The sequence below is a fragment of the Caloenas nicobarica genome, chromosome 15 (genome assembly GCF_036013445.1).
Source record: "Caloenas nicobarica isolate bCalNic1 chromosome 15, bCalNic1.hap1, whole genome shotgun sequence".
In the NCBI taxonomy this organism is placed as follows: domain Eukaryota; kingdom Metazoa; phylum Chordata; class Aves; order Columbiformes; family Columbidae; genus Caloenas; species Caloenas nicobarica.
This window is the reverse complement of record NC_088259.1, coordinates 13,047,635-13,335,992: the sequence shown is the minus strand read 5'-3', so window position 1 is coordinate 13,335,992 and position 288,358 is coordinate 13,047,635. Positions and strand designations below refer to the sequence as shown.

Here is a 288,358-nt window from a genome sequence, read left to right as displayed (position 1 = left end):
CCATGGATGGACTCTCTGCCCACATGCACGGGAAGTTCATATCCAGAACATTCAGCCAGAGCTGGAGGTACTTGCATCATTTGTTATCTCTGGCTCGCTCAGTGTACGTTGAGCAGCTGGGTAAATCCACCAGCATGGAGACCTACAGGTGGTGCAGGCTTATGGTAACGCTAGGAAAAGCTTACTTACCCATTTTTGGAATCCAGAATCCATAAAGACTTAAAAGAAATGCTACTACAAATCAGTTCTGCTAAACCAGTACAAAGGGCTGTGAGACACCATTAAATCAATTTAAACTTAGATTATATCAATTTAATTCATTGGGAACAAATCGAAACCAGTCTAAAACAAGACTTTGTTAAACCACAGTAAGAGTGGCCTTTTCTAGGCTCATTTAATTAAATCTGGCTTCAAACTAATTTAAGGTATGATTCTGACACATATAGAAAAAAATCTGCTGTGAACATCACAAACAGCTAATGAGGGCTCACACCAGGACTCTAAAGACAGATACTTCTGAAAATTACATGTGTTCAGACAGGCTTCACATTCTGCATTTTGTTTTCAACCCAGATGCAAAAAGGACCACTTAAAAGATTTCCTAGACCAAATCCACCAGTTTCCCACTGTTTCTAAAAGGTTTCTGAAAACGTTGTTCAGTAATTCGTTCCAAGACTCCACAGGCATTTTGATTTAAAAAAAAAAAAAAAAAAAAAAAGACTTAAATAGTAAAGCAGCACTTTGCAGTTCAGGAGCAAAGCAAGGACCAGTAGGTCATGAAGAAATTAATCTCCAAAGCAGAGTGAGATACGTGTCACCAAGTTGCTATTTCAAAAGTGAGGGAACTGCCCCCACCTCTGTGCTCCCACCTGCCCTCGGGACACTCAGAGAAGAATACGGAGAACTAGGGCAAAACCATCAGAAAACAAATCATTTAGGCAGCAAAGTCTGAAACTGTAACGAACATAAATATTAACAGTTTCTTGAACATGAGGAGCTTTTTGTCTTGTTTGAGTCGGCTAAGCACCTAATGGTGTGTGCTAAAAGCAAAGTTAGGCAATTATTTTCCTCTGTTCTGCAATCTGTGCAAAAGCATGTGGGAAAACGTCATGTCTGGTTGCAAGTATCATGCTGTAAAGGTCTGGAAATCCACATTCTTAGGACGCAGACAGACATGAATTGACAAGCACTAGCCATTCCCAGAGCAAACATCAGATTGAGAGAGTCCTTCTCATCAGATAAGTGTCCCGGTTTTCCATGCACATGCATAAACCAGGTCTTAATCCTGAACAGGACAACAAGCGAGCACATACAGAATCTCAAAGGACTGATTTTTCCTCTTGTTGACTGCTAGACTAGAAGGCCAGTTAAGAAAACTCTTAAAACATTTCAGGAATTAGGTTCTTTGAATCGCATATGAGGATCTTAGGTTTCATGACAATTAAACAAAAAATCCCAGTCTATCATAAAATCAGCCTACAAAAATATTGCGAAGTCCCACAAGAACAACATACTAAGAGACAAGAGTGACTTATGCGAGAGTGCCAATAGCTGCTCTGGATAATGTTTACTTGTTGAATTTGGTTTTTAGTTTGAGCTAAATTGTCAGGTTTCATTTCTCATTAATCCAGAATTATGGTCCAGTCCGCTACGGCAGAAGACACAGCGACACAGGAAGAAAAAGGAATTCCCCTTTATACAGTCATGATTAGGAAAAAAAAAAATCCTTATTTCTGTAAAGTCCTTTAACCCATTCTGGTTAGAAAAAGAAATTTAAAATATTAATTATAATGAGTTATAATTCCAGTATTTTGAAGTGTTAATGAAGCTAAATTTAGATGCTAGGATTTTTGGCTAAGAAATCTCAAATTCGTTTAACTTTCTTATCTCCTCAGGATCTGTTTTCTTTGTACCCAGGACAACCTTATCTCTCTAACTATACTCAGTGTATGTTATTTTACACTTACCTCATACTAACCAGGTAATTATCTTACACGTTCTTGTTTCTGAGAAATAATAAAGTAAAAGGTTTGCTTCCTACTAACCCACCCACTCAGAAGCAGTGTCTTCTCATGTTTTGCTTGATAAAGCACATGTGATCCTTTCAAACAGTCTGATTTGACATCTCAAATAGATTAAAAGTCATATCAGAAAGCTATCTGTTGAGTGACAACATAAGTACTTATTTAATAAGTATATTAAATACACATGCATGGCTATATGCTGTACATGCAAGGTTTTAAATATATACCCTAGTTAACTGCCATATGGATATGTTGTTGTGGAAAAAAATATTTATAAAATGTTTTTTCCAAATGTTTAATCTACAGCAGATGCGCCTTGCATTCATCTGTTTGGCTTGGCATTCACTACAGGGAGATCTTATTAATCATACAGACCTCCTGTAGTAGAGGAAACAGAGGCTATTATAGGATTCATCTGTTTATGACTAAACAGAAAAAAAGGATCTTCATCAAATGAGAGATCTCTTTCTGAAAGCCCTGTGAAATGTAGAAGGTTGTGAGTAAGCCACATGCTGGTTTCCATCTCCCAGCATTGTTCTCTTACTCCTCCTCTTCATATTAAAATAACAAAGCAAGACAGGCTGTGTGTATCTGGGGAAGGAGAGGGGAACAGAGGAGCAGTAACTGTGGGGACGAACCTGGAGAAATCCAGATTTCATTTGCCCCCTTTCCATGCTAAGATTGTGGAAGTATTTTTCCCCTCACCCATTTGTTATTCCATTATGTTTTGAAAAATATATAGAAGGATTTATGGAAAGTGCTTCAAAGTCTGATTTTACTCTCAACATCTCCAGCATATATCCAAGTGCTGCTTCACGTGAAAAGTCAGTGCCAATGTTAACAACAAAACTCTTACGACCTTATTGCTTCCCATAATTTAATTACTCTTCAGTTTTGCTAGTTCTGTCCTGACAAAGGGAGTAGCTGTAGCTGACCTTTTGAACTGTGCAGGGAAGCATCAGAGAAAGCCAAGGATGAAAAAAGAAAATTAATTGGGTTCTACTGAGTAGAGAAGGTCAACTATGCTAAGGACATCAGCTGAATGGAAACCAAACCAGAGGCAGCAGAACCCAAGCATTCCAAAGCGTCTACTCGGAAACAAAGGAAAACTTCCTAAGCCCCTTTTCTATCTGCTGTACTTTCATAAGCAAATTGTGGGTCCTAGTGAAGAAGGACAAATTCACATTTCCTTTTCCTTTCTCTTTCTTTTAAACTTTACTGTTTTGCAGACATGTTATTAGAATTAAATATCTAATTTGTAACAAATCGTGTATCTGACAAATTGCCTTATTTTCAAAATGCACACTGACAGATCACCATTCCTGGCTGTCTGCTGGGCCATTTGAAGGCCAGCTCATCCAGGTTCACAAACATGTGTATATCTGGGATATTTTCATCACAAAGATGAAATTAAAATTTATTCAGATGAAAAACACTCAGATATTTGATATCCAACAATAGCCTCCAAGTCAGGCAGTAGATGAACTGTGGTAGTCTTTGTCTTTTCGAGTGTGACAAACATAATCCATTCTTAAACAAAATAACATGTTGGTTCAACATTCTTATTCCGCACAGGATTTGTAAGAATTTGACCGCAATAGAATTATTTTGAAAATTCTGTTTACTCCTTCATTTTTAGTGCAAGATTTCTTGTCCTGTTTTAACAATTCACCATGAAAGTCACATGTTATGAATTTTGTTTCCTGACTGGATAAAAATGTGGCAGATTGAGGATGACGTGCTCACATCAGTTCTTCAGAGTGAAAAAGGGATGGAGCTGCTTACGAGCTTTGCTGAAGAGGAAAAGGGTTGGGCTTTCAAAACTTAGCAAGACTTTATCTGTTCTGCTGATTTAGAAGTAAAGAGGTCAGGCTTGCAAGGTCTGGGGGAGATTTCTATGCTCCTAAAGGTCATTGTAGGTGAACTGCCTTATTTTTCTGCTTAAAAAAGAAAGGGTTGTGCATGTGACTGAAGTAAATGTACAATGTGACTTCTCCAGCTGTCCTTAACGTCTGCAGGTGGGTGTTTCTAGAAACTGTATTTAGGGTTATAGCCAAATTATTCTTCCCTGTTTTTCTCCCCTTGCATTACCAATCCAACAGAATTTTAGAAGTAGCTCCTCCAACACTCCATTCCTCATCTCTGACACATGCTGGTACATAGTAAAACAATTTCTTGCTCTGAAAAATATTTGCTATCTTTTAAATAGTATCAACATGTTCTTATCCAAAGCTGCCTTTCTTTTCATTATTTATAATTGCTTTCTTCATCAGCTGCTGACTCATCCCGTTCCCTGCTTCTTCTTCAGCTGTGGTTTTCTCAGCCGTCTATTGTGTTGATACCATCTCCATGACTTTCCATCACCAGAAGCAGTGCTGACTGAGGACTGTGCAGTGGCACATCCCCTCCACACCTTGGAGACTTGCAGTATTCATGATGGCTAGCAATGAGGAGGATACTCGTGAGGAGGAGCTAGTAATGATAGAGGTTTCTGAGGACAGACAAGGAATAATGAGCAGGATATAGCTGCTTTATTCACATGGCTAAAACTTTGCCTGAGGTCACAGATTGGCCTATGAACTTGAGGTAAATCTGTGCTTGAACTCATAAGGATGTTCAGTTTAGCATCTTCTCCACCTAACAAAGTTCCAGTCCTCACCGCACTTTTCCTGCACCCATCATATCATCGCCTTCTGTTGTGCCTGGTCCTTAGATTCACTCGAGGCAACTGCTGCAAAACACAGCATGTCCTAAAAAATCTCCCCAGCCTTTTTGCACAGATGACATAACAGCAAAGCTAAGTGCAGCTTTGGGTTGGTGGTGATATGCACGCTAATGCAAAAGCAACAGAATTCGAACCATTATAATTAGCATCACCTTCTTAGCCCTTTAAAGACCAGTATGTACTAATAAAATTACTATCTTCAGTGTTCAGCATCGCTATATATCCACCATCTGTTTTCTGACTTACAGTGCCCAACTTTTATTGCTGATTGGCTCTCATGTTTTGCCCCAGATGTTCGTACAGTCTGTGACTTCCACATGAACAAACGTTTCTGTCCTCAATGTGAAATTTGGTCTCAACTTTGGCAGTTTACAAGTATACACTACAGCGTGTCTCTAAAAAGGATAATCGGCAGCTGCAGCCAACCAGAATAGTCTGCATCAACATCCACTACTAAAACCCTTTCAATACAAATAGCAGAGAGTTTTTTAATAACAATCCTTGCAACAGTAAAGACGCATGTCAAGCAACATGCCAAGAGCAGGTAATTTGCCTTATACAGACAGCGACAGGTCAAAGTCAATTGTAGTATTTCAATGTACACATCACTCAGATTTATGTCAGAACAATTCTTTCCCAGAATCCTTTTGGACGTGAGTGAAAACTCTAATGAGGCTCTCGCAAGACGGACTCATCAACGGAAACTGTCATGACATGCCAGCTGTCATTCCTAAGATGCTCAACCTGTTGAAGATGGAAATTAGAGCTTCCATAGTAGCACTGGCTTTTCCAGATATTTACTCTTGGTTCAGTTTGGACTGAGGTTAGAATGTTTTGACAGAGAGCACAGGAAGAAAGAATCCCAGTAACTAAACACTGGGATACTCAGGCAGGTCAACCTCAAGCAATCCCCTCTCATTCTCAGACTCACACAACACCTACACGATAAGGCAGATAAGAAATGCTTGTACCTGTTTTATACAAAAGAATTTATACAGACAAGTTCTTTGAAATGCTGAAGGTTCCCACAAATTACACAATCAGAAAAAGGATTGAAACAAAGTTCCAATGTTACCTCTCACTGCCACACACACCTTTCTCGTGGATACATTTATTTTCTGTATACATCAAACACCATGAAGGCACAATAGGAAAGATTATAAGCCTTCACTCCTTCTGAAATTATTTTCTGGTTAATGCACTCTTGTCTAAATTCTACTTCTAGTTGCCACCTGAATCTCTGAATTATCACGGTTTGTTTTCAAACGTATCATATATGGGCCAGATACCCCATATTTGCAACTCAGTGCTTTAAACTGAGTTCAGTGAACTTCCACCAATTTATATTACCTGAGCATCTGTCCCAGTGAATCCAGATTTTCTTACTCAGTTTTCCTGCTTTAAACCCTAATCTGCCTCTCTCTAAACGTACATCTTATATATACAATATTAACTAGATCAAATCAGTTTAATTAGCTGGTTAATGTTAATTCAAGTTCAGGCAGCATCCTCTGTTTAAAGTGGGTATGGTATTTTACAGTATCTGAAAAATGGCTCAGCTTTACAAACTGCTTCGAGAAAAAATTAATCAAGGGACAACTCTCGAATCCGGATTGCAGCATTACCCAAAGAACATCTGCACACAAATCCTTCTTCTTCACCGACAAAAGAATTCCAGTAGCATTGGAAATCTTTTTCTGGCTTCTACAGGGTAAATCTGTGTTCTCATCTAGAAACAAGAGAGCTCAAAACCCACCTAGTCATGTTCCACTGTGCAAGCACCAATCCTGTGGCCATGCCAGTTCTGTACTGGAGATCTCGTCACCGTTCGGCACCTCTGTTTCTACCTGCAGCTCTTTTGCCGGGCTGGTACAGACAAATGCTGCTTCTGTGCGTGGCACTGCAGAATGAGCCTGGACACATTTGGAAGCATGGTATACTCCCAGGTTAATTTCCTGAAACATGTTAATTTCTTATAGTTAGTAGCTTTTTTAAACATCTGATATCCACATTTCACTAAAGAGGGTTAAACCCATATTTGGACCACTCGTGATTTATAATTATCCTTTTCTAATTTGTCCACACTTATGTATTGTAACCCTATATATCATACACAGCATTTAATGCCACGTTTTGAACTGTAGGAAGAAAATCAGCATGCTTCAGCTCTGTTTTTCATAGTTTAGACATGTCTGAAATATAATGAGAGCAGGGATTTGTCTGCCCTGATTTAATTACTACAATCCAGATAACTCTGTCAATCAATTTTTCTCCTTGTGACTCCTGGCAGGGTGAAAAATGCCTTCATTATGAGGACTGATCATTAGTGGATGTGAAGTTGAGAAGATGATGAAGATGAGTTGTTGGCTCTAGCAGAGAATTGACCCATCAGTGTCATTAAGTGAACTCCGGCAAGCCCAGCAGTTCCCGGGGGGCAAATCATTGAATTCCTCAGGAGCAAAGGTCTGTGTCTGTCTACACCAAAGCACTTTGAAAAGTACACACATGCAGTTTGCAGTAATCTGATGGATAACTAAACAATTACGCAGACAATAACTGATTCGTCCTTCCCTTTTCACAAAAGGAACAACTGTTAAGGCACCATATTTTAAATTCCTTTTTACGTAACAGTTTAAATAACACTTAGTAACATCCATTGCCCTTTCAACTCCATATTACAGAAGTTCAGCTCAGAGCTGCATCAACCTCCCAAAGCCCAAATGCTCTTTATTAACAATGTAAATTGCAAATCTGAGTCCTTTTCCTTCTAAATATTGAAGGACAAGACTGAGTCACTTCAAGTACTATGTTAGGGTGGGGGTTTTAATCAGTGTTGTTCACCCAGCAGTAAAAACAGAAACTAAAAACACCTTGCCATACAACAGCCTGAGTAACAGGCAATTTAATGACAAATGAGCATTATCTGCTCAGTGTTTTTTTCTAAATTATGCTTTAATTGCAAAAGTTAATTTCATATAATTGACTAATTAATCATAAAAATATAAAGAAAATAGATGCAATGATTACAATGCCGAAGATTTGGTAACAGAGCTATTCACACAGAGAAGATTGTGCTGGAATCAAAGACATATTCAAGAGACCTACAGACAATTTTGGTGATCAAACTAAGAGCCAGTGTGGGTGTTAAGGTTACAGGCACAATACCACTTTTGGAATAAGTTGTGAAGTGTATTCTCTGGGGATCCAGGGCTGAGTGTGTGTTACAGACCCCCGTGTACCTTCATCCAGCCTCTTCAGTTGCAGCCTCAAGATGTGGACTCGGGCAGCTCTTCCAGTCCCCAGTTCAGCTGCCCTGGTTGTGTTAAACAAACTGATTCCCTCCACAGCAGCATCTGTCTGGTCCTGAGAATTATCATTTCCAAACATCCCTGGACTACATTTTTTTTTTTTTCTGGAAGACTACAAATATTAAATGAGTTGGTTTGATTGTAAGGACTTTGAATTCTACCACAGGCTCCAAACTGTGGTTTGAAGGGAACTTCAGCATGCAAGTGTGCAAGTAGGGTGAGGTGAAACATGCAAGCAACGTTTGGCAGGAGTGGGTACAGAAGGGAATATCAGTTTATGTATTTGTGTTATTGAAGTTATTGAATCAGGTTTTAAAGCTGAGCATGAAGGGAAGGCGTTCCTTTGATGGGAAGGGTGCTGGCTGAGCTAATTGATTCAGCAGGGAGACTGTTTGGAGAAGCTTCTTAGTGCTATGAGTCAGAAGAGCTCAGCATTAACTTTGCTAAATAGTTGGAACTTTTCCTGCAGCTTACAAAAATCTCTGAAGTATTTTTCCATCTTGATGCCTCAGATGTGCTTAACCACTGAGAAGGCTCTGTCAGGCACGCTGTGACCCTGCCGTCCCTTCGGTTTTCTTTCTTCGCTAGCCCACAGCTCTTTTTGAGAACAGCCTGGGTACTCCCCTCAGCATCAGTTCCTGGATGGGCACTGCTGAGAAGAAATTATCTTTTCACTACAGTGGTTCACAGCCAGAATCACAGAGGCTGTCCATGGTCAAAACTTACACAAAATGGTATCCAGGATATGCTGGACAACCAAATTATTGTTAGCATTCACTGAAATAGCATTGAAGGAGGCCAGTTAGGCACCTAGGGCCTTAGTATCAAATCACTAATTAAGAAACAAGCCCTTTCCCAAATATTGTCAAAGCATAAGAAACATGGAGACAAAAAGCCGGGACATGGAAAAGTGATGGTTAAGTCTTCATTTTGTCATTTCACGTAAATCTTCACCATGACTGGAACTGGGCTTTCCATAGCAGCACTGAATAAAGTGTGTTCTGTAGGTTTGCTGTGGTAAACCTTCTAAAGGAGAATTCTCTTTTACTCCTGACCGCTCCTTCCATATAATAGGGCAGGGTGGAAAATTACTTCACAAAGTCAAATTTCGTTTTTCTTCCCTTCTCCCTTAACTAATGAGGGTTCTTAACCAATTTTCTTCAAACTTTCCAAAGCAAGTGACATTTTGGCTGAAAATAGGCATGAAAGGCTATGTTTTTTTCCAAAAAGCTAAAGAAGCGTGAAAATGTTCCTTCCCTAACTGAACCTGATGTTTGGCCTCCTTACCTATGTCACTTCCAGCTCTCTACTCTGCACCTTTCTGTAAAAAATATTAGAGAAAAAATAACCTGACGGTGAAATGAAAAACAGTCTTTCCTAGCGGAACTGATCGTGAAATCTGAACATGGAGTTGTGATATTTAGGCCTATGCTAAAACAGACCAGAGTCTGCCAGCTCTTGTCAATACCATGCTCCATAAGCAGTTCCAATGGAAATCCCTAGTGAGGTGAGGTGCTTCATGATTAAGGGGAGCGTATAGGACCAGGACTCCAAGGGACTTATGCAACACACAATCTGGGAGAACGTTGGGAAAATCATGAAAGGAGAAGTGGGGAGTAACAATATGGCAGAGGTGTTGTATTTTGTGGAATAAGTGAAAGAAAGCAAAACTGGCCAAACCGACTGCTCCTTTGAAGTCGAGACAGCAGGCGCCTTCCCAATTTCCGCCTGCTTAGATGGCTTGTATGCCCAAATCTGTGGCTGCAATTTGAGATGGCATGTTTGAGAGCTGTTCCCTAAATCACTCATGGACTGGAAAAATCAGAACCAAGATGTTCTTAAAGCAAACCAGTAATCTTCAGTAATCATGAAAACTACATATAATTCAACATATTTACATTAAAGGAGTCAACCAAGACACAGCCATTGCACCCAGAGTGCATGATGATACTTCAGGAAGCACTTGTGATGATGGGTCAGATTTACCCATGGTGACATTCCACCAATTTCAATGAAGTTCTAGTGGCGATGAACATGGCCCGTTTCCGAAGGCACAAAGCCAGTAAGTAGTCTGCAGTGGGATTCTGATAAATGCTGCCATCTGCAAAATGTTATATCCAACGTAGGGCAAAAACAGATGGAAAAGCTTTTCAATCCAGAGTACCAACTTAAAATAAACATCCTTAAATGTATCTGTTCCTTCAACGGGTATTGAAGAACAGGCAAAAATAAATGAATGAAATGAGGAAGGCTTATAAATTCTTTTTTTCAGTGACCAAAGTAAAACCTCTCGAGCTCACATAAATCTTCCTCATGCAGTGATCAAAAGCTGCTTGTTTTCAGGACAAAATGAGCATGTAAGAAAGAATATTCCCGAAGATAAAAAACATGTGTGCCCATTCTGTATTGTTCTGATGAGAACTCCCATTTCCCATCTACTTATCTTTGCCTCAGCTCCTTCCAAAGGCCCAAGTTGTTGCAAACCTCTTTATAGCAGCTGCAAAATTTCTCCCATGAGCCCGCCACTGAGACCTCGATAGATGGCCGAGGTTGACCATTAAGGGTTCATTCTTTCCACCAGGATGCCCTAAGTACGCTGCCTCTATAAACCAGGAGTCTAGATTCTAACAGAAGAGTTTCTATTGCTTTCTGCAGATATTAGCTCCTAAGCACAGGAAATAGCATAACACATAAGCCTCAGTCCAACATGGCCTTTGAACAAGAGTAGAAACGAAATATGCTGCCAAATGGGAAATTGTTCTGCTGTTGTCCTTTATGTCAAATACTAAGGGAAGACTTTGCGTGCTTGTATACATAGATGTGAGTTAGCTTTGGGCCCAGGAGAGCAAGCAAGCAAAGATAAAACTATCCCTGCTTCCCAAAACAAACTTTAAGTTTGGTTGCCCTTCATTACAAGACACTCTTTTGCCTATAAAGTCAGGATCATTTTGTTTAAGAGAGCTGCATGTCTCAGAATGCAAAATAAACTGCTAAGCACAATGCTGAAAGGATTGACTTTGAAAATGGCAAATTGAATGAGGAGAATTACTCTGGCTAGACACACACATCATTAAGAATTATTGGCACAGGGGTTTCAACAACAGTGGATGCCTGAATGAGAGAATTTCAGGCTTAGAGGAGACAGATTTAAAAGACTTTAAGATAAACTAAATAGGCTGCAGATTGCTTTATCTGGCAAATCAGTGTGCCATGGAAACATGCAGTAACACAATGGAACATATGTAACTAAAACCTAATTTTATGGAGGCATTTAGGTAGGTAGCTTGGACACGCTTTCAAAGAGGTGAAACTGAACTGAAGAACAGATGTGAGTTTTACCCAGCAAACTGTATCCCCAGGATTCAGGAGATAACAAACTCACGGCTGGCATTTGAGTCAGCAAGTCTTAAACTCTCCCAAAAGAAAATAGGATGTTTTTCTTCTCAGCCCTTTCCAATAACTTTCTCCCTGTGCCATTTGCAGAAAGAAAACTCAGGGACAAATCTTCAGCCAGTGAAAAACTGGTGTCTCTCCAGTGCAGTGAACTGATCTGCACTGATTTGAACCAGTTGGGGGTTTGGCTCCTGGATTTCTGAAATAACCTTGAGGCTTTTGTTATTACAGCTGTATTTTGTAGCTATCTTTGTGCTGGTTGCTGTGCAGGCAGGGCAGTGGGACAACACAGAGAACTCGGGGTGCAATGGAGCTGTACTGAGATAAACTGGAAGCTGCATTCAAATTACGACCCACAGGCATCCAGATGTGATCCCTGAGTCGATGGACTCACACTTGAGATGCAGGAAAGAATATCTCTAGAGGTCTATACTTTTACACTGTCCCTCCTTATGATCAGTGACTTTTCCTTTTCTGCAAATTGTCAGACCTGATTTCATTCTGGCATAAATAAGAGTGACTTCACAGAAACCAATGGCAACATCTGCAGTTACATCAAATGTGAATCCAAAAGGCCAGTCCAGAGCAGCAAACAGGAGCGTGAGCTCCAAGGGAACAGGCAGGTCTGGGTAAGCCGTGTTCTTGGAAGCTTCTCCTTCAGTTTCACTACCGACTCGCATCTCAACAAGCCCCTTGCTGCAGAACATCAGACTCCCTTTTCGAAGTCACGATGGCACCAATAACAGGCTGCAACTTTTTGAACTCTCTCAGCTCCTCTTCCTAAAATCCTCAAAGCCATCCTCTGTTTCCTGCTTTCCTCCCCAACATATACCTCACCATCCCTCTATGCCTTTCTCTGTAGGGCTAAATTTTTGATATACTGTCATATGTCAGAGATCCTCTCTCATGCTAGCAGTACTAATGGAAAAACAAGCCCTGTTGGAGGGGCCAAATTTTGCTTTCTATTACACCACCATTGCTCAACCTTTTCCATCCTGAAACTGTTCCCTTCATCTTGGTATTTAATACGCCTCTTCCTTTTAAAAAATGTTAGAGGAAGGTGAGAACGGCCCCTTGGACACGTGTTCACAAAAATCCATGGCAGCCAAGCATCTGCTCAGACCAAGAACTGTTGTGTATCTGCAATGCAAATGCAGAATATCACATTTATTCTGCTGTAACTAAAAACCGGAAGCTGGCTCTGCAGATTCCTCCCACTCCTCCTCATGCTTGTTTCCATCCATAACATTTTTTCCAGTAAGCACCTGCCTGACTCCTATTTAACACATCCACAGCTGCAGTTTCCATAGCTGCCTTTTGACAGCACAGTCCAAAATGAATCATTCTCTCTGTGAGGGAATTTCTCCAAAATGCTTTTTCTTTCTCATCTCTTCCTTAATCATCTCTGGATTCCCATTATTTCTAGAAGGCATATGATTAAATTCCCATTAGAAGATCACCTGTCCCCCGTCCCTTTCCAGCCACCCGCTCAGAGTCAAACAGGCTGCCACAGCACTAAGTTGTCTCGTCCTTTTTTTAATAGTCAGGCTCTTACAACTCTTCATATTGTCATCTATCATGAGACATCACTGACAATTCTGATAAAGCCCCTTTATGGATAAAATATATTCTGAAAAAAAATGCTTAGGACAAACTGTATTTTGCCAAGTACCTTCGTCTACTTAGTGTAGACTATTAATCCTGCCCAGTATCTTAAAACATTCTGCCAACAAACCTCCATCTTTTCAACATGGGAAAGCAGTGCACAGCAAAATTTCTTGTGTTGAAATTTATTTTGCTATGTCTAATCACCAGCTTATCCTCAGTGTTGGTTATCTCTTCCCCTGCCTGTGTTTTTGAGATACCCAATAATAAATATTGATCAGATACACAGGTGTAAGAATTCCTCCCTGTTCAATCTTGCATTACACTTTCCCATCCTTGGCTGCTCAAACTCTCATCTGCTCAGTCATGGTCTAGACCAGAAGTTGTCATGGATTCATAGGGGCCCAGAGAAAGAGGTCTATGAGAGAATTCAGAATTAATCCCATCCCTCTCTTTATCTCAAGACAAGAAATGCTGTCCATATGATCACTGGCAAGTATTCGCTAAACCTCTCCAACAAGTAGCTACCTGGTTTTGGTTTGCTAAGTGAGCAACCAGGCCAGAAGTGACCATCCAGACCTCCCCACACTGCAGGAATTCCCTGAATTAATGCCAGTTTCAACTACATCATCTCTCTCAAAAACACATCCTGTCCCCAAATTCACGTTTAGGTGACTGAGTATCCAAAGGCCAAGCACCCTCCAGGCTCAGTGTCCAGCTTCTCCTGAGGCCACACAGCATGGCCAGGCATTCACAACATCCCTGCAAGTTATTTTCTAGAGGCTAGTTCCACCCAAAACTCAATAACTTGTTTCAATTGCAGGTAACTGATTCATTTTATTTAACAGTAGCTACTGCCAAAGTTCTGCATAAACCAACACAAGCTCTCAGGTGCAAGCAGAAAAGCTCTCAGAACATGGTTTAACTCGGTCACTCTATGCAAGGGGCTGTGCGTGGCCTCAGAGGGACAGATTTGGAGAAGAAATGGGGCAAAAACCAAGCAGCTTCAAAGGAAGCGTTCAGCACAGAGCTTTCCCCCAATCCGCTGGACCCATTTCTCACACATGCCACACACTTCCTTAGGAACATCTGAAATTTCAGTGACATGAAGTGTTCACTAGAGAAACAGGTTTGATCAGGACTAAAATCAGTATCATATTAAGGACAACATCCTCTTTATATGAGTGGCAAGCCCTGGAAGTTAGGGGAAGGGAGGAGTATATACAAGCAAAGAATTTGTCCAGTAATTCACAATCCAGTCAGAAACTGCAGTAAACTTATCACCAATGACCTGCGTGCCAAAGATTTAATCTCTGTCTGCAGTGATGTAAGAACAGGACTGGGATAAATTTTGCTGTATCTACCACATGTTGTATCATTCACAGTAAGATATATAGAGGTAACAGAAATTAATTTTGGCAACAGTGTAGTAATTAAATTAAACAGAAAACATTTTCTATGTACTGGAGATGAAGTTGACAGGAAAGCATTCATACAATAAACTGAGGAGAAACATGGTATCCAAAGGTTAACCAAAGCTTGCGGCAAATAAAATGCGCCACTTTCTCTGCTCTTTATGCAAGCAATGCTTTTATAAAGACAATTAAATTTTTACCTCAAGGTAAAAATTTCGAATTTGATTCTAACAGTAATAAGTCATTCCTATACATTTATATAGAACCAGGTACCAATATGGGGTATTTTTTCCCAGCCTCAAAAAGCTCCCTAAGGACGTCTAAAAATGAGAGAGATTCCTCTTATGAAGTAGTTCTGAGTCCTGCATCCCATCTTGCAACCTTCTGGAAGCTGGTTGAACCAGAGGAGATCAACAGACAACCCCCTCTCAAAAGCATTTGCTCCTGGCTTCCCTCATTGAGGGCCTGATACCAATGGCAGTGACCGAAAGGTCATGGCTCCTCATAGATCTTCCAGTAACACCATTCTTCAGTGGGGAAAAAAGGCATTTTGAACCAAATTATACTTTCCTTAAAAAAAATCTGATTTCCTCCAAAACCAATAATACTTCATTAAAAGACATATAGCAGAAAATCACAAATGCTTCAGTTTCAGGGCTAAAAAATATCCATATAAGCTATGGAAAAGATGTTACAGTATTAATCTGACTTTCTAAGAGCTATGACAAGTACAAAGATGAAATATTGTACCTTCCAGCTACAGTGGGAGTGATCCTGAAATCCGGAAGTGAAAGGTCTCCAACCAGGGGATTAGATTTTTTTAAAATATTAGATCAAAAGTAAAAAATCAGAGATCCTGACACAACCATCTGGAACTGAAATCACATAAAAGCCAGAAAGAAGTGCCAGTAGCAAGAAATCAGGAAGGTGATACTTGAAATATCCGTCACAATTGATGTAGATTCAACACTGCTTTTCCATATTGAAACATCTGAAGCATGGAATACAATCAAAACCATTCTAGTAAAAAGATTTCACATACTTAAAATTATTACCATGTCAGTTTACACAAATTTACTCTCCAAATCATTTTATTAGGTATTTTCTTCCTCCAGCTGAAATAACAGCAATGAGCTCTTCTCACTACTCGTCTCCTGTAGTCTTCCCATAATCAAAGCAAATGAGCAGAAGAAACAACATGGAAAGGACAAGGCCACAGTCATCAAGATACTTTGAGTCTTCCCCTTGCTGAGATGAAGACCTCATCTTGTTGAGAAAAGTCATGGCCCAGCTGTACTCTGCCTCGACTTTCTACCATAGGAATAGCAAAAATGAGGAGGGAGGGGGCGGGGAAGCGAAGCGTAATATTTTGAACTTCTGTTAAATCGCGCAATCTGTTATCCTGCTCTCAGACAGTGTTCCAAGCCTCCCTTCTACCAGATCTTCAACACAACACAAGCCACCAGGATAGGCTGCCTCCCATTGTGCTCTGTCTTTTAAAAGCAAACATTGTTCATAACATGCATGTTTTAAACAGGGTGTGCTCTCTTCAGGGAACTGCTTTGGCACGTGGATTTGGGCCAGCATCAACAAAGCTGATTTTCCTATGAATCTTCTGCCTTGAGAATTGTCACATGCATGGCAAGTATTCTTGCCAATCTGCTTTTGTGAAGACCACCCCTCGCATTGCCCTGGAACCATGGGCTGCTCTTTAGTGCTGTGGTTAGCACTCCCAGAACATTGGATCTTTTGCAATGGCTACGGGGAGACTTCCCCACATCACACGTGGGCCCACATACATACAAACACACACACACACACACACACAGAAATACTACTGTAAAGGGCAAACCAGAAATGCAAAAATCAAATCAGGATAACAAAGAACATCTCAGAGCTTCTGGCCTCAAGTGCACATCTGCCTGCCAAAATATGAGCACTTGTCAACACCAACTCATTTTCCAGGTGGGACAGGTGAGGGTAAACTTGCTGACAACTTTGTTCCTTTTGGGAGCAAAAGGTGTCTTGCATCTTCACCAAAGGAAGGCAGTGGTTGCTGCAACCAACAAGCTCTACTGCAAATTGTAACCTGTTATATTTCTTCCTTCTGATCATGTCAGGTGCCAACACAGCTCCATAATAACAACTCTGGAGATAGCCAAGGCTTTTGCAGCCACGGTAAGTAAATGATGGCAGACCCGTAGCTTATGGTACTGATTTTTGTGATAAATCTGCCTTTGTGCTCTGTGCTTCAGCCTGACAAGGATGTGTGCAAGCTCTTGCCAGCTCCGGATACCTATTCTGGAAGCAGCCATCTCAGATGAACATTACTTTGCCAAACTACAATTGCCAGAGGCATTGTCAGAATCTTAGCTTTCTCTTAAAAGGGAGCATGTAAAACGGACATCGGCTAATGATCTAACCTCCAAAACCACAGAAAAAACTCTCCCAGGAAGAAAAGTTCCCTGGTCTCCACTACAAGTACATTGCTGAAATAAAATGGCTGAAGTACCACCACGCTCTGATCCCCATTCACAATATACCCTTGTAGACCATTCTCCCAGGAAAAGTAGTACCTTGTTCCGCTTTGCTTGCTGCCTTACTGATGGCTATCTTGCACAAAGAAACCAAAGTTTCCCATACCTGCAGTCTGTTCCCAGAACTTTGTCAGGGAACTCCTGGAATAAAATATCAGACCTTGTATTTGTACATAATCTCAGGGTCACGGTTTAACCCCAGCCAGCAACTGAGCACCACACAGCCGCTCACTCACTCCCTCACCCCCAGCGGGACGAGGGAGAGAATCAGCAGCGTAAAAGTGAGAAAAGTCAGGGGTCGAGGTAAAGACAGTTTAATAAGTAAAATGAAAGCCGCTTACGCAGACAAAGCAAAAGAGAGGAATTCATTAATTACTTCCCATGGACAGGCAGGTGTTCAGCCATCTCCAGGAAAACAGGGCTGCATCACACCTAACGGTTACTTGGGTAGACAAATGGCATCACTCCAAACATCCCTCCCTTACTTTTTCTTCCCCCAGTTTTGTATACTGAGCATGGCCATGTCTGGTATGCAATGTCCTTTTGGTCAGTCGGGGTCAGCTGTCCCAGCTGTGTCTGCTCCCAACTTGTTGTGCATCCCCAGCCTGCTCACTGGCGGGGGCTATGAGGAGCCGAAAATGCCTTGACTCTGTGTAAGCACTGCTCAGCAATAACTAAAACATCCCTGTATTACCAACACTGTTTCCAGCACAAATCCAAAACATAGTCCCATACTAGCTAAAATTAACTCTACTCCAGCCCAAACCAGCACGCTCACTGACTTGAAGCATTCCACACCTGCACAATGAAATGAATTTGCTTGTTATCTACTTCTATGGCCTTGTGGATTTTTATTCCCATTTCCTGTTCTTGGGTTCCACTGGTGAACATTAGGTGCTGTGGAGGGAAGAAGGAAAAGCAAATGCAAATAAAGGAAGAGCTTTGTATACATCCCCAAAAGAGCAGACAGAAAAGGTCAGATAAAACATATTAAAAACAAATAGCTGGAAAAATAAATAGGATGCCTTGAAAATGAACCAGATGAGTCAAAAGGGACAGAAGGAGTCTATTTAAAAAAAAAAAAATAAAATAAAAGCAAATGTAGGATAACACAGTTAAAGCAAGATAATTGTTACAGAAAACTTAGCTGCAGCAAATGCAGCAACAAGCCTCTACAGAGGAAAAAACACTTGCACAAAAATAACATAGCGAAAACAAGTATGGCCATAAAGTACTGCCATAAATTCAGCCAGAGGTTCCAGGCTCCCTCCGAGGAGAGGTGGAGAAACATTCTAAAAACCAAAGATGCTGTTTGAGTTTTGACAAATCCAGCTTTGGGTGAGTTGTGTTTCTCACCATTTATGTTAGTCTCCTACATGTCCCAAGCCATCTGCATTGCCATATTTGTTTGACAAGGTGCATCTACACAGCAACTTCTCTGGGTCACTGAACACAAGCGAGAGCTAGTTTCCCATGAAATCTTTAACAAAAACTAGAAGTTTTTGAAGAAATACGTCAGTTTGAACAAAAATGTTTTTTCACATAAGATATAGAGATAGCTGAAGAAGCTGCAATTCCAAAGCTAAAATAATACTACACAAGGGCTAAACCCCACATTGCCCTGTTCTTGGTAAAATACACAGACTGTTCTCTGCTCTGGGGTCTGTATCTATCTGCCTGTCTCTGAGAATTTTAAAAGGCCTTGCTGTCGTTTCCTATTGGAAAATAAATACACTTCAAAAACTCAAAATCTTGCTGAACAGAGTGGTTGTTTTCCTAGTCCAAGAGCAATAGTCTCCTCTCTGGTAAATTCTGTACTGCACTGGAACCCCACAGCTTGTTCTCTGAATGTTGATTTTAAACCAGCTTTCCTGGGCAGATGTGGTAAATAAAGCCCTCAGCTGGTTTTTTGTGCCACAGGGGGTGGGGAGGGACAGGGTCAGATCATGCACCGCAGTGATCCTGCTCCAGCAGGGTAAGACATTCAGAACCACGCAGGATCTCCTCAGATCTCAGTTTAACAGCATTTTACCAGATCAGGCCCTGAAAACTTTCTTATGACTGAACTGGATCATTTCCCAAAATTCATGATACATGCTGGCCAGGGCAGATGATGAGTGTGCAATGGGATAGAGAGGCAATGGGATGGGGCAAGGCAGCTGACACTCTACCATAAAGCCATACATAAGTGGTAGGTATTGTAGTAAAATCAAGGGAAGAGAAAGGAGTCTGCAGATCCCAGATTATTAACATAAAGCTAGAGTTTAATAATTTAAACCTGTCAGACCATAAGCATTATATGGCTATGCTGGCAATCATGCTGAGGTGTATTTTAACGTTAACATCTGTATCGTTTGCATATCTTTAACATAAAACTATAGTTCAGCTAGGGTTTTATGGCAAAAATGTTACTTCCTGATAGTTTTCTTTTGTTTCAGACTTTATTTGCAGGCTGCAAAACATAAAACATTTGAAGAAAAAAATATAGAGAGTAAATAAATAATGAGGTTTATGAGAAAACTCCATGCCTTTAAAAACACTTGTTTAAAGGAATTAAAAGGCAAAGAGCCAAAATGCAACATACTCCAGTAAAAATAGAAGGTTAATGCTAGATGAAAGGCAGTAATTTCACTCCATGTTGCACAGACTAACACAGAGCATGGAACATCCCCTGTATCCCAAACATGAAGCTGCTGAGATCATCCCAAAAACCAGATTCAACTTTATTGACAGCTCAGGCAGACAAAAAGATGCTTCATTTAGGGGCTAGTCCAGAGGCCTTCCACTCACACTCCTATTTTGCAGGATTAGGATCCTCTGAGACAATCGCTACTATTTTGTATTAACTGCTGCAGCCACTTGAGTCAGCCATTATTGGTTCAGAAGCCCAGGTCATCCTCAGATCACTTCTCAATCTGAAGTAACTGCATTTAAACCAGTGTAGTAGCTCCAGGTATTAACCGAAAGTTGAATCTGTCCCAGCATCTTGAGGTCCTTTCTGAGCTTCACAAACGGTGTTTTTGCTGCGCTGTTGTGCCCTCATCCATTCTTGACACCAGTACCCCACTACACCTTGCTTTACTTGATCTCTAAATAAATACATTACTGCTGTCTCTTTGGCTGTCTGGCACTTTCCATCAGCCCTGAAATGACATAAAAAGCTCAGCTATCGCTACAATAACGGGGAATGTTGAGAGTAGTCATGAGTAACCACGCATCCTTCCCAGCACCACACTCTTCAGTATGTTATATTCATTTACTGCTGCCTTTTGTTGTGAACACCTCTTTTGTGTGGTAGTATGTTAACACGAAATTCCAGTTGCGAGAAATCCTGATCTAAGTATCTCACACCAAGAGGCTGAGCTGGCGGATTTGAGCATTTAATAGGAAGAAACATATTTCATCAAGCTGAGGTAACAATTTTTAAGTGACCTAAAATATTGTCCATAACTGGTGCATGGTAGAGCAGTATACAACAGAAGGATAAACATATATTAAAGCTGAAAATCTAATCAAAAGCATATGTTGCTTTTGGTAGAGAAGTGGACTTAAGGGGACACAGAATGATTAGGAAAAAGGAATGATAGAAATACACAGTGTTTCTCCTTTCCTATAAACTTTCACTGAGCAAATTAAAAATACCCGTAGCATACAATGAATCAATGGTCTGAATCATGCTCCAAAATAATTCCTTAATGCACCCTAGCACAGAGCACTTAGCCTAAAAGGAGAAAAATCTCCAGTGACTTCAAATACATTCTCAAATAAGTTACTTGAATTATCTGAGATATCATTTATAAAGTGTCTATCCTTATGCTATACAAGCATCAGTATTTAAAAATTCAGATGAGAATCGGAGATGTGAGCTCCGCAATTTCCTTTCCAATCTGCTTTGCTTGTGGTCTTGGGGACTAACCCACATAAATATGAATATAATTAGATATTTAGAAATAGTAAAGAGAGTTCATTTGTTACAGAAATCTACAAAGAATAAGAAGGGGGTTTATAATCCAGTTTTGGATTTTAAATTGGATTCTTCATTGTCTGAAGTCTGTTAGTCATTATTCCCTGGGTGCAGTGCTTGAATTGACGTCTGCAAGAGTTTGTGTATGTATATGCCTTTAAGAAAACATTCTGAATAGTGAGATTCCCCAGGGGGTGCTGAGACAAATAATGGACACAACATACTTTATCTATTAAAAACACTTCAAGCTTTTAAGTAAAGCCAAAACCCACAATTAAATCAATATTAGACACATAGGAAGAGATGATTCAGAAAAAGTTATTCACAATAATGCACAGGTGGATATTTGCATTGTGGGAACAAGCCAAATTGAAATAATTTAACTCTGCACATGCAGAATGTTTCTTGGGAATGATGAGGATCCAGAACTATCTTATTCCAGAATTTGGAGCCCAATTCTAGAAATTCTCAGGTGACAGTAATTCTTTCCCAAATGAAAGTGTTTATAGTAGAGCCAAGCGTAGCAAAATCATGTTTTTGTTCTGATCACATATGTCCTAGTTATTATTCAGAAGACAGGCATACAAGCAGCTCAGCTCCTGAGAAATCATGAATCCAGCAAGAGTTTCTTGAAAAATCCTCCTTTATTAGCAGAAGAGGTTTCTTTCTCATCACCGTTTTCCCTTTTTTGTCTTACCTCCCCATTTCAGCTTTCCACTTTGACTTGCCTTCTGAAAGGTTTTGCAAACATTTTTCTTCTTCATTCTGGCCACAAGGGTGGCATAAGACCCTTAGTTATTTTTTAAGCTAACTGTATCCTGCCATGGTTAGTTCTTCTGCCAGGTTTGTGAGGTACAAATTGACACATACCCCTTCCCTTTTTACTTGGTTACTTTAACGCAAAAGTCAAACATGCTCAAATGTTTACACACTGGAAATACTGGTCACTTCTAAAGCATGTATCCCTTCCTAACCTGTCATTTTAGTCTCTGTTCCACACACATTTAGTAACATTTCCTCACTTTAATATATAATGGAAATAGAGATTCACAAGAGTCAGACTCTGGAAACAGTTATTTATACAAATAAATGACTCCTCCCCTGCTCCCAGCATTTTCATCCTCCACTTGCAATTTTTTCCCCTCTTTTTTTTTTTTCTTTTTCTTTTTTTTTTTTTTTGGGGGGGGGGGTGGCGGGGGGGGGAAGGCTTTGACGTACAGTATGCCCAAAAAGTAAGTTGAGACATGTCATGATTGAAACGCGTCTCACTGTTCCACATCATTATTCATTCTCAGTTTGAAAATTGCACTACAGGTTGCTCGTTTGTCTTGGGTTTATTTCTTGTTTAGCATCACAAGAGAACATCATAAGAAGACTGGACTTACAGTATTGTAGGAACAGCATCTGAGCACTCTCTGTTCCTGTGGTGTAAGACACCTTCATGACAGCATTTAGCATACTAGCAGAAAAATTACGGTGAATTTTATTTCGCTCTCTGCTTTGTTGCCACATCCATGCAGTCTCAGTGATTTCCAAGAAAGGGAAAATGAAGAAAGGACTTGGTCATCATTATTTGAAATACAGCATCTTTTACATTAGTCAATGCTGTCTCAACTACCCTTCCCAGCTTGTACGGTAGTAAATGTTGATCTTCAGATTTCTGCAGCCAGGCTTGTCAGAGCTAAAAGGCAATTGTGTTCATGCTTTTGTTGAAAGAACAAGAGATGTCACCGATAATCTTATATCTCTGCATCAGATTCAGAAAGCAGGTGGATTTATTTTTTCCTACACTTGAAATGATACATGGGAGCGTGCAGGGACTGGAAAAATATTTTGCACATTTTACCAATTAGACAAATCTTGATCCTTGCAAAAAAATGAAGGAAACAGCTTGTGCACAAAGGCATTATGGAAGGAGCTGCTGAACAAATTCCTGTAGACATGAACGCAAGTCTCAGTAAGGACCTTGATTCTTCACCTTCCATGAATCAGAAAAAGCATATGGAAATCAAACAAATCGTTTTGACCTCCACAATTGTATTTACTGTGCCCGTTCACTGAGACTGTTTGTGTTTATTCCTTAAACTGGTTTTAATCAATATTTAGTTTTGAAATGTTTGCACAGAAGACATCTGGAGGAAAGAGAAGGCCAAGTCCAGGGTACTGCAAATGTCACGACAGTTGTCTATGGATTGGTCTGTCATCTAAAGTTGTGAAATGGTAGTTTATGTTCCATTAAAAAGAGGTGGGGATAATTAAAAGCAAAGCAACAGAAGAACAAACAGTGGAGGCAGATGTTTCCCAGATTTGCTTGACAAACTAGTAAAATATCCAACCCCCCATATTCTCCTTTTCTCCACATCACTGGATATTTTTATCCCTTGGTTATATTGAAACAATGCAAATATTTCACAAAGGCCATGTTTCCCAGCATCTTGGGAAAACCAGGGTCTATAAATAGGAAAGTGCTGTTAGAGAAGGTGAAATAACTAGAGCTGACTCACGGGCAGCCCCAAGGAGACTCAGAGAAGGCAAAAACACCTACCCAATGCAAACAAAACCAACCAAACAAACCTCCACGTCCTTTACTACATTTACTTTTCATCATGTCCCAGCATTCCTTATGGACCAAACTCCAAAATTACATGGACATAATGGGCACACAAATATTTTACCAATTTAAAAATAAATTTGAAAGCAATCCTTTCATTTCTATACCCTTCAAATGCAAAACAGCTTCTTTTTTCTGTGCATCTGACATTTTCAACAAGATTAGGGGTTAGACTCCAAGGATTTCATTAATTAAGTCAACTTTAAATATACATATACAAATAATACTGTCCTTGTCATCAGTTTGGTATCCTCAAAGGAGAGACAGACAAGATTGCCTTGGAAAATTTAACTACTCCCTTGCTTTAATTTAAAGCATTCCCTTGTATGGCAAATCGAGAGGTCTAGAGGCTGCATGTATAAGACTAATGTGCCAGCTTTAGCTGGACAAATTTAGTGTAACATTCCTCTCCCTGTTCTGTATTTTGAGCTGGGTATGCTGTAAAATCTGGTGTTCAGATTCCACTTGCAGCCAGATCCCAGTTGGATTCAGTCAGGATCTTTACCATTCCCTCCTGTCCTGGTATATTTAAGGCAACTAAGTGTAGCGTATCTGCATGAAAGAGAAAAAAAGTGACCATCTACAAGTACTGAAAAGGGATTTAATTTACAGGACTGTCACTAAAGGCAAATTGGAGATTTTCCACAACCAGACCCATAAAACACGAAAATCAAAACACTGGGCAATACACCTCTGGGAAGAAGTACAAAGGACTAAACGGACTCATGATGGCAAGTTTTTTCTATGTTGGATATTAATATATATACCCATAGGACTGTGTGTAACAGCATTTTTAATTGTCACTTTTTTCAGGGACTTCCAGAAAAAAAGAAAGGAGGGTAAAGATAGACAGATTGAAGACATGGGAAGGATATATGCACAGAAGAGAGTGTAGAAGAAAGAGAAGTTCAGAATGAAAGAGATGTCACCATATTCTAAAATATCTCAGACAAAAATTCCTATTAAAAGGAATTCTGGCCCCAGTCTCTCTAGCGTGTTCCCATTGATTTTAATGGACATGGAAAAGTGTGCCATGAAAATACAGCTTTGGGAATCATTCCCAGTCTTGAAACACAATACACAGCACAAAGCATAGCAGTTTAAAATTAAGGCACCAAATTAGGAAAATGTTCTTAATAGAAAAGAGAGAAAGGGCAGTAAAATTCCCCAAGGGACAAGGCAGCATCACTGCACAGACCAGAGAAAGAACATAAACAGAAATGATGTCAATAATCCACAAATACAAGGTTTCAGATCAGTCTGTTGTAGCACAACCATCCACAACACTCTAGACCTACCAGCTGCCTTTTACTCTTTGATATTAAATTCTAATATATAGGTACATGCATATATGCCACAGCAAACAAACCATCCAAAATAGCTCTTGGTTTGTTGTGTTAAACAAAGTAGCAAAATGACAGAGAACTTTGAAAACCAAGTTGAACCATATGGATGTGTTAAGGCTAAGTAGTAAGTAGAGCAAGCTGGGTGCCTCAAAAGAGTCATAGTTAATCTTGGCCTGTGAAATATGATGAGATGAAAGGCAGGATGAACAATTAAGGCTGATACATAACATATGACAACCATAAATGGCTCTGCATTGTGCCTAATCTAAAGCAGCAATAAAAAGAGATGACAAAAGATAGACAGGAAACGTGAGCAATGCATGAAAACCCACGGAACCCAGCAGAGAAGCCTGTGCTGGGTCTAGTTCTCATTTCTTAAAAATGTACAAAGAAAGAATCAAGGAGAAAATATGATATATAAACTAGAAATATGGTTGTGTTTTGTTTGGGGGTCTTGTTTATTTGTTTTGCATTTGAGAACAAATCGGATTGCAAAGAAAGAGATGATGTGACTGCGGTTCGGACAGCTGTCCAAACATGAATTGGGCACAAAACGGGTGTAAACAAAACCTGCAAGTTCAGGAGGGTTATGTGAATCATTCTACAATGTTTCTTTGACAACATTAGGAAGAGCATGTATTTAACTGGCAGCCTCCTTCTCTTCCTCAGTATCTTGGAGTACCTTTTCTATTCAACACTGCCAAAAAATAAGGAATCCTATACCACTAGATGGGAATCCTAGAATCTCTATCGGGAATCTTGCAAGCTGTGTTCCATCTGAGATTTGTGGGGCTTGCTGCCTCACAGTCCTACAAGATTTGCCAGGTCAAGTTCACCCACCATTCTATCAAATGAAAACTCAAGCCATAGCATCAATATATCACACAGGTATTTTTTAGGAATGTGCTGCCACAAAGGGACTGAGTATCAAGTTATTGCATATATCATTTTCCATAACTACTAATTTTAGAGTGTGAAATGGCCTATATATACCTCTGTACGTGCGTGAGCATGTGTGCACATATGTGTAGATGAGTTTACTAGAAAGGAGATTTCTGTACAAGAGCAGGTCATTTTTCCTATATATCACCCACGCCTGGAACTGCCAGCAACGTCACTGGAAATTCTAGACAAAGCCCAGACTCTGGTGCCACCAATTAGAGGTACTAGAAAAGAAGAATTAATCCTTTGATTGTGAGTGGCAGAGAAATTTTGCTTCATTCTTTGTTAGACATTTTTTTCTCTTGGAAGTGATCTGGAAAAGTGCAGTGGATGTAGCCAAGGGAGTGCCTGTGTTTACATTTGTAGTTGTTCTTGGGCACATACAGCAATAAATTACTCTAATTTAAAGAAAGGCCTTCTGACAGCTTTAAAATTATGATTTAGCTGTACAAAGGAAACATATGAATGCATGCTTCCCATGTTAAATCAGCCAAAACTTCATCTCTTTCTGCATGAAGATCCTGCTTTACATAGCTATGCATAGATCCTTATATGGCTTCAGAATGAAGAGGAATTTCAGTCTCTATTTTTAGCTGCACCATAGTTCTACCTTTTTTTTTTTTTTTTTAATTTTACAGTCACATCACTAGAGCTCAGCTCCTTACAGTGACAATGTTTCCTCAAGGATCTCAAGCACTTCTCAAACATTATCTGACTAAACCTTTCAGGGAACTATTACTGCAGTAGAGAAGAGAAATATTAGACAAGGTCTATAGAAGAGTAAGGGAAGGACACAGAGATTTTAGCAGATGAAAAGAAGGTCACAGAGAATCAGCGCCCATGAACACAGCTAGCCCTCAGGTTTGGTGTTTGTCTGGAGCCAGGTTGCATTTGTTTTGAAACTCTACATTAGTAGAGATTGAAAGCCAGGATTTATATGTTCCCAGAAGACACACAGCTCATTGGCTAATTCAAATAATTTTGTAAGGCTTCCTCATATTATTATGAAGTACACACTAAATATACAGATTCAGACAAAATGCCCCAAGGAAAGGTGAAAAAGCAGCAGAATATGCAGAGGAAAGAGGTTGTTCCTTACTGTCTTATTCTCTTTTTTCAACTCCCTTTAGCAGTTTTAACAATAGCCCCAAACAGGCCACAAGCTATTGCAGCACGTTATTATATCACCTTAGAAACACATTTCCAGAACAAAATCTACATTGCAATTAATTTTGTGTTATGGCACCAAAAGAAGAAAAAAACTTGTTAGATATTAAACCTCCAGGCATTTAGTGACTGAAGAGGAAACATGCAGAGAACCCTGTATCACACCTCACTACAAATGCTTAATTCTTAATGGTGAATAGTCTCACTTGGATGCTTTCTCACAGCTTTTTCACTACGATGAAAAACAGACGCTCATTAATTTACAATGACACCCAAGATGTCTATACAACTCAGTGAGAAATACTTCCAAATACACATTTGGTATAAATTTAATAATACAAATATTGTTAGATTTTAAAAATTCTCCTATAGAAATACTGAACTAAAATTTTAAGTGACTCACAGCTTATTTGTAAGTATATAGTCTGGGGTGACTTGAGAGTCTCTTCTTTTCACAAAATGCCTAGCTTCTATTTTCTAAAAATCAGGCCTAGATACAGTGTGTAAAAATGAGCATTCATGAATGGAAGCATCCCAAACCAACAGTAAATTCTGAACATGTTGACTGCTGGGTAGTCAACACTGTAACAGACCCGATTAGACTGCTCACTGGAACACAGCTACCAAATGTAAAGGGAAGATCTAGTGCTGCTCACACACTATTCAGGTCAGGTTCTTCTGGACTGCACAGGGATGTGGGCAACACATATTTGCTTGCAAGCACTGAGAACGCACAACCAAAAGTCTTGGTGTCCAAATTAGTCACTGGGCAAGCCGTTTCGTTCCCTTTGTTTTCCCACACTCTTGGCTCATCAGTTCTCGTGAGTGCCTGCCAAGATCCACTGAGCATTCACTAGATACTTGCCCTAAACCGCCTTGAAAAATCTGAAGTAGCTCAATTAGTCTTTGGGGTCCTTAGCTTAATACAATATTGGTTATTTAGTATCCAGGTGATCAATATCCTCATGGCATAAAAGAGAATAATGTTAGTTTACTACTGATTGTATTATCCTCTTCGAGGGACACTTCTCACTCAAATATTCAGTTAAAAGTGTGTATTCCCATCCTGGTTTCCCTGACCTCTCTGCTGATTTATATTTGCTAGCTAAGGAAAGTATTAAAACAAGTACATCCATTCCATCAGTGCTGGGGACAAACATGGCTCATGATCAGACCTTGCGTTGGAAGCTCCAGCCGTCTCTACTGAGCAGTGTAAGAAAATGGAAACTATATACTTTTTTAATGGCAGTTTCCTCCAGCTTTTAGAGCATATTCAGCAGTCCCCTTCCTGACTTGTAACAGAGGAGTGTCTCAGTGGAAATAATGCAGAATCCCATCTGGGTGTCTCATTCTGACATGCAGAGATCTCTGACAGAAAACACTGCTTAAAAATCATTGTCTCCTAGGTCTTCTCTTGGATAACTTTGGGAGTGTCTGAGTGGTCGGGATACAAACAGGCCACCATCAACATCCTCTAAACAAGTGGCACATTAGTGTAGGATTCAGCCAGTGCTACTATGTTCTGCCCTGAGCTGACATATAATGTCCTGTCCCTAAATGTGTAAAGACAATCAGTTCTCAGATATTACCCAAAACATTCCATTGACCTTCCTCCTTCTGTTTCTCAGAATGACTGGGCAGTCTGTGTCTGGATCCAGGCCTTGGTAAGACACTTCCAATTCTGACCTCCATGTCCCAATCAACACCTTTCTATGCCCAGGTATTAGCCTTCCTTTCTTCATGTCTTGCCTGGACCCAATGTCATAGACCACCAATGAAACATACCCACTATTTGAAATCTGGTGTTCCATCAGACTGAATGGAAGTTATCCAGCAAATAACAGCAAGCGTCTGTCAACCACAGCACAAGTGTGACTTGCTGCACCATTCCTCCTTATTCCTATTCCTCCTCATGTAGGATTGGTGACTTATGGCTTCTTAAAACTTTGATGTAATAAAACATTCAGTTTCTCTATAGCCCTCAGTTTTGTCTGTATGCAGCACAGCTTGTTTTTCATAATTTTCCCACTGGAGATTAGGATGCTGAAGAATACACATCAATCAAATGACCTACATTTTTAAAGAAAGAAACTCCTAAGGGTGAAGTGCAAAGCTCTAGTTTAATTAGCAGACTTACATAGCTCTGTGATGAGGCTCCAAGGGGATGAGGGGAAAGGGAGCCCTTGTTTCTTGCCTCTGTCTAGACAGTGGCATTGAATCTTTTCCAAAAACCTGATCCATAGCAGTCTCTTCACCGACATTTAGTTGAACAAGCAATTTGCCATGGCCCTGTCAGCGTTTCCGCTGAGATACAAGAATTATAAAAAAAGGTGTTTGTTCAACATGCCACACAAGGCATATGTTGTAGATTTAACTGCATCTAAGCCAAACACAGAAAGTTGCTCCACAGATCAGAACTCCCCGTTTTACAGTTCTACCTGCACATTAACTGTCCCTAGACACACACATACAGCCCCCAAACATGTTACAAATCTTAAAGCTAAACACCAGTCTGCTACTCAAGGTAATGTTAGCAGTATGGTCTTCCACCTTTAAATATTCATAAGGCCCTTCAGAAATGTGAATTTTTTTCATATGCTTGTCCGAAAGACTCCAGCATCCACCAATGCCTGTATCTGAGCAATGCAGCCAGCCGTATGACACTCACACACATTACTAGCGTGGAGCTAAGCTGAAGAATGCACTGCTGTTCTCAGCTATAATTATTGCAGTTGCAGTTCTTGTTGTCACCCACATAGGTGTATTATCATCTAACATGAAGCTAAAAGAACTCTACTAAATAACAGGAGCAGCAGGGGATAGAAGACCCAAAGCTGTTATTTCTGACAGCAGAGAGTCTAGAATCCCAGATTTGAACCCTTCCTGGTAGCTGTGTTTCAAGTCTGTCTCAGGCTTTTATTTGCATAATACAATCTCTCTTTGCTTTGGTATTCCTCATCTTCAAAAGTCTTGATTCATACCACTCATGCAAGCAAAATACTTATCAATATTAGCTGAAGCTTCACTTGCACACAAAGAATAAGACTGAATTTGAAACATACGATGCCTCTAAGACCAGTGTCAGAGGATGGTTTAATTTAAGCCAATCACATAAATGTACATGCTTATTACTTACTGTTACCTCCTGGTTGTTGCTGGGTTTTGGATAGGAACAGAGATAACTGAGCTAGGATTTAAGTTTTCCTCATGTTGCATTCTTAGGTACTTTCCTCATGTTAGCTAAACTGAAGGTTTTAGCAAAGAGACTTCAGTGTCATACTTAAAATATGCATCAAAGACTATAAAGCAGGAAAAGAAATTCTGTATTATTATTGTTACCTTTGTTTTACATTGGTATCCAGGGATGTGGGCCTCACTTTAGGCACAAAGCCTGAAAACACTTGGGGAGATTTACTGCCTGAAAGATAATCAGGATTCTACATGAAAGAAAATTGACAGTGTTTTTCACAGATATAAGCATAAAACATTTAAATTGTGTAATTCAGTGATTATTGTGGTTCCCAGGGTGGGCATCAGGTCTGACATTCTAGTGACAAAATTAGTCTCTGTAAGTCCCTGTAGGCCTGACCTTTGAAAGAAAACATAAGCCAAATCGGTTATTGCAGTGGCATTAGAAAATAGTTTTCCATGTTACTAATTACAAAAAGTATTGTATCCATACCAGAGCAAACAAAAAACTCATCTGAACAGGCTGAGAATACTTACATGAGTGCCTGTTCAGTTCCAGTGCTCTGGAGCAGATGTAAAGCAGCTGTGCTGTTCTGCTTGTGTGCCAAGAACGTGACTAGAATGGTTTAACCAGAGAAACCCAGCTTCGCGCCTCTGTATTTTCTCTTCCTCTTGGCACTGCCTTTTCATTCTTCTGCTCAATTGTTCCTTTAATCCATGAAAGCAGTGCGGTGACAGAGCTCTTTCATGTAGATTTCATTCACATTGGCAATGCCCTTGATCTCTCCTACTCCCTTCCTGAGGCACATCATAGTTTATGGCTTTTGCTCTTTCTCTATTGATCTTAAGTGTGGTACAGGCTGTTGGGAAGTGTTTTGTGGCCTGTGGTGTGGTACATACAGAAAAGACAGTCTGAGGACTTTTCCAGGCTGCTTGAGACCGAGAGGACTAAAAGGGATGTATCCAGACAAATGCCTTTCTGTAACTATAGCTGTATTAAAATCTGCTTGGGGGGGATTTACTGAGTAGAGCCAGAAGTTGCTAAAAACACTTCAACATGAACATCGATCAGTTGGTGACTGTAGCCCCTTATCCCTCTGATCCATACCAGACCTGCTCCTTGCAGAATAATTCAAGCTAAAGCACCCAGAGACCATCTTACCCAAGATCTCTTTTGAGCCTGGTATTATGTTCTACATAAATTTCCCTTCAGAGTTCTCCTCTCTGTAACAAGCTTCATCTCAAGTCACCAGGACAGGGAAAGAAGGAAGCAAGGAGAGAAGTTTGTCCATACCCTCTATTATAAAAGGTAAAAGAAGACCATGAGCCACAATATTTCAATACATCTTAATGGAAAGATATGTGGAGTTCAGCTTGTGTCTTAGGCAGTCTTCTGACACATCTGTGTGCATCCTAGTTTTTCTGTTCTAAGAGTCCGTTTCCTAACTATCATCTCTCTGATGTCTGGTGTCTTGTGTTCCACTGCCTGCTTAAAACACAGCAAGCAGGTCAGCTTCATTCAATAGATCAAAGCCTCCTGTACAAAGGCATTCTATATACAATCCGTGTACACTTTTAAGAGAGCTTAGGGGAGCATTTCCTGTGGTGTGGGGTAACTAACATCAGTGCTGATGTCCACAGGTCCTACTATCCTCTGCCTTCCTCTTTTCCTCTTTCCCGTTCTCATTAATGCCATAATTTGCTTTGATTTTAACAAATGCAAAATAATCAATTCTTTGAATCAGCACATCAGCAGGGCTGTTGCTAAACACTGATACCCAGCCAAGCTGTCAATTCAGTGTCAGTTCTCTCTCCTTCCAGGTAAGGCTATGTGAAGGATGGACTGGGTTCAGTGCAAGAGCATATAAGGATTTTATGGCTGACCTCACTGACAACAGATATTTTAAATAATATCCTTGATTCCATCAGAGTACTTGCCATAATTACCCTGTCACTCTTATCTTTGCTAGCTACGAGTTTGATTCTGTTTCTTCTTTAGATTGCCGGGGGTATTTTACCTTGTGTATTTTTTTGAAAGCACAAGACACTCAAATGCACTCGTTCCATATGCAAATGTTATGTTTCCACGTGCAAATGACAACAAATCCAAGAACTATGAGTATAAATGACAGTGCAAGTCAAATGATTCTCCTGTTAATCAGAGGCTAGATTTGATTCTCCATTGAAAACAAAGCTCTGTGATGTTTGCCAGAAATTTGCCATTTAATCTCCAGCACCACAGTTGAAGACTTTTGGCAGCCTGAAGAAGGAGATAACATGAGAATCAGACACAAATATAAATACAATTAGAAATGGGAAGGGAAAAAAAAAGACTAAGAATAATCAGTTCTCTGTGTTTTGAAGTTTTCCCAGTGTTACGCTATACACAGCTGTAAAAATCCTACTATTCACTTTCTTATTGGTAGGGGCATTAGAAAAGGAACTATGTAGAATTTACATCTAAGAGTGTCAACTTTGAAAAATATAAAATATTTTGAAGAAAAAGTCTAGATCTCAACTTTAAATCCATGAGATCCTTTTGTGAAAGATTAAGTCAATCACGAAGGAGCTTAACAAGCTCTGAATTGCAGAATTGTTGAAATGAAACCCACATTGAGGAAACAATGGTGAATAGAGCTCAGGTATCTATAGTGAACTGAAACAAGTGTCAAGCCACTCTTACGGTAAATCTGAAATCAAAAGAGAAATCTTGGTTCTGTTAGAGTCAAATTCAGTTTTGTAACCGTTTCTCAATTATGTGTGAATCTGAATGGAAGAGGCCAAACCTTAAGTTTAAATTGACTCAGTTCCACTGTCTTTCAACAGAGGAACATCAGTCAAGAATCTTGTCCACTGTATCTAGACTAAAGCTCTCTGCAGAGAAACCTCCAAATTATTTATCCTTCGTAATTAAAATTCATACAATTTTAATAAATGCTCTAACTCATTGTTTTTCCTGCTTTAGGTACTTTTTGCCTCATATGCTTTTGCCCTATGGGGATTTTAAAATTATCTCAGCTCACATTTAAAAGCCAGATAAACTTCTCTGCCACCAGCCCTTGCAGTAGGTAACAGCTGTGGCTGCTTGGGTTGGGGTCTGAAGAAGACACACACTCGGCTGAAAATCTGACTTCAGATGTGGGGTTTTTTTCCAACTACTGTGAAAAGGGGAAAGAGAAACCCCAATTCAAGGCTGCAAGCAAGCCACCGAATAAATGGCTTTTGTTCTTTATGGCTTAGACACATTAAAAAAAACTAAACCAGTTCTTGCAATTTTGCCTCTCTTTGATAATGAATGGGTATTGCCATGTAAAAGGAAAGATACCAGAATGGATTTCAATAACGAAATTGCTAGGAGTTGGGAAGGGAATCACTGAACACGTTTTATCATTTTGATTATTTTTTAGAGAGACAGCACCACCTGTAAAATGGCAGTATAAATATATTTTTGTCAAGCTATCAAAGGAAAAAACTAACCATATTTGCAGAACATTCTCAGTTGCAAAATATATTTTACCATGTTCAGTTACACCTGACCTCACAAGGCAAAGGGACTTCAGAACTGAAAGTGCTCAAGTTGTCAAAGGTTCCAGGAACAAAAATTTAAAGACAACGATAGTTAAATATAAGTGTGTGTGACTATTTGCTTGTGTTCAGATTACAGAACTGACACAGATGCTCAAATTGCCTGCTGTACAACAGCAACTGATGGATCATGCACACAGGTCACTGCTGCATGTCGTGCTGGAGGCATTAGGAGATGGGTTTGCCTCTTTCTAAAGAACTAAGTATTAGCTGTCAGTATTGACTCCACATTAGCTGAACTAGTAGCTTAAGGCTGATTTTAAGCTGAAGTAATAGCTCAAATGCTATAAGGAATCAGAAGCTCCTTCTGGCTGTGCTAGAGATATCCCAAGATGACACTGTAGCAAACTCTAAACTCTGTGCCTCTGTTTGCTCCTCTGTTGCATTTGATCAAAAGTATTAGGCCCAGGAGAAGTGCTGTTTTGTTCTATTTCTAAAGCTTAGTTATTCTGTCACAAATAGTAGTAGATTTCACATTTCTCTATATCACAGGTTTGCTGTGAGGTTTAATTCACTGTTTTTTGCAAAGAATTCTCAGATTCTGGATAAAAGACATTACAGAAATGGAAAGCTTTAAAAGGGAGGAACACAGAAGATCTGTTTCTGAATGCAAACCCAAAGCTGTTCATGCTGCTGCCTTCTGAAAAGCTGAGCCAAAAGACAGCAAAAGACAGAACTCAGGTTCTTCTATCAGCCAAGTGTCCCGGCTCTGAAACACTACTTCCAAATCTTGTTTATGGTACCCAACTCGTTTAGACTATCACATTAGGAAAAATCATAGAACCACGAGGGACTTGATTAAAACTCACTACACCACGGCACCTTGGGAGTTATAAGGACAGGAATGAGAACACATATGCAGGATGTGCCACCTCCAAGTAACTGAGTCAGTGCAACACACAGATAAGCAGGGGAAACTCAGGAAGAAACAGAGCACTTCTGTAAATATTACAGCACTGCCTGGAAATACACTATCTAAACCAGTACTGGCACAAACCAGATGCAGGCTGGTCAGCTAGCTCAAACAAAAATTAGGCCTTTGTGGAATTTTGGTATTTCGTATGCTAGTTCTTCGTAGTTAGCCTTTTTTTAGTGCTGCTGTAATATAAGGGAGGTTTTTCTGGATCAGCCTCTATTTTTTAAATTTTTACTCGTTTAGATTTAAAGTACTTGAAAACATTTCTCTGAGGCCTCAGCTCCCATTCTTACCAGTATCTTTACATTCACATCTGCTCAGTGAATGCAACAGGCTGCTCAACAATTCCAAACCCTGAAGACTGTTAAGTTGCTTAAGCATGGACATAGAAACCTGTAGCCATAAACACTAATGTGTGCTTCGTTACTTAAATAATAATTCTGTTCTGTAGATGCTGTGGAATATCTTGTAAAAGAAGAGAGGTATTGAAACCAAATCTGTAGTAGACTATGAAGTCCTTTTCCCAGGATATTTAACCCAGATTATGGTGTATAACCACATAACATATCTGGAACAAAAATATGCACCAGGTGTTTTAAATATTGACAATTTTCATTTTAAACTTTGCAACTACAGAAGCCAAGTGTGATTAGGCTCTTTGTAGTGTGCAACAGCACTGGCTTTCCTTAAAAATGAAGTTCTGTGCTTGAGTTTGTTTCTATATGCTTAAAAAGTGGCTCCATGGAAACACACAGAACCCTCTAAGATAGCTTTAAAGGAATGTAGAGGGAGTTTAAAAAGAAAGCCGTTTGAGAGTATTGATTTTACAAGTAAGTACTGTGAAAAAGAAGGTGGAAAATGTACTGGGAAAAAATATGGAATTTAAATGAATCCTATAAATAATTTTTACAGCATACACATCTGTACAAAGGCAGAAGGAACAGGGAGGAACAGATCTTTCAAATTCACTCCAGTTATCACAGTGTTAGTAGATATAGTCATCATTCTATTGCAATGTATAGGCTTGGATTTCTCTATCATTATTTCTAAGGTATTATATAGTTTCTAGAACCTTACATGTTAGAGCTTCTTGAGGAACAGAAGCAAATTTAAAGATTCCTGCCTTCCCCTTTCCCACCTCTCAGTCTAATCCCTCAACCCTGGCCAAGCCTCTCACCAAAGCAGCAAGGTGAACTCATCTGGCAACATCCAGCAGCATCGTTTCTGGGAGGACTGGTTAGGAGCAGTGCTTGCTGGAATCACACTGGCTGTTATGTGTGTTTGCCCCTGGAGAAAACGCAAGAGGAAGCCATTCACTGAACAAGCACCGGTACCAGCACAATCATCTAACATCTAGAATTGCAAAACAGCTGTTACTGGAGAAGACAAGATGTGGGAATCTAAACAAAGCAAAAGGTGAAAACAGTCAAAGAAAGCAAAGAGGAGATACCAGTTTGGGATTGCTCTACTCCTTTTTATCACATTCACTGTAGTTTGTAGCTACAGGGCCATATGCAACCACAGTCTGTGCTGTGGTTTAATCTGACACCAAGTTTCTCTAAATGGAAGTTGTTGTAGAGAAGGAATATTCTGACTTTACACCAAAGCATTCATTTCTTTTTAAGTGGGAGACCACATCTGCAGTGTTTGGGGGCTCTTTGTGGGATATGTGCTCACCTTACAATGCAGAGCAGCTCAAGCATCCTCTGGATGTCATTTCCTAATTTATCGCTCTCCTTTGAATCAGATTCTTCCCTTTTATGCATATTCATTTTGTTTTCGTCACTTTTCGTCGTCTTACATCTTTCATTGTGACACAAATGCAGAACCCAACAACCACTGCACATAAACAGTGTCCGTCTGATGCAGCCACATGGGTGCTGCTGTTTACAAAATGCAATGGCAAGCTCCACACTTAGCAGTAGAATTTCCTATCAGCGGATCTGCCTCTTGCTAAGGGATTTTATTTTTCCACCCTAGTTTGTTGTTATGTTGATGACAACAGTTTCAGAAGTGCAGTATGTTTACCAGAAAGATGCATATTCAATTAATATTGCTTTAGGCAATTTTCACTAAAAATCAAGGCTTACAAATCTCTCCACAATTCACACAGATAATAAGCCCATTCAGAAAGATGTTTCAGCAGTATTTCTAAGATACTCCTACTCTACCCTGCAAGACCCTGCCTTGCTCATTTGGAACTTGACTAGAACTTTATTTACAGTCAGTCTAAGCTAGATACTTCAGGAATGGAAATGTAAAATGCTGATCCTTTGATCTGTCATCACAGTTTTGCAGACATTCATTATCAAGCCGTTTGATACCAATAACTGAGCCACCTTAAACTAGTCCATCACTGTAAAAGCAGATATATATTCATGACTGGTACATACATACAAGCGCACACACACAGAGCTCCTGCAACTGGAATACAAACCTCAACCATGTAAAAGTTCAGCCTCTCTCCATTAAGCTTTTCTACATTTTCAATTAGGAAGGGTTTTTTTCATTAAAATCTTCAATTTTTAATTTTAGTCCTAAAGAGCAACCTGATGGGTCATGCCAGGAGGGCAAATATAAGCAGATGTGTATTCATCTCTTCTTAGATCTTCATTAATATCTCATTTTTCTTGTCATTATGTAGCAGAACAGCTTTGCTGGAACCAGATGCCATTGGGTTAATTGACAGCATAAATGTCTTTTAAGTGGAGCCCTCTTCTTGAAGGCTTCCTATCTGTGGCTGACAATGTGTCCAACTCGCCACAATTCCCTTCAGAGGGGTGAAGATTTCCAAATATTTTTGTTGCAGTGCAGCAGACCTTAAATACGGCAAAACCATTTTCACATTTTCAAAAAAAGCGTGAATGTCTGCCTAAATAATTTGGCGAAAAAACCTCACCAGTGACTTATAGTCATCATGAAATACACTTTGTGGGAAATTAAATTTGGTTTCATGTTTTATGAGCTCCATTTCAAGGTATTAGACTGGAGTTCTGCCATTTGTTTAATTAAGAATTGATTAATCTTTCTTTTTTGCTTCTGATTTTAAGGGTGCCTATTCTCCAGCCTCAAATGTTCACAGCATCTGCAATCTTTTCTTTCTTTTCCATAGCCTTAGCAGCATTTCCTGTAACCAAAGGGAATAACACAGCGCAAATTATGTGATGACAAACTTGCATTTTCACTGCGTCATCAGTACTAGTTAATGCATAAAAAGAAACTTCTGTAACATTTGCAAAGCTTTCATTAGAATGTACTGATTTCCTAAGTGGGTCAAAGCTTAGAGCCTTTCACAATTGAAAAATATTTTAGGTAAGGCTTAACATAAAACTTCAACGAACAAAATCAGTCTTCTGTTTGGAAACCATAGGAAGAGGGACGAATGCTTCTCAATATAAATCATATTTTTCAAATGAGATTTAGTTTTATTTTGATATTGACAGCTGAAGACAAACATCTCTCTTTTATATAAATATGCTCACAGCCTAGATCTCCTATGTGAAAACGGTACCTGCTAATCAAGCTGTGTAACTGCCACACTGCAATCAACAGGGTAAAACTCAATTTAGCTAGATATTTAAGGTTATTCTTTGTCAGGTCTTAATGTTTAGAAGCACCATGTTGGCAGCAGAGAAACACATTAAGATCAGAGTATTCTAGGTGTACAACACCCATTGCTGCCACTGGAGACTACAGGCATTTTAGCCGCAGAAGCAGCATCGAGCATCCTGATGTATCCTGTAACTGCAGCAGAAAACTAAAATACCAGCTGTCTTGCCTGGGAGTCCCAGTTCTTTGCAGGTAAGCCCATTAATACCTAGAAACTGAAAATGGAATAACATAGCCTATGTGTTTACTAAGTGATTCATTGATTAATGCATAAGTAAAATCTTGTCTTTCTATAATCGGTTGGGAGTTTTACCACCGAATTCGAGGGAATGCAATTTTATTCACTGTGTCCCAATTCTCTGACTAGAAACAGAGTTGAATAAAATATTCAGATGCATTTGAATGATGAGCCTTTGCCCTGTCACAAATCAAGGGGTCTTTCTGAGTTAAGATAAACTTCCATGTGCTTTGTTTAAGAATGCTGGCCTTCCAGGATCCACTTGGGCCAGCAAGTGTCATTCTCTGGCAGTTAAAACTCACACTCCCTGGTGTATCCATGCATAACAGCTCTTATATTCACAAACTCCCATTTGAAAATGAGCAGGGACTTATGAGGCCTGGTCAGTACAGAGGGCAAGGCTTGTGGAACTTGCAGTCACTCTTAGCTCACACTGGATTGCACACCTGAGCCAAAATTACACCTGCCATTGCCACAAAGAAGTGTCTTAAAAATCAAAGCAGTGGGCTCAGACCCAGTGGACAGGGATGTATGTCAGTTTTCGAGCTCTGCCACAGGTTTCCTTTGACCTGTTTTAACTCATGCCTTGTTTTCTACCCCCATTTCTTAGCCTGTAAAACTGAGACTGTAAAATTACTATAGAGACTGTTCTTGTACAATAGGTTAAATGTCACGATTGAACTAATGATCTGCTGGGTTTGCCAAACACATGATTGGAGTCCAGGACCCCAAGGCGTCAGGTAGGCAACCAATCCTTCAGGCAAACTGTCTAGCGAGTTTCATCAGTGCAGGCATATCCTGATAAGGATTCTTAATTTAATGGAGTTCCGGCAAATAAACAAGCTTAATGAAGATTACTCGCTTCCTGGAATTCATTGTGCTGCTCCAATTTAATGCTATCACTTGCATAAGAGGCTGTAACAAAGTCTCTGGAAAAAAATAAAATATGCAAATTCAGACACTTCAAAGGCTTTTATTTTAATTGTGCCGAATGCAGAACAGAACAAGAGCAACTCCACTGAAAATGGAAAAAGCATAAGAGAGGAAACTGATACATTTCCATCATTTCCTTCAGGTCTTTAAGAATTACTCTCAAGCGCATGAGTTCTCTGAACTACCAGTTCCTCAGAATCAGCGCAGTTCTCGTGATGGGTCTGCAGAACTGCATGAAAAGTCCACAGAAAAAAATTAAGACCTCACAATACTCTCTCAATTTCAGTTTTAGTGCAAATGCTGAGTTCTGCATAGTTTTGCTGAAGTTTCTAAGTGTTATGATCCAACTTTGGATCATATTCAACAGAATGTGTGACCAGTTTTAAGCCATTTTCAAACAAACCTGCGCTGAACTGTGGCTTGGCACTCCAACAAGTCAAGCTTAGTGGTTTTGCTAGAATTTTGTCTAGAATTTGGAGGTTCTTTTGAATCAGAGATGAGCTCAAGATGAAAAATTCAGATCTGTGCCAACGGTTGTGGGTATTTGGATCCACAGTTGTGGTTCTGGCCCAGTTCTAAATGGAGACAAAACCACAACTCAAATCAAAACTAAAAAAAAAAAATAAGTACATATAAAGCCAGCCAACTACAACTCCCAAATTTTACACAGCTCCCTTAGTTTGACGGTTTTACTAATTACAGCGGATGTTTTAGGCCATTTTGCATGCACTAATTTCTCTGTTAGTCTTTCACAGGATCACAGCATTGAGCAGTGACTTCGTACCAGATGAACATTTCTTTAATAAGTGCAAAATAAATTTTTAGCACTTCATTTTTCTTTTACTACATCTAAATTGGGCATGGAATTTACTTTAGCAAGCCATTTTATCTCCACAAATAAGTTCAATTCCAGAAACAGGACTGAGAGTAAACTATTCAATAATGCTGGAACAGCTGGATGAAGAACTGTGATGTTAGAGACTTACAGGGTTTGATTAAAGCTACTACAAGTGCAATAAAGCCTTCAACTCAGTTAAAACTTGTAGAATCAACTTGTGGTCAAACTGCTCAAGTCCTTAAGTCACTGGTGTGAATTATTTTCTCAGTGCTCTCCTGGAACACAGTTATTGTTATGTGAAAGTATGAAAAACTACAGAGAACAGAAGAGAGTTCATCCAAAAAAACCAGCATAGGCCAGAACATATCCTCCAGCTTTCAAAAACTTTACCAAAGCCTGGCTTTTTGCCAATTAATAACAGAAAATTTAAAAATAAAGTTAGGCAAAAAAGACAGCAAGTGATTAATTAACATTACAGGTTACCCTAACATTCAAATTCTACTGCATAAGACATTTTCTCAACTAGCTACCAATGAACCACAGAGAGTTTACTGAAGTCTGACAAGCCCTCATGTTCTTTTATTCTACATTCCAGAGACATATTCTAATTTCAGGATAATTAATAGTTTTGTAATGTTGACAACATAATTCCCTCAAATAGCTAACAGCTACAGATATATTTTATAGACATGAGGTTATAAATGACACTTAATTGCTGTACAAAACTTAAAACTTACTAAAATGGGGACTCTATGCCTGAAGCAAAGGTAATATACAGCTCATAAGATTTTGCTGTAAAGCCAGCGCTATCTTAAGTACAGGCTCTGGGACCTTCTGTGTTTTCAAGTGAGGTATCCAACAGTCTATCCACAAAGATGACTATATCTATATGGTAAACCCTCTGATCATATGTGAACGTGGCTCACAAGACCACCCAGAATATAAGATAGCCTATTCTTAAACAATCTCTTCCTCAGCTGTGCTGCAGAAATGCTGGTTTTGTCTGTGGTGTCAAGCTAATCCATCTGAAATACCATACACTACAGGGCAACAGTCTTTTGATTAACGTCTAAATTTGAGCAGAATTTTGCTTTAGTTTCTAGCCTCAGTTTCCTGTATAGTTTTGGACAAGTTATCTAGGCAACTACTTTCCAGAGTCCCAGCTTTTACTCTATAAGTTCTAACATATTACACAAAAACAAGTATCAGTCCTCAAGAGGTAAGTTTCTAAATCACTTGAAGAAACCAAGCCATAATCTGTGTTCTGTTCCTTACTTTACACATGCAACTATTGTGGCCTTCTTCACCTTCTCCTGTTTATGAAATGGAATATACCTTTGTGTGCTTGATCTTTATAAAACTTAACACAACAGGATTTGATCTCAGGTCTCTGCTTCTAATGCTACTCTAAAACAAACCGATACATTTAATAATGAACTGTGAAGAGATTCAAACTAACAGCACGGTCTATTTTATTCGGAAAATATACAGATTAGCGTGCTACCTACCAGTGCTGTAACGAAGAGCTTCTAATGGCACAGAATATAGCAGTCTGGAAAAACATATATCATAGGAAGATTACAGGGAATGGGGGATTTAAGAAGGCATTTGTGTTCAAATGAAACAAGATATTCTTTCCAGCAGGGCTGCCAAAGATGATTTTGTCTTCAACCAGTGACGATCCCCAGCATTATAGAAGAGGTGTTACTTCTAGGAAAGATGAGACTACAAACTCTCTCAGGTATTTCCACAGTCCTCCACTCTCCTCTATGGTTCTCCTACCACCTGAAGTGGACAGCACTGCTACTCTCCCATTTTACAAAAAATGAAATTGAAATAGACTAAATGGGCACTCAGGAATTTTTTTTTTTTTTAACTGGGTGCTCAGGTGTAGCTTGCACAGAGTAAGGTCACATCTATAAAAAGGAAACTGATCTCCTTTCAGTAGTCAAAAATATTTTTTACATTCTTAACCACCTCAATGGTTAATATTTATAAAACACCTCAGAAAAAAATCATCATAGAAAATGAGACACACTTCCCTGAAGCACCTCAGACCCTAGGTTATCTTGTTTTACAGTGCATGCTTGTATAAATATTTATTTAAAAGAAATGAAGTGTGGCTATTATTGAATAATAATCCTGAAACCTTTCTTTCCTCAAACATTATTTTATAAGATAATGATACTGTTTTGTTTGGTATGTAAATTCAGCCGTTGGACCTGGGATGATGAAAAGCAGCTCAAACTCCTTTGCTTTTAATTTATAGATGCTTTCACAATGAAGAGGCCCCAGTCATCCAAGCTACCCTGCACAATTTGCCAGCTGAATTAGAAAGAAGATGAAAAGTAGTATCAGGATCCCTCAATTCTGTCCAGCTAGTTCCTACATAGTGTTTTAGTAACACATTTGAACAGAATCATTTCATTACAGAGTAGAAGAGATTTCAAGAAAAAAAAAAAAATGAGAGCAGGTATGAAAAGGATTCATGAGAATCTATAATTAAAGCCACATGCAGGAGAACTAGAGCACAGTGTTCTTGTGCTTCCTTTCAATAATACTTCATAACCCTAAGGATATTATCTCAGTCAGGGGTCTGTTGAGCAGCACAAAAGAATATCCATATCCCAAGTTTGTGTTTGGCAGGATAAGACAAGGGAACGATCTTCAACACTATTTCATGCTCAGGGTGTGGGCTTATAAAGATATATGAAACTAAGAGCCAGCCCTTGTGCTTTCATGAACGAAGGATTCAGATCTGCAAAGAAAGACTCTGGGGGAAAAAAAAAAAAAGTTAAAGAATAACCACCTACATCATAACATGAAGAATTCAGAGCTCTTTTTAACAAAGTTCTGGAAGGCTCTGCTGTATTCCTAGTTTCTGGTTTTGCCCGAGCAGTACACCTGCAAACCATGTAAGATCAAACTTATGCCTGTTAGCTTTCCCTGTCCTTTTTTTAAACTTTGTGTGAAACACTTTAAGAAACTGTGTGACACTACCTATAGTTCCAAGACATCTTTCAGTACAGGCACCCACGATAACAAAGCATCACTTTATATAGCCCCAGTCTATGAATACATTTGAGGAGAAGAACTTTTATGAGTTGAGGGTATTTCTTCTCAGGTGTTAATGTTTCATCTTTGAACTGTAACTAGGAAGCCTTCATCTTCCTAAAAACCATGGAGATTTGGACAGCAATTTCAGAAGGTGCTGAGCATGAACCTCTGAGAAACAAGTCTTCAATTTGGCATTTAATAATTGAAAACATGAAAAACTATTTACCTTTTTAAGGTCTTGACCAAAACAACAAAAATATCATTCATCATTACAGTCAACTTTCATGATGTCACAAGAGTTAAAGAAAGGATTATTCTGAACTTCTGGATCAAATGATATTTAGATGGGCCAGTTTTAGAATATTACTTGCCTTCTACAGTTTCTTGTTATTGTCCTTTCACTGCTACTGTTGCTTGAGAGAGCAGTTTTTTTCACCTCTAAGGGACTAGAAACACAGAAAACCAGACACTGATATCAGATAGACCACATTCTCTACTATAGCCAAATAACCCATAAATTAGTTGCTGAAATACATGAGTTCATTTCTCTACTCCGAACAAATTACATGTGTTCTGTGGCTCAGATTAAGATGGTGGTAGCGACACTGTCCTACTGCCTTCATACATGAGAACAAAAGGATTCTCCGATGCTATATTAAAACAAGTCATGTCAGTGCAAGAGAGATATGAAGATTCATTATACAAGAGAAAAGGTATGAATCAGAGAAAATAACATGCAATACAACTAATCAAGCACTAATCACTCAGCAATTTTTGCAAATGAATGATGCCCCATCTCTGGTAAGAGGAAGAAAGTTAAAAGAAAATGTAGAGAGGTGTTGGAAAACACTTCGCCTCAGAAAGAACCGAGCAATCTGAAACTCCTGGTTTGTGAGTGTAATGAAGGAAAACATACTAAATGACAAAGCAAGAATTTCTTAATCTACACTTCAGATTTGAGGACTGGATGTCATTTGCACAGTGGCCAGGAGGAGCTATGTATATACAGTCACTGCTATTTTTTCCACCAGTGCTTTGAAGGAGCTCACTCTTTCTGACATCTCTTCTGGAATAGAAAGTGGTGCAGAGAAAAGGGTCAAGGTCTTAACCCAGGGCAAACAGAAGTAGTGGAGCAAAATGCAGCAGCTACAAAACTTCTACAGGAAAATTGTATCCTATAGTTTGTAGTTGCCTTCCTGATACTTCAGAGTTTGAGGATTCTAAGTGCTAAGTATGGTCTTAAAGCAGCATAAAATAAATCCTGGTATTATCAGCCTGGAAAACATGTATCTGATCAGTCATGTATGATAAAGGCTTTTTACAATGACTGTTTATGTATAGGTCTCTTGAAAGAGCTCATCTCCCTTTCAAAAACCTACAGGACAGACAGGTTTCCAAAAATGCTTCATGCTATCTGATAAAGCCAGCATTTACTTACACATACTCATTTAAAAATCTGAACATTTATGTGGCTTCCTAAATGGAATACAAGTGCTTTATCTAAATTCTGGCCCTGGAAGTACCATATTTCTGTGGTTCAGATACAGTGGGAACAGCACAGCTTTCCATTACTTCTGCATTCCAATTCTTGCCTAAAAGCAGTGTACCCTTGATATTTTTGATCTGTGTTTAAATAGACCTAACACGCCTCTTTTGAATTTCATTTTGGAAGTGGATGAGGTCACCAAAAACTCCTAATATCATGTCTTAGTGTTAACCCAGCCCTTCTTCTGTTATCAATAGTGGGACATGGTGAATATTTAGCTGCAGTGTTTTCCCTTTCTGATCTTTCTACATATTATCTAGATATTTACTGGACAAGGACAAAGGATTCTTATTCACAAATCTGGCAAGCTCAAGAATGTGAACTACAAAGAGAAATATAGCTCTGTACATTAAAAAAAATGAACTGGAAAAATGCCCTGGCTTTCGTTCCATTTCTGTAACTCCCTTTGTTTCATTATCTCTGCACTTTTAGTGTCAGAAGTTTATGACCTATCAATCAATGAAGTATTAAGAGTAACTATTAAGGACATATTTATGTGAGAACTGTGTGTAGCTCTTGGCATCATGTATAGCCTTCGCCTCCCTTTGAGCCCACTCATTTCTCTCTGAGCATTTTTTTCTTGGAAGAATGGCCTACTGTCAAATAAGTCATTTAACCATTGACAGAATGCCTGCTTCTCCGATTTTAAATTTGTAATCCGTGTAGGAATAATTGTTTGATTCAGGCAGTTACGTGGGCAGACGGCTTTACCCAATGAATCGTTAATGGAGAGTGAATTTTAAGCACAAAAACCAGTGGAGACAGCCAGAGTTTGGTCTGGTATTTATTCCTAAAATGAGGGATAGACCCTATGGTTCTACATTTGGTCTTGCCCACCGGATGAGGGGCCCTTGCAGCTCACGGTTCAATTCAGCAACATTTTCCTTCCAACCGAATCCTGAGATTACTGCTCTTTTCATAAGAAATGTAGACTTAATTCCTGGACCTAAAGCAAGTTTGGCCATAAATTTCAAGAAGGGTACAATTCAAGATTGGCATAGGGTTACCTGATTCTTTAGCCCAGAAGACAGTGGAAGGAGGGAAGTTTGATACAAAAATCTCAGATCTGAATAGTAAAAAAAAAAAAAAGTGACTAATATACCAAAATGGGATTCAGGAAATTCGTTTCAGATTTCCTGCATGACCAAAAGAAGTAAGTTAATCATTTTTACCTTCATAATCCCTCAACTCCCCATTTTACTTTGTCTATTTATGAAGGTTAACTAAAAACACAAAGGCAAGAATTGTTTTTACTACACAGCAGCACAGCACACCCATAAGCATTCCTTGCCCTGATACTAAATATTAGTAACAGATCATAATAAAGATAGAAAATTAGATCCCTTTCTCCTCCCATGTTTGAATATTCTGAACTTTGGCAAGTTTTAAATTTGGATTTAGATTTTGCAATTCCAATCCAGATCTTAAACACTGAAAGTCTGGGGACAACTTCACGTTCAATGAGACAAGCAGACAAGAGAAATATAACAGTGACTGAAACAAATTATGCAAATCATAATGGAGAGACACAAGATGGGGAACAATGAAGAAAAATAAAAGCTCAAGGAAGTTGTAGAAGAAAAAAAAAGGCAATAGTTGAACACAAAAATAAGAATGGAAACAAACTTAACAAAAAAAATCCAGAAGTTGGAAAGAAGTTAGAGAATCAAAGGACGGATGTGGAAAAAAAAAGATAAATACAGGGTCATCAAGGAATCTTCACTTTTAATTTTGACTCTATTAAGGTGTCATGTGTGTTCGGTTTTCACAAGAAACAGTAATTTTTATTCATGGTAATCAAAACCCAAAGTGTAGAGGAGGACTTGCCAACACTTTCAGTATTTTGTTATTTTCCTCTACAAAGAAAAACACATAACCAGGCACAGCATTTAAACCTATTTTCTTGAGGGTAGCAGATAAAACATTTTTGCCTGTTTGATTCTTACTGTCTGGTTCCTTTCAGTTCAGAACCATCCTCTGCTCCCACTGAACCTAATTACAAAGCAATTTAGCACTCCTCAGGTAATTGTTGATAGCACAGCATCATGCAGAGAGTAGGTAAGAGCAGCACATCTAACTTGCAAAGTCAATGTCCTAGTAGACTTCATAGATTTTATACATTTTGTAAATCATATCTTTTCAAAAATATCAACACTTTTGTTCCATAAGTAGTGCATAAAGTAATATTTAGCTTTGCTTTCTTAGTTTTTTTCTCCCTCTGTTTTACCTCCATGACACAACCCCTCCTGCCTCGTACTCTGCAGCACTGCAATTCACACAGGCTGTAACAATCTGTTTGCAAGGCATTAGCAGAGAGAGAAGAGGAGGAAGCGGGGAAAACGAAAGCAGCAACGAAGCCATGTCACCTCCTGTGATTACAAGAGGCAGATGATCAAATATGAACTTCAATAGTAGCAAATTCAGGACTAGATGTAATAGTTGCAAATTGTGCCAAGTGCTCAGCACACTAATGTGCAGCAACACTCAGAAATTAATCTAAGCAAAAGCTGCTAAAGGTGTGGGGGGGAACCCACCAGAGTGATAATGCATCATGGAGAGCTGTCACAATAAATGAAAGTACTGGAGCAATTAGTAGACACGGTACTAAGCACCGTGCCACTTTCCCCATTTTAATTGTACTTCATCTTAGTCAGAAGCTAAACTCAAACTGAACTCTGTTGGATATGGCAGAATTGACTCATTTTGAAGAACACAATGGCCTAACAGTTAACTTCTACTTTTCTAACAAAACAAGGAGTAGGAGTTTGAGAAAAGAAATGTGGGGAGGAAGAACTAGGAGTAGTGATGGCTTGGAATAATTTGCTCAGAACAGTGTTCATTTTCTAAAGGAAATCCCTATAAAAATCTGCAAAATGCCTCACATTACTCCCTATTAAATGCTTTCTTTGCATTTACCCTCACCTAAGATAATGCTGAGAACTCAGTTGTCCCTATGGACTGCATACACGATCATCAGCACTTTTTAGTGTTCTCCTTCCCTTGTTGGCTGGGAAAGCCTGCACCCTTTTGTCGCTCTTGGAGAGTGAAGTCTTTGGACAGCCAGGCATGGACCCCCTGACACCACCACTGAGGCCAGACAGGAGTCTTTGGAAGGTCCACGAGCTGACAAGGGTGCCTTTCTGGTAGGAATGTGGCAGCACAAATAAATCCATTGGAGCTCAACAGGCAAGCAACTGAAGGCACCACCCTTGCACTATAGCAGATGGGTGCCTAAGCCCTCCCTTATTTCTGTCCTCATTATGTTTGGCTTGCTTTCATCAGTCAGATGAGGGCTGCTTTGGTGGTGAAACACACACTGGTGTCTTCTCAGTCCATTTTTCTCCTTAAAAGGAAGGGCCCAGGATGGGACCGCAGACTCAAAATGTTGTGAGACAGAACTGTTTACTTCATAGTACCTACCACTGGGTATCCCGGCATTTTGCTCTGCCTGTGGCTTTCTTCAGGTGAGTGGATGTGATGTGCAAACTAAGCTGGATTGTTCTGAGGAACAAGATTCAGTATCATATATTTAGAGGACTTCCTCCACAAAGCGTTCTTCCCAACAGGTATCATTTTGATGAGGAGATAGATTTTCCTTTTGTCATCTGACACTGATTTGTTGCAATTTTTAAATCCAAGATTAACAATTCTTCTTCTTCTTGACACTACATTCTACTTTCTTTTAGTTTTGAATGAGCTTTAATAACAGAGGAGCAAAGAGAAAAGAAATAATTTTTGGCACACACTGATTTCTCACACAAAACAATAACTGTTTTGGCACCCAGAGATGTCAGCTCCATACTCAAAGACAATTTCACTTACTCTTGCACAAAGCTGACAGAATTGCCATTAGCTCTAGCAAACTAAAAAAAATAATAATAAAAAAAGACTACTAATATGAGATTTCCCACTGAATAGCTATTAGGTACGTAGATAATATTAAATGTTTACATACACATCATCATGTTTGCTCAGGAATACATCAAATGAGAGGCTGTCCAAGAATAAAGAGCCAAAACCTGGCAGGTCTGCTATGAAGTCCAATGAGTCTACATCTTCTGAATATTAAACCCTTCTTGCTATCTTTTCCTTCATATTTCTTTACCATTAGCAGAGCTGATTGTGTAATTAGCCCAATAACCTCATCATACTCTTTCAGCTGAGAAATCTAGGTAGAAATGTCATGACTAACAGTATACCATACATACTATCCAGCTCAGTATGTAAAATATTCTGGTGCTATTCAGGATCAGACCTTTCCTCTTATGAGCACTGGAAACTAGTTTTAGAGATGTTTTTCTCCCTGACTTTGCATGCTTATACTAATGAGTCTGGTATTTGTGCATCTAGACTAAGAGTAGACATCTTCTCTAGAAGTGAGAACTACTTAGCTGAGCAGAAATAAAAGTGCAATGAACACAGGAGTCGGAAAGTTGGAAAAGCATCTTGTGCAACATACACCTCTACACATCTCCAATAAATAGGGTTTGTAAGAACAACATTCTGTCTTCATGTGATGAGGAGAACATGGGAAACCACCACATCTACCAGAGCACACAGCCAACTCTTCATCCAAAAAGAACATCTCTAATTAAGAAATTTCTGTTCTCTGGAGGCACATAACTGTGGGCCTGTGCATTCTGAGTCATTCCCTGACACAAAAACCTCCTCAATTGGCTATGAGGCACATTTCTGACTAACAACTGCATATCTGGTTATGAAGAACAGCTGTGTTTCAGTTTTGCAAAGACTTTGCACTGCCCTAGTACTCTTGGGTATGTGACAGACCATTAAAGGAGACAGTGCTTCTGTTAATGCACATTGTCTCTTCAGAACAAAGCAGCTGCAACACTGACAAAGACAGACCCAACTCCTACAGAAGAGCAATGTGGCTACAAGTGTTGTCATCACAGATTCTACTCCTCTGCCTGCCGTCATTCCTCTGTATAATATTTGGATCATCACTTTATGCTCATGTGCTACTTAGAATGCAAGTTCTTCAGGATGGAGACCTACTCCCATTTTATACTTCACAATTCCTGGTGCCAGAGGTCACTTAGGCTCTCCAGGTACTCTGTAACAGTAATAGTGTATACCTCCTGTACAAACCTTCATAGATATATATCTAAAAACCAGTATCAAGTGTCTCATTTTAACAGCTACATGTTGATCATACAATAAAGATTTCACTGCTTATAGAAAGCTGTATTTCTCATGTTACTATAACTCATAAGAAAATCTATTCACATGTAATCTTTCTCTTTGTAATTTACAAATGCAATGTGTATCTGAAGTATGGTAGAATATTTAGAATCAAAACACTGTGTCTCAGCACATCATTTCTCCTTGCTTCCCATGCAGCCTGAAGAACAATCTTAATATGTGAGCTATGTTGGGACTCACAGCCACATGCTGTCTGCCTTCATTAATCATTATCGGCCTGCTGCTTCAGGCCTTGGGAAGCCTTGTGGATTTCATAAATAAATTACTTCATGGAACCATATCTCTTTAAAAACAAACTCTACCAAACATACCACAGAAATAATTGAAATGTATAAAACTTGTGTTGTGCTACAGGCCACATCTCCAGAACTGCTGCATGTACCCAGTTCTGTCTGGTCAATAGGGCAAACAAGAGCTTCTGCAAGTGAACAAGCTCAAACTGATTTGCTTCCGCCTACAGAACTCTTTCTTCTGTGTTGCATATATCCATTAGACTTTATAAAATGGAACGTAACCTTTAAACTGTGATTCTGAATGGGCTCACAGCGAGTATAGGAAACAATGACAATAATTATATAAAAAAAGTGTGGCAGTCTTCCTGTTTGTGTACTATGAGCTGCTGGTACTGACAGGATAATTTTCTGCTGAAACAAAGAAGAGATGGGTGTGGGTCACTCAGGTATGCCTAGGATGGGAAGAAAGAATTACAGTGACTGTTGCATGCTGAAACAGAGTTATATTGGAAGTCCTATAGAAAACCGATGTCCAGATATTAAAGTTCAAGACAACCAGCCATGTGAGAGAGAGAGAAAAAAGGAGTCAAAATAAAAAAATGAAGCTAGAACATGGTCATAAAAAAATTTCTTAAATCTTATGGAGCTGCAAAAACAAAATCCATCATGGGGGCTAGAAGAGCAGGATGGGAGAATGTGCTTTTCCTTCCACACTACAAATCCTGAAGTGGTACCTTCCATTGGCAAAGAAACATTGTCTTGCAAGAAAGAAACTCACCTGTGCCACAAAACACATTGATAGGTTACATACTTTTCAAAGGCAAGAAGTGCCACTTAATGTTTGAGATCTTTTGGCTTTTTGAAAGAGAGGACTCTTACAAAAAGGGGTGAACAACTAAACCTCAGCCTTACAGGGGAAACCACCTTGATGAGATTGTGCTAAACTATGAGACAAGCTATGAAGAGAGACTGCGAATCTTATTTTACACATTTCAGGGATGAGCCTTCTGGCCCATAGAGAACATCAGATAGTATGGAAGTAATCATATATAGATCCTCTGAATGCACTCCTGTAAAGTGCCGGAACTGCGTCATGCCTCAGAGTGTTCTGAGGCACCTGCTTGATCACAGCAGTCAGTCTTGCAACCATGAAGCTGAATTCATGAACCCTGAAAAGCTCATTGCAGGTCTCTTTTTTTTCTTTTTCTGCTCACACCAGATATTTAAAAAACAATGGCCTTTCCATAAGCTGAAGCAACTTCAAACTCTTGCCTAAAATCTGCAGCTGAGAGAAAAATGAAGAAAACTGGAATATCCCTGTGACACAATCTACCAAATGTAGCCTGAAAATCCAGAGCAAAGAAAAATGTTTTTATGCGAGATAGATCTAGATGGCCAGACAGGTCTCATGACAGATCTTATTGAGGAAGATTATAGGGCATTTAAGAAATAGCCTATAATAATAAAACAATAATTTAAAAAATCAAATTACCTGTCTTCATAAAATGAGATTAGATCCTGGGGTATTCAGTCAGTTGTGAATTTTTTTTACAAATTTTGGATATTTGTCTTTGATTTCTAAATGCTTGGCAGTAATAAGACCAAAGCTGTAGCTGCAACCCTGTTGCCAAATGTCTGGAAATCCAGAGGTGTAGACAATATGAGTTCCTATCAATTCTGCTGCACATGCCAACAGGTCAAAAGCAAATCAGGCATCTCTCAATTTGTACAGAGCATGAACAGGTGGGCTGATTTTTTAGGAAGAACTGGACACACTGATCATACTTCACATTGTGAGTACTTACACATTTGTGCTGGTATTGTAATAGATCAGTGTACACTTAGTAAGTGAAGACACATGCTTTAATTCATTATAACGGTTGTGTATGGCTTCCTTTTAAAACCCATCCCTTTGCATATTCATCTCTTTTCTACTTTTTAATGAAACATGTTAACTATCTCTTTTTCTTTTGAGAGATTTTGAACTAAGTTTTCTGCCAGGTTCCAATATTTTATAACCAACTTTTGCAGATATAACTGATTACCATGTTCAGTTTCTCTTTTGCAAATGCATGTTTTTTTCACTGATGCCGGCTGAGTATGCATACAAAATGAAAAGAACAAAATTGTAAGCCAGGTGGAGAAATGTGGCTATCAAGTATAAGAAATGGTCTTCATTTAGATTTGGAAATTAGGCTTGAGGCTGTAAATTCTACTTTTGCAAATACAAGTAACATTTCCAGAAAAACTCTGCATGAGTTAGTCATCCAAAAATTGATGGCGTACAAATTGGAGCCTCATAAAGCATAGCCTGCTATCTCTTTGAAGTCAGTTGGAAGGGAAGCAGCATCCTGTGCAAACAGAACAGCATTCCAGAGATTTTTTTGGGGGGGGTAAATGGAAACTAGGACTGAACAGACAGGACAGTATCCTAAACAAAAGCATGCTTAATACCATATAACAAGGAATAAACAATATTAACAATTTTTTGTCTTGTGCCTGCTCTGTGCAATCTGATGTACATTTACAAAACAATGAACAGTAATGTGATTGTTATTTTTATCCTTTCTAGCCTTAGTTAATATTGAATATCATGGGTAAGGATATCAGCTCTTTGTCTTGGATGGGATGAGGACAATCACAAAATCAGAGAACCCCTGGACCAAAATAGCCCCCACCATAGAGTATGAAGTATGAGCCAGGATGAGCAGACGAGTGAAGGTTAAGCTTGCTCAACAGAAGCCAGAGATACAATGCAATTTATTTTAATAGTGAGAGGTGAGAGGGGGCAACTGTCAGAAGCTTCGAAAGTGAGGGGTGAGATTCCAAGCTTAAGATATTCTAAGGTAGAGGTTGATGGATCCACTGTGACTGAGCCCTCTGAAGTGAGAAAGTGATACTACCAAGCACATTCAGGGCAGATGATGCTAAGACTGTAGAAGGAACATTGCTGATTGGATTGCAATATATTCAAATGAAGAGGCCAAACTATATTTGTATCGCCATGTTACAAAGACTGTAATAGACAACCATGTAACTTTGAGGAAAATAAATTTCTGCATCCAGACTATAATATACCTTCCTAAGAAGTTCATGTCTGATAAAAGGTCACAAAGGATTACAGTCTAAATGACAAAATCAATATAGGAAAAGGAACTCTACTATCCACAGATTAGAAGCAATATCCTCTTTCAAGTGGGAACTATCTGGGCTTGATCTTGGCTTCATTTACATTCCCAGTAATTGCATGTGCAAGCATAGTTGTATAGATACATAAATAAGAGGAGAATATAACTTGTTTTGATTACTTAAGGGCTATAAGTGTTGATTTCTTTTTTAGCTTTCCTTATCCAATAGAGTGCATGAATGGCACATGAAATAAAGCTAGCTCAAGTAGATCTTATAGACACACATAAAACATTATGGATGTGAATAATCTTATTGAAGTCAATACAGTTATTCACGTGTGTATATTTAAGCATATGCTTTGCCAAGAGTAAAGTCTGGATTGCAAGAAACAAAAATTGATCAAAGCAATTTACAAAAAAAAAAGTTTCTCTGTTTTAATATTTTAATATAATGATGTGCTTCCAGTATGTAGCTTGATCAAATAGTGAGCTTTATGTGAAGTCCATTTGTATTTTAAATCTAACACCTTGCTACTCCTAAAATAACAACAGGATCTCAGTGAGTTCCGAAATACACATACTAGGCACACGAGCAACAGTATTCACTATTGATGTCAATGCCTATTTATTTAAAACAAGTTTTGAAAACAATTTCTTCCTTCTGATTTCTGTTGCCCAGAGAATGCAGAATAAGTTAATACAGATCAGCCAAAGTCCCTCATTCTCTCAGTATCTAACTGCCTAGGACATCACCACAAAGAAGTACTAATACTTCCTACTAACCATTCAGAATCTAATTTGAATGACACAATGTTTTACCCCTGAATCATTTCATTTTTACCATCATTATTTTCATACCAGCACAAAACATCAGATATCAACAAAGCAGCAGTGCTTCCAAGAAGAGAATAAAGAATGATTCAGAGCGAAGAGGGTTTTAGAGTGGCACTGTTCAGAGCCTTGTGAGCAATCATTCTATGTTAGTAACATGAAAAATTGTTAAAGGTCAGATTGATCACCAAATGTCAGTTATATTCATTCGACTGGACTCACTGCTGAGGTTTCTGACTCATTTTTTTATTCTGGCAAAACCAAAGTCCCATGAGGGGGGGAAAAAAAAACCTCTGTTCATAGCATAAATATCAGACTGAGACTGAAGAACTTAATGAACAAAATTTCTGTCTTGTTTTGGGAGAATCACTTAACTTGCCTTGTCACTGATCTCCATCTACAACCAGCAACATTAATAGATCTCCTGTCTGAATTGCTGTTAGGTACCTGTGCAGCTCAAACAGTCATGACTGTCAATAGAAAGCAATCTCAAAAATACAAATATCCATGGTGAAGTTATATGGGAGGCATACCAACAGAGTACCACTGCCGTGGCATCTGTGACTGCCATTGGCAGAGAGCAGATAGTGGGATTGACGGGCATCTGAGCTGACACAGTACAGATGTTCTCATGTTCTTGTGTTTCTACAAGATCTTAAAAACATACATTTAATTTTTAGTTTTAAATTCTCATCTTTGCCCTGGCAATGCACTGAGCAACTCCTAAAACCGACAAGCTTACCTCCCAGAGGTTCAACATGATCTGAAGACTTTCATGTCCTCTAGAAGTCACTTCCATATTAACCTCTTGATAAACTGAAACCACTGAGAGAATGGAAATGGGAAAAAAATCAGGTCTCTAAGATACCACGTCACACTTTCAACCAGGAAAAGAGGAAAACACTGATTCTGATTTTCCTGATTTCATTAAGGCCACTGAAATTATATTTTAAAATGAGACCACAACTAGCATCAGGTCTTAATAATTATTAATGGAAAACCATCTGATGTGTACGTTTATTGCCTCTAACTGAGGTCCATAAGTGACCTGACTGAAGTTTAATAAATCCACAGTTCCATGGTTGAATTCTTCATTCAAGTTCTTTCATACAGTGAACCTGGACAGGATAAGAAATGTACACCAAAATCTGAGACACCACTACCCGAAGAAAATAATCCACTCTGCAGTTAAATCCAAAATAGTGCCATCATCACTAACTAGTAGATAGTTTTCTTCAGTGAAATTATTGCTATTGTGTTTCCCATGGAGAACTCAAAGTAAGAACCAGATGTCTCTTTCTTTTCTGTAAATTCAAACCTCACTGAAGTGACAGCTGAATAACAGTAAAGGAGCTATTCCGAGAACTCTCATGTACAACATATGGAAACCACTTCCTTTGTTTGCAGATGTCTGGATTGCTTTCTCACATAGACTATGACTGATAAATATGCTACTGTGGAAAAAAAAAATAAAGAAAAGCACACAACCCTCACCTGTCTCAAAGTACAATTTCAAAGCTAAGAAAAAACTTCTATTACAGATGTCTCCAATGAAATCACTGGAATCCCATCACTGTTACACCAATAAAGTCAGCACAGAACTACCACCAGTCCCTCTGGAACAGTAAATTTTTAGCAGGTGCCAACTGTAAGAAGATTAAATATAACCATTGCATACTTCAATACCAAGTCTCCAAAATTCATTCAACAGTGCTCCATTTTTGCTTTTTCTTGTACTGGAGCTATAACCCTAATGTGTAAACATTTTCCACAGCAGTCAGCAGGGGCACTGATCATTGATGTCAAGGACAAGTGGCTAAGTCCAAAGTGAATTAGTCACCCAAGGAAAAGATGTGTGGGGTTGGCCACCTTACTCAAACTCCTTAAGAAAATGGGCAACAGAAATAGGAATTGAGGAATCAAAGAAATTATATACACTGGTATAGCTGTCTGCCTCCTCAAAGAGGGGGCTTTTAAAGAGAAAGACATATGTAACCTGGGGAACAAACACCATGGGGTTATTTTTCCTGGTTTTGCAGATGTTCTAAGCGCATATGATTGAGTTTGTTGTCCCCAAAATCCTTGTTTGTGTAGTAGATAACAAGCATCCAGATGTCACAAAAAATATCTGCCCTGTTCTGTAGACTGTACTGTATGTCACTCTTTCATATGCTGCCGAGTCTGACATTGATTCAACAACCCAGCAACAGATGGTTGAGTTTTATGCTTCCAGTGTGCTAGTTTAATTCTTTTTTTAGGAGATATTGGGGCAAATCCTCTCTGCAGTTTATTTAGGCTAGAAATTACATTAATTCACTGTAGAATATTTAAAATACAGAAAATGAAAGAAGTTATGAGATTTTTTTTTTAAGTTCTCAGAATTTATCACACTTTTTTCCTTTTATTTAAAGCTAGCAGCCAAAATTCATTGTGGCATTACCCTTCCAGGGACTAGAATTTATTTTTGGAGTGTAAAGCAACCTGCAAATTTATGGGTGCTATATAAATAAATAATCCAGCACTATTTTCGGAAATCCAAAGCATGTTGGCTTTTTCAAGTCCACATGATGAATCTGGAGTTAGGCCCAGGGGTTTTGGAACAACTTACATATTGTTGCATTAGTGCAAGATAATTCTACGGCTAGAAAGACACTGAAAACTCAAAAAATCCTTGAGCACAGTGGTGACTGTGGCATTTAGCATGGAAATGGATGGAAATACCTCTTCCTCAAACAATGTGTTCTAGGTTTGGGGGTTTTTTTTGTTCAGGGTTTTGTTTTTTCCTTGCAAATGCCAAAGGTTTTAGAATATCACAAGAGGTTTCTGTTTAAGACAAATCATCTCTCCCTGCAGAAGGCTCGTATAACTTAGATACTTAGATTTACATTTTTGTTAGAGCTCTACAAGGCAGCAGTCTGATGGCTTGTCAAAGTACTTAACAAGTTCAGCATTAAGGTTCTTAACAGCAAATACTGCCAAAATTGTGATCTACCCAGCCCTTTTTGTTCCAATTTGAAGGAAGAGACAAATCTGTTGGTTTTGTTTGTTTGTTTGTTTGTAACTAAATCTTCATCTCACAGAATCTTCTTTAAGCTGTTTGCAGAGTTTAGCATTTAAACAACTTATTAAGGTTTTTCCTGAAGGAAGGCCAAGTTTTCATCTAATCTTCTTCAGAGTTCAGTAGAGTTACTCCAGAAAACAGTTTAGCCCATGAACTTTTAATTAATTTCCTCCCTTTCTCTATACATATGTTTGTCTCTATGAGAACCCAATACAGAATTACCTTAACATACCGGGTATTCTTCACTACGAAACGCTCTTTTCAGTAGATTATCCACTGTTGGAAAAGAATTGAGATAGAGAATGCATCTTATGCACATCAGACATCATTAGGAGCCAAATAAAAGGCTTTCAGAACATAATGTATTTAACTCAGACAAAGCCAGGAAGTATTAGCATTGACAAAAAGAGGATCAACACTGATGGAAGAGGAAAACAAAATTTCATGACAAGTTTTCGTCTCTCCAGAACCCCCAAACTGGTTATAAGACTTTAAAATAAGAAAGGGTTAACAAAAGATTAGCATTTTGGAAGCCTTAGGCCTTGCAATGCCAGCTGAGACTTGTGTATCTCCATTGGTTACTTTCATTAAACGCATTGCACTGAAGCCACCACATCCCTTCTTTGTGGTGTGACCCTTAGGGATTTTCCTAAGAATCTTTTAGGAACAATTCTGCTGGAATTATCCATTTCAGCAAGAATGGATTTATGCAGAGATAAGAATTTAGATTTCTCTCCTTCATTAATTTCACCAACAAAATGGAAAACCTTACTTCATGGAGGTATCAGGGCACTGATTGACACTGATGCCAACTTTGTCTAGCAAATGCCAAGAACCTGATTCTTTCGGAACTTAAAACAGTGTAAAGCAGAGATAAAGACAATAGTTTCAGTGATGTAAGAGTCATCTCAGTATTTTTACAATAACAATTACCTAAGCAATTATATGTGAAAAAGTAAATAAGGGAAAATTGCTAGCACTCTAAGAGACCTTCTGGGTCCCGTTCATCTTGCAAATACAAAATGCTGAGTTTATTATATTTAATTTAAATTTCCCTTCCAGAGTACACAGCTGAAGGACCAAGAGTACTTTCTGCTGAGCTATGAATTTCTCACAAATTAATTTTCTCCTTTGCAACGTTCACTGACCAAATTAGAAGACTTGCCAAGTTTTCTCTGGCAGGTAATGTTGTTAAGTACTCTAAGCCAGTATTTCTGTACAAAGTTACTATCATAACATGCTTTTCTAAAGTGTTTGCCAGCACCTTGCTACAACTCTGCCCAGTTCTTTTAAGGAAAAAGACATATCAATATCTTTGTAACAGTAAGAATTCAGAATCAACAGAAATTCAGGAGTTGATCCTACAAATTCTGACGCTTTACACTTCGCCAGTTTGAGTGTTTGGAAGACCTAGAATCCCCCCTTCTCCCCATTCTTCTGTGACTGAAATACATCTATTAGGGCCAGCTACACAAGGTACTATTGTATTTCAACAGGAAATAAGGGAGAGAGGTATTTCTCTTAACTAGTCCCATCTAAAAGTCAATGCCACTCTGCAGATTCTTTCTATAATCAAAGAACAGAAATAAGAACATCTGGATAAAGAGTTAGCACAGGCAAGATATCTGTGACAGTAATCTCGGGGATGCTTTAAAATATCACTGTTCCCAGCTCTCTGCCCTTGACCTTCAGAAACCATTTTGAAAGTAAGGACAGCACCTCATCCACCTCTGTTCATAGTCCAGTGTATCAGCTTAAAGTGTGGCACGAGATGGTCTTTTGCTTCCAGTCCAATTCCAGCATGGTAGCTTTGGGCTACCAGAGAGAGAGCTGGGAAGACGATGTCTAAACTCATCCTAGTAAGAGTCCCTAGAAAACTCAGAACTAAAACTGGAAAACTATTCTATGATTCTAAAGCTAGTCAGTATTCCTGAAAGAGTACGTGTTTCTGTGCTTCATTTCTAGACCTGTAAGACAGAGGTGACAGGTCCTCTCTGTCTCACAGGGGTTGTATAAATAGAAAATGTTGAAGAGGGCAAGGTGCTGCATAATATAGTAATGATAGCTGCAGGAACATGACAGTCCTTAGTTTTCCATTTAGAATCTTATTATTGGCAAAGAAAACAAAGACATTATATAGCCTTTAAGTCAGAGAATAATTCTGAATTGGTTGATGTTCCACATAAAAATCATTCTCTACCTCCTTATCAAATACCATGGACCAAAAACATTTTAAGAAAGGAAACACAATACACTACATAGAAATCTGCATGTAAACCACTGTTTCTAAATAATTTAACTTTCTAGGCAACACATTTTCAGTATCTACAGTAACTCTCAGGCTGCATTCATCTACTTCAGAAATTCTTGTACTCACTTTCAGTTTAAAGCTCAAACTTCCTGTTTTTTCAGTTGTCAGTGTTGTTTCTGTCTCAATGTCATACTATCTTACTCAAAACCAGAATCAGATGTGAAAAACAACTCAGTAATTAACCAGCAATTTGTATAAGAGGTTAAATACCTTCGTAGGAGTGGTATAATGGAATTGAAAGCTGTCTAAAAGCACTACATGAAAATAGAGGGAAAGATATTTGACCTCAACTACACCAATTTCACAAATAAAGCCTTAATAATAGCTTGCAATCACACTTGGCTGGGCATTATTTCCCAGACACGCAAGGTCTGCATTACAGAGCCAGAAGCAATGACTCACTCTGCCAGCTGCCGTGATGGCACAGGGCAGCTTGTTATTCTGTCATAAGTTGTTCTGTGCATGTTGTAAAAGCTTCTATACATCTGATCCCTCAAGAAAACATTCACTGTATGCAAGCAAGAAATTAAGGAATTTTCCCCATTCCTGAAACATCGTTTAAAGTTAATTTTTGAAGGTGGAAGGAGAGAATTTAATTTATCTTTTACTCACAGAAAAAGACTCAGAGGATACTTTTTTAAAGACATGACTGGAAAAAAAAGATGATTGAATGCTTTCCACCCTAAGGCAACAAACGCATGCATTCAATGTCGTGTACATCTGCATCCATCAGCACTGCAGGCTGTGTATCACTGGGCAGTTCTGAACGGTGAAACAAGCAGACAACGCTAAAAGCCTGTGCAGCTTTTCTGTACCAGTCCTTGTCTAGATCATCAGCTGGTCCAATTTTCACAAGCTGAAAGCAGAAACTGGAAAGTTAGCCGACCAGTTCTATAATCAAAGACTGGCTAAGATAGCCTGTTATTCGTGTCAGTAGAAGATTTAAAGTCAACATTACTGTACAAAGTCCTTGATTAGTCCAACGTTATGGTCACTGCCATGTTTTAGAGACTGACTTTCTTGTGTTTATGCCTTTTCCTCCTCAGGTACTATCTGCTCTTTTCTCCTGTCTAACAGGTATACCATTGGTCACACTTTTAGAAAAAGGTACAGGTTCATTTGCAATTATTCTCCAAAGAATAATGAATAATCATAATTTAGCAATTGACTAAAACTTTATACAGCTTGTCTGAACATCTTTATTTTTGATAGTTTATCAGAGTTTCTCACAGATCAGCCTACCTCATGAGATTTCTAGGATTCCTCATTTCTGAACTTCCTGGAGACACGCCTGTCTTTTAGTTCGCTGGCATTGCTGAGTCTGATCCTGGATAGCACTCAGGGGCAGTCTACCTTGGACATATTTTGCAATAGCTTCTTAAACATTCAGAGGGAAATCAGCAATATTTCTTGTTGCAAAGTGATAAGGGTCTTAGTTTTTCTGACACATATCATCTGGTTCTTCAGTCTGCTCCTTGCAATAAGCAAGCAAGGCAGTAGTCACACTCTTCAGAAACACGCTCCCGTTTTCAGTACTACATATGATTTCTGATTTCCCGCTCTTCAGGTCACGTGTAGCGTTCACACCTTAGAAAAACTGAGTGAGATCTAGTGGAGTTGAAAAGCTTCTACTTTAGTCTACTTTAGTCTACTTTAGGGAAAAATCACAGATAAAAATTTCCTGCTTGAGGGCAGAAGCCAGCCTCTGCATGCCTGAGGCTGAGACAGATGGTCCCTTTTGAGCTTATAATTCCAGGATTGTCTACTGTAGGGTTTCCTTGCAACTCTGCCATGTGGGACTGGCCACTGTCGGAGGTACATATTGGACTAGATGGCCATAGCCATCGCAATATAATAGTACGCTTCTAGTCTTAGCATTATTATTGATTTATTTATAGTCTCATCTGATATGCTGTCCCCTCACATTATAATAAACTTCAAAACTTTTAGCTGCCACAGGAAAAGTTTGTTCTCTAGAGTCAGCAACAGTATTTGTACCATAACTGAGGTTGGGGCATCGTTTAACACTATTTTCTCCACTGCCACAGAAAACAATACATGGGTGAGTCATATCTGGGTTTTGGAGCTTAAGTTTCTACTTAAATTTTTCAAAACCAGGGAACCTGAAGCAATAGTTTTGCAGATTTTGGCAAAAGTAGAATGAATGTTCCATCCTGAAATCTGTAGCTAAAGAAAGGAATCTTGCCTTACTTTTAGTGCATCTTCTATTTATAGTCTTCAGACCAAAGATGCAGGGGAAGCAAGTTGAGGAGGAATGGTTCTCACATAAAAGGACTGCTCTACCACTGCAAAATTGCGTGTGACCCAATTCAAAGCACAAAGCATCAGGAAAGAGCAAAGACAGCTGAGACAGCAAATTCACAATCTGAACACTCTGGAGATTTTCCTGGAGGTAAAAGAATAAGAGTGAATGAGAGAAAAAGACAACTAATGAAATTATCCCAAAATGCTTGATTGAATCATAATAATGAAACATTGAGATATATCTTCAGTTAAACAAGGAATAGATGCTGAAGAATCCCATCTTAGTTGTTCACAACAGCTGAGTGCCCAAATCCAGAAGTACAGCCAAGTTTATGTAATAACATTTATCACGCTTGTTATTTAGTCAGTCAGATAGGATAGTATTATTCTGGTATGATACAGAATAGTACAAAATCACATTTCATTACAAACACCGCTACAACACAGAAATCCAATACGAATTATGCAAGTATAAATAAATACTGTGAATGGAACAATTAGAAGAGCTACATATCCCTAAGCTTCTCCACATCAAAAATATAGTAGACATACATTTGTATTTGAGTACACATGAAAAGCAGATCCTTAAAGATTCACAGATTTTGCAAGTATATCCTTTCTCCCTTCCATGGTTTAGTAATAACCACATAAGCCTAAGCAGAAGTAAACAGCGTTTGCCTAAAAACATCATCCAAAGCACACCACAGTGTTTCCACAATATCTGGAGCTGAAGAAGCACCAGTAATATTTTACATTCTGGGAATCAAGCACTTGGTGATAAACTCTGAGTGCACATTAAATTAGCTGCTTTCAGCTCATAATTTCATGCTTAATTCACATTAACACTTGTCTGAATTTCACACTGGCTACTAAAATACCAGTGCACAAAGTGGAAATTGGGCCTGATATACAAAGAGACCACACATTTACACCTAAAGATCAATACGTAATGCCTTTCATAAGATGTGCTTTTTTTCCTCAGCCTTTGTGTTTTATTTGTAAGATTTATTATTGCATGGATAAAGTTTAAATTATTGGCTTTACTCTTTTCAAGGACTATGGAAAGAAGGGCAGTTATGAGTACCTATTAACTGTCTACTTCATTTGACTGTAAATCATGGTGAAAGATTTCAATTTAAGACATTTAAAACAGTGGAAAATATATATGACTGATCACAACTAACAAAAGTTAGAGTTGTGCTAATTCTTCAACAAGTACGTTACAAGAATGCTCTAGATTTATTCAAAGAAAAAGAACTTCGGCCAACTATTGCAGTTATAATGCTCTAATAGCTGGAAAAAACACCAAAATGGAAAACATATTAATTAGGAACATTTTAATTTTGAGAAGAATTAACAGTTATTTCAGGCTTAGAAGAAATGCCTATTCTCAACTGCTTGGAGAGGAATTGATGTCAGGGTGGGATTAGAGAAGCAGAATTTTGAACTCCAAAATAAAAATAAATTCTAATCCAATACAGCTAAATCTGATAAACTGTTGAGGACTTTATAACACAGAGAAGCATCTTTATTCTGGAGATTATCCTCCTCTTCTTACAGACAGTTCTCTTCAAGGCACTTTTTTTTCCACACAAAAATGCCTCATATAGATAATGAAATTCAGTGACAAACCTGTGGGATCTCCAAAGACAGATTGCACCTTTTGGTGAATTATTGTGTCTCTTAAAATGTGAACACAGACTGTTTTGCTCAACAATTCAAATACATGTCAGCAACATGGTAGGTTTATGCATACTATTTCTTTTGCATAACACAGACTTCTGTAACATGCAGGAGTATCTCCTTTTAAATTTGATTTTTTTATTAATTTTTTCCATGTCTCAACACCATAATTCAAGTAATATAAAAGACATAAAGCACTGAAATCCCACAAAGAACTCAAATAACATGATATTATGCCTTGAAATATATGAGATTCATATAACACTCTCTGCATTATGGAAACGATTTTACCAAGATTGCATACAAAGTTTGATACTTAAGGATGGCTGTGTTCTATTATACTCTGTCAGAAAGCAATATTTGGGTATTTTTCCTCAGCATTAAAATAAAATTCACAGAATTCGGTGATGCATAGAATCAAACGATCATCCTTTTACCTTCAAAAAAATCTTCAATCTGACCTCTAAGTCCACAATTCTGACAAAGAAAGTGAAACGGTAGAACATATCCTGGTAGTGACAATGAAAGGAAATTGATTGTTAATATGAAATAGGTCACCTTTATGACTATGTGTCAGCAGCAAGCGAGTGATAGATGCCTAGAAGAGATGTTTTGCCCTACAGATGTATGAGTGATACATGAAAATTTTCAGGCGAAGCTGCTTGCATAAAAGCCAAAGAATATAATGAAGAGGAAGTGGTATCTGACCTTTAGAGGGGAGAAAAATGGAGAGGTATTGTGTAGCTGACTGATACTTTTCTAAAAACAAAAATTAAAAGTTCAAGCTGAACTATAGTCATATTGGGGCTTGTTCTTTTTCTTGTACGAATTACTATTTTACCAGTTGAAATAAGAGGTACAGAAAGGGTGGAGTTACGCTATTACCCTAGGACTCTGTGAGTAAAGACATTTCGTTATTCTTCCACCGTGCATCATATGCTGTCTGTATAAACAATAAACAAAGGTAACTCTAGCTCCTTCTTCTCACACATTGCTTATTTTAGCTAGTTACATCCTATGCTTTTTAGAATATAGATGTCTCCTACAGCCCGCAGACAGTACATACATGGCAGTTTCCCCCCGTGGGCTGTTGGGAGAGAAATGGAGTGTGTCTGTGAAGCTGGGAGATGCTCAAGGAAGGAAAGGCAGAGAGCATGGTGGAGCAAGTTCCTACTCGACCAGGCTCTCTACTGGCTTCAAATTTAAGGATGGCCCCTTCTTCCACAGGACTTAATTTATACTATTTGTCAAGAACAAAAGAATGTACAGACTAGCAGCTCAGTATTAATCAGCTGAAATCAGCCTCCTGTCATTCTACTCCCACAATATTGAAAGCCCTTTCAAAGAATCAGTGCCTTGGAGCTCTGGATAATCATAATTTAATATTTGAAACCACCATTCAGGAGATACCAATCTATCAACATGTCACTTTACATACTAATAAAACAATTACTCTTCTATTGTACCTGAACTTAAGAATCTCAAGGTGTTTCAGAAACAGTAAGCCTTAAAATTCTTAAGGGATTCTTATGATTTCCTGTGGAAAAGGTTGATTTGGAAGCCTCGGTCATTGCCTTATTTCTGGAAAGAACTAATTTCTGACCAGTGAAAATTAAATCTCTTTAAAAGTGTGTTTAGTTTAATGCTTAAAACATGAAACACCAAAAGTGGTCATTCACCTTTAAATTTAAGTCACAGTCTGTCAGTAGTTCCTAATGCTGCCTGCTACATCACATATTAGACACAGAGCCTTCAGAGAACATATCACATGCAGACAGAATTTCTAAAATGTTTAATGCTACTTGATCGTAACCTCAAAAAAGTATTGATTAAATTCAAGATACAAGGAAAAAAATGGTAATGACAGATAGCAAGGCTGCTGAGACATCAACATTTAAAAGCACTTTGCTGAGCTGAGTATTTCTTTCATCTATCCAGAATGACTTTTGCACATTTTTATATTCTAAAAATACAGGATTAACTGCATCTGTTAGATCAATAGTATAAAGTAGCAATGCTGTCTTCCATAAACACCCAGTCAGTTTTATGAACCAGATTATTAGTAGTTAAATATTTAAAGATGCTTGCCCTTTGGATCTCGCTTTGATGCTTGCAGCCAGAAAATACTATCTTCAAATGCCACATCCAGACTCCACAGTGTGGGAGGAAGATTGTGAACCAGTTCAAGACAAAAATTAATTTTCCATCCTTCTACACATAAAAAGAAAACCAAAAATGTATTCAAATACAATACTGCACATTTTGGCTCATTAGAAGCTGTCTTCAAGGAATGATGCAGAATGAACCACATGAGAATAAGCACAACAAATGTACAAGGGCAGAGTTAGGCAGAGGGGTTTGGTTACTGCAGATGAGAGTCCTAACATACACAAAGCCATAGCACAGCAGAAGAGCGAATCAACCAGTCACGCTTCCTTTCTTTGTGTCATTTTCTGTTTCTTAACTTTTTCCTCTGCAGTGTTTGGCACCCTCAATCCTTCTCTGTGTTTTAAGTGCATCGTATCTCAATCTTTGCCATGATTTGCTTCCCCCTCACTATTCAGTTTTGAAAGTTTAAAAATACATGTGTGTCGGGGACCATCTACTACAAGTAATTCCTTAAAACAATATTTCTATTACATTAAAATGACTGGATGTCCACAAACCAGGAAGGCATAGGCAGCAGCAGAACTAGAGCTGTCTATCAAGACGATTCCAGAAACTGATTCAAGAATCTCAGTGATGTCTACGGGAGAGAGGCAGCGAGGGGTAATGACAAGGTAATGGTAATGCTGTTACATGGGTCATCTGCTCCTTTCATCCAAAATAGGGTCAATGCTGTAGTGACCAAAGAACAACGTATATAGCCTGGAAACAGGTGCATCTCCCTGGAATTTTGCCCATTTTCCCAGGGTACCAGTCAGGCTGTGCAGTGAAATCTAACAGTCGGTTTCAAACAAACTAACACTTATACTACACTGAACTTTTGATAGACTGAAATCCTGCCTAATTCCCTTTCACAGTAACCAAGGAGCAAACTTAAAGAGCTACAGAGTAAAAATCAAAGCAATCCAGTAGAAAAATAAAGTATTTCACTAATTCTTGGTGTCCACTTGTGCTTAGAATGATCCCTCTGTTTTTTGTCTTTTTCTGTTCCTTCAGTTGCACACTCATCTTTGTGGGCCCACCGACACATCTCCAAACCCTCTGTGGCTGATAGAACAAGACCCACATTGTCTGGACACACACATTGCTAAACTTTAAAGGAGCACTTCAGCATCCAAGACAAGGGGAACGGGCACTGAGGTGCTGGAAAGGTTGCTTGTAGAAATACATTTACAGTGTAATTAGGGAAGTCTAAGCTAGAGGACATCTGTGAACAACAAAGAAGAAAGTGTAATGTGTGATTAGCCCAGAGATGCTGAATTGTATGTTGACTCTGTCAGTGATGCTCAGCTAGTTCTTGACAGCTGAGGAGGACAGTGCTGATGGAATTCGGTGAGCGGGAAGGAGTACAAATGTTAATTAGAACCGTACCAAGACTGACTCCCAGACAGTCACCAAGCATAGACTCCATTTCCAAAAATAAGGGATATCTTTATCTAGCATGTTGTCCCCATGATTGCTACTTGGCTGCGTCACGCAGGAAGCAATCCAATCTGTCCATACATTTGTACGAACTGTACTTGTAAATTAAGCAATAAATGTGCATCCCAATACTCTCATTGGTCTAAAACCACCATGCATTCTATTTTAAAGAATTATATACACATGCAAATTAGATGTTTACAGTGATTTCACAGGCAAAAAGGTAGTGTGACACACAACCATTTCACAGGGTAGTGGTAATAAGCTTGCTAACATAACAAATTAGCATATCTGTGTAAAAATGTACGTGTATCTGCATACATCCATCTACACTCACATTTCTGTTCCTGTTTCAAAAGTACTTCTTATAATGTCATATCAAAACCAAAAAAGTAGTCAGTAGTAGTATTTGCAGAAAGTCAGTTAAGATGCCAAAATAGTGCTTTTGTTTCCCTGAGACTTCTCTACCAATTTATTTCAATTTAAATACAGCACATTAGTTTTCAAAAAAAAAAAAAAATCTTTTTGTCACTTGGAATCACATTATCTCATAAGTATAATTCATATAAAACAAATTAAGAGACTGATCAAATGCTCTGTTAACGTAATTCTTTAATAATAATATCACTTAGATCTTAAACTGCTTAATTAGATTTCAGTCATTGCAATCAACAGCCTCATTGAAACTGTTCATTTATAATTTATACTCTTTGCATTTTACTGTTCATTTTAAAAACAGCATTAACAATAAGAGCCACCATTAAGTAGAAAAAAAAAATTGTAACAATTAAAACCAGAGTGATTTATAGAGATGTTGCACCCTTTAGGTTTTGGGATGAACTTATTTCCTGGTTGACTAAACATCAATGGAAATATTTCAACTGGCTTGAATGGAATCATGATTTCCCCTTAGGAAAAATACATTTGGACTTTAAACACAAATCTAGATTCAGCCTTTTGGATTTGATCACAAATCTGAATTGAATAAGCTGTGCTTTCATTGAAAGGTTGTCAAATTAAATAAAATTTTCAGACACACTTAAGGAGTAAACACATCCAACTCAACTTCCATTCATTAATTAGATTTTTCTCGATAATGAAGATGTAAAGAACAGGCCTAGCCAATGCAACATCTGCTGTTGTGAAGTAGTGCTCTTTATTTTAAATAACTTGTTTGCTTAGAACAACATAGGTGCTTTCTGTAATGAAGGCACTTGTGCACTTATGCACATTTGAGCACAACCATGTTCACAGATATAATTTTTCCTGACTGCAGATAGAAATAGGTCATCCAAGCCAGATGACTTACTGTCGTGGGATAAATTACAGTTATATCTACAATGGTAAAGCACAACCTTTGGGCCTGGCCTACAGGAAACAGAACTCTAAATCTGATACCATTCACCCCACAAAGTAAGTGGAATATTACAGCTCCAGGACTAAGAAAGATTTATGAGGACTGTGGTTCCTCTTTGAACAGAGAATATCTTGATGTTAACAAGACAAGTGTCTTGCTTTTAATTCTTATTATTTTAATAGTCAGATCTATATCTTCCTGTTATTGTAAGTTTATATATTTATATTTTTATAATTATCCTCCCTTTAAATAAGCAGTGGTTGGTTCACACATTGGTGTTTCTTCAATAACTACTTCAGCTACTTAAACTGAACACATTTCACCAGCTTCTTCCTAGCAGCGCCCACAACAGACCCCGGCAGAATTTTAACACCCATCCCTCCAGAGCATTCTGCTGATATGCTCAAAATATATGTGTAAACTAGCAGGCATCTGCTTAGCTACTAGTGAAGTATCCAGTAAGTAAATAAATGCATCTGGGTTGCAGCCACCGAGATTTATAGCACTTTTCCCTTATTTCCTTTTTCACATTACAGTAAATACAGTAACGGTGCTGGCTAATAAACAGCTATAAATCTGCTTTCCTGTTTTTATGATGTTTGCTGATTGAAAAGTAATGCTGTGAAACTGATGAAGTCAGTGCCTATGAATGAAGGAAGGCTTTGTGCACTTGGGGGGGTACATTTTTAGTATATTTGAAATGTGTTTTGTTATGTGGGTTTTTGGGGGAGTTGGTTTTTTGCAGGACTTTTCCACTCCCACATCAATAAGTTGGGGTTTTCTCATAACCTTCACCCCCTCCATTTTCCACATGCTATAAGCTAGGCTTTTATTCTTAATAAATTAAACAGATCCAGTGCAGATGTAGAATAGAAGAGGAGGTCTGGAGGTTTTTTTGGACATGGCTTCTCACCAACAACTTAATTCAGTTCCCATGAAGTCAGAAAAACTCCTGTAGACTTTAATGAGAGTTGAATTGGGCTTCTGTGGCTTCCTTCCTTCCACACTATTTCTTCTTTTATACTCCCTCTTCCATCCTTGAAGAAGCAGGACAGTTTGGGAGCCATGGTATACAACACACATCTGTTCTTACAACTCAGTTAACAGAGCAGTGCACAAAACTTCTGAAACTGCAGGAAACGTTGCCTGCAGGATCTCTGCAGGCAAAGCACGGCAGAAGCATGCCAGGGATCACCCTTACAAGAATATCCATTCTGTTTCTGTCAACATCTCAGATTTTGCTGAGTCTAATGGGACTGTCCATAAACGTCAGACATTTCTTTCCAAGTGTTAACACTTTGGAGAAAATTGTAGAAAAAAGTGACAGCAATTTTTTTTTTCCTCAGACATTTCTTGTTGATAGTATGAGAAATAAATCAGAAACAAACAGGAAAGGTTGCTTAGTTAGATGATTTTTGTCTTTAGCAACTCTGGAAACAACTTATTTTATCAACTGAAAGCTTGCCACTTCTGTAAGTTGGAAGTGCTATACACTTGTGAGAGGTAGCCGAAATGTTAATTAAAGCAGTTTGCAGATGTCAAATCTGCAAGACATCAAGTGATAGCTACAGAAAACTAGCTGTGTTTATATTTCAAAAGAGGGGAAATATTTTTCTTTCTTACCAATAAGAAGATAGACAGACTGCTGGCATCAGCCAACAGAAGTGAGTACTTTCTTAGCAGCTCATCTAGTCTTGCCTGTGTGCATCATTACTTCCTTCCCTCTTGCCAGACACACTAATTTGAGGAAAGTTTAAAGTGAGTTCCTTCAAAGAAAACAGTTAAGAAAGGCCTAGCTATGCTGACCTGTAAAAGCTCTCCCAAGAAGCAGCTTAATTTCAGTTTGACAACCTTTATCCCATCCAGTAGTTATGACTAGCAACTTTGCAGACTGATATAAAATCCCCAGGGCTATAAGAACCTAAATAAAAAGAAAGAAGTGAGACCTCATGACTGACTAAACAAGAAATCCCACTATTTTCCTTCCACAAGACCCTATACTACAAGTCTTACTCATCCCTTCACTGTAAAACATGAACTAATTCTGAGGGGAAAAAACCTCAAATCTAACACATAGCTATAGAGTGAGAATGTCTGCATGAATTGCAAAGGACTCTCTCCTTCCTGGCTTTTATTACCTTTTTTAAATTATTATTTTGCTGCACAAACACAGCAACTGCTACACCCACAAGACAGGTGAATTGGCATGAACCCAGATTTCACAGAATGGAGGGACATACATTTTTATTCCTTTTTATGATACTTAAGAATAAGAAATGTGCAAAAAAAGCAGTTGTGGGCATAATGCAGGTCAAAAAAGCCTTCTTTTTGAATATGAGAATATTTTACTTTCTGACACCACACTACATTTTGCATTATTTGAAATAAGAGTTAAACTGTACATCAGGACCACCATTGCTTTGATTCATATTTTGCAAAAGGAGAAACTAAAACTGTACATTTCAAGTGCAAAAGAAAAAACATCACTGTGTAGCTCTGTAACACTGAAAGGTCACTGCTTGTCTTGCTTTAGCCCAGCATTCCCAGTTTATAATTTCTCTGCCATACATGGATCCCAAGTCCCATTTTTATTAGTGCTAAAATAGACCGTTCTCCCACTGTCACACCATCTGTCTCTTTTCCTCCTGCCTGCCAGCATGCAGAACATCTAGGAGTTGTTCTGAAAAGATAAAAAAAGGAGAGAAAGAAAACTGTATTGTTTTGGTCACACACTCTGCTGGCAGCAGCCTGTTTCCAGCAGTGACTCTCTTCATAGAGGGACACACTCAGCCTTCACCAGCCCATGACATACGTTTAGTTAAAAAAAAAACCAAACACCACAACACACACACACAAAAAACCACCCCAAAACAACACTACACACACCCAAACACACAACCACACCACACAACAAAGCCCTCACTGGTTTGGAATGAGAAGAAATATGATTTCCTTTCTGCTCTCCCACTGTGTGATTTCAGAGAAGGGCAACTCCTCCCAATATATTAGAGCTGCCTTGTTGACACTTCAGGTTCTGTATCGGAAATTTCTCCTGACAAATTTCTGATCTAGCCTGAGCCTGAATCAGCAGCAACAAGACCCATTCACAGCACACACCAAGAATGGGATCTTCAGAAAGTGCCAGAAAACACAATATGGGCTGTTGCTGCCTTTTTAAAACTTACTTTGGCTTTAAATCTACAAACGTTTTTGGGTGGCTTTTTAATAAGGGCATTGAATTCTTTTTCTCCCCATATAATGGCCCTCCATATGGGTAGCAATCCAGGAGATTGCTAATTCCACTTAAGATAGAAATTAAAACGTACTAAGCGGCGTAAGTGGGGCAACAGGCTGTTATTACAAGGAGTGTCCTCACGTATAATTTTATACCTGCCTAACACAGATATCAGCAGTCACAATCTCATTAAACAAGTTGGATCAGTCACTTTGCATTATGTGTTAGAAAGAGCTGTAGACATTTTTCTAAGGGGAACACACTTGACTCAAACATCCGTCAGGAGGCAAAGAAAAAGGTAGTAAGAGTGCATCATCCAGAAAAGATTGTCAGGCTGACCATCACCTAATACCTGTGAGGTAGTGACATGGACTGAGCAGCACAAGAGTTCTGAAACTGTGAGTATACATGGTCTCTGTCTACTGTATTTAATACATAAAAGTTGTATCTCCAAAGGACATAAACATTTGCTTAGTCTCTGGGTTGCTGAATGAACACTTAAGATGCCCTCCAGTAACTCCCCTGCTTTGACTACAGGATACTTCAAAAGCAATAAAAGTATCGACCATGACAAAGAAGGATGGATAAACTAGATCCAGAAACATACAGACTTGGAAAGTTCTAGAATTCATATTTTCCACTTGTTTGCATGTGTGAACCCTTAATAATAAAACCTACTTGCACAGAAATAAATCCCAGCACTATATGGATCTACTCCAGTATGTGACAGCATCTCATAGCTCAGATTGTGAGGCTGACTGGGCAAAACTGAGAGGGACAGCTTTGAGGAGCTCACTGGGGAGCTCCCATTTGATTTTCATCCACTTCATGAGCAATACAGCTTCAAATTCTGTTTAACAGTCCTTGCAACACCCTGTTGTGGGTGGTTTTTTTTTTTCTTTGGGCTAAAAATGAATTTGCATTGAAGCCATTTGACTTTTCAAACTTTTAAGATTTTTCATAGGAAAATAGCACCATCTGTAGGAGAAAATTTACTCAATTTTGTTAATATATGTTTCTGTTTTCAAGCCGTTAAGCAGAAGTTTCTACTTTCTAAAAGAGTAAATAAATTAATTTTTAAAATATGGTCATGCTTTATCCACAGAGCAAGCCAAATGGACTTTTGCTGGTCCCAGGAAGGACAGATTCCCATCCCACAATAAGAGAGAAGGTGCTAAAACAGAGTTTTCTACTCTAATACCTCTAACAGTTAAAAGGAGCAGTAACCTATAGTCTACAAACCCCAAATTCTCCCTTGGCAGTAGCAACTGAGCCTTTACACACCTCAAAGGGGGGTCCTGATGGTTTTTGTCCCGCCCCTCATTCTCTAATGACAACTGCCTGCATTTACATTCAGAGTCTGGCTTATAGACACTCTGGTCTCCATAAATTACAGTCTTCATTTTCCAAAGCACTTCATGTGATAGACACTACGGTGCCAGATGCTCAGCTGGGTAAATTCTCATGTTCCTAAGGAACTATATTGACTGGCATCAGCTAAGAATCTGGCTTATTACTTATTTAAATAAGCATGTGTACTGGAAATATTCTACATTTAATAGTGAAGCACTTTCATTTTCCTAGCCTTTTCAAAATGGCAGTATGTCCAACATCTCGGTTTACCATACATTTAGTTCTGTTTGCTGAGCATGCTTGGGGCCAGAAGATAAAATGCTTTTGTTTTTTTCCACGATTAATATAAAACTGTTACAAGAAATCAATAAAGTCATATCAAATATTTATTTTCTGAATGGAAGCTCACCTGTAACTACCAAAAGCTAATGTTTGTAGCTAATCCAGACCAATCAACACACTAGAGGATAAGAACTGAAGTAATTCATAACCATTGCAAAAGAGTTCTTGGATAGCTGAATGCAGCTGACAAAAAAGTGGGGTAAAAAGCCCATAGAGACAAAGAAATTAATTCAAGCTTGATCCAATGTTCACTGAAACAGTCAGTTGAGCCTCTAAGAACCTGTACCACCATGAGAGCAAACTTATATCAGGCTACTCTTAGAAATATTTTTCAGTTATTGCTAGGAAAAAAGCATCAGCCCCTTCGGTAAAGTTCCCTGCCTGTTGGCCAAATTTAGTTTTAACATATGCTTCCGTTACCTTCCACTAAAGCATACATATGCACAAGAGAATTTGGCTTCTTGGTGTGAATGAGTAAAAGGTTCAACAAGAGAAGGAGCTGCATAAACATTTAAAACATTGTTAGTTCCATGTTCTTAATCAGAAGACAAAACATTATCTCAACTGGCAGGAATACACTAGCAGTGATAGTAACGATTCTGTGAGCCATTTGCTCTCTAAATAGAAGAAAATAATTCCCATTGCTAAATATTCCCTAGAAAAAAAGTCACTAGTCGGGGACCGAGCCCTACTTCTATCCTCATCTTGCTGGGCAACATTGTAAAATCATTAAAATATTCTATTTAAAATGCACGGAAAGTCTATTTGCTTTGAAAACATTTATAGTTTATTTCATGCTGTTTGAAATGTTTATGTATACTGTACCTTATTTCCTAGCAAGACTGTTATGCAATTGTTTGAAAGACTTTTAAGAATGTATCGTGGCATTTCTTGCTTTTAAACTTACAAGTAGCATTTCAATTAGCCTAATAATGGTTTCCTAGGAGAACTGAAGATTCACTTAGAAACACTGCACAGATGAGAAAAGCAAGTCTTCAAGCAAATGCATGCATGGAGGCATGATTCTGTATTCAGATAGTCACAACAGTGGGATTACTTGCCCATGGACCTTTCTCTTCTTAATTTAGACTTCACATTTCACCTCCAGTTTCTATATTGACATTAATATCTCAGTGGCAGATGGACTATGCCTGAAGGCAAAATTTAAGACCCATCCTTCTTTACATTGCCTACAGAAAATCCTTGTGGGTTTTTTTCATAATAACTAAAACACAGCTGCACAAACTGGTAATTCAAGAGATATTCCACTTGGTGTTCAACTGTTAGGTTGCATCAGATAACATTACTCACATCATCTTATTTGTCCAGCCTTCGGGTGGGATGTGGAAGAGCACATCTATTATCAAAACACCATCAGCCTATTCCAGTGGCACAGCTGTTACATATGATAACATAAAAAGATGACCCAGCTGAACATGTCAGCCTGTCTCCCCAGCTAAGGAAGCAGTCATATAGTAAAGAACAAGAGAAAATACCACAATTTCAAGAAGCATGTGCAATGTCGTAGCTAGTCGTAGCTGCTACCATAGGAAAAGATCGGTTTTGTAGAATAAACCAATCCTCTAATTGGAAGGTAATCAATTCTTTTTCAGAACGACACCAACTCCTCCCTGAGAAGTCAGAGCAGCATGTAAAATCATTTTCTCCCAAATGCTCGTTTTGAAGGTACAGAACAAGATGTGAAGAGTCAACAAGAAACCTCCAGGTTCTGGCTCCTTCCAAGATCGTACTGGGGGCTAGTCTCACCTGAAATGCCATCCTGTTCTTTCTGGGAGCATTACTTTCTGCAGTTTATAGAATCAGGTTTTAGACAGAGAAATGGGAGTGGGGGGGGAGGGAAGGGGAAGAAGGGCACCTAAAGCAGCAGCAAAATCAAGTCTTGAATGAACTGAAAGCTCCAAGACAGCATCTATGCCAGGTGGCATTAGCTTTCAGTAAGATCTAGGCTTAATAATAAGATACATGCTGTTCTCATCAATGAAGCACAGGGAGTTTGTACCTAGTAAAAATTGTAAAATTGTTTGAACAGCCCAGGAGATATTAATCAAAGGCTGATTTGTAGCAATCTGCCATTCCCTCATCTGTCTTACATATCTGGCTTTGAAGATGGAGAGTGACTTTGAGTCTCTGAAGTTATTTTCCATTTTATGTTATAACACCACCAGCTGTTGCTACCTTCTGGGATAACACACAGACTAGGTAAAATTCACCTGTGTGAAGCCAGTGAGCTAAATGGAGCCTCTGCTCCATGTACATGTTCATCCAAGTGCACATACTGCTACAGATACATTCTGAAGAACGTCTGCTCCAGGCTGAATTTCACTCAACAAGCTCTTTCTGAATATGAAGACCTTCTTACACAAAACAGTGAGATTTTTCTTAAGCTCTTTCATGTATTCAGGAGTCACGATGCTTAGGATGATTGTTTTATTAAAATGTTTAAATAAAACAATGTTTATTTTAACTCTGAATTTCCAGCTTCTCAATAGCCACAAATGCTAGAAACTTCATTTGAAAGGTAAACTAAAACCACCACCACATCGAGGTGGTAGATAAGAGGTTAAGATTTGAGCAAAACCTCAAGTATACAAAAAATATAATAATGGCATCAATACAGTGTGCCAATATCATCTTGACATTAAAGTAGAAAATATATGGTTGAGACTTGTCCATACCACATCTTCTGACCAAGTTTGAATCCATAAACTGGAACAGTCAGTTTTCTGTAATGTTACACTTCACGTGCTGAAATGCTTCCACAGAATACAGCCAACTATAACCAGTTGATTGTGCCTATTGCCAAAGTAAATTATTTAGAACAAGAGCTGGCACTTGGGTTCATGAGGCATCTGGGAAAACACAACCCTGGTGCACTGCTAGGGGTCTCCAGGCATTACTACAACATAAGCAAAAGTTTGTTTTAAAATGCTTGAGAAGTCAAGAGTGCAGACAATTCACAATTTTTCAATAGAAAAAGAGCTCACATTTATTCCTGAGGATTGCATATACAGAACTGTTCAGGTTTAACAATGAAATAGAAAGCAGACCCAGCAAGGCCAAAGGCAACAGAAAATTAGTTTGAAAACTCAATATGGTTTTAGGACCTGATTTGAATTTGCATTAAGAAGTTTCTGCTTCACTCCAGCACCACAGAGCAGGTTTCATAAAAGTGAGAAGTTCGTTCTTACTGTTTTATTTTGTGTCCTTCTCATGTTCATCATTTGCAGCACCTTGAGATTTGAACAAATTGTGCTCAATCAGAAAATTTCCAGTTTGCAGGGCAGCTTCCCCCCTCGCAGTGAAAACTTCTGGAAGTTGTGTTTTCCTTTAGCTTTTTCCTGTGCAGACTACAGTTAGATGTGAACCTAGCCTCTTCACCAAAATGTGATGAGTAGGAATGGAATAAATGGGTCAGGTTTCAAGAGATATCTAGCTTGGAGTGCTATTTGAAGCTCAGGAATGTAAACTGGCAGACAAGCTGTCATGGGAGAAACACAGGAAGATCTCTTAGCGTATTAAGTAAAAGTCTCCTTACCACAACTCTGTGCTGTATTCCCTTGCCTCACCTGCAGCTAAGGAAGCATGGTGAATTAAAATAACCCCAGCAATTTCATGAGTGTAAATAAATTTCCAAATTAGGTGACAAACTCAGAGTAAAAAGACTTCACTAAATTCTACAGACCTTTGTGCAAGTATACGACTTGAACCTACTTAAGTGAATTTCAAGGCCTTACGGTTTTGTGTCAAGTCCGCAAAATTCATAGGTACACATGCCTTTTGTGCAGAATCGGATAGAAATTTCACTTCTCCAGTTGCATTTTGCTTTCAGCCTGGGTCCATGGGAAACTACAAATAATAGTGAAATTTGGTGGAAAAGAAGTGATGCAAAAGGAATGAATTTACATAACACAGAAACTGAAGGCAACATTTGCACAAGCTCCTCTGAAGCCCAAATCCCAAGGATCACAGAGCAATAATCAGCATGTGCTGCAAAACGCAACATATTAATGACAGTACGAGAAAGCTTATATATTTCATCTTAGGAACAGGACTCCTACTCTTTATGCTTATATTTGATTTGTAAAAAGTAAGATCATGCGTTACGGATGTTGGTATTTCTGCTGGTCTGATTTGACTCGGAAAGGCACGATACAAACTGATAGATGAGTACCATGAGAGTGATTGTCCCACAGAGACATTTTCATCTTTCAAGACCTATCGCACTTCATAGTATTGCATTGTTATGCTACACAATGTGATGTGTCTGAATAACAAATCACTGGCTTCCTGCTGAACGTGTAAAGAAATAATAAACATACTTTGCCTTCCTTTTTCTTTGGTACATATTCTTCTGAGTGAAAATTATATGACAGTGTCTGAAGTCAAAGGACTGACAAACAAGGCTTCTTCAACAGCATCCAAATTACCAAGGATGCAAATGTTTTGTTTGTCTCTCTGTTTAAACAAGGCAGGCTGTTTTTATTTTTTTAAGGCCAGCATAAACCTATTTCCCTGCAGTTCTCTCCCATGGCTCATCAGATGCATGCTCTACTTAGAAAACTGTCTTCTGATGTTTAATATTGATGTCTCTGCAGACTGCTTTCATTGCACCAATTAGAAAAGGAACAAAGCAACTCTCAAATTACAGTATGAGTCTTAAAATATATGTAAAGGTAGTGTTGTGAAACGAGCTAGTGTAAACTGAGTCCTCAGAATATCATAAAGTAGTGGATCATAAGGAGGGTGTGGCACATATGTGCCATAGAACTGGACATGAATTTAGAAACTACCAATACTGACCCATGCCAGTAAGCCCAGGGAAAGCAGAGCTGGAAGGGTGTACCAGCAGACAATGTCATCTCAGTATTATTAGTTGCAGAGTTGCACAAAAATGAGCTCAACCATCTCTGAAAACTGAATGTCATCTTGCCTTAGATCTGTTACTCTTGAATATTTAAGCTGTGATTCATCTTTTACTCTTGATTATCATCTTCTTGACACTAGTGGACAATTCCCCTCCCTTCTATTAAAAAAAACCCACAAAACCAGAACTGAAAACCAATCATGTTTCAGTTGAATAAGCTTACTTTCAACTTTCATAGTTACAGAGGAGAGGGCAAAGGTCTTCATGTCCAGTTCATCTTCCAAAATATTAACATAATTTCAATATATCATATTCTTTCTTCACTCCAGAATCACTTACTCCCTATAGGATTACACTAAGCAACTCTACTTGCATGTTAAGCCAAACCTCTAAACTCTACTCTCCTTCCAAGTCTGTCTTCAATAGGTCATCTGCCTAAAATTTATTATATGGCTTTATCCCAGCTGCTTAGGAAAACTGATCTCTTAACTGAGCTACTTCCCTTTTTCCCCACACACACTTTTTTTTTTTGTTTTAAATGGGGATCAGAGAATCAACTGATTCATGCCCACAAAAAGATAAATCACCCAGGAAGCTTCTTATTGTCATTATAAGGAATAATTATTGTCATTATAGGGATAAGCAACCTATGTATAAGGTCTAGATGTAACTGGATTACAGTTCCTGACTACTTCACAAGGAAACTCAACAACAACACTACATTTTCAAAAAGCAGTGCACAGTCAAACTGACTCTATTTTCTCTGGCCCAGTTTCTAAAGGCCACAAGCAGCCTTTAGAAGCACTAGTAATTATACCAGTGTTTTATTCAGTGGGAACAGGATTAAAGGCATTCAGACAAAGTTATATAAACAAACACAGAGAAAGTCTTTAAATTCTCATTTTTTACACCATCCACTGCTTTAAAGAATCACCAGTCTTCACCATCTGATACCACATAGTTCATTAGGATACTGTTACTATTACCGTGCTAAAGTTTTATCTTCTAAAAAAAAAAGACACTGGTTGCAAAGAACATTTTTGGAAAAGACTGTAACCAGAAAGAACATGTAAGAGCCAAGAGTATGCCACTTACACTATCATCTATGATATTTTTCCAGTTGTGTGACCTTCATTAAAAATGTTTCTACCCAGTCAATTGATTAAAGTGATGAAAGGTCATTTAGCACTTTCTGTTCCTTAAAGGCACTCAGTCACACTGTGCTGCAGAGTATTTGACTTCTCTGAGTGTTTAGCACTACAGAGATGGCAAGCAACATTGTCATGATGAATGAGTTGTTCATTTCTCTTACATCAATTACATTTTATTACTAAGAGCTTCTATTAGCTGACTCTTCATTTGCTTGTTGATTACAGTGAAAGACAAATCTTATGCAAATTACTGATGAAAGACTTCTTCATAGATTGGGTTAGTCTGGCCCTCTTATATTCTTCTATTAATACCAGCATCTTACGTAAGCTGCCACAGGGCATTTCCAGTCATACAGCCTGTATTTTAATGTACTTTTACAAATACTGATGGAAACTAAGTTTCTCTTGCATTTGTATCAGTTCTCAAAGCTATCACAAACAATAGTTTTTTACTATAACTCCCACACTATTTAAAACAATACCTTATTCCTATGACAGAAAAATATCTAACACTTTGAGGATTAGCAAGTGTTTTCCTGATTACCTGGTCCACTCTGCCCAATCAGACAACAAAAATATTTTGAACCAAAGCTGCTGTGGCTCACTACAACCTGGTTCCTAGAATAAGAATCTACAAATTGTCCAGTTCTATGGAGTGTGAGAACTGGGAAATTGAGTACCTATACAGTAACGCTTAAAATGTCTCCTCTGAAAGCAGATTCTTTGTGTCTTAGATTTTCTAAAACACAGATTGAGACAAAGTTCCTATCCTGAAAATGTAAGGAGGTACCAGATAAACAACATGGAAGTAAGGAAGTACTATTACACCCTCTCTCTGTAAGAGAGAAACGAAACCTTAAATAATTTAACCATACTAGTACAGCAATTCACAGACTAAGGTCCAAAGAGATCTCAGGTTCCCTGAACTTGACCCAGGGGATCCAGACCCATGATCTAGGTGCAAGACAACTCTTCCATTCAAAACACAAACGTGAGGAGATGCCAAGCAAAAGCAGCCTTGAATAAATAAACAAACAACCCCACCCACCACCACTCAACACTGACTTGCACACTTTCTAAATTTCCACAATATAGTGGGGACTAGAGACAAATCACAAAAACTTTTGGAAAAGCTTTTGTAACTTGTCTATATATAATACTTCACTAGTTTGCAAGCACTTCATTTTCAAAGCTAGTTTTCTGTCTGTGCAAGTAACAGATTTGTCATATCCGCCGCAGGCTTTATTATTTGGTGAGCTTACCTTGCACATGGATTTCTAATGATTTGCTTTACAGTATCATGCTTTGCTAGCAGCATCCATAACAGGGCTAAAACAAGACTTACTAAGGATATTCACTGTGAATTGCTAAGAAACAGTTTTAAAGGCCAGTTTAGTAAGTCTGGGGAAAGGAAAAAAACCACAACACAGGTTCCCAGTAGAGAAAGGCAAGAAGCGGTTATGCAAGCATCTGGAGGGAGGCGCACATAGGGGAATGGGCAAATAGGTATTCAGTTAACTCCAAAATTACAGCAGATGCTCAGATAATGAAGAAGATTAGCAACACGTCTAGATTTCTAGAAAGCAGTGTTCATTTGGCCTGTATATCAAAGTTTAGATAATACTATCCAGTTATGTCACTGTTTTTGCAGTGTTCAAAGGATATGTCTGGTCATTGGAAAATAAAAAGGACAAGACTGAAAAGTTAAGGCCCCATTCAGTGTGGTTTCCCTGCCCAGCATGTGCCAGCTTCCCACTTTAGCTAACCACTTGAACAGAACACAAGCCCTCCAAAGAACCTAGGCATTATTTCCAGATAAACTTAGATGGCAAAGAGAGAACACTCTCTTCTTTCTAGACATGCACTTTTCTTTGCAGATTACAGAGAAGAATTGTGGTCTAAGAGACTAAATTAAGCCTATTTCTATCATAAATTTGAAACTGGGGAGAGGAAGAAAATTCATCTAGAACTCATTTTTTTTTCTGACCTTCCCTGTTTTATCAATTTGTATTACTTTTTCTATTTTAATTCTTGAATCACAGATTACTTTAAAGCTGATGTAAGCTATTTTAAAAGCATCCTCTAATTGTGGGCTATATATGGGGCATAATCTTTTTCACTTTAAACTTGGTTTTGCCAAGTTGTCATTCTAATTGGTTTGCTAAATAACTGGAGGTTTATAAGATCATGGAAGCTGGTGGTTATGTTTGTGCATTGACTAACCTTTTCTTTTTCTGCACAAATTGTTCTATTTCTTAGAAAAATTAATAAACAGATTACTAAAAAAAAAAACCACCACCTCACACTAAATCCATGCTTGAGTACAAACAGTTTCTCAGCAACAACCACCACCAACATATGCACACATACACTGATACAAAATCATGATCTCTCAGAAGTTTCTTAAAATTGGCCTCTTCCTTATACCTGACACAGGCAGGGGAAAAAAACATGCAAAGACGTTCTCATGGTCAGAACTACAAATTATCGTGATTGCCAGCATAAAAATATCCTTGTGATTTTTTTGTTTTATGCTACATTTGATATTAGCTTTCATTTATTTTGTAGCAATTAATGGCATTGAGCACAACAGCTTGCAGGCGTTCATATGTCACACTTTTAAGTTCCAAACAAGACGATGTAGAGTTAGGAGGCAGCCACCTGTATTCCATGCTGGTTTTAACTCCATCTTTCTTAGACTGCACTTTAAGAGTGTATATTCTATGCTTTGCTTGCATGATGAGGTTAATTTTTAAATGAGAACATCCCTCAATAATTCAGAAATTATTTTGTGTGAAGGACTGAATTAATCTCAGTTACACGGTGGAAAGCTACAGTTTATCTATTATGTAAGATGCAGATGATACAGATTTATCACTAGCAAGTCTCATTGATTTCCATGGATGATGGAATTAGTTAGTAGAAAAATTCCAAGTTTTGTAATGTTTTCATTCCATGTCATTTATTTGGAAGTTGTTCACCAAAATTTTCTCACATTTGTATCTGGTCTTTCATTCTGCCTTATAAATTCAGTGTTTCTCATATACCTAGCCTTCCAACCTGCTGCATTTCAAAGCCATCTCTCTTAGCACAGATTTTACCTTAGAGTGTTTTGTAAGATGATCTTCAAAATCCCCAGAATTTTTAAGAGAAAAATACCTACCAGAAAACTTGAAAGGAAAACATACAAAGGAAGAAAGGAAAGGACTCACTCAGCTTAGAATATTTTCATGTTTTCAGGTATTTCCATCCTTTTCTACTTGTTGGCTGACTTGAGCTGCAGCATTAAAAACTTGGGCAGAAGAGAGCAGTGTAAGAGAAATGTAACCCTTCTCATTATTGCTAGTACTCTGTGGACTGCACCTCACAAGCATGAAGGATCTCATCCAGATGAAGTACTGTCACCATAGTCAATGACAAAAAAGCCACATCACTGTTGCAAATAAAATTTGGCTGGAATAGTAGGAAACAAGAACAGAGTGCCAAGCATATTTTTGTTTTGCTAAATTAAAGGACGTTCTATCATTTCAGCTAGAACCCATATGTCACTCATACCAAGGGATATCAGTAACATGTTTTCTTCTGAAGAAAGAACACAATGAACCAATTAATCAACCTTAAAACTATGAAGATAATTATTACAGCCATTTGTTAAAATACAAAAGGGCATTAAGAAAACACACAGTTCTGGTGATATTTTCTATGGTTATTGCAATGATATTTTCGACGTACTAGGGTTACAGAAAACTGGCACCTTCTTTCCGGGACTAGAGTGCTTCTGAAGAAAAACGTCTCTTAGCACTCTTCTCTGAGTCGCTAAAAATGAAGAGACTGTTTCTGTTTCTATCTACATGAATCGGTATAAGACTATTGAAGTGTGTTTGATTCTGCACTGGCTCAAGTCTTTTTTATAACTGTGTGAAGGCATTTTGACATCCTCATATTTACGTACTTACTTTACATGACCGATAGCAAAAGTAGTGTTAAGCACACCTAACTTCAGCCAGAAGTTAGAAATTTATTTGAAGCTGGCTGCCTAAGCTCTCACTGTCAAATGAAACATGCACCTCCAAAGGCTCGTGAATCCTATGATGGTTGATAGCCTAGAGCAAATGGAATGTACTGATGGTTCATTTCATAGCATTGGTGTCCTTAGAAAGTGCAGGTCACTGCTAAGGATTCCACTTGAAAATAAAGAAATTCAAATTAGGGCCCTCATTCAGAACAGTTAAAACATTTAAGCATCTGCATGTCTGCTTGAACAAACAGTACAAATGACTGAAGTAGATTGCTAAATCTGAAGTTATACATGAGCAGAAGCTTTGCAAGAACTAACAAAAAAGTAAAATTATAAAATTGGAAATGCAAGAGTCAGTTACTTGAATTACAAAGAACAAAATACTAGTGGTCTCATTAATGGCTCTAAATAAACAATTTAAATAATTAACAGAATCCTGAGATCACAGATAATGCTGCCTGGGTAGAATTTCTGTGTCCACACCATACACACATGAAATTCAAAGTGAAAGGCTTAAAAGCCTAATGCAGTGAAGACAGAAAATATTAAACTTTTCAAATCCTCATTTCTCTGGCCTTTTCCTCACCCCAGTCTCCTATCACTTTTTTTTCCTTAAAAGACATTATGTGTTAGGAGAGCAAAGCAGCCTGGGGAGGTGATATTTTACCATCGTCTGTGCCATTAATGCAGTTAAAAAATCCTCAGACTGGAAAAATCAGACAGATGCATCTTCCAGGTTCACATGTGCCAACTCCATCTGTTAAATCATTAAAACACAGGCTTGGCAGATTCTGGAGAAAAACACATTTGTTTTCACTATAAAGAGGAAGAGTAAACTTACTTTCTGTTCTTGTAATTCCCCCCTCCCCCATAATTACTTTAATGTGAAAGCCTGCATGAGTGAGTACTATTTAACACACTACCAAAAGAGGCTTTCATTGAATTTGGAGATATATATATATATGTGTTAAATTATATATCTTAACCTGAGTCAAAGTTTTTAGCTACATTAAGATGCTCAATCATTTGCCCTTTTATTGTGTATATATTGCTACAGCACCTAGTTAATCACTCATTTTCCTACAGGAAAGAACCTGTTCAGATTATGTTTAAAGGTGCAGGTTACATAAGGAGCAACAAATCTGACCATAGCAAGCTGAAAAACCTTGAATAAAGTAACTGACAACAATAAATATTTTTCCAAATTTGTAAAGAAAAAATAGTTTTTACTTTCAGGATAAACAAAAGCAGCAAAATCCTAAACTTAATTCAATATCAAATCCTGTATTTTCCCAATATCAATACTAAATTGATTTATGCATTATTTCTTCTACTACAGTCACTGTACAACCATTCTTCACTATGGCAACATTACCTATAGAGCATATATCTAAATATTGAGCCTTTTGAACACAACTAAGTATGTCTAGGTTCATCCTATTTTGTAAGTATGACAGTGTAAATATTTTAAACCTCATGACCTCCCACAGCTACTATTAAAAAACAGATTGCTGCTGAATGCATTTCTTTCTGTTTGTATTCTATAGAGGAATGGAGTTTCATTCTCCAGGCAGGGCTTTGTATTCTATTGAGGAACTGAACTTCGTTCTCCAGGCAGGGGCTTCTCCTAAAAGCCTTCTAGACATTAACATAAAAAATATTTTTTTAAAAGAGAAGCATCTTTCACAGTATGTCATCCCGTAGATGATCACAGACCAGTCTACAGTTTTTTATCAGCAGTAAGCTAACATAGCTAACAATAATTGCTAAAACCACCTTCTACTTTGCACAATGCAGAAACACCACAGCATTTTGTGACATGTAAATGGTCATTTCACATAGCTAGAAAAGGTCTTTTCATTTTCTTGAGTAGTGATAAATAAAATCATTATGCTTTTGGAGCAAACATCTTCACACAAGACTAAATTTCGTCTAGACAGTAAGGCTTAAAAGTACATGGTGGAGAAGTTATTATTTCCATGAGGATTTATCTCCTTAACACGAGTATCCATCCACATATTAGAAGCAGCAGGATCACTACAAGCTTAGTAGTAGAGAGATTCAGACATAGCTGCGGTGGTTAGAGGGGAAAAGAGAAGATTTCAGGAAGCTGACCTTGTAGAGCTACTAAAGTTGTGGCTAGCTGTGGGAAAATGACTTGGGCGCTTTCATCACGAGAGGGAAAACATTTTCCTTGGGCACAGCGGAAATCACGTTTCAGTATCTGGGACCAACACAGTGCAAAAATTTACTGCCTTCTCAGCATAAGACATTAGTCTTCTCTCTGGGAAGACCTCAGAGCACAGGAACAATTGACCCTTTTCCAAGGTAATTTAAATACAATTTTGCTTCCAATGCTTTCTTTCGGGAGTTTAAACTGAGCCTACTATACCCGATAGCTTTCCCCATAATATTACCAACGATTTATCCATTTGCTTTCCCATGACATTTCAGCTGCTTCAACTATGCCCTGCTCCTAGACCAAAAGAATTCAGTAGGTTTATTACTGGATAGACAAAGAAACACTCTTTATTTCATAAGTGTATATATTGTAAAATTTAAATTTATGTAATGTAATAAAAACCCCATCAGCCCAAGAGGAGTGGTTAAGATGTACTGAAACAAACAGGATACCAGCTTTACTTCTTGAAGCTACACTCTGGCTCAGAATCCAACAAGTAAGCAGTAAAGACAATGTAATACAGCAGGGTACAGGGAATTCCTACTCCTGTATTACACACAAGCTGATTCATTTGGTTCCATGGTCTCTTTTTAGTAGGTTCAGGGGCCCTCAGGAGGTCACGTTTAAACTCTAGCCAATGGATTACAACATGTAATTCCATAGGATCGAACAACTCCTATCATAGGGAATTCCACAGACCGCAATATATAGCATTAAATTTTGTCTTAGGTCCTTAGTTTGCTGCCTGGAAAGGTTAGCTCAAGGCCAAAAGGCTGCTTAGTCCCACACTAATCAAGCTGAACTCAGGCAGTATGGAGGTCTCATATAGGTACTCTACCCAGGATAAATACTACCTCGTTACAGACCATAGAGGTTTACGTGCTGCAGGTCATTGTGTTTGAACTTTCTATATCAGACTGAACCTATATGAAGCTGTTAATGTGTGTTAAGTAAATATAAATGGTACAAGAGCAGCAAAATATCTTTCAGAATCACTAGACTTTCAGGAAGCATGGAAGACATGAGAACTGTTAAATGATTAATGAAAGCCAGCAAGGGAAAAAAAGAAAGCGATTAGAGACACTAAACGTGATGCTCCATTCTAGTATCACTGGTATTTGCAGAAGACCCTGCCATTGCTCCCCCACTGCAGTTGAAAGCCAGAAATCCTATATATTTATTTAAACCACACTGAGAACAACTGGCATGACCAGGAGGCCTCAGGAGCTTGAACTCCTCTTGCAAGTCAAACTACACAGCTATTGTAAGTGTTAATAGAAAAGCAGCACAGAATGCTTGCAGAAATAATTGAGCTTTCCTCACACTTGCAATATATTAATTGTATTCATAATCTACAGATATGTACTAGAAAAACACTGTATCAATAGTCTTAACAGTCTGAATGCCGAGATAATATTTTAATACTTTTCTGTTGGAAATGTTGAGTATACATCCAGTTGGTGTTTTACTTTCTTTCTGATTAGAGTTTCCTAATTACTTGTGTTTTTAATAATGTCAGTAATTATGTATGTTTTGTTGATAGCTTTAAAATTGTTTACTGAGAGGCCATTAGGAGGAAGAGGAAAACATTCCAATGTTTGCCATTTTCCACTTTTTATGACTTGTTTGTAGGGGGTTTTTTGTATTTTTTTTAAATAACTATCTCCTTGTCTTAAAAGAAAGATTTTTTTCCTAGATTTCATTGATACAAAAAAAGATTTTTAAAGTAGAATTATCTTCATATTTGTTTAGAAATATTTGCTATATATCCAGAAATTCCATGTACTTTATTCATTCCCATCTAAGACTTACAAATATTTTCAACCACACAAAAATTCATGTAAACAAAAGATGAAGTGTGACGAATAGAGGGAAATCTATCAACCACTATAAAGCGAGCCCAAAGCAAGTGATATGTACCTTTACTGTCATTAATACACACTTCAACCAATCTGCTGCAAGACTAGGCAAATTATTGTGTTCCTGCATCTTTAAAAATGCAAAAGAACATTTTATATTTGTCTATCTAGAACAAGTTTCTATTAATATTTAATACATGTCAAAACTTTAAATTTACAAGTTCAAACAATAAAATCCATTAGTAGTTTGAAAAATTTAGTGGTAGGATTATATAAATTACCTTTACATTTGTATTAGATTCCAATTAATTTTTAACTTTAAATAACATATGCTTTATTCGAACCCAGCAGTTGTGTTTGGAAATTGTGACTTTTTTGTGTTTGCTTACATTTTCGCAGCAATTTTATATCATCATATTAAGCGTCATTTTCCCTTTAGCATTCTTAACAGCAAAGTGGAGAAATGAACATCTATTTCACATCAAGATATCTGCTTTTGCAAAATAAATACATTTTCATGAAGGCTATTCCATTGCACTATCCTGAAGTTTCAGCAAGTTATTGTCCCCTGCCATTTAGTGCATTAGGGCTCATAAAATAGACTTCAGCCTTGAAACTGAGATCTCTACTTTACGTGTTATGTAACCGCAACCTCTGTGACTGTCAATGGTCCCCACGAAATGGCTGTGGGAGCTGCAGTTCTTTCCCAAGAAAGGGCTGGAACAGTTCTTTGACTGGAACTGGTAATTCTTCTGCTTTTTGTAATCGATGAACTGCACCCTCATTTTTCACCCCTCCAAAAGACTCTGAAAAATCTGATGATGCACTCTGTACTCCACTATCACCAACTATAAGTATTATTCTTGCATTTATACAGCCCTAGAAGAGTTCTTAGAACCTGGAAAAATTGCAGACTCATTGCTTTGAGTCATCCAACCCTGTCCTAGATATGCTCTTCCACATTACCTGGGCACCACTTATCTGTACAGAGCACTAGTTACAGCTTCTCCACTGAAGATCAACCTTGGTTAAGATTAAGTGGAATAGAAAGAGTTCCCCCAATACTGAGCAACATATTTACAATGTATTTACAACCTCACTACTTTTATAGCATCAGCATCACTTCACCATCAGAGCTTTACTTGGGCAAGAAGCAGAGTTCAACATGACTACACCAAGCAGAAAAAAACCCAAAACACTGGCATGCCATGGAAAACAACAACAAAAAAAATACTTTAAGTGTTTTCCAACACAAAACCATGTTATTGTAAGTATGTGCTTTCTTTCTAGCAGGTACTTTAATACATGGGCTCAGAGAAAGCACAGGGAAATGTATCTGAATGAGACAATAACTCCATCACGTTACAGTTGCAAATAGAGAAATCTGAACTAATAACAAATAGTCTCTCAAATCAGAATACAATTAGATGCTTATATCCATCATTGCCTACATTCACCCTCAAGGGAAGCACAATTGCACGGAACTAACAAAATGTTCACTTGTTTTAAAATTTACAGGAGACTCAAAAAAGTTTCACATGCATTTTACCTCAGAAAGAGTGCTACTTATTCTTCCTAGCAATGATATTTCACATAGCATTCTGGGATCAAAATGTAATTTCAACAATAACATATTTTCTGACGTTCTCCAAGGAAAAATTGCTAGTTTCTTCCCTCTAAAAGGATTTAGATGGAATAACATCTGTGTTGAGATTATTGTGAATATGTTAAACTGACAGCAAGTCTCTAAGGGGCACTGCTCATTAATGTTCTGTGCATAAAATTAAAACTTGAAATATACTTTTCAATCCATTTTGAATCATTTAAGCAATTCTCATGCAAAGAAACTATTGTGCTGCAATAATATATTTGCAGAGTAGGATATGAAAGCTATTAAAATGTCCTAGACCCCCTGCCTTTCATGCAAAAGCAAAAAAGATGACTCTTTCTGATTTGAAACATGCACTGTATTGAAACAAAACATACTTTCAAAGACCGTGAAGAGTTTGATTTCAGTTTATACAATGTAACAAAATTCAAAATTGAGTCTTTTTCTTTCATCTTTAATTCATATTGTGCCTAGGTACTCCAGCATGGATCAGTGGGAGAATTCTAGTCAGTGTTGCACATGGGCAGTTACAAGAAATTTTTATACTGAGCAGGCTAGAAGTGGTAGCCATGTTCCATGGCCTCTGAAATTGCAATAAGGCAGCATTCCGCAAGCTCTCTGCGACTAGAGCTGGGGAGTAGTGCTCAGAGACGATGCCTGGTAATGGAGAATTGTAATGCAAACATGTCATCCAGTTTGAAAGTAACAAAGCCCTCCATGTCAGTAGCAGAAATAATTTTATTTGGAGGGTATGTATACTTATTCCATCAGGTAGAATGCTAACATAAGTGTATCCATCAGGTGTAATACAAAGAAGTATGTTGTGTAAATCCTTAATTTGAAAAAAAAAAAAACCAATGAATCTGCTCAAACACAAATAAAACTCCAGGAATTATTGAATGGTATCTAAATTAAGATTGTTCATGCCTTGCAAGCACAGAAATATGCATAAAGCTGTAGCTGTGCCATTTTATGGAAAGAAAAGAAAACATAATTGTTGGGAAAACAGACATACCACTCACTGTTCAAAAGTCACAGGATAATTCCAGCCACAATAAGATGAGAGTTCTAAATTTTGCTACAACATTTAATGGTTCTAACCAGGCTATTGCATTCCTTTCATAAATGGAAATTGCGGAAGTCCAATTAACATATTCTCGATGTGATAGACTTTAGCAGGTTTTTTGGAATGAAGCCAGAGTCTATAGTGTCAATGGGACTTTGTTTACTTAAATCACAGTAATCATAACAAAGCAGGCTATCACTCAGGCTGCCTACATCTGAAATACTATTTAGAAACAGTAGCAAAAGACACTGAAGTTATGTTTACAGTCTCCTCTATTAGACTGCCACACCTAATATTGCAAACCATGAAGCAGCAAGAACAGAACTGCCAGTACTAATTAATATTTTTTGGTAAACACTTTCAATGCAAGAGCCTAAGCATAGATAACACAAATGGATAGATAAACACCTCAGCAAACAGCTTCATTTTCAGAGGCTCTGCCTTTGGAAGGGAAGAAGCAAGCTCAGCACAGCTGAAAGAAAATAATGAAACTGCTTTTCACATTTTTAGACATGAAGAAGGCAGTGCATAGAGTGTGAAGCGCACACCGTCAGAAACAAAACCAGACAACATGGGCTGGTATTCACCACTGTGGGTTTCCTTAGGGACATTAGCATCCTCCCCTCCTTCCCTGGTATTATCTCACATCAGTGCAGAGCATTTGTTTTGCGTTTCCAGCCATCAAATAGCCCAGTCAGAACACTGACAGTTCCCTCTACAGAGATGTCAGACATTCAGCAGAAGCTGTGGCACAGCAGGAATGTATGGGACTTATAGGTCACATATAGTTAGCAACACAGCTCTGGGACAATTCCCCAAATCACTAGCATGTGCTATTCACTGCACATGTATTACACTGCACTGCCTGAATTTCTCAGATAGAAAACAGCATCTACAAACATCTACCGCAGCAGGACACAATGCAATACACATTGCACAGCCCCTATGCCATGGCTGTTTCCATGAAGAAAGAATTACTATCTATAATGCTCATCTCTTCGTAAGAAAATGTATTTCTGTTACACCAGTTCTTACAGTTACTAGCTTGTCTCAATAGCAATAGTTTTTTTACATCATCCCATACTTCTCAGAGAGGATTCTCACCCTTTTTTTTTTTTTTTTTTGGGGGGGGGGGTGGGCAGGGGGTAAATGTCCAACCTGAACAATACAGAGCTCTTCATAAAGAGATCCACAATTTAGATCTAACTGTGATTCTGTGATTAATAATTTCAAATTATAATTTATGGCCTAAGAATTAGCAAATATAAAAACACTCAAAATACCCATTACGAGAAAAATAACCTTTTGCTTTAATTTTCCTACCCATTCTCTGCTAAAAGGCAGAAGACTATTCTCTACTGGGAAGAATGTTAAGTACAATAAAAACTGTGTAGTTGATAACATAATGCTGGAGTTAGGGACATGATCTAGGTCTGGCCTTGTAACTGAAGCTGAAAATTACAAAATAGCTGGTTTAGAATACTATAAAGCATTAGGTATTTTGTACCTGCATCTTTAGTACTTGAGCACAAGTATCACCTAGAATCAAATCTCAGCATCTTCTGTGGAAGTGGAGATGCTCATCAACAGCACTTACAAATACTTGCATAGAGCCCAAAAGAGAACAGGTTTGTTCCTTTCAAATAATTTCAAGGATGATCATACAGAAAGCTATTGTGTGCTAATTTGGGAACTTTTCTCCATAAACAATATAAAAAGCCTTAATGTTTTCACACCACAGTAGACATGAGATTTCCAGAAACCAAACTTTAACTCGGATCTTGAAGACCATGAGCGACATTAACAAAGCCATCATTGTATTATACAGTCTTTTGCAGTAGTAGAGGTTTAAGATATCCACCTACCCTGGGTTGTACATTTCAGCTCACACATCGCCTTTTCCTGTCTCCATTCTGTCTGCTGCCTTGATTGAAGAAGCACAACTGCTTGCGGAGCTGTTCTGTGAAACAGATTAAAACAGTGATCAGACTTTCTGCAGAGTCTGTTTAAGTCACTTTGGTTCCTTGACCTGTTTTGCAGAGCAGTACCACCTGTATTTGTGTCAACACAACATCCCGAGGCTGTAACTTCGTAAGAACTCAGACCTAGCATTATCATCCAGCACTGCCCTCCTCCAAACCCTCATGCATTGCCCCATCACACGCTGGTGGAAGCATTTGCACAGCTACACAGAAAACTGTATTTAGGTTAAAGCATCTTGGTTTCCACTTTGTTATTTTTAATCCATATCAGTACTCCAGGCTGTATACCACAGCAAGCACTTCTCCTGTCTGCTAGGAGAAGTGAGTATAGGGTCTGTAAAAAAAAAAAACCCAAGACCGAAACTACTCCCCCAGTGGTAGGGTGATGCCTTACGCAGGTGAAAGGATATCTACAACTTGAGATACTAATCTGGAACTCTCAAGCTACATACAAGTTTTAAATTCTTGAAGAACAGTTGTAAGTTCTCAAAGAACGGCCACTTGACCAGCAGCAGCACTACAGAACACCCGAAAATTTTGATAATTCCTAATTGGAAGAGGACAGGAAGCATTAGCATTTTGGCATTTATGGCCATACCCAGGTTAGAATTGACCCATCTTAGAAGATCTGATTGTTGCTTGCAAGCAACAAGTATTCAGACTTGATTCTATTTAAACATGTATCCTGAGTGATGTAATATCTGCTTCAACGTTTGTCATGTGATGACAAATGCTGCTGTGTGTAGCTACAAGATCCAGACTCTCAGCTAATGACTTGAGTCTCAATGGACCTGTATCCCTAAGTCATTCAGTATAGTTATTAGCTCATTAAAATCCTATTTTTCTCATAGTGCAAGTGCAATTCTAATATTGTCCTGTGCTTATAAGAACCCAATAAGACCTAAAACTAACTACTCATTTACTGCATTCCCTCATCTGAAAAATAATTCAGTTAAGTACAAAACCAGAAAGACTCAACATTATAAAGTCCTATTTTCACAGGTTAGTGTAAGAAGTTTAATTCTCTCTTGACAAATGCTACTGCAGTGTAAATCCTGACACACAGTAAACGATGAATTTTATTGTTTTCATTAACAAATTACTTTTTTTCACAGAAAGCATCAAGGCTGTAACAAGAGGGCTCCTGAGATAAATGTGACTGAGCAGCAGGAGTTAATTAAGTAGGACAATAAGCATTTATGGGTGTGATAGTAGACCCAGCTGATTTAATTGCTAGCCTAATTATCAATTAGAGAATCAAGAAATAGCATTGTAAGTGAAATATTCTATTTGTTGATAGATTATTTTGGAGACCCAGAAGAGCAGTATTAACTGCAATTTTAGGACTACAGAAGTTTTTTTTTCTCTTCTTACTCAAAAAGAGGTTCTTAGTACTTCTGAAATGACTAATAAATGTATATACAGACTTCTCATACTCAAATATTTAAGGCCTTTAGATCCCTTGCTCTACTAAAAAAAAAAAGCTAGCAATTAAGCATTCAAGCACACCACCTATAAACCACTCAGCTTGGGTCAAAACCTTTCTGCATTTATTTTATAATAAGCATAATAACTGTCCAGTGGTGTGAAAAAGTCACATTAGCTATTTACAGTGTGTTTGCACAAGCCAGTTTCCAGACAAAAAGAAAGGGGTCAGGGAACTATTTAAACCTATAAGGGCAAAGAGCCAGTTGGCTGCATTCATTGGTGAAATGTTTTATGAAGCAATTGCAAGAAAATAAAATTACCAAAAAAAAAAAATTGATGGAGAACCAAAAATATTAATATACGGGAACACAGCAAGCTTTTTACAAGCTGTAAATATTTTTTGGGTTCTTACATATAACCCATGAAGCACGCTGAGGTCTTTCTCAGAAGTCCTAATAATAGCACGTAGTTTGTAAAGAACACCTACCAGAAAAAGGGATCAGAAAGTCACCCTATGTTACAAGGCTGATGTAATTTCCCACTACAATTACCAAAAGATAATTTTGGTGTATATCAAGAAGACCTAGAAACTGGAAATAGCAGGTTAAAAGACTAAATACAAACAAATAACCATCAGGGCACACAGGGTCTGAGCTTTGGACATGTTAACAAGCTGTTATTAAAAAAAAAAATTAAAAACAAACAAGCAAAAAACCCACAACACACCTTCAATAGCTTTGCACATCCATTAAACCAATTTAAAAATACTGCAAGCTTTTGGCTGTTGAACAACTCCCTTGTCCAGGTTTAAAATAAGCTCCTAACAACTCGGTATCCAGAACGGCACCCAAGTATTTGTTTTCTGCTAATGGGAGCCTGGTTAATCAGTAAATTACAGAGTTCAGACAACATCTCTTCCTCTGAAATACGGCTGACTCCTCACGCAAAGTAACAGATTTCTTCATCTTAACCCAAACGTGTTTTCCTACTGAATAACGTTAAAAATAAAATTTTTTAAAAAGCAAATACACACCCCTCCCAAAAAAACAAACAAACAAACAAACCAAAACAAAACACACCGGCGAAGAAACAAAGGAGCCGCCGCCTGCAGAAAGCGTCGCGCGCTCTTCCCGCCCTTTTTCAACGGCCGTGGCGCGAGCCCCGCCCCGCCCCCGGCTGTCGCCCGGCAACGCCTCAGCCGCGCGGCCCGGCCGGCCATGGCGAAGCCCTGCAGCTTCGTAGCCCGGGACGAGATCTGGTAACGGCACCCGGCCACCTCCCTCCCCGCCCGCCCAACGCGGCTCCGCGCCCGCTCCCGGGCGGGCGGAGGCCGAAGGAATTCGTTCCTTCGTTCGCCTGCGTTTGCGGGGCGCGTGTGCCCCTCGGAGCTGCCGTCTGCAGAAAGCCCGAGGGTGCCGGTGCCCTGAGGGGACGGGCACGGCGGGGGGCGCTTCCCTCCGGCCTCCCGCCGAGTGTGAGGGCTGGGAAAGAGCCAGAACGGTCGTTTCATCACTCAGTAGTAAATGAAATATGTATCAAAGCAGTGATGCTTATTTTTCTTTTTTTTGTTTGTTTCTTTTTTTAAAGTATCATAGCAAATTTGACCTCCAATTCCCAACGTAATTTGCAAGGAAGCACGTTCACATCTACTGTTTCATTTCCAACCCATTGAAAACATTTTCCCACTATCTCCGAGTCAGACAATTGTTAACTCACACATAAACTTGCTGCTTTGATGTGAAGGTCTAAAGATTCGTGCTAAAGCGCTGTGCTTTGTGACATTCGTGGTTGGGTTTGCGTGTTGTTTTTGCTTTTTTAATGAAAGCTTAGCAAGTCATCTTAAGTATTCTTTCTGTTTGTTTCAGGAAAAGAAACATTGAAACTGAACTAGAAGCTGCAAAAAGGTGGTCTCACAAGTGGGGATTCTTGAAAACACCTCTTGAGGAGGTAAGATTGAATGGCACATAAGCAACACATGAAATTTACATGGACACAGATTTATTGAGACACAAAATTATGAGAGCACAGAAGACTAGAAAAGTACTGAGTATGCTTTACTAAGCCAAGTTCCGAGGTAACAAGTGCACTACTTTTAAGATGGGTTCAAAGTTTCAGTTTTCCTCTGAATAAAGTATGGCAAGTGGTAATTTATATGCTATGCGTATTTTGACAGAATTCTCTTGAGAAACATGACTCCCAATAGTGTTAACAAATACTAGATTGCACACTGACAGGAAAATATTTCCCCTTTGTCTATCCATATGGTAGTTTTAAAATCTAGGAGAAAAGGTTCTAGCTAATTAAAATTTTCAGTGAGGGAATTTACAACAAACGAAAATATTTGGAGACATGTCGGTTCTCAATGATTTTTAGATATTAGAATATAGTAGCACATAATGTTACATTTGGAATCACAGTATTTCATTGCTAAAGAACAGCATTGATGCAGCCCCTGAAGAGCTTTAAATGTACTTTCCATGGGGCTAGAAGTACTTAATCTGTTCTAGGATATTTTGGGAATTCCTGCGTGCATCCAAGTTAGCACCTTGGAAAACTTTGGTCCTCTGGGCTTCAACATCCATGCTTTGCACAGTACTAATAGATCTACAGCTGAAAAGTTGGCAAACTATGCATTGTTACTATTGGTGAACATGTGTATTTAGCATTTATTAATCTTTGTTTTGTGGTCATATAAGATATATTTCTAACCCTTTTTGGACCAGTGATACGGTTAAGAGAGTTGGAATCACTCAGCAATATTTAGCCTTTCATCTGAAATTCAGAACTACATCACTTTCTGAAACCAAAAAATACATTACAACGATTTCTAAAGCACTACAATAAGTAGTCCTGTTTCAGATGGAAAGAACAGGGAGTTCAGATGCAACAATGAGGGGAATGGTGCAGGTATCAGATATTACAGCGTATTGAAAAAGATAAAGAATCCAATTGTTAATGTTGATGTTTTGGTTTTAGTTGATTGAAGATGAAAAGAAAGAAAATACAAAACCCAAGATAGAGCTTCCAGAACATCTGCAGGTTCGACCTGTGACACCTGTGGAAAAATACATTAAGGTTAGAAAATTAGATTTTAAAATTGCAATACAGCAATATCGGTCTTAAGAAACCACACAAGCTCTAAAAATCAGTTGTCTTGTAGAGGTGGGCCTTTAACTAAAGGTCAAAGTAAATTGTATTTGCAACCCGAGCAATGCTTTAAAAGCATTCATTTAAGACAAGGAATTGCCCTTTGGATATGGTTGTTAGTTCACAGAGCCTTCACTGTACAAAATCTTCTTTCTGTGAAGCATCTCCCCCAGGCACTCCTCTGTGACACCCACTAACAGGTCAGCTGTACAGCTCAGCACAAGAGAGTGCTCACAGAGCCACTTACGCTGACCGTTCACTTCTCAAATATACACATATTAATATATGTCTTACTTCAAGGCCTATCATAACCTTAGCTCTCAGTTTTAACTATTGATTTAGATGCAGTCATTTTTCTTGCTGTATTTAAAACAGTCTTCTTTTGGCAGAGATGCCACCGTCCTCTTTAGTGACACAAATTAGTAAGAAGCCAATTCTAATGAGCCAGTTCATAACAATATGAAATGTTATTATTTATATTCATATATCCAGAGTTTAAAAGTTGTCAAAGAGCTGGAAATTAGAGTGGCATGTGGATGGTTTGATTTATAAATATACCGTGTGAGAATCACCAATGAATAGGATAACTACTCAGGCAGCCAAATCAGTGACATTGGGAGAGGAACGTATTCACAAAAGGGGGAGCAGAATATGCCAACAAAAAGGAAGGCTAGTCCACTTAGAAAAGATTAAGGAAACAAAGAGATTGGAAATTCCTACTCGCCGAACTAGCCTTCTTTCAAAGGATTCCAGGGATGGGGACATAAGGTGAGGAAGCAGTAAAAGCTTTTACGGAGATTAAATTGAAACAAACGTTAAGAGCTAGTGCTGAGTACGGCAGAGAAATGAAATGGCAGCATTTCTGCCATTAGAGCTACTTCAGTTTTGTCTCAAGCCTCCAGTTTCAGTCAAGTTTACCTGTGCTTCAGTACACTGGGGGTGTACGTGTTAACAAATCACACAGCTAAAATCAGCTGCTGAAGTAGCATGCACAGCCTCGTGCATACTGAAATAGGGATCGTAGTTTCAATTTCATCTCAGAACCTTTATTTGCTAAGGAAAATAAGGGTTAGCTGTTATTTAGGTCACCCTTTACATCTTCAGAGTAAAGTTTAAGTCCTTATTCAGAACTGTGTGTCCTTCTGCATGTTTACCTTCGTGGTAACAGTCATCAGACCTGTTCTCTCTAGGTTATGTTAATAATTGCTTCTTCATAGTCCCTTCCCCAGATCGTAAGTGGGACATGATTTCCTTCATTATCCTGCTCAGTGGGTGGCATTTTTGGCCATAAAGACTATCTTTTCAGAGGAACTGCTCCACCTAAATATCATAAACATTTTCTAATCTTGGCCAAAGAACAAAGTGAAGCAACTCTGGCAAGAGAACTGAAACATTGTTCTCTTGCTGTGTATTTCTCTGCTAAGTCCCCAGATGCTAAATGATATAACGTGCCCAATTGAGATGATTCGGCCAAAGTAAGCACAGCAGTGAACAGAGGCTCTTGGCTTTTGTTTTGTTTCCTTTTTAGCTAGATTAGTTGCAGATTAACTTGATGCTTACCCATCTTCTAAAGTAGAAAGGAGGTGGAACAGCTAAGCGGTTCTTGATGCAAAAGCCAGCTTAGTCAGAAATATCTTTAGCATTTGGCCACAAAATTACTGTTCTGTAGCTGCATTGCTACCAAATACATTACAGCAAGTATGAAATGCTATTTCTCCTGTTTAGAGAAGCTATCTCATTTTAAATATTATTATTATTATTATCATTATTATTCTGTAAGGGAAAAATCTAAAGCTGAAAATAAAACTCTTCTAATAATGTAAAGCTCTTAGAAAGCTATTAAGCAAAACTTTTTTTTGGAAAAAAAAAAGTATATTAACATACACTACTAAACAATAACTTTGCTTTTTGATTTCCTCTTATACATACCAATATAGGCACTTTTTTAGAAGGGTGATAAATTAAAGTTAGTTACTTCATTGGAATTTGTTCATTTTACTTCTCTCTTTCCCTGTGCCTTGCTATAGAATAGGACCTAAATTATTCTAACAACATTTTAAATTATAAACTATCCTGTATTATAAATCAAGCTCGCATGCATCTGGGCTTTCTTTTAAAGTTCTTATTTTCTTCCATTAACGTCGGTGTGTGTTCAGGATATTAGTTCAGCAGATTGCATTTAAAACCACTATTTTTCATAAATTCTCATTTTCATCCACACTGCAGCAAAAAAAGGGGATGTTGCATGATAGAAATTACAATAAAAAACCTTTTAATAATTGAATTCTACATGTCACTTTTGTTCTAGGTGTTGCCATCTCCTCCAGTACCGAGGACTACCCAGGGATTTATTGGCTGGAGATCAGTTGTTCCAGGGCTGGAACTTGAACGTGGTTATCAAATCCTCAGCTGCAAAAGTGCCTTTTTTAAGGATCTGAAATGGCCATGTGAGCCCTCTGACTGACAGGAAGAAATAACAGGCACATGGATCCATTTGCATCCCTAAGTTAACATTCTGTAGTAAACTGTTGGACTGTTAAACGTTTATGCTTTAAAAATGATTAATGTAAACATCCACAATCATTTTGGTAAAGTGCAAACATTGTAATGTAGCATTTTACTTGTTACTGATTTTTTGAAATCTATGGCATCTAACCTGTTAATACTGCTTCAGGTCTGCTTAGAAGTAACAATGAATAAAATCATATAAAGACCGCAGAGCAGGTACTACTTTTATTTTTATTAATAAGACGATGATTTTAAAATATTTCTTGGATGACTTTAAAAAACTTATTTTGTAATGACAGAACACATTTTTACGATTGTTTCTCCATGCAAGCCTTCATTCAGACTCAGTTTCACAGCAGCTTTTTCAAAGATAAATACAGACTGCCATGTTCCTGACAATCCTACCCTGCTGCTCATTCCCAATTCATCACTTACCAGTCCTGGAATCTGCGTTTAGAATTAGTTCTCAGTCAGCACCCTGACCTGGCCCACTACTGAGTTGCTCAAGTGCCTGTGCTGGCACGAAAGCATCTCTTTGGTACAGAAAAAGAATAAGAAGAGGCAGAGAAGAGTAGCAGGCAGAACTTAAAGTAGCTGCTTAAAAGCAGCTTTCCTCAATAATAAAAACAAACCAAAAAACCTTACACCTGCAGAAAATAAAATTATCAGGCTTCTTCATAGTGTGTCTACTGCAACTTTAAAAAAAACGGCAAATTGTAAATACAGTGAAGTCATAATTATTAAATGCATTGTCTTTTGTGTTGTGCATGCTCTACAGATAGTTTGTTTAGTTACACACATAAGCGAGTAATTCCCAGTGCAACTGCTTGAATGGTATGAATAAAATATACAAAGGCCGCAGTGACATAAAGTCACTTTCAAAAATCAGTTTTGGTATCAGAACAGTTTTTGTATGTTTTTTGTTTGCTTTTTCAATTAGTTGATCAGAATGCAAATGTGTTACAAAGTATTTACGTTGCTTCGGTTTTGTTTATATCAACATTTATACCAACCAGGACTGGTGAAAGACTCAGAAACAGGAGGCGATTGCACTGGGAATTAGTGGTGGAGCTACCTCAGTGCTATGGAGTTCAGTCTTGCGCTTCTTTCCCTACCTGAAGATTGGCCAGGACTTCTGGAAACTCAGAAGAAGACTCAGTTGTAGCAACTGTTGGCAGGATATAGTTCTAATTGGTTAACGTGGAGAAGATTGTTTAAACAAATAGCAGCCTCCAAGAAATCAACACAGGCAGCTCCTTATTACTTAAAGAGGCAAGAGTTTCCTCTTCAGTCCTGCTGCAAGATCTCCTTTGTATTCTGCAGCTATCAATATCTACTTGAGTCAGCAGTAAATCCTTGGCTTTCATAGCGGTAGGTCAGCAGCTAGTGTTTGTTCTTTCCTTCTTCCCAAGAAATGACTCACAATGATCAACATCCCACCTATTTTTTAAATTTTTTTGTTTTTACATCCATTTCCAAATGCCACAAAATAATAATATTTTACTTTTCCCATATTCTTCACAAATAATGGAGAAGTGACTCATATCCTTTGGAAAGATTACCCCAGAATGAGAATACATAGCTTTATACGCATTACCTAAAAACCAGAATAAAGAATAACTTGGAATCCGACTCTGGAAATGTAAGCTAAATTGCAGTTTAGCTACTAATGTGTAAACTGTTCTTTGAACAAGTAAAATAATTGCAAGAACAACATTTTAAAACAGTGTGCTTTCTTGTCATTGCTAGGTTTGTATCTTTATTTGTTTTAATGGTGCTTCAGTTTACTTTAAGGTCACACATAGATCCTCTTTTCTGATTTACATAAACAGCTATAGTAAAGATTAATATGTAATTTACTAGCAAAAAACCTACATTAATTTAGACCAAATGACAGGGGAGCTTTAAGACCAGTTTTTAAAAAATGTTATGTTAGAGAACCAAAGCTGGCACCTAATATCTAGTGGATGTTTGTATGAAGTGAAATCCAAATCCCTATGAGTCATGGTTTGATTTTGAAAACCAAAATAAATTCTTTGTCCAGCATCTACAGTTGGACATTTCTGAATCTTATTCACGATGTCTGAATATTAACTCTGTACTAACAGTAAGGCTTTTTTTTTTTATACTTTCCATCATTTAAAGTGCCTTTACTCCAGGAGATAATTTGATATAGCCTAATTTGGGATGCATAAGGTGTATTGTCTAAAATTTCAACTCACTTTTCTATCAGAAATCTGTCGGTTAATTAATACATGTATTCGGGGGTTTGGTGTTCAAGAATATGTGGAACTATAAACCTGAGTATTACTTTTCCCAACACTTCCAGTTTGGCCTTTTATATCAGAAAAAATTGTGTAGAAGTTGTGAATTTGCAGCTGACAAAGGACTGCCCAGTCACCTCCCCCAACTGTGAATCCAAAAGGCCGATACAGAATTATTAAATTGCCTTATAATGTTTTAAACCTGGCATTTAATTTGCAGAAATTAACCTATTTATTGGAGCCAAGTTGGGCACATAAATGTCACTGCACACCGTAAAATATCACACCATCTCCAAGGTCAGGACAGTGCTAGTAAACTCGGTGCACACACTGGGGAATGGCTTCAAAACTAAATTAAATTACTTCAAAAATGCAGGAAAAGTCAGGATAATTTTAATTCTGTATAGAAGTTTTAGACCTGTGCTTCTGTGCATGTCAGGGCAGAATGGCATGATTCTAAACATACATAATTTCCACAGTTTATTTTCAACCAAAGCTTGAAAACAACATGCTGGTGTATTTAGATGTCTTCGGTGCTAAAATTTTTCAGACATCTGAAGCCATCTTGTCTTTTGACACCTGTTTCAGATAAATTTGTTCTTTGGTAACAGGCTCATTTTACAAAGGAACTATGGATGATGCTTTCAGAATTGCATATGCAAAAATGTTACTGTACATGATACACAGTCACCACAGCTAGACATGAAAATAGGTCAGACATGCATCTTTTGCCACCATGGACATGTGCCTGCGTATACTTTCCTGAGTGTGTGATGAAATAACAGCAGAGATTTAAATGACTTGTATTTCAGCTGAAGAACTATGACATTGGAATTATATTTCTCACAAGCACTTGCTTTATAAACAACAAAACTGGGTGACAAAAACCTGGTGTGTTTTCCTTTACAATGTGTTCTTTTCTGTGCTGTTAGAACTGGCACAGAACTGGCACTTGCTATTTATAATTTCATTAATATATTTTACCAGCAGCTCAGAGTTGAAAGATTATTATTTATTTAAAATGCATTTTGCATCAAAGAATAAAGATTTTTGAATAGATGATAGTGAAATGGTGATTCTGAATAAGTCGCACCACTCAATTTGCAGACACCACACAAGTGTTGCTATACATTTTGAAAGAAGCAAAATGAAAAGCAACCACAGCATGTATGTAGCCAGTTGATCAAGCTACTGGAAAAGGCAGCCGCTTAGAGAATAAATCTATTTACTGTTCTGCATGAGACGTTTCTACGAAGTTATGTGCTGTGCCAGTCCTGCTGGATGCCCACTGCCGTCCTGAGTTTGTGCAAAAATTACTGTCTCCACTTCCTGCTATTGGCTACTCTGTCAGCCTGAGGTACCTTGAATTCTGCGATCATTTGCCTAACAACAAAACGCACAAGGTAGATTTTTGTTTTTCTTTTCAGAAACGGCTCCCCATTCACACACATCATTTCCCCTGTTAGTGAAGGATTTGTTGTGGTTTCTTCCATGTTCTACAAAGTACCAAAGCGACAAACATTAGTCTAACACAGTCATTGGCAAACAGACCAGAGATCTCCACTCCCACGTGAAGACCGACGCAGGTTACTTCTTGCATTAGGTTCCTAAACGTGTTGTATTTAGTTCCCTTGAAACCAGAAGTGTTAGTGTAGCAAGGCAGATAAGGCCCGCTCACAGACTATTACCTTTTTCCTGACTCCTGTGGTTTTCACATCCCATCAAATTGTTAACTAGCTGAAAGCATGTCAAACCATTTCATAGCACCAGAGTGTAATAAATTTAACTGTACTGGAAAACTATACCGTTGTGCTGTGAAACTGCTCAGGTTGCCAGTGAACAAAACATTGCCCCTTCGGTCTGCTCTCTCGTACCTGGAAAAGACCTACAATATCGAGAGAGAAATTCAAAACACAACCAGAAACTTTGTGAAAACAACACAAATCTGATTCATGTTGCGCCAGTGAAGCAAAACACTGGAAAGCATCATTATTTTTGTCAGATGAATTGGAGACAATTTTGGCTTGCTGCTCACGCAGGTCTCAAAACTTGCTGTGTTACATAAAGAACAGTTCAAAGGGGTTAAAATAACGCCCTTTCCTGGGTACCTCAGTGGTGGATTGATTTCCATAAGGGTTTCCAACTGGAAGTTCTCTGATAGAACCTGAAGAGTACCACAGGGCAGCTTTTCATCTCAGCGCAGAAAGACGTAGTGTTGCCACCTTTGAAGACAGACAGACTTACCAGCCTGAGCACTGGGTGTTACAGGCTCTGACAGGGTATGAAATGCCCAAAACCACCTCAGGATGGTGGTAAAGCCACCGGCCACTGAGCGCAGGGCTCACAGAGAGCCTGGAGCTCATGAACAGGGTTGTGGAGCATCTTCCTCTGCACCATCCACCAGCTGCCGCGGCTTCAGCTGCCACCACGCGACGCCGCAGCTCACGGGCAGTTCACCAGGTGTTCAGAGGAGGATGAGATGGGGTCAGACCATCTGAGAGCTAGAAAAGTAAACACGGCAGGTTAATTTCATTCCTCATCAGTTAAGCAAATGCAACTGTATTTATTATAACACGCAAAGTTCTAGCTGGACACATGAGGCAATGTATTCTTCAGATCATCCTTTATGTCTGATCCCCCAGGGTAAGACTTTTCCAGCCTTTAATGCTTTAGTTATTCTTCAATCAGTATGTTGATCTCAAAAGTAACGTTACACAGCCTTAGTAAACCTAAAAGTACAAAAAATTCACTGTGTGTTTAGCAACAGCACAGGAAATTCAAAGATCAAAGGCTGGTTGTTACTTCTTGGTGCTTTTTTTCTTTTTTTAAGAGACAAGAGCATATGAAAAATCCGTGCTTAGAATAAGCACACTTCCTACTCTTTGGAAATGCATAATAGAGGTTGCATTTTATGGAAGAGATGTGCTAAGTACATTATAGTACAATACATTAAAGAATCTTTTTTTGAGAGTATCTCTGATGATAATTACCTGTCAAATCTTTCATATCATTTAAGTTTATTACTCCTGACTTGTGTCAGTAACAAAAAGCTCAGGATTTTAATGATAGCTAAAAAAAAGGTAATCATGTTACAGGAAGAATGGTGCATTTCTTTTTTTTATTTCAGTGAATATTACGTTCTTAATTTCCTAGTAACAAGCTAAGAAAACTCTGTCCAAGTTTTGGCTACATTTCCCTCCAATTTAAAATGTTCCATAATAAATAAATACATTTCGAATACTAGGTTTACTTTTAAAAATAATCAGCATGAACATATTCCATGGCACAGGCATAAGCTGCTGCTGCCACAGGCAGAGCGCTAAAATGGAAGTTTGAAATTCCTTCCAGTTCTACTTCCTACGTCTCTGAACCTCCAGAACACGGCACCAGCCCGGGGCACCTCACACCTTCCTCAGGCATTTGCAGCGTTGCACTACAAACCATATTGAAGTGCATCTAAAGCCCTATGGCACCCGAGCTTTTGAATACTTGGGTGCCAATGGAAACTTTAGATCAGACACAGGCAAAAAACTAAGTTTACCCAACTGAAGTTGCACTGAATTCACTCTTAAGTCAAAGGACCTTAAATCTATCGCCATCCAATGTCCATTGCACACTTATTGCAATAATAAGGCAAGCTCGGGATTTCCGAGTTTGTATTTATTCATTTAGTTGTTTTGGAATGGAGAGAAGAGGTTACATCAGTAAACCTGGAGTCCAGAAAATTAATTCTAATAATGGAGATGCAGTTTTACCATTTTTATTGTGAGGCAGCTCACTAGGTCTCTGGTCCAAGCTCTATTGTCTCTTTATCGTGTGATAACCTTATGCACCCTGGCTTAGGTGAGGTGCACACTGCAGTTACATAGCTATGCTGAAATCTGGCCGAAATTTTGAAGTGATTAGCCAGTACAACATGTTTTTATTAATGTAAATTACACCCCGTGGTTGCAGGTTGCGTACGTTGCCCAAGTTTGACTCAGCTTTGAATTCGGCCCTTTCCCTGATGTTTCCCCCGCCACGCTTTATCTGTTTCACTAAAGAAGTGAAATAAGCTAAAAATTGAAATACACCTGAGAACTTCCAAGCACAAAAATAGATGCAACTGTGAAGAAACAAGCACAACAGAAAGAATCTTCATTCCTCCCCCGTCCTTTTGAGTTAAGTGACTCCTCTGACACCAACTGACTGCAGGATCAGGCCTTGCAGGTACCAGAGTGGGATTAAACGCGGCTGAACAGTATTCTAAACACTCTTTTTATAACAGCTCTGATAATAGCATTGTTTAGAGTGCTAATGTAGGGAGCGTAGAAGTGGCCGTTTTCTCTCTCCGCTTCCTTGATTAAGGCTCTTTATTCGATCCATTTTTCCGAGTCTGCTTTCCAGAAAGATCACCGTAGAGAGCAGCCTTGCACCAGAACAAGCCATGGCAGCCTTCACCCCTACACCCTCCATCCTGCCTCCCGTCTCTTGCTTTTTCGGAAGGGGGCCCTGGGGCTGCCGCGTGCCACGCGCTGCCTGTGCTGCCGATGGTGCCGCGCAGCGCCGCGCTCCAGCCTGACCCAAACCTGGCAGTGCCTCCTCGCTCCGCGCAGCCCGAGCGCAGCCCCCCCTTCTCCTCCCCAAGTGAGAGACGGTTAATGCGTTTTATGCCTCACCGGGGAGCAAGATGAACCCGGCTACGCTCGTGAATCTCCTCTGCTTGCTGACATGCGTCAGACACAACATTCTCATCCTTAAAAGCTGGAGGAAAAACAAAAATAAAGCAAGAGTGCAAAAAACCCCAGTGAGCCGCAGTCTCTGTCTGGAAAAAATAAGCAGCCATTATGCTCTTATTGCCAGAGCACAGTCATGTTCTTTGTTTAAATGAAAGCTGCAATAATTCCTTGCACCCCCCATCATGGCCATTACAGCTTCCATCTTAGAGTTATATTTGCTTGATGAACAAACCCCACATATTTAGAGTCTCCTGGCAGAAGGCAAGATGCAGCTGACCGGCCGGAGCAGAAGCAGGGAGGGACAGTGGTTACTGGTTCTCTTGGGCAGAGACGTGTTGTCCCCCACCTCATTTCCTTCCTGGCTATAGTCACAAGCAAAGTTGGGAGTTCTCTGTGGCAACACGTCTTTTTCAGCACATATCAAATTACCTATGGAATATAACAAATCTCATCTATACATCATATCCACAAGACATCAAGATAGCACATAGTCCAGAGGCATTTACAGCCAGTGAAGAATTTAATGCCTGCAAGTCTCTCTCTCTCCTCTGCCAGAGAAGAGAGAAACTTGACAGGCCGCTGTAATGGATGGTTTATTCGTTTGTGGTATTGATTTATTAATTTGTTACATGCTAATCATTAATCAGCACGCAGTGCACAGACAACACAAGAGGTCAGACAATCAGCCAGGCAGTTTATTACCCACCAACCTGCCGTCTCATCTCCAGAACTCGCAGAGAAGCTCGAGTTTGTTAAAACAGATGAATCAAACTTCAAGCCCAGGAGGGGCTTCAGTTTCATAAACCAAATGCCAGCGCTGTTTTGGACTCCTTGGGTTGAATTCAGCCACGAAAACACTCCCAACTAGATCAGGGAGAGCTTGCCTCATGTCCCTAAGGTCAGAATTTGGCTAAACATATGCAGAACATGCTTGGCTCATCACACATGTGCATATTAAATCTACATTCGGCAGCAAGGGAACAGAAAGTAAAGATACTGAAATTGGACTTCAAAGATCAGGATACAATTCCACAGACTCCCAGGGTGACTTTGGCCACAACAGTCACTCTCCCTTGCTTCAGTTCCCATCTGCAAAAAGCAAAATAACCATCCTTCATTTTTACTTCACCCATCTTTCCTATTTAGACTCAGAGTTCTTTGTAGTGGTGTCACTTTCTCAAAATACATCAAGGTCTCAGCACGCAGTGTCCTCCTCAGAACAGCCTTATGGAGATGTATCAAAAAAAAAAAAAACAAAACAAACACACCTTATAAAATATCCACTGATGAGATAAGACCACCAGCACAACAATGCAGTGAGCAGCTGTAATCTGTGGGAGGATTATTTCTCTTTGCCATAAATGCAATTTATTTTTCAAGACACAAGTAATTCTCTTTCATAGCATGGTGAACTAAATATCTGCAGACAACTTGCCTTCCAACCAGTACATTTTTCAAAGGCTCCCAGTAGTTTGTGACATTAAATAGAAGGTGTCACATCTTAATGACAAATATTAGTACTAGCCTGCTTGATTAACATAATTTGTTTCTCCATTGGATATTTTATTCCAGATGAGTTGCTTTTCAACCATATTTTCTAGGGGAAAAAATATGCATTCTGACGTGCAATGCTAATGTGCCCTCTGCAAAGACCTCTTATCTCTAACTTTTCATTCTCACCTCCCATTCTCTTCAGTGCATGAAATGAGCTCTAGCAGCAGCTATTGGTCAAGAGTCTCAAACACTGGACACCCGCCAAGGCTTTTGGGGTGTTTAGCACAGACAAAAGGTCTATTCCTATGACACACACATTTAAATTTAGCACTAAACTGGTAGGAAAAAAAAAAAAGAGAAAAATATGTAAAATGTCACTTTCTGACAAGCAGAAAATTAGAATTCATTCCCCTGAGAATTAAATGGACTTTTCTGCTTCCAGTCACTAACTATGACAAGGTTAACATTTTTCAGTCTAATGACTAAGGACATTAAGTGTGCATGCGAATAAGAAATAAAATTACTAGAGGGTATTAGCTAAGTGTGTGACAACAGCCTAAACTGACAGCAGAACTCCAAGGATGCAGATTTTAACTAACGCTGACCGTTTGCTGTGGAGAACCAACGGATAACAGAAACATGGGGTACAAGTACCTGGAGGTCATCTTTCTTTCGTTATTATTATTATTACAACATAAGTAACCCCAGGAAGATGTAGGTCTCTGGGTGGGGGGTTGAGCGCATCTCAAAGAGTGTCCAGCATCCTTCCAGGGACACTGCACCGTGCAGCATGTTAATCAAAGGCCACAAAATCCTGAAGAGACTCAGAAAAGGGAAAATTCCAAGGGCATCTCTTATTTTCCCAGGAATCCTTTCACCACTCCTCACTCATAACTCAATTCTGATATGGCATAGAAATTAGGCTATGAGATCAAGTTACCGTTTGTGACTTGCCTGAGCTTCTGTCCTTCCCAGTTCAGTTTTCCCTGTAGCTCCTCACTGAGCTTTGGCAAACAGAACACACGCAGCGATGGCTTCGGGACAATAATGGATTTCCACCTAATGCAGCACCAAGCAGGGAGGGCTCAAACAAGAGCATCTATGCGTCACTGATATGCCCTATGTACTAAGATACTGGAAATTACCAAGCATTGGCAATTTTTCTAGACATAAATGAAACTGAGACAGTAAAATGTAAGACAGGAAGGTTACCTTTCTTTTTCTCTGAAAAATAAGTGTAAAAAAGATGTTTAGAGACATGGGTCAAGTTTGAGAAAGCACTTTTAAATGGGGTAGTTAATATGTTATCTAACAGAATGAAGAAAGCTGAGAGGACATCAACAGACTTCAATGCAGAGAGCTCTCCTTTTATTACTTCTGCTTTGATTTGGTTTCAAAAGCTACTTGACCACAACTGAGAAAAATCTAAATCTTACAATTTAGAGGACAAATGAAACATAAAAGAAAAAAAAAAGAATTAGACATTAGAACTAAAAAGAAAGAAAGAAAACCAGAAAACAAGTACTTTCAAAACCATGGAATCTACTTCCAGATTAGCCAACTGGAAAGATTCACCAGTTTCTCTTTGCTTTACTGTGGCCCAGCAGGGTGCTCATCAGGCTGAAACAATACATTGTCTTATTTTTCTAGTCTGAAGTCAGCGTGATGGACTATCAGGCAGCTCAGTTAGAGATGTTTCCTGTAACAGCAAAAGCTGGATTCTCCTCTATTCATCTGTACTAGCAGACACACATCTTAGAGCCTCTGAAGGATTTTCACTTGGTCAAACAAGCACGAAAGGATTCCAGCATGTTTTTACACCAACAGCCAAGGCCTGACTCTGTCCCTGTGACTCATGGCTGTATTCCCTCTGTCCTCCTCTTTGCTTTACTTAGTTTGCTCCCAGAAAGAGCTACATCTCTATTTGGAGATCTTCAAAGAGAAAGACCATTTTAAAGCCAGCTCTTGTTTACAAGCCAGTTCACGGACTGACGATGCTGAACAGGAACCTCTTTAGCAGGACCAGCCATTCTCAGCCCCGCGGTGAGCACAGCTGTAGAACTGAGCTCTGCAGGAAGAGAAGCATCAGGATAGCTGTTCACCTTAGACGAGACTTGCCCAGTGCTTCACATGCCCTTTTCACCATGCTCTGATCTGTATTCCACGCTGCTCTCCGACTGGACTCTGATTACTTCTGGCCCTTGGCCTCATTACATCACACTTCCCTACAATAAACTGCATAAGCCACTTATCTGCCTGTAATCCTGATAAATCCAAATCATTTTGAAAGAGTTTGTTTTGTTCCTCTGTCCCCTACCCTCCTGCCCCTCCAACTTCCTCAGCTGTTATTTTATGTCATCAGCATATTTAAGGCACTTCTGAAATTACATTCTGCTCAAGGTCACTGCACTGAATTTAATTTTTTCCTCCCATACAGCACATCAATGCTTTAACTCCTATCTGATTTATTTATACTGTTTATTATCAGAGACCAATTCAATCAATACAGGCTGTAATTCAAACACATGCACACATTTGAATTATGCATACAAACACTCATCAAGAGATACAAGACAACTGTTATAGTCCAAATCATACCTCTAACATATGGCCAGCTTATATGTAAGGAGGCTCATAGCAGCAAATTTTTATACCTTGACTTTTGCTTGACCCCAGTGGTTGTTTGATTACTGGAAACCAAAGGAATTGAAATAGCATCACAAATTCCATGGAAGAGGCTTGGGCAAGGGATCTCTGTTTCTTATCCCAAGCCAGCAGGACCATATTTTAAGATGGGCTTTCCGAGTTGACAGTTCCTTTATTGGCTTCTGTACATGCAGGAATTCTAGCAAAACACCATCAAACCATCCCAGACAGTCGTGTCAAGCAAATGTTGCAAACAGAACAGTATATGGAGAACTGGAACTCGAAGGAAAACCAAAGCACTAACCTCAATTGCAGCCTAGGTTGGGCATTAAACCAACCTAAACGGGATGCTGGAAGCATAGCAGAAAGTGAGTAGCTTTTGGCTTCCCTCTGCAAACCAATATCCTTTCTAAATGTTGATGGTCAGCATGATCCTCAGTCATGGTTCACAAATGACTTCTGGTTGTCTTTGAACACAGTTGGTGGTTACAACTCAGGGAACACTGCAAATTCAGAAAATGAAGGCAGAGAAAGCATGCACGGCTTCTGCTCTAGGCAGAGATTATGCCATAGACAGAGGCAGAATACACACACTGGACTGGAGTCTTCAGGAAGTTGGGGCACAAAGATTGATTAATCAGAAAATTTCAGTGGGGTGCATGAAGTTTGGGAAAGAGGAGTGCACACTGTTCTGTACAAAAGCATTTTGTGTCTGCTTCATTAACTTCAATGCTAACAGCAGTCTATCATGCTGAGTAAAATGCAAAATGGGACATCAAGGTCCACCATCATCAATTTTGGGGTCTCCAGACTAGAAAGCAGATCTCTGCATAGCTGTCACCTTCATAATTACATTCCCCAGCTGATCTGCATCTTTCCCTTTCTCTCTGGCCTTTATTGCCTCCTTGCTGCTCTTCTCTTTCCCTCCTCTCCTTAGCACAGGTCCTTTGCCACCATATTCTATAAGCAATCACCCTCTCTTCTAATCATTCTTCTGGAAAAGTTGTTTCTATTTTTCTGTACTGATACAAGGTCTTCTGTCACATCAGAGCTGCTGCGGTTCATACCGTGCAGAGACACAGCTTGGGGTGTCAGGGATTAAAGCGCAGCCTCTCTGAACTCCTCTTGAGTTTGATAGTGTCAAACTTCACCTTGTGTCTTCTCTGGCCTATAGCTGCACAAGTTCCAGGAGTCTCTTTGGTGAAATATTGAAACAAAATTTCATTTATGCACAGAGAATATTTTGGCTTCTCTATCAATACAGTTCTGCTTGGTAACTCCCAGTTTGAATGCTGATTATGTTTTGCATAAAATTAACTAAATTGCAGCTCTTCTGTTTCATTGGTACTTTTTGTCTGCTTCCTTCATGAACAATGTCGGGGAGATTGCAAGCTGACTACAATTCTCATTCCTAAGCAAGAGGAAAACAACATCTAAGAGCCCAATCAGTACAAGTTTCCTGATGGCTGTTGGGTTTTATAAGCTGTATTGTACTCTGGCATTTAGAAATTTCTGTTCATGGGATTCACTTTAAGAAATGAAAGTAATGATTGCCAGAGTGTTCTGCACTACTGTTGTCTATTGATAAATATGGAACAGGTATAACAACAAGCTTGCTCTTTTTTTTCGATTTAAAAATTCCCTGAGCCAAGAAGTTATTTGTGCAATGCCAAAGTAATGATAAGTCTTTGCTCTTGATTTCCAATGTTCACTTTCCCTAGGGAGGCCTGCTGTAGGCTGGATTTCACAGGTAAGGCAAGATCAACAGTGGCATTAAGCTTCCAGGAGCGCTGATATAACACACAAGCACAGAACTCTACTCAGCTGTTGCCTGAGTCTGGAGGGACCCATTTCACCACAGCTATGGAAGTTCCATTAATAAATTGCACATTTTAAAATAAATTGCTTCCCTGTCTACATTGAAGGAAACTTTAATACCAAAGTTTCAGGGCTGTGAACAGGAGCAGAGGCAGAGGCTTGTCTGCTGCCTAAGGCGAAGCACTTGGTCAGCGGGTGGGATCCACACATCCCGCAGGGAGACACATCGCTTCCCTGGGGGCCTTGGGGTAGGAAGCAGCAAGATGCTCCATTTCTGCTCCTTTACAGATCCACCCATTCACCACTAGGCACATCCTCACAGCATCTCACTTTTGGCAACAGCACCAAGTGTTTCTCTTCTGCAGCATCTGTATGGGAGGAGCTCGGAGCGACAAAGTAAACATAAGCAAGTTTGGGGTGTAACTCAGGTGAAATTAGAAACATTTCCAGAGAAAGGAGAGATGTTTGGGGAATGTTTCAGTAATGTTTGAAAGTATGAAAGCTGACAGTTCGGAGACATCCAGTGACTATTTCTAAATAGCAGCACTCACTGTTTCACGGTTGCTGAGCCTTCGCTCTCTCCAGCAGCAGCACGATGGCTGTGAGCAATACTGGAGCCTGGCCGGGCGAGAAATGGGGGTAAGCCAAAAAAAGTGTGATGAATTATTCCTGTGCTTGTCACCTTCACTTAACTTACTGCCTTTTGCATCCAAGGGAACCACAGTCCTTCCAAAAGAGTTGCTTTGGATTTCTTAATATTAGGAGACAGTTGTGATGTTTGTCCTGCCCTAGGCATAATTAAACTCAAGGTGTTTTTACTGTATTTTCTTCTCCGTGACGATCTCCCTGTTTCTTCATCTGAGGATCCCAAAGTTCATTAACAAGACCTCACTGAAGTCTTCTGGAGCCTGATCTTTTCCCTGTGCTGTAGCATAGAGAAATTAATGTTTATAATGAAAAACAATGCACAAATCTTTTACTTGCTTGTGTTTCCTTTCTTTGAGAAGGTTTTTATTACACCTTCCTTTCTAGAACAGACTTTTGCACACCAGTGCAATAGAGAAACAACATTCACAGGGATTCCTGATACCATATAAGACAGAAATCAAGTCCTCAAGATCATATATGAAGCAGCATCAGAGCTGAGCACAGATTTCAGGAACTCACAGCCTCAGTCTCTTCAACAGCCACATTTCTGTTGGAGCTGCATCTCAGTCTGCTGTCTCCCCCTGATGCTGGTCACCCAGTTCTTGCTGTGATATTTGCTTTTCTTTCCCAGAGCTACGCAACGTGCTGCACAAAGTCTGAAAGCAACTACAAATCCTCTCCCCATTTCTGGAAGCTTGAGTGCAGATTAGACAGTCTAGACAGACAATAGGAAGAAAGAATAAGGGATTTCTAAGGACTTTCTATATAATCCTGCTTGCAATATTCAACTCCTCAGAAAAATGCCAGACGCATCGTATTTTTATATCTTCTCTACTGATCACTGATATAATTTGTGATTTTGTCATTCTCCTAAGCAGTTATTAAAAACCCTATATATTTAAGTCACATAGAATTAACAATCAGCATAAAACCTGTTCAAGTGAACTTTATTTAAACAATACCATGAATGTGTTCCCTCAAACCGAAGGAATTCTGCACTTATTTGTTCCGGCTTATGCCGGCATGTGTAAGCGTTGCTACGTGTCCTCCAGCATCACAGTAACCAGCTTCAGAAGTGGTACCTCCTGTAGCCTGAAGTTCTGGACCTTGCTTTATTACTTGATTAAAATAAGGAATTAAAAGATAAGAAGTATTTATCATCTTAGATTTGAGATACTTTAAGTACAAGTATCAATTCAGAAGGAATACAGGGCTGCTGCCTTTGAAAGGCTGGGTAGATTGGCTTCACAGCTGAATGCAACTGAGAAGATGGAGCTCAAGAAAAGCAAATAGCAATTTTTTATACAGGAATGGGGAAGAGAGGACACAGGCGTCCCGCTCCCGCAGCACCCTCTCCTGCCCCCCGTGCCACTGTCCCACTCCTGCCATTTCTGCGTGTAACCAGGCAATACCAAACAGCAATTGCAACAAAGTAGTAACACAATCGCCCCAAAGCCCTTTCAGTTCACAAAAAAAGGCTGAAGTAAAGGGATATTTTTGTTTGATCGCTCTAGAGATTGAATCTGTGGTTTTCATTTCTCTGTTCCCAGTTCCCGCACGCTGTTCTCAGACCAGCGCAGAACCCGCTGGCAGGGAACATCCAAGGCAGGCGCAAAGCCCAGCTTTCAGACTGGGCATCCAGCCAGCTCTACACCCAGCATAAGGCAGGCAAGTGTTTAGGGGATGCAGCTGCATTTCTAAAACATTCCAGGTCAGTATTTTAACATTACTAACATGGAAACTAGGCTTAGGGACTTACTTCCAGGAAGCTGAGGATTGCGAGCACAGGGAAACAATTCCCTGGACAGACTAAACTATCCATCTCTGAGCTGGGCAGCCACATGCCTGGATACCTGCCACGTCACATTTGCTGTGCTCATCCCGAGCAACACACCATATTTCTGTCTGGGACTATCTGACAAGAAACATACATGGAAACACTATTCAGATACCCCTTTTTTTTCCTGGAATATAGGGCACCTTTGTTTGGGTACCATGATGTCCTGCTTTGCAGCCCTTCCTACAGCACTAGGTCTATGTAACTTGCTTCTATTCCTTCAGTGCACACAAAGCAAAGATGTGAGCAGAGCATTTAACTCAATTCTTAGTCCACATCATTAGCCACGACCTCTCCCTTAAGAGATATAAACTAAAGCTATCCAAGTTTGCAGCCAGCATCTTTTGGATCCACATTTCATCTGTTCCTTAGAAACAAGGCTGCACCACAGGACACTGATTTTTATCACATTCTGGATAGAGCTACTCCCAGGCACTGATCTGGAACATGAACTTTAACTATTGAGGCCAAAATTCATTAATTACCTAGATATTTACGTAGCAACCCTGGTATCAGTTAAAGAATGTGTTCCGGCACAAGGAAACAAGACAACCCATGTTGGTTACTGGTAGTCTGGCTGTGCAGGGGGCTTTGCAAGCAAAAAGGCAGCAGGGCCAAGTTCTCAGGAGTGCTCGGTTCCCACTGGAACCACCACTTCTGTGGTTAATTGGAAGGTAAGTTCTGAGCTCTTTGGAAAAATGTCTCTAAGCAATGCAATGGAAAATGCTCAAGATTGAGCATTGGGTCCTTACTAAGCCCTCAGGAAACAGACCAGCAACTCAGCTTTCTTCTACTCAAGGGAGGCATGAAGAGACCATAAGTAATATTTTTAAAGCATTTAAGGAATCTTTGATACTAGGAAACTTTGAAAGCAGATGAGCAAGTCTCTTCATCCCATTACTGGCTTCAGGAAACCCCAAACTTTGAAGTCTTGAGGCTTAAAATGTTGGAGACACTAAGCAAGCACTGGGCAATCATAATTAGCCACATACATGCACATCAACTTCGCCTACACCCTCGCATGGCAGACAAACTGCCCTACTCATAAAACAACCCTTAACTGATCTGCCAGAGGCAATAAAGCCACAACTGGATTATAGATCTAGGGATTTCCGGTCCCCTGAAATACCCATTAAACGATATCGCCCTGGTCTGTTGCCAACTATTAGGAAATTACCTTAGCAAGGAGCATTCCAAAGAGAACCTGCAGACAGGCTCAAGCTCTCCCACAAACCATATTAACTAAATGGCCACTTTGGCTAGAGAACAATGTTATAAATACTTAAGCTACAAATTAAGAGCACGTTTGAGAGCTGTGCTGTCAAGCCAGGTGTCAGCCACAGCATCACCAGTACATGAGCTTGTTTCATAACTAAAACGTGCAAATCCCGCCCGGTGACCTATATTTGAAGTGTGGGTCTCTGGGAAAGTTACTGACTGGCCCTTGAAATTTGCCAGAACCACGTTAGTCCGTGTGTATTTTAGGATGTGGGACCAGATGTCTACTGCAAGGCCCAACTGGCCAGGCTGGAGGCTGGCCCAGTGCTGGGGACTGTCCCTCCAGCAGCAGCGAACCGCGGTGCGTTCACTCTGCCGCTGGCCCTGCGGCGGGTCAGGCTCGGCGCCCTCTGTGCTGAGAGCTCCCACAGCCTTGGACCAGCTGAGCGCAGCGACACCAAGGGCAGATCTTCCAGCAGCGTGTTAGGAGTGCAAATCCACACCTGCGAAAAATCACACACAGTCCCAGTGTGACAAGGCACAGGAGGGAAGGCAATGCCACCTGCGGGCCACAGCGCATAATTTCTTTCTGAAGGCAGCTGCGGTTTGTTCCAGCCACATCTAATCAGTGGAATTAACAACCTGCCTCATGAACAAATGCTCCAGCCCTTTGCTCACACACAACTGGACATCATTTGTTCCATTCAGGGGAACGTTGCTGTGGCGATTCCCTTTGTTCTGGGAGCTCTCGCTGCAAGATGACACCATGCTTTGGAGACGAGCTCTGAGGAGGCCAGGCTCAAAACCCTGAAGTGAGCACCGTCAGACAAGGTGGGATTTCCTCCTCACTCTTCAGCACTCACTTTCCCTGATTAAAAAAAGCAATTAGCCAATGTCCTTTCATTAACAAATGTCCTTTCATTCGGGAAAATCAAGTAAGCTCAGCCGGCCCAGAGAACTGTCCATTGTGCAAATGCAGATTTCTGGGGAAAGAAGGCTTATTTAGTTACAAAGCAACAAAAAAGCCCAAATGTCAGAGCCACAGAACTGGTGCTCACAACTCCTCTTGTATTTCAGTGGCTGATAAAGCACTGCACAGGACTGATAAAAATTAAGCCCTTCTAGATACAACAGCAATAAATAAATGAAACTAAAAAAGCAAAGTGAAAATCAGAAATCCTGTTTTCCCATATGAATTTGTCTAACACCAGAAGTCATTACACTTAGCAACAACAGCCGTTTTCATTGTCTCCAAGTCTACATCAGAACCAATGTGCTGAATACATGCAGCGAGGCCATTTGGGTAAAATTCTGTGGCCTGGGTAGGCAGGAGGGTGAAATGCTGTACAGCCACAGCCAGGTAAGAATTGTTCTACCTCAGAATATTACTATGTCTCAGGAGAAACTTGATAGCTTCAACATGACTGTTGTGGCTGGCAACAAACTGCCACAAAAGCTCGCTGTGCTGCCCACTCCTTTTTCTGCCCTGGTCCCAGTAACTGCCTATGGTGCAGTACCCCAGCTGCAGAACGGACACAAACTCTTCAGACTGTCAAAAGAGTAGGCTGATTCTTTTTAGGTATTAACATCTCATATCCATACTCAGAGGATGCTTGCACACTACATAAATCACTCCAAGATCATGTAAATAATACCTGCTTGTTTCTTATTCTTCTGCCCCATTTTGATTCTCTAATAATGCTTATTCATAGAATCCCTTGGATGAAACATTAATTTAGGTTTTCTTTTCATATAGTTATTAAGCGCCATAAAAATCTTACATAAACTGTTTCTCTTTGTAATCCGTGTACTTCTAAATTTGTTGGAAAAAGACCCGAGTTTTTGGGGAAAACGAACAAAGAGAGACAGCACTGGCCATGTAAGCCCAGGTTCCTTAGGAGCTAGGTGAGACTTTGGGCCTTAATTCCAGCAGACAACTCAAACCTAAGCTGCCTCAGGAAATAGTCCTGTACCACATTCTTTTCCAGAAGGAGCTTTTTTTTTTTTTTTTAAATAAAGCCAAATATATGAGTTCTAAAGTGTTGCTGAGAGGCCTCTTAGGAACAATATTCAGGTGCCTCATGCTGCTGTTCTTCCTGAGAAATCATTTCCATGTTGGGCTACATCTTCTACAGTGCACCATGGTTTTCTCATCTAGTAAGCAGAAGCACTTTATTACAACAGCTGTATGGTTATTTCTTGATTTTTTTTTTTTATTTGAAAAACCAGCCGTGTCAAACAACTTTCTGTGGAGCTCCTATGCCAATATACCTTTCATTTCAAAGGGGACCACTTGCTTTTGTTGCACATCCTTCTATTTTCTACTCTTTACTACACAGGGAACTCCAAACACAGAGAAAAAACTAAACCAAGCCGCCAATCCAATTTGCCCAATACCAAAACACAAGCCTTTTGTGGCACGAGACAGAAGAGCTGCTTGCCAGCGAACCACAACACTACAAGAGTTAATGAAAGGCAGCAAAGTACCCTGCGGTGCCCGTTTGCAGTGGTTGGGGAAATGCAGAGGAACAGAATGCGATTAGCCAGGTTGGAATTTGGCCAGGGAAGCAGAGGTAACGGCTCTTCATGAAAGGTGCCGAAAGGGTATTTCATGACCACATCTGTTCAGACCTGAAGGTTTACAGTACAAATCAGCTCGAGTACCTCGTGTTTCTGCTGAGACAACATTCCAGCCGTAAATCAAGCACCATTGCCCTTTATCAAAGCAGCGCAGAAACTATCTGTTCTATACAAATCAAAGCTTTCTTACTAATCGGACTCGACAAGATCACAAACTCAACTTGTCTGTAAGGGAGCACCAGATAAAGTGGATGAGACAGGGAACGTCTTCTGATTTGTGACTTTGGTACTGTCACGCATCGAGTCCCATTCTTACTCTGGAGTCAGTATGGCCAGAGGAGGATGGACTACGGTAAATACCCAAAGTTGCCCATATTTTATGTTCCTGTTTTCTTTGTTAAAGTCTAGATCTCAATCTACATGCTTAGTCTAATGCATTAATAAAAAGATCATATGGCTGTGTTTCCAGTTCACTACCTAGCAGCTTGTGGGCAGGCTTTCCTGGGGGTGCAGGGGACTGTTTATTCTCCTCACCTTTTCATCAGCCAATATCCCACAGAGAAGAGAGGGAAGGTCAGGAATTCTTTTGCAGCATCTGGCAGTTGTTCTACAGCACGGGATGGAGCAGCCATGGAGTGTCTGAAACAGCCGAAAGGGTGATTGAAGCAGCAGAAGACATAGAAGACTCCTGAGATTAGAAGCAAAACTACCCAGCCAGGTGTTGATTATTCATTCCCATCCCCGCTCCCCAGGGCCTAACAATTTCACAGAGTTAATTAATGTAGGATGTCCAAGAGCAACACCACGCTGAAAAAACAAACAGTCCAGAATGTCCTCCCAGGCTAAAGTTTGGAGAGGGAAGGATTTAAGATCCAAATGTCACTCTCACCCAGCATACACAAGTTCCCCTTCATTTAAAATATTTGTTGTTAGAGTTCCAGTTCCAACAGAACCACTTTAGTTGTGAAGCACTTTTGGCACACTCACTTCAAGGAGAAAAGTGCAGGAAGAGCTACTGCAAGTCTCTGCACATCTAAAGGAGTTTTTACTGCACAGTACGATGAATTCCACACACAACCCTGGTTTGAGAGATGAGTCTTTACCCTGTGGAGACCTTTCATTATCCAAAAGAACACACTCACATCCAACAAAAGTCAGTTACCACAAAGCTGGTTTATAAAACAGTCACGGGATTTATTGAGATAAATACAAAGTTACATAGATTCTCTCTTCTGACACAGGAATGACACTTCCAGAGTGTCCCCACAGAACTGGGCTTTAAACACCTCTGTGCGCAGACAGAACCACTGCTGCAGCAGCCCCCGGACCCGCGCCACGCGTCAGTCACACAGACACCAGCCGCTCCGAATTCCGAGCAACATGACTAACGCTCTGGATTACAAGCGCTTGATCATTTTCTACAGCATCCAAGCAATATTGCACCCACTAACATTATTTGCACGTTCCTTAGCTAGATATGTTTAAAAGTGATATTCTTACTGGTGTTGTGAAAGTGGATCAACTACTTTACTTTGCTCCATCTGGCTTTTAAAATACTTTTTTTTTTTTTTGCATAATTTAAACAACCCAGAGAACTGTACGTGAACACACTGCTCTACTCATCATTGCATACCTTTGGTCTAGTACAGGACGGAAAGTGCGGTCTTTAGTCATGCTGAAATCATTTCTAGTTTAAAACTAAAAAGACAAACCTTGTAGAGGGTAAATCTGTTTAATAGACCTGCACACTGTCTAGAAGAAAAACCCAACCGAAACTACGACGCCCACCCGTTAGCGCATGCAACTGTAGAGTTGTAACTAAACTTTTTAAATGCTCTACTGAAATCATGTAATTTAAAACAGAAATGATTTCTGGAGCCAGAGAGGAACCAAAATAAATGTTAAAACCAAAGAACTTTGTTTAGACTTTTAGTGAACTGGTGGCTGGCGGCTTACTGCTTGCATATATCCCAATGAAAAACTCTAGTGAACACTAACCAAACATGCTAAAACATATGGAAGCTTGTGTTTTCCAGTGGATTATTGCAAGTAAATGTAACTATTTAAGACTACCTGACAAACAGAAACCTGCATTGGGTTAAATTTCAAAGTATTTAATTTATATACAGTACATTTCAAACATACTTACATATACACACACTTAAAAAAATTGTTCAGTGCTGAGAAATTTAATAAGTTGATAATAGAAAAACAAAAGTAAAACCTTGTGAAAAAGGCCTTAGAAAATTTGAACTGTTAGAAAATATCAGTATAATGCCAGCATTAGAAAAAGATATTAGAACAAGAAAAAAAATAATTTGAAAGGTCTTCCTGTTAAGAAATTGTAATCATAAAAAGTCTGTACTGAAAAAACATTAGTTTTAAATTATAGAAAAATTGTAAAAAATGAAATGTAGAATGTTGCAGAGTTTACAGAGTTTATACTGTTTGCTGTAACAGCAGTGGTATATTTCTGCCTGCAACTCCCAAAACGCATTTTGTGATTTCACAAGGAAACAATTTATTACAAGTACTGTACATACTATAATACAAGACTAGTTAAACAAACTTATACAAAACTGAGCCCTCCAAAAATACAGAATCCAGCTGAGGAACCTACTTGCTGTATTGCAGACAAGCCAGCTTTGAAACAAAACAAAGAAGAAAAAAGTAATTTCTGTAAAGACCTTCACCCATGTGAACCACTTATTAGCGTAATAGTGAAATAAGGGAAAATATTTACACAGGTCTATTTACGATAAAGTATTGTGTTCACAGGCAGAAACTAACTGTTATTACACAAAACCATTTCTTTAGTACTTAACCATCAATTTTTGAACAGGACAAAGTTCCAATCCACAATCTAAAAAAGTAAGATTATTTCTCCTCCAGGCCACACATTATCTGCAGATCTGGGACACAACAGAAGCCAGGATCCACCAAAAAATATTAGCTTTATAGTTTTTCAGACTAGTCAGAAGTTATCAGATTTTGTTAACAGAACCATGTTTTATCTGTATATTCTTTCTTTCTTCCAAAACACCTGCTTAAATACACAGATGTCCTACTTAAGCTTCAGGATCTCTGTAACCTTCATTTGCTGTTTGTCCCAATCCTTACCACACAATCACCAGAAGTTATAGACCAAAAAACTGCATCACTACCTTTCCTCTGAACATTGGTTATTTGGGGTTTTTCAGAATTTAGAAGTCCTTTGTTTCTTAGGAACAAACTATCAGGCTGTTCAGGATTTGGACCAGTTCAAATATGTTGTTTTTTTTAAATGAGGTGTGTGTGTAAAACAAGGGAATGAAAACTTAAGCCTGTAAAATTCTGTAATATCCTTCTGCAGGTACAGCACATGCTGCACAAAGTGAATCCCTTCCATGCAGAGAACTTTGCTGGGGCAGAATAAGCAACTGTCAGTTTGGGAAATTCACTCTCTACCTACCAGTACCAGAGCCAGCATAACGAAACCAGATGTGGTAACACCTGTAAGGAAACAGCTCAGAAATAACAAATTAATAGAAAAGTCACAGTATACAAAGAATATTGAGCTCTCTGTGCTTTGAAAAATATCACATCATGTTAAGTAAAAATGAACCATGCCTTAATTCTAGCAGAGTAACTAGTCTATAAAATGAAATGATTTGGAGCTTTTTTCTGCCGATACAGAATTAAGTTCATAATTTTTTGCTAAAATTCAAAATTATTCACATATATACATTTTTTTCACTTAAAATGCAATACTTGAAACCATACAAAAACTACAATAAAAATGAAGAAAAGAATCTTTGTGTAAGTTTGCTGTAATCGGGTTTTAAGATTTAGAAACAATTTTAAGCTACAGCAGACTGCTCTACTACTAGTAATGTTTTGTTAAAAAATGAAATGTGAATTACAATTACACTGGAATACTGCGTATGGTGTAAGACTTAACATACAATACTTAAACCACATTTACAAAAAAACCCGTAAGTAATTACTCACGCATATCAGACAAATAAATGAACATCACAACTTTTCTCAACAGACCCTTTCCAGCTCAAGCAGGTAACAAAAACGTTCTTATTTGTCTACGTTATGCATACTGACTGTGAACATAAGGTGAGTAACCATTCTGATGTTCAGTGTTTACTGCAGAACACCACTTTAGTTTTGTTTTTCAAGGGTAGTATTGTCCATATTACCATGTTTTAGTTTTGTGGTGGCAAAGAAGGACACATCTTGGTCTCTGTCAGATTGCAGGGCTAGAATGGTCTCTTCTGCAGCTTCCAGATGAGGATTGCCAACACTTTTAAAATAAGCTAGAATAAGGGGAGAAAAAGACAATATTAATCAAAGCCAAAAGAATAAACCCTACGATGTAAAGTAATGCAGAAATAGAGGATCCCAAAAACATCTGAGGTAGCTCATCATCTGATTTCTAGGCTCCTTAGAAAAACTACAGCAAGCTAAGGAAGCTGACAGAGAAGGAGAAATACGCTGCTTCTTACTCATCTTATTAGCTACTTAAGTATTTCTAAGATAAACTCTTTTTGCCGAGCCCTAAATAGAAGTGTACCAACATGTAACGGCAAGCGCAGAAAGCTGCGACTGTAAAATATTTTACAAAACAAACTCCATACTTCATTCTGAAAAAAAAAACAGAGGAAATTTCTGTGCATCTTCCTTTGAATAACCACAGATAAGCTGATTTTTGCTTTGAAGGACCTGTAATACAGGACACTGCAGCAGCAAGCAAAATTACATCCTTTCCTGGTACAGCTGTGAGCTTAAGACTAAAACGACAAAGGAAAACATTTCAGAAAGAACCCAAAGACGAACAATTAATTAACGAAACGGTTTGAAAAGCATCAAAATGCTCTCAAGTGACGTCACCCGGCGCCTGCAGCGCCTCGCGCTCAAAGCGCGGACGTCACCGCCCTCTAGCGGGTGAATCCCGACACTTGTCCGGTGCTCGATGCCGGTTTTGGGCCCTTGGAGACGATGCTCCAAGAGCTGCTGCAGCAAACACGCTCCTGCACCTGTGCTCCTACACCTGAACGTAAACCCGGCATCCCAGCTTACAAGTTAGAATTCTGTTTTCAGTATAAACAGAACCAGGAAGCCTTTCAGCAGCTGGGCCAATTATCAAGAGCCGCACCGGCAGGAGAAAGAGCATTCGCCCGACTTTGGTTCTCCCGAAGGAAGCTGCTGCCCGCACCTTTCTCCAGCAGCGTCTGCCGCAGGGCCTTGGCGAGCAGAACCCTCACGTTTGGCACAGGATCAGAAGCCAGACTTAAAAGACTGGGGAGTAAGTGTTCAACGAACTGGTCCACAGGCATACATTCTTCTTCTACTACGGCCTGCAGGAGAAACACAGTACACAAGAAAGCAAGATTTCTGTTAAAAATACAGTATTTGCATGCCTTTCCATCTTGTCCTTAATTTGGCCTAATTAAAACAGTCACTGTTGAACTCTGAACAAATGCACTCTATGGTGGTGAAATAAGCACAACCTTGGAAATTCTGGTATGAAAACTTGTCTTACCATCCTGAAGTTCAGCTGAGGATGACACAACAAGGGTAGGTAACTTTCTTTCAACTATACTTGAGGAAATCCTGCTCTCTTGCCTGTCATCACCCTTTTACCTTTCAACATTCAACCCCTGCTCCTCATTGCTAGTAAATTAGTATTTTTGGTTTGGAGCAGGGAAGGTAAGTGGAAATAAAGAGGGAAACGATTCCTGGCATGTAGCACCTGTTGGCAGTTTGAAGAGCTCTTGTGAACCTTTATCTGAGCATGTCAAAGTTTCACAAGATGCATCTCTGTTTATGGACTTAATTCTTGACTTTTCTACTGGGACACCAGAAACTACAAGGATCAGCTATTTCAGCTGGCAGCACACAACAAAACAAGGAGCACAGTTTCGAAACTGGATGGCCACATGCCCATACTGAGACCAAACCAACTCTGCCACTGCCTTTTATCAACCCACAGAATCACGGAACCCAAAGAATGACCAAAAAAAAAATCTTGAGTCCAAATTTTGGATTTGCCCACATTGCTGAAAAGCCTCAAAATGGCTCCAAATTAAACGAACACACAGAAATACAGAGAGAAAACATTCCAACCTGACAAATGAAGGCAAAAGCTTGTCTTCCAACCCACTTGGAACAGTGACGAAACCGCACTACAAGTTCATTGATAAAATTTAATCCCAGTGCATTTGCGTTGTTTGCGTAGAACTTCTGTAGTATCGCTACAACCTGTGAAGTAAAGGAAGGGGAAGGGTAAAAGGAGAAGAAAAAAAAAAAAGAAAAAAGAGACTTTCAATTGTAGCCTTTAGAAAGTTAAAAAAGCATCATTTCATTTGAATCCTACAAAAACTAAGCAGTGCAATCAGCCGTGCTTGCAGGATTTAATACATTACTGTGCTTATTCTGAAGAAAAGAATGTGTAAGTTTAAAAAAAAAAAAGCTGTTTGTTCAGATCAAAAAAAAAAACCCAACACTAAAATAAATTAAAACCACCATTAAAATAATACTCTTTCCATGGTGCCATGAAGAAAAAGAAGAGATTTAAAGAATCTTTCTACTCATTCAGGACATCTGTGGGATGATGGCATTATCATGAAGGTCGTAACAAATGTAATCAACTTCAAGGAAAGATTAGTAGTTTATTTTTTTTTCCACCCAGAACTGGGGGAAGGTCTCCAAAAACTAAATCCTGGTTTTCATCCAGTTGAAAATACATTTATCATTCACATACAACAAACACAGAAAGATTAATTTCCTCCTCTCCTGCCAGGGAGTGAACCAAATTCCCTACCAGTTTGAAGGAGATCCACCGAACTTCTGAAACTTTATCAGAGCAGAGGGTTAGTGCAATATGTCGTAAATAGTCATAGACATCATTGGGACTGTAGAGTTCCAGTATCAGGATCAGCTGCCTGGAACACAAAAAGTTATTAATTCCAACAAGTGCAACACTAATCTGATCTGATTATACCATCTATTAAATGTAGGAAAGGATCACTTGGAGCTTCGAAAATATCGTGGTTGTTACAAAGCACTTGAACAGTTTGTTCTTCTCTTTACACACGTATTAAAGAGGTACGTGCTTTAATCCATCAAGGAGACCAAGAGAAACTTTTATCCAAACTAGATGCACCAATGAATCAAAAGTATCCCAAATAATAACAAAAGCTACCAACAAAAGTAAATTGAAAAAGTTTCTTTACAACTTCAGACCAATATCCTGTACATTCTCAAAGTAAAAATGAAATATTTACTTCAGTATAGAAATCTGCATTTCAGAAAATGGTTTATGTCACTGAACTTGTTCTGGCCCCAGCACCGCCAGCGTGTAACCAGCAGCCGTGCGCAAACCAGGCGCAGTGACAGGTCTCCACTAGGTGTCAGGGAACCACTGTACAACATTCCGGCACCCCAGTGACATTTAGTTTGTTGTGCCAAACTGTAAAGGGAGAGTGAATCCTCAATAGCCCAAACAAAGCATCGAGATAAACATGAAGGTCAGATTTCAGCTGCAAATGATGCCTGCAAACATTCTTTGGGTGTTTCAAACATCAACAGGCCTTGCAGAAGAAGAACTGTGGGATGTTACTCTTATCTCCATTATACACCCAGTCATATGGAAATAGCAAATGAATAAACTGATTTTTTGAGAACTGTTTTTTAGTTTCATACACATTAGAAAAATCACTTTGTACATACATTTCACCCATTTTTACAAGGCAGTCTAGAACTGAATAAAATCTGAAACCGCACTGCATAGTCTCTATCAGATTGTTGTATTTCATAAGCGGCAAGTGAACCACATCTCCATTTAGTATAATCATGTATAAGTTTCATTCACAGTTGATTACAAGCCAACTTGCCAAATAAAGACCAAAACAAAAAACCCCATACCAATCCCCCCAAAAAACCCTCAACAGCCAGTAGCTTTTAAGTTCAATTACTTAATAAAGAACAGTTGTAATCTTTTAGGTCCTAAATAGGGTGTGGTAACTTCTGAATGCAATTACCTATTCCAAGTTATTAATATAGATTAAAAAAAAAAAAATCAAAAGTTAACAAAATTACATACTCTGCCAGCTCGTAACGAAACCTCCAGTTCCTGCTGTTATCAGTCACCACAAATTCTTGAAGCTGGTAAAGATACTCTCGTCTTTTGTCTGCGTGAAGTAACTAAAGGAAAAACATTACTAGTATAAAACTGATAAAATTCAATACTTGCAGTTCTCTGGTGGATTAGCCTATTCACACCTATCTGCATTTTTCTACTTGAAAGCAAGGGATTATTCACAAAAGGCTCACTAAAAATTTCCCACAATCAACCAAGTCCTGGACACACAAGACTGATACCCAAAAAATAGATTAAGTCATCACTTCTGTGAGAACACCCGTCAAAGCATCATCTCTGGACATACGACTGAACAGTTGGATATGAGACAGAAGATGGGGGACCTTAAACAAGCAATAGACACACACACAAAATAGCAGTATTGCGCAAAACTAAACATGTAAATAGATATTGATATCTGCACTTCTCATTTAAAAAACTCTTAATGTAACGGAGTCAGAAAAAATTGTCTTAAGAAATTAAATTACACTTTCCTACCTTCAGAAAGTCATACAGGTGTTTAAGGACACCAATACGCACTTCATCCAGATCTTTCAAGAATCCATTGAAAATTGGCACCAGATCAGCAGCTGTTAGCTGATCCCCCAGAATCACGGCTAGTTCATGTATGGAGAAAGCGAGCGTCCGACGGACCTTCCACTGCCAACAGTTTAAGAAGGGAACTAGATTAGGCACCATAACTGAAATAAAGAAGCTTTTGAACTACAGCTATATGAGGATTGAGAGAGCAAAACAAACAGCGCTAGCGACATAACAGTAGAATACTTTAATCTTATTTATGAGGTCTGATTAAATCTTGAATTTTATCTTTCTAGTGCACATTTAATCCCTTATAAGAAAGCATGTGATGTTATAACTTCGGTGCAACAAACTGAACAGAAGAACTACTCGGAGTCCTGATTTATCATCAATCATTTTTTTCCCTTACCTGTACATCTGAAGCCAGTGTCTCATATGTGTCTTTCAGGCAGTGCCAGTTCTGCCTGCCCAGCGTTAAGGCCACCCCAGGCAGACTATACGCACAGTGTTTGGCTATTTCAGTATCAACAGTCTGGGCTCGAGCTGGGTCAGTCATTGACAGGTACTGGTCTAATAAGGGTTGAGGTATGATATCCTATAGAGAGACAGCACATCAGCAACACATGCTTTCCTTTATTTTAAGATCAGAAAGAAAATACACCTCTTGTGCTACAGTATTCTACTCCTAACAATCTGGCAGCTGAGTACAGACAGTGGCAAGACATCGCTTTTTGTGGGCTGGCTTTACAACATGTAAATGAGCCCTGTGGTTATCTGTCCTCTCATTAGGACACAGTCAGCAATGAACAGTAACTACTACTTTATCAAGATGTTGCATCAAACCAAACCAAAATTTTTTTCTTTGCTGAAGACAAACAGTAAATCCAGTGGGAAAACAGCATTGCCAGTGCCTACCTTGGTTGCACAGATTGCCTCTAAGGCACCAAAACAGCAACAGAATTTCTTTAGCTTTCCCATTTAAAACAGGGTTCTCCTCAAATACCCAGAGCATTCTTTCACATTCTGCAACTGATCAATTGTAAAAGCTATCACTGCATTAGAGATGAACTGTATCCAGTATTCCACTAAAGCAGTTAGATGCTATTTTAATCACCTGTAATTTTGACTTGTCATCTTCAAATGGTGGATTATTTTCTTGCTCTTTCTTTAGAAGTTGTTCCTCCAAGTCCTGTAAAAGTATGTACTAGCTAGTTAAAGAAATTAAACTTGATGCTGTTTGGGACATTTCAAAGCATCACACTACAGAACAGCCTTTTACAGACAAAGCCTTGTACAGGTAAAGCCTTAGTCAGTGTGTTCATGCAAGTACAAAAAGAGTTGTACAAACACTGTTAAGACTGTAGCAGCAACTAGGGGAACAGTAGTTAGATTTATTTCTACTAAAAAATTTAATTTACCACAATAAACCCAATATTCATACAGATTTTGGATGGTTACTTTTACTACACTCTTAAATAGCTTTTCTTCTTAGCATGAATTTAAATGATATTAAACAAGACAGCTTAGCAGTTGCCCCAAGTCAGTCAATACCATAGATAAAAAATTTGATTTTAGAACATACTGCTAGAAACTCCCAAGCCTACTAAATTATGAAGCATACACCTCTCCCCAGAAGAATTAAAAGGTTTAAAAGACCACAAACATACGTGAACATAAAGTTCACACAATATTTTACATTTTTGTTTGTTCAAGTTTTATGTGCAATTTTTGTTCCTAGACAAGGAGAACTTTTCTTTATATTTCACAATAAGCTCCAGCAACATTAAACATGGCACAAACAATTATTTTTACTCTTATCTGTATATTATAATCATGAAATAGTAACCAGGAACCGTCCATGTGTCACCACCTGATTCAGCCTCCTGTCTGGAGATGAAAGACTAATTTTAGATTCACTACAGGAAGAGGCGAGACTGTGCTTGGTACATTTCATCTGAAAAAAAAAAAAACCCAACAACCTACAAGACAACTGTAAAACTTTAACTCTTAAGTAAGTTTTGTGCAAACAGAAATTATAGCCCTCAATGGCTTTTCTTTTCTTTTTTTACTTAAAATGAGTTGCATATGACAGTTACAGTGTAGTGGTGTTCAAAGGCTTTAGATCAGAAGTGGGTCAATTATGCCAGAAACTACACGAACACACACCGAACTTCAGCTGGTAGGAATTCATTTCAGACATGGAGCACAATGGACACTTACTGTGCTTTTCAGCATATTGATGGTAGACTGGTCACTGATGTGATCCCGAGAGGGCAGGGATGAAAGACTGTCTTCCTCCACCTGTTTGCAGGTAGCATCTGAAACAGCTGTTTCATCCAAAATGGTCTGAAGTTTGCCACTGCTTTCTTCCATTTTTTTGGTCTCGTAATCACCAACAGAATCAAACTGAGCAGCTCTGAGAGCAGCAGACAACACTTGGACCTGAGCTGTATAAAGCAAAAGATGACTATTTAGTCATTAAGTGCATGACTGCACTTAAAAGCATTAATTCAGTAATCTGAAAAGATAAAGAGAAGCCCAGAGCTTTTTTTTTTTTTGCTGTTTCTTATGCAAACAGGAGCTAGGAACACTTCCCAAATGTTCTAGAAATCATTCAGGTCTTGTGAAAAAGAGGTGTTGGATAACTTTCTAGTATAATTTACTACTCATGGAGTCTCATCGCCTTATGAACACCAAGCCAATTAAAACACAGTAAAGGGTTTTGTAAAGGCCAGGAGAAAACCTGCTCAGAAAAAACATGATTTACTGTTGGAGTCTCACCTTGAACATCTGGATCATCCATGTGCTCCTGCAAGCTTTCTAGAACTTTTCTTATTTCACTACTAGCAACACAGTTATTACATGGCCCGGAACAGCTGTCTTTGTGCTTTTCAGTCTTGAACTGAAGCAACTCCAGATCCTGACTTATATCAGGCAGAGGAGGGCGCCAGTACAGAAAAGTATTAAATAGGTCCTCAGCAGACTGTAGCTCCGAGTTTGTTCCAGCAAAACCACTGTCCTTAGTGACTTCTGTGACACCAGCAGCAACTTTGTCACCCTGAGACAGTTGAGACACATCTTGTCCAGGACTGGTGCAACAACCTGAACTTTCTTCATTCATGTTCTCATCCGAGAGCTTTGTATTAATTTCAGCTGAAGCCTCCTCAGTCGCTGGTTCTGGTTTGATTTCCATTGGTTGTTCTGAACTGGTAACAGACACACAGTTATCCAAAAAAAACTTGAAGTACTCTGTAAAAATAGCTTTCTGTGAAATAGTTCATAAAAGACAGCATCAACTACAGCTTATTTTTTCTGCAGAAAGACAGAATCTATGTTATCTATGTTTTACTTCACCAGTTTTCCCTTTACCCGCCTGTGAAGCCGAAGTTTCAATCATGTGGCTACACTCAGACACGTGTGACCTCACTCTTCATACCTTTTCTGGAACTATATTCTCAAGCTGAGATTTTTTTTTTTGGCCCTGAACAGCAATCAAAAGAATTTTCTTCTTTCTTCCCCTTTCCATCACATCTTGCCCAATGATTTTACCTGGACAACGTAGCGTTTGTACTGGAGGACGTTAGAGTTATACTGTTGCTTAGCTGACAGGAACTGGAATTCACATCTTGCATTGATGGTCGGATACTCAGCGTCCCATCTTCCCGAATGTAAAGACCAGCACTTGAAGGGTTTGCAAAGGTAGAAATAAATGGGCCAAGAGACTGAAAAGCAGCCTGACGAACCTGTGACAGTACAAAGACAGTCAGGATTCATGCAACTCCCACAGATTTAGTGCTGAAAAATAAAAATTTGGTTTGATTTTTAGTAAGAATCAATTGATTCTTACTAGAACAGCTTCATTTAACACTAATTATCAATTACCAAATAAGTGACACTTAAGCAAATGGTATTAGAATATTAAGCATGTATCTATACAATCATAGTAAGGAGATTTTTTTTTTTAAGTTATAAATTTGAAGGACACTGTCTGCTTCAATTAATACCTTTAACACAACCTATTCTCAGAAGAGTGTTTACACTTACAGAAAAATGGTGATAGAAATTCCAAGTAGTAAGAGAGGAAAAATAAGACACTATCTTATTAGAAGAGATTAGATTTTAGTAGGTTAGATTCCAGTCCCAGTGAATTTAGTTCAGAGAACTTTCACAGCACACTTCTGACTTGACCATTATTTACATATGATCTGCCTGGGAAGATCACCAATTACAGAGCGAGTTACTTACCCATCTGCAGGTGTCACTAATAAGACTGATAAAAAGTGGAGACAGTTTGCTTCTGCGAACTTCTGGGGATGTGGTGTAAGACACTGCCATAAAGCATTCAGCACACGCTTTTCTCATTCCCCAAACACTATCAGAACAGAGTTCAAAGAACTTGGGGATCTGCCAAAAGTAAGCAAACCCAAGACTAATTAAAGACTAAACAAAGACTGTTGCAACTTATTATCAAGGTATTTGTTCGGAAACTGGAGAAAATGGTAACTCAGAACAAAATGAGTGAAGAATAGAAGAAATAGAGAGAGGTTAAAAACATGCATTAACTGAAGAAACGGGGAAAAAACTGCCTGCCACTTACTTCATTAGGATTTTACATATAACTATTATATACGCACTAGGAAAAGATAGAAGGCATTATTAATGGCCTGTTTTTCCCGAAATTGTAACTCCACTGATTATCTAGTGCAGGGGGAAAAGAGAGTCAGTAATTCTAAAGTGTGTGTGTGTATTTATATAGATGCTGTCAATTACATTTTTTAAGTGTTTTGCAAAACAAGAACTTTCCATTTCTATCTATTCCCAGGTTTGCGATATAATTGCAACCAAAGCCTCAGCCAAATCAGTTTTCAAAAAAATGCATGCACACTGATTCATTTACAGAGAAGACAAAAGAACTCATTATTAAACTTTTTGAACTGAGAAATACAAGTCTTGTGAATGAATTTTGATTTTTACATACCAGCAGTCTTTCTGTGGCTTCTTGTCCAACTGCATTACAAATGTCACCAAAATTAGCTGCACAAATCTAAGAAATAAATAAAAGTCATAAATAACATTCTGGCTCTTTCAAGTGCATTAGTTTTATTATCAATTTCACCATGTGTTATTGATCCCATGAAACAACTGCACTTGCTTGGCTATCCAAATTTCAGCCATGTAATGACATCCTGTAATATTAACTCATATTGAACAAAGACTCATTAGGGGAAGCTTCCAGAAGCCACATGCCTTTGAAATCAATAGTAATGAAGGTTTCTGCATGAAGAGCATCATCTACCTCAGCAACCATTAAAAGGGAGTAATAAGCCTACTTGGCAGTTTAAATTACTTTGAACAGCAGCTGTCAAAACCAAAGTAGACTAAAATGATACTAGGGTCAGGACTTAGGTGTACTGACAGAACTATCTTTGCTATGGCTGAGGCTGGCTTAAGTACTTTACTGAAGTAAAGTTTAATCAAGGTCTCAAGTTAGTGTCATTTACAGTACATTGCAAATGATATAAATAAGGCAAAAGGGACATTCCCTCGTGTTGGAAAAAGATGTTGCCTAAATCTGAAATCAATTAATATAGGACCGTATTAATTTAGCCATTCTATATGCTTATTTAGAAGGCCATAACGCAGCTCAAATTCCAACAAGTGCAGCTTATGTTAAGGACCAAGCTGAGGCTCTGCATGACCCTTAAGCCTACTCAAATATTTTAAGACTTCTTATGCAACAAGTTTCCTTTTGTACTCAAACATGAACCAAAATAAGCCTTACACTTTTAGGATTTCTCCTTTCAGTAATACCAGATGATTTTTTTTTTAAATGGAAGGATGTCTCAAATATCTATTGCTTTTGAATTTCTGGTTTTGAAATAAGACGGCGGAAATGAGGTCACTTGTTTGCATCCTATAACCAAGCATGGTAGCTTAAAAAAAATGCTGTGCAAAACTATTAAACATGCAAGATCTGTATAAATGCTAAAACAAAACTATTCACTAAGGACTGTTATCTATTTCTTTACTGAACTACAGAAACTATAACCACGCCAATAAATTAAAACCACTCTTCCATCCTCTTTCAAAGTTAACCAGCTAAAGTTATGACTAAATTATTCAGGAAGGCATTTGAACCGCAATAAAAGTCATTTTTAAGTGGTTTAGGGTTAAAAACACACCAACCTTTCGGACTTGGAACAATTTCCCATCACTGCACAGTTCACAGAAACGAGGAAGCAGCATGTGCTCAACTGTTGTTCTGCTTAACATAGAAGCCATTTTACAGATTATCTTAAAAAAAAAAAAAGAATCAGGAAGGGGATATGCATAATGAAAACTATAAAGCTTGCACACACAGCCAAATACTCCTCCTAAAAATTACTTCCAAGAGCAAGAGAGCAATGACCATCAAACCAATTTAACTGCTACACATTGTCTTTTCACACACCTGTTTTATGTGAAGAATAACCATAGTTTGTATTTAAAAACATTCTATGCCATTCTGCCTGAATATAACATTTCTGCTAATTGTCTTTTTTATTCAGTTTAATAGACTTTCATTAATAAGCACATTTTCCAGGTGTTTTACAATGTGGCATACACTGGTATTTTGTGTGGAGAAGACAGAAGTTTCATTGCACTAGCCAGCATACGAAATCACAATCTTTAAGAATATTAGAAATATCTCAAGTTTAAGCATACAAGTCCCTTGGCTTTAACAGGACTGTTCAGACACTGAAAAACATGCACAGTCCCAGCTCTTTATAGGCTTAGACAACATGATAAAACAAAAGCTTGCAGTACAACAGAAAATTGAGAGGAATACCAACTAACTATATATGTGAGCTAACGCAGACTTTACAGGAATCATCCTTGGAAATTTTATCAGCTAGCATCGCAGCATAATTAACAAAAAGCAGTAACGTGCTCATGAATTTAGCTTTCTCTGAGGAACTGTCAATTTCAACTACCACTACAAATCATGTTTCTGCTCTGAAAATCTGGTGCTTTGGATTATATATTTCCTTTCAGCTCCCACTTTGTGGAATAATTTGCTACAACTCTTATATATGCAACAGTAAAACAGAAGGTGCTCTCATGCACCTTTCTACTCAACTGTTCTGCCTGCAGCTCCAGGAGTTTAATGCTTACACAAGTGGTGTCAGATTAACAGTACTCATTTTGCTATTTTTATTTAAAAAAAAAAAAAGAAAAAAAGAAAAAAAGAAAAAAAGAAAAAAAAAAAAAATCACTGAAGCTTCCTACCTCCAGAAAAACAAGCTTTATTGCTGAAAACATTTGCCTTCATAATAGAATGCTAAATAAGAACTAAGGAAGACACCATTCAAGGACTTTCCTACACATTTTCAAACTCCTAAAAGGCATCTGCTGCTCAGTTGTCACCCTGGAAAACTGCCTAAGCAACATCCAACTCCCAAAGAAGGAAGACGATAATCTAGCTGGTAAAACTATTTTACAGGTCAGGTGTCAGACATCCATGCTGAAATGTAATTACACACCAGCACTCTTCTGTGGAGTCAACTGATTTCTTGAAAGTGAGTAGGGAATGTCTTTTTCAAAACATTTACAAATTAAGATCAGGTCATCATTCATACTTTTTCCAACATTATTGTGCAACCTGGTAGTGCAAATGTAAAGAAACTGTTGGAGAACATAATGATCTTAACAATAATTAAAACAAGGCTGCCAAGAACCAACTGCATTTTAAATTTGGCTACCATTTTGACAATGATTTAGCATCCTGAAGTACAAAGATGGTTTCTTTAAACCCGATCTTTTCAAAAATTCAGGAAAAAAAAAATAAAGATTTGTTGTATTAAACTAAAATTTCAATTATGCTAATGAACAAACACAAAAGGTTCAATTGCTTATTTTATTTAATGTCAGCGCTATACTTGGACAATATCTTAATTACTGTTATAAATGAAAAGGAGTGGTAGTTTTGTTAATACTCAAGTACTTAATACATCAATCACCTATAGGAAAAAGCTCCTCATCATTTTGGGAAAATAAGTTTTGCCAAGTTTGAAGATTTGATACTTTACATTTTTAAGTATACAATAACATTCTTGTTCTCAATTACTGTACTGTATAGCCCAATTCTCTAGAAGACCCATTTCAAAAAGATGCTTCAAGCACTTCATTGACGCAGAAACCCAAATTTATTTCTTCCTTGCACAAAAGGTACAGGACCTAGAGAAAGTCTACCCAAAGTACCTCCACACTTAGCCAAAGGCATTCATAAGCAGTGCTCAGTACAACAGTACTCAGGACGACCTTGCTTTCTTCTTTAATTCAGTTAAGATCATTTTCAGCCTCTCAGTACGGTGCATCAAGTCCTGACCTTGTTCAAATCCTTTGAGAATTCAGATTATTTCAGTGGCACTCAACACTACGAACAACTAAGAAACCTACAGATTCAAAGCTTAACAGATTAGCACACTTAAGCTTCAATTGTATCAAAACAGCAGTTTCTCAATTCACAACACAGTGACTAACAAGCAGAGAAGGAATAAACCAAACTGAAATAGTAACGGCCTAGCAAGTTTAAGTTCAATGATTATGTAAAGCTCTCGGGACACTCAGAATGCAGTTCAATTTTTATTTTCTGGGTTCTATGCTCATGGAAATCTCACACAAAGTTGTTATATTCTAGTAAAGCTATCTAATAGGCACTGCTAAAAGACAGGGAACAAAAGTGACTGAAAAATTCTTAAAAATACAGTATTTCTTCCGAATTCACTTACATTCACAGCTTCTACCTTGTATTCATCATCACTGTCAGGAGCAGAGAGGTCCAACAGAATTGGACACACCTTATTTTCAATGTCACTCTGAGAAACAAGATCTTGTTCTAGCAGAATAAGCAGTGCTTCTTGACCTGCTTTTCTAACCTATTCATATGAACAAAGAAAACAAGTATATCACTATAAAAAAATTTACTGATCTGAGAACCACTCGTAGTCTGTCTTCAGTGAAGACACAGGTACAAGTTAAAAACAAAAACAAACACAGCAGCAGAAAAAGCCTCTGGTTTAACAACATAAGGAATTAATAATACTGAAGTTTAATATAATCATTAGATTTCTTTCATCAAATTCTGAGTAAAAGCAAAAAAAACGAAGTAGAAGACAATAGTTAAGTCACGACTCCTGGAACAGACTGTGTCAACATGCTGCCAAGTAGATCCTGTAGATTTCCCTTGATCTGCTAATGAAAGTATTTTTTATACATATATCTATATATTCAGGCCTCCCTAGCAAAGTGTGCTGAATCATACATGGTATCAATCAGCATGGACTTTCCTATTATCTCTTTCTCATGCCTTAAATTCACTCAACCACACATAATTTTTCAGCAATTCAATTCACATAGTCTGATTTTTCTTACCTGATTGTTAACATCTGTGAGGTATCTCACTACTATGGGCATAAGGTATTCAAAAAATGCTGTTGGGAATTTTGGTCTACTTTCTTGCAGAAAAATAGCAATAGGAGGTATTTGTTCCATCAGCTCTGTACGTACAGTTGGTTCTAGTAATAAAAACAAAGTCAAAACTACATCAGTAAATACAAAATTAAGATCAAGAACCTTAAGAAAAACATAGCACTTTTTTTATTTAATGTTTCACAACAGAGGAAAATGAATATACTCAAAACATACGAAATATCACAACTGAGACTCTATTCTTAAAGGAAACGTGAATAAAAATAAAAGAGCCTTACAAATATCATCACAGTCCAGAGACTTGGGATCAGTATGAATGTATGCACATAAAGCATTAAAGCATACAGTTGTGCCATGCCACATACAATACACATTCAGATGTAATGAACTGCTTGAAAATATTACTCTGGGCCTCGTACCAAGTAAGAAGCTTTCATTTATACACCTCCCACACAAAAAATTTCACAAACAGAGAAAAAATTAATGTCATTTTCACTGACAGATATTGCTGTTACACAATTTCATTTCTTTAGTTCACTCATTGCTTTCTCAAAGTTGAAAGTTATTGCCTTCTATAATGCAGCTTATGTAAAATAACTTAAGAAAACAAAACAAACAAACAAAACCCCAACAAAACAGAACAAAACTTTCAAACCTGCATCTTCAGAGAGCCTGACTACTATTTCCATTACAGTCAGGAAGTCTTCTTCATTACTACTGAAATCTCGAAAGACATCCAAAAGACCTCTGGCAATAATTTGCCTGTGGAGTGAACAACATATTAATTGCCTTAATATGCTGCCAATGACATACAGATGGGATGCAAGGGGAATTTATCAAATCTAAAGAAGCACCTCCAAAAAGATAAAGCTCTTCTTCAAATATTCAGGTATATCAGTTATACAGTTTCTCCATGTTCCAATAAAACAAAGATGGAGTTGAGAAATCTTATTCAGATGACCAGGAAAGAAAACCCCTTTTTATGGAAATGTTATATAAAAGCTATTCATACAGAAATAACATTAGGCATGCGCTTAGAAGAATGATAACAGAAGTTATGATACCTTAACATCCACAATGCTATCAGACTTAGGCTACCAAACATAGTTCTTGTACCTGTACCTGTTAAATATGTTATCACTGAATGCATATTTTTCTAGACGAGCCAGTGGAGTTAAATTATCCTGTCCGGGAATATCCAAGAATGCCGTTATCCTCATGCTATCGCAGTCTGGTCCATAATCTTCAAACCCAACTTGAAAGACAAGAAGAGTAACCCCAAAAAAATAATTAAAAAAAATTCCAAGAGTCAGCAAGAGTTGTTACAGTCTAACACACATTATATCAATAACTATTTCTTTTTAGAGCTATTCTTCAAAGGAAAATTATCTGTGCATCACTGGAAACTGCTTACAAAAAGATCTTAAGTTGTACCTAATAAAGTCAAGAGCAACACTTGCACAAAGATCTGTAAATTCAAGCCTTGAAATTTAATTCGAGTGCCATAAGATCCTTGGCTTTTAACACATTTTACTTCATACTTTGAGTGGACTAACCACATGCACTATGAGTTAAGAGGGCTCAGCTGACAAAATGCATGCCACAAACTGACAGACAAATTCAAAAGGAAAAAAATCAGTCCCATCAAAAGGAACTGAATTTTTAACAATGATAGAAAATCCCAAATTGTATTGCTTTAAAACAGCAAATTCTTGGGACTGTTTCAGAGTTACCGAGGTATTTTTCTCACTGGAGTTACTGGCTCCTGTACTCCTAAATCAGACTGGTAACTTTGGGAAAAAATTCAACTTTACCTTACTTATGAACGTATTGGGAGCTTTCTACTACAGCCCTATCAACTACTGACTTTCCCATGCAAATCTACTCTTTTTTTAATCTTGCTTGTATTTGCAGTTTGAGACTTTAAACCAAATATTACCGTATCAAAATTTGCCCCACCAAGTCTTACAGTCACCTAATCCAGTAACATGCACTTGATTACAGATTGCAGGCAAGAAGTAAGACTGTGAAGATAAAAGGGAACAGGATAACTATGCTGCCAATTTTTTTGTAATCCTTCACCCTTAAAACAAAGGCAGTGAAATAACCTGCCTGCAACACAAATTCTCTTATTTCAACAATGGATTTAGGAACAGATACAGCAACCAAAGCCACAGAAAGACTTGCACTAGGGTAGCTGATATTCCTGCTCTGGGTTTACAACTTTCCCAACCAAGCACTCCTAGAATGATACACACTCTGTTCACATAAATAATACAGCAACTGTGATCATACTTCATACAAATTGAACCAACACTGCTTCTCAGCAGCACGCAGTAGCCTCTCAAACCAGCATATGTGCTGAGAGTGACACCCACTGAAAACAACAGGCCAGTTGGCAGGATACAATATTAGGTATTTAAATCAGTAAAGAAAGCACAAAACTGGTAATAACTTGAAAGCGCAACAACAAGGCAAATAGGCTGTACTTGAAACTGTGCCCACGAGACTATAACCTGGGTACTGTAGGTTATGCCTCTACAGGCAGAGACCTCCTCTCCTGGGGCAGTGGAAAGGACACAGCGCTTCCATGTGAAGAAACAGCAGAGCTCTGGCTAAGTAACTAAAAGCAAAGCAGGACTAGTTCCATTTATAGCACCAGCTTCCCCTATTTGCGAAATGGGAACAACACAAACACCATCCTCTCCCACTGACACACTTTGATGATAAAGAAGTTTGTATATAAAGTGCTATATAATGCCTATGTTCAACATGCTGCTTTAATTAAAAAAATTGTGGCCCTTCCCAATGTCACCCCAATCAGCACAAAGCTTTTGCATGTCTTAAAGGAAAGCCTGTGTTATTTCATAATGCACTCGGAAATTGCCAGTCGGTTAAATTATGTGTATATGAAATTCCACGATCTCTGATACTACAGTTTCTTCAGGACTGAAGGGGATGTACCTTAATCAGGATAATTAAGCTTCAGCTCTACCCTCACTCCTACTTCACCAGCTTTATATTACAAACACTCTCCTTTAAAGAACCCCTTAATCTGAGATCTGGCACAACAAACTTTGGCTCTAAACTACATTAATACCCACTATAAGTCACTTCTATATTAAAAAGTCCTCCTTTACCAAGAGGTACCTAGCCTCAGCTTTTATTCTACTGAAAAAAATTCTTAGATGTTACTGTAGATTTTCTCCAAATTCAAAGGAGACCCCAGGTCTCTCCATTTGTTTCAATGGAATTGATCTTCAACGTGCATAACACTATTTGACCAATTTAGTTAAGAAAGTAAAACTCCAGTTCCAGTGATTTATTTCACTAAGATTTTCCTAAAATGCACCATGAACTCTTTGCTAGACTAGCCACTAGCACAACGGTATCTCAGTCTAGATGGGACATCTGAACTGCTGTAAATACAGAGAACAGCTTTCAATGAACTTAAATATTTTTAAATCATAAGTTTTCAATAATGCTCTAAAAGCACACATCTATTTACAAGCTTATCCTGAAACTGATCATTTCTTTTACACAAATTTTAAGTGGCCCATATAAAAAGCTTATTAATTACTGCTTATGGGTAAACTTTATCTGAACATTTTTATTAACTTCATGACTCCAACTAGAGTTTTGCCTACAGGCAAACTTCTTAATCAGCTTACCAGACAAATCCGTTACTCACAGTCTCAAGAGAACAGCCAAAGACTGAACGCTAATGGAGAAAGAATACTTAACTCCTAGTGACCGTCACCTCTGGTTCAAGGCCAAGACCGTAACGGAACACTACAGAAGTTTGCATTTATTTCCACTTGCACTTTACACACTTGGCAAACTGAGTGCAAATGACACTAGTTTGGGTGGGTTTTTCTCCTTACTACAGAGAAGAGAAAATGGGAAAGGGAACTGGGAGCAATTCAGAAAAACCCAATCAATTAAAATAGCTAAGCATTCACTAGCACCATTTGTTCAGGTTTTTGGGGGCTGTTTTTTAAAACTGGTGCAAAGAAAGATATTTTCAACTCTTAAATAAGGTACTGCAGCAACAACTGTTGCAGCTCTTCTGCTAGAGCAACTCTCTGCAGAACAGTCTTTAAATCAGCATATGCACATGGAAATATATCAGCTAATTTCTTCTCACCTAAATCCTGTTCAACGCATCCATGCTTTCTGTCACATAACGCGAAGACTTCTCACGTTTACTTACTACAGTTAAGCAATAACCTTTATTACCTCCTTTTAAGCAACTTCTTACAGTGTTATCAAAATTTTAAACACTTTGATATCAAATACGTGTATTTCAAGTACTATCCTCCACACTTATTACATTTTTTTCAGATTTCTAGCTTTTCAAACAGATAAGCGTATTAAGGAAGGAGGATGCTTTTTAATGAAAGTTTTACATTCATTCTTTAAAACTCACACAGGTGCAATTTATCTGTGTAAGAGAAACATTAAACATATTTCACAATACACAAAAACACAAACATAAAACAAAGAACTCTTACATATACAATTAATCTCTGCATCTATACATCACTTACATCACAAAAGATCCCAAACTTTCCTTCTAAAACTTAACCAAATTACAAAAGACACACCATTTTTTGATATCTACTAGTGAAATGCAGAAACCTCAAAGACCGAGAGCAACACCTAAGAACTGCCGCTAACAAAATCCCACAGAACAACCTGCAGAGGCGATGTCCCTGCACATCTTTCCAATGGAATACTTTAGATTTCACTGGTACCCTAACATTTCCCCTGGTGTTCCTGAAGACCATCCTCTTCCCAAATTAGCTTCTTTACGCTAGATATCCATCTGTTACACATTTTCAAGTGCTATTAAACAATAATGGTTTTGTGGTAAACATTCAAGTATCTATTTTCACTTTTTTAATAGAAAAGTCAATCCAGTGCCAATGACACCACCCCATGTGTACAGCTGCTTTCTAAAGCAACACATGTTCATATATCTATTAGACAAATATTTATCTCCTTAAGTAACAGCTTTTCCCAAGCTGGCTGACAGGTGCTGAGCCCTACCTCTGTGACACAGCTCCGGACTACACCAGCTTCAGGTGGAGCTGCTGTCTGGTCCAGGACCCACCACACAGTACTTAACCTAAAACCACCAGCTTGTGTTGGCAACCAGGCTACACACACCGGCGGGTTTTCTTGTATTCCCGCTGCCAAGGAGCAGGACCAGCACAGCAGCGTCCTTAGCAGCCTCGACAGATTTAAGTCACATAATCACACAGAATCACAGAATGTTAGGGATTGGAAGGGACCTCAAAAGATCATCTAGTCCAATCCCCTTGCCAGAGCAGGAACACCTAGATGAGGTTACACAGGAAGGTGTTCAGGCGAGTTGGAATGTCTACAGAGAAGGAGACTCCACAACCTGCCTGGGCAGCCTGGTCCAGGCTCTGGCACCCTCACCATGAAGAAGTTTCGTCTCAAACTTAAGTGGAACCTCTTTTGTTCCAACTTGAACCCATTACCCCTTGTCTTACTGTTGGTTGTCACTGAGAAGAGCCTGGCTCCATCCTCCTGACACTCACCCTTTATATATTTATAAACATTAATGAGGTCACCCCTCAGTCTCCTCTTCTCCAAGCTAAAGAGCCCCAGCTCCCTCAGCCTTTCCTCACACGGGAGATGCTCCACTCCATCATCTTCGTGGCCCTGCGCTGGACTCTCTCCAGCAGTTCCCTATCCTTCTGGAACTGAGGGGCCCAGAACTGGACACAATATTCCAGATGAGGCCTCACCAGGGCAGGGCAGAGGGGAAGGAGAACCTCTCTCGACCTACTAACCACCTCCCAAGTCTCACCCGTTTGCACTACAGCAGATAGGAAATCACTCGGCTACTTCAGGCTAATTCCCACCGACAACACCACCGGTGCTAACTCCCTAACCCCCCGCCGGCCGGACCCCTTTTCCCGCCCCAGCGATCCATCGCTGGCGCTGCTGTTTACACTGAACCCGGTTCAGCGGCCATCGGAAGCGGCGAGAATGGTCTCTGGGAAGGCCGGTTTCCAGGCGCCTCCTGCCCCCTCGTCCTCCTTCCCCAGGGGGGCGGCGGCTGCGCCCCCCAAAAACCCCACGTCAAGGGGCTGCTCGTCCTTGGAGGGCCCGGCCCGTCAGGCAGCACCCGAAGGCGGGTGAAGCGCCGGGGGAGGCGGGGAACAAACCCGGTTCTCCTGTCAGCACCGCGCTCAGCAGGGACACGAATACACTCCCAACTTGCGAGCCCTAACGCTCTATAAGCCTTCACCTATCACTACGAACAGCCTCAAAATCCTCCCTTCGCCCTAACCTGGATAAAAACGCAGAGAGGGAAAGATGGAGACAGAAGGATCGCGGGGTGGGAGAGCGGGGGAGGGCCTGAACAGGGAGCAAAAAATAAAATAAAATAAAAAAATAAAATACAATTACTCACAATCATCTAAGTCATCCTGCAAATCCACAAAATACAAAGGGATCCCTACAAACAAAAACAGAAGAGAGATACCGGGGGGTTGGTTTCGGAGGGCTACGGCGAGGACGGTGGCGGCCCCGGGTGAGCCGCCTCAGCGCCCCCCGCCCGCCAGCCCCACTTACCGGCCATCTTGGAATGGACATGGGCGAGGAAGAGGAGGGGAGCGGGAGGGCAAAGGGAGGAGCCACCGAGACTTCCTGCCCCTGGGTCAACCCCTACGCAGCCGAAACGCCACCGGTTTAATAAACAGCCGCTACCAGGGGGGGCGAATCGTCCCTCAGCCCCCGCCGTCGCCTCCTGAGAGGGAAGACAAACCGCGGGGGGTGCGGTCAGGTGATCCTGCGGGCCGCCCAAGATGGCGTCGCGGCCGCGGAGCCTGAGGAACAAGGTTTATTGGTAACCACGGCGTGGGGGAGGCGGGGGGCTGCCCCCGCAGGCCTCGGCTGGACGAGCGCCCCAGGGAGGGCTATGATCGTTCCGGGCTGCGTCTCAGGAGCTCGTTAAAGGTGCAGCCTGCCCGGCCATGGCTCTGAGGGAGCTGAAAGTTTGCCTGCTGGGGGTAAGTGCTCCGCGGCCGGCGCTCTGTGGGGCCCTGGTGCGGGCCGGGGGTGGCGGGAGGGAGGGAGCCTGGCTTGAAAGGCTTTCTCTGGGGGTGGAGAGGCTCTCGGTGGAGGGTTCTCTCCCGGGAGAAGGGCGGGCCTGGTCCCCGCTGGCTCCCTGAGGAGACCGGGCGGGGAAGCGCCTTCCCCTCCACGGGGGAGGCGGATTCCAGAGCAAGTATCGCTCTTATTTTTTTCTGTTTTCTTCTTTTAAAAAAAAAGAAAAGAGGAAGCACGAGCATCCAGTGTATGCTTCCCACTTCCTTGCAAGCTGTTTTGGGCTCGGAGTTCACAAAATAAATAAACAAAAGCACCTGAAATCCAACTTGTGAGAGAGGGGGAGGGGCCTGAACTCTTTTTTTTAAAAAAAACAACATATGTAGGCTTTGAAAGTGCTGCAAGTATTGCAGGTGGTGGAAGAAGGAGGTATTGAACAAACCGAAGTAGAAGCTTAAAAAAAAAATAATCCAGGCTATAAAGCTGGTTTGGCTTGGTTTGGTGTGAGCGCTTCACCGAGAGGCTCAGGTGGAGCAGCTGCAGTTTTCTCCACCTGAACCCAAACCCTCCTGAGCAGAGTGTGACAGGTGGAATTGTTTTCTGTTTCTAAATGGCCACGTTGCCCTTCAGAGGGAAGATTATGTGTTTCTGTGCTTTTTCATGTCATGAAGGCGTTTGGGGTAACTTCGAGCTACTGTTTGTGTTCATCGGACCTGAGAAACCTTTCATTGTGTAAGGAACGGAAAACGAGCACCCAGGAGAACTGGTTCCTGAACTCCTGGAACCAGGAGCTGCGTCTATGTTTCTCTTTTCAAGATTTGTTCTGCTGATTGAGACTGCAAATGTTATAAAATATAGAACCGAGATAATATGTTTTTCCTTGGGAAGAAAACAGCTCGAAAAGATAAACACAGGCATACATACTGTACCCAAACTTATTGCAGTATTCAGAAGATTCAAGAAAGTGCATGAATGGCATAAAAGTTCATTTTTATTGAGGCAGTTCCTTTTTTAATAAAATTGCGATGACTCTGGAAATGTAAAGCATCTTCACCTGTGTTAATTATATGAAAACTTAAAATGGCCAGCTGCTGTTGAAAACAGTTTTACTGGTAATAGTGTGTGTTATTTCACTTGTATATATGTCTTATATATGTATTTTTTTGTTAACTATGGAGTCAGTGGTGTAAATACGTGCACAACCCAGAATTTTCATGTTACGTTTCCTCTTTTACCATTTATAGCTCTGTAGAGTTGCATTAGAAACATCAGGTGTGTCCCAGAAGAAATTTCAAGTCTTTCATTAAGCAGGGTGGAACAGTATTAGTCAGAGGTCGAAATACGTGTGTCACACTTGTAGAATTTAATGTGCTCCAAAGATGGTGCATCATACTCGGTTGCTGCATATTTTACTGAAAGTGGTAGATGGTCTTTCCCTACTCTTGTCCAAATGCAATTTGTGCATAACTTTTGGGGGAAAAAAGGGGGTAAAAAGTTTGAATAACTGATACTAAGCATTAATGCAGATTTTTATTGTCCTTCATAAAAACATCTCAACAATTTTGTTTGGAAAGCTGTAACTCATCAGAGATGTTTCATTTTTCTATTAAACAAATACAATACCTGAAGTATTTCAGAATCTAACTTCTCTGAAATTCTCTGCAGGAATGTATTATTCATTCACAGTGTATTGCAGGATTTGAGAACAAAAAGATTCATCTGTTTATAATAACTAATGTTTCTTTCAACTGTTTCTGTTCTTTTTTTTAGGACACTGGTGTGGGCAAATCAAGTATCGTGTGGAGATTTGTAGAAGATAGCTTTGATCCCAACATCAACCCAACAATAGGGTAAGAGTCTAAATAAAGTAAATGTGACTTATTCTAGAATAAAACTAAATTGTATGAATATATATTTTTACCTCTTGAATAGATCACTTGGGGATTCTCCATGTGTGGCAGCTCAATGTGGTAATAAACATGACTGCAGCCTTAATTAGCTCATGAGCTACCTTAGGGAATGTAGGAGTGTATTTGGCACTCCTGCAGCTTCCATTTTCACATGTAAGATCTGTACCCATTTTGAATTGTTAATCTGAGCTAACAAAATCCTGCTAGGAGTCCTGGGTTTATTAATAAATTACACTATAGACACTTCTGTTGAAGGGAAAACATGCTTTTCTTATGCACTACTGTTAAATTTCAAAGTCTTAATTATTATGCAACTACATGATTTCTTTTTTTAAGTTTATTTTTTAAAGGGTCAAGTACAATAACAAATCTCCTAGGTTGTTGAAAGTAGTTAATACTAATTCAGGTTGTAGTATTTTCATTAATTAGTTCTAATGTTATACAACTGTATGCAATACACGCACTCATAATGCAATTGGTCTCACCTCAGAGTAGCAATGTTGCTGAGCTCAAATCTTCAAATGGATAGAATGAAGGGCAAACATCAGGAATTCTTGGAGTGGTTGGATATTTTTCTGCTTATTTCTTTTGCTTTGAAAGCATCTCATGGGCTGCTTTGTTTGGAAGTAATTCTTTACTTGCAGGAGAACATGACTTGATGCTGAGAAGTGAGATTGGGGGATTGGACTAGATGATCTTTCGAGGTCCCTTCCAATCCCTAACATTCTGTGATTCTGTGATGCTGAGAAGTGTGGGAGGGTGTCACTGCAGCTTCCTGTCTCAGGTGTCACACAGGCTCTGGTACAGCTCTGACCAGAAAAGATCCTGCTGATAAAGATCAGCCATGTCTCATCCTGTCCTTTTTAAAAAAAAAAGTTCTTGTAATCTCTCTCCTCTCTCCCACACCTCTTTTTGAGTGTATATACTGGTATCAAACTGTGAGATATTCTGTAGTACGCATGCTTTTTTGTTTAAATTCCCCCGTTAACAAAAGTAGACTTTAAGACAAATTGCTAAGTAGTTTTCTTAGATCTTCAAGGGTTGAACATGCTTAGTTACTCTCAAATTAGCTATAGCAGAGGTTCTTTTTTGGAGTGCCTTAAACTAAAGTGTGGATAGTAATCATATTGCTGTTTGTTTAAGTAGAAGAGCAGGCTATCTTAAATGTTGAAGTTCAGGTTGCATTGAAAGTTCAGACCTACTGCCTGTAGTGATACCAACTGCAAGCCAAATTTCTTCTTCAGGTGGACACTATTGAAAGATCCTGTTGTTTTTCATATTACGTGGCATGTTTGAGAAATTGGTTACCAGTTTTCATTCGTAGTCATCCAAATACTTTAAAAGGTGAGGTCTGTTAAATAGTTGGCTAGTAATGGGTAGTATCTGCAGTGGCCCAAAGTTAGCCATTGTGTTCAAGCATGCAGTTCCTGAGGGAGGAGGGGAAAGAAATTAAAGTCTGCTTAAATAGTTGGTGGTCAGGTATGGTAACACAGGCTTTGCAAACATGAGAGGTGCCTATTTATTTGGCTGTGATGCTCTGTTCTATAGTTAGACATGCATCACCACATATGTAGACTCCAGGGGTTAAACATTTGAGTAACTTAGTATGGAATTTGCAGTATGTCTCCAATAACAGGTGAACTGCAGCCTCTTCAAGTCAGCTTTCAGATTTTAAATTCTAAAATACTGTGCTTGATGGCTTTAGGCTCTATGTGTCTGCAAGACTGTGTAAAGCTGTAGACCAAAGATTGTCAGAATTCTGCTACTTTTGTCCTCTGGGGATGCTAAGGACACATTCTGCTTTGCCTGACCTGCAAGTGTTTCTAGGTACTGTGGAGTATCTGGTCTTTCATTATAGCATCAAAAAGAAATTATGCATCTGTATAAAACTACTTTCAGGTGCATCTTATTCACGTAGTTACAGTGCTTACTTGGCTGGGAGAATCAGCTAGGAAATCTAGTAGGGATAATACCTGTTTTCTTATGAGAAGTTGTTTAGTATAGCTGTAGTTTGGAGGCTTTTGTTGACCCAGAAGTGGTTTGTCTTTGAGCTGTTTTTTCTTTTTCTTTTCTTTTTTTTTTTTTTTTGACATCTGTCACAATGAAAGCTTCCATTTGTCAAAGAATTCTAAGAAGCATTTAACCTCTATTGTCAGCTACCATTTAGTATGTTTAGTTGTGATGTGAATTAGAGCAACACAGCTGTTCAGTTCAAATTGACTGTATAGGAATGGTTTCATTTATAGAACCAAGCAAGATAAATTTCCAGCGAGAATCTATGCTGTAGGAAATTGTTTCCATATTGGCCAGAGAATTCAGAATTGATGCTTCATTTGCAGCAGTCTTAAGGAAGTCGAAGTCTTTGTGCTTTACAACAGATACTGCTATCACTTTATCTTCTGTTACTCATTGCTAAAATCCATTATCTAGTTAACTGTGTTCAAATGCGTTGCAGTTAGACTCTTTCTTTTTAAGGATGCCTTGTATTTGGCTGCTTAGAAGAGTAATCAACTTTGGAGATTGCCGTACTCTTTGGCAAACCATCTGAGCTTAAGGAATGAGCAGAAGGTTACCTCTTAATGGTGGCAAGTATTGTGTAGCTGCTCCCTTTCTCTGTTTTAAATGTAGATAGCTGATTTGTCCTCCTATAAAATTGAAACATGTCCAAAGACTGCAGTTACATTAACTACAGAAGTGTTGTGGACATCATTAAAATCTGTGCCCTGTTAGTACTTAAGATCCAAGATAAACTGAAGTTCTGAGTCTTGAACTCAGGTATTTACTGTTGATAATGCTGAAAGACTCTGGTTCTCTGACTCTGAATCTACAGCAAGGAGCTCCCATACACACGGCATCCAGGATCCTGTCCTGCATCCTGGCCAAAACTGACAGTAGAACAAGTTTGGAAGTCTGCAGTGTTCTCAAGTGACAGGAATTAAGCACACAAAAGGTGTTCAAGATTATAATATAGAATCTCCTATGCTTAAAATAATCATGGCATCTGTAGTTCCTATTCTACGAGGATTTTAATTCAGCGTGTGGTTTTTCTAGTAAAAAATGTGCCTACAGTAATAGATACAGCAAAGATTTGTGAAAGATTAGGTCTCTGAATTCCTGTTCTTGTGGGAAGTACACCAATTCATGTGAAGCACATCAAGTAAAGCACAAAAGTACTCCACGGTATTTTGCAATATTTTACTGTAAAACATCTAGAAGTTGGAGTGGAGCAGCTGGAGCATAGGAAGAGGGGGTTTTGTCTTCTTGAAGTCCAAGAGCCTATGCAGACTGAAGTATATAATGACAGACAGGATTTATGAGCTGTACAGAGTGCAGACACCACACAAGTTACTCATTATTGATTTCTCTGTCCTCTTAACACCTACCAATGGTGATAGGAATCTCCCGTATTTTATTCCCAAGTATAGGCTTACCAGCATTTATCTGAATGTTAGTACAGAGATAGAAGAAGCTGATACAAAGAGGGAGGTTTTTATCTGTTTCCCTCTGGAAGTTTCTGGTATACACTTAAATGATTTCTTGTGATGATTCCTCCATTTAGGAAGAATATTGTTAAAAAGGATGACCTTTCTGATTTTTGGGGGGCAGGCATCCTTTATTTTTATCAAAAGCTTATGAACGATAAAAGCTTATTTGCATTTGTGTTCCTTCTGTCTTATTGGTTGAATTTCATCCTCTGAGGCCCTTTGCCTCATTAATTTCAGCCTTTATATATGACAATCTTCATCAGTTTGGGGTGGGAAGCTCTTTTATTGGAATGCAAACATTTTATAAAGTTCATGGGAGTAATGTTCCAATAACATATTTATATTCTAAAAAGCATGAGCTGTAATTTTTTTTCCTAGAGCCTCATTTATGACCAAGACTGTACAGTATCAGAATGAGCTGCATAAATTCCTAATTTGGGATACAGCTGGACAGGAGCGGGTAAGTAGAATTGATATCTGTGGTGATAGTTCTGGCTGGAGTTTGAGCTGCTTTTCAACCTTGCCTCCAGAAGTCACAGTGTGATCTGGTTTTACAAACATGTATGGGAACATTTATCTGTATCAAGATATGGGTGCTGTAAATATGTTTTTATTGTTCGTTGTTATCATGGTTAAAGTATAAAGTAAAGGATGATTACCTAAGAAGAGGAGCTTATAAAACAAAAGATGGGGTTTAGATTCACTGAAAGGGAGTGCCATTTCAAAAGAAAACAAGAACGCAGGGGGGGAGCCAGCAGCTGTCTTTAGTATCATTTCTATAGTTGAGTTTTAAACATTCAGCTGGAGTATTTGCAGCCAGTGCAACCAGCAACATGAGAATCGAAGTGAAATGAAAGATCATGTTTCATCTATGTGTAGGGTCCCGATTTTGGAAAAATAGTCAACTGCTAACACATTTTGTTAGCTTCAGCGTTGGGGTTATTAATGTGAGTAGGATGTGGGCTGAGGCTTTCAAAAGCTGCGTTTCAAGCAATGTTATGGGTGATAACTGATCTTTTATTATTTTGTAAATTTTTACTTCTCAAATCTGATAGTTTTAGAAGCTACATCAAGAAATCTATTTTGAAATTTAAATTTTAATTTGGTAGTTTGAGATTTTGATCCCTGCAGCATACATAGTTCTGAGGGGAGGCAACAAAAATTTTCAAGAAAATTAGTCAAATGAAATTACAGTCAATTAATTGGCATAATTTTTACTTAGAATTTAAAAGGAAGATTTTGCTAGCTAACTTGTTTATGGATTACTAGTAACAGTGGTAGAAATTATAGTAGTCATATTAACAGTGCTTATTATTGCAGTTTCTTGACTGATGACTACTGGTAACTGTCAGTTACTCATGATGAGTTTATTTAGGATGTGAGCTGTGCGTAACAAAGGTAGACACCAGAGCTGTCCCCAGGAAGAGTCAGTTTGATAATTAGTGTAAGAACTGGCAAATGCAGCTGTACTATTTTTCAGGCTTGGCTCAAGAAACAGCGCCCAAACCAAAAAAAAAAAACCCTCACCACCAAAACCAACCAACCAACAACAACAAAAAAACCCGACAAGTTCAGAGTCACTTGCCCTTTTGGAGTCCTGGTGGAACCGACTCGTTAGCTTTTTAGCTTGGTAACAGCCTTGATGGCTAGAAAGTAACTCGAGGATCTTTGTATTGCATTTCAGTGTACTAGATTTTGAATGACAAGTTATTTCCTTCCAGCTAGCACTATATAAAGCAAACTTATGTTGTCAGGGATGTGTCCCAGGGATATGTCCAATGGTATCCATGTTATCAGAAATATCCAAGTCCTTCCATTACGAGCAGTCAGTCAGCATTTGCTGTAAATATTTTGTCTTAAGTGAACATCGTAGCCCATTCTGAAATGCTAATGCTGGAATGCGAGTCTTCTGAGAGGTCGAATATGAATTTTGAGAGGCTGATATTCTTAAATGCAAAGCTTTATAAACATGCCTGCCACAGCTTGGCAGGAAACATCCATCACATATTAGCATTCCATCCTGTTCACTTTAACTGTGTTCGCAAGCAACGGGTGAATGCCGTAGTTTGGATTCAGCACACTGCAATCTGAGGAAGCATCTCTGTACAGGAATAGCGTGTTCCTTGTCTTTCTGTTTTTAGACTGAGTGATACCTCTTTAATTTTCTTCAAAACAAGTCGCATAATATCTTTATCAAAATCAAAAAAAGAAAGATGTCTTACCTGGGCTCTGACCCAAGAGCTGTGATATCTGTGAAGCTTCTGTTCCACACCTCGGAGAAGTCACTGTGAGCCCCCAATATATCCAAAGAAACCAGTGAAATGGAAGCAAGGATATTTACTTTGAAATGATGCCAGTATCATCATAGTTATTTCTTTCTCCAAAGCAGAACAGCGCCATCACTTACTGTAATCACAAATGGTCTGTATACCTGCTTTGCCCTGAAATCCGTAGCACAGTTTTCTTCTGGCCATGCAGCACATCTGAATTATGGAAGGCATCCCCTCCATGGTGATTTGGAATACCAAAAATGTCCACACCATTCTTGGAACTAAAATGTCTCTGCTGAGCTATGATGTGTCATGCTCAGAATTCAAAGTTCTGGCTTCTTGAGGAGCATTTGCTCTTTTCCACTTCAAAAGCCCAGCAGCAAATAGTTCTGCACTCCACTGGGCAACCCCTTGTTCTGAGCGGCTGGCGGTGAAGGTGGAAATGTGCCCTAATTCACTTCATACAGCTCATTTCCCTACACACACACATGCTTTTTCTTCTCTCATTTCTTTTACACTGAGAAATGTCGATAGGAGATTACTTAGAGCAATTAGGATTTTTGCCTCCTTACCTAACAATTTTGACAGTTTCTGTGGATAATTACATTATGTTGTCTTAAATTCTGTCAAAACACAAATTGGAGGCTGGAGGGCATGCTGAAGTCTTTGGGAAAATAGCAAAAGGAAAATTCAGTGTTTCTAGTAACATCTGTTTTGTTAATGTATTTTATCTGCTGACTGCTCTTAGGTGGAAAAAAGTATCTAAGTGTTAGCAGGCAGGAAATGAGAGTAATACAAAATCAGCAAGTGAAAGTTGGTTTATTCCCAATATAAATAGTCAAATAATCAAAAAGCCAGGTTGCAACCAGTCCAAGTGGTGGTTTACCAAATATGTTTCTCTTTACGTTTTAGTACTTAGGAGGAAGACAGGGATTATGTCCCAACATGAACTGCATGCCTGCCCATGTTTCCCTCTCCCACTATTAAATATTTTTATATTCTGAGCTTTGTGTTCAAAATCCTATTTTCAAAACAGAATTTGAAAGCCAAAAGTAAGTGGTCTGGAATTCTGCTTTATAGCAAGTTGGGTTTTTTATGATTTATAATATTGCTCTCAGTTGAACTGTACTAAGCAAAAGGAAATCGGTATTTTACTAGAAGCAAATAAGCCTTTATGAAAAACCATATTCTATTCATGATTTTTTACCCTGAGTAGTAAGATTGTACAAAAGCTCTAAATCACACATGCTTACATTAAAGCAGGACATGCAGTTTACTCTCTGCTTTGACCGAGAGTTTTGGTCACTCGATTGTCTTTTTTAAATTGTCAGAATATTACGCTGTTTTTAAGAATGCTTGATAGATATTTTTGATGCAACTTAATCATATGTTCTATCACTCTTTTTCATTCCTGGATTCACAATACTCTGCCCATGCAAAGGTACAGGCCTGGTGCAAATGCACTACAAACCAAATATGCCTGCTGTAGATTTAATTCTGAAAATTACAAGAAAATTACAGTAGCCTTTTACTATTTAGTGTGTTCCTTAAAGCTCTGTTTGCAGCAGGTCACATAGCTGTGGACTTCTGCTTTTTTTTTTTTTTAGTATTAAACATGCCTCTAATTTTTTGAGTTTTGGAGAAAAACTTAAGTGGAATCCCTATATCCATAAGTTAGATGATGAGGAAGCCAACACTTCTAGCATTTAAGAGTTCCATGAGTGATCTGTGGGGCTAGAGGTTGACAGCAACTTCTGAACATTTCGGATCAGTGTAATATTTGCTTGTTTTCTTGAGATTACTGCTGCTGATCGCTGGACTATTTATTGGTTGGCCTTTGTAAACAATACTTTGTGAACTTAAGGTACTCTACTGCACAAACTCTCTGTAATTGTATATAAGAGTTTTCCACAATTGTGAACTTGAAAGCTAATTTCCACTTTATTCAGTAAGAATAATGAGGAAATCATGGAGATCAGGGGAAGGTCAGATTGATAATGTATCGTTTCTTTCTTTCAGTTTCGTGCTTTAGCCCCAATGTATTACAGAGGGTCAGCAGCAGCCATTATAGTGTATGACATCACAAAAGAGGTAAGGAATTTGATCTTGACCTGACATTATAATTTCTGGTTTGTTTTGGGGGTTTGTTTCGTGTGTCTCGAGCCAGTTCTGACTCTTAATTACTTCTGGTTTTTCTTCTTTTTTTTCCCCTCTTTTTTTTTTTTCTTTTTTCCCACATCAGGAAACTTTCTCGACATTAAAGAACTGGGTTAAAGAGCTTCGACAGCATGGACCTCCAAACATTGTTGTAGCCATTGCAGGAAATAAGTGTGATCTTAATGATGTAAGGTAAATAACCATTGACAGCTTGGAGGTTTTCACTTAAGCTTGTAGTGTTAAATGTTTTCAGAGCAAGTGAAAGGTATAGCGTAATTTAAACTGTTTAGCACTAGTGTTGTAGTTTCAGAAGGAGTCTGAGCTGTTTCTACTGTCAGAAGATTTGCCTAGTCTGCCCTTGGACAGTCTTGCCCAATTCCTCCCCTGTGCTGGTGTCAGTATGTGGGTGATTGGGCAGTAAATCAGGCTGTAAAATGGATCCAGAATTAAAATTAACCATTTTAAAAAAGGAAAACTGATCCAAGTGTATTTGTTTTACTCATACCATGAACACTTGCTGGCAGGACAGAGGTGGGATAGCACGGTTAGGAATGAGCAGTTTACAGGGAGAGACAGGATTAAGCTTTTCTGGTGACAGTGCCAAGTTACACAAGCCCAAACTGCCTGTGAAACTACAGTGTAATACAAGCTGTTTACCTCACTTTATAAGAAGTACTCCTGTCAGCCTGTAGCACCTCATTTTGTTAAGAAAAACATCAAGCCTGTTGGAAAGCATTGTGTTGGTTTTTCTGACTTGCTTGTTCAGGTGTCTTCCTCCCCTGCTTAAATATTGGGGTGGAATTGGCTGTGGCTGAAATAGTTGCAAGGAGTGGGAAAATTTCTTGAGAAACTTTATGAACAGCCAAACTTTCAAGAAAGCATGTACTAAAAACAAAAGAAGCCCATTTTTATTGATGTCCTGGTTAAATAAGCCAAAATTCAGAACGAAAGTGTGTGCAAACTTCCTGGTTTTAGATTTCATTAGAGAAGGTACCACAGCTGGTGTCTCAAAGGACACAGATGGTTCTGCGTTTAAAGAACCACTGCAAAGCTGGTTCTTAATGCCGTTTTACACATTGTTAATAAATAGCAGTTATCTAGTGAGCTCTAATAACTTTTTTAGAAGTAGTATGTCTATTGAAGGAAATATGGCATAAAATTACTTACAAGACAAATATAAGGTATAAGGCATGCAGTATTAAGTCACACACTTATTTCTTGGTGCTTGGGTGGCAGTGTAAATGATGTAAACATTGCTATTGAAGTTAATGAGCAAGATGCCTTGTCCTTTAGTCAGAGGCAAAATTGGAGTCGCTGATCTGAAGTCTGTGCTTTTGATATGCTAAGTCCCATGTTACTGAAAGTAGCCTATGTTTTCTAGAAATTGTATGTAAAGGGATACAACATATAGTCCCGCCTTCTCTTCACCTATTGGGGTTTGGTTTTGACATGTTGTTTAAGGAAACGCACTGCTTTACCAACTTGCCTACTTAGGGGTGCAGTATAACTTTCTCACTTCTTGGCTGTGGTGTTGTGTGCTCAGTCTAAAGATGTTCCTGTTTACAGCGGTGTCTTCATGTGAAGTAAATCTATTCTAATGAACTGTGCAGTCTTGTGACATACTTGGTTTTGTAAACAGCTGTAGGAAATCCACTGGATTAGTAGAACTAATGCTTTAGGATCATTTCAGTACATCTAAAACTGGTGTGTGTCTGAAGAATAAAGCACCCCTGATGATAGATTGCAGACCTACACTTAGAGTGCTCAAGAAACAAACTCCACTGTAATGCTGTCAGATGGATTAAGGCCTTGTTTAGTTGATGATTGTGCTTCAGTGATGCTCGTACCTCAAGGCAGGGAGATGGCGTGGAGTAAAGAATGAGCATCAGCTTCAGGATGAGTGAGCACTGTGATGCCAAACAGGTAAAATACAAAATAGTCATTTAATGAGACACTTAAAAGCTTAATCTGTCCCTTAAGATTTTGAATAATGGAGTTTTTTGCATTCACAATTTTTTTTTCTTTGCTTTGTTTTTCCAGAGAAGTCATGGAAAAAGATGCTAAAGACTATGCAGATTCCATTCATGCAATATTTGTAGAGACAAGTGCGAAAAATGCAATAAACATTAATGAACTCTTTATAGAAATTAGTAAGTATTTAAACAGTTAACATGGTTTCTTCCAAAAGAAGTTAAAGTAGAAATTTGATTACTGTATTGCTTTTTGTACTATTTAGGTCAGTGTATACTGACTGAAATTTGTTACAGTCAGACACGAATACAAACGGCAAAATGAGCTGTATAAAGTTTTGGTCATCTAATGACCTCTAAACATTCCTTCTAGAACTTTTAAGCCTACTGTGATGCTGCTGGATAAATAGCAAGCAGGGCAGTCATGTCAGAAGTCAGTGTCACTTTACTGTATCTGTTACTGAATGTTTCAGTTAGTACTTCCAAGGTTATGGAAGGGAGAGGAAAAGGCATGAGGAAGATCCAAACTATACAGCTGAGAAAAGGAATTAAGTTCTCACTCTTAGTGTTTGTACTTAATCTAAACCAGTGCATTTTCAATAATATATTTAATTAAATTGCAAGTCTTTTCTGTCTCATTCATGCTGGGGATGGAAATCACTATTTTTTTGTGTGAATGAAAAGCAGATAGTATTGCAAAGTGAATTCCATGCAATATTATTTGCAGGATATGTTTCAGGCAGCAGCACCAATGTGCACGTATGTCAGCCTGTTTGTGAAAAGAGGACAAACAGCCATCTGTGTGTGCGCACTGCAGTTTAGCTTTGAATAGCTACAGAAACATTAGACTTTAGAAAAAAAAAAAGAGTCCTGATAAGCAGTTGAATACATTGATGTAAAAACTATGTGCTGTACGTGAGCTTCCTGATTTACTGACTTACTACGGAGCGTTTCAAAAAGATGGACCCAATTTGAAATCACTATGTCTCTGCAACCATGAACCACCCATGAATGAACATAAAACGTTTATAAAAAGGTTACTAAAACTTACTAAACTGTAAATTTTTGTATAATCGTGACATGTTGCCATTGTGAAATATACTGCTTTGAAATTGGGTCCACCTTTTGGAAACACCCTGTAGTTGCTCCCTAAAATTGACCTTGAATAAACTGGGAGGGGAAAAAAAAACCACCATAAATCCTCTTCAGAAAAGAATATCCAACCAGGAACAGTGAATTTTAAAGACTCATTAAATGACTAAAGCAGCTATCTTCACAAACACTTCTGTGCTAAGCCCAATGCAGGTGATCTGTGAAAATTTGGGTCAAGATGACAGTACTCAATGAAGATATTCCAGATGGTATTGGATCCTGCAGAGTATATTCTCTGGGTGCTTTTATAGCTTAGCTCTCCAAGTCTAGATTAGCCTGAACTACAAAATTACCTTAAAACTGCCTCTGGTCTTCTTTTGCAGACTGTACCTCTTATAGACTGTTAGCTGCTGTCCTTCTGTTATGCAAGAATGTTGTCATTAATGACATATGACTAATTGAATACACACCTAACACACACACTGAATGCTTAGAATTAGTTTTCAGTATAATGTTTGCTGTAAATTTTTTTTCTGCCTCCTTGTAGGTCGCCGAATTCCATCAACTGACACTAACCCCCCGTCTAGTGGTAAGGGCTTCAAACTTAGAAGACAACCATCGGTGACAAAGCGCAGCTGCTGTTGACTGATCCCTTAGAAAAACAGACTTGTTTATACAGTAGGTGGTCTTGGAAGTTAATGGTTCACGTTGGGTTTATATTATCAGTCTTAGATCTTTATCTGCTGGTGTTCATGCACCCGAGGTCCCACAAAAATGGACCAGTTTATCTGACATCTGTAAACTTGCAGAAGAGACTGCAATCGTAATATCAGCCTGTTTACTTACGAAAAGTGTAGTATCTCTTGCATTCAAAGGGAATCCATCATCACTTTCTTGGCCTTGCTTGAAAGGAAGGTGACTATTATGGATGGTACAACCAAGATGTTTAATAGTTTTGTAATCAAGATTTTGGGATTTTTCTTGTAAAAAGGGAAATGAGCACTTTGTGGGACTTAGGGGTGGGAGGAGTCTGGGAGTTAGATGTCATTTCTTCCTTTTCTTCAGCGAGCCTTATTTTAAGTTTAATTGTAGCTAATCCAAAGTATGATGGGACAGTCGATGTGAGATGGCTACATAATAAGCAACTGAAGACAAGTAATAGGCAAATCAGTCCATCCAGTCCCCAAATCCCATTTGCACTTTTTATTTAAAGATGACATGCACTGGGAGTGGGGACACAAGCAACAGATCTTGAACCACAGACAATCTTTTTTTCATGCTGACGTTAATCACTTTAAGGCAAACTGATATGCTTATAAGCGTCTTTTTGTTCCTATGAGGTTTTTAATATTAAGATGGTGGTTGAAGAAAATCTAGTTGTAGCTCTGACTAAATTAAGTGGTTACTGACTGAAAACAGATGCTGTAAACAGATGCTGCCAGTGGTTATGATAAGACCTGAAAGTGTTTTGGGGAACGACTTTAATTGCTTGGCATGTGTAAAGTGTTCATATTATATTTATGAGACCAGTGTTTAAAGTATTATAAATTATGTAAAAACAGTAAAAAAAAAAAAGCAATCTTATACACTCCTTCCATTCCACACCCATGGAAAAACTCCTGGGGAATCTCTATTAGGTTTTTTTCCTGCGTTTTAGGTATTGTCACTGTGAGTTCATCCAGAGGCAGACTGAAATTTTTACTCTTTTAATCACGTTTGAAAGAGCCAATAGAGAATGCTGTTGGTGCAGCATCTGGTCTGTCTGTTGAACAAGTTTTCATCTGTGGTGCACCCAGTCTTGCCTGGTTTGGGCACAAAGATACAAATAGGTTGTAACCTTAAGACATGTGGTAATGTAGATCGTTACCTCTTGGTTCCTGGGCTTTTTCATCTGTGAGGGTTTTTAGCAAATCAGTGTATAGGGTTTAGTACACTGTCAATTAAGCTATAGGTTGACCATACCCATTTGTGCTATTTTATTTATTTTTACTTTTTGTTTCCTACCAGCACTAGTGAGAAACTTTCTACTTTTGAAGAAAAAGAGCTTAATAGACTTGAGTATATACTAAGATACGCTGTTTAGCTTTAGTATCAAAATGAGGTCATGTTCCTGATGCTTATTCTTTCTTTGTAACCTGGTTTTCTATCATCTCGAGTATTGAAGGAAATGTAGAAAAGTTTGTAAGAAATGAAAGGACTTGTACTTCAGATTAGTTTGTATTAGTGAAAATTCTTGGAGAGCTATTCCGGAGCAAAACAGGCGAACTGTTACAGCAAGATTTTGAATCGGTCAGTATGTTTTAATGAAATTTGGTGACTACATTTTTATCATGCCTTTTACTCACCCTGCATTGTCAATTATTTCTTCTTTGCCACAGTTGTACAGGCTACATGCTTATAGAGCCCAAGAAGTGTATCTTCATCAAATGAAGGCTGTTTGAAACCCCTTTGAAACCTTGGTCATTAACAAAGTGTCTTGTAGTAGAGACAGATTTGTGTTTGGTGTTCAGCCTGATGTACTTTTTTTTTTTTTACTGTTGCTCAAAGCAAATAAATTATGAAAAGAAAACTTTAGTACTCCTGCAAAATGCTTGATGGAAATATATTTGGTAAAGAAAGAACAGAGTAAGCTTGCTCTTGGGCATATTTTTAATTATTAAAAAGCAGGTTCGAAAATAAATGTAGAACTTCCACAGTGGTAGTCATGGAAATCCATAATTTCTTTGAAATATCTCAATTCTTACTCCCAGCAAATTTTTTAAAAGTAAATTGTGTAGTTATCTAATTCAACTAGGTTTTTAAAACATTTTGTGTTCACAGTGCTCTGGGAGTTTATTCTATACCAAGATAACTAAAGCACCTGGTATCTTAACTGTGATACCGAAAATACTGCTTTTATTAAAGCTGAAAGTAACAAATCTGGAAATTCTTTAAGTTGGAAAGACCATAGTAGGAGAAGGAAAGTCTCAGATATTGGGAGTATCTTTCATGTAGATTAATAGAAAAAGGAATTTAAGACTTTCTAAATTACTGTTATTGCTTGTTAGCATGTGGTAAAAATTGCATTTAAATCTGGTTTTTTTGTGATATATCAAAAATGGTTTAACAGCATTTATCCAAGATTTATTGAGTTGAGAAGTAAATATTGGACTCCAGGCAAGAGTGAGAGCCAGGCTAGTATTGAGATTATTCTAGTTCTTTCAGGGGAGAGATCCATATATCTTGGCAAATCTTTATGAACTGCTTTCTGATCTATCCTCACTTATTTGCTATACACCAAAATTAGACTTCCAAAACAAAAAAAACCCACCCCAAAACACTAAAAAAGCAGCAACAAACTGGCCTTTCTCAAATGCAGCCAAGTCTTAATGCCTCAGCCTCCTGGTTTCTGTTGTGGATCTGAGTGGAATGCCAGCTCACTTCTCATCCTTTTTGCAGTTCTGATCTTGAATTACTGCAGTTAATGAAAACGTGGAAATAGCCAGTGGTTCAGATTGTCCAAACTACAAACGCTGAAGTGAGGCTGCTTAAGACGTGCCGATTTAAAATGACAGGCTGTTGATGTAAGTTCTTTTGAGCCAAGATAACTGTTTATTGATGAGTTGGCTGTAGCTGAAAGCTGGAATACAGTCTTCCCTGGATGAGATGCACATGTTCATTGTTTCGTTTTTGCTGGTGAAAAATGGTTTCTTCTATATTAATAATTTGTCAGGCCGCATGCTTTCATCTTGCACTAGGCTTCCTGAAATGGATTCTGTTTTGTCCTCACATAGATTCTCTATTTGGAGATACATTAGCCTTTGAGTGTTTGGAGTGCTGATTGTCAACCATTCCAGCTAAATTTTTAATAACTTTTTTTTCTGTTAAGAAGTTGTTGAAAAAGCTGAGGACTGAAGTTCTACGTATCTTGCTCTGACTTTCTGTTGTCATAGAGGCTGGACTTTCAGATACTCTCAAAGGGAATTAGTTGCTGCAGAGCAAGTTTGGAAGGGTAAAGTATCACGTATGTAAAAATGTAGTGAGATGCATGTCGTATCATTGATCCAGAGCATTTTTAGCTGACGAAATATGACTATTTCAACTTCTAAACAATACCAGTTCTTTCCGACGAAAGTTACAGATTTGTACAAAAATATAATTTGACAAATGTTTAGTTCTTAAGCTTTAGAGCAACTTAAACATGCTCCTCAAGTTTTGGAGGGTGTCTTCATCTGACCCTTTAAATTACTTAAATAGTCTCTTAGCTGACTTGCCAGACTCTTCATCTGTGCTATAGGTAGTTTTGTAGTATATTTTTTATATGTGCTGAAAAATGGCACACTAAATGCCTAAAATAGGTGAAATCTTGAAGCTTATGTTTAATAACAGAAACATCTAGTGGTCAAACTACTGAAAATTGTAATGGGTGGTTTGAAGATTTCTAAGACAACTAAGTTCTAACAACTTTTGCTGTTGCCAAGAAGGTAATGACTTCATTTATGTTACTAGATCCATGTTGAAACAAAATAAATCATTGCACTTGAAATCCCTACTGATATCAGTGAGACCCTTTAAGTGCTCCAGGATCACAGTAGTTTAGAGGGGTGTTTTGTACAGACTGGAGTCTTTGCTATGTTGGTGTACATAACACCGACTGAATGCTACCAGCCTGCTCAAGAAAGATTGCTCACATGCTTGGGAAGAGAGGAAGAGGAGAGGAGACAATGTCTGCTGACTGATTTGGATGTCTAATCCTTTGACCTGGTCAAGAGGTGTGTGATTCGTTGGGAGCTGTCTGCGTTCATGGTTAGAGCTTCATTTTAATTATCAAAAAATAAATCAGGCTGAATATCTCGAATGGTGTAAAAGTTGGCCTCAAGGTTTTTGTTACAAAGGTAATTCTCAATTACTCATCAACTTTAGTGTTAATTTCCAGTGTAACATATTGAGTATCAGTTGGAAACGAAGCTTTATCAGGGATGTTTGAGTGACTTTCTTGTGAAACAGTCTTTAGTGTTTATTAAGGATGGTGTAGTCTATTTGTGGTGTGCTGTCTCAGCAATCTGCAAGGACTATCTTGGGAATTGATGATTTAGAGGACAGAAGCTGTCTGAACTGGGTAGCTCATCACCCTGTAGCAAACCTCACTTACAAGCAGCAACAGCTACATAGATGTAGAAAAAAAACTTTAAAACAAGGAAAATCTGAATAATTCACTGACTTAAACTTCTATGCTGCCTAATCATTTTCTAAAAAGCTTTGTGTATCTCTCTTAAACACTTCAAGCCTCTAAAAAAAAGAGGCTTTTCTGTTCATTGACAAGAAAGGGCAAACTTTCTTGATTTTTTTTTTTGATTTTTTTTTTTTAGCAGGAAGTTGTTCTACAGCAACACGAGACTGTGCTTATGCTACGAGCCATTTATTTAAAGCAGAAGAAATGTGTGCTTGGAACTAAGCTGCTAAAAATTCTGCACAAAATTCTTTATAAAGAAAACTGTTAAAATTTTATGTTCAGATCATGTTCCTAGTGATAGATCACAGCCCTAGTAATGGTAGGTGACAGAAGATTTATTCTGTGAAGATGATGTGAATTACCATCTAAGATAGAAATATAGGTTCTAGTATTAAAAAAAAGAGTCACGTCAGCTGTCCTTGTCGGAGTCGTATGGCTTCAGCTTGTCAGAAGAAATAGCTTGGAAACATGTCTTTGTTTCTGATAGAAGAATTCAGGTGCCAAAACATATTTCCCTAAAACTAATAGGTCTCCTGACACAAGGGTTTGTTTCTGAAAAATTCCTTCTGGTATTTTGAAGGTCTCAGAAGCTTGAATGCAAACCCTTTCTTGGTCAGCTAGACTCAAAAATGCACAACTTGGAAAAATAAATTACCAGCTTTATCCATGAAGTGTCACAGATAAGAAATCTTTCAAGGGATATAAAAATGTGCTGAAACCCAAGAGTACTGCTGGGCTTAGTCTCTGACATATCAAAATGATCCTAGGGTCAGCTTTTTCTTTCTTTCTCCTCATATTTTTGCCCCACTCAACTCTTGATTTTTACCATAGTGTTGTCAGAGTGTACATGCTGTAAACAGCTATTTAAAAATACTTAGAAAAGTTCCAGTGGCCCAGAGTTATTTGGGGCTTCCTATTTTACATGGAAAATCAAGGCAATAGGATGACTTGTCCCCCTGAAAACTGGGACAGCATTTGCTGAAACTGCTCTTATTCTAGAATAAAGACTTCTTGAAAAAAAATTTTGCTTTTCCCATTACATCATCCTGCAAGTTGGGGTTCTTAAATTTTTTGCTTAGACACTAACAATGAATTCTATTCAAGGAGCTAATTACCTTTGTAAAGGTACTCTTCTTTTAAGAAAGTTAGGTTTTTCTTTGCTTAATTTCTGTTAATGTTTTCACATGTAGTGTTGAACAAACCACCTGCTACTTTTTCAAATGCTGAAGGATACAGACCACTCTTTCTGTCACGCTCTTCATCGGTGTGTGATACTCCAGCCAGTTTTTTTGGATATGCTGTAACTCTGACACCCACAGAAATTCACTGCTACTTTCTTGTTTCCCTTTTCCACGTTATAGTATTTATTTCCAATTAAATCCATTATGTTTTCTTGACAATTTGTTCTTTGTGTCCTTATGGGATTTAGACAAGAATAGGTGGTGAGCGTCTCCTGCTCCTCAAGGGCAGTGAATATTTGTAAACAAAAAGGTAATTAATTAGTACAGCTTTATGACACTGTTATGAAAGTATAGCAGCTGAGACATGTACCACTAGTGTATTACACCAGATAGTGAGGACTAAAAGCATATTCTCCTGGGGGAGCAAATAATTTTAAGGTTCTAGTAACATGACTTAAACTCTTCTCCATTTTAACTTCCTTTTTTGTACCTTCTATTTCTGAATATTGTGTATCCAACATTGAAATTGTGACACAGTGAATTGATTTAAGACACAGAAATTGCATTTCTGTTGCTGTAAGAAACTTAAGACTTCCTGGCAATCTTCCCCCTTGTACCCCTCACCCTCAGTACAATGAAGACAAGACATCATTCTGAAGGTTTCTTCTGAACAAGAAGCTTGGCATTTGCATTTGTGTGTTCAGGGCACAAAAATAACCTGATGTGCATATAGCTCTTGCAGTGTGTAATAAATGTTTGCCTGTAAAATTAAGTGTGAAGGTTAACCTTTGTATCAGCATTTCTTGTCCCTCTTAAGAACGTTTTGCCTTTTCGTTATAGGATTGGGTTAACCTGTTAAAAAGGTTGAAAGGTCTGTGCCTTCTTATTATAGTATCTCTTATTAAAACAAACTTAAGCCGCTCAAAGTTACAGAGCACTTGCAGCGCTGTAAACTGCACAAATTTACAACCATTGCTTCACTGCATGAAATGTAGTCGGATTACTAGTGATGAAATATTGTAGTGATGATTTCCCAAGCTTATGAATGTTTTAAGACTTTTTTTTTTAGTCTTCTCTTGGGCTGGTCCTGAGAGCGTGTACAGGTTTGTCTGTATTGTTGGTTTGTAGATGCTAATGAGGAAAACCAGGCTTTTGTTCTCTCCTTTTGGTTTGAATTGTTACACTCCCATATAGTGCATAGAATGCAAACAAAGAAATGTTGATTTGGCAAAATGTAAACAGCCTTTTCAGCTTAAGCATTCGTAATAAACTTTTATAGTGTAATAACATGCTAAATCACTACCAGTCTGATGTATTGTGCAAAAAAAAAAAGGTGTAAACATTTTATTAATAAAAAGCTTTGTTTATAAATGCGCTGGATTTGTTTATAAATGGTTGCAAAATTCATAACATCTTAAAAATAGTCTCTATAGTAATAGAATTATGGAAGAGGAATGTAAGCAATACCATGGCAGAAGTGAACCTAAGTGGTGATTCAAATAGCTTTTTCCCAAAAGTACTGACTGTGGATCATTCAGAAACTGTAGCTCTTCCCTGGTTTATCTATACACAAAGGCAGAAGACAAACTTGTACAAAGAAGGGATGGGGAAAAACAGCAGCGAGAATGCAGCTTTTGTGTTCCGCTTCCTTTCTTTGCAGCGTGATGTCTGAGATGCTGCCGGCCACACACGGCCTTGTCAAGCAGTGCAAGGCCTGACAAATTCTACCAGGGTCAAGTTATTTAGTACATCACTTTTAGCTTAGACTGCATGAAATGTAAAATTCTTGAGTTAAGCTTAGGCCAGGTTTCTGTCAATCCAAACTGTAAAGGGCTTTTAATATCTGCACTGTGGTGTGCACTCCTGTCATGCTGGGAAGGAATCCTTTCTTATTTGTTAATACAGCCAGCTGGTTGGTAGTTCGCTTTTTTTTTTAAATCACTTTGTTGGTTTTGTAGAGCACAAACATATGGAGCTGGCTGGAGTTATCTAACTTACATGATGCTTAAAAGATGTAGTTTTCTTGTTTCAATGTGTGATGCAAGTCTAACATGTTCAGTTAACAGCAGCCATCAAAAGCGTAAATAAGGAAAACAAGTCCTCTTTCTGATACTGTGATACTGCTATTTCACCTAAAAATGTTGGATACAAATTTCTACTAAAAAACTCTCTGCAGTTCATATGCAGGAAACACAGACTGTCCTCTTGTTCACAGAGACCTGGAAGAATTTATTGTTCAGTACCTGCTATTTTTAAGTGTAAACTGCTTTTGAAGAGTGTCAAATGTGTTTGTGTAAGGTGGTATAAATGTGCATTGGAGAGAGTATAAGAAGGGTAAACCCAAGGAATGTGCTAGAATAGAAAGAACAACACGTTTACTTGTGTTTGCATAGGGAATCTAGATAACTAAATGCAAACCACCTCATTTGCACACACATAATATTAGATAACATTTTACTTTGAGTCTTTCATAGCTTTTAAGGTAAAAGTTTTGTAACAGATGAAACCGTTCTTTAAAATTGTTCTAGGACAAAGCTTTCAGGTGCTCTTCAGACTTTCCCTGCAGTGTTCATCCCTATTTTCTCTTGTTAATCAAGAGTGTACCTGGGCAACAAGTCGACTTCTAGTCTCGTGGCTGAATTTTTAATAAAGTGAGGGTTGTTTTGTCATTACTAAGGACATAGTATTGCAGGTGGCCTTCACGCATGCCCATTTCAGTGAATCTGATCTGCACAATATTAAATGTACACACGTTATTTACATATAACAAAAACCTGGCAACCTACATTCATTGCACTACATAAATTTTCAACTTAGTATAAACAATGTTGTGCTTTCTAAAAACTTCAGCCTGAATGAGAACGTGGGTGAGTCCTTCAAATACAAGCAGGTAAGTTCAGAGCTGCCGTTTGCGGTAAGATGATACAATTTGGCAAAGCCTTTAAGATGTGGATCATCAAATGCTTAAGGGTGTTCTTTGTACTTCTTTCAGGAAAAGTAGAACTTGGAAATGTCTGGGCAGCAACACTGAACAGTTGTTTACTTAAGGGGTTTTTTTTATTATGTATGACTATGACTTGTATAAAGTTTCGTGTGTCTTATTCCTCACTGTTAGTTTCCAGTTACCTTGCAGGTATGCATAAAGCTTTTCTACTAATTACTGGACTGAGAATGCCTAGCTCAGCAAGAGAATCTGTTTATAAAAATAAAAGAAGAGATTACGTGGAAGAAGATAACCTTTTCCAGAACATCAGCCAGAGAAAGCTCCACTCCAAAGCGCTAAGTGAACTCAATTCTCTCCTGATTTGAGATCTAGTAAAATGCTATTACATAATCTGTAGTTTATGCTGTAAATTAAACCCCCAGAGATAGCAAAAAATATTAAACCAAGAACATGCTAGACTCCGAATGAATTAACTAAGCAAAGTAGAATAGCAGGGACATGAAGAAAAAAAAAATGCACCCCGTTATGACATGGAGACCATCTTTTCTCTGACAGAGAAGGAATTTAAGGAAGAACAGTATGTTCTTTGAGCATGTTGCTGTACATTGCTGAAGTTTCTAAAAATTAGTCCTGATACATTGGCTAGAAGGAGTTAGCAGGTCTCACTTGCATTGTGCAAAACCAAGAGTTTACACATTGGTGGGTTTGGCTTCTTTTGGCATGGAATGAAAGACACCTGGGAACAAAAATGATGAAATGGGATTGGAGGTGGTTAAGCAGATGAGCCAAAACCCAGGGATTATCATGGACAAGAGCAGCTGAAGTGTTGAGATGTGCTTGGAGCACCGAATGTCATCATCCTGTTTAGCGGTGTGAATTTTATCACACGCATCCGTCATTTGCCATTGCTTTTATTACCAGAAATGAGAACAACCCTCTCGGTAGGATTTCCAGATCTTTTTAGCTACCTTATGCATTTTTGGCAATTATGAAGGAGAACAACATTCATGATACAAAGAACTGGTGTGGAGGTGAGGTACACTGCATCACAAAGATTGTGCTAGTGGGATAAAATGAATTTTCACAGTGTTTTATTATTTACCATATTTGTATTCACCTCTTACCTGTTTTTATTCACTTCTTACCTGTTTGCTAATCAGACTTACTCTAAAGTTTGAGTTGCTATTCTTTGGAAGCTGATTGATGTTGATACACTTGCTTTTTATCTCCGCAAATGGTCTCTCCTCCCAAAGTCCCATGTTCCTGAAGTCTGGTTTCCCAATGAATACTTTTTAGTGTATAGAAATTACCAGTTTTTAAGACCAGCCTGTTTGTGCTGGTAACATGGGCATCCCAAACTCCTGCTTCTTTCTTAGCCTCCGCTGACTTTGGCAAGTTTTAGCAAGGCTTGATAAATTATTATGAGCTTTTAGAATTTTAAAACAACCTGAGGAGAGGGGGGAAAAAAAAAAAGCGCGTAGTGCTATTGTAACTACCCTTTAAGCCTATCAATAAAGCAATAACTAAAACCCAACTACAAAAATCCCAAACCGAACAACCCAAAACTTTGGTTACATTTTACTTAGACGAAGAGGGCTGGGATGCCTTGAAATCACTGAGATGACCTGAGAGTCTCTATTTATTAAAAAGTTAGTCTTTGCTGTAGCTGGCTGGCAGTTGCCAGCATTCTCTGCTACCGTAACGCTCCGTTTTCCAGCCCGGCAGCCGTGCCCCGTGGCCCGGGCTGCCGCTGCGCAGGGCGGCTCTGACGCTCCGGGGACCCCTCCCTGCCCTGGGTGCGGCTCCCGGCCCCGCTTCCAGCCGGGGGGGCCCGGCGGCGCTGGGAAGGGGCGGCCGGTCCCCGCTGGGCCGCCCCGGTGGGAAGGGGCAGCACTAAAGCCATACGGACCTCGGTTTACGGAATCAAGGCCTAAAATATCAGGCTGAGACTAGGGCATTTATTATAAATAATGATTTTCCGAGGTTATTAAACTTCATTATTAGACATCTTTCTCCGCCATAACAAGTGCAGGGAGGCAGCCCGAGCCAAACGAGCACCCCGACGGGGAGGTGAGGAGCCCCCGGGGTGCCGCAGCCGGCAGCCAGGGCGGGCCGGGCCGCGCCGGGAGCCGGGGGCGGCCGGGCCGGGCGGCCCCTCAGCTGCGGCGGGAGGCGGGCGGCGGTGCCAGACGTCAGCGCAGCCGCTCTCCGCGCCCTTCCGTGCTGCATCATCCCGCCTCCCGCCCGCCCTCTCGCCGCGTCCCTGCCAGGGCAGCGCGCGCGCCGGGAGCTGCCGAGCCGCCGCCCGCCCTGCCCGCTGTGCCCGGCCCGCCGCCGCTCCGCCGCTCCCTTCGGCGCTGCGGGGCCGCTTGGCTGGGGGTGAACAAACCAGCCGGGCGCGCCCCGCCTGCCCGCCTTCCCTTCTCCCCTCCCTCTCCCCTTCCTTCCCCTCCCGCCCCGTCCCTTCCTCTCTCCGCCTGGTGCCGCCACCGCCGAGGAGGAGGAGGAACATGGCGAAAGCGGAGCAGGTCCTGAGCCTCGAACCGCAGCACGAGCTCAAATTCAAAGGTACGAGGCGGCGGCCGCCGCCACCCCCCGCCGCCTCCCCGCCCGGGCCGGCGCTGCGGCCGCTCTCCGGCTCCGCTCCAGCGGCAGCCATTTTCAGGGGGCCAGGGCTGGGCACCAGCCGCTAAAATGTCCTTCAGCGCCGCCGCCGCCCCCCGCCCCTCGCCCTGCCGGGCCTCTCCCGCCTGCCGCGGGGCGGGGAAGCGTCCCCCAGCCCCGCGGGGCCGCAGCGGGGCGCGGGGGTCCCCGCCCGGCCGGTCCCCGCCGCGGCTGCGCCGCCCGCCCCCACCCGCGGCGCGGGCGCTGCTGCAGGGCCGAGGGCGGCCTGAGGGGAGAGCGCGGGGGGGGTCCCGCCCGCCGCCTTCTCCCGCGGGGCAGCGCGTCCCGGAGAAGCCCGTTTCTCCCTCAGGCCGACCTTGCCCCGCTGCGGCGGAGGGGCGGCCGGGGGCTGTGGGCGGAGGGCAGCGCCCGAACCCCGCGGGGCCGCCCGGGCGGGGGCAGATCCGAGGCGGGAGCGGCCCTGGGCCTCCGCGGGCCGCAGCGGCGGCAGAGGGGCATGTTTTTCCAGCTGATGCCGGGGCAGGTGCCGAGACCCCCGGCCCTGGGGTGGGGGGCGAGTCTCCCCGAGCTGTCACGCAGCCGGGGGCCCCCGAAGCGTGCGTGCGGCTCAGCCCGGACAGGACAGAAAACAGGCCCTCTGGCCAGCTGCTGGGCAGCGGTTCCTGGCCTTTTCACGTTATTATTATGATTCTGTGAGCCATTTCGATAAATTCGTTCTGAATACCCTGCACAAAAATCCATCCATCCTTTCTGTTAGGGATCTATTCCCTAACGTTTCTTTAAATAAAAATCTTGAATGGGTTTGAATTTTCGCTAGTGTTGAAATTGCTGTCTTGTAGCTTGATGGATAGCGCTACTGTAATACAATATTCTGGGATTACAAATAAGCATTCAGCAAGTTTATTTATGCTAGCAGTGTCAGAGGTGCTTTATAGCTTCATTTGAATATCTGGCGAGTATGCTTTTTAAAAAAATAGTGATTTTTTTACTGGCTTCTGGTAAAAATAATGCTCCTTTGGAAAGATTTCAGGTACATTTTCAAATGTAGGGGATGCCTTTAAAAATTTTTATTAGTGAATATATTAGTAATAATATAAAGTGGGCTTACCAAAAAGCATGGTAATAAACACTGGGTGGAATGAATATATCTTTGTTGCAAGCTGAAGTATTTGCATGTTGTTATGGCAGCAGTATCAAACATGCTTAAGAAGGAAACTATTGTTGGTTTAACATTCTTTATGTTAAGTATGATTAGATGAAAATCGGCTTTTGTTCTGGATAATATTGCCTTCAACAGGCAATCCAGACTCAGGTGGGCAAAAAGCGGGGCCTTAATGGGCACTGACTTGCCAGTGAGACATAATAGTGATTCAGGGTTTGTTTGTTTTCACTTCAGCACAGATAGGTATAAACCCAGCCAAACTCTTCTGTTGAAACCAAGATACCTTCTCAGGCTGCCTGTACTTCAGTTGAGGTTCTGGACTAAATAATTTGTAACTGTTGAAATTAAATCAACTAACCGTATAGATTTTGGTTGCCAGATCTTTAGCCAGCAAGGTATACTCCTATAGCATAAAATGTTACTTGACTCACTGCAGCTAATAAATGGCTTAGTTTAAAAGTGTGCTGAAATATTAATGTTCGGGCTTAGTGCTATGGGTAGGGTGCGTATGCCTTGGCAGTAAATTCTGTCTAACGGTCCTTTCTACCAAGCAGCACTGACCGCTGCCCTTCATTCAGGAAAGGCTAGTTTGAAGTATTCATGAAGTAAATTCTGCTCTAAGCGTTTCTTGTCCTACTGGCTTTGTGATGGCATATTGCCTGGTAATATGGCAGTAATTATTTTTCTCACATTTGTAAATAGTTGCGTTTATTTCCAGAGCGTTGCTTTGCACCGTACAGGTAGATACGAACTGACAGAGGTCAGTGGTGCTGCTGACTGGTGCGGCTGTGCTTCCCCACTGGTGTGCGCTGGAATATCTGATGGTTACTGTAGGGCAACAGTGTCAGTGAGGTAGGTCTAAACCAAGTGTCACAGACACCGAAATGGATAAAGGTCTTAGTCAAAATGCAGGCAGGTAGAAAAGGCAGAAAATAATTAGCTCTGGTGCTGTTGAAAGTGCTCTGTATAGTTTCTTAAGTATAAAATCTAGAGGGAGGTATGATGTTTGCAAAATGATGCAGGGAATGAGATACCAAAGTGAGGATTTCTTCTCTACCATGTCCTAATCAATATGGGGTTGCAGCCATCTCTCTCCTAGCCAGCACTTTCCCTTATAAAGGATTTATGACCTTTTTTAAGAAGCTTTTGCACCCCCTTGGTTTGCAGTGAATCTTCCAAATTCATTTGGCTCCCTGTTTCAAAATACCGCGTTTCTGACTTGTTTTCAAAAATATCGAAGGGGTTTGTCATGCTAGAGTTGTTTTTTTTTTTCACGGCATGTGGACATGAGCAGGGATTGTCTCTCCTCCCCGCATCTCCTATACCGTGACACATGTGCTCCAAAATAGCAGCGGTGTGTGCTGTGCGGTGAGCAGTGGGAGGCAGGACGCTGCCCCCCGAACGGGGCCAGGGGTGCCCGTTTCCTCGCCCTTGTCTTTGACGCCTTGTGAAATAGGAGCTTCAGTCTTGCCAGTGGCTTCTCCACTTCTTGGTTGGAGTAGATGTGCAACCTAGGTGAGAAAGCATCGAACTAAGTGTTTACTGTTCAGACTCTCTTGGTAATGAATGGTGAAGTAGAATGTCGTTATACATGACAATGTTTCCACTTACGTTTCCTTTTTTTTTTTTCTGTTTTTAATCCTAGGGACAGCATCCAACTAACTGCTGATATTTAGTTAGATGAAAACAATCAAGGGCCTGACTTTAGGAAACATAAAATTTACATTTACCCAAGGATGTGTAATTCTGGCCACTCTTGCTAGGTGTGTTCCAATACAGCTGTTAATTGCAGCGCCACAGCTGAGCCGTAGGGCGCTGCCTCCCGCACTTTGCAGGGCGGCTGCCCAGGGAGGCAGATGGATCATTTCAGCATGATGTGCCTGTCTGGAATAGTGATAATTTGTTTAATGTCAGCAAGCAAAGATTTGTGAGAACGTAACTTATTTTAGAACTTGCCTGGGTTTTGAGGTGTTTGAAACGCTCTTGCGCTCTTTGCAGATGCAGAGTGTCAAGGGCGTGGTGTTCAGTAGGGGCCACACGCAGAAATGGAGGTGGCACCGGCTGAGGTGCATTTCAGCAACGTTTTTAGAGGTTTGCTACAGGTTAGGCTGGACTTATGACTCAGCACTCTGTTGCGGTGCTCCCCAAGTGGCAAATAGCAGTACCGCCAAACGCGGGATTAATTCCTCACACAACCGTGCAAGTTGCTGCCAATTGGAAATGCTGTTTCCTTGCTCCCAGTATGTGATTTTGCACCTGCATGTGTGCAATATGTCACCCGTGTAACTTTGCTTTATGCAAAGGGCACAGTAATAACCCAGAATAGCCAATATTCTCCAGTCCTAATAGCCCTGATTCAGAGCTGGCCTGAGGCCTGGCAGTGTTGGTTCCAAGCGATCGCGTGTCGCTGGCTCAAGCGAATCCCCTGGGTACCCCAGAGCTGCAGTCCCAAGCTGTGGCCTCAGCCCCATAGATGTGCTCAGCCCGATGTGTATCGGCAGCACTGCGAGTGAAGTATTTAGTGTTTGGCCGCAGTCCCGTGCAGCCTGTGTAACCTGCGTTACCGTGGTTAGGTGGCCACCACTCCCAAATAGGATAATTTGAGCTCCTTCAGGTGTGTGCGTGTAAACTATAATCAAATCTGTGCCTTGCAGTGTAGGTGTGCAAAACCTTCTGTATCTGACATGAATATCCAGTTCTTATCAGATACCAGGCTAAGGATCTTCAACAGTTCAGTAACGTTTGGGATGTAAGATCAGTCTTTACTGAACCTGCAGTTGTGAAGTCTCAGAAGAGAGATTTAGAGCCTAGTTCGACCTTAAGACTAAACTATCTAATTACATCTCTGTCCCTGTCGTGATCTGTCTGCAATGATTGAAGCTCTCCTGTGCCAAAGGTATTCAGATGGATTTCACTCTCTGCTCGTTCTGTTCTGTATTGGATAAACAGAGATTTCTGCAACAGGCCTTGTTGAAGAATGTAAAATACTGACAGTGTTGTGAGGAGTTGCCTGTTTAGCATAATTAATATGCATCTTTTAAGCTGAAAGTTTACATGCTATTTTCTTAGAGCCCTCCTGGTATTCACAGCAGAAGCGCAGTCAGTACAAGGATTTCTTTACTCTTTGAAGGCTGCTGTGTCAATGGCTATCTGCTTTTTGCTGGAAAACATACAAGCCAGTGCTTCGCTTTGTCTAGCCTGGTTCCTAGTAAAATCATGGCTACTGCATTAAATACGAGTAAACCTTCACAGCTCTCTATATATTTGAATTCGATTATCAAGTTATACACTTAAGAGGACATAATATTTAAATAACAGGCAGGCTTCCTAAATCTAAAGAAATTTAAGTATGTAGCCCAACTATCAAACAAAATCAGTCATTTTCTGGTGACACTTAAATATTTGCAGTTCATGTTATGCTCGTTATTCTTGCAATTTTGCTAAAATAAATAGCTTATTCTAACTATTAAATGTTCATTATAGTTGTACAGGCTTACTGCACGTCACTAAATTATTCTAATTTCACGTGCACCGTTAGTTTTATAATTACTTCATCACTTTGCATAGACTCTTCACTTTAAAAGAGCAGCGTTTGGAGGGAAAGAACTGGAGATAAAAGCAAGATAGTGATGCATTTTGAGTGTCTCATGACACATCTCATTTTTCGAGAGGTGGGATAAATTGAAAATTGTGCTTCTGTTGAGCTTCCTTAATCTGCTGGTGTCCTGCACACTGGAGACGTGACACAGCTCCACTGGGAAAGGGGGAAGGAATTGTACATGTAGGGGGCTACAGAAATTCAAAACTTTGAATAAGATGGTTAGAGAACCAAATAACAATTATTTGAGTTGTGCAAAGCAGTCAGGGAGGTTTAGCTGTATTTTCGGTTAAATTTAATTAATGTATTTAGGTCTCCCAAGACTATTTCCAAAAATCTCACAATCTGCTTGAAGGCCAATGTGATTTATGGGTTAAGGGCTTTTGAATAATTTTGTACTGCATAGATTTTAAGAATTGCAGTTGAAGTAACCAGTATTAATAGGCTCAAAGTATTACTACTTCAAGGAAAGTCCTAATACAGTGATAAAATCAGCATGAGCAACTGCTTTGGGCAGTTACTCCTCTTAGTTTTATGGAATTTTGTAGTTTTAATACGATCAACTGTTTGTCTTTATTTTAAGGTATATATAGATTCATAATTTCCTGTTCCTTGGGAATCCCATGTTTGTGCACCAATTTTCAGCTCAGTTTGAGCTATGGAACCATTGCAATGATACGTGCAAAAGTTTGTCAAGTTTGTTATTTAAAGATCATCAGAGTGGCGGACTGCCTGCCTGATTTGGTGGTTGGAATGTGTCCTCTATTCATCACTTCAGAAAATCTATCTGATAACAAATTATATTGAAAATACGTATGTAAACGTAAGGTTTACATGGCTGTCTTGAGGCCTGGGCGCATGGCTGTCACATCAAAATAAAGACACGGGTAATGTATCATAGCGGGTGCAGGTTCACGCAGATGCTCAGCAGCAAATTGTATTTGCCATCTGCTGCCCCGCTTGCCACGTGCAATGTCTTGTCGCCTGGGGAAGAGGGATAGGGAGTAGAAATTTGCACAGCAGTTTCTGTTGGTTTACTCTTATTGGAAATGAAATTATTGCTTTTTTTTTCCCCCCTCACTTCACAGGTTTTATAAATTAAAATCTTCTCAGTAGTCATGCAGTGCTTTATTTCTTTTTCAATTGGCTAGCTACCTTTGAATACAAGACTGAATTTTTTAAAACTGCATTCTAATTTGGAACCAGGATTGTAAAAATGAAGAGTACAAGCCTTTAAATAGATTGTGAGCTCTGTTTTGAAACTCAGCTGGAAAAAAGGCATCATCACCATAGTGAATGATCCAACTTTATGAGCTCAGGTTAGCTTACATCTGTGAACAAATACCCAATTTTAAAAGCAGCTTAATTTGTTATATCCATCCAGCTCTGGAAGGTATTGACTACATCAAATGAGTTTTGAATCAAATGAACAACCTCCACATATGTTGTAATGCAATTTTTGTAGAAGGCTGGCTGACAAAGGGTTTGTGGTGTTGCTGGCTTTTTGGGCGCCTCACGCCATGGCTTTGTGCCTCGCTGGAGACAATGCAGGAGTCAAATGACCCTTGCTAATCCTGCCCACATCTTGCAGTCACACTCATTTTCTGCTATCTTGTTACCGTATTGCTCTTATGTTTGCTCCCTGCAGGGAACAGCTAATAACTACTGAATGCATTTCATAGTTGGTACAATAACAGCCTTTTGACTTTTTCTGTCAGTGTAGTTGGTTGGCTTTGAAAGCTTTGTTGATGATGTTTGCAAATAGTTTTGTTTGCAGTAACAGCTGTTGTTTCAGACTTAATCTTTGTAGGGAATGTGATCTTTAACATTATCATCGTGCTCCTGCAAGCTATTTGTTTTGGTTTGCTTTGTTGTTTTTACTCCAGGTAAATCCTCACCGATATAAGTCAGAATCTGGCTTGGTCAGGAACTCTTTCCCAGTTAGACCTCTCTCTTTGTTCTGAATGAGAGACTCTAGTGCGACAGTTCCTACCATGGGTAACACTGAAGTCTCCTTTCTCTATGATGAGCAGAGACAGAAAGAATGCCTATTTTACATACGTATATGAATATATAAATACCACTTTATCTAAACTAGGGACTAGACTCATGCCGAGTCTCTTTCTGTGACGTTAGACCCAATATTTGTTCAATATATAAATCATTTCATACCTGTTTTGTAGACTGAGATGTCTGTAGAGACATCTAGGATATTTTTGGAGGTGTTGAGGATGTTGTTCAATGTAAAACTTGGCCTGCTAGGCAACCTTTCATAAAGAGGGATTTGTGCCATCAGTCTGGAACAGCTGTCACAATCTTGCTGTCATTGAAAAGATGTACAAAGCGAATCACCATTCCCATATATAATTCAGTGCAGGATTAAAATGCACATGGATTATGCATTGAATGTGATTGAGTGTTTACACTAGCAAGACAATCCAGACTGAGAGGAGACTGAGTCTGTCCTCTCTGCATTATAGCTGTTCTGAAAATTGCTTTCTCCAACTGGAATTCTTCTGGCCTTAAAAACATTTGTACAAATTGGGTACTGCTGCCGCCTGCAGTACTTTATCCCACATTATTATAAATACTTTATGAAAATAATCTCTTTACTAAACTACTTTAATGTCTGGTTCTCTGTGCTGTGACATACCATGGTGCTATGGATTAAAGATTTTATCGTTCTAAATTTAATCCTGTTTTCTTGGTTGGTTTCCCTGAGGGGTGGAAAAAATAGAGAAGGAGGAGGTTTGCCTGGTGATCCAGTCACTCACAATGCAAATTACAAAATCGTGTAGGTGTGGGGCTTGCTGTGGATCTTATGTTTTTGCAAACATTTTGTAATGTCTCCTCTTCTGGCCTCCCTACATTTTCACCAGACTAGGAGCAAAGGTGTAATGGCAGTAAGATTTTTTTTTTAATTATTATTGCGATGTGGAATTTTTTTAAATTGTGTATGTTGTGTGTTTTTAAATTATTATTATTTGATTTTTCATAGCTGTTTTTACACTGTGCTTGCTGGTGTTATATGCTGGTGCAGATAATGCTTCCAGGAGTTTAAGTTTGGACAATGCAACTTCACATTTGTATCTTGTTCTATGCCAGACCGTATAAGCCATCAGGTATTTTTCTCTTTATTATGTTTTCTTTCTGCTTCTGACTAAATTTCTGATTGGGTTTTGGTTTGGTGTGTTTGTTTTTTCCTTTGATTCTGAAAACACAGTTAATAGACTAGTTTTCAAGTGGCTCCCCAGAAATGTATCTTGCTAAATTCAGGATTCCTTCCTAATTTGTAGCTATAATAATGCCTATTTAACTTCCTAAGTTACTAGAAAAGCAGCTATTCATTGTGCATCCCAAAATCTCTAATTGTGCTCATTTCTTCTGGAATTTGCAATTTAGGCATAGTTTTGCAGTTAAAATATTTGCTCAGTTGCTATTTAAGTTGCACATCAAATTTGTCTATTTGAAGAGTGTATATGAGCATAAAATTAGAGTAGTTAAGTTGCTCCTTGCCTATCATTTTAATGTGCATCTGAAACGGAAATGAGCGATGAAATTAGACCAGGAAAAAATTACTTCACAAGAAGTACAAGAAAAAGTGTAGCTTGGGGTGGTGATGAAAATCACGATGCTTCTTCCAGGCTGATACTTTACATTGACTCCAGCCTTCAGCACCGTTTTTGCCAGGGCAGTTTGCACATCAGGCACATCTGGTCCCCTGTGCTCTCTGCCGTTGCATCCCCACGTCTCCGGGGGGCTGTGCTCTTTGTCAGGGTCCTTTCAACCCAGCAACCCCCAGGAATGAGGCTTTACATGGAGGGTAAGTGGGTGTCTTTAAGCACACCTTGCTATGTTATGCTTATTGAAAGAGATGGAGCTACTATTCCACTATCCAAAAAGATTTTCTGAGCTGTTTTCATACCTAGAGAGAGTTGGTACATGTGATATTTGTGAGTGGAATGGACAAAGTAATATGATATGTTTGGCATTGAGTTCTAAAAGGATATGAAAGCACACTTGAAACCGAGATATGCCTGTAAAAGCTGGCCAGCTCTGCTATCAGTCTCTTGTTTATGCCATTGTGTGTGGAAAACTGCTTTCTGTTTAGGATGTAGAGAAAATATTTCAGGCTGTGCAATTTTGTTGCTGACGATTGCTGTAAGTAATGTTTCAGTGTAATAAAACTGAAGAAATCAGTTGGAAAAAACCAAATTACACTGGTACCAATATTTTTTGGAGGGCATATTCATCTCTTGCTCTTTGCAAGCTTATGTGTGGCCTCACAGTTCTTACAACTGTGAAGTCAAACTGTTAATGATCCTCTGAGGAGTAAAGGTGACAAAAATTACATACTAATAGATAACCTGAAAATAGTCTTCAGTCTCATATTTGTTTTTTCTCGTTTTTTTTCTCCATTAAGCATGGGGCATGCTCTGGGAAAAACACTATTTGCCAGAATAGCCCAGAGAAGGACACTGATTAATCCATCCAAGTGGAATAATTTACTGCCAACCTTGCTCCAACTTTAACATCTGGATCACGTAATTTTGTTGGTTTTCTACATCATCTTTTTTTTTTTTTTTTTTGGTAGATCATTCTATTGATTATATTTAAAAAAGAAAATTACTCCACTGCGTCAGCTATTGCATGGGGAGTGATTTGGATGGCGCTTCTATTTTTATAATAGGTTTTTCATCAAGGCTTCTACTGCCTGACACAGCAGAAGTGGAAATGGCCACTTCCCTCCTGTCACTTTGCTTCAGGGACTCTTTTGGGCAAGGATAATTGTGGTAAGAGTAAAGAAAGTATTTCTATGGGGGCAGGGTTTTCTAGCTACTTCCATTTAAAATCTGAGGTGAGACTGAAAGGTTTATGAGTGTTTTACACGAGGATTAAGAGAGGCCAAAGTTTTTCTTAAAAATAATTACTAAATTTGGGGTTCTGGGTCCTCTTAGTGAGTTACCATTAAATCAGCCATTTATGCAACACAGTCACTTCTTGTTTCTCATTCTTCGACTTCTTTGATTTCAGAAGTTTCTGATGCTCACTTAATTATGGATGTCTCCAGAGCCAGATGATGATGATGATTAAAACTTGGCAGACAGTACTTTTTAAAACACTAATCTTCACAAGATTCTCTGTAATTGGATAAGTATTCTCCTCACTTCACAGAGAGGAAAACTATAAGGGTCCAAACCTGCTTCTGTTTTTGGAGATGTTGTCAACTCTTAAGGCTCTTAATAGCAGAAGATTAAGTCCTTAAGTGATTTGTCTGAAGACAAGTAAGATGGTGGGAGAGTTTGATTAGATCTTGGGTGTTCTTGATTCACAGGCACCTGGCTGATAGCTCAAGATGTCTTGCTTGACATTTCAGCATTTTCATTTTAGTGTTTATCTTCAAAGGTCATCAACTTTATGTATAACTTTAAAAAGAAGAGTACAGTAAGTCAAGTTCTACACCTGCTATTGAGCCCTCTCGCTCATCAGCAGTGTTTTTATTTTGGCTATCTCTCTATTGCTGACAGACACCCTCAAAAATAAAATGACAGAAATTGTGGAAATGAGATCACTTGGTACTGTCAGAGGCACGGTAAAGGAACTGAGAAACAATTTGGATATGATGATAAGAAAAGTTACCAGTAGAGAGGCTGAAATATTTGGATGGAGATACAACTGTGTTCTTGGGTGGTGGTTGTTTTGTTGGTGACGCTAGTACATACTCGCTTAGGACTCTGCGGTAGGGTCAATGTGGCTCTGTCACTCGATGAATTATTGCTCCGTGTGGAAGTCTACTAGTCAGGACACATCAGTGCGTAGGATTTGGGCTCTTGAGAATCGCCACAAAACAATTTAAGTTTCCCCTTTACTGCTTTTTGTCATCTCCCTTATTAAAGATTCCTGGGTTACCTTTCTATGGCTGATTAATGTGTCAGATGATTAATGACTTTCATCTGACACATCGATGGGATTAAACCATGATGAAATACGTCCTTCCCCTCCTATTGTTGCATTCTGCTGCTCTCCACAAAGGAAGTACAAGAGGGATTGTCTGATTAGAAGCTCTGCCTATATTTCTGCTTGTTTCTAATTACTTTGCTTTTGGATACGTGTCTGTGGTGCTGAGTTAGAGTAGCAAAAGATGTTTAGGAAAAGATGATGAAAGTGCATCTAAAATATTCTGGGAATAACATGGGCAGCTTGATGAGAATTTGTTCTTAGTCTTGTTAATTTGCCAGTTTAACATGACTCAACTATGATTGTATTGAGTGCTACTGCAGTGCTTTTGCTCTGAAAAGCACCAGCTCAGTACATTTTTTAGGGGATGCCTGACTTTAAGCAGATGAGAATTTGCATTAGATTTAAGCACAAAAAAATAGGCATGTGCCTTAATGACTTTCTATAGCTATGGCAACTCTACAAGGAAACCTGTGGCTGCAGGGTGTATGCTTAGAGGTGCTAGCTTTAACCTACTAAATACGAGACGCGGTTTCCTTAATTTGGCAGAGTGCTGTGCAGGAAGCTGCAGTTTCCCTGATGCCAGTGGCTGAGTCCTGCTTGATCTGGCTGAAGACTGACTCTCCTTTTTCCCACTGCCCCCTCCCTCACCCCCTGTCTGGTAAGTGGATTAATTTCCAGCCCCGGCAGCTCCCCGGCTTGGCTGTTCCTGCAGCCACATGGACCCTGTGCGGCCACCACCAGCGGTCAGTGGAGATGGGAGGTCAGACCGTGTCCCCTTGCAGCAGGGAGACAGACTGAGCCAGCAATAAAGCAGCCCCGGGACTGTAGCCCAGCTGATGTGTGTAGCTCATTATGAAGATGTAGCAGTATTTGCAGGTACAAATGTGCAGAGGACTATGCCCATTTGGTTTGAACATTCCTGCCCCAGCCTTTGCCATCAAAGCTTTACCTCTGCTGATCCGTGCGCTGACTCCTTTCACGTGCCAGTGCTACAGCAGTGTTCTTGCTGCGTTGAAAATACATGTGTACGAGGATCATTTATTTGGAATTTTGGTGAAGGTGAGAGTAATGGTATTAAGATGTGGCTGCGTAATGTGGTTACTGTGAGTAGTGAGTGGCAGGAAACTTAGAGCAAATGCTGTGCTGATCAAAAAGTTGTCAACCTGGATTTGCTGGTACAATTATGGGCAATTTTTATTGCAATGAGAGTTATTTAAAATTTAAATAGAGTTGACATCATGTTCTTTTGACCTAATTCTCAGGCTTTTGTATTATTACTGAAGTGATCTGGGATATTTTAACGCAGTACACTGCAGAATGGCACTCTTAGGAAAGATTGATACAGCACTGGTGTTTGAATAGGAAATGGAGCGTGGCAAATTCTGAGATAATGCTGTGATCTTCAAATGTGAAGGGTTGTATGTGTAGCTCCTGGGTGGAAAGCCACAGCTGTAGTTTGAAACTAACCCTGCTGAAAAGTGACCCAATGAAAACCCATGATACCTCTTTGTGTTTGTTGTTGCATGAGTATATGAGGTCATGGTTTCTTTCCTTTAAGTAGTACCGCTAGTTTGCATATCACTAGATGCCCAGTTTTCATTGACTGCATTCTAACTGGCAGGAAAAAGTCATTAAGCCCTTGTGGAATATTCTAAACTTTCGCCACCAAATTTGATTTACTACATTCTTCCTTCTAGACAGCTTGCTCCCATGGCAACGCCATGTCAGATGATGCAAGTACAGACCCCAGGTTTCCCATAACTTTGTCCTTGGGATGACACCAGTGTCGTTTTTCTCATGATCTTTAAAAACAGAGCAGAAAAATAGTTTTCTTTTTTTTCTTTTTTTTTTTTTTTTTTTTGGTAAGTGGTGCCAATTGTCATTTGGAAAGCAGCCTGCCTTAGTATAAATTTCACTCATCTAGAAATATTAATAGCAATCAAAAATACATTGTTTTGGTTTGAACAATATGAAATAAAGGTTGTGGTTTTTAGAAGTGTGGCTTCTGTTGAGGCACTCACTAAGAGTTAGTCTTCACTGCCAAGCCAGCTTGTTGCTTTTAAGACAAGTACCATCCAGATGCACCAACTTGAGTGCTTGTCATTGTGCTTACAGCCCACCTTAGACGTAGAGGCGATATTCATGTGTTGCATATACTTGTAGAAGTAGTCCACCCACTCGTGGTGAGGACAGAGGCATTGGGAAGAGGTGTAGAGCGTTTTAGGTTACTGTGTCTGTGGGTATACAGTCCTACTGTTTATCCTCGGATCAGTTCATCCACATACCCCAGCCTCCTCGAGACTGTCCAACCTGGGCTATGGTCGTCTCACAACAGGCCGTCAAGGTTTCCTTTCAGCCTGGGCTGGCAGTCCTTGCTCTTCCAAGGCAGGCCAGCCAAGCTGATAATATTTCTCTGCCGTGCCCTAATTACCCCTGAGTAATACTCGGTTGTCTGTTTCTTTTTTTACGCACTTCAAGGCAGCTGTAACGACACTGTGTTCCTGACTTTGTCTGCTGTGTTTTGCTTTGCTGCGGTATTTTACCAGCAATGCCGTAAGAAGTGTGCCTGCGCACAGGTTTGCTGAAAGCAGATATCAGCCTTCTAGTATAGCTGTGCTGGCAGATCTGTAAAATCTGTAATTTGGGGAAAATGTATCTAAAGAATCTGTTTAAAGTTTAGTGGACAGAAGATGAAACATCAAGCAGACAAGAAGAAATTAATTCAGTCTGCTGAATGGTTTTGCTTCCAAATATTTTGGTATGATCTATGTTAGCAATAAGTCCATTTGGAAATTATTTTACACACAGAATTGTTGTCACATTTCTGTTACAAACAGCAGCTCTGTGCTGGGATGCACAAATCCTGCACACGTTCATGGATCGGCCAAGTAAAACCGTGGGATCTCCCGCAGGAGATGTGTCCCAGCTCGCAGACTGGTAAAGCGCTGTGGGGATGCAGCTGCGCGTGTGGGGATTTGGATGGGGGACCCTCCCTCTGTGCTGGAATAGCTGAAGCTGTAATTTTTTAGTAAAGGCACATCCTTAATGCTTAGGCATTAAGTAATTTCTCATTAAATGTTAGACTTCTCCCAGCTAGACCTATCTTGAAGATCTGCTACTGTATTTACACACCCAAATGTTTGCTGGATTTTTCTGGTATTTTGGCTTGTTTAACCTTTTTAACAACTCGTGGCTTCTTCTGCCCAGTTATTTTCCATTAGACTTAAAAGTCTCTCTCTGCATGCAGAACACAGAGAAAACTTGACAGCTGTGTTTCATTCTCTTTTCACATCTCAATGTTTCACCAGGCAGAGGTTTAGTGAAATCTTTGTCGTGGGATCTGAAATTGTTATTGCTTCAGTCTTGTTGCTGCCAGGTTGCGTTGTAAATGCAAAGCTGGCTTGTTCGGAGTGCAGCCAGAAATGGTGCCACATTGTTGTCTGGTTGGGTTTTTTGTGTGTGTGATTATTTTGGAGTTTTTTCCCCTTGTAATTACTTAAAACAAATTTGATCAAGGTTGCAGGACTGTAATACTTTTACAGCTGTATTAAATGTCATTTTAGGAGACAAATTTCTGTAATAAGTTTGTAGAAAAGGAAGCAAACTTAAACTATTTTAAACCAACCATGCTGCAGGATGAGGATGGTGGAATGTTGCCTGCTAGTGGTTTTATTATTGTCGTCATCATTCACCTCTTTTAAATTTTAGGGCTCTCATTTCTGCAAGGAAATTGTTCAATGCTTACTTTTTTTTTTTCTTTCTTTCTTTTCTTTTTTTTTTTCCCCCACCAATTTGCTTTTGCTCCTGAGGCTAGATGAAGATATTTTATTCAGGCATTAAATTAATTACTTTTATGCAGAAGACAGTTGATCGAAGCGTGGTTATATTTCTTTTAATTTTACTTCTTTATCATCTGAGCAAGCACTGCAGTTGCATGCTGTCTGATTTATCAGTGCTTTGTAGAAAATCAGTAACTAGTCTTTAAGCTAAGGGGTTTGGGCAGTTTGAACTAAGTAGTGAGCCTGTGAGAAATGGATTTGCCTGCACTTGGTGTTGCAGAGCTTGGCAGTGGTTTGGTTCTGGCTTTGCCAATACAGAAATCTTTGCTACTGTTCTCAGCATCCAAGAGTTTTCCTATTTCTGCGTGGTTCTCTCCTGTCTTGGGTGAGGTGGGCTATTTTATGGAGATTTCTTCTGGTTTATAATTTCTGGTAGCCAAGAAGGTTATTTAAATTTCAAAAGCCCCATACTGCACTGTACTCCCCTATTTACCATCTGTAACAGAGGTATATATGGTATCTCTCTGTCAGCCTGGGTTTACTGGGATTCAGTGGTTAGAATGGAGTAACTGTGATACAACAGAGAACTTGGCATCATTTGAATGCCATGTTGTTGTGTTGGCACCATAGATAAATGATTCCCCCTTTTTATTTTGCTGTTAATGATCAACTTCAGCTGCTGCGCTGTGCGTGTTGGAGCTGCACGTCAGGATGCTCAGAGACATCCTCAGCTTTGTGTGCACCATCATCTGTACGTGCCGTAGATGGGAACTGAACATCTAATTACTTTATAAGATTTGTGAACAGAGATTTAGAGCCTGCTTAGCCTTTGCCTGGAAGTACTTTCTGTGTGATTCCAACCCTGCTTTTGCTCTCCTCCTCAGGTCCTTTCACAGATGTTGTCACTACAAACCTGAAGCTTGGCAACCCTACAGACAGAAATGTGTGCTTCAAAGTTAAGACCACAGCACCACGTAGATACTGTGTAAGGCCTAACAGTGGAATTATTGATGCAGGAACATCAATTAATGTTTCTGGTAAGTCATTCAAGCAGTTTTTTGGTGATTGAAAACAGCTTCTTCTAACCAATTAGTTCTTGGAACGCTTTGCAATCTGAAAGTATTTTGTTGAATGTTTGTAAAAGCGAGAGGTGATTCAATGGAGAAGCAGCCATTTCATATATGTTTACTTCCCTATTCCTGGTCTAGCAGTAATAGATTTGTTTGTACATCTTGTTTGTGGGGAGAGAAATACATCAATTATTTATATAGTTCAATAACAGTCTTAGCCAGCCTATCCCAGTCAGCCCTGCCCTCCCCGTGGGATTATTTTTGTACAGTTAGTTTTTTGCCAGCTTCACTTCCTGAACCAGCTCACCACAGGGTCAAACAAGTGCTTGGACGGGCACGTCGAGGTAAGAATAAATGGGGTGGACTGCAGCCACACCGGTTTAGGTTGATGTAGGCTGTTGCCAAACTGCCTAATATAACCAGTAATGAAAACATTTACTTTGAAACCATGCGTGGTTTATGTTCCTTGAAGATGCAATATGCTTTGGTGTTAAGAGATGTCAAGTGATTTAATCTTTACTGTTCCATAGGAAAACTTAGTGGTTTTCTCTAATTGAGTCAGTAGCTCTTGACTTGCCTAAGGTTGGTAATGGAAAAGCAAAGAAGTGGCTTATTTTGTAAGTAAAAAGAGTTGAGCATTTCCCATGAACAGAATGTCTATATGTTATTAACTTGCTGGTGGTACATGCTTGAAAGCAATATATTTCTCGATGACTTCTCTGATCTGTCTTCTTAATAAAGAATTCTATCAAAGCATGTAGTAGTGGCATACTGCAAGAATAAAGTCTGACTTTTTAGTTAAGAAAATTATTTGTATAAACATGCAGATATGTTTTACTAGTTTTAATAAATGTTAATATTGGCATTTTCAGAAAAATTACTTACTGATAGGTTGTATGGTTTGCCATTAGTCTCTTACCAAACTTTTCTAGCCTGGAATAAAAAAGTTTTGGGAGCTAAAATTACTACTTTTTACTTGAAAGAAAAAAAAAAATCAAAACTTCAGTTTTTTTACTTAATAAAATGTAAAATACTTAAACACCTCTCCCCTCGGAGAGCTTGCTTCAACAAAATAAAAATTGATCCTGAAAATACTTTGCACTGTAACATTAAGAGACTCTAATCCTGTAAGCCTTCTTGTGCATGCCTGCGTTTGCACTCTCATTGATCTGTTGTCTTTGGGATTTCTGTTGTGTCAAATTGAGCGTGCTTGTGATGACAGAATTGTGCCTCGCGTGTGGTTCATCGCTGGGAAATGTCACGGTGAGGGGACAACCGGTGCAGTGCGGGGCAGGCAAAGTGCTTCTGCCTCAGATGAAGGCCAGCACAGATCCGCTGAGCTCTGAGACGACTAATATGTAAATTTAAAAGCTCTCTAAAAAGAAATTGAGATTTTTTAAACTTGGGACAATTCCCATGTAAAGCTGTCGATCATCTATCCTAGCTGCAGGCAAGCGTATGCTATTAAGTGCATACAAATCAATGGAGTGATAAATGAAAATTAGCATGGTTTCTAGCTACAAATTATCTTCATACCAAAAAGATGTGGATTCTTTTCATCTTTCAGATGAACTTCCAAAATTAAACCTCCTTTGCTGGCACATACCATGCTTTTTAAAATGTCCTCTGGATCTCAACATTGAGTGTTTTCCTAAACTTCTGCTTACAATGACCCTTTGCTCTACCTCGAGCAGAATATAGTGTATGCCAGTGTTGTATGAACCATTTTATGTTATGCTACCAGCATGCCTGCACCTTACTTGCCTTTCCAGCCCCGCTCTTCGCAGCAGCATACCAGATAGAATATGGATTTAGTCCAAGACTTGACTTAAAGTATCAAATTATGAGAGATTGCTGTGCTAACCCTAAGCTGTGCTTTGCTCTTGCTTATGTAGCTTTGAAAAATTTCCCTTTTCTGATAACTTTATAGTGATTTATGATTCAGTTAGTTTTGCACATGGTTATGGTATATCTAATCACAAACTCACATTTGTGTTCTACATATTTTCGTGCTGATAGTAACTTAATCATAAATAATGATCCTAAATTGGTGGTCCTTACGTTAACATTATACTTTCAAATGCATGTAGTACACATTCATTGTTCTTTAGGTAATACGTAATGTAAACTTATAAGTCGATGTGTTACAGAATTCTGGGATTATAAAAGTTAATTCTTTATTTCCTAAAACCTTCTAAGCTGAAGCTGTCTTTATCATGTGCTGTGGTTGAATTCCAGTGTATTTATTGAACTCTGGTAGCTTCATTAAACCATGCATGGGACCTAATTTTGGACTTGAAGGTGGCAGTGTCTTTGGTTCTGATTGGCAGAAGTGATCTTTTGGATCAGGGGAATCAAAGCAGGAACTTTCATTAACTTAGAGAACAGAATTGTTTTCCAGTTCACAGAAAGGGGGGGATGTGTTTCACCTTTGCTTTGGAGTAATGTTGCTTAAGAGCAGAGGGATGATTTTGGAGTTAATGAAGTGAAAAATAAATAGAATTTGTTTCATTGTCTCTGAATCGGTTAGTTTTCAGACATGTAATTCAAATCTTGCACCAGGCATAAAAATAGGACTTGAATTTCTCCAAACCTAGGGAAAATACTACTGATGAGAAATTAATAGAATGTAGCTAATTCAGTAATAACTTCCGGACACTTAAACTAATTGGGCCGTATTTACTATATGCAATCTGTCCTCTTGAGAATTGCTGACTGGCTTTAACACAGCTGCTCGGTAGCACTGCACTGATACTGCACCTCGCCTCCAAAAAATCTGTGCCTAAATATAGTGGCATGAAGCTCTGGAACAATTTATAAGTTTCTCAGAATTTTACTGACTAAAGCCAAGTTTGGGGCAGCCTTATCTTGGGCTGTAGTAACCGGACGCCTTTCTTAAACCCCTGTGGAATTTTCTGTACTATTCTGGTATGAGTGTATGAGAAGGTGTTCTGCCCTAAGACACAGGCAGCAATCAGAGCATTATTCCACTTTATTTCATACCAGTATGATGGCTCATTTAAAACATAAAATGCTAGAAAAGTAAAGCTTGCTTTATTCTAGTGGATCATCAAATACCGGCTTCTCATGTCGTATCACAGCTTTTCTTAAATATCTGCATTGAAGGCCCTGGTAGTGTGTGCTGCTTGCTGCGATGTCAGGTTTGCAGCCTGTGTTCTCACCTGTTATATAATGACATGTAATTTTAACAGCCGAGTTTATGTAACTGTCGGGAAGCGTATGTGTGCGCTGTCATCTCATTTCATTGCATTTGGTCTGAAATACTTTGTAAAGAAGGTTATTTGCACACATTCCATTTTCGTTAAACGTGTCTTTTTTCAACAAAGATACCTCATTTTGTGGCTTCCAACAGGTTGAAAATCTAAATGAAAGGCATGAAAGGATTACAAAGGAAAAGTGAAAAAATAAAAGCAGATGTTGAGGAGTCTGCAGACAGGTGTATAACGGGGGGAGCAAGTACAGATGGTACCGTCTGTGCAGCGTCCTGCTGAAGGGAGCAGTCTGAAGATGCTTCCTAAAAATGGGGAGAAGCTCACATTATCCTTGGGTTCCTGTTCAATATGCTTGGGGCGGTTTTTAGTCTTCTGTAAACTTGTCTGACTTTGAAAAGGCAGCTTGCATTGCCTTCAGGATGGTGTTTCTGCAGCTGCTCTTCTCTTCAGTTGCAGCAGATCTGCCTCTTTCGCTAAGACACCCGTCGTGTCCTGTCCGCTAAACCACTGAACCTGGACATCCCAGGAGTATGTAGCGACTGCCAAGTTTTGGGTTTACCCGCTTGCTTTAGAAGAATCTATCTTGATCTTCACAAATTCAACATTTTTTAGTATTACTGAAATATCTCCAGAAAGAACGGTGCAAACATGGAGCGAATGTGAAGTGGTGCAGTGGCCTCTGCCTGTTTCTGTAGATGTGAGTGTCCTTTGCTCACTTCTAGCAGAGCTCATCAAATGGCACAACGATCTTGAGGCTTGCCGGTTGGGGTATTTTATGTAGAGGTGATGGAAATGTGGTAGATTGGATCTGTCCTGACCATGAAGAATTTCATGCAGTGTCATTTGGGAAAATCATCAATAAAGCTAGAAAAGAAAAATAGATTCACAGGCTATTGAATGGGCTGCTTAAAGAGTAAACAGTGATGTGGTGGATGGAGATGTAATAGCAGGAAGTTACTAGTGACGTTTCTTGAGAACGATTCTTGGTACTAATCTTGTTTAATGCTTTTATAACCAATTCTGGCACAAAAAGAATACATGAAAAACCCTGATAATGATGTAAAGTTGGGACCCTGAAGATATGCGGCAGAACTGTGTGTCCTTGAAGGCTACAGTAAGCCAAACAGAGGATGAGTTTCATCAGAAAAACTGCAAAATCACATACCTGGAGAATAAAATACTCCCGCTATAGTCACAAGCTTATTCAATGAAGGGGCTGGATAGGGAGACCAGGGTGCTGACATAATGTGACTGTGAAAAAGTCAAATGTGGTATGTGCAAACAGGCAGGGTAATGGAGGAGACAGGAGAGTGCAAGTGCTGTTGTCCCAAGCACTAGTGAAATTTCCTGGATGTAGATTTAGAGTAGCTTGTGTAGAGGAGTTCAAGCCAGAACAGGTGCAGGGAATGAATGGAGAGCATGGCCGGGGGGCAGCCACCCCGTCTGGCTGATGGAGTGGACCAGAGGCCAAGAGGTACTGTGATTGATGGCTTGGAGTGCACCAGAAGTACATGACTCTTCCCCTTCTTTGATATTTAAGCATAAGGGCGGTATTGGTCTAGGACCAAGTAAACAGGCCATTAATAAATGTAGATGGAAACTAGAGGAAGGTCACTGACTATCCGAGCAGGGAGACTTTTCTGTTCCTTCTGCCCTTGGAAGGGAGTGTGAGATCCTGGCTGGCATTAGGGGGAGAGTTTCGCCTCCTTCCATGTTCCTTGCTTCAAATTTCCTGTGTTCCTTGGGAAAGCAGGTTTACTCTAGTGAAAACCACAAGAGTAATGATTGTGATGTGGTTGTTGGCTTTGCCAGTAAACTGGTTTAGGAAAGAGTATATTAGGTCACTGCCTCTCCTTTGCTATCTACAGAGGACCTTGTAGGGGATGTAGCAGGAATTTGTGAGAAAACTAGTGTCCATTTCTTTGGAAAGACTTCAGAACAGGGCATACGTGAGGACAGTCCTTCGTGTTTGAATTTTGAGAGAGACAAGTGGGCTGACAGATACAACATGTGTTACTGCTCATTCCATTGATCTCTCCATGACTTCGCAGTTTTTGCCCGTGGTAGAATAAATACTTCTGGTGCTGCAGCTGTAGGGTGATCGGTTTAGGATGTGGGTGGAATACGTACGTATCTCTGGCCAATGGATGCTCATGCTAGTGAATTTGAAGATTATGTTAACCCTTTTATTTCTTAGAACTCTGGGTTCTGATGAAAGCTGGTCAGAAACATTTGACCAGGTGAGATGTCTGACTTGATAAGGCATTTTCTAGAAACATACGCTTTTCACATAGTACTTGCATAAGGTATGGAATTTCTGGTCAAAACAAAGGAGCCACATTCCCATCACAGTAGCAAATTCTCCAGCAGTTAGGGCAGTTACATGGAACTGGTCTTTCACAGAAACCCCCAGCAGTGTGTGACTAAACGTTGAAATGGTTTGGTTTCCCCTTGAACAAAGTACGTATTTTTTAGCTTTCCATCTGGCTTACAAGACATTTGCTGAATAATTTGTGTCAATGTGGCTTTCATGTATTGATCTAAAAATACAAGTGCTAACGGCGTGTGTACTGTCAGGCCCTCTCTGGCTGTTTGCTCTTATGATGCACTGAAGGGAATTCAGAGCAGCCAGCGTGTGGTGGTCGAGGATGACTCCAGCACTGTCACTTGGGAAATAACCATCTTCAAATGAGCTTATAGCAAAGCAAACTGAAAAAAAAAATGCAGAGAAGTTCCATAAACTGGCTAGTTTTGACTACCCAGTTGGATCTTACACGTTATGTAGACTTGAAGTGAGTGAGGTGTCTGCTACAGGGGAGAAAAAATTATGCTGCTGCTTTTCAGTGATGTATCATGTAATGCTGAAATACATTCGTTTTTGCAGAGCAGTCACTTCTGTTTGGAAAAATAGTTTTTAAAGTAGCTTGTTAATTCACAAATATTTATTTTTGGACTAGTATTTGATTACTGCAAGGTGAATTAAAAATGTGTAATAATTTTTAAAGCGCCTCATTGCAGAGAATTTGCCGTCTTCCTTTTCTTCTGGCTTTACAAGGTGCGTGGTTGTTGATAGCCACACTTTGTATGCATAATAAAGGTGGCATGGCCATAATATATTCTTCGCATTGAAGGAGGCAAATTGGTTTGACTTGACTTCATTTGCAATAAATGCGATCTTTGGATATTGCTTTTATACAGCAAACCCCTGCAATTAGTCTATGTGAATTTGGGCACATAATGTTAATAGCACCAGTACTTGAAAGTAATCTTAATTCTTGAACGACTTCTCTTCATAGTGTTTGAATCGAGGGGCTGAAGTAGACGCATGGGTCGTAAAATGTGAATTTTCAAACCGTACACCATTTGTTATGTTAGTAGGAATTGCAGTATATGCAAGCTTCATTTTAAATTTGGGGGGTGGTGGCTTTTTGCAATATCTAATAACATGTTTCTGTAAACTGCTTTGCTCATGTGTTTGTTAATGTCACAGTAGCTGAATATCCAGGTGTCATTCGCAAAATGTAGGGCTTCTAAGTGACCACTGTGATTAAAGGATGTTCTCTCTAAATGAAATACATAACTCTCCCTCTTTAACAGGTTAGCTCTTCACCAAAAAAGAAAAGACATGGAAATTCCTAATATTAAATACATTTTTTAAAAGAATACCCTGAACAAACTTGTTCCTTTTTCTCTTCCACCTGAACACGGTCATTTTCTGCATAAGTAAATTTTGGAATGTTTGCAATTTTTTTGAATTAAGAGAAATATGTTTCTTGTATTCTTTTCAGAGGCAAAGTTTATATAGCATTTAACTGTAAACCTCCAGCTATAAATTGGTAACAAACTTTCAGCAACTTAGTTTTGGAAGAGAAATACCTGTACTTGGTAAAACAAATACCATGTGACTCTTAATCTTTGTAGAGGAAATTTCCATCCTGAGACTCGAACCTCGAGGTTTAAACTGTTGGACTTTGTAGCTTTCCTCAGGAGCTCCCAGCAGTAGTGTGCACAGCTGATCAAAATGCCAGCTCGTTACTTCTGCCCCAAGGATGGAAGAAGAAAAGAAGATGCTTTCTCTGAGAATTTTTCCCTCTGTCCCAGAAGATATGTAAATTATCCTATTTACTATAAATTACTGCTATTATCTTGCCATAGTTGTATACAGAATAGCATTTCCAAAATCCTCAGACAAAAATCTAGACAGACTACCTTCTAAGATTCTTTTTAAAGTGAGGTTCCTCATCTCAGCTGCTGCTTTGGAAATAACAGACATACAACTTGAAACCGTTTTAATGTTTGTGTTTCTCAAATCTGGTAGCAATCTCATCAGTTCATGACTGCACATCAGAGCAATGTTAACATAATGTGTTTTGGGGTTTTTCTTGCAGTGATGCTACAGCCTTTTGACTATGACCCTAATGAGAAAAGTAAACACAAGTTTATGGTTCAGTCTATGTTTGCTCCAGCTGATACTTCAGATATGGAAGCAGTAGTAAGTATTGAAATTAATTTAAATGGATTTCTTTCTGATCGTATAATTTTATAAGACCTTTTACTGTGTCGCTTAAAGGCTGTTGTCAAACCACACTGGAATGTTCCTTGAAAGCTTTGCCACGTTTCCATCTCTGTACATGGCAAGGTATTTTCTTTTTATTTCGAGCCCCAAGAATCTTGTACTGAAAGACAAAGTGTGGGAGACTGAGTTGGTGTCTGTGGTTGCTTCTTTAGGATGCTGCTGACAGTAATGGGATGCCAAGCCATGAAACAAATGTTAAGTAGTTGTAATATTTTTCAATATATCATTTTTTAAAGGCCTAGTTGAATTATATCTTCTAAGAATATACAGAATATATTCTAAGTCGGTGGCATCTTTCATATTTTATGCCTCTGTACTCTGTCTTGAGCCTTCCCTTTAGTAGCTCCTTTTCCCGGCAGGAACCAGGAGGATGATTTACAAGTATTGTATTTTTCTTTATCCTTACCTATATCTGTTGTGACCTAGGTAAATGAAAGGCCCTCATACAGCTTGTGCTGTGGATTACACATCAGAGTAACAGAAGGCATGTAGGTGCTTAAGCAAAGGACAAAAGATGTAGAAATAAGATGTCAGGCTATATTAAGACAACTTGGAAAGGAACAAACCAGTATGTCAACTGGTTGCTTTCCTATAAGAGCAAGATTTGCTATTGCAAGAAGACACAAGGAAGCTTCTCTGATCTAGTTTTTGTTAGCTTGAGAGAATGCTCAGTAGCTATTAAGGACACAATAAAAAAGAAAAAAGACCATTATTCTAAAACGTAGGGCCTGTCTGTGTTTGTATATATGTGTATTACTTAAAGCAACAATAACAAAAACCCCCACAAACAAACAACCACCCCAAAAAACCTCAGAGTACATATCATGGCTTTTTTACAGTAGTCTTTACAATATGCATCTTCTTCGGAATAGCTTTATAAAGCTGTGGCACTGCAGAGTTAAGAATTTCCCTTCTGAAAGAGAATTATGAAACTGTATTTGTTTAATGGCCTCAAAATAAGATCCAATGGGAGAAACAGCAATAGTAATAAAATGTCTGCATCACTAGAAAGATAAGCCAGTCTGCCTTTTTTCTAACTCTTTAATTTTTATGAGTTACTTTATACCATGAAAAATGTTATTCTGCTAGCAGATAATGCCTTTTAAGACCTAGACGGCCCTTTCAATTTTCCAGAGCTCTCCAGACCAATACAATTACTTTTCCTATAACACTCGATCGATTCTCAGGGTTTTTTTTTACCACTCTCCAAATCTCATCCTGTTCTGGATAAACAGGTGAGACAAATGACCGGAGTACTATAAAGCTTTCAGCACTTCACAGGCAGCCAAAAAGCTCGAAATAGAATTCTGACTTCAGCTGCAGCAGAGCTGAGGTGCAGGTCAGCTGTTTGGGATGAGTCAAATACCTCTTGGGCTTGGGGTTGGCCATCATTTGACATCTACTCGAGATCTGCTGAGTGATGCCGTGCGACCAGCAGCCTGGTCAAAGTGAAGAGAAGCATGTGGGAACTCCAGGACATAAATATGGACGATCCTCACTGTGGATCACTGCTATGAATCAGGCTTTTCAGTTCAGGGTTACAGCTGTTATCGAGCAAAGATTTGTAACTGTTAATCCCTCTTAAAAATATTGGAAGGAAGCTTTTTTCTAGTAGACTCCCTAGTTGGAAGGAAGGACAAGAGGGGAAGCCATCCTGTGTGCAGCACGGCCTGTTACTGTCCAGGCATTGATGCTGAAAAATAAGAAGGTAGAAAACCAGGAGGGGGAAGAGCAGTCCTGGAATTCATACCAGTCAGGAAGAAAATCCTCATGTGAAATTTGAAAAGCTTTAATAGGAACTCTGCTGAACAAAGACTTCAGAACCAGTGTTACTGATTTGGGGTTTTGTTATCTTTCCCTTCCTTCCTTTGAACGCACCCCCTTTATTTTTTTTTTTCCTTTTTTATCAGGACCATAGCTCCCCCTGTCTATGCTAATTACTCTTACACAATTTCCCATTCTCACAGAAATTACCTGTGCTTCAGACCATGTAGAATTATTTTCTTTATCGTACCTGGTCTTTCCTTACCGTACCACTCAGTTACATATTTGGTTTTCATATTTCACCACATTTGTGGTTAAAGGCAACATGGTAAACACCTATAGAGTTTTTCCTGAGTAAGGTGATGTGATTTGTTTACATAATACACTAGCTTTTCCATCTGCCTTATTATAATAATGTTTAATATTAAATTAATATTATTCCAGTGGAAAGAAGCAAAACCAGAAGAACTCATGGATTCGAAACTTAGGTGTGTGTTTGAGCTACCAGCGGAAAATGATAAGCCTGTGAGTATTTTCAGATGCATATTGAGTGTTTTAACTTAATACCACAGTAAATCATGTAAAATGGCATGTTTATACAAACAGTTATATAAGCAAAAGACAGAACCTCCTGTTTCACTGCCTGGATGGCATCACCCTTTGAGAACACGATATAAACTATTTAAAATTTTAGTGGTGCTTAATGTAACCAGCAGCTAATTTGAACAGTGTAAATGCAACACAAGCACAAAGATATCTTTGAGTTAATCTGTTTTCATTGAGTGAAAGATCACAGAATGAAGAATATTTTTTTAAAAATATCAAAATATGCTGATTGATGTTCATAGAGCTCAGTGTTTATGCTGAAGCAGTTAGGACCATCAGCAGTATAAATTTGCCTGTTCAACACACCCCTTTGTTTCCTGGATACAGCACTGGAAGGAAATTGGTAGAAAGCTAGTGAGGAAGACACAAATGCAGTAGGGGTTATATTGCAGTTAGAAGCTATACTATTGTAGGATCCTTTTTTGTTGGGGTAATGAATGCATTAATTTCTAACAGAAGTATTTGGTGTCAGATGTAGAACTGATAATGGATAGAATAAACTGAAATACATTTCCTAGTGTGCGGGTGCTGAAGCCACATGGGTTTTACCTTGCACTGGGCAGCTTGTAACTATGATTGTGTCTTGTTATAATGTCACTATTGTAGTCTCACTGTGTCTGTTCTATCTGCTCCAAACAGTGAACATTTGCTCTAAAAGTAGGTGCTTTTGCTTTAGGCCAAAGTACTTTCTGTGTTTCCATTTTAGAGGTGTGAAGAGAGGAAGGAAAAAATATGAATTAAATTAAATTTAAGAGCTGTTCTTTTCAGTTGTGATTGTTTTCTATAATCCCTAAAATTTATTAGGGGAAAACAAAGCACAAGCAGTAACCAGATCCTGTTACTTTTTTTCATATAAATAGAATCTTCATGTTGAGTCTTTGGTGGCAGTTTGGGTGGGGAGAGAGTGGCCTGTTTTTTTACAAGAGCCAGACCCTGGCTGTTCTGACATGCAGAACACGGAGAGCATCGGAAGGCAGGGGAGGGAGGAGGGTTTGAAGGTCTGCAACTTGTTTCCCAACAAGAGCGTGGTATGGCGTTAATAACTAACCAAAAATCACTGTCCTTTTTATAACAGCATGACATAGAAATAAATAAAATTGTATCCACAACTGCAACAAAGACAGATTCCTCTGTAATGTCTAAATCAATAAGTTCCTCTTTGGATGACACTGAAGTTAAGAAAGTAATGGAAGACTATAAGAGGCTTCAAGTTGAAGTTCAGAGGTTACGGGAGGAGAATAAACAGTTTAAGGTAAAGATACGCCTTTTTTCAGATTTAGCCCTTTCCTGAAAAAGCAGCTTCCGACTTAAAGGTTTGGTTACCTGACATTGGCATGTTGTTTTAATATTTTCTGTAAGTTAAAAGATCATTTAGATTTCTCTCTATAAACTGAGAAAAAAGTGTTGAAATCAATGCTTCCTTTGAAAGGAACGTACAAAGTCAGGCAGTCAGAGAAACTGATGGGATAGCAACCTGAAGTAATGAATTCTCTCTTTTTTTTCTTTCCCCACTTAGTTTTCTCAGTCTGAATTAAACATTCACTGTTGGATTTGGCCCTGTTCTCTCAAACTGATGGGAGCTGGAGGGCAGTGTTGTGCAAAAGTGTTTTAGTAATTGCACCTATAATATGCAGTTGAAATGACCAGAGTAAGAGAGATTAATAGGAAATAAGCTTCCTGTCATATGCAGCACATCACTGTGAAATCAAGTAATTGAGAAGCCTTTATCACCATGCTGAAAAACTATTTTTACGGTAGTTTCATTTGTCTAGTTTCATAGATAACCGAACTAATGAAAATTTTGAATTTGTGGCTACTGGAGCCCAATGAAAGGAACTCTGTTCCGTCAGCTCTGGTGCTGCTTGACTGGCCGATGCATGAAGAAATTCTTGAAACATTCGTAAACCACTTCTGTTTTGCACATAGAAATAAGCTGAGACACAACCTGAACTTCTTCTTGTGTTCTTGTTTTGCCAGCGTCTCACAATACTGTAACTGCTATATGATTTTATTTTTTGCAAATCAGTCTTGAGTGAACACTCTACAGGAGATATCTAGAATTGAGCTGATGCCGTACAGTAATGTCTTAAAACGGCGAGCTGTTTTTTGTGGAGTGTTAGAAACATCTGTAAAACATCAGAAAACAATGCTAAATTACTGCCAGCCACCAGATGCTGTCAGCGTCAGACTAGAGTCACTGTCAAAAGGAAGTTAAAATATTTAAAATATGTTGTTTCTAGCAGTAAAATTGCGATATAGGTAAACAATATTTTATGGTTTACAAAAGTCAGTTGTCCCCATCCAGACTTAGAGCAGTAGTGAGGTATCAAATAGTCTGTGAGTTTTAATAAACAAATAAAGAAATGAAAAGGTTTTCGTCCAGAACTTCAGGTGCCCCTTTAAATTCAAGAGTGAAAAACACCGACTTTTGAATTTCACTTATCTGACGATTTTTAAGGCTGCAGTAACTCCTGTTGCAAATTCATTTCTTGAGTATTTTTTAATGCATAGACTGGAGGCTTTTGCTTCAGTATCTTATACTTTTGCACTATAATATTGCATCACATGAAAAGGTCTTAACACTATTGCTTCAGCTTTGTACAAATTAAGTCACAAAAGGCACATTTTACAAATTCGTGAAGTGCCCCGTGTGTGGAATGGAGTGTGCTAACACACAGTTCAGATGGAGATGTGGGTAACACAGGCTCCACCTGAAGTGATAATATCTGGTGTTATAATGTTTTATCAGTTGTCTTATATCTTTAAATCAAGAGAGCTGTCAAACTCATAACAAGAAAATATCCTAATTACTGCTGTTAGTTTCATGTCAAAATGTCAGCGTTAATGTGATGGAGGAAATAGATTTCCCTTCAAATGCTGGTAAAATCTGATTGCAACATCTGACTAGAGGAATGATGAGTATAATTGCCTTAAAGGTGCATGTTTTTCCACAACCTACCTTAGTTAAATTGGAAAACATTTTCCCCAACAGCACTATATTTGCCTACAGAGCTAAAAAAGCATCTCCATGCCATTCCTTCCATCAGTGTTCTTGAATTTCTGGAGCTGCCTCCAGCCTTGGGATGAGTGTTGGTGCAGGTTTCCTTGTTGCTTCCCCTGTTACCTTCGTCAGCAGGAGAAAACTCCCAGGAGCTTGTGGGGTTTGTTCTGTTGTCAAGTAGATACAGAATTCTTCTCCTACCTCACTACCCTTCTCGGGATTATCTAGGAAACAGAACTCTAAATTAGCTCTCGCCTGTTTTATTTGCCCACCTGAAATAAATATAAGGGGGAATACTTAAAGCTTTTTTTTTTTCAGTAGAGGTAATCCATATATCTTCCTTTAGGAAGAAGACGGACTGCGGATGAGGAAGCCGCCCCAGACAAACAACCCAATATCGGCTTCTGCAGCTGCTGTCAAGGACGAAGGGCTCAGCTCCAGACTACTTGCTTTGGTGGTTTTGTTCTTTGTCTTTGGTGTAATTATAGGAAAAATAGCCTTGTAGAGGCAGCATGCTGGAAATTGTAAATTGGTTTGATGGTTCTGCCATATCATTGGATTAAATTTATTCATAACGATGTTTAAAAAAAAAATTAATGTATGACATCTCACAGGTCTTGCCTTTAAATTACCCCTGCACAAATACTATGTAACATAATCTAGAAAGTTTAAAGTGTACAATGAGTAAATGAATGAAAGAGAATATGCTTCAGTGATGAAAGGGGGGGAGAAAATCATGATTTAACACTACAATGGGATATTGTATATGTCATTTTAAACATTCTTAGACCCTGGTACATGTTGCTGGATTACCTCTTTTTAAAAAGAAAAAAAAGGAAAAAAAAAGAAAAGGGGAAAAAAAAGTAGAAAAAACTATTCCTCCAGTGCTGGAGCTGGCCCTATTGGATGTTTGGAGCTGGGTTAGGCAGGAGGTGTTGATAACTTCTGTAAAATATGTTAATCCACCGTTCTGCTCATAAATTTAACAGTTTCTATCAGTGTCTTCAACTCTGTGCAAGTTACCAATTCCTTGGCACTTAAATGGATAGTGAGAAGCTGAAAAGAATTGTATGTGGCAATGCTGAATGTGCTGGGCATCACGAAGAGGCGAAGGTTGACTGGTGTGACGCTCGTGTGGAATAAAGGACGATGCCTTGTTCTCATAAAGGGACCAAGCTACATTGCTGTTGGTTCATTTAGTTGAATTAAAATGTTGTTCAGAGATGTTTAATGCATATTTAACTTATTTAATGTATTTCATCTCATGTTTCCTTATTGTCACAAAATTGACTTAAATACTCTGGGGTCTGAAAGGGCACCTGTTTAAAGCCAGTGACTAGAACTGAAAATTTGCTGCTGTAGTGATGCGAGATTCCTCTGCCTCCTGGTGTTTTGGGCACTACACAATTGTTGGGAGTTTTGATCATCTGAGCATTGGAGAAACAGTGGTCAGGAAACTGTTTTTGTATGTAAATAAGTCTATCTAGGGGAAAAAAATATTAGTAGTAAACTAGTCCTATGACGTAAAAGACCAATCCTGTTTGACTATGTAGCATCTTAAAAAAAAAAAAAAAAAAAAAAGAAAAAAACAAGAAAAGAAAAATTAAATAAAGCCCCCAAATTAATGTTTCCTTTGTTACTTTTGTCATCTTCTCACAGTTTTAGAGTGGGGGGAAGGAAATGGTATTCTCTGTCAACTTAGTTTGTGTGTGGCGTAAGGAAACTTGCAGCCTTGCTTCAGGATGGTTTTTCTTTTTTCCAGCCTGAATTTAAAATCAATCCAAACAACCCCATCACGAGTGCGACACACGTGAGCGTTGTGCACAGTAGCCGTGCTGGCAGGTGCGGTACGAGGTCATGGCCCCTTTCTCAGCTGAGTTGGCTTCAGTAGCAGGGATGCTTGGAAGCATGTTGAAAGTAAGATTAAGGTAATTTGGTTTGTAAGCATAATTTTATAACAAAATACATCAACTCAATGTGTTTTAACATGTTGAACTCCAGCAGAGTTTACTTTTCAGCAGGTAAATTCCCACGTATTCTTGGATGATAGGCCCACACCCCATCAGTGACAAAAGTTCATGTAATGCCTTTCAGGATTAAGATACGTCTTTTCAACGTGACTTCTTTCATTCCTTTATTATTTGTGCAATTTCTTGAGAAAGTTGTTCGGGCTGCAGCCTCTCTGCTGCATTCATTGACCTTTATATTTGTTCCACTTGTGTCTCAAGGGTTTCCTGCTTTGCAAGTGCAAGTAAGTGAAATTTTATATGAGATTTAATAAGGAAATAGGAGGAAAAAATCTCAACTGGTGTGTTCAGCTTATGAGCACAAGTCTGGAAGGACTTCTAGAAGATTTAACAGAAATCTGAGGTGTATCTTCAGCATTTTAAAAGGCTGGTGCCTTGTCTGCTCGGGCTGAAGTGACAAAGCTGTGACAGTGCCGGCAAAGGGCAGAGAAGACGGGAGATGAGCCGGGGAGAGCAGAGCAGTGAGTTCAGTGTGACAAAGTGGGCAGAACTGATCAAGAAAAAGAGACTTTCTGGGCAGTAGAAGCTGATGAAAACTTTAACACGAAATGTTTTTAAATAACCTTTTTCAGAAAGACAAGGCCGTGATGTTGCAAAATCAGTTTTCCTGGCTTTGAAGAAAATATTTGAGAGAACCTTTACTGAAGGGAGACTGAGCTATGCAGTATTTTTTAAGAGGCTGTGAAAATCTTGATCTCACTAAAAATATGTTCTCGGAAGAGCTGAATTCTGAATTTGCTTAAAAAACCAACTTTTTTTGAGAGCCCTTTGTTCTGCTGAAAAACAGCCTCAAAGTTTGTTTAAAAAAAATCCCTGTCTTTGCAGGGTAAAGGGAGAGGATCAGAGCTTTAAAGTGGTCTCTTGTGAGTAAATCTGTAATAATGTTCCAGGCAAATTTTACAGACACTGTCCTTCCAGCGCTCAGTAGTCCCATCATAGTGACCTGTGACAACTCCAAACTTCGCATCAATTGTGAGTGAAGTTGTTCTGTTGTTTGCAGTCCAGGATCAGAAGGAGGTCCTGGAAAACACTCTCCTGCTTTGCTGGATGCCTTAGAAACGCGTGGTCGAGGAGACCAACAAAGGGGGCGTTAGTTAGTTAAGGATCTCTTGGGGCTGACCCACACCATCAGTCCTGAACAAGACTGTTAAATTTTAACTGCTTGTATTTTGGAACTTAAGAAAATCCTGAGGTCTTTCCTAACTGTTTCTGGGTAAGGCTTTGTTTTTGCTGAGCTTAAAATAAAATGACTGATCAGTGGAATCCTTATTCACCTACCTGTTTGACCAGACCCTTCTTTGATATGCCATAGAAAGAAATCTAAGGATGTTTTTTCTTCCAAGGTTCCTAAAAGGCTGGTCTGTAGATATATTGAAAAAAATACACTGGGTGGATGTTCTTAAGCCACCTGGACCTTTTGTAAGTTGTTCTTTACATTAAGACAGCAGGGCAAATGTTTTCTTGAAGTATTCATAGAAAGTTAATGATTCCGGAGGGCATTGTGTATCTTCAGAAGTTGTGCACGAAACATAGTGTTTCTAAGTAAGATTGTTGTCTGGTGCCTTCACACAACACCAGGGATTAGAAAACTGTAATGGATACATGATAGCAGAAATCAAATTATTACTTAATCTAATTATTGTCCTTACTGTCATTTTAAGATACCCACTTGCATATACATTTATTGTTGGGTTTTGTAAGAGCCGGTAGAGACTGCTTAGGGAGTCTTCATTGTGTGGAGTTTCACCTCCTGTCTGCACTCTTTGGGCAAATTTGGTATAAATATATTTCTAAAATGTCTTGAAGCCTAATGCTGGGAAATGAGTGGAAAATGGTTTCTACTATTTTTGTGTAATTATCCACATCTTAAAGGGAATACTCCATGCATGAATTATCGCAACTGTTGCTCTGCGTTGCAGGTGTCAGCTGTGACAGTGACAATCGCAGCCGCGAGCTGGGCAGCCAGCGAGATCATACTGTGTGTGCCATGCTCACAAGGGCTGATGTACCAGCACGTAATTTCCTAAAAATACAGGATTGTAAGAGCTTGATGGGGATATTCCGTGTTACTTTTTTGTCCTGAAATGCTGTTAGTGGGATGAAGTTGGAACCTCACTTTGCAAATCACTAGAGTTTCTTCTCACCAGTAAACTATAAAGGGTTTCTATTTGCTGCACATACAAACTTGCAATTCATATTATGATCTTGACTTGGCAGTCAGCGTATTTACATAGCGGTGCACACACAAAATTAGATTGTTAATGTCTTCAGATCTTGACGTTGCAGTTGCCTAATGAAAGAAAACTGTTACCCCTTTTCTTTAGAAAATGTGTATGACACGTTCGTCTCTTAATTGAAACACTTCCTTAATGGTAGTGACTTAACTGCAGTTTTCTGAGTTTTTGAAACTATACTTCTCGTGCTCTGCATGATGTCCTGAAGTGTCATCTCCCGAGTTCTGTTCTCTATATAAAGTCACTTGAGAAAAAAACCACACAAGCAAAAATCCTGCTTGAAATTCAAGCACGGGTAAAAGGAGCACCCTGAGCGCCGTGGCACGGCCGCAATCGTGTTTCACAGCAGCACCAGCGCAGCTTGGGCTCGGAGAGCCCCTTTTTATGCTTTGAAATGGGGTTGGCATCCAGTGCTCGCATCCTGCAGGGAGCAAACTGAGAAGGGCCAGCTGGCGAGCAAATTCCAGTGTACGTGTTCGAGGCATTTCTTTTTTAGAGTCGGAAACACTAATATCAAAAGAAAAAAGTAATCTGTACGGGAGTGAGACTGGTTCAATACTCTCTTGTAATCAGATACGTGTCTACAGATTTAATTTAGTAATTAGAAAATATTTGTAAACTAATGTTTAGGCATTTTAGAAAGAAAAGCAACTTCCCAGCAAGGCTGCTCGTCCAGTGAAACCCAGCAGTTCCATAGATACACTGCATTGAAAGGTGACAATGGGATGGAACACTGGTATAAGTCATCTGTCACAGTTAGATAAATAGTGGGATTTATTGTTCAAGCAGGGCAATGCTGATCCTTTGACCACATCCAATTAAGATTTTTTTGTATTATGCTCTGTCTAATGGGTGTCAGTGCAAAAGTGACAATACTCATTGTGCTGTTACTAATGTGTGTTTTGATGAGCTTCAGAGGACAAAGCAATTGTGTGGCCACCACTCAAATCTGCTTAACTATAAAAATTGTTTTATTAATGGCTTGACTTTTTTTTTCCACTGGATAAATGTAGATTGTTTTTTAAAATAACACAAGACCCAGCCAGAAATCTCTTACATGTAATATTCTAATAAGCATGCACTTGTGCCCTTCCAAAATGACGATATATCTGTCATTTGCTCCGCTGTTTCCTGTGGCTTCATTTCCTTTCACAGAACTGCTTTCACATTTGTACTTCTAAGAGTAAATTGAAAACTTTACTAAACTTGCATATAGATCTTTTTGCCTCCCAGTCCAGGCCTAAGTTTGTCCTGAACTTTCTGCGTTCATGAAAACTCCAAAAAGGAACCAAATCCGAGTACAGAAACGAGGCTGCTGTTCCTTGAAGCAAATTTGAACTTTGGATCTTTCCTCCTATGATCTGTCACTAGAAAATGGCCTTTTCCAGATGGCAAAACAAAAGAAGTTAAGAAAACAAATGAATTAAGAAGAATTAATTGAAGCCGCATATTACCAGTTGACATTATACATCTGGCATTTCTGTTTATGTTTCTGCATCAGTACATTTCATTTCTATTCAATAAGTTCCTAATTTTGTGATTTTTTTTTCAAGATTTCAAAGTGCCTATGAAGAACCGAAGAACAGCCTGTAGTAAAATATTGTTCCCAGTTTAGCTGTACTTCATTTTTTTAATCAAATCTTTTTCTTCAGTGGATAAACTCACAAGATTAGAAAAGCCTCTTGAACTCCCTCATGTTTGAGTTGGCAAAATTCCCACACACAATTATCCACACGCAACTGCTTTTAAAAGACCTTTATTAAGGCTGCGCAAAGTCAAGCACTGGGGAGTTAGGAGATGGCAAAAGGGAGCTCGCGCCGTTAGTTCGGGCGCTTTTTGTGAGTGTGTTCAGCATCTGATGGGTACTGGGGCAGAAGGTGAGGTTCAGCTGCCCGGGAGCCTGAAACTGCCCGGCTTTGTGTGCCTGACCATGCATAATCTTAGGAATCGTATCCTGAAGTTATTACGTGTAACCCACGCGCGTGTCGGGGTCGAATCCTCGCGGTCTGTGCGGACACGCGGCCGCTGAGCGGCTGAGCTGAAGCCGCGGGTTTGGTTTTCACGTTTCACCATCAGGCCACACACAAGTGTGATTGGAGCCAGAACTTTTCCTTCAGTTCTGAGCCCGAAACAGCGCTTCTGTGAAGCCTGTGGACCCTCCAGCCCAGTTTATTTCCCGATCTATTCTGCCTGAGTTAAATCTCACTCTGTTCCCTCCCTCAGCCCTTCGGTTCAATCCAAGTTGTCCTTCCTTGGCTGCTCCTTGGCCAAGAAACCAACGTTCAGCCAGCATCTTTAAGTGGCTTTTCTGCTCTGCTGCCTGTTTATTTTCCATCTCGGTTTCTTTCTTCCCATCTCGCAGTCTGGCTGTTCCCTGACCCCGCTGTGCGTTGGGTGCCGTGTCCAGCTCTGCTCCCAGGGAATCGCTCACGTTTCTCCTTCCCCTTTCATCAAATTTGTTACTTTTTCCTCTCCACGCTGTAGAGTTTGGAGCAGTCAGTCTTGTCAACCATCTCCGCTCCGTCTCCAGCTTTTTTCCTGCTGTTTCAATGCAGCATTTTTACAGCAAATAGCGTGTTTCTATATTCAGTGGGGACTGTTTATCAAATGAAGCACCAGCTCAATGCTGTTAATATATCCAAAAGTGGTTTAAAACTTCAGTGTGTGTTTCAGTTTAAGAATTGTTTGGGAAATCTAGAATGCAAAATACATTCTAAGGTATTTTAAACAGGGGGGCACGAATTGGAAAAATAAGTTACTGTTAATTGAGCTGCGAATTGATCAGACCCAATGTCTGGCAAACAGCTCATTTACATTTTTGTACCTGCTAGAGAAGCAGAAAATTGCAAAGGCAACTTGTCTGAGCAGCTTATGACCTTAAAAAAGCTACAAAAGACTTTCGTGCCCAGGCTCAGTGCAAGAAACTAGTAAATATATCTGGAGTGTTTGAATATTATTTTTTCTTTTTCTCTGCTTTTCGGAGTGGTTAAAAATGATTGAACTATTGAGAAGTATTATAAAAGAAGTGAATGGGGAAAAGTTTTCCAAGACACATGTGCCTGTTACCATTGACTTTAACTGGTACTAACCTGCCCGTGCATCTGTTAGCTTGGTTTTTCTTCACAGGTACAATAAAAAGGTATAGATTTATTTTACAGTTGAAAGGAATCCAGTAGTCAGGATTAATGTTTGTTGTCTGCGTCCTAGACCTGTTTTTTTAATGCAGTGTTAGACATGAAACATGAAGTTATTTGGTTCTGTCTTGTTTATGTCAGGTAAAGATGAATGAATCGCAGAACTAGAGGCTGGTGGTTACTGTGGAATCCTGGTTCCATTCGAGCGAGGCACACAGCCATGCAGATGGTCATAAACGTAACTGGTGCTTCACAAGGGCAGCGCTGAGCAAATTTCACATCAGATCCGGTGGTGAAGAAGAAATTAGATGGAAATCTGAATTAGAATTGGCAGTTTTCTAAGTGAAAGCCATTAAATGGCCAAAAACCCAACAATTTTGCAATCAAGAAGGGCGACAACTTTGGCTAACCGCCCATCCTGTTTCAGTGATGAAATGAAGGGAAAAATTAGATGTAAAATAATATAAAACAAATAGGAAAAGGGGAAGCAGACAGCAATCAACTCAAAATGAGAGTTATGAAGTGTAGAAAATTAATAAGAAAAGCAATAGCCAAAGGAAAAGAGAAATGTGCGGGTTGGAGTGCTTGGAGAGGGCGAGAAAGAGCTGAAGTTCCAAGGGAATCTCTGTGGTCAGACAAGGACCGTTAGTAGATGCAGTTGGTAAAACTGCTCGTGATGACATGGGGAGCTGGAGAAGCGAGGTCATTCTTCAGCAGTGCTTGATAGTAAAAATTAACATTCTCAAATTCAGTAGGTCTAGAAAGCTTCCATCAGCATCTCTAAGGTGGGCGCCCGTGGCCGATGAGGACGGGCAGGCCGGGCCAGGTGAAGCGCGTAGCTGGCTGGACACCCCAGGAAAGGGATGAGAAAGGAGATGGACGTTAATGAAGGAGCACGATGTAAGTCATTTCGTGACATCATTTCATTCTACCTTCGTTTTTCTATTTTCTTTGGGATTAGAGTGAACTGAGTATTACCCGGGCCCTGCAAAGCTCCGTGTTTTCTGACAATCACACCTTGTAGAAGGTTGTTTGAAAAGAACCACAGTGAAACGGAGATGCTCATAGATGGTTCTGCTGAGACGTGAAACGATTCAGTGATTACGCATCACTAGTGAAAATAGATACAAAATCACCACCAATGAAATGTCAACGTGACAAAAATATCCATACTTGGGACCAGAGTGAATGAGAGCTCCACGTGTCCCAGTGCAGTCCCAGGGTGAAAGGCTAATGAATGTGTTCTTGGTTTTAATTACCTTTAGCAGTAAGTGATATACTTCTGTAAGTCTCAGCTGTGAAAGTTGGGAATTTTGGATGCAATTTGGATATTTACATTTTAAAAGAGAAGCTGAGTAATTAGAATGGATGCAAAAAAAGATTCAGAAATTACTGGTGGAGTGTGAAAATGCCTTAGAGAGGGTGAGAGAGAAAACTCTGTTGGCTGAGTTTATCTCCCAAAATTGAGAATGTCTTGATTACCGTGCACAAGGACCTTCACGGGGAGAAAATCCTGAACACTGCAGCTCTCTGATCTTAAAAAGAGCAACACAGGAATCACTGACTGGCAATCAAAGCCAGGCAAACCCAAATTGGAGAAAGGCACAAATTCTTAAGAGAGAATAACTGTGTAATTTAGGAATGTTTCTCCAAAAACTGTGAACAGAACAATAAAAGTTATGATATTTACGCAAATAGCTTTTTCATGGCTGCTTTTTTTTTTTTCCCTTTCAGAAGTATAGTTAAAGGGGGAGTGAGGACAGAGGGGAGGGTTCCGCAGGCAGTTTGGTCAGCGCAGCCCGTGCACGGCGCAGGGTTGAGCCGTGTCCGAGCGTCCCGCGGTGCCCGAGCCCAGCGCGGGGTGACCCGTGATGGGAGGCGCTGGAGCTTCCTCAGGTGTTCGGTGCATAAGTACATGATGTTGTCTCGTAACTTCTTACGTTGCATTAATCCCATCACCGCCTCGAAAGTATCTGTGCTCTTGGGGAAGTCTTTACACTGTGTGATATCCAAACATTTGCTGAGTTTAATACATTTCCATATTATGTAAATGAAAAAAAAAAAAATTATCTGCACACAAATCTCATTCTTGGGGCTAAATGTAGGGCAGGAATTGCCTTCCCCCACCTCCACCCCCCTCTGCAGACAGCACGAGGCTGTTTCCTATTCTCGCCATGGACATCTTTGGGTCCCGTGTAGCTTTGCTGATGTGTCACGGGAGCCCTTCCCCGAGGCCACGGTGAGTGACCGGAGACGGGAGACGGGTTCGCTGAAGACCAAGTTCCACTACGTGTAGGGTTTGCCTGCGATGCGGCTGTGCCAGCCCAGACCTGCCCTGATTCACAGCATCTGGATGGGGACATCCCAAAGGAGATGCCACGTTCTCCAAGATGCACTTCCAGTGCTTCAAACATTTGCCCTTGGATCTCCACGCAGCAGCAAGCAACAAAACACAACCCTTAGAAACAGGGAGGTGTTTTGCCCGCAGAACTGACCCCGGAGACATCTCCTTCTCCGCTGTGGAGGGAACCGCAGGCAAGGCAGCCAAGCTTGGCCTTGTCCATCTTAGAAGTGAAGCTGTTTATGTGCATGATTAATATTTGATCATTCCTGGAACATGCAACCATGATGACAACATTTATGTCACAATTGTATGCATTTAATAAGCATCTCATTTGAATTATTAGTTAATGTACAGATCCCCCAAAAGTATTTTTATGTTATAAAACCCATAATTTATCTAAGTACAAGCTGCAAGTTCGTAAATACAGCCTTAAGAGGGTAGCTATTGCATAGCTGGTTTAACAAAATATCCTTTGTGAGTAAGATATATAGGCTTATTTGGAGAGGATTTAGCTACTGGGAGGACGTTTTCTCCAATTAAGTTACATGCTTCTTAGCTGCAGCAGACAGGGAACGTGATTTCTTAGTTTGTCCTTCTTGTCAGTAGAAATCAGTCTGACCTGATTCGAGTATCTCCTCAGCCCACTGTTCACTAGAGGCAGATTTCTAAAACATCTTTACGGCAATGAGGCTGGAAGTGACATTTTGATTGAAAGCAGAGCTGGATGAACAACAGCTGTTACTGAAGAGGAGACGGTTAATATATACGGCCTGAGGAGTCTCGTAAGCGCTCTTGTCCTTCGCTGGGTGCAGGAGTCGCGGCTGCCTGGTGGTGCCTTCGCCTGCTGGACACGGGGCCGTTGCCGATGCACCGAAGCACAGGCCGGTGCGCTGGGAAAGCCAGAATGATGCAGCAAGGATGCAGCGTCTGCAGCCAGGTAATCCTGGAGGTCGGAGCAGTTGTGCACAGAAGCCTTTTCCATTTACTGTATCTTCTTTTATGACAAGGATCAGCCATAACAGTCTGTTGAGTTCAAGCTCTCTCAGGGCTGCTTTTTGTGCATACGTAAGCGGAGATTGGATGTTGCATCTTTGCATGTGTGCATACACAAGAAAGCTGCTGAAAATGTCTGTAAACTGAGAAAGGCATGATTAACCGTGCCCTCATCAAGAGCACTTGCTGACTGTTTATTGCTGACTGACTCTGCAGATTAAATTTGCAAGAGCAGCAATAAGGAGTATGATGGGAGGGAACTTAAAGAAACTCAGCAGCCGACACTTCGGATGTTTGAATTATATCGGAATCAAGCTCTTGATTAAATTTTAGCAACGTCAAAAGCTCAAAGCAGCAATTGTAATTGATGTCGCTTTTTTCCCCCCTCATATTGCCGAATTATCTATTGCAATGTGCAGCGCATCAATGTCACTACATTAAATTTGGACGCAAAGAAGAGGGGAGATTAGGCAACAAGGCCACAGGACAAACAGTACGTAACCAGGCATATCTTCTTGGCTCCATTCACTGTTGTTGGGTGTTCTTAAAATGTGTTTCCAAGCCTGAGTAAAATTGATTCCAGATGTGCTCATTGGAAGGATATAAAAGTCACGCTAGCACCAAGACTGTCTGAATTCTCTGCTGTACCTGAATAGATAACTAGTCCCATCTTAAAAACAGAAGTGCTATAAACAATAAAAAGGCCACAGGCAAAGGTTTTAGTGCTTCGTTCCCATTAGCATCCTTTTTTCCCAAGTATTTTAGACTGACATAGTTAGAGAATTCCTCTGAAGCTCCGGCACACTGAATCAGAGGTGCCTGGTATGACGTGGGTCGCTTGTCTGGGCTGTCAGGACTGGATCCGTCGGTGGGCCGTTCGCCAACATACAGGAGGCTGCGGTCCTGCGGGTCTTGCTCCGTTTTGAAAAGTTCGTACTCCATGTGGGGCAGCTTGATACCCAAAGCCAAACATCCGTTTGTGGGTGTGATATCCTGCTCCACCCCAGCACTCCAGGAGCTTGTCAGCCCACAGCTTCCAGGTTCCGAGGAGTTCAGCATCATCACCGTCACCTGGTCCATTGGCGTCACCCGAGCCTGCGTGACTTTAAAAGCCAGCTCTGTCCCGCCTCGCACCTTGGAGGAGGGGATGCCTCGGGTGTAATGCCCAGACGCGTAGATGGTGAACGTCTGCTGTTTGCAGAGCGGGTCGGAGTAGTGATAGTAATAACCTTCCCAGGTGTGGTTGTTACCGTGGAAGATGAAGTACCTGGTAAGGAAGAGCACAGCGGGTCGGACCTCGCAGTGGGTGCTCACCCAGCTGCCACTGAGCTGCATCGGCAGCTGAGCTTGGGCAGGTAGGATGGGCGGGTGGTGCTCATCAGCTCTGTATATAATCCCACAGGCCGGGCAAGGATGCACATGATGCTGCAGAAGACCAAAAAAAAAAAAAAAAAAATCATTTTTGTAAACTGATAAGCAAAAAGCCCTTTCAGAATACTTAAGAAACGCAGATTCCCCTCTTCGGCACCAGGGTGTTAACTGCAATGAACTTGGCCCAAGATATCCAAGCGATAAAGCGCTGCCCCGGCTCTTTGCTGTTCTGATCCTGCAGGAAGGACAGAGCGGGGTGTGCCTGCCCGTGCCGGGGTGTCCAGGACGGGCTGCAGGAGGGGACAGGGCACAGCAGAGCTGCCTGAGGACAGGGGACGGTCCCTCTGCCCACCCAGCTTGTTCCCCCCCGAGTTTTGCACTGCAGGCTCCTGCGCTCACCCGCGGGCGCGGATGAGGGTGCTGGGAGATGTCAGCTACACCCGGGTGTTTCCACACAGACCCAGGAAAACCCATGTGTTCTTTTCGGCAATCGAAAAAGGCTGTGAAACCCTTCCCGTGGGGATGCTGCTGCGGCTGTGCCACGCTGACAGCAGCCCCTCCAGGACAGCCCAAAGCGCGGGGTGTTCTGCCTCCCCCTTTTCCGTTTGAAGCATCTTCTTTGATGAAAAGGGTCAGGCATAACAGCCTGTCGACGTAAAGCTCTGTCGGGGCTGCTTTTTGTACGTACATCAGTGGAGACTGGGCGTCGCATCTTTGCGTGTGTGCATACACAGGAAAACTGCAGAAAATGTCTGTAACAGTTGCATCCGAGATGGAGAAGGGAAGGACCAGCTGCAGAACCAGGACCTGAGCTTTGGTTCTGCGCCCGTGCAGAGCTCAGTTAGACCAGCCCTGCAGCCCATCCAGGGCCCGAGGGTTTTGTGCAGCTTCGAACTTTTTCTTATACTTCATCTATCACAACTGATTTATTTTTAAATAACCAGGGCTTTAACATTGTATGATTTTGAGAACACAAGCTAATCGTTACTGAACTATCGTATGCAACGAGGTTAAATAACTCAGTAGTTAACTGTAGGGTGGGCAATTTACATGCGAGTTGATTGGAGTCTACTGTAATTTAGTCATTTTCGGCTTGCTTTACTGCTACTGTCACGTTAATGAGTGCTGACAGTACACAGTACATTATGGCTAAATAATCCCAGAAGTTGGCAAATATATATGCTCTCCTTAGACAGGAAATTCTTTGATAATGAAAGGTAATTTGAGGAGAATGGGTTTCTTTAAAACAGATATAAATTTGAGGGGAAAAAAAAGAGATATTTTCATAGAGAAGGTTTAAAAATAGTTCCTAACAGAGCTGTGTAACTCACCAGCACAGGCAAATGGATCTTAGTTCAGATGAAAAAAAAAAAGAAAAAAAGAAAAATCCTGTGCCCAATAAAATTATCACTTTAGACATGGAGCCAAAAATCTTACTTGCTTAAACCAGTCGTGTGAAGTTATTTCTAATGTATGGCAGCTTCTAATTATCGCCAAGTGGTGACATCATGTGCTGGTCCATTGGAGAGCTGTTAGCTGATTAATTACAGTGCTGTATTCAGAGAGTGAATTTCAGTATCTTTAGGTTTGGTTTTAAATTAACTTTTAAAAGTGTTTATGTTTACCATCTGGTTTTGCTCATATATATGGTTTTGGCCCAAGATAACACAAGTTTAAGCAAATTGAGAATGTTACTTTTGACGGGGAGACGTGTGTTGCTCTGTGTTTTTCAGAGTCCTGCTGGTGTAGTTTGGGATGTGGGGAAATGTTGCCCCCAAAGGTTTGGGGTTTTTTTCAATTAATTTATTTAGATCTAGTAAAGCTCAGGGAGGTTTTTTTTCACCCCATCTCACTACTTAATCATTTCTGAATTGGTTAGCTACGATTCAGCTAGAAATGTGCTTTTCTGGAGAAAAATAACCTGCCGCAAAATGAAATAAAATATAAAATGAAATAAAATGCAACTAGGTCAGTTTTATTTCTATCAAAGCGAATGTTTGATTTCTGTATAATAACATAATTGTATTCAGGGCAACTTCCTCTCCTAATGGCATTACAGTGAGGACTAATGATTTAATGGCAGATGTTGCTTCCTTGCTCGTCTCAACATAGAGGACACGACAAAGAGCGAAATGAGGGGAGGGAGACAAACGGCAAAGCAGGCAGCCTCTAATGATGTGCAGCCCGAAGCTTTCACTGACATTGCTGCAGGAAACTGCATTTCCTAGGGAAACACAGAGCCAAAGAAAAGCCATTAACTCCAGCCCCGTGCCAACGCGGGCTCGTTTCTGGTGTTGGTTTTGCTGAGGTTTCCCCCAGCCCTTTCTGGCTCTCTCAGTCAGGGGAGCCCCATGTGCCGCGGGGCACCCGGGCAGCACCCCGGGAACCCACAGCCCGCATGTCCTGCTCCTGCTCCTGCTCCTGTCCTCGGGACAGAAGGGGACCAAGTGCAGGCAGTAATTTAACAGCAAGGAAACCACACGTGCTTGGCAAAGCCCGTGAACCGATGAGGGGACCACGTAAAGGCATCATCCTTACCAGGGCGCTCTGCATGGGTCGCTGGTAGCCGGTGGGTCGGTAGTGGAGCCTCTCCAGCCAGTCCGTGTGAATGTCCCCCAGGTACAGCTCCTCCACCAGTCGGCTCCCGCTCTGCTGCGCCCGCAGCAGCGGCTCGTAACGCTGCTCCACCCGCACCAGGCTCAGCTCGTGCATGGCGAAGCCCAGGGCGGCCGTGCAGTCACGCTCGGTCTTGGCGCTCAGCAGTTCGTAGAGGGCTCCGGGAGCCCAGGTGCGCCCCGGGGGCAGGAACCCCCTGCAGCCCTCGCCCGAGGTCTGGTTGATCCAGGCGGCCACCTCCCGCATGGCTTTCTGGCTGTGGAAAACGATGCCGACTTTGTGGAGGTGGTAGTCGGCCTCGGTGGCCCCGCGGGTGATCCAGGAGGCCTGGCGCAGCCGGAGCTTGCCCTTGATGACCAGCGAGTAGGAGGGGTCGCGGCAGGAGGGGTCCCAGTAGTAGAACTGGTAAGCCTTGAAGAGGCGGTTGGCGTAGAAGAGGTAGGATCGGGTGAGGAACTCGGGTCCCGGCCGCACCTCGCACCTGGGGAGGAAGGCAGAGCTGAGCCGCCCACGGTGTGGCCGGGGGTGACATCCCTCCCTGGGGACACCCCGGGCGAGGGGCGAGCACGGGTGGGAGCAGCACCGTGGGCAAGAGCCTCCCGCACCCAGTGGCTGCCCTTGGGTAATTTTAAGGTCTGGGCATCTGCCACCAAAATGTGACTGTGCTGGATAAAGGATCTTAAGCGTTGTGTCACATCCCCAGGGAGAAGTGCTGGGGGCACGGGGGTCAAGGCTGCTCTGCCCATTTGAGCCGGGTGTGCTCGTCAGCTGCACCCTGACGGGCGGAGAGAGGTGAGAGGCTCGAAGGGTGCTCGGGGGGACAGAGGGGTCCCCAAGCCTCCCTCCAGCCGGGGTTGGGTGCTTGGGGCTGGGTTGGGCTGGGGGTTCCGCCAGGGGTTGAGGGTGCATTCCCGGCCGGGGTCAGCCCGGGGTTCGGGTGCGTTCCCGGGGTTCAGGTGTGTTCCCAGCCGGGGTCAGCCCGGGGTTCGGGTGTGCTCCCGGGGTTCGGGTGCGTTCCTGGCCGGGGCCAGCCCGGGGTTCGGGTGCGTTCCCGGGGTTTGGGTGTGTTCCCAGCCGGGGTCAGCCCGGGGTTCGGGTGCGCTCCCGGGGTTCGGGTGTGTTCCCGGGGTTCGGGTGCGCTCCCGGGGTTCGAGTGTGTTCCCGGGGTTCGGGTGCGCTCCCGGGGTTCGGGTGTGTTCCCGGGGTTCGGGTGCGCTCCCGGGGTTCGGGTGCATTCCTGGCCGGGGCCAGCCCGGGGTTCGGGTGCGCTCCCGGGGTTCGGGTGCGTTCCTGGGGTTCGGGTGCGCTCCCGGCCGGGTTCCTTACCCGGTGGACACCCAGCGACCCTCCAGACGGGGCGGCAGCCGCGCCGCGATCCTCGCGCCGTCCTGCAGGTGGCGCAGCTGCTGGCGGCACCGCGGCTCCCAGCGCAGCGGCGGCTCCGCGGCCGCGCAGGCTGCGGCGGGGAGAGAACGGGAGAGGGAAGGAGAAGAGAGAGGGAGGTGTCAGCACCTGGGGCTGCGGCACGGGGGGTCCCGCCCGGGGCCGCTCCCCGCTGCTGAGGGTTCCGCGCCCGCGCAGATGCCGCGCAGAGCCGCGGCCCGTGGCCGGGCCGGCCCCGCGGGTGCGGGCGCTGCCGCTCCTTGGCCGCTGCCCCGACACCGAAAACATTTCAAACGCCGTTGCCCAGAAAAAGCAGGAGAGCCAGCTGGAGAGCGAAACCCCAAACGGGCGAGCTAAGCAGCAGGCTCTTGGTTGGTTAAGGACACAGATCTTTTTTATTTTACTGTTTTCCAACATGAGTCTCATCTGAATCCAGCTATTTTTTAGATGAAATCTTCAAATAAAACCGAGTGCTCTTTGTTCATGTCCTCTCCCTCTCAAGCTATTGTTGAAGCAGGAACTGAAACAGGGAATTACAGCATGGGAACATTAGACTCGCCTGTCGCCCGCCATAAGGACAGTAATTCTGTCACTTACCTCATTTCCCATAACAACGGATGTTATTGGCTTAGGGAATGTGTGAACACTCAGCTAAATCCTGAAGACCTTTGCATGCACACATATATATGTACGTATATTCCTATATATTACTCACTCTTTACTTAAGCAAACTTCTGTTCCACTCATCGTGAGTTTGCCTCAGTAAGAAACTCGGGATTTACCTCTTTCTAACACCACAGAATGAGTTCTCAGCGAAGCTCCTCCTGAAACCCCACCGATTTTCTGCTGTCGTGCAACTGTCCCGTTGGGCAGAGCCCGGTCCTTGCCCGGCATGTTCAGCCCAGGGCTGCCTGGGGTTTACGAGCCCAGCCGGGGTTCGTTTGCTCTCGCTGTACTTTGCAATTTGCTTAGTAGTGTGCTGGAAATTTTCAAGACAACTTTTAGTCACTACGTACCTGTGGTTAGGATACAGGTTGCTTTCCAGCCTGCTGGAAAGAACGAGCTAACATAAATATGTATTACCTGCCCACAGAGTGAGGATGCTGAATGTCTGCACACCCTGTGCCGCAGTCGAGATCAAGATACAGAGTCGTAACTGCTCCTCTCAGTCCCTGTGTGCCACAGAGGTACTTCTATATAACCAGAACCATCCTGTGGTCTTTAAAGGGAGATTTGCCTAAGCCAGACCCTTCCCTGGGAAGAGAAACCCAAACCATGTGCCAGCGCATGAGAGAAGTGATGGCTGAGATCGTGAAGGGCCACGATCATCTTCCCAACAAGAAGTGTTTGCAGATGAAGCCAGTGCAGATGGGTCTGCCGCAAACCATGGGCAACACGTGAGCTGTTGAGCAACGTCGGCAAAATTCCCTGGCTCACAAGCTCGGGATTTAACGCAAATATAAACATGCAGGGTGAGATTCACAGCTGGGGTCTACCAGCTCCCCCGATTCCCACAGCCCATTTATTCTGAGGCAGAAGCCTCATCCCTGGCATCAAGGCATCCCACACACACAGGGTTAAACCCGCTACAAATCTTCAGCATCCACGTTTGCCACAAATACAAGCCCTAGACCAAGTTAAATGAGAACTCGATCATTAAATGTCTGCTGTGCAAGTCAGAGGCTCCTGAACATGTGGCAAAGCAGAGACTTCCACTCAAATAGTATTTTATTACTAATCTAGTAATATGGGACTTAAGCCTTACATCTGATGGACAAATTCGGAGTCACTTCACTATGGCACTGCCATTTGCAAAGGTTTTACATGGCACAGTAACAGCGTCCTTGAAATGTATTGGTGTAGATTTAAGCACGCAAGCCCTGAAACTACCGCGAGGGAATAAGCAGATGGCAAGTGAAGCCCCCAGCGAAGCAGAGGAGCCATAGCAGCCGCAGTCGACCTACCTAAAGGCCAGTGAAACCGGCCTTGGATTTTCTGTTACCTCACTCTGCACTGCAGTGCATAAACCAGCTGGAAAGACGCATTATTAGTGTTAAGGGCTCTTCTTGGAGCAGACTCACGATCGTACTGTTTTAATCATCTTTAAGGGCTGGACGTGGCGAGCAAGGATAGCCAGCTCCTTCACAACCGCTCGCATTAGTGCTTCCTAAACAGCAGTTCCTGTGAGTCCTTGTGTGAAAAGGGGAAAATTCTGGATGACAAAACCCATTACTATTAGTTGAACCTTTAATTTGGCATCTGCCTGATGGGTGCCCAGTTAGCAGAGCCCATTAGAAGTCAGGGCTCTGCATCCCCATCTGAGTTCTGCCGTGACTTTGCTCTGTGTCCTCGGGCAAGTTCACTCCTGTGAGCTCCTTACTCCTGTGAGCTCCTTACTCCTGTGAGCTCCTTACTCCTGTGTCTTTTCTTCCTCACCTGCAAAATACACCAAGTTTCATCTGACTGGCCGATCAAGAGGCCTAATTGCTGGCAAAGCTTTTGCAGAGCCTTCAGTACAAGGATAGTCCAAACTGAATTACACCTAAACATTAAATCATTAGCCTAGAGAAAAAGGTAAACTAAAAAGTAACTGTATTTGTATTAAAGGTAATGGACTATAAAGGTCAAATTTGCTCGTTTGTAACTACAGAGACTCTAGAGGTGAAGGTGTAGTCTACAGATACACCAAAATAACAGCTCAGAATACAGTCCCATTCTGAACCTGCCAACTGCACTCTGTGTGTGTTTATTGCAACAGAAGCTTCAGTATTTTACTAAACTCTTCTGGCAGAAATACTAAAAGTCAACATTGTTTGAAAGCACAGACACTTTGGCAATGCAATCAACTACATTTTGACACATTCAGTAGAAAAGGGTATTTTCATAATCGGGATCAAACTCCATGGGAAAGAAAAAATTTTAAAAAAATTAAAAAGGAAAAAAAAAAAGGAAGAGAGAGAAATAAAAAAGCCCTCAGAACGTAAATATTTGACATGATGGGAATTCCTAGGGATTTTGTCTTGCTTAACTGTACACAAAACTCCAAGCTGGATGCATCCTCAAACCAAAAGCTATTGGCTTGTATCCAAATTTTGTGGCTGCTTTTCTCGCTCAAATATTCCAGCCTAGCACCACCAGATCCAAACATCCTTTCAGGCTGGAAAAGTTTAGTTCCAGACCTAAAATCTGTAGTTAGGGCACATCCCTATTCCAAGAGCAGCATAAAGTGGCTGTCACTCACATGTCATTCTGTTCCTCAGCCCCTGGTGAAGCCCATCAGAGGAGCTCCTCTCTCCATCTTAAGAAACACATGAATTAACTGCTTTATGGAGTCCTTGGGCAGGAGGAAGGAATTATTCACAATTCATCTTCAAGACAAAAATACTCATTCATAGGAAAATCTGAAAAAAAAAAAGCCCCAAATGTGATCTCTTCCACTCGCTCGTTATCCCGTCTGTCTGTATCGATTAACCACAAGCGTTTCCAGAGAGCTCCTCAGGACAGCAGCTAGACAAAACAGTGGATTTTTCCGGCTTTCCGGTGTGTGCTGCATCCAAAGCGCTGGCCCGAAGCCTCCGAGCAACGGGGCTGTACAGGCGCTCAGAAAATTAGGAACACCAGTAACCGCTGCCGTCAAACCTGGAGACAACAGCAGCAGCAAACGCTGACCAACTCCTCCATATACTTACTTGTAGCGATTTTCAGAAAAATCAGAGCCATGGCATCAAATGACAGAAAGACAGAACTGGAAACTCTTTGCAAAGTAAATTGTTGGTAAAATTAAGATGAAAGATTCCAAGGCAATGGCCAAGCCTGAAAATGAGGGACCGCCCGTGGGGTTGTGCTACAGAACTGCTGTGTGCTCCAGATTCCGACCTGCTTCTCACTTCTAAAGGAAAAAAAAAACCCAACCAGGACAGAAATACTGTAACATGCCTTGCTGGAAACAAATCTTGCTCGTGTTCCTCCAAGCAGATTGCCTTTGGAAAAAAGCAAAGTTGAATCACACATCTGTTTCTTTATAAATGGAGGAGAAAATGCAAACATTACAGTTTGCACCAAATTACTTACTGTAGATCAACTCTTCTCCAGAGCTAGCTTGCTTCATCTACTACATGTTATTGCCTCCTATGGCCAGAATTTATTATTCCCATTTATAATTCTAATGTTTCAGTTAGTCACCCATTCTCAGGGATAAGATCAGTGCCTGAAGTCATGGAGCATTACACATTTCTTCATTTAGAGATGACATAAAACCTTTGATATTTTCTGAGGAATGTTCAGACTGGAATGAAAGGGACAATAAGAAACATATCAGTATATTCTGCATAAGCAAATTATACTTATCCACACAGACTTCATTAACAGAGTAAAATAGTTTCTTTAGCATTTTTCTCTCCTGAGAGCATGCAGAATGGATTTGGGGCTAGCCACTAAAGACATAAGCATTCTTTCAAAAGCAAAGAAATTGTTTAGATTTAGCAAATCAATTTTTATTGCATTTGTGTGGAGATTAAGTTAGTGATGCTTTTAATTCACTCAGAATAAGGTGTTCCCAATAGAATAATTCTGTGGGAAGAGATACATTCTATATTATAATATTATAAAGTTATAAAACTTAAATATAACCCACTGGGGGTGGAAAACTGTATCACTGCAGAACTTTGCGTTTTGCCTATCTGCAAAGTGAACCCAATTCAGGACAGGACTTAAGCACACGCTTAAGTCTAATTGGTTTCACTGAAACTTAAGCACGTGCTTGAAATTAAGCCAGTGCATGAGCATTTTTCCTGATTAGTAATGCCTCCCTGAACCGCAGCCAGAATGTGGTCAAGTGGTTGCGGGAGGGTGCCAGCGCTTTCACTGGAGTCCTGTTTGGCTTCTGGAAAAGTATTTCTATTATTCATCCCTTCTCTTATTTGTCCGTAAAACAGGCATAATTATACATCGCTGTTTCACTAGTCTGATGCTCAGTTCATACTATTTGTAAAATGCTTCAAATTCACTAGATTTTTCTCAGTTATTCTTTTAAGGATGGCATGATAAATGTTATTATGTTAGTTATCATTGTAGAGCATCACCTTGAGTTTCCTGCACACAACACAGCACAATCACATACAAAATTCACCAGATCCTAAGAGGGAACTCAGCCAGTTCAGAATTCTCAAGCAGCTCAGGATTTTAGAGAAATTTCCAAAACATATTTTCACCACATTCTTTCAACACATTGGCAAACAGGTTCAGATCCCGTATTCTATGGCTGTGGGCTGAGCTTTATTCTGAGGCTGTGATCATTGCCTAATTCGTCTCCTGTCCACAATTAAAATAGTGAAGCACTTGTGGTGAGTTGACTGGAGGTTTTTAAGGCACTAGAGAAGTAAATATTTTGCTCTTAGAATCACGGAATCATTTATTTCTCTTGTAAGTGTCATGTCCAGCGAGAGATGACAAGACCGACGGGATTTGTGGGAGGGAAGGGGAGAAGGGATTCTCTCCTATACGTCAAAAATTTTCTTCATTATAAACTACATTTAAATAAAATGGCTTCTTAAAATTGCCCTGTCTAGCCATTTACCTCAAAGAAGAAAACCAGGCCTAACATCATAAATGGGTTTGTGGGGCTGGAGCCCAGTTCCAGTGGAGTGTGTGAAGAGGAAAGATCCCATGAGCATTCCAACACAGCATCGACACCTCGCTCCGAAAACGCCCGTCCCCATGAACTGAGGGTAAACACTCCATTTGGAGAACGGAGGGATGCAAAGGAGAAACGGGACAGGGGATATTCTCAAATGGAGGGAACCAAGCAAGACGTATAAGAGTGGGCACCAAGGCCTTGTGATGACAAAGAAAAGAGGCAGGTGTGAGTGCACCTTCCCAAGAGAGCTCCTACAGTTCAGGTTAACCAAAACTCCACGTTCTTCGATTAGACAACAGAGCTTTACTCACCGCACACTTGCTGTCCTGACAGATACAGGAGCTATTTCACCCCATGTTTCTCCTTCCCACCTCCCACATGAGATTGCAGACTCAGAAAGAGGAGTCGTATGCTTCTCCCATGGCTAAATTGGTCAACGTTTCAAAGATTTACTGGAGCGCAGCTGAGCAGTTCCTCACGGCCCCAGCTGTCTCCACCGCTGCGGTCAGCTCAGTGCCACTGGCCCCCAGGGTCCCATCCTGCCGTGTCGAGAACGGGGTGATGCTGTGAGCCGAAATCAGAGAAATCACAGGGCTCCCCTACAGCAACTCACTAGCTCCACATTAACCTACAGGGCAGAGTCTGGAGGAAAAGGGATGGTTAATCAGGACAGGTGGGAACTAATAGGATCATTCCTATGTGCCGCCTTTTCTTTTCAGCATCGGCAAGCACTGAAAAAGGCAAATGGGTTCAGGCTATGTTAGTACATCGTGACTGGTGTTAAACTCTGATCAGTATTGCTGCAGAGATTTGGCACAGAGCAATATATAACCAAGAAGCAAAAGAAACTGAAGGAGAGAAGGGCGATGCTAGAGCTTTTTTCCTTGAACAGTGGTGAAACTTTCAATTTTAATTTGGTGAGAAACACACAGAGATGATCTCTAATCCTCTGGGTACCTAGACAGTGAGAGATTGGTGAGAACACATGGGGGAAAGCATTTCTTTTCAAGAAATAAAGCAAACCAATTCAGTTCAAGGCTGAACAATACACCAGGGGTACAATTGCGACTCAGATAAATTCTAACCAGAGTTAATATTCTTACCAAATGGGAAATACTACATCTATCTTCCTCAATTTAGATGAGATGGAAACTCATTAGAAAATACAACCCATGGTTTTGAAACTAATGGCATGCCATCATTTCGAATGTGTAGACCATCCACGTAGTTTTGGCAACTCCCTTGAACCCCTGCACAGACACTTTACTAGTGGCTATTGTGGCCATTTTAATAGTGATGGCTAAGCTTTTTTTTTTTTCCCGGAGTGCTTTGAAGAGCAGAACCAGCGATCAGGCCATGGCTTGGCTCTAAAATGCCAACCTCATTTCAAATGTCTAAATCACTCTCATGGACCATGAGTGCAGAGGACCACCCACCACATAATATTAACATAAATATAACATTTACCCAAAGCGAAACGAGCAACTGGAACTGGCAGAAGTTGAGAGTAGAACAACAAAAAAATGATTAGGGGGTGGGAGGGATTGAGTTACAAAGGAAAATTAAAAGAGCAGAGTACATGTAGCCTGGCTGAGTGACGGCTGGGGCACGATGGACATGATAACAGCCTATAAATATTCACAAAGCATAAACACCAAGGAAAGGAAGGAATTCCTTGCAGTCGATAAAGAGGTTCTGTAGGGAGCGAATGGAGAGAGGAGGAAAATGTGGCTTGTGTATCAGGGTGAACTTCTGGAGACACAGCCTAGTAGGCAGCGTGAGTCCACTTGCTTGGCAGGATTTTGAGGGGTTGAACAAAGCGTTAGCACAGCTGGGAATAACCCGCTCTCGGCAGGGAGTTGGTGGGAGATTCGGAGTGGCCTTTCAGCCTCCCATGGCCACGGAGTTCCCTGCTCCCCTGGGGATGGCTGCTCTCCTGGGTAAGCACATTGTTCGCTGTCCTGCTCATCAAAATCACTGCCTGGCCTCCATGGGACTAGAAATACAGGCCAGATGCACAAAGGCATTTGGGTGCATAAAGACAAAAGCGACTGCAATAGGCACCGAACTGCTGGACACAGCTGGGAATCCCAGTAGGTCCCTGCAATGTCAAGTGCTCACCGTTGAAAATCTAAGTCCAGAAAATTAGGTCTTAAACCCACTAAAACAAGAACCATCCTTCTGTTCTCTCCTTATTTAGCACTTAACAAGATTCTTGGCGCTGCTGCAAGGGTACTGTTTATAATAAGAAAAATAGGGTCTAATAGGATCTAATAGTCTGAGGTTACGTGGGCCCTGCAAAGCCAAGGATGGGAAGGGCATTCACAAGCACAGTGGAAGGTATCCTCAGAAAACAAGGCTCTGCAGAAAGGTGGTAAACTGATACATAGCCCACACCAGAAACACACACACATATTTAACTTAGTCACAAGTGACCACAGAAAAAGGTTACTTGTTCAGCTGAAGCACGGAATTAAAGTTACTTCTAACATGTGTTTTGGGGTCTGGGTGTGGTTTCTAGATAGCCTGAAATTTCAGTCTACTGTTTTGCCTGTCAACATTAGCCAAGTTTTGATGTGTTCCAGTTCTCTTAACGCTGCCGACAGATGCTAAAATCAAAGTTGACATTCAACCTACACGCCGCGTAATCTAATAACAGGACTCGCGCTACTCAAAACTAACAAAACTTATGAGCTTTTCTGCAGCAAAACTTTGCTGCCATTTTTATTTTCATCCATCTTTTCCAGGGACCCTAAATAGGAAAAATGATTTTTTTCTCTGAAAAGCTGGAAAAGTCATGTGTCGTTGTGGTTTTGTGTCAACAGGGGCGAAGCGACACTTAAAAGCCATAACCTGCCAGTGTCCAGTGCTTGTGGATTGGGTAAGAGTGTGAACAAGGTGAAGCCGATTGTCTCAGTGGGGAGCTCGGTGTGTACATCGATCTCCGCATACGGGGTGAAATCCCGCTTCCAGGGACCTCTGTCTTCAACTCAGACACAGCCAAAATGTCACACGTTTGTCAGAGTTTCCTATTAACCTGGTAGAAACCATAGGGGACTTTTTCAGTGATCGACCAATGGGACGCACTGGAGTTTAAAGCATTATTTTATAAACTAAACTCAAGCAAATCTCTTCAAGCACTCAGTGGTGAGACTTCTGTTGATTTATGTCCCATCACACCAGCTGTAAGTTGAGAGCTGTTGTTGCACTGATCCAAGTGTCTGACAGTGCCATGGGAGCTGAGCTTCACTGCAGCATTCTCAGTTTCAGCTGAATTCAAACTGTGATGATTTAATAAGCTATTCGCTGAAAATGAGAAAACATCAGTATGAAAGACATGATTATCACACCATCACCCTGCTAAAACTCAAAAATAATGATGGATTTCAACCCTCTTATCACTTAACACTCTGGAGCTTTGGCATTTCAAATAGACATCACAGTTTCTTTCCTAATCCACCAAAAAAGAGCTTTCCTAATTTTGCATTTTACAGCATGAGACCTTTTAACTCCTTAAAGGAAAAACAAAACAAAACAAAACAACACGGATGGCAGATTACTAACCCCTCAGATCTTACGCAATTTAAACTAGGTAGGGAAGGAGCTGTTCTATGAATCGTATCTTCAGTTTCTGGCAGCACTGTTAGCCTACAAAGAATGGTTACACATTAAAACTCTCACATTCTCACTGTCACTTTCTTGGTATTATTATATTTGAGATGCACTATCTTAAAGTCATGAATTCTCTTTTTCTCATAGCTTTATCTTCCTTGGCAAATAAATAAGAAAACCAAAGGAATTGCATAAAAGCATTGTATAGGTGCTTCCTAATTTTCAGGTTGATTTTAGCAGTGATTGTATCTCATGCATGAAAGCATTTGTCTTTATAGATGACATATGCTGTGTTGTGGCGAAACACAGGATCCCATTGAAAGCAAAATCTCCTTCCAAACTTTGTTCTGCCAGATGCAGCCTCCCCTAGCACTGGATTCCAGCTTCGGTTTTCTTCATAGCAATTTCTGGCTTTTGAAAATCTCCTTACTCAACAGTTTGTGCTTGTGGGGAAAATATAGAAACCACACAGTATTTTTTTCACTTGTGCTTTTTTAACATCTCAGCCCTGTTTTTATCTATATCCATATACTTTGAAACATGGCTAACCTATAATTATGGAAAGAACAAATAGAGTCATATCACACGATTCGGCATAATACATTAGCTGTTGATTTTTTGGCCAGCTTGAGAAATGAGGATTAAAACGCACAAACTTGGTGAAAATCAATTAGCTAAGTAAACATTGCCCAAACACATATTTGAACCAAAGACAGTGATGTTAATTTAATAGTAACTACAAATTCACACACAGATATCTATATTGAATGCGCTGCTATAGGATTCTCTCCCTACCCTCATAATTGAATGCAACTGCTGGTCTTATCTTACCCCAACACTGTAATTTTCAAACTTAAAAATAAACATTGAAAGCAAGAATATATCTTTTATGTTAAAGCCATGTAGGAGAAGCTACACATGAAAAATATCAGCGTGGTGTTATTGGAATGTAAAGACTTTAATGAAAGCTTAGGTAAAACTCAGCAAGTCTCTGGGGACGTTTCCAGGAATGAATGATTCTTTGCCGGAGGAGACTCCAAAATCAGATTCGGTTACCTAACTAAAGTGCTTTTTCAACTAATTATGCACTGGTGTCATGCTCGTGCTGTTCTTCAGTTTAATGCAAAATACAGAATGCCATTCTTGCTCACAGTGAAGTCACCGGCAAACCTTGCTTTGATTTGACTGAGTTCTGGATCTGACTGAGCTATTTAAACATATGTTTTAAGATCCAGCTTCTGTTCTTACTGAAATCAATGGAAGTTCTCTCACTGACATTGGATGGAAGAAACACAGGGTTTAAATTAGATTGGACTAAAATACATTGTATGAAGATTTAAGAAGTATTCTAATATGACTTAAGTGAGTAATCTTAAATATTGCAGTATAACAGGTCTCTGAGCTAAGAAACTTGAGGTAATAAAATATATAGAGAAGGAAAATATATATTTCTTAACTTGTTAAGCCTTATCTTTGGGGAACAAAATATGACAAAGACTCCACAAAAGAACAGAAAAGTAACAGTACAGAAGTACATTGCTTAGAGATTTCTTTCTGTAGTCCGGTACTTTACATTTAATGCAAATAACGTCCGATAGCTGTCACTACACGGTTCTTTCGCAATGATCACTAAACTAAGCCCGGAGCTCGAGAGGCAAGTCAGTGTGCTATTTTGCTGCCCGAAACCTCAGATGAATAAATTAAGTGGTAGAAAGCAAGCCAGCAACAGGAAACCCAGGTGTCTGGATTCCCAGTGTCCAGACTGCCCGGGGGCCTCAGGGGCACCCTCGTCCTTCCTTTCACCTGCCCCTTCGCTTCAGGGGTGCAGAGCCTCAACCAAGGGTCTCCCTTGCATTTCTTAGGAAAAGCCTCCCTCAGGCTCTGCTCCTTGTCGTGATCACTTTGCCTTTTTTTCACAGCACAGTTGTCTTTGTTCTCCCATATGGTCTCTTAAGCCAGAACCTTTTCTTCCGAAACCGCTCCAAGAACTGTGGGGTTGAAAAGATGCGTTTCTGAACGGGAGCCACCAAGATGCCACCTACGCTGCTCTGAGGCCGCGTCTGTGCAGCTGGGGCTCGGGGACATGTCCCTGCAGCAGGACACTGCTTGGGAAGCTGGCCCTTGCTGGGGCAGGTGCTGGATCCTCCCAGGGAAAATTCCCAGTGAAACGCCACTGAGAATCACCTCTGAGACCATCCTGGATCTAAGCTCAGCTCAAGAGCTCACCGTGCCCTGGGCAGGGGCGAACTGCGATGGGGAAAGCCCGAGAGGGTTTCTAGGCGGGGGGACAACGACCGCGACCACTCTGGGAGCCCGGGGTGGGAGGCAGCGGCCGAGCCCCAGCCCAGGACCGCCCTGGCTCGCTCAGCACCGACCTCCAGCCCTCCTGGCACCTCCACAAGCCGCTCTCAAGGCGGGACGGGAAAGGCTCCAGAGAAGACCCTCGGCGGGGGGGGGCAGCACCCCCTCCCCTGCCCCACAGCTCGGCGGCATCCCCGGGGCTCCGGGCTCCCTCCGGGGCTCTCCCCTCCCCAGGCAAACAGCGCAGACGGCGCGGAGCGGCGCGGGGCGCGTTGCCCGGGCTCCCCCGCGGACGCTGCGGCCGGACACCGCGGGGAAAGCCGCCCCGGGCCGGGCGGGCATCGAGGCGAACAGCCGGGCAGGGGGCGGACGAGCGGAGCTCCGGGACGCCGGTGCCTCCTGCCCCGCCGCCAGCACGGCCCGGGGCGGCAGCGGCACCCCGGGGACCCCCTGCCCGGAGCCGGCCCCGGGGAGACCCGCCTCGCAACTTCCTAGCGCCCTCCTTGCAATCTTCTCGCACCCTCTTCGCACACGCCTTGCAGCCCTTTTGCACCCTCTTTGCAATCTCTTTGCACCTTCTTTGCAATCTCCTTGCACTCCCTTTACAGCTTTCTTGCTCTCTCCTTGCCATTTCGTTGCGCTCTCCTGGCACTCTCTTTGCACCTTCCTTGCGCCCTTTTTGCACACTCTTTGCACACTTTTCGAACACTCCTTGCACCCTTCTTGCACACTCCTGGCTACTTCTTTGCACTCTGCACACGCTCCCCTTGCACCCTAACTCCTTGAACCCTCCTAGCAATCCCCTGCCTTTTCCTGCCCCTTCGCAGCGCCCGGGGGAAGAAAGAGGTGGCGGGGAACCCCCCGCAGGGACGACCCCGACTCCTGCAGCCGCTCCCCTCCCCTCCACCCGCCCCAGAATGTCATCGACCGCCGGTGCCACCTACCTACGAGCAGCCCGGCGAGCCACCAGCACCGGACCATGGTGGCCGCTGTTTCTCGCCGAGCCGGCGGCAGAAGAGGCGCGATGGCCGGCGGTGCCCGCGGAGCTCAGCGGGGCGCGGCGCCCGGCGGCGCAGCCATGGGCCGCCTCCCGCGCTCCGGTGCCCGCGGCGGCGGGACCCCGGCGGCGGGACCCCGGCTTCGGGCCGCCGGCGGCAGGCTGAGCGCGGCGGGGCAGGCTGCGGAGCAGTCCCTCTGCTCAGCCTCAAGCCTTGCGAAGGGAGAAAAAAAAAAATATATATCTAAAAAAGAAAAATCACCACAGCCCACCCCGCCTTCGCTGTGGAGAGCGTCCCCCCCCGACTGCTGATAGCTTTAATGGAGCTTGGCAGCCACAGGTTCAAGTTGCCAGAAGAGGTGGAGACTCCGCCGCCTGCGCCCCACATGCGGCCGCGCATCGCACACGCGGGGGAGGAGGAGGCTCCGGCCGCCCCGGGTGGGACCGGCACCCCCAACCCGGGGACCAGCGTTTTCACCTCAGAGCCCCGCACTTCTCCCTCAGGGACCGGCCCCGACGGCCGCCCTGGCCGCGGGGCGCCACGGCTGTGGTGGGCTGCTCGGTGGGCCATGGCGGGTGTCACCCCCGCCTCACCTGTCGCCGTGGGGTTGCCCCGAGGCCCCAGATGCTGCTGTGGGAGCTCGGGCCGGCTCTCCTCGGTGGGGTGCTGAGAGGGATCATCCCCGCGAGCCCCTGGCCTGGTCCTCCCGCCCACCATGGGCCACGGCTCCCTCAGACCCCAGAGCCCTCCTTTGTCTTCAGCCTTGGCTGCTGGGGCCATCAAGAGACACCACTGTGCCTGTGAAGAGCCTAAAGCACTTAAAAACCCTCTCAACATCCCATGCTGAAAATACATAGGATCCTTTGAAGGTGACTGTGCAGTCCCCACCTCAGGCAGTGCCTGGCCGGGGCCCTGTGCTCATGCCTGCGTTCTCCATTACCTAAACCAGGCCCATGGGACAGAGCCACGACTGATAAAGGGCTTATAACCAGCTCTGGGCACGAAGGTAAGCACAAATCTGAACGTAAGACGTGTCTAGGACAAAACAAGGCTTTTCCTTGACTGTATTGATGATTAGCGAAGAACCGGTCTGTCCACTGCCCTTCAAACACAGTAAAACAACATGGGTGTGATAATGTGGGGCTCGGTTGTCTTCGGAAGCAGTGGGAGGAGGAGGCCAAACCGTGATGGCTCTGATGGTCTAACACTTGTGCCGGTGCTGGCACTGAAGGTTGAGGTTTAGTGCATGTTTTAAAACTGAAAAACTAGGTTTACTTTTTGCAAATAAGGCAAAAAATCAAAGTACACATACGCCCTCAGCAGAACCCCACGACCATGCAAAGTCACTTTTCCTTGTAAAACTGGCTGTTTCACTGAGCAAAGGGAAACTTCAGGGGGAAAAAAGCTGGTGTTGAAGTTCACAGCAGTAATCCCGTCGACTGCAACGAGAAGAAGTGGAGGTCTGATTCTGCAGGCACACATTTGCTGATCAGAGGCTTCAGCGTGCTGGGGTGAGGTCTCAGCGTGGTGGGTTTATTACTTTGTCAAAAATAACGTGTAACATCTTTAATGCGAAGTGGGACAAACTTATCTGTCATGGGTGCATAAGGAATTAAAGTTTAATGATACTTGCCAAGATAAAAATAACAAAGTCCATTTGTAATGCAGACACTCCTTTTTCTAGCTGATGTTTTTATCTCTTTTTGTTTCTCAAATTCCCCAAACTAATCATTCTCAGTAAATGTCCAAACCACTGTGGTTTTATTGTATTTACAAATACATAAATTATCAAATGCATAGGCAAAAAAGTTGTCCTTTATAATGACGTTAGAGAGAATGGAAAAATTTTGCAAGAAGTTACCTTTACAAAGCAGGACATATTCTTTTCAGACATAGACAACTGGAACCTAGAAAAATGATGGTGCAGGTAGTGTTTTACTGGTAACGAAATACAGTTTTGGCCATGCACTTTTCATATGACACTTCCAACCCCTAATGCTAATTTCCTTCATTTCTTTTGGAGTATTTTAAGAGCATTTGTTTGAGGGAGGGAATAAAACCAAAGCAGAGTCATTTTTACACAGGTGTTTGAAAATTTTAATAATCATATGTAAACAATAATGAGCTTTTGTCATAGAGCAACAGGGCATAGCGATAGATTTCATTCGTATGGCCGCTTTCATCCCTGCAGCCCCCAAGGGACCTTATCAAAGTAACCGAGTCATAAGCACTTTTTCTTTGGAAGAATTCCTCCTGCCACCCTTGTGTTGCAGAGCTGTCTGAGCGCAGCCGTGCAGCTGTTTCGCAGCGCGCCGCCCCGGGAGGATGAGAAAAGGGCCACAGCCTGCTAGAAATACCGGGAGGATTTAGACAAGCGATCGAGTCTTCCAACCTGGAAGTCTGCCAGGACATCAGGCTTAAATTCTCAGCTCGTGTAAAAATTGCTGGGTAATCTTCAGCTCCTGCAGAGGACCAGCAGTGTAAAAATGCCTATAATTTTTATTATCAAATAATTACAGACTACCTGCTGGGCAAAGCATGTGGAGGGTGACAAATGATTGCAAACAGCCTGTAATTCCAGCAGAACTATGTGGCCTGATTTACACATTCAAAGTGAATATGAGTTGTTCCTATTCTGATTCAGGAGCACTTTACTCACGGTGCTGTAAATACTGACACAGCTGCAGGGTAACTGGGAACCAGACCAAGGTGTTTTTACATTAGCTATGCTTCACTTGCCTGGCACCTTGTGTAATATTCATTCCTGTGCAAAACAGGTACAGAATATTTGAACTCAGAATCATGCACTCTTGTCAGCAATGCAGGGCAATGAGTTGCCTAGCCCCCGAAGGCCAAATATTTTTTCTTCCCCTTGCCAGACTGGCAGGGATAGGCAACCACACATGAAGGCAGCAGGCCAGGAATAAGCCAACAGCTCTGAAAATACTGTTTGTCTGAAGAAAGGGATCCTCTGAGTCAGGTCCCCAAAAAGCCATATCCATAAGCCATAGCAACTCTGCTTCTGAAGTTCAGTCTCAAAGGAGTAATACCAAGGGATAAAATGTTTGCAGAGCTGAAAATACTGGGTGACCTGAAAGTGCTGAGTATGTGCATTTGCAACTGATGTTTACCCTCTAGAACCACTTGCACTCTATTTCAGTTTCAGGGGTGTATTTTATGGGGCTATGGGAATTACTGTACTGTAACAACTTTCTAGGATGGCCTATATGTTTAGGCACAAGACTACCTCAAAAATGTTAGTGAAAGATCAGTATTAAAATATAATTTTTTTTTTAACATTCAGACTCTGTTCTCATCCAGGTAATTTCAACTGCTATGGCTGGTCACCTGTAAAATATTGTGCATCAGGATAGAGTTTAAAGGCACAGCCCACATCTTTCTCAATGCCCGTGGATGACTTCCAATCTATGGCTTCTTTTGTGAAGTCTCAGCCAAGAGTAAGTGGACTTGAACAATAAATCCTTGTTTTGGGGGGGCTTGTGGGAGAAGAACTAGGCATCCTTCATGGCAAGGACCTCATTGATTCTCACTGGGAAACTCTGGAGGGAGCTATATACATTTAACACTCTTTGAGTCACCAACAGATGGGCCATGATGCAGAGTTGGCAGGTGGGGACAGAAAAAAAGATACAAAAAAGCTATAAAAAATAAGCAAAGCTGGAAAGGATTCTTGAATTTCTCAGGAAAATAAAAACACTATAAGGTGTAGATTCTATTTCTTTCACTCTTAAATAAAAACAGTTAATACGTGCAGAGGATTCTTCATCAGAAATACAATGTACAGAGCCTTTATTCATTAACTCTCATAATGTGGCCAGAGGAAGGTAGCGTTATCTTCCCCGCAGGGACACCAGGGCCAGGGATGATACGTTTTGCTCAAGTAAGTGAGTGGTGTCATCAGTGCATGTCTCAGGACATCTCTCAGCTATCACGTTCAGTAATGAGTGCCTCATGTCTCTCAGTTCAGCACAGAACAATACCTGCCTGCTGTGCCATGTACTGTATCATTGCCACACTTTTCACAATTAGTAAAGAAAGAGTAACATTGCCCTCCTTGATCACCTCTTGTTTCTCATGCCAACCTGATCTCAAGCAGGTAATTTTCTCTTGCTTTTTCATGATTCGCAACAGCCTCTTTGGGCTCTGGCATTGGAGGCTGCTGGTGACTACAGACAGAGATTGCTGGCGTTTCGGTTGTCGTTATCAGCCACCTGAGATGGGCACCTTCTGACAGTGGAGCAGCGAAGGAAATAACACCTTCCTTTAGCTGGTTTCTTTGAGCTATTCACTGAGAAGTAGTATTTAAAAAAAAAAAAAACAACAACAAACTATTGCAGAGTCATACTATGTATACTCAGTGCACTTTACAGAGTAACAATAGGAAAATGTGAGTAAGCCTTCCAGGGTACCTGGCTCAGTCTATGTATTTATATGCTAAAAAACACTGAAGTATTATTTACACGCTTAGCTGGGGTTTGTCCTTTCTAGAAAAGTCTGGACTGCTACCTGTTATACTTGGCTCATGATGATTTAAATAAGAATTTATAGACCCTAAACCATCTGCAAAATGTCCCAGTTCTTCAAGGCCAATGTAAATGCAATGAGGGGGGAAAACCACAGAAAGAAAAGGTTAACAAGATTTCTCCTTGCCTCCCCCTTGGCACATTTTGTAATTAACTTTATAATGTCTGGGAGCAAAGGTTTGAAGCAGATAAAGCTCCCACATCCTTGGAGATAATTGCAACAGTTTGTGTAGCACATTACACCAGAAGCAACTTGGTTTGGATTCATTGCACTGCAAGTTGTTGAGAAGATGTGCACTGCAGGGCACTGTGGAACGCGGGCTTCACATCTCAACGTGAAAGCAGCTTTCTGTGATTTATATCGTCATGCTAATCAGGAATGCACATTAATTCAAGGTCCCTTTGGGGACTAGGGGAAGAAGAAAGAATAAAAAATGAGCCAGCTTTCTATCTCGTGCAAGGTGCCACTGTTTTCCAAAGTGTGAATGAATTAATTGTGTCATTAGTTTTTACAGGCAGCTTGATAAGAGATCTTGCTGCACACTGCAGTGAGAACCACAGGTGACAGAACCTTCTTTTGCCCCCAGACTCTATCAGCATTAAGGAAATTTAAAATTTAAATAGATCTTGAAACTCTAGCCCACATTTTCTTATGAATGACAGATCCTTCCTGCCCTCAGTCCACCACATTTCTCCAAGCCTGAAAACTGATGCTTCCTTCTTAACAGCAAAAAGTGGGAAAGATGTTTGTGGTCTGGTGGTTACACCATGGGGTTGGAAGGCAGAAGAAGTGTTGTTTCAGATCTGGGCCAAGTTTCTTGTTCACCATAGACTTGATCCTGCCAGATACTGAGCACCCATTGATTTTTCAAGGCCAAGCCCTCACGCAATTAATGTGAGTCCAAGTTCTTGTTCCAAAGCGAAATCTGGGCCTGCATTCAAAAAAGTTGGTGCTGATTCTGTGGTTATGCTGCTTCCTTCGCAATCCCAGCAGCCCAGCATTAGTTTCCATTCTCCCTTCTAGTGGCAGGAGATCTGGGACAGTTGTACTCTAACACTTGACACTTCCAAAGCCCTGATTGCTCATTAACATTTCATTTTGTGCCTCTCTGGGGTTCAACTTTTTCAGTTTAGTAGGAGGTCCTGTTCTCTTCTGTTTCTGCCCATACCCAGGCAGGGAGTAGAATAAGAATTTGGAAAGAAATTGCTTTTATTGTTATGAATTGCAAAATCACCACTAGCTGTGACTTTCACTAGAGGAGAAGCTACTATAGAGATGGATGTAGCGTGTATTGAGACTGGTTTCTTTAGGGCAGTGTGCGGTTTAGAAACAATAAACAAGCATAACCATATATATAGTCTGTTGGCTAGGCAAGTAATAAGACTTCCTCAAGGTTTATTAGTGTTCATCCACTAGGACTGTAGGAATTTAGGTGCTGGCGTCTTGTAAATACCTTAGGTGCGTGACTTAATGTATGTTTTCCATGGACCTTGTGGTGACTGTGAACTAATTCTAAAGTTCTGCAAAACATAACCAAGAAAAGCAGGTCTATTGTCAGTGACTCCATAGGGGTCCCTGAATCCTAAAAGACTGGAAACCACCACTGAGATCAATGGATGGACTATTTAGATTGGATATGGCCCCTTTTCTGTATCCTATATGTAATCCAGTTTTCAGTGTAAGATATCAATGTAAGAAGTGCCAATAGCACCACTGCATACAGAAAATGGCACAAATCCGGCTGACTGCAAAGGTCTGTGGCCCCAAGCATGGCCTCTGCCACTCTGCAGACAGAGGAAAGAAGAGGGAACTTAGGCCATCAATAGAGAAAGGTAAAATAACCGTATCTTTGTTCAGTGACTATAGTAACCATAAGCAGCTGTTAAAACAGATGGTAGTGTGTTAAAAATCCAAGCCCTTTCGGTGGTCCCTAGTCCAGGGCTGTTATAATAAGGCTTGTTTTCTCCTCATTAAAACAATCATTTACTCTTTACGTTTAGGAAGATAAATGTTCTCAAGGCACATAACGATATCGGCAAAGATAAATTACAAAGGCCACCAGCCAAATTCATGCTACTGTGAGGAACGCATCATAAATCGTTGCAGCAGACACATGTCTACTCTAGAAGCAATGTTAGTATGCACCTGTTCACGGCTTGAGACCAGCTCCTTGCACGTTATATTCCTGCAAAGCATGAGAATAATCTTTACAGGAGTCTGCAAATAGCCCTAATCAGGAAAGCACTTAATCACTTATTTAATTCTTGCTCTACCCAAAAAGTATTTACTGAGATGAAATTTAGTTCATGCCTTACATGTGTAGTATCCTTGCATGCTCAAAACATTATTCCACCATGTGCATTTTTTCTAGTCTATTTATGTGCAATTTCCTTGCCACTGTTCAAACCCATCGCAAAGTGTTTTCAAAGCTTTTTTTTTTAAAGGTAGAAGGAAACAATGGAATAAAGGATGTCTTTTGAGTGCCTTGGATTATACAGCACATTTTCGTCTGTGAGTGCCCCGTGGACACCTGGCTGTTCCTTATACTTTCCAGTACTTCTTGTTGCACAAACCCTTCATGCTGCCCCATAGCAACCACCAACTGTCCCAAAATGCTGATCTATTAACCAAACAATCTCTGCTAAATATTGCCATGTGTAAGTGTACTACTATTTTTCTAATTGCTAAAAACATGTCCTTCCTGCATTCGATAGTCTCTAGAAGAGATTGTTAACATCTGGGTATTGAGCACAATAGAGGCTTTAAACTTAAAGGAACATTGTCCAGGTTAGCCGGTGAATATGGCCATATGTATTTTTTTTAGAGTTTTTTTTTCATGTTATCCATGTTAGATTCAGATCCATGATTTAATGACTCTCCTGAGGATTAAGTCAGCAGAGAGCATAGTTCATTATAAAAAGAATAGACCTGAGAGAAGATGGATGTAACCTAGAACAGGTGATGATGGATTGGAATGAGGGGATGAGGGGAATGGGGGAATGAGGTGTGAGGGGAACAAAACCTCTCTTGGTATTTTCTGCTGTGGTTCTATGGGATGGCTGTGAGTCTTATGACCCAGTTGTCTTATGGTCCAGTTGTTCCCAGATATTGAAGGATCCGTGTCTGAAGAGTATTCCAGACTGAGCTTTGCCTGTGGCTTCAGCAGTGAGGGAGTCCATCTTACATATGGCTGTAATAATTTTGGAAACATAGTTTTATTTTCCACCACTAATTGCAAGAGGCTTTTTCCTCCTGCTTTTTGCTTGCCGTGGAGGACAAGTAATTTTTATTCTTTTTTCTAGACAGCTTCAATTCCTGCAGTTGTGAACTGATTTGCTGTTACAGCATTTGTATTTTAAGCATGAAAAACAGATGTCTAGACCGATTAGTGTTGTGGAGAGATTTCTTTGGTATTTGAACTATAAATATGGCAAATTTCCTCTCATCTTGTATTTTGTAATTTGTTTTTACAAAAGTATCTAATCTTAAATCACACCGTGTCTATGTTTAGTTATACCAGTCCCTTGGAGCCAATACGGTCTGTCACATCATCAACAGTTTAGGTATTCCAAAAATAAGATGAATTTAAATCCGAGCTCTCTACCTGTATGTCCCAAAACCTTGGGGATAAAGCAGAGATACTCCGCATTTACAGAAGCAGGATTTAATCTGCAGTATCTTGGTGCTGTAAACAATGATAGTGTTGGGCTCAAGGGCCAGGCTCTCACAGCCAGAGGTGACCTGCGTGACTCCCGGTGCCAGCCTTTCCCTTTTCCTGCCTCTGCATCCCGGTGCACGGCTGCCTGGCTGCACGGACGCTGAGAATTCGCAGCTGGACAAATGCTGGCACCACCTCGCGATGCCAGTGACAGGAGCCTGCAGCTGCAGATGTGCTGCGGGACAGGGGGGAGACAGAGACCTGCACCCAGAGCCCAGCTCTGCGAGTCACTGCCCAGCCTGACACCCTGAGCTGACAGGGGAACCTTTGATCTTCTGCAAACGGAAACTGCGATTGATTCTTTTCCTTGAGAGGCATGACTGGTGTTACATTTCCCGAGCTGGACAAGGGTGGTCCAGATGTCCATGACAGATTTTTGCATAAGCACTTTACATTTTTGTTTTTCTAGCTGTTTGCTCTTCTTCCCCATCTAAAAAAAAAAAAAAATCTCTTCATACACAGTTGCTGTTGTTGAAATCACTACCCTAAAAAAGAAGTTACATCAGCCTTCAATAGTTTATTGGATCTCTGGTTGCTAGCCGGTAAAATAGACAAAAATAGGCAGACGGGAAAAACTGTGGGACAGTTATTTATGTGAATTTTGGGTCATTTTTTCTTTCAAACAAGTTAGTAGTACAACCATATGCTGGAAAAAATATGCCAAGTTTTACCCAATCTACTTGCAAGTCAAATAATTGGACATATGACCAGATTATTCAACTGCATGTGCATTCTGAACAATCTGGAACATGATTTTTTATGGACCAGATTCCAAATTATTCAGACAATCTGCAAAGAGTCAAAATGCAATAAAATGTCTTTATTCTGTCTCCATCTTTATTCTCCTGCATGTTTATGTGTCCACACCACAACTGCTGTGTATGCAGAGGTCCCAGTCCTACATGCAGAGAGCTGAACAGGATCAGAGGAGAAACACAGACTAGTTCTGTACCTCTGGGGTTTTTGTAAAGATGGGCAGACCGAAAATGTAGATCCGTTCCTGTTCAGTAAAGAAATCAGAATGGCCCGAATGTGTTTACTGCATACCGGTGAGCTACCAGTATGGAAACACTGCTGTTGGAGCATCCTGCTCTCTGTCCATATGTACAAGATATATGATCAGCAAAAGCATCTTTCTTCATGAAATACAATGCAAGAACATGGGCAATGGAAGAAGCTCTTTTTTTCTGCTTTAACTGGTAAAAATCTCACTGACTTAAGGTGTATGATCTACATGCATGACCTGCAAGTGAAAGCTGGTCCTCCTTGGTCTGTGCTGGCTGTCTCTGTGCACTCATCCCAGCTTGCTTAAGCGAGAGGAACCTTCTCTGCATTGCCTGAGCCTGAGCTCTGGTTTGGTCCCTGTGAGTGGACATGGAGAGGATGGGCCCCAGCAAACGGCCTTTTGCCATCAGTAAGCATTCCCGTGTGGACTCGACCCAGATTGACTCAAGATGTCCCGTCAGCCAGACATAGTTATTGGTAATAAATACCTGTTCAGCCAGGTACCACGTCAGCAATGTATTAATTAGAGGTGAATATTCTTGAAAAGAAAACCACCATCGATCCTCTGCCACAGGTCTCTCAAGCAGAAGCAGCAGTGGGCTCTCAGCCATGCTCATGTCTCTAGTATTTGCTCCCTGGATGTCCCAGGAAGTGTCTGTGCATTTACTGGAACAGTATATGTGGAGATTAGCATGTTACTGCCAAGCCCAGTGCAACTGTAAGGACATAGCCACTCTTTAAGATCTTTTTAAGCTTGGAGAATGTAAACACTGCTTAATCCTTTTAGCTAGTTCACTATGGAGGTTTAAAATTGATATTTCTCATTAAACAAATAAACGTTGCTGGATGTATAGAAATGCACTCCCGTAAAAAATACCATTCTTCATCCTGGCAGTGCCACCTTACTTAATGCATCGCGATGCTCAGTAGTGACATATTTCCTTCTGGAATTTTTACAGGATTGTTTCTTATTATTTCTCTCTGTAAAGCTTCTAGATAAAGAACAACAGAATATAATGGCCTTCATAAATCTCCCCAATGAGTCTTTGAGATAGAAGTTTTCTAGTATGCACAGAAATATTTACCTTTTCTAGGCAGCTCCAGGACAGGGACTTGCAGGGCCACAAGGAGGTTGGTGCCAGATAACCATAGTAATAAATAATATGTTAATACCGATCGTCATAAGTAATGTTAGAATTTGAATCTCACAGGTTATCACATTTGAATTCCTTCTTTCCTTTAACATCTTAGGAAACACAAAATGCTGAGTGTACAAATATTAGTCCATCTTTCTGACCGTGCCCCATCCAAGGGCCACTGAGTTCAGTGGAGAGGCTGCTGTTTGCTTCGATGGGCCATGGTTACCCCCGTACGCCTGCAAGACGCTGATTTCTCTGAGAATAAAAATAAGCTAAAACAGCTTCTGAGCCACTTCTGAGTTTGCTTCTGGAATACCAAACATAAGTTTTTATTCTCCTATTTATTGATTAATGCATTGAACATCAACTCTTTTTGGTCACTTCTAAACGTTAATCAAAGAGAAGTGACCCCCCAATGGGCATTTTAGTCTTGTTTCTGTGTTTTTAAAGGAAATTAAATGTTAATTGCTGCTAGGTAAATTCATCTAAAACAGTGATTTTCAATTCATCCCACAAACAGTAAGAAAATAAAGATAATTGTGTGGCATTTCCTGCTGAATAGAGGGAGCAAGGACTTTTTTTTTCCCCAAATAATATTTTTAAAATAAAGTATTTTTGAAGATTACTGCTATTGTATATTTTTAAATGTCTGTTACTTTCAAATGCCCAGCTAAGCTAACTGCTGTAATTGTTAGAAAAATATTTCTCTCCCTGTCTCAGAGGTGACTGTGTAAGAACTATGACTTTATTTAAAGGAGAGACTAAAAAGTGACGAGAAATTACCATTGCATATTCAATAGCAGTCTGCAAATATAAAGCCCAGCTGCACCAGCGCGCTCGGTGTGTGACATCCAGGCTGCCACAGTCTGTGCAGATTGAGTCCGTAGAAGGAAATAACCAGACAGCGATTGCAGCCCAGCCTGTTATCAACTTGCAAGTCCAGACCATTGATTTGGGGATCTCACCACTTGTACTCGCCCTTTCATTATGTGTTTGGACTGGTCCTCAAATGTTCTGACTGCACCATCCCAGGAGGTCAGGAGTTCCAGAAGATGTTGCAGACTGGCTACCCTGAAATCAAGGCATCCCCAAACACATGCAAATTGGGACCCGCACATCTGGTTTTCCAGAAGTGCTCCCCACAATCATCCAAATTTCAGGATTGAGCCCTTGTGTTGCCAAAGATTTAAACCTTAAAAATGGCTTTAAACTAAAATTTCTGTAAAATTGACCACTAAAAACAGCTCTGTAAGCAGCAAGCAAAATCCTCATGGTTTCAAATATTGCTTTTTGATCTTTTTGACAAAAGCATTGGCATTTTTCTATGAAGCAAAGAAGAAGCTGTGAAGATCACATCTTCCACGTAATTTCAATCATAAGGAGAAAAAAAAATACATTGAAAAATGTCTCTATTATATAATCTACACATTAACAGGTGGAAAAACAGCAACATAATTTAGCTTTTGACACAGAAATGTCTTCCTCAGAGCCAAGCAAATTTACTCTGGTATTTAATCTGAACAGTTGCCAATTTTCTGTCTGTAATGGGAATCCAGTGGAAACTCTGGGACAGAAAGAATTAAAGATAAATGCCACTTTTAGTACAGAAGCTTTGTCTAAGCACATTTCCTAGGGCCAGCAGAGCACAGTGGTAGGGACCTGTCTCGGGTCAGCGGTAGCATCGCCTGAGGGAGGAGTGTGTGGGTTTGCTTTTGGGAGCGTCTGTCAGAGGACGAGGGTGACTTATCTAGTGTGTAAAATCATCATTATCAGCTAAGGCTTTAGCACAAACAGAAGTTCTGGTCCTCTAAACTCGCTTGCTCTCACCCACACGTGCGCGCACAGTTGGTGCTGCCGCCTTGGCCACGTCCTGGACCCAACATTTCAGAGATGCTCTGCAGCAACCCAGCATGGGCTCCTTGACTGAACCTGCTGCTCGTTTCTCTCTGTCTCTGGAGATGATCAGAGAACCCACCCACTGTGGTCCTGGTAGTTTCCTCTTTTAAAGAAACATTAGAAAGTAATAAACAACCCCTAAGACTAAAGAAAGCTGATCACAAGAAAGTGAAATGTGCAGGAAGGGCCTGCGGGAGTGGAGGATGGATTTGCGTTGGGTCAATATGCCCATTTAAAATCCAGAGGGGGTAAAAATTAATATTTTTTTCTATATTTCACGGATGTTGTTTTATTAATAGGAAACCCTAAGATGTTCAAAGGATACAGGGAGCTAAGCTGCCAGCATCATTGAATTTTAATGATAGATGTATTCCTTAGGCTCTTTTGAAATCCCAGCTTTAATGTGTTGCTTCACGCAAAGCTAGAAAGCTTGATTCCAAGCAATAATTAAAAGTCTTCTAATCCGAAGGAAAAATAGATTAAACCAGAGTTCCCCTTTATAGTGATTAGACTAAAGCTACAAAACCCAAAGCTTTCTCATAGAAATTATGTTCCATTTTTTATTGTTAAGGTTATGCACTCAACACACCGCCTCCCTCTGAATCAAAAGCTGCTAAGTGGGGTAAATGTAATGTTAAACATGCTAACAAGAAAGTTTGCAGTCTAATCAATCTCTCTGTTACTACAGTAAATGTAATTATTTTAATGGAGTGCCAAGATAAGTAAGAAACTGAAAGTAATCTGAAAATTTCTCTAACTGCTTGTTAATGGTGGACTTTCCTTAATTTTCTCCTTTGAAAACATTCCAAGAGTGTTCAGAACTTGAGTGAAATATCTCCTTAAATATTACCTAAGAATGACTTTTGTGTTGGCTGGCTTAAATGAAGAAAAAAAAAAGTAAAAACAATTTCTAAAAATTACTGCAGTCTTTCCTTTTGCAAAGATCATGAAAAAAATATCGAAATTACTTCTCATTTGTTTGCATCAATAGATGTTTTATTAGGTTACTGGAGCCTAAACAGACATTGATCTTTTTGCCTTTAGTTTAACAGCGGAGAAAAATTAGGAAAAGAAATAAAAATACAAGAGGGGAAACATAAAAGAAGTTAATTGGGCAGTGAGATAATAATAAAACAAAATGCTTCTCATACCAAAATTACATGGCCATAGTGAAGACTCTGCAGTAATATCACTCTGTTGGATCACCACAAATTATCAAATATTTTTAAAGTTTTCTTGTCTATAGGATAAGAGGTGAAGCACATATAAAGATACATGCGTGACAGAGGTACATCCCAGTTGGTAACTGGTATCCCGCTTTTCTGTTGAACCGGGTACAACTGGGGCAGGCTGTCCTGGCTCTGCTGCTCCCAAATCCCAGGATCAGTCTCTGGGGACAGGGCACGATGCAGAGCATTGGGCTCGGGAATCTGGGCCGTATGAAAGTCGTAGTTTGATGGACACAATCTATTTTAGCACTTCCACAACAGCCTGCCTTGACAGGGCATCAAGAGCACACAGTGCGAGCTCAGAAATTCTCACCAGCTGCCACGCTCCCCTCCCAGCCCCTCCAAAAGCCCTCACGCCGCCGTGCTCCAGGCTTTGCCCTGGAGCCTGATCCTGCAGGACCTGCCTTGACCTGGGCACAGGGCTGGAACCAGAGCATCCGTGGCACTGTCAGAGCCCCCCGGCACCGCAGCCTGCCCGACTTTTCTTGTTTCTCTCTTCACGACCAGTATTCCCCTCCGGTTGTTGTTTGCTGCTTGCAGACCCTCAGAGCGGCGTTTGCAGGAAGAGTCAGGGTAGAGCGGCTTTCCACTAGATTTAAATACCTTAGAAATGCTTAGTCTCGTTTGGAAAAGGACCTCAGTGTGTCTGCCATGTCACGGTGACAAACGGCAAGAAACCTGCTCGCACCATTTGTGCTTCTGAACGCCGGCCACGCTGCACTGCCCACCAAGAGACCCAGGTGCTAGCCCTGCTGGAAACACCTCAGCAATTTGCAGGGGATCAACAGCCGAGAGTCACCGAGCAATGGGCGTTGCTGCCTGAGCCGCTGTGGCACGAGTGAGAGCCCCGTGTCCTAGAAGTTTGCAGGATCCTCTTGTTCTTTCCCTGCCAGTGCCATTGGGAGACACGGTTATTGCAGCCTGCAGTAAGTTGTGAATGTTGCTACTGCATTGGCCTCTCGGAAGCAGGCTGCCTCCTGAGCCTCTCGCTGTCATGCCTTAAATCATCTGTCTGCCATCATTCCAGTGCTTTGTCCCAGCTTCTGAGAATATTGGCAGTGACAATAATGGTTCTCAGTGCAAAGCTTATAAAAAGTGCCCATTTATAAAGGTTTCTAGTACATAACGCTGTAAAATGTGCCCATTTCTGTGGTTTCCTCCTAGTGAGCAACGGAGTCTCAGCAATCAGAGGAAAATGGGCCAGGGTAATTCTCTGTCCTAGTTGCTCTTACCTGTCATGTTACTCAAAGCTATTTTCAACGTGCCAGCCCTAGGACAGCCATAGGCAGGCAAAGCTCAGCCGTATTAATAGTTCCCAGAGCTCCATTTCATACAGCTTCTGCCTTTCAGTATGTTTTTTGAAGAAGAAGAATTTCCCCGTGGAGAATAATTTCATTGCATTTCTTTGTAAAGAGAGTTTCACCTAAGGCTTTCAGTAAATTGAGAGACCAGGAAAAAAATATGATATACCTGGTGTTGAGGATATTCTCAATGCAGTCTGAGTGGGAAAGCAACTGAGGTACCAGTGAGGACAGTTCTGCTGTGTGCTTTTTTACATGGAAAGACTAAACCAAGTTGTTCAACATCACCTGAAGAAGAAAAAAGTAGAAAGGAGGGAAGTGTAGGTGCTCCAGCACCTATACTGTGGTGCGAGAAGAATCCAGGCTTTTTTTGGTGTTTGGAAAAGCCAGGCTTGAACCTCCTGTGGCAAAATAGACACTAGCAGATGCACTCACGTGGAAGCAGATACTCAGTCATGTGCCTTAATTTACTTGCCATATCCATTTGTCAGTGCTTTTCTTTCATAAAGCTGTGTGAAGTTCAGTCTCACTTGGCCTAAGTATGTAGAAAGCATATAGCACTTCGTGCTGCGTGGAAGTACACACAGTGCTTACTGCACATCTCAGTGGTGGGCTGGACAATATCCCAGACACCAATGCAGAACTTTTAATCTTAACTCAGTAAACATGTTTTTCCCTAAAGATAGCTTAGTCTACCAAATAACTCTGCTTATTGAAGTCATCCACTGGCTTTTTAACAAGTATTATGTTCCAATGTATGAGTACAGAATAAAGAATCGCCTTTTTTTTTTCCTGCACTAGGAGAATTTAAATAATCAAGAAACAGTTTAAAATAGAACTAAAATCCAAAGAACTCCACTTGTGAATGTCATTCAGTTGAAGCAGTCTTTCTTTTCTTGCATATAGTTTTCTTCCTGTAAAATCGTTTTGACACCTTTTAACTGTTTATCTGAGTCTATTGATGCCTGATGAGATGAGCTCAGGTTTGTGGAGAGACAGGGTACATCAGACAGCAGAACAGGTCGTTCTTATGGCTTGGATTTTTGGAGAGTTCACATGTCCAAGATTCTCTGAACATTTACACAGACCAATATTTCACACCTTTGTAATCTGGAGCATCAGTAAGTGGTGCTGTGACCTGCACTGTTTTGATATAGGATGTAAAAGAGTAAAACCACAAAATCTGTTTGATCTGCTGACCTAGGCAGGAGGCAGATGCCCCTGAAGGAGAGCAGAAGGCAGAGACATTCTCATGGGCTGTTGTAAATAGTGCAAAAGACTTGGATGCAGCTCCCTGGCTCTTTGCAACACCTCTCTTTTTATCTACCCCTAGCAGAGATGCAGTTTTCAAGAATAAGATTTTAAGCCCTCCCTGAAGAGCCAATACCTTTAAAGGGCACAGAAAATCACTGTCTCTGTCAAGTTCAGACCGGTCTCGATAACAAAGCTCTGCTCCTGCTTTGCATCCATAACTGCCTGTGCATCCATCCTCTCCTTTGCTGTCTCATTCATATACATATAAGGATCCCTGACACAGGAATGGCTTCTTGTTATACATTTGTGAAATCCTTAGCATACAAAGCCCATATTCTTTTTAATTTTTTAAATACAAGAATAATGAACAGCATAAATACTAATGACCGTGGTCAGCTCTGTACGTGGTTACCCAGTCTGAGCAATCAGCCTGGTTCCGTTTCCATCACTGATATACACACTTATGCACACATGCACATATATCTTAAAGATTCAGAAAACTAGTACAGACCCAATAAAACATCTTTGCAGGCACTTGGTATTGCAATTGAAAAGGAAGTGTTTCCAGTTATCTTAAGTACTTACTTTTCCTTTCTGGCATATTTAGCCAGGTGTGAATTTGAGGCAGGTCCCCTCCAGTGACTGCTACAATTATTTGCTGGATTTTGTAGTGGAAAACTATTCTTTTGCCTTAGTGTGTAATGTGTGTTGTATATGCATCTATGTAAGCTGAAAGTAAAAATGGATTCCAATTACGATGAAATCTTGACCCAAATTGCTGTAGTACTCTATTATTATCCAATAATAGAAACTGCAATATTTAATTTGGAAAGAGGAGGTACCAGTTAGAGGATGAGTTATGAGGATTTCTTTACAGAGCAAAATTCTCATTAAATTTGTGTGACATAATGTGTGAGTAAAAGTTCTTAGGATTTAATAACCTGGTCTTCCTGCATTTTTTAGTTCTCCTGTTTACTGAGAAAAGTGACCTCTTTGCTTCATGAACACAAGACCAGTGTCAGGGATTTAGGAATTGGAAATAAAAAGCAGAGGACAAGCAACTGGAACGACAGGAGAGCCACTGTCCTCCTAAACAAACCACAGCCAAGAAAAATGCAACTGCACTCCCCTTGCTCTATTTTCAAGAGCGTACTTTGTTCCTAGAAACTTTCTACTCATGTATCAGTTAATCTATTGAGCAAAACACTTGACAGTAGAGAATATAGCTTTTGTGGCAAGAATATTCTGGACAAAATTTTATCTGTCCACTAGAAACCCCTGAGCAGGCTGGCTTGCTCCCCCTCCACTTCTGGCCTGGGTGATGGAGCCAGGGGACGATGGCACGTCACTGCCGGTCCCCTTTCCTTGGCTGTGCCAACACTGCCAGAATCAGCATGGGATATAACATTTTAATTCTCTTTTCATGCACAAGCATGAAAGGGCCTGACTTGAAATCTGTCCCTTGGTATTTCCAAAGTTTGGAAAAATGCAGCTCAAAACCTGGGCTTTGGAGTTGTCCCCTCTAGCTGGGGTTGGCAAGGTGACCTGTCACCATACACCAGATGCAAGCACCCGGTGGCACACACTGCTTCATGTGGAGCTTTCATGGGCTGAGAGCCCAAACACGGGATGTGCCAAAGCCAGTGCAAACTGTAAGCTCTCACCGCTGTGAAGAATCAAATCCTCTTTTTAAAACGCAGCCTCGCTGCTCTGTATGACAGAGATAGGAGAAGACAGTGCAGCGCAGTATTTGTGTCAGCTATCACAGTGTGATAAATGTGCTGTCAGAGTCCTACAGCTCTATCTGTTTGCTGTCTGGTGCTTGCATGATTCAAGATCAGTTTATGAGTTTCTTCTGGAACCAGATGGTTGCAAGGCAACAAAACAAATGCCAGCTACATATAAATGTCAAATGTTCAAACCATTATATGTCAACATCTACAGGGTGTGCAGCCAGCAGTGCTGCAGAGCACAAAGCCAGAGACAGGCAGCGGGTCTCATTTAACCAAAGAAATACAGAATTCAGGAAAACTCTGATTTTAGTAGAGATACTTGGTGAAAATAAATCAGCTCCTTATAACAAAAATATGACCAGGTCTCCGTGTCATGAGATAGCCTGCAATATATGTCATGAAAGTGAGTTCTGTCAGATTTAATTACTTTTTTTTCTTGCAGCTTTAAACAGAGCTGGCTTCAGAATGAAGGCAGCTCCTTAATAAAATCTAAATATGAAAGATGAGATTACTAACCATGAGGAATTTACCAACAGAGACAGTATCTAATCCTGTGCAATATCCTGTGCAATCTTGCAATATCTGTGATATCTGCAGCATTCCGGACAATTATATTTTGGCATTAATTAGTCTTCTTTATTAGTCTCGTCAGACAATGTAACTGCCACGTCTTTGCAGTTTTGGAGGGCACACTTCAGGGGGTTACATTAGCAGATAAAATGTGCTGCTTTATTCCAGATCTAAGTTTTCTGCCCAGTAGTTCTGCCATTTTATGCCAAATCCTGATCCCACTGACATAAACTTTAAAAAAATCCCATGGGCTTGAGTGGGGCCAGATTTTGGACTTTGCCTCGTTTCTATATGTTCTGGAAGAGGTGAATGCAATTTTATAATGAACTATTCAAAATCCTTCCAAACAAGCTCAATAATAAAAGGATTTCCCCGCTGTCAGAAATAAGATAGTTAGATGATTCGTGATGAATACAACCTTTTCTAATAAGGGCTGGATATATTTTCTTTTGAGCTGCACTTCATTCATTTACTAGAAATCCAGGAAACATTTGAATCGAGTTAGGACCAAACAGTGCAAAGGCTGAAATGTGGTTATCATCATGTCATGCACAAGGCAAAGTCTCAGGCAGAATCCACTCCCTCCAGAATGTTCCCATCAATATTATGGGTGTGAGAAGGAGCCTGCAACCATCTGGCCTTTATTAGCCGTGTTTTCAAGTTTGATATACATGAGGAAGAAGTCTACGAGACAGTCTGTTACAGTCAAAAGATTTACACCAAATTCCCAGTCCCTGGATGAGTGATCCCAGGAAACTACCTGCTAATGAATATAACATGGCATTTTGCACCAAAGATGCTGTCTAACTGATAAGTTTTAAAGCATAGTTTATGATCATCTCCATTTTTAAGATTAAACAGTGTGTACCATCCATTTCAGAGCCTTTATGACTGTTCATTTTTCTCTGCAAGACTTACCAAAAACTAGTCTTTTGGTAATTTTTGTGTCATTCTAAAATTTGTTTCTCACAGGCTGTTACAAAATTGTTTGTCCTCCCAATACATCAAGTTTTATTGCCATCAGTTACAACTGCACAACAGTGGGATATGATTATATCCCATAAAAGAGTCAACCGCATATCACTGGGGGCACCTCTGTGAACATTTGGAGGTAAAGTGCTGCCTCATACATGTGTGTTAAACAGCCCAGACAGCGAGTTAGTGCCTCAATCCCAAAAACTGGGACCAGGATGGATCAAAGTCCATATTAGCCTTGACCATACAAGATCTCTGCACACTGAATTCCTACTGGTTTCAGTGAGTGGTTGAGTGTGAGAGATTGGCAAGACAGAGGCAAGGGTTTTGCTGCAGGAACCATGAAGGAACATCCCACTGAACACCCCAAAAACTCTTCCAGGGCCTTATTAAAGCTGGGCACTGTCTGGGTCAGTGGTTACAGAGGCTGCGGAGATTTACGTGGAGTTCTCAGAGAACCGGCAGTCACTCCATCATAACTGTTCCTCGGGTTTGTTCTCCGCAGTGGTTTGTGCAGCACATGGGGAAACATCTACCAAATCCATCACTGCATTCTGCAAAACCCTGCTCCACCCCTGGGCAGGACAGGCCCAGGTCTGTAATTACAAGAGGTCTGTAATTACTAATGGGGTCCTGGCTCCTCCCTGGACAAAGCATGAGCTTGCAGAGTCCTGGGTCAGAAAATGACATTTGTGTCAGCATACTGAAAACTGCAGTTCTTCCTAAAAAAAAAAGTGCTTATTCTAAGATTGACGTGCAACATAAATCAGAACTAATCCAACTGAGACTGATAAAATAAAGCTGCTTTTTCTTACCAAACTGAAACATTTTGATGTGACTGAAACAAAATGGCAAAGGCAGAACTACTGTTATTGACTAGTTTAAATGAGATTTCACTTTAATCAATGAGATTCTGCAAAATGTTTCTGCTTTTTTTTCCCTAGCTATTCTCAGAGCCTTGATGTATTAATATTTATTACCTGCATTTTCACACCTGAAAGATTAGATTGCTCCCTACTGTCAGTGAATTCCTATAGCTTTGGATTTCCTATCAGGGCCGTGCTGTCGGACTGGCTGTTGCCAGCTCCATGGTTAGTGCAGTGATAGGATGAGCCTGGCTTTAGCCTTCTGTGTGGTTCAAGTTTGTCATCTGCTGCTTCAGATTCTTGGCTGCAAAGCAGGAGACAATGCGTGCAATTCTACTCATCCAGATGTGAAATTATCTTTGAGATGCTCAGCTGAAAAGTGGAGAGATTAGGATGACTTTTGTATCATTCACCCTGATGCAATGGGAGGTTTGTCTACAAAAGACAGAGAGTCTGTTTGTGCATCCTGCTGGCGTGGGGTTGACACCCATGTGCACTGAATCGCCTTTATTGTGGTACTTTAGCTTCTCCTGGGGAGCAGGATCTGACCCAAATGTAGCATCCTCCACAGTCAGAAGTGCAGAGCCTGTTTTGGGACATTGAAAGCAAAATGAGGCTCCTGTGCTCACCAGAAGGGAAGCTGTCTTTCTGGAATTTGTCCTTCTGTTTCTTCTTCCTCCAAGGACAAGCAGATAAAAGCAGCCAGGGTCACAGAAACGAGCGATGACTTCCATGGAAGATTCTTGCAGAGAATTTTCATACTCAAAAAATGAAGAAATGAGACTAAAGATATTTCAGTTCTGAGAAAGCTGAGAAGGTATCTTTTATACTTAAAATAATACTACCCCTGGAGTGAAGGTGCCAAGTGCCCGGTGCTGGTGGCACGGCCGGGTCATGCTGGGGAGATGGAACTGCTCCTCATCCCCTCTGCTCGTCCCAAAAGGTCAGAGCAGGGGCACGTGCGATGAGGCTGCTCTGGGGCAAGCGGAGGGGCTTTATCACTCTGCCGTCTTTCACAACCGCTGCCTTCCCGCTAATAAATCCTCCACTTTGTCCTTGTGCTCAGCGAAAGGCTTTTCAGATTGCCTGTGCAGTTAATTTTATCTCCACCGCCTGTCTCCTCGTTTCTCTTCCCCCACAAAACGAGCAGCCTGACAGCAGAAAGCTAATCAGGAGGAGAGCCAGAAGCGGTGCGTGCCAGCAGCCCGTAGCATGCAAACAGCCACCGCCTGAACTGTGTCAAAGCACCTCCGTTCACTGCAGGGAAGAATTTTTGATGCCCCAGACAGATACCTGAGACAAGACAGCACTTATATACTTCATTATCTGTCAGACAGAGATGGAAAATGGGCGATAAGGGGAAGAGGTGGGGTGGGAAGAGCTCTGTTGACGTTGGTAGTGACGAGGTGAGCGTGGAGGCTCCTGGGTGGCCTTGGAGAAGCCATCATTGCAGGTCCTGGCTCTCCAAGAGGGGCAAGGCTTGTTTCTCCTCAACCCAGCAGCACGTATGGAAGGGACTCAGAGGACTGCTAAAGAAAAGTTGTTGTACAGCAGGGAAAAAGATTTTATTTGTTTACCAAAGTAAGTTAAGTCAGTTAATGTAGAGGCCCAGCCTCAGTTCAGTTTGCCAGGAAAAAGACTGGAAGGAGCGGGGACTGGGATGGGAACTGTTTGCCCTGGCCTGCAGGCCATAGATGTGGTGTCTGCTCGTTGCTGTGATGGTGCAAAAGGCTTATCCATTACTTTTGTCTCCTTAGTGCTCAGCCACTGTTCTTACTGAAGGAGAGGGGCTCAAATCATCTTTCCATCATAATAGGAGCTCAGCCTATGGGTGAGCCTGGGCAGCTCTGCTTTATCCCATTCTCCTGAAGTCCACTAGATCCACATCAGCGCCCTGTGGCTTGATGAGGTCAGTATTGCAAGACAGTCACAGACTTACCAACCCGGTGCCAGGCCAGCGCCGTGTCTGGGTGTCTCCAGCACAGGTTCCCATGGGAGAAACCCATGGATGTGATCCCTGAGTGGGGTTTTGCTTAGCAGACGCTCTCTGACCGTAATGGTATTCCCCAGAGGGAAATGGGCTGACTCATGCTCAAAATTTTAATACAACATTTGGGATGGGCAGTGTTTTGGCTCTGAGTCACACCAAGCTATTCCTCTTCATGACAGGAAAGATGCTACCACGTTTCGGCTCAACGCTGCGGTGCAGATTTCAGGTGGTTTTCACAGGCCTTTATGGAGGTTACTTTGTTCTCAGGAGGATCCAAGTCCCTTCACTGCCACAGCCATTCCCGTGGCATGCTCCAGGAGTTCAGTTTTGCACAGGAAATGCTCGAAACAGTCACTTAGCAATTGCAAGTAAATATGTAGTTGGAGCTCAACGCTCAAAAGTGTCAGGAGCCAATATCACCACCCTCCCAAGTCATTCTTGCATTTAAAGATCCCGAGGTGGCCCTTGCTGTCCTTATTATAGTTGCGGATGAAGACTGAGCCTCTCTTTCTCTCTCTGAGGACAGCAGCTGCTCCACCGATGCTGGTGGAGAAGCCGCTGCAGAGCTTGGCCGCTCAGGAGGACCCCAGCAGGCTGCCTGAAACTCCGGCCAAAAATAACATTACAGTACAATGTAGTGAGTTTGTTTTTCACAAGGTTCTCCTAGCTTCCATGGGCTGGGCGCATGACTCAAAATTAATGGAATGCAATAATTAATTTCACTTGTCAAGCCAGCATTACCCTATCTTCTGTGCTGAAAGTGGTGTTGCATCACACCGGCTCTCGGCTTAGGGTGGAATCCTGGAGGAAATTGTACACAGAGAAGTCATGAACAGTCCTAACCTGGGACTGGATACAGCATATCTAAGAGGGTTACTTTTAGGTCTGATAGTTTCCTTTTAATTAAGTGTAAGCGTGCCTAAGAAAACAGAACTTAAGGTCAGGGGTTTTGGATGGAAAACCAAGTGACCGGGCCACATGTCGTGTTTCATAGACAGGAGCAGTGTGAGGGATTTTTTTATTCAGTGTGTAGAGATTAGCTGGCTTTCCATGTTTTTAAAAAAAAAAAAAAATCTTTCAAGTGCAAATAGGCGAAGGATAAAAGCGAATGGTCTCTCTCCTTCAACAGCACCTGAACTGAAGCACTGCTAATGCTGTGGGGTGTCCTCCCATCTGCGGGGAGCGTCGCTCGGTCCTGGGTGAGCAAAGGGGTGGTGCAAACCATGGGGCTGCTCCCCAGCACCTGAGTTTCCTCGCTCGCCTTCTCGCGAACCCCAGCTGGCTCTCCATGTGGAGGACCTGGACTCAAACTTGAGCTGGACACTTGAGCTCAGAAAAAAACAAAACAAAACAAAACAAAGACTTAATAGCTGGGTCTCAGTGACTATACTGCAGATTTGCCAGCCAGGGTGAAGAGAAGCACCTGTACCATGACGGCGAGCCACGACCTCCAAGGAAGTATCGCTTCTCTCTGTGTAGCAGCACGTAGAGGCTGGAAGGGTTGGAGTTGTATGAGGCACTCTTGCAATTACTGGTGTCGCTGGATGAATGTTTTCCTCAGTGCTGTGCAAAGTTGTATTCTTCAGGAAAAAAAAAACCAAACCAAACTAAATCTCCTCAGAAACCACTTAAGACCTGAGATGCAGAGAAAGATTGATGATAGGAATGAATATAATGCAGTTTCTCAGACTGAGGACATAGCTTGGTTCAGCTGCACTAAAATGCAGGCTCAGATGTGTCCTCGAGGGCTCTGGGATCCCAACCTTCCGCACGGGGGTTCACGGCACGTCTGTGGTTTCTCTCTCTGCAGCTTGTGCTCACCATGGCCAGAGAGCATGTGAGGCACTGGCTTGTGTCGCTTGCACACTTTCCTCCTAACTTCAGGACAGATTTAGTCTTTTTTATTTTGGCCAAGTCCATCCTTCTCTTCTAGGAATGAAAATTAAATTCCAGACCAACTTGATTTTCCCTCCCTTTATTGCTGAAAATTGTTTGCTTCGGGAGTGAAGGATCATGAAACCCAGACTTAGAAAATTTATTTTGTTTGAAGGAAACAATCTTACACTGGTGAGTTTTCTTCATGAATAGTTGTTTGCATCCCTCATTTGTTGCACTCTGAGTTAAGCCTGTAGTGATAGGACGAGGGGTAATGGCTTTAAACTGAAAGAGGGTAGATTTAGATTAGATATAAGGAAGAAGTTCTTCACCATGAGGGTGGTGAGGCACTGAAACACGTTGCCCAAAGAAGCTGCGGACGCCCCATCCCTGGAAGTGTTCAAGGCGGGGTTGAACGGGGCTTTGAGCAACCTGGTCTAGTGAAGGTGTCCCTGCCCATGGCAGGGGGGTGGAACTGCATGAGCTTTAGGGTCCTTTCCAACCCAAACCATTCTATGATTCTATGATCCCTTTATTCTCAGTCACTCTGGGAAAAATATGTTCATTGATATACTTGGTCCAACACAAACCTAAATTACTAAGCTGATTGTATAAAATTGCGCAATCACTAACTTTCTGCTTGACTTTATGAATTTCCTGTTGTTTAATCACTTCTGTTTTAGTGTGGCATATAATTCTTTCCAGGGAAATGCTGTGATCTGCTTTATTAAAATCTCTGCATACCTAGGGAATTCAACTTCTTTCAGATAATTTATCAAGCAAATGCGTCATTTTTTTATCATCCTTTTAAATTTTGTGCTAATTTTGACCCCGATTTGAGATTATTGACATCGAGATTCACCCTCTGCAGACCTTAAAATTCCAGGCTCATGAAAACCATTTGATCTCTAGGAACTGATTTCAGTCCATGAAAGGCTAGCACACGCCATGGGGTCATATTTATTTTATGAGATGATTTTTTCCTAGTGAGATCAGTTAATGGAGCAGCCGGTGTTGCAAAATGTGGAATACATTTCCAATAATATACCGCAATACCCAGAAAAGATCTCACCTGCCATTTAGTAGTCAGTAATAGGTGCATTTTAATTGCTTGCATTTTACATATCTCTGGTTTCATAACTCCCTTGCCCGACTGTATCTCATATAGAGAGATATATATATATATATATAATGGTTTCCTGCTTTCTTACTGAACACTGGGGAATTAAAAGTCAACTCTGCTTCCTTGAGTTGCTGAAAGATTGCTTTCAGGTGCTATAGGAGTTCTTCCCAGGTTTTACTATAAATCAAGGCAGCATCCACGCAGGCCACTGCATACCCCAAATGTTTGCATAGCAGCAGGCAAGTTACTTGAAAGACACTAAGGAGCAACCCACACAAACCACAGCTTTATGCCGAAAAAAATCCAGTAAGCACTGAAAATTTTATTGTGGTCTTGGAAGGTGTTGCCAATATCTGTTACAGAAATCCAGAAAGTGGGTTTTTTCCTTGTCACTAACATCAGCTCGTACCCAAGGCATTTACACAGCTTGCAGGAATCATTTTTTAGCCTTGGAGCTGCAGCACTAAATGATTTAGTGTCAACCCCCCACATGGTCATCAAATGGAGGTCTCCTTCTGAAATGTTGCCTTCTGTCACCAGCAGTCCCTTGTTCCCAGCATAGTTATCCAGTGTCCGAACACACCAGAATTTCGGGAGAAGGAGTATGGCAATTTAAGGGCTAGTGTTAGGTGCTGACTGCAGGAGAACTGTTAAAAACTGTACACTGGGTCTGTATCACTCTTAAATCCGCTGGAAACCTTCACTCGTAGCACGAATAATGCCCTTCAGCCTCCTCACTGCGGCAGGAGACCCCGGTTCCACCCGCCGAGGAAGGGTCTCCGCATCCTGGTGCAGGCAGAGCCAAACACTGCTCCTGTTCACACCTTTCTCACTGATTTGACATGCCAAAAAATGTATTTTCCTCCCAATAAAGTTTTAAAGATGCTAAGACGCTCCCAGGCAAGTGATACATGTGCGTGTTGAGGGGGTGGGGAGGGGATGGGGCAGTGTGGACATTCACATTGTCTAGTTTTAGGTGCCTAATTCGATTAAGATCTTGTCTGGTTACGTGGTCAAAGAGATTCGCCTTCCGATGAGGGTTACTCAGAGCTCCCGAATGTGGAGCCTGCTGCTCACCGTGCGCTGGGCAGGCAGCGTGAGCCTGGAGTCAGACAGCGTTTGTACATCCTACACACGTTAGTTCATTTGACTCTCTCTCCACTGTGGCATATTGAAATACGCCCTTCTTATTTTGTCTCAAAAAAGGCTTTATTGGCTTAGCCTTATGCCCCACTTTAACCTCTCCTTCCCGTTTGTTATTTGTGAAGAGTCAGCCCTGATTAAAACCAGCCCCATCTTTTATACTGTGTGATGGCTGTTGCTTCCTCTCCATGGATTTCTTCCACAGGATTCAGAGTTTCCCCAGCCCGGCACGTAGGAAGCCAGCACACAGAGCAGGCCAGAGAGCGAGATTTCCTTTGTAGCTTTACTTTAGTTTTCCCTCTGTTTGATTTCCAGGAGAGAGATTTTATGTTGTCTGTTTTTTAATATTTAAAAAAATACTTAGAGCCTGGCTTGCTCAGTCAGGGTGCCGGGCAGCCCAGCAAGGCAATTCTTAACTCTTAGTGCTCTGGCACCACTCTCAGACATTTTAGCAAAAGTTTCTTTGTCCTTCATCTTTCCTCACCTTCCTCCTCCAATGTAAAGTGATTGTGGATGAACTGATATTAATTTTCTGTATTATTTCAAGCAGAAGAAGTATTTGCTCACATTCTGAGCACTGCGATGTGAGAGATTAAAATAACCAGAAAGTGCATTTTCAACACTTCCGCGATTTACCAGTAATTATAAAAATCCCCCCACTCTCCCATTAGTTTTGCAAAGCTGAGATTAGACTGGAGGTGGCCCAGACACCAGTTCAGTGCTGGTTTCCTCGTGGCCAGCAGATGATGGGAACCCACCTCCACCTCAGGACAGGAACCATATTAAACCATGTTGACCAACTCATTATTTTCAATTCACTTTACGTTCTTCTGGTCTCTTAAACCAGCATGTGCGTGGGTGTGGGTTTGTCAGATACAGAAATAATTAAAAGTCTGCCTCTTGACTCCACTGCTTGTTGAGCTGAAAAAGTCCTCTCTTCATCCATGGCAATCTTCCACGAGTCTGTAGAGGCAAGAGTCGTACACCGGGCATAGTGTACCGGCAAGAGTTTCCTGATGCTTTGAGCAATTCCTTTTAAAATTATGCATAGGAAACCCAGGCTGTAACCCTAAGTCATGCCAAAACAATCTCCCCCTTCTAGATTTATAAAGTTTGCCCAGCTTTCTACCACTGCCACCCAGGTGGTACTTCACCCTACTACAGAAAAACACCTATAATTTTATTTCTTTGAAAAACATGTGAAAGTTTTGGCTCAAAGGCTGGGTGGGAAAAAAGTACATTTCTTAGTGGTTTATTGCCCTTAGGAAAACATACTTCAGTTATGAAGTATTCCCCCCTGAAAACTTACTCGACGTTTTGTTGAGAAAATAGTAACATTTCTAAAAAGTTAGCCAAACTACTTAATATCATAGCTGTAAAGCAAAGACCTATAGAAATGTCAGTGTGTGGATGAGGCCAGTGACCTGGAGTGTTTTTATTCCACCTTTATGAGCATGCACTTCTGCTAAGGGACCCATCCTGTGCAGATTTACCCACAGTAGCAGCAGTTACTCCTGTTAGAGCAGCCGTACGGTTGATTCCCTGCAGCAACACCATTGCTGTCTTGCCAAGGGGCTGTTTCACAGTCCATGCAAGGCTGGAGGGCAGGAGGTGAAGGCAAGAGAAGTTTGGACATCGTGGTGAAGCTCCCGAGGGGCTGGACAGGGTTCCTGCAGGTCCAGGCAGGCTCAGGACCCTTTTCCGTGGGCAGACCTGAGCACAGACCAGCTTTGCTTTATAGCTTGGAAGCCTCAAACCACCCCAAATCCTTTGTCCTTCTCCTGGACACATGCCACAAGCAGCTCAAAACAGGTACGAGGACACACTTCCATCAGTGTTCACTTACATTTTAAAGAAATAAGCCTAGCTTAGCTCAAATGAGTTATTTAATCAGTATCCATCTGTCTGTCTGCCCGTTATCCATCTCTTCAGCTTGGGTGAAATTCTGGCTATGCTGAAATCAATGAAAGTTTTGCTGTTTACGTATATGGCACCAGAATTTCACTGCTTATCTCTCTGCCTTTCAGTCTCAGAGCACACACCAGCAAGTCAAACCCTGTCTCAGCTGCCACCGCTTCAGCTCCCTTGTGAACAGGCACATCTCAGGTGCCTCCGCCTACACTCGGAGCTGCGCTACCGCCGTGCACATCCAAACTTTGCAGTTGCTCCCGTCTTTCAGGAGCAAGAGAGTTAAATGCTGCGTTTGAATAAATATGAACTACAGGAAAGTTCAGACCCATGCTGGGATGTGAACTTTATGTCTTGAGCCCATTTCTAGTTTTGCTGTAAACAATTCCAGAATGTGATTAGATTTTAGGGGAAACTTGTAATAGAGCTGTAATAAGATATGATGTAATAGGTAATAATAATAATATATAGCAGCTGTTAAGTAAAGCTTTTTCTACGTTTATCCCAGAAGGATACAGGGAGTCAGCTGCAACTTCATATTTTGAAAGAGGGAATATTAAACACTAGGACCATGATGCAATGATGTTATTGTAAACGGTAACAGGAAAGCCCAAAGTGTGAGAGTTAAGACCAGAAGAAGATGCACGCAAACAGCTGCTGTGACGTAAATTCCCTCAAGTTCGGTCCATTTTCTTTTATTTAATTCAGAATTAATACACTGGACTCACAGATACGGCTTTAAATAGGTTCTGAGCTGCCGAGTACAGGGGGATTTTTGCTCTTGCTTTCCACTGTGGCCCAAATGAACCTGCAGAGTGCATCTAAAGAGATTAATGTGAGGTGTCTCTCCAAAGCAGTGTCACTCAGCTTCAGGCGACACCCTATCCTCAATTCCTGCCTTTGAGAAAAAAGCAATATAAAGTCAACAGAAGTTAGGACTGGAACATCAACTTCAAAACGGAATTTCCTGGCGTTTTTTGCAGCGTGCCATAACTTAAGTGTTAACTAATATTGCTCCGTGTATTTAATCTCCATGTGTTGAAGGAAAAAGATATTTCATGGAAAGACTAGAACAGATAAACCTATATTTAGCCTTCTATAAACACGTCTTAGGGTCACGTTTCTTAAATGCAGAGTCCAAGGACTGCACAGAGAAGGTGTATGAACACAGTTATATCTGAATCAAAAAATGAGCATTTCTGTGTATGATGGACAGAGCCCATTATAAATTAGGCAATGTATTAAAATAAAACTTTCGGTTGTTAGCCATAACAAGAAATGATCCAACTGGGGAGAAAAGAAAACACAATTTTTGGGTTGTTAACCTGGCAGAAGGTTTCCAGGGTGAAGTTACAGAGCAGCAACACCAAGCAGACGGAGGGGCTGATTCTGCTGGACACGGCTCCTCTTCTCCACCTGCCCTTGGCAGACGGCACTGCCAGCCCATTTCTGACACCAGCTTTGCTTTCCACATCACTCCTTTGGCTCCTGCAGCGCAGGACAGAGCTTCGGATCCCGTCCCTCCTGCCGCTGATCGGGACGGTTGGGACCTCTTGCTAACATGAGGACCCCAGTTCAGCATCTGCAGCCGCAATGAAATGGCGGGTTTTTTTCTTCCAAACTGAAGGACACACCGGGATGCTCGTGGTGTCAGTGTTGTTAGAGAAGAGAAACAGAACAGAGTGTCCCGTTACACCGGCTTTCAGCTGTGTTTGGGAACAGCCGTTCCATGAGAGGCACTGCCTACTGCCTGCTCTAAGTAATCCAGGCCTGGTCCAAAGCCCCAAACCATCTGCCCTGCCAACAAAAGCATGTTAAATAGCTTACCAGAAAGTACATTAAAACAGTCTCCGTCCTTGGTGTTATTTTGGTATTTTGCTGCCTGGGCAATGTTACCACGTTGTGCTTGCTGCTCAACTGTATTTTTAGCATGATAGAACTAGAAAAACAGTTGTCCTTTCACCTGAATTTCAGAAGTTGATTAATTTTTAATGTTTGAAGGTGTCCTGAATTCAAATTGCGATTTGATTTTTCTGTAGATTTTGCTCTGAAGCTGAGGGGAATTTTCAATAAGATCTGCGATCTTGTTTTACTGTCTTTTAAGAACTGAAGGTCTTTGTGTCACGTTAAGTTGCCAACTTAAGGAAGAAAAAACAGGTGTTGGGAAGTGTGCTGATGAATCCAGAAGTATTTGAGTGATTAACTTCAAATAAAGAAGCTAGGTTATTTTAATGACGAGATTGTTATCTGAGTTGAATGCATTTAAATGTGTATTTTACAGTCCGCTGGTCAAGTCGTAAAAGTACTATAAACCTTAAAAGAAAAACTGAAGGTTAATAGGTCAGAAATCAGCTCCAGAATTTTATGGGTCAGGAAACAGTAGGGGTTTATTCTTTTCAAGGTACCCTGCAAGCCGAGGTGGACAGAGGTCAGAGAGTGTCAGCTGTGCGGGGATGGACCTTCAGCAGCCGCCTCACAGGAGTGGGGAAGATCTCGTCACAAAACCCGGGCTGTCACGCTGAAGCGAACAGTGATGCCAAGTGGCGTCACCAGCCAGTGTCTGGTGTCGTTTCCCAGTGACACAACACTTGGTCGGCACTGGCTCGATGGCATTTTGTCCTTGGAAATCTCCGTGGAAGACCACGGTGGGAGCGCTGGTGGCAGTGGAGAGGAACCACCGCCCCACAGCCGCTGTGTGCGTCCAGGCTTTGCCAAGACTTCCCTGAGCACATTCCCCATCTGCAGCGCAGCAGATTTCCCCTTTTGTACCAGGGAATGTTGTTCTTCTACGATTGTTGTGTTTATTTTATGAGTTGTGCTAGGAATGTTGTGTGGCACTCTCTTGGCCGCTCTTGCCTATGATTTACAGTAGTTATAAACATTCCAAAGTATACATGTAAGTTAAATGATACATTAATATTATAAAGTTACAATTCTGGTATAAATGTGTCATCAGTTTGAAAATTCAGGTTTTCCTTTGCCCAGCTTTGTGATTAGGCTGACTGGAATCAGCTCGATGCAAAAGCACCACAGTCATGAATTCAGTGTGTCTGTGTCCCCAAAATAAAATGCTGTGAAGACAAGGAGAATGTTGCGCCAGGCTGAAACAGTTCAGAATATTTAAGTGCTTACATGCATTTTTATCATATTCTTCAATAAATAGAGCAAGGGGGGGAAAAGTAATTGAACCTCAAGCCCATGACAGGAAGACAAATTAGACTCTGGGCAACATCCTCCAAGGTCCAGCTCTTCCCGTGGGTTCACGCCATTGGAGTCATTTCTGCAGTGCCAGAAACCACAGAGCTGGACAAGCTGCTGGAAGGGCCTGTCTGCACCGCGGCCCTTCCCAGCCCGGCCACACGCTGCCGCAGCTCCCGGCTGCTCAGATCCCAGCCGAGGCCACAAACCGGTGCCCGGCCGCTGCCGACCAGAGCGCGAAATGTCCCGGGACACTCATACAGATACGGTCCCCGGCTCCTCCTTGGTCCGTCAGGGCATTGCGGCCCCGCTGCTTGCAGCAGCAGTGGCACCATACTGAAGACTCCTGTATTCGCAGAATATCTGCCACACAGCAAAATCAGATGATTAGGTCAAGATCACTGAGGAAATCAATATCACTGGGAGGAATCAAATATAATGCTTAAAAAGATCTATACCCAGACTCTAACACTAACATAGAGAAACTCACCTGATAGGTATCCTGTAAAGTATAATCTGGCTATGCAAATAAGAATAAGAATAATCATTATATAACGAATGCAACAGAATAAATTAAGATGAAAGAGACTATCAAAGGAAAAGGAAATTCGTGGCATTAATAATTCACAGGGTCAGTCTCAAAGTCTGGGGAGATGGCTTTATTTGGGAAGAAATTAAATGACTGTATTTGGTATCTCCACCCAGCTATGTACCATTAGTCTGAAAAACCCCTCAGAATGATAATTTTCAGAATAAAATGTATTAACTATTCAATAAAAGAAGGTGACATAACTCTTTGCACTCACGTCACAACTCGGTTTCAGCCTGATTAATGTGACTAGTTCAGCTGCTTCATGGGCAGGGTGGAATGTCCCTGAATCCCTGAAAATGTCACCTGCATTGTCTTAATGGTCAGTTCTTCATCCGTCATTCCATAAGGAAGTTTTTTCTTTGTAAGAAGTTTATGAGAAAACGGCTTAGAATTCAGAAGTACGGCTCTTGAGAAACATTTCTCCCTCCTGCTAGAGCCAGTGAAGGGAGCCGGGTGAGCTATCAGATCAAACAAGCCTACCACAGAGCAGCTTCAGCTTTCATTGTTGCAATATGAAAATATTTTATGATGTCTCATAACTCATGCATGGGGCTCTGATAATGGTCACGTCAGCCCCCACATTTCACACTGTGTTTAAAAATACGGCTTGTTTAAACACCACATGGGCTGCAGCCTGCCATCAGATTTACAGCACCCACACGCAGTCGCAGAGACTGTCTTACAAAAAAGCACCTTGAAACTCTACGAAACTGTTATCCTCCGCATTGTAATTAATATTTTAGAATTTAACTTTTTTTTTTGTCTCTGGGTTTGGAGACAAACTGAGCCAAATCCATACTCTGTGCTTTCAGGAAATGCATTTAGGGTAATTGCACATCCCCGTCGCCCTGTATCCCACAGAAACTGTGTGAACAGGGCGGGTGGGTGGCAGGATGTGGCAGAGCCACAGTGTGACTCTCCTCATTTAGTTGTGTTTTGGTGCATTTAACATTTTGCTTACAGTCTGAATCTTACAGACAATTGTGAGAGGATCTCTGCTCTCAGCAACAAAAAAATAGCCTTGTAGCCGATACGACTACACTGAAAATCTTCAGTAAAGCAACTGAGATGAATCTTTGGGTCTTAAGGCAAATGCAATGAACCTCAAGTATGCATTTAAACATACAAACAGATAAAAATAAAACAATGTAATGAGTCCTAAGCCAATTTCACAATTATGCTGCCTGAGTCACAAAACTAAATTGCTTGGAGTTGGCAGCAACATATGAATTTTTATTTGGGTCTGTGCTCTCTGTATTACATTACTCTATTAGCTCCTTAAATAGCAAAATAATGTATGACTTAGCATTCAGCAGTAAATCCTTTCCTTTTTTTGTGTCCTGTGCTGCAGTAGCATAGTTTAAGCTAAAATAATTTTTCACCATGACAATAAGTGCAAGATATTGCCTGACTGTAAAAATGAGGTGGTGCTTCAGTTAACTATATATTTCTTAATGCAGAGTATTAAATGTCAACCAGAGGCATTAGCTAGTGGTTTAAAGGAGCCTGTTGATGATTTTAAATATTCAAGCGGTGTTTTCCTGCCTTGTTTGTGTAGCTGTTGGGCAGCTGACAAATAGTTTTGCAGAGCATAACGGTTGCACTGTGTCACACCAGAGCCTGGAGAGAGCCAGGAGCTGCAATGGAAGGGATGGGGGCTTCGAGCATGCCAGCACACCTTATTCAAAGCGTGGAGGTTGGTGTGTTTATCATGAATTCATGTGTATTTAGGATGTGTAACCTCCTCCTGTGTCCCCAGCTGGCCCGGTCCCCCAGCACCCCTGCTCCACACCATGTCCGTGCCGCCTCCAATGCTGCCTCTATCTCCTCGCTGGCTGACACTCACTGCCCGCTGCACAGCGTCTCTTTAATCTTTGTAAACTGAATTCCCAGCCAGAAAAATCTCTGCGTGCCAGAATGAATTTGGGAGGGATGGCAGGGACGAGCAGCAAGAGGCTGCATGGCAGAGGAACCAGCACAGGGGCCTCAGGGTTAATTTCTGGTCAGACACCTCCTTTCACAAGGCAGAGCAAGCAACAGAGAATTATTAAAAGCCCCTTGGAGGTTTTTCTACCGATTATGGCACTGATCTAACCTGTATGCTGAGGCCTAAAATCACACAAAACCACTCTGATGCAACCTGAATTTCAGCCCTGAAATGTCTGTTCCTGGCCCAGGGTTCCTTTTTGGGTATGATTTCAGGTGGGAGGGCAGGTTGTTCTGCAAAAGCTCAGCCTGGGTGCGGGGTACAACAGGCTTTCATGAAAAGCTTATTCTAAAAAAAAAATATTGTAGATTGTATTTGGAAGCACATGGGGGGTTATCCACACAAGCCAAGTGTTATGTTTTCCAATTGTCCAATAAAATAGATTTACATAGGAGCAAGGAAGAAATAAGGCGTTTTATAAGACTGTTCCTAACCTCCATGAACTAAGACATCTTGATTTAAAACCGCTGAGTGCCCAGCAAGAGGAAATAGTTTAGACTATATGTGAAACGAGAATAATGGTTCCATCAGGTAGTCTGTCAGCTTGTGTAAATAGGGCCAGGTTGGTGCATAGGAAAGCAGGGTGAATGATCTACTCTCCCAGGAAAGGGCTTCAGTGAGGCATTTAATGAAACTAGAACAGACTTATTGTTCTATGGGACTCGTATGGCATTTCCCCCGGGTCCCTTTGAGAATCACAGTCTGAATAGACACAACGGGAAAAATAAAGACTGTATTTATAGAGGAAAAGTTGAGTCCCAAAGCATTTACAAGCTCAATCTAAGGCCTTTCAGAAGTACAAGCTGAATACGTATTTCTTAAAACCTGGCACCTTCTCTACAGGAACATCTCCCCATTCAGTAGAAGCAGCACAAAATGTACCATTTGCTGGTAATGCTGCACCCTGTGCAAAATCTTACTGAATTTATTTTTCAGGATGTCTCTTTCCTACTTCATTTCAGGCAAAACTCCACATTGCCAAGAAATGCAGAACGAAGTTTTACGAACCTAAAGACCAAGGTCAATTGAAAATCAGGAATCATTCACAGAAAATTAGCAAATGTGACACATGCAGAGTGAAATCTGCATTAGGAATTGCCTCCAACTGGCAAGGGCCTAACCTACCGGACAGCTTTATTATATCTCCCAGGATTACAGCATAATTTTATCTGACAACTCGTTCATGATCCAAGCTAAGCAGAAACCCTTTTGGGGGGTCTGCTCTGAGGCTGCCTACTACAGCAGGACGTGTGAAAACTAGCAGGGCAAAATCAAGAAGGAGGGATTTTTTGCTTTGTTGTGCACAAGAAAGAAACAGACCTTGAAATGGCGAGAGCTTCCATGCGCCGAGGTGTTGTTTCAGACTGTCGTTTTTCTGTCCAGATGCACATGTGACTCCTATTAACGTCAGCTGGAGCTGCACATGCCACAGCGAAGGAGCAGAGCCTGGAGCAGACATTACCGCAGGACCAGGCACGTGTGTTTCCAGACACCGTCACACCTCAGGTACATCCAGGGCACCAGGCCAGGCCTGAGCTCTTCCCACACCTCTGCCACCTCTCCAGCGCTCCTCGCTTCATTTGGCTTTTTAACCAAAATCCTGGCCACAAAAAGGTCAGAGCTTTTCCAGGGCCAGTGAAAAAGCCTGGGAGAGCCTATTCACCCTTTGGAAAAATCTTTGGGCTCTGGGACATCTCCTCAGTGATCCTGTTCCCACAAAGGAGAAGCCCAGTTGCTGAGGGCAGGAGGAGGTTCCTCATACAGATACCAGGTGAGCGGGGAGGACCAGGAGTGGGCCAGCTGGTGGAGAGCACCATCCCCACAGTTTAACAAAGTCTTTGTTGATTTTGGTGGGGGGTTGGAGCCTCCCCCAAGTGAATGAAGGTCCCCAGGATCCACCATCCCTACTGCGGGTTCCGGTGGGGCCACACACGTGCTGGGTTATTAGGCAGAAGGCAGCAGCGGTCACCACATAAATGAGAGGTATTTTCTGAAAGGAAAGCACAGAAAGCAGCGATGCGTGGAAGGTGTGGCATGGGAAGGTGCTGGGATCTGCGTGCTCTGCTGAGATCAGCATATGGATTCAATGTCAATAGATGAAAGGCCACATGTCTGGGGACGACCAATAAAAATGCAAAATATACTTTGGATGGAAATAATCACAAGGAAACTAAAGAGGAAACAGACCTGCTGGCAACAGTAGCTGCAATAAAGTCAAACAGGGCTGGAGAATATATGGATGGGGGACTGGGTTACAAAGCAAAGGAGATAACTGCTCCCCTCGTCTGGCCCCATCAGGAATTCTGTAATCGGTGTTACACAGTTTGCTTTATAAATTAAGCTGGGGAAGAGATTCAAAAGAAAAAAAAGGTCTTTTGATAGCAGAGATGCTGCTTTTAGGAGGATCTAGTCAGCCAAGCAGTTTTGAGCAAGGCAAAAGGCAATTCCCCCCTAATGCAGGATAAAACCACCCAAAAGACTCATCCAAGAGTGTGGGGGAAGAGATGCTTTGCCTTCAGGATGGTACTACTGCTTCCCTCAGGCAGGGCTGCCTTTGGCTGCTGTTTGTGCCAGAGGAAATGGTGAGAGAATATACTGCTCAGGTGTTGCAAACAGCCAAGGCACAAACCTGCCCTGAATAGGAGATGTGGCTCCTATTGCGCACTCAGTACCAGAGGCACAGGGCTGGCTGTGCATGCAGACGTGTGCTGGCAGGGATGCTCTTACCTCTCCAGGCAGCAGCTACATACCCAGGATGATGAAATTCAGCAGTAACCGACGGGGACTGCAGGAGGTGGCCCTGACGATGCCGCAAGGGTAAATGTTCTTGCAGGCATCTTCAGACACAATGAGGTTGACGAGGTGAGGGTGGATTTAGGCAGGCGAACAAGTCCCTTTTATTTTTCACGCTCACATCTGGTAATTGCAGGGGCTGCAGTCTCAGCAAGAACCATCTTCTGCGTTTTTTCTTCACATAAGCAGCAAATGGGGTCACGGATGGGAAGTGCCAAATGTAATCTTTCAATCTCTTGCTTTCTTAATATGAAAAATGTATTACATTCTAAAAGGAAAAAAAAAAAAGAGAGAGACAAAGAAAGACGACTTTGTCTGGAACCAAAAATTAAAAACCTCAAAGCCTTCCTTGTGAAGTGAGCTAGGAGTGACTTGGATAAACACATCTATTGACTTCAAAATATAATACTTTTTTCAGAAGGAACAAATGACACAAAGGGTGTGTGTATCTCAGAAAGTTATTTACATTGCCTTAACCTGGATTCACCTTTTTTTCTCTACAGTATTTATTTTCTTTGTATAATGCTCTTCTTAACATTAGCTCTTCTGCCATAGTTCCGTAAAAGGATTTGGAAGAATGCAGGTTTTCTTGTCTGTTGTTTTGCTTTAACCTTTATGCAACTTCTTTTTTCTGACAAACTCTTTCCAAATTTCCTCATTCTTTCTTGTTCCTTCTCATTTCATCTTCTCTTTTTAATGATTCCTCTGCTCTTTTTGAATCTTTTTTCCTGTTAGTTTTCAGTAGATAAAACCTGTAGGACCTCTCAGCAAATGCATGTTGGCTTATGCTCCGGATGAGCCAAAACTCTTACTCCAGAACACTGAATTTGTGTCTTTTCTGTTTGTAAAACTTCGGTAATACACTTTCTCACCATATTGAACCAAGGTCTGCTTTAGAGAACCACATGGTGTCCATGTTATACATTTGATTTATCCCTAAACCCATTGGAGGAGGCTTTGCTCTTATCAGGAGGCTGCCAATATGCAACAATAACTGCAGGACTGTTCCTCTCCTCCAGCCTCAGCGTGTGGGGGGTTATTACTCCTTTACAGTGTTTTACTTCACTTCCCTGGTGTCAGGAGATGTGTGGGATGTGGCCAATGGCCTCATCGCTCTGCAGAATAACTTGCTAAAATACATGATGGAGAGGAGCTCAAAGTGTATGGGCTTAGTTTGTGACCCCAAGAGTGGCTACAAAGAAGACTTCAGCATAGCTCTGCAGTCCGGGAGGAAGACTTGGGGATGCTGTGGGGGTACCACAATGACTGAGATACAGGCAGGGAGATAATGGCTCTAAACCATTGCTTTTAAGCCAAAATGATGCACAGAGCTGAGGAACTCTGTGCTTGATGCCTCATACTAAGAAAACAAAGCTGTCATGCATCCAGCCACAGTAAAAGGGAGTGTGGTCAAAACTGATCCAAGGATGTTTTTTTCCACATGAAGCCTGATTAAATGTCAGAATTTAATACCAGAGGAAGCCTTTGTGGTCAAGAATTAAGCTACATTCAGCAACCATATAGGATAATAAACTTGTCCAGAGTTATAATGGTTACTGTTAAATCCTAGAAGTATTTTTACATCTAATGCTTCAGAGCTGAAACCAACCTTTAACCATTCCAGATTCAGAAGTGGTTAGAGCAGGCAGATCTCCCACACCACCATCTTAAGCATTTCATACCAGCACAGGCTGGTGACCGCACAGGGACCAGGATAGGTTTTATCAGTAATGAGCAACTAAATGAAGATGCCTTCATGAATGCTAAACACATTTAAAGACGTCAGCCCAACCCAGAAGAAAAAGAAAGGCTTCTCCAAGATACGGTTATTTCTTCAGGCTGTATTGGGTTGCTTCCAGCTTTATTCACAAAACTGCTGTTTTCCTCCTTCCATAATTGCAGTGGGCAGAAAGCCACCTCGCAGAGAAGAACTGGCACATCCTTGAGCTCCATCCACCCGCCTCAGCAGAGTTTGTTAGGATGAGCTGGCTGGCAGGTGCAGTCACCGTCTTCCCACAAAAGAATGTGTTGTGACCTCTCTTTGCTCCTTCAAGCTCAGTGCCCTCTCTGAGAGTCAAATTTTCCAGTGCTATGAATGTCAGCCTCTAGTTGTTCAGGTGTCTTTTCACGTCAAGAGCTTGAAATTTTGCTCCTCCGGCATGCAAAAATTGATTATTTATCCTTCCACTGCTGAGTTTGATCCTGTCTTATGTCATGGGCACCATCAAACCAGTGGCAGCTATATCCAAGTCACTAGCAAGTTTTTGGTGAAGTGAGGTTTTGGGTTGTTGGAAAATGGCAGTTAATTAGAACTGAAGCTTTCTGTGCAAATGTATTAGTTTTGCTAAATTTAACTCAAGACAAGGTGTGAAACTGCTGAGCAAGGAGGCAGAGCAGGAGTGCACGTGCTCCTTTCTGTCTCCTGCCCTGATCATCCAGGAGAGTATCTGGTAACCAGGACCGTCACCTGCACTAGGGAAAGTTATTTTCAAGGCCTTTTTTTGAAATAGTGCAAAGTCTTTCCCCCAGTACCCTAACCAATGATGAGGGAGCAGAGAAAGCACTGCTTTCTACCCCACAAGAGATGGGTGCTGTAACCCAGTGCCTCAGGCATTCATTCAGAATAAGAAAACAATTCCCTTTTTTTTTCCTGAAAAAAAATACCAGAAGTTTTCAATTTCATCCCTTTGCAAAACAAAGCAATTGTTGACATCTGCACATTTCAGAACAGGTAACCCTTGGTGTTTTGGTTATCCTTGGCATTGGAGCGGTGGGTGAACCTGTGGTGACCAACACTCATACCCACCAGCTTCTCCCACAACCTGGCACCATGTTCCCACTCCATCAGTCTCGGCACATCTGAAACTCTCAAGATCGTTTGCAAGGACAGACCAAAAGTTTGCATTTAGTAAATAGTTTTTTATAGTTACTTGATAACAGTTCGGGTAATTGGGAGACCTGGGTGAGGAGCGAAGATCAGCCCTGTGTGTGTTACCCTGACTCCCCTCAGCTCTTACTTGTTGAGTCCAAGTGTGCAGTGCTGGTAACTAGAGGGAAAAGCAGAACACCGAGTTGCAAAATCACATTCTTTCCCCTAAAACATGAAGGGACACGTTTGCTCTAGCACACTGGGTTTCATAGCGATGGAGTATAAGCAGGTTAGGGAAATAAGCCTGTCTGCCTGTGGTTATCTGCATGTCTTTGTCTCCGTGTTACTGTAACGGGTAACACAAGTGCAGAACCGCGTCGCCAGAGAGCTGCTACCTGCCTGTGAGCAGCCAGCATAAAGCCCTCAAGAGACTCGAGTCTTTCCTCTCCGTTTGCCCAGGCAGCGTGGCTCGTTTGTACGTGTGGAAGAAACTTTGACACCTCTTGGTTTCTTGAAGAGTGGATGTTGGAGCAATGGGAGAGAAAAGGTGAGGCAGGAAATCTGGCTCCCTTTAAAGGTGCTTTGATAATCTCCTGCACAAAAAGCGAAAGCCCTCAGGTTTCTCACATTGTAACACGGAGCATGCACTGCTTGAGACCTACTTTTATAGCTCAGTTACTAGGAGTGAAATGCTTTACATGCCTCTGGGGACATGTGAAAGGAGAGCTGCCCCCAGTGTACTACTAGAAGCCATGCCAGCAGCTCAAATAAATTTTTTCCAAGATTTTATGATCTGATGCTTGGATTACATTTGTTTAGCTGTAGAGGTGTGAGGTCTGAACAATTTGTCAAAGGAAAGAATAGCCCCAGCTCCAGACGGGTGTGCGTTTAGAGTTCAACTTCAACCATGACACTGTGGAAATCCTTGAGGAGGGATGAAGTCATAGGACGCCTTGCCTGAGACCTAAAATGTAGGACAGGAGAGGGACACAAATGGTGGCAGATTGGGGAGAAGCGTCTGTGACCCACCGTCCACTGCTGCAGAGCAGGCTGGGGGCAGCGCTCGGGGACGGTGTCAGCATGGCAGCGGGGTGAAAGACCGTTGCCTCCAAATGTAATTTTATTAAACTACTTTATTCCGACAACTTTTTCCTCAAATTTCGGGCTTCAAAACTTTATTTCTGTTGTTCCAAGGGCTGAGTTTAATAACACAACATGATTTTCTCCTTATGTCTTCACACATGTGAAATGAACCTTACAGCTCCCCAGACTGGAAGGTGACTATGGCACTCATATCATCACTCAGGTAGGACATTGAAGCAGGGGAGCTGGTAGCATTTCCAAGGCCACAGAGCAGAGCCACCCTCTCCCCCAGCTTAGGGAGGCAGTGGCAGCAGACGGAGCTGAGAAGTACAAGTGGCAATCTAGGAAAGTCCATGGGAATCCCCTCTCAAAGCCCCAGTTAAGGATTAAGTGACAGGGCAGTAATCTCAGGACCCCAACCCTATATCCCTCCTTGCTTCCCAGAACCTCCTATCCCACAGCAATCTGCTTTTCTCACCTATCCCTCCCCTATTGCTTTTTTTCTTCCCCATTTCCTCATCCCCAAATCCCCCCTTCTCCCCCTTATCAGCCTGCCCACCACATGTCCTTCTGCCAGCCCACAGCACTTCTTGTCCTGCCCTGACCTTCCATCACCTGCACCTGTCCATCACACACTTGCATCTGCTGACATCCTGCATCTGCCCACTGTGGCACATCAAATCCACTCCTACACACACACATGTGCGCTTCAGGGTTTGGGGAAACTTGGATGTGGGTTGCACTTAGTAAAAATCCAGTGGAAAAGAACTTGGGGGCTGAAAAAGAAGACAAATGTAAGAAAAAAGGAGGGACATATGGTAGCCCTAATAAAGAGTGATAAAGTCCTCTGATGTTGCTGGAAAGACTCCCACTTAATTAACCGAGCTTTGGACCAGACTCCAAAGCAGCTCACTTTCCAAAGCTGAGATAAGTTCTTGGCTCCTCTTTCCATCTCGTGTGCTCAGACTGCTCGACAAGACCCATCCTCCTGCTTTTATTTATATTAGGGAGTCACTCATTCGTAATTCATCTGGGACTGAAGCTCACTTCCCGTGTCAGGATACAGATCGTTTATAAGGCGATAAGGGGCTATATTAACAATATAACCCAGTGTCTGTAGATGTTCACATTCTCTTTCAAGATGTTTATCGCAAATAAACACAGCAGAAAATCTGACTTATTGACCTTTGCTTCACAGATGATTCTCTTTCACACTGGACATAAAACCCGACATTTATTTAATGTAGTGCTGTGTTGGGTCCAGTCAAGTTCAGCAGGTAACACTGAAGACAACAGGAGCTGTAGGTGTTCAGTACCTTTGAACATACTGCTCTTCTAAACCTGTGTAGGGGTTTTAATTGTCACATGTGCCAACAGGATATTTTAAGTTGATCATCAGGTTTGACTCTATCACGCTCTAAAATTATGACCAACTGACAGTGAAGGGTGGAGAGGAAACTCAAATTGCATCTGATGCGATGCAACAGCACTGATGCGTCAGGGACTCAACGGGTCAACCCTACGCGCAGCAACTGTGGGCGGTTTCTCCTGAGCTGGGGTGGCAGAGCTTGGTGAAGGGCCGAGGCCCAGTGTGACAATCCCACCAGAGAATTTGGGTGGCCATTGCTAATGACTTTGGAAATGACAGAGCAAGATATGAGGTGCCCAGGTCTGTAAAAGTGAAGGAATGTAACTTCTAGTAAGTGGTCAGCACTCACCTCTAAAAATAGAGGCATTGGAAATCACTGGTGACTTTTGACTGTCTTGGCCAAAATCAACTATTTTTAGCCCATCTGTTCCCTCTGAGCTCAGTTCCCTCGCAAAGAATGTGTATTTGGGGGCAAGGGGAGGAGGCAGAGATCCTTGTCATAGAGTGAAAGTTGAAACACTTTCATATCAAGAGCACTAAAAAATGACAGAACCACTTAATTTCTTTAAATGGGTGGGAGAATGTTGCCAAGTTTTGTGACCAATTAAATTTAATGCAGGATAAGATGGCAGGGATGAAGAATAATTATATGCTCTCAAAAGCCTGGTCTTTTTGTAAATGAAATGGCCTTAGGGAGTTTTCCAGCAAAGTTTAGGCTCAGTCTTTTTGTTCCAACAAAGCCAATTGCCAGTAGTGGCTCTGCATCCGTCATATGTGACATGATTTTTAATGAATTCCCTGCCAGATTCCCATTCAGTTGCCCACTAAGCCTAACAATACTTTGGTTTTTCTTTTGCTGTTTTGTGCAATGAAATCTTGCCTAATGTGTTGGCATTCCCACATATCTGCACTCTTAGCGAGTGAAGAATTCAATATACTGGACACTGAGAAATTTATCTGACAAATAAATCCTGAAAGCCTTTGGTGTAACAAATGCATCAATAACAGCAATGGAAGCATTAATCACAGTTCTTGCTAATGAACCCAGACCTGTGGGGTGTTCGATAGTTCATAAGAGGTGCTCAGTGCCACGATTCACTGTGCTGAAAGTGAAGAGAATTAATTCATTCTCGCTGAAGGGAGGCACGGGTACCGATCTGCCCTCACACGAGTTGTTGGGCACGTCAGCGAGAGAATGTCCAGGCACCATCCCATAGCTGTACAAGAAAGAAATCTCCAACAGGATTAGAAACTGGTGGCAAAGGCACTATCCTTCAGACCTTGTGCACACTGCTGACTCTTTTTCTTTTGCAGTTATTTGTAGACGTTATATGAAATTATTCATTTACCAGTATTCAGACAATGTTAAATGATATATTCACAAAAACTTTTTCAGTTTTGAGAAATGTTGTAAACCCATTGCTAGTCATTCTCCAAGATCAGTTGTTTAAGCAATTGGGGAAGATAATCTAATATTCTTCATGCAATGCTCATTACTGTCCTGTTTGAAAAGTTTGACTTAACCAGACAGGTAACAAAAACAATATAGTATGATTTAGACAGTATATTCAAAATATCTTACAGTCAATCTGAACAAGTTCGTGAGTATCCCAGCAATGGAAATTTTAGAAGGAGATGGATTATGGTAAAGGTCATGAATGATTAAAACATCGTAAGAATGAATGATTAACAAACTCAAAATGAGGAAATTCCTTGGATCACTCATCTGATGTTTGCTACCGCTCTCACAGCTCCCAGTCTGACAGGTTGCAAAACAGAACCTTACGCCAGCCACCAACTAGTCTCCTCTAACAGAAGAGAATATCTGTAAGCCAGTTGTCTAACCATGTGAAAAAGTTATTTCCATTTTTTATTTTATCTTTTTCTATTTTCAATTTTTATTTAATAAATCTATTTTGTGATATTTTGGCAACATTCTTTCCATGTAAAACATATTTTATTTGCTACGAACTACAAAAATATTTCCCAAGTACATTCCAACTAGCTGCAAGGATGATAATCTTACAGACATTTTTCTTTTTATGGTTTAATTATATTTCTTTTTAGTTGAATTACTGGGCTTATTCTTGGGAGCCTGTTGGATCCTGATGATGCTTGCATTTGCTGTTGGGAATATGGCACAAGCAGCACTGAACTGGATAACATTTATAAAGGCTCTAACAGCTTCGCTGCTGGCGAAGAGCTGAGAATGTCATTTTCCCAACTCCACCTACAGATTTCAGGACCTAACAAGCCCCAGAACAAATGTTGCATTTCAGTTTTGTAAAAATGATTTTATCTATTGTTGGAAACCCCTCCAGCACTTTAGGGGGAAAAAAAAATATGGTTATATCTGATACCTGTATTAGTTTCTCCACTGGTTGAACATACATCAGGCTGGCTGGTTCAGCGATATTGCCCAAGAGCAGAACCGCACTCCTGCATGGCCGTGTCACTGCTGTGGCCAGGCCACCGTCACCATGGGCTTCATCAGCGTGTGTGAGCCAGGACAGGGGTCCAGAGCAAGGGGCTACTCCAGGGGATACTCTGGTGCTTCCATCCGGGTGGCCGATCCTCCTCTCCAAGGAAATGGATGGTGCAAACGGATCATGGCCCATTGCAACTGGGAGAGCAGTCTGTGACCACTGTGTTGGATGGAGCCTTTGTGCCCAGGGTTAGTGCCCTGTAAGGTGGGTGACAGGCAAAGCAGTGAGTGGGAGTCTCATCGTTTCATGACTAAAGACACCATGTTATTTTCCATAGGAAACACTTGAGTTAGGATTGTGTTATTGCAATTTCCTATCTTTTTTTTTTTTTGCTCTAGTTTTGCCTTTGGTTATTTTATAAACTTCTTTCTTGAAGGAACACGCTGAGCATTGTTAAGCAACTTCTGTTTGAGATATCTACATTTCAGTAACTGATACCCAGTATAGATTTTGCTAATGGATTATTCAGGAAGGAATACACTAAATGTGAGGTACAATGAGGGATATATTAATAGTATGTGTTCACAGGTAACATTAGTTTGATATTTTTTAAGGTTTTGACAAGTATCACCACATTTGAGAAAACAAAAAATAAATATTAACCGAGTAAAGATTTCTTGAGTAAATACATTTCACAGGAGCTAAACCTGAGATCAAAGCTGTCTCCTGGTCTGTGCGTAACATGCCGTTAGCACGTTGCACATGGGTTTGCCTGTTTGCCCATTGTTTGTGATTTTGGTGTTCAAAATACCTAATATCAGCAACCATTTGATGTTTTAATATGCCATAGGTCTCACATGCCTAAGCCCAACTCTCATCCAGACTCTGAGGCTTGGAAGCTCCAGAGAGCTCATGGTTCTCATGTGTGTGCATCAGCGTACGGCAAAGTGTGTGAACCAGAAGTCCTCCTACTAATTGCCTGGAGGGGTTTATATTGGCATAACTCACACCAGAATCCTGTTCCCTGAACCTTGAAAAGAAATACTTTCATTTCAGGAAAGAAAATGGATCCACAACAAATGGTGTCGTGTTGCTTAATGGTTTCCTGACAAATCCCTGTCTCTGCTTTGGAGCTGTGAAAACAGACGCAGAGACTGCTCTCATTTCAGTCTCGGGAGGAACCTGACAGGTGCAGCGAGGAGGCTGGTCAGGATAATAAAAGCCATAGGTTCAGTATGTTCTTAAAAAAGACATTGTGTGCAGCTCGGACATGTAGCTCAGTTAGGAGCTGTCTGTAAAAGTGCAGTGAGAGGAGAGGTCTTGCACTGCTGCTGTGTGCGATGCTCGCATGTGCTCAACTCCCTCGAAAATGTCGAGAATGGGAAAGGGAGGGAAGGCAGGCAGGCAGGAGGGCAGGAGGGCAGGAAGGAAGGAAGGAAGGAAGGATCTCCATCACAAGACTTGAGGTGTGAGTCTCCAAGATCAGAGCAACGCAGAATGGGGGCAAGTCAGATCAGAAGATGAGGTGAACTGTTCACATAGGAACCACGTACCTGGGGAGTGGGTTTTCATGTGTTCTCTTCTTTGCAATGGTTTCACAGTTCACTAGGACTCTCAACATGAGTTCAGCCACGGGTCAGTCCCAGCCCAAGGTTTCCGCTCTCTTAACACCACATTCCACATTAATTTCTGCCCCACACTCAGACTCTTTGTCATTTGATGGATGGCATTGGATAAAGTTTGCTGGAAAGTCTTGCGGAAATAAACAGACTTGAACAACAACCTTGAAAATCGATGGATCTCCTGTTGCTCCAGCATATTGACAGAGCTGGAAGTGAGTGTCTAAAGTAACAACCCATCTCCTCCTCTTCCACCTCGGTCCTTCCTCACCGTTTACGTAGCCTGCTCCTGGAGACAGCATCCTGCACAGCCTGCAGCTGTGCTTCTCCACCCTCACCCCTGGGAGGCTTTTTCTGATGACTTGCCTGAAACTCTCTAGCTGCAGTTTGAGCCCACTGCTTTTTTCCCAATCCACATAGGTGCAGAGGAAGGTTTCATTCTAAAATACTTCATAAATCAATAGAAAGCAAGATGGAGCCTTGCTGCTTCCATTGTTACTTACTTATTTTTAACCAGAAATTTGGAGGATTTATTAGCTTCCTCAGAGCAGTTCAAATAAACCACACAGAAGAGCAATAGCTTTAGGGAAACGTAGTTTCATGCACTAGTTAAACCTGGTGTACTGAAGTCATGGGAAGTTTTGCCATGGGATGTAACAAAGCCTGGATTTCAGGCGGCGACTGGCAGTTTTCATACTCATATCTCTGTTGGGGTCCCTTGGCTCATCCATCCTGAGAGCATCTCAGTGTCTTCCAGGTAACAGGTAACAACTGTGAAGCCTTCAGTAGGTCTCACTGAACTGTGGCCTCTTCACCTCCCTCCAGGGGAGAGAAAATATCTCCTTTAAGCTGAGTTAAACGGTGCCTGATCTTTACATTAAGTAGAGAAGAAAGAGCTGAGTGTGTAATTCTCTTGCAATGAGGGCACAGGTTTGGAGGAAGAAAGGAAGAAATACAGGTTCTGAAAGAGGTGGAGACAGTGGCAGAGCCTTGGTCCCATCCATTCGTCACCACACAGACCGAAAGTCCATCAGTCACGACAGCTTATTCATGTCAAATGATTCCAGCTCCCAGCAGGAACGATGGGACCAGCACCAAGCAGAGGAGGTTTGAATCATCCGAGCTTATCACACGGAGGTTTTGGAAAGTTCACATTGCAGAGACCCAATGCATTTTACAGCTTACTTGAAGGGAAAGGACTGAAACATCCAATATATCTCCCATAGGCTGACAACCTAGTAAACACTCCAGCAGGATAACCGTGATCCTTAGAACAATGGAAACATTTTAGTTAGAAACTGTAGAAGTTACAGGGCGAAGATTTATGTGCTGTGGGGTAAATAAATATTCAGTTCCCATTAATGTTAATGGGAGTTAAGTGGCTAATTCCCCACACATTATGCTGAAGATTTACTTCTCTGTGTTTTATAGAATAAATGAATTTATAGTCTTCCTGGAGGTTAGACCTGAGAAAAACAAAGAGCTCAGAGTTTACTCCATTTTTATGAGGTCATTTTTTTTAAAGGAGGTTTATTCCCTGAACAGAAGGAAAGGTTAGAAGAGTACCAAGTTAAAGCAGTCCCCTCCGTGGGATGCCAGGGAGATTTGTGGCAGGCATTTAATCCAAGCTCACAGACAGACACACACGTAAAGATCCATATAAAATGTCTTAATAACAGAAGCCGGAAATTTGTAACAATAATAAAGGCTGACATTTATACAGAGCCTTTCATCCACACATCTACAAGCTGGATTTTACATTCGGAGGCACTCACAAAATCCTCTTGCAAACCACATGTGATTTCACACTAAGAGGGCAAAATGCATCAAGTAGGCTGACTTCAGCATTACCGAAACTCAGCAACATCGGGACAGCCATTTAATTCCCCAGGAATGTAGTTAAGCATGTTTCTATTATATTTTAAAGCTCAGAGTATTCTCATTAATTTCAATTGATTTTTCATGGGTTATAGTCAGAAATGAGCATATGTACCTTGATGAACTAATACCTACATCAGCACCTAACAGTCATCTACTGCATCTCTGTGCAAAAATCCCACGGAATTTGCTTTTTTTTTAATGCTCCAGCCTCTAAGATGACCCCATAGATTTTCGTTGCTGGTTAAAAACCATGTAAAGTCAGTTTTATTAACAAGTGAGAAGTCACAAGGATCCTTTGCCCAAGATGTGAACAGTGTGCCATAGTCTCTCTGTTCAAAGACGACCAAACATTCATTCCAAACAATCACATTTTTCTCTTCCCCTGTTAAGGACTACTATGTATTTGTGCTGAAACTGCGATTAGAGATTAAGTATGAGACAATTACACATTTGTTTCCCTTTCTCCTGATCTGAAAAAGAACAGCTTCAGAGAGAGGGAGAGAAAAATTCATAGCAGTGTTTTCAATAGGGCACAGTGATCTGCTACAGATAAGCAGCAGTCTTTTTTCCTTATTCAAATGTTAAGCTTTCCCAGGCAAATAATATTTTCCCCTAACTGGTCATTCACTCATCTATAGCTCCATGCAAACAAGTCCTTTTCATTAGCAGGGTCACCCTCACAGTTTCATTTTGATCGGACATTGCTTTTCTATTGCGCATATTGGATTTTTTTTCCTTTTTTGGCAGCAAAACAGCCTCTCAAGACCTTTGACAGTAACTCCATGCACTTGTCTTTCATTAGGACTAAGCCCTCTCAGATCACTTTGTATTTACCAGAGCCCGCAGCTGAAGGGGCACTGCAGGATCAAGTGGAACGGGCACCCACGCACCAGCTTCACCCAGCACCCAGGGCTGGGTCACGGCGCTTTGCTGCATCCCCTCCCTCCCCTGCCATCAGCCAAGAGAGACATCTCGATTATGTCTCGTATGAAGTGGTACAAACATTCCCCAAAGTTGTAACTTCCCACAAGTAGAGCGGATCCTGGAGGGAACGAAGGCGGCAGAGAGAAAGCAGTACCGGAATGTGATTCCCTTGCATATTTGAAATGTTATTTACTATCTAGTAAACCCATTTTACAGCAGCCTGCATTTTATTTTCAAACACTTCTATCGACGCGCACTGTATATCAGTCATTATCTGATTATGGAAGCTTTCACAATGGTTTCCGGGCAGCTTTAAAAAGCCGCCAAAGAATTCAGTGTGGCAGAGGTTTGAACTTTATTGCTGCTTTTCACAAAAAGGCTGAAGAACAAATAACAGAGATCGAAAAACTGGATTTCAGTGACCTGTATGAATGCAGCAGGCCCCAAACCATGAAAAAAATGACCTTTTAGGGGTTGTACAGTTCAGATAATCTGCTCACAACTTTCTGCCAGTGGATCATGAGATCCATAGCCCCTCTTTTTTATTAAGTCTTGAAGAAGAGCAATAAATAGAAGTCATGTTATTGCTGAAAAAGCACCTACGAGACACAGAACAAATATTAATTGTACTTAAAGTAGTCTAGTTAGATGGCACATGTGCATCCTAGAGAGATGATGGACAAGTAAAAAAAGAAATCTCTCCTTTTAAAAGAGATAGCTGACTCAACCGGTTTGTTTTTGCTGGCCACATGTGAATAGGACTGCGCCTGTACAGATTACTTTTACATTCTCTGCTTCTCTTCAGGGACACTACCTTGTCTTTTTAAGCCATTTAGTTGTGTTGGTAATTTTTATTCTTTACACTAGGCTGTTAGCCAAGGCAAATGTTTATGTTGTTTTAAAAACTTGAAGTGTATCACTGTGGGAAACTTAAAATATACAGATAACTTCAGAAAACATTTTTGAAAAAAAATGTGATAATATTGCATGTTATTTCACTTTTCTTCTACTAGTTTAACATGTAGCAGTGTTCAGTGCCTTCACAGACTTTTTCTGTCTTCCTCCCTTTTCATTCCAAATATATGAAAATACTGATATGATGCTAATTGGACTGAACCGTCAACATTTCTGTAGTGACAAAAGTTACAGAAGAAATCAAGGAACTAAAATCAAACATTGTTTTTATCTTTGAAAGAATGTGTAAAATATGTAGCTGAAATAAGAAAAACACTTTGAAGTGTGTGTATGTTAAATATTAGCGCTGAACAGGACTCAAAGTGGTAATGGAAGGACAGGCAAAGTTTAATTGAAAATGACAAAATTAAATAAGACACAGCGCCTGAGTTCACATAGAGAACATTTGTCTCAGTCAAACGCTACCAGTGCCGCATACCAACGATGTGCTGTGTGCTGCTGAGCACGCAGGGACTCGAATCGAAAAGATTACAAGTTTGGCTTGTGAAGGCTGCCTCAGACTCTAAGTAAAACAAAGTTAGACTGAAAACATTCAAGGGCTGCTGGGCACCGGCTGAGAAAGCTCGGGGGCAGGAGCAGAGGCGAGGAGGAAGGTGTCCAGGCTCTGCTGCTTTTGCAGAGCCGGCTGCACTCCCCACAGCAATTCCTCACCACAGGGAACAAGGAAAGGAGGATCCACCGCTGCTCTCTACCCACTCTGTCCTAGAAATGGATCTTGCAAGATCCACCACCACCAGCCAAGGGGACTCTTCTTGCTGTAGAAGGAAATATTAATCAAGAGTGAACCTGATCCGCAGGACCTGGGCTTGCATATCTGAATCCAGCTTCACCCAGAGTTCAAGCACGTAGGTTTTGATACAGCACTAGCAAGTAAATCAAGCAAGCACCAGCTGTCAGCCAAGCCCAGCATCCCGTATTTCTGCTGCATTTTTCATGGCGAGGGCATCATTATGTGTTTATACAAGCCAGAGGCTGTCCTGCCTAGACTCTGACAGGTATAAACTATACCCGTGCCTATTAATCAGATGATGATCGAGCTAATCAGATGTGCTGTCGAGCTATTAGTGGTCCTGGCACATTCAGTGTGGACCCAAATCTCCGTACCAGCTTGTCCTCACAAGTCACCACAGCCTCAGCCCTGCCTTCCTTTTCCAAGACACACACACAGGCACAAGTCCCCGTAGGTTTGTTGTTTTAGGAGCAGATGACATTAAAGCTATACGGAGTTGTGTAATGTAGCTTTAATAAGCATGTGCTTTCTATTTGTCACTGCTTAAACTGTACTTTTATACACACAGCCCAGGAGTCTTGCTGAAATCTGCAAAACATTAAGGGCAGCAAAGATGAAGGGGTTTCGAACACTCCACAGGCTGGGGAGAGCGTCTGGCTGGGGTGGGAAGAAGTCATTTTGATGGAATTAGAGGAAATAGTAATCAAGGTTGTAGTGAGAACTCTCTTCCTCCAGTTAATGTATTTTCTTAAACAAAGACCAGGAAGTTATAACAGAAAGCTCCTCTGTGCTCCTTAGGCACACAGCGACCAGCATCCTTAGGCAACCGGCTTAGCACAAATCCCCTTTGACTGGGGGCAGATCGGAGATCCTCCCCATTAGCAGCACACAGTCCCGGCCATGCTCCATTCAGTCCCTCCTTTTCCCACTCCAGGGATGCTTTTCCTTTTCTGTTTACCTCCTTAAATAGATGATGTGTTGGTAGAATAAAAAGAGAAATGTCAGTTTTTCCTCCTTTTCACTGAATGCCGTCCCTCCAGCTCTCTCAATGGCTCTAAGGGCTCTTAGAGTGTCTGTTTTTCAGCAGTAACCATTCCCTAACCAAGGTCACACATACTGTCTAAGTGCCAGCAACCAGAAACTTTGAATAAAGTATTACTGAAGTACCTGTACAAATATCTTTTTCACAATAATCTGCTTGCTGTCTTTCATGTGTTTGCTAATGAGCTTTACCTCCTGTGGAAATTCAATGGGCTCTAGCTGTACAATTTTCCAGTATTCAAAAAATATATCAGTTTTACTGGAAGGGGAGCGGGTGTTTGTTTTTCTGTGGTGAATTTTGTTTTTATTGCTCTAACTGCAGCTTCAGAAAATGAAATATCTGTCAAAACAAATCAGGAGTAGGAATGCTAGAAACTTACATTTTTGGCACCAGTCTGCAACATCAAGTGTTCATCGTCTCAATTTTTTTAAATACTGAACGTGGTTAAAATGAGCCTCAAGATCAAAAATTAGTAGATGTCCTATTAATTATGTTTCAACGTGTAGTAAGCTTCCAAAGTGGAACTCAAGGCCAAATAGATCTTTCTGATGCCAAAGCCCGAGGGTTTCTCCAGCTCTGCTGTTGCTGCTTTACTCACTCTCAACACATTCCATCCCCACAACTCACTAATAGCGGAGGAGACTGGAGAAATCCCAATTTTGCAAACATGTGCCACTGATCATATTACTAGTGCAAATACTAGTAACATTTACCACTGATATCGTGATATTAGGGTTCAGATGCTGATAATGCCGAAAATTGGTCATGTTTATGATATTGCTTATTAATAATGAAAGCAATTTCGCAGTGGGGTCTGCTAATAATAACAGCAATCAAATATCAACAATGAGCTAATAGTTGTGCAAAGAGTTGTGTGCTTAGGCTTGTGTGCCACTGGACAGCATGTACAAATCTTAATGTGCGAGTTTCAAGTCCAGGACTGAACAGGTGGCTTCAGAGAAATGTGGATAAATACTTTTCTAAACAAAAAATAGATAATAGAAAGCACAGGCAGGCTACCACGTTTAATGTTTTCCGTATGCAACTGCAGAATCATGAAGTCCAGAGATTAATAAGGGGGAATTATTCCATGTCAACACTAGTGAAACTTTTAGAGGACAAAATACTCCTGAGTCTGAGCTCAGCCATGAGAATATTCCCTCAGTGAAGAGCCAGGATTCTCTTGTAATAAAATAGTGGAAGAATAATGCGTTGCATGTTGCACAGTACTGGGCAGTGGCAAATAAGGACAGTGGTTGCATCTCTGTAAAAATAAAGCCCAGTCTGGGCTCCAAGCCAGCTCTGCTGTTCACCTGCACTTCTCTGCTGCTGTAGCAACCTGAGCCAGCTCTGGGATGAGCCGTGAGGGGGAACCGGACGTGCTCTCTGCACCGTACAGCACACCCGAGCTCTGCGGCTTCCCTCTGCCTGCATGCTGATGCCATGTCATCGACGTCGGCCGGACAAGACCACTTGAAATCTTTCCTAGAGGGCCACAGCATTAACTGCCTCCCAGAGCAGATGGGATTTCAAGGCATTTCAGCCTGAATCCAACCTGCATGCAAAGACAATAATGAACGCAAGGTTCTGGGATTTCAGAGATATCCCATATTTCAGGACAGCCCCGGACTAGCCGGTTAAACTTTGAGGTAGCCGCAGAGATCGCTGCTCTCTAGATCTATGGGATGGATCATGGTGTCCACTCTGGCCAGTGTCTGTCCTTCCGCAGCACAAAGGAGGGGAGCAGCTGACACGAGGGGTTGCACATCGCCATCCCAAACACCATGCGGGCAAGAGGCCTGGCTGGGACACGGTGAAGGAGAAGAGGTGGCCAAGGGGTTCTCGTCTGGCCCTCCCTCACCTCCGGCTGAGCGGCCACTGTCCCTGGGGTCGCTCAGTCACACTACAGGTCAAACAACCATCCTCAAAAACCAAGAGTAGCTATTTACTGCTTCCCCTCCTCTCTGCAGTGTGCTGAGCAAACGGTTGGACTGATACAATATGTTTAATCTAAGGAGGAGAAGCATCGTTATTCGTTTGTGGTATTGTTTTTCTTTCAAGTTCCATTAACAAGGTTTTGTGTGCCTTTAGATGGTGTTTTATTATGATTTTAAAATGTTAAGATAAATCCTGTTGTTCATCAGTATATCTGCACTGATCTGATTTCATTAATACCTATCTTTGCTCCTACGGATTTTATTAATTTTAGTCAGTATATAATTAGATTTCTTAGAGCCATCGTTACATTTCTAGCATTTGAAATATTCCTCAGAGAGTCACCCTGTAAGTGTGACTGGCTCCAAGCCCTTTTTTTCCCGTTGTAAGGAGTGCTGTAAGATCTTTTGTTTTATTCATGAAATGTCACATTGTCTAGTACCACAGCACTACATCATATAACACATCCAGTTCTGTAGTAGTAAATCCCTTTATGTTTCTACATTGTATTCCAATTTGCAATATTAATGCTGCAAGTAACATATAGTGACAACTGAAACTTTCAAAAGAACATACGATTTCTGTTCCAGACACCCACTATCATTTCCAGTAATGCATATCCAGTCTGAATGTATATTTCTAGCAGACTATAACACTATGACTGTTAAAGTACCAGTGGTACTTGTGAAACCACAAATACGCAGGTAATCTGTGAATAATAAAACATCTCCAAGAACTTTGACTTTTCCATTTCAGATTTTTATTTCTTGTTATTCTTCCAAAATACATAATAATAACAACAACAATCATAATGATAATAGTAGTAACAGTCAATGACACAGTAACCATGAAGTGTCTTCCAGTAAGACATCAGTGCACAACTAAATTTCTGTTCACGGCAGAGCAATTCATCCTGCCAGTCCTGTCTAGAAAGACCCAAGAATTTGATGACTAAACCATGGGTGTCATCAAAAGGCAAATTTGATTTTAGGTCTTGAAAATCTCCAAGGTTTTCCCACTTCTTTCTGTGCCACCATGTTTAGGCAAGCGTTGCTACCTTCCCACCAGGTGACCTTTCCACCATAACCTTGGTGGAAGTCCATGCCCTCAGGGTTTCAAATCAGCCTTATCAGAGTCTCCTTTTTACTTCACCAGAAATAACTCAGGCATCCGAGTTGCTGCTCTGCCTGCAGCTGTACTAATCTCCGAAAATGTAAGAAAATTAGGGGTAGCTTTTGAAAATGTGATTGCTGAAATTTAGAAAAAAAGTTCAAATGAAGATAGACCCGTCCCCTCCTCCTCGCCCACCTCAGCCACAAGTTTAGATTTGTTCAAGTTCTGGCTTTTCCTGAGGCCTCATTCTCCATTAGGAAGTTTTATCCTTTCTTTACTAATTGTTTATACCAGAGGTAAATCCTCCCAGCTGCCCATGAAGAGTGAAGAGGTTCCCACAGCGTTGGTGTCTCCGGGAACATTTAAGAGGAACACACAGACTGCATGTCAGGACCACATTTCTTTCAGGCATCGGTGATTCGAGCTTTTAATTATCTTTTTAGATATGTCAGGACAGGTGACAACATCACAGGCAAGGCTCACAGTTCTCTGCTGGAGTTGCATCAATGGTAAAGCCTGGCTGCAAAGCCATGACGGTGCCTGAAGATAAATGAGCCCCTGCGTCTCAGTCTCTCCAAGCATAGCTGCTTTCACCCCTGGGATTCCGCAGGTCACGTCGGCCTCAGCAGGTCGATAATTCTGCCCTGGGGATCCATGTTTACCCTTTTTTTTTTTTTTTTTTTTTGCATCAAAAGGATGTTCCCAGCAAGGCAAATGATCCCTAACATGCTGGGGAGTGGCAGATTCAATTCATCAAAACTCGCGGGTAAAGAACAGCTATCATCACAAAACCTGGCTCAGCTCTCAGCTGCACCAGCTTCACGCTGTAAACTCGGCTTCTGTTTCCCCAAAGCTGAGCAGGAGTTGGGCAGAAGGGCTTTCCAGCAGACGTCGGGACGGCCTCGGTGCTGCTGCAGCACAGCCAGCTGCAGCCAGCTGCTGGCTCCGCAGACCCGCTGCTGAATGCGGTCACCCATGTGAGGAGGCAGGGACAGGGGACAAGGACAGGGACAGGGACAGGGGACAGAGACAGGGAACACGGACAGGGGACAGGGACAGGGGACAGGCACAGAGAGCCAGCCAGGGCAGCTCTGCCCTGCCCCAAGGCTCCTCCACGGGAGAATCCTCCATCACTCTGCAGGGCCAGCGAGTTGGCTGCTTTCTGCTGCTTCAGCAGAGATAGAAACCTACTACCTGGACCAAAATCCAAGGATTTAGCCCATAAATCTCAGGGCTTTGATTTTTTTTTTTTTTTTTTTTCTCCCTTACAGATGTTAACATTTTCCAAGCAGTTCTATGCTACCTTGGTGAAGTGCAAAGAAAATAGAAAACATGTCTGAAATGACACAAGGGATAAAGTAGAATAGCATGCATCGGCTTAATGCAGCAATCAAGATTAGATACGGAGCACATGCCCAGTGCTGGATCTGAGAAATTAGCAGGAACGCAAAAGACATTTTTAGCATGTGTTTCTGATATAAAGTCACTTTCACTCCGAGTGGAAATACATTGTGCACCAATACTGGTGTTTTCTTCCCTGATCCATCAGCTGAAAACATATTGAAAGAGGCAGGATAACACTATTTCACTGACAGTACAATTTTCTTCTTGCTAGAAACAGATTTAGTGTGCTTTCTCAGTCAAAACTGATAGCATCCAGCATACTCCCATTTACCTCTCACTACTTCTGTCATCTGACATTTTTGTATAAACAGATAATGATTTAAGATTTCAGCAGAAATGAAACAATTTTGCCTGGTAGAGGATGGTAAGATTTGAGGCTGTGCAATCTTTATTATACCAATTTACCATGAAAATACAGCATACATCTAAAACTTGCTTCCTTTTTTCCAAAACTTAACATTTCAAGAATCCAGTTGCTTTCATCATCCATCATCGTGATAATGGTGATGCTGAAAAGACTCTTACGCAATTTACTCAGAAAAGTAAGTTTGAATATGGAAGTATATAATAAAATTTGGGAATTCAAAAATAAAGGCTTTCATGTTACAGTCTGTTAGCTGCAATATGGCTGTACAGATGTACCTAATAGTTCCGAGATCTGGGGTCTCCATAAAGACCTGGGAGTCCCAGTCTCAATTGCATTCAAATAAACAGTTTTCGCTGGGAATATTATGGGATTGCCAGTCAAACTGACATGAGAAAAGGTTCATTTCCACTCGTGAGGGGCTGTATGGAATTGATGGAGATTTTTCACAATACGCTGTAGGAGCCTCATGTTGATGCTGTGGATCCCACAGCCAGGCACTGCTCTGGCTTCTGACTCACCCTCCGGAGGAGCCCCCGCCTCCCTCTGTGGGAGTCTGGCAAGATGACCCGTCTATTTTAGGGATGCAAATTAAATACTCCTACAGATAGAGCCATTTCTTTTGCAAAGAGTAGCTGAAAAAATGGACCATTTCTGCAATTATTTCTGCATATTTTCCACTTATATACAGCCTCAGTTGTTTTGCAAACTCAAGGGAGATGTGCAGATAAACACATACATGTTGACATCCATCCCAGCAGCGCAGCAATGAGCTACTGCTCCGTCAAACCCGTGGCACCGCTCTTAAGACCACTCCTCTCTTTAAATTTCCAGTTTAATGTCTGTATTATTCTTTATGCAAGAAACAAATTACTCCCATAGTGCACGGGCTTCCACAGTGCAGTCATTAACCTCGTGTGTGTGGTGCTCACACAGCTCACACAGCTGATGCTGTTTCCGACTTACCAAAATCCCAGGACTGGAATACGTGACCTCTTCCTTCTCCCTTCCCAGTAAAGGGAATCACAATACATTTTTTATAAGGTTGTATATTCCCACAAGGTGGGGGAAAACATGGTGCTGCTCTCGTGTGTGCATCTTATAAAATAAATTCTTTTCTTAAAGAAGCCCCACAAATTATAGCCTAAGGTGTAAAAGAGAGATCTAGATCCAAACTCAGATTTAGATGTGAACTCATTGTGATCAAAGATCTTGGAACTAAAGATAATTACACCCTACTGCAACAATCATTGCTGCTTTAAAAATAAATCAAGCTGGTTAGAATCTCTTCACTGAAAGCATTTCCGAAGCAAAAAATGGGAGTTGGATCAAATACGATTTTAGGAAAATGTTATTTTTTAACTATTAAAAGATATATTAGAAATTTCCAGGCACAATCTGGATTTTTTTATTAATTATATTTTCACTTGAAACAGAGGCGATGTTGACATTTTGTTACCTTTAGAAATCTCCCACCAAACTTTTCAAGTGAAAAAATTTTAAGCAGAAAACATTTGGCTGAAAAATTTACAAGAAAAAAAACCACAGCCTCAAAAAAGAAAAAAAGGCAAGCATAATTGGAGAAAACTAAGCTTCTAAATTCATAAAAACAGGATTAGCTTTTCTTTATAAAAATTCAGGTTTTAAATAGACATCAACCTAGCCTTTAAATCTGTGAGCCCAACATATTATCACCAGTATGACCGTAACTACAGTCGTTGCTAAAACTGACTGGTGACACTGGTGTACTGGAGTGGTAACGTCTCAATACGTGAGTTAAGGAAACGATTGCTGTCGTGCACAATGAGTGTGCCTTATAAATTAGATGGATGAAAATCAAAATTCCTTATTACTGTAAGTACAAAATTATGGGGATAAATTTAGAAACTATTTTCAGATATTCAGTATTTCATTAATCCCTCTCCCAGCTTCTCCCATTATTATCACATTAAGTTAATAAGCCTATAGCCAGAAGAACTGTCACAAACAGACTCTGCTGGTTACTAATATAAATAATTTATTTAAATTCTGAGATTACTCAATTAATGTCAGAATTTTTCTAGCTGTATTTTCTTCTATGTGTAGAAAATGCACAGAATTTCAATGGCCATTTCAGAATCCTATTTAAAAATTGAACACTGTAGATCATATTTTCCAAGCCTGCCCAGTCTGTCTCTTCTAATTAATGATGTGGTGCACTAAAACAGATTGCTGTGTATTTTGCAAAGTGTTGCTTGAAGTTTGACTTGTGTGACTGCCGTTGGCTTTCACGGCCATTGCCATGAAAACTCCAAATCATTATAAAAAAAACAGATGCCTGTACAGCGGAATAAAGGCAGAAGTTGCAAATAACATGCGCAGAAATGAATATGCCGAAGCAAGCGTGCCATCGCTGCCATGTACCAAAGGTTGCTCCTCCAGCCCAAGCTCCAGCCAAGACGAGAAACGGCGGTGACGAGTTCTTGTGCCGTTTAATCCTCAGCCTTGTGCTCAGCAGCAAAATCAACACCGGCACCTTTGAATCTATTTAGCAGAAGAGAGAGCAATGAGTCATTTCGCAGGAGACGTCAAAAACCGACCAGCTGAGAAGAGCTTTTGATCACAATCCCTCCCGTGGCCCTTCCCTGGCCGTGGGCCACCACCTCGCCTCGGTGTCCCCTGTGAGGCGGCCGGTGGCCCACAGGAGCTGGCAGCTTCCACAAGAGCAACATGCGGCTGCAGATTTCTTTCGCTGGTGGATCTATTCGTAAATGAGTTCTGTTTAAAAGTGTCCAGCTGCAGAAACTTGGCAAGGGGGCTGCTCCACAACACAAGCACTAACTCAGTTGTCACTCTGGATACAGGGCTTTTACACAGTGTGACATTTCCACTGATGGATGATGTACCCAAACGTGGTGTCTATGTAATAAATGCATAGGAGTGAGTAAGCACATTTCATTCCCAAACAAAAATCATGCCTAGGAGAACAAGAAATCAACAAACACACCAGGGAAGTGAAAGGTCATGGGAGGGAGCTTTTCTCATTAACCCTTTAACTACTGAGAAGCTGAAAAGACCAGTTATTTTGTCAATATATGGAGAGCTGAAGGTCTCCATTGCCTTCTGCCTTCTCATCCAAACCAGCATCTAACAACAGTGTACGCAGGGATTTCTGATATTGCCAAACAATTTGTCTTGGCATAGACAAGAATCACTGAGATTGCTACCCGCTGTAGTCAAGTTCTGAAATGTTCTGGCCTGTTGGTTATAGCTTTAGCTTCTGCCACTGAGCCATGGTATACAGCGGAGGTGCAGCAGTATTACACCTCTGTTAGTATATACGTGGTTTAATTCCGCTGGTGTCTCATGTAAATGACCCACAAAGGATGAGTGGGTCTCTCTGCCTATCACACGCGCTGCCTGAGCAGCGGCCCTGGCCGCCTGCTGATTCCTCCAGATCCCTCAGGGTCTGTTCCACCAGCACAGCACATCTACCCGTGCGCAATCTGTTTCTGACGTGCGCAATCTGGACACTAGTGCTGGGGAATGCTGGTGTCCTTTTTAGCTGGTTTGCAGGCGAAGCTTCACATGCAGCCAATGCCTCTCGCTTTTCAGATCCAAACACCATCAGGGCCTTGGTATGATGAGTTATCTCTGTTTCTGAAACAATCTGCCATATTTACTTCACAACTTCGTATCTTTCTCATAATGTTCCTTCCTACAAATCACAAAAAGAAGCCTGGCTTTCCACAGCTCATCTAAACTCCCAGTCACTTCTGGCCACCTATCCTTTTCTTCCCCTGTTTTCTGAGTGCCATTTCCATGGCTTCTTAGGCAGGGGCAACCTCTCTGCCTTCTCTCCATCAGCACATGGTCTTCCTCTTCCTCATCCCGCTGGCTGAGGTAGGAACAGAGCAGGGGACTGAGAGCAAAGTGAGCGCAGAACTACTTGTGGCACAGGAGCAGCCCTTTGTGCTGTGTGCTGTGCCCCAGAAAGCTCCATCCAGCCATCGGGTGGTCCAGGATCCATAACTTGAGAAACACTGACAGGGAGAAACAGGCTTTCTCTGTTCTAGTCCAACACCATTTGGTGTTTTCCCTTACAGGCTGTTCTCTCCACCTCACTGCACAGAGAAAACACCCCAGAGTATCCTGTTCAGAGCCACTTCCTCAGCCTACATCCCAGTGGATGCAGCTTCTGAAAGGAAGCGGAGTCGGCAAGCACGGAGTGCTTTCGGGAATCATTCCCAGCATATGGAGACGGCATTCTGCAGCAAGCGAGGGCAGTTCCCTCAGCAAGTGGAAAATGGGCTTCACCTCCCTGCGGTCTCACTGTGGTTTGCTTCCCTTGCGATATTATTTTTGAATAGCGGGCAGGAGCTCTGTGTTTCTTGTTCTGTTTAGTAAATCCAATAACCAAATCTGGCCCACTTCTGGGTGGTCCTTGTGAAATACCAGGAAACCACGCCAAGGCCATGTGATATAATAATCATAAGAAACACAGGGATTGCTTTGACAGATACCTCAAAATCAGTTTTTCAAGAAATGGGATGTTTCAACCAATGGGTCCATTCCACTCGGGTTTTTTTTCCCCCCTGTTCCTTTTACTTATTCAATGCCTTTGTTCTTCATTCTGGGAAGCCAGAATTACCAGCCTGGAAAATGAAGGTCACTGATGCATGATGCTTGACTTAGTCTTAGGCCGGGAGACGGTACACTCCACAAAATGCCTTCCAGGTTAAAGAATTCCGATCTGAATTGCTAGGCAGACCGACTGCTTTCATGACCAAGAATAAGAGATGCAAAAAGCCCCAACGTAAGCATGGTTTCATTTTATTTTCCCGAATACTTTGTGGGTAAAGTTAGTGCTGGAGGACTGATGTCGGCACGCCTGCCCACGCACCCACAGCTCTGCCAGCGGCTTCATGGGCAGCAGCTGCCGCCACCGTCCCACCGCAGGGCCCCCGCGCTCCCCGTGTGCCAACGCGCTTCAGCCGCGACTTCCAGCCCCTGCAGTCCAGCTCTGCCCCTCCTTGCCGGCATCTGCCCCAGCTCCAAGAGCATCCCTGCCCTCCCGCCTCGAAAATTGCTTGTGGAACGTATCAGCCCCCAGGGTGGGGACAGGGTGCGAGGTGGGCTAAGGGAAAGGGAATAATCCGAGTCCCTTCTGAGCTGAGCAGATGTGGAACCAGCAGCAGAGGCTGCTCGCAGGCTCACTCTGCTGTCTGGTCCCTTGCAGAAGCAGGGGCACAGCGGGTCATCAGCCAGTTCATCTCCCTGCAGGTTTGTTCAGGATACCCTAAACATACTGAACTCAGGGGGAAAATAAACATTATATTTCATCACTAACACACTCCTTCCCAGCTACGGCCTATTAATGATGCTGTACTTAACTAACATTTTTTTTTCATTCACAGCTTTTTACAACTGCATTGTATATACGCACAGTTGTTTCTGGAGAGGACAGGAACTCAGCTCTTCAGAGGGAGAGGACAGGCTGGTCAGAGACACTGCAGTAAATTCCTGTTCTGATAGTAATCAAATTAATAATTATCTGGAGCAGAAAGGCTCTTCCTTCTTAAAGACCTTATCCAAATCACATTGCATCAGATGAACTTTTTTCTTCAGTTGCCTGTGCAACAGCATCTAATTGTGCATATACGCACTTATTTGTCACAGCTCTGATTTAATTAATTGTCGTAGGATTAAAAATCCTG

General features: G+C 40.8%; 5 protein-coding genes across 6 annotated transcripts; 3 read left to right on the top strand and 2 right to left on the bottom strand.

Annotated features, from left to right (window-relative positions):
• The first annotated feature begins 94,946 nt into the window (after positions 1-94,946).
• Positions 94,947-99,349, top strand: CIMIP1 (ciliary microtubule inner protein 1). The gene is made up of 4 exons (XM_065645952.1): positions 94,947-94,996; positions 95,604-95,685; positions 96,715-96,813; positions 99,194-99,349. Exons 1-4 carry the CDS (start codon positions 94,956-94,958, stop codon positions 99,347-99,349), a joined length of 378 nt encoding a protein of 125 aa, XP_065502024.1. The 5' UTR covers positions 94,947-94,955.
• Positions 99,350-122,423: 23,074 nt separating this feature from the next.
• On the bottom strand, positions 122,424-143,386 carry LOC135994711 (serine/threonine-protein phosphatase 4 regulatory subunit 1-like). Its single transcript, XM_065645504.1, has 20 exons — positions 143,371-143,386; positions 143,210-143,254; positions 137,881-138,013; positions 137,414-137,520; positions 136,702-136,844; positions 136,059-136,205; positions 133,474-133,581; positions 132,266-132,331; positions 131,533-131,691; positions 130,837-131,030; positions 130,069-130,493; positions 129,508-129,734; positions 128,402-128,476; positions 127,697-127,882; positions 127,246-127,407; positions 126,712-126,812; positions 125,431-125,551; positions 124,734-124,868; positions 123,823-123,964; positions 122,424-122,923 (listed from the first exon to the last, which is right to left on the bottom strand). The coding sequence occupies exons 1-20, from the start codon at positions 143,375-143,377 to the stop codon at positions 122,769-122,771; spliced, it is 2,838 nt and encodes a 945-aa protein (XP_065501576.1). The 5' UTR covers positions 143,378-143,386; the 3' UTR covers positions 122,424-122,768.
• A 73-nt stretch (positions 143,387-143,459) lies between these two features.
• RAB22A (RAB22A, member RAS oncogene family) lies at positions 143,460-164,455 on the top strand. 2 transcript variants are annotated; one of them, XM_065645587.1, is made up of 8 exons: positions 143,460-143,807; positions 145,615-145,694; positions 149,618-149,699; positions 153,529-153,600; positions 153,752-153,858; positions 155,707-155,816; positions 157,276-157,406; positions 162,077-164,455. In XM_065645587.1, the coding sequence occupies exons 1-7, from the start codon at positions 143,772-143,774 to the stop codon at positions 157,371-157,373; spliced, it is 585 nt and encodes a 194-aa protein (XP_065501659.1). In that variant the 5' UTR covers positions 143,460-143,771; the 3' UTR covers positions 157,374-157,406; positions 162,077-164,455. The 2 variants fall into 2 exon arrangements, with proteins under 2 accessions (XP_065501659.1, XP_065501657.1); XM_065645585.1 differs by having other exon boundaries at positions 157,276-164,455.
• Positions 164,456-168,350: 3,895 nt separating this feature from the next.
• VAPB (VAMP associated protein B and C) lies at positions 168,351-206,520 on the top strand. Its single transcript, XM_065645374.1, has 6 exons — positions 168,351-168,633; positions 184,075-184,227; positions 191,882-191,985; positions 194,278-194,358; positions 195,515-195,691; positions 197,787-206,520. The coding sequence occupies exons 1-6, from the start codon at positions 168,576-168,578 to the stop codon at positions 197,943-197,945; spliced, it is 732 nt and encodes a 243-aa protein (XP_065501446.1). The 5' UTR covers positions 168,351-168,575; the 3' UTR covers positions 197,946-206,520.
• Positions 206,521-207,483: 963 nt separating this feature from the next.
• APCDD1L (APC down-regulated 1 like) lies at positions 207,484-226,368 on the bottom strand. Its single transcript, XM_065645646.1, has 4 exons — positions 226,035-226,368; positions 213,486-213,615; positions 212,082-212,640; positions 207,484-209,597 (listed from the first exon to the last, which is right to left on the bottom strand). The coding sequence occupies exons 1-4, from the start codon at positions 226,069-226,071 to the stop codon at positions 208,833-208,835; spliced, it is 1,491 nt and encodes a 496-aa protein (XP_065501718.1). The 5' UTR covers positions 226,072-226,368; the 3' UTR covers positions 207,484-208,832.
• Between the last annotated feature and the right edge of the window lie 61,990 nt (positions 226,369-288,358).

What these genes read in the sequence shown, in the direction of transcription:
- CIMIP1 (XM_065645952.1), top strand. Translation starts at nt 94,956, where the DNA reads ATGGCGAAGCCCTGCAGCTTCGTAGCCCGGGACGAGATCTG. An exon ending in GTAGCCCGGGACGAGATCTG is followed by an intron (nt 94,997 to 95,603) that starts GTAACGGCACCC and finishes TGTTTGTTTCAG; the next exon opens with GAAAAGAAACATTGAAACTG. An exon ending in TGAAAACACCTCTTGAGGAG is followed by an intron (nt 95,686 to 96,714) that starts GTAAGATTGAAT and finishes TTTTGGTTTTAG; the next exon opens with TTGATTGAAGATGAAAAGAA.
- LOC135994711 (XM_065645504.1), bottom strand. An exon ending in ACAAACGCTACGTTGTCCAG is followed by an intron (nt 130,494 to 130,836) that starts GTAAAATCATTG and finishes GTCTGTTACCAG; the next exon opens with TTCAGAACAACCAATGGAAA. An exon ending in GGATGATCCAGATGTTCAAG is followed by an intron (nt 129,735 to 130,068) that starts GTGAGACTCCAA and finishes TGCTTTATACAG; the next exon opens with CTCAGGTCCAAGTGTTGTCT.
- RAB22A (XM_065645587.1), top strand. Translation starts at nt 143,772, where the DNA reads ATGGCTCTGAGGGAGCTGAAAGTTTGCCTGCTGGGG. An exon ending in TGAAAGTTTGCCTGCTGGGG is followed by an intron (nt 143,808 to 145,614) that starts GTAAGTGCTCCG and finishes TCTTTTTTTTAG; the next exon opens with GACACTGGTGTGGGCAAATC. An exon ending in TGTGATCTTAATGATGTAAG is followed by an intron (nt 153,859 to 155,706) that starts GTAAATAACCAT and finishes TTGTTTTTCCAG; the next exon opens with AGAAGTCATGGAAAAAGATG.
- VAPB (XM_065645374.1), top strand. Translation starts at nt 168,576, where the DNA reads ATGGCGAAAGCGGAGCAGGTCCTGAGCCTCGAACCGCAGCACGAGCTC. An exon ending in GCACGAGCTCAAATTCAAAG is followed by an intron (nt 168,634 to 184,074) that starts GTACGAGGCGGC and finishes TCTCCTCCTCAG; the next exon opens with GTCCTTTCACAGATGTTGTC. An exon ending in CAGCGGAAAATGATAAGCCT is followed by an intron (nt 194,359 to 195,514) that starts GTGAGTATTTTC and finishes TTTTTATAACAG; the next exon opens with CATGACATAGAAATAAATAA.
- APCDD1L (XM_065645646.1), bottom strand. Translation starts at nt 226,071, where the DNA reads ATGGTCCGGTGCTGGTGGCTCGCCGGGCTGCTCGTAG. An exon ending in GCTCGCCGGGCTGCTCGTAG is followed by an intron (nt 213,616 to 226,034) that starts GTAGGTGGCACC and finishes TCCCCGCCGCAG; the next exon opens with CCTGCGCGGCCGCGGAGCCG. An exon ending in GACCCATGCAGAGCGCCCTG is followed by an intron (nt 209,598 to 212,081) that starts GTAAGGATGATG and finishes GGTCTTCTGCAG; the next exon opens with CATCATGTGCATCCTTGCCC.